The sequence below is a fragment of the Lacerta agilis genome, chromosome 1 (genome assembly GCF_009819535.1).
Source record: "Lacerta agilis isolate rLacAgi1 chromosome 1, rLacAgi1.pri, whole genome shotgun sequence".
NCBI classification, from domain to species: Eukaryota; Metazoa; Chordata; class Lepidosauria; order Squamata; family Lacertidae; genus Lacerta; species Lacerta agilis.
Window position 1 is genome coordinate 127,431,595 of NC_046312.1, and position 253,211 is coordinate 127,684,805.

Consider the following 253,211-nt stretch of genomic DNA (forward strand, 5'->3'; position numbering starts at 1 on the left):
CTTACAATTTGGGGGGAAAACCTCACACACTTGACCCGTGACTGGGGCAAGCAGAGCTCACTACAAAATACAATTAACCAAGCAAATATGTTGTGGGAGGGGGGGAAATAGTGAGCTGGTGATCTATTCTGGCCCATTGAGAGAAGAATTAGGATCTTCTGCCTTCATATGGAAATAAAATTTAAATTAACCAGAAGTTGTCACCCTTGATATGAGTGATGCATTTCATGAGTGTGAAGATAATGTGTGCCCCATGCTGCTTATTCCCACCATTTAGTACTCACCTAAAGGCTACCCATAGACCAACCACATAGAGATATGTGTTTTCTGGCAGAGGCTCATTAATGTCGCTGAGTGCCTCGGGTCATTTTGGGCTGTTTCCACAAACATTGGGACAGGTTTGACCTTCAAACAAAAAGACAAAAGACATCTCCTAGGATACATACCCAGACATTTAAGGAGTGATCCCACAAAAGCCAGGCAATTTTTGACCATTCCAGGCTGGCTACTTTGCACTTTCCAGAAACAACTGAAGACATTTTTGTACTGACAAAACTTTTCCAACTGGCTGAATAGGTCCCTGCCATATAGATGTCCATTTTGTATTGTTTTAAACTCACATTCTGTTCGTGTGTGTGTGTTCGCACACTGTATTGTAACTTTTTAATATATATTTTATACATTGTTTGGGGGCATAGGTGGAAGGTGATTAATTGATTGATAAAAATGGCAGTGATAGATCTAGAAGGACCTCCAAACTCCTCACCTGCTCCTTCAAGGGGAGTGCAATCCCATCAAAGAGCAGTTGCACAACCCAATCGCCAGACCTGGGAACTGTCCACTGCTTCCGGTCAGCACTCCATCTTATAAAATCTCATTGTCGTTGTTGTTGTTCAGTCGTTCAGTCGTGTCCGACTCTTCGTGACCCCATGGACCAGAGCACGCCAGGCACGCCTATCCTTCACCGCCTCCCGCAGTTTGGCCAAACTCATGTTAGTAGCTTCGAGAATACTGTCCAACCATCTCATCCTTTGTCGTCCCCTTCTCCTTGTGCCCTCCATCTTTCCCAGCATCAGGGTCTTTTCCAGGGAGTCTTCTCTTCTCATGAGGTGGCCAAAGTACTGGAGCCTCAACTTCAGGATCTGTCCTTCTAGTGAGCACTCAGGGCCGATTTCCTTGAGAATGGATAGGTTTGATCTTCTTGCAGTCCATGGGACTCTCAAGAGTCTCCTCCAGCACCATTTTTTTTAAGCCGAAATCTCATTGTCAGGACTCAACAATTTATTAGCTCTAATCCAGCCTATGATTGCATTCAGGCACCAGTTTAGGACATGTGCAGCTGCTCTTGATTCAGATGTTATAGAGTAATAATATTCATTCTATATTACAAATAATTCAACTGTGCTTTTTAGTTGGATGGGAAATTCCTTAAGCAGCCCTATGATGTGACCCAAACAGCAAAATAAGGTGATTGCCCATTGAACTCATCAGAAACATCTTGACCTGGGGATCAATGGGACCTAAGTTAGGGCAATCCAATTCTGTGTTTGAAGGCTCTGAAACAGGAGAATGCCCCGACCCTTTATGAGCACCCTCTTTCCTTACCTTAGCTAGCTATTAAGTAGACCCATTCTAATAAAAATGAAAATGAAAAAGTGACTCTGCGACCCTGAAGGTAGTGACGTCTTCCTTTGGAAGCAAACACCTCCGATTGCTTCACAGTTCTAGCTTTCTGCATCTGATTTATTTCCCCCCTTTCGAAAAAAAAAATGGTCGGATTGGCAGGTGGACGATTACCTTGCGACAGTCTAGCAAATATTACTCACTGGAAATAAACTGCGGGGGGGGGGGGCAACCTTTGGGTCATGACGTGTTGGGTCTCTTTGCGGGATGAACTTAACAGTTTGTGGCTATAAGTAGGCGAGGGGGCGCCCAGACTTTCTGTGCTCGGGGTCAGCTGTGTGCATTGTGGCGTTGGGAGGCTGGCATCCGCGGGGATCGGCGCCTGGCGGCCCCCCACCCCACCCCACCCCACCCCACCTCGTCCGCCTGGCAGCTTCGCCTTGTCCCCTTGACACATCAGGCTCACGTCGCTCCGCGCCGGTCGCTGTCCACAGGGGGAGGTGCTGAAAGGCGAGAGACACGCCAGGCGCGCTGCGGGCATCCTCTTGTCCTTGGCTGCCGCCGCCTCCCCGCAAGCTGCGCTGCTTTTTCTCCCCCCTTTGCTTGGCTGCTTCGGCTGTTTCTGCCGCTTCTGCAGCCATTTTGCAACCAGCAGAGCCGGAGGCAGGGGCAGGCTGCCGGCGGAGCCGAGCGATGGGCTAGCAGCAGCTGTTGCGGGCAGGCGAGCCAGCACCATGGTGAAGAGGAAGAGCTCGGAAGGCCATGACCAGGAGAGCAGCCGAGGGGTCCCGCTGCCCATCCAGACCTTCCTATGGAGGCAAACCAGGTAAGGGAGAGTAGGGGGCGCTACCTGCGAAGCCTCGCTGGGGATGGAAAGGCTGACGACCCCTAAGCAAGTGCCGCCGCCTCCTCCTGCTGATGCTACTCCTGCAACAGCAAAAGGGAGCCGTGTGTGCGTCTGGCTGTATGGCTGTATGGCGCTTGTTTCCAAGGGATCGCCGTCAAATCAAGAGGGTTGAGGCTTTTTCCTTTTCTGATGAGAGTGCTGCCTGCTATAAGGGGTACTTCGCGCTTGTTTTTTTAATAATTAAGGTGCTTCCAATTCCACGTTTTCTCCCTCTTCCTGGCACCTGATGCCCTCCTCCAGCTGCAGCCAGACCCAAAAGCGGCACAGCAGCTCTGCCTGTCCCCTGGTGAGCCACACTTGTCTGTAAAACCGGTTGCATCAGTCGTCACTGTGAGCAGCACAGTCCAGAAGAAACCCCTGAAGCAAGCTATCAAAAGTCAGAGTGCATCTGCCTTTGAGCGGTGCTGCTTTCCCATTGCCACCATGGCACAGCAACAAGCTTTTGCTGCGGAGTGTAGTGAATGCTGGGCTTGTAGAATACGCTGGTTCACCAGCTATGGCTGTTCCTGTATAGAAATAAGCCTGGCTACAGTAAACCCTGCTGTGGCAACCTCCAGGTTAGATGACTGTAATGTACTGTATGTGGGGCTGCCCTTGAAGACTGTTCAAAACCTAGCCCGCTCTTGTCAGGCCGTGCCTCGAGCATTGCCGGTCGCCGCACCCGGCTCCGCAGCCCCCCGGCTGCCCGCCGCACGCTCCGCTTCCGCCTGCCGCGGGTGCCGCCCCCGGGGATGCTGTCGCGGGTCCGCTGTTGGCGAATCAGAAAGTGATATCTACATGCGATTCATGAGGTCACATAAGTGTTACGATATTGTTCCAACAAGCTCAAAGCTTGTGGTCTTTGACACTACACTACAGGTAAAGAAAGCTTTCTTTGCCTTGGTAGCAAATGGTGTCCGAGCAGCTCCTCTGTGGGAGAGTAAGAAGCAAAGCTTTGTAGGAATGTTAACTATTACAGATTTCATTAATATACTGCATAGATACTATAAGTCTCCAATGGTACAGATCTATGAATTGGAGGAGCACAAGATTGAAACATGGAGGGAGCTTTATCTACAAGAAACCTTTAAGCCTTTAGTGAACATTTCACCAGACGCCAGCCTTTTTGATGCTGTGTATTCACTGATCAAAAACAGAATCCACAGATTGCCAGTTATTGACCCAGTGAGCGGAAATGCACTTTATATACTTACCCATAAAAGAATCCTCAAGTTTCTCCAGCTTTTTGTGTCAGAAATGCCAAAGCCTGCCTTTATGAAGCAAAATCTGGATGAACTTGGGATAGGAACATATGACAACATCGCCTTTATACACCCAGACACTCCTATCATTAAAGCATTGAATATATTTGTAGATAGAAGGATATCAGCACTACCTGTTGTGGATGAGTCAGGAAAAGTTGTAGATATTTATTCCAAATTTGATGTAGTAAATCTTGCTGCTGAAAAAACTTATAATAACTTAGATATCACAGTGACACAAGCCCTACAACACCGCTCTCAGTATTTTGAAGGTGTTGTGAAATGCAGTAAGCTGGAAACACTGTTGACCATCGTGGATCGGATAGTTAAAGCTGAGGTGCATCGATTGGTGGTAGTGAATGAAGCAGATAGTATTGTTGGTATCATCTCGCTCTCAGACATCCTACAAGCTCTGGTGCTCACACCAGCTGGTGCCAAACAAAAGGAAAGTGAAACTGAATGATTGCTGTGAACATATAAACCTTTGTAGAAGAACTTGATTGAAGTCACTGGGTCATCTTTGCCTCAAGAACACTGGCAGCACTAGAAAAGAGAGAAATGGGGATGAGTATGTGTGTATTGGGACTGAGTGTTGGGTAACTAGTCTATTACTTCCCAGTGACTGTCACACACAAAAAGAAGCATGACAAAAAGCTTATGTATTAAATACAGGCTTGCATTTCAAAATGTTTGCTGAAAGACTTCACATGATGTCCTTCATCTAAAATGCACTGTTCAAAAGCTGCAGTTCTTGCAAAGGCGGTGGTCAGTGTGTTGACCCCTGCAGCTGCTTGGAATCTGAGAACAGTTCTGAAGAATTTTTCACTGGCTACCTATATGCATCTGAGCCCAATTGAGGTTTTACTGTTTACGTACAAAGTCCCGAATGACATAGGACCCAATTCTATGAAAGAATGCCTCTCAACATTTTCCTGCTCAAGATTTAAGACCTACCAGCAAGGCCCTTCTTGTCATTCCATCACCAAGTGACACCTGCGATGCTTTAGCTCAGTGAGGAGCCTTTATGGTCTTGTACCCTGGGGGTGGAATGCTATTTCCCCTGAAGTACAGCATTATTGTTTTATTGTCTGATTTTATTGTATGTGTTTGTATTGGGTTGTAAAACCAATGGCACTTCTACTCAGAAGAGACCCAATGAAATTAATAAGTATTAATGATTAGATGTAGATTTAATAACTTCAATGGGCTTACTCTCTACAACTAATATTGGATACAACTCATTGTTTTTATTTGAATGTGACTCATGATGAGATTGCTTGCAATGAAAGGAGGGATATAAATATTATAATGAATTAAGTCAATTTATGGCATGTTTAAGGTACTTTGCACAATTATCTCAGTAATACTTGCAATAGCAACCCTATATGGTTAGTTGTTATCATCACCCCAATACAGCACATTATTGACCAAGGTCACCTAAGAATTCATGGTTAAAGCAAGATATGAACCAGGGACATCATGGCTCATACCTCCTGCACTTAGACTGTTTGAAACTGAAAAGTGGTGGGATACCACTTTTCAGCATAACCTTACATTGAAATGGAATCCTGAAGACTTTCTGAGATAAAGCATGAAAAATGTCAGTTTAGTATGATTTACACACAAACTAAATTATAATTTTTTTAATACAGATAAATTTAAGCCATGCAACATCAGGCATAAATATATAACTACAGTTGGTATCACTTATACATCCCATTGCTTCAACCAGATAAATCTGATTCTGAACACATCATTAAATAATCCATTAAAATCAATGAGATTGAAAGGTGTTTCACTTTGACTGGATAATGTTTAATATATTTATGAATATAGTATAGAATATTAACTTCAAAAAATTATTGTTCATCGTTTCATTTGCTTTTATAAGCTCAAACAAACAAAACAAAAAGCATCGCTTTGCAATAGATATACAGTGGTACCTTGGGTTACAGAACTTTGCTTCAGGTTAAGAACTTTGCTTCAGGATGAGAACAGAAATTGTGTGGTGGTGGCGGGGCGGCAGCGGGAGGCCCCATTAGCTAAAGTGGTACCTCAGGTTAAGAACAGTTTCAGGTTAAGAACGGACCTCCAGAACGAATTAAGTTCTTAACCCGAGGTACCACTGTATTCAAAAGATCTCTTCCTCCACACCTTTAGTGGAACTGGGAGTTGATATACTGAGCCATCTGGACTATATAATTATAGTCCATCAAAGGCCTTCATAAATGGAATTGTTTGTACCTGGTGCTTAAAGAAAATATAGTGAAAGAGAACCGGGAACATCCCTAGAGAGAGTGTTATACAGACAGGGGCATCTCCCCCCCCCAAAAAAAAACTGCCCCCAGGACAACCCCCTCACCACCTCTGATAAAAGAGGCACCCATAGCAAGACTTCAGAAAGTGAAATTAACCAATAGGCAGGTTCATGTTCAAGAAGTTGGTGCTTCAGCTACCTGGGCCCCAGGGATTAAATGAGGCAGGGGGCTGTATTGTGTGAGTTTGGAAAGGGGGCATTTTTGGTATCATCTGACCCTGTAACTCTTTTGACATTTTTCAATTAAGTTTGTTCAAGTGTTGCATTATCTTCTTCTTGTATGAAAATAATATCGGCTTCTTTATTATTGGACTGATCCTACAGAGCAGGCCATGCCTTAGGCATGTAGAGGAGAGTTTACAATGGCTTCCACCTCACATTAGATCCCAGTACTAGTCACCTTTCCTTGCACCTGCATTGCTACAGCATCCTAAACCAGACTTCCACAGACTGGTGCCCTCCATATGCTGGCTGGGGCTGATGGGAGTTGTAGTCCAAAAACTTAAAGAAGATGGCAGCTTGGGGAAGGCTGTCATAAACTTTTTCCAGGCCTCCCAATAATGCTGGATGACTGTTATGAGTGGGTTACTGCTGCTTTTCACTCACCTACACTGCACATATTTACCCTGTTGTTGTTGTTCAGTCGTTCAGTCGTGTCCAACTCTTCGTGACCCCATGGACCAGAGCACGCCAGGCACGCCTATCCTTCACTGCCTCTCGCAGTTTGGCCAAACTCATGTTAGTAGCTTCGAGAACACTGTCCAACCATCTCATCCTCTGTCGTACCCTTCTCCTTGTGCCCTCCATCTTTCCCAACATCAGGGTCTTTTCTAGGGAGTCTTCTCTTCTCATGAGGTGGCCAAAGTACTGGAGCCTCAACTTCAGGATCTGTCCTTCTAGTGAGCACTCAGGGCTGATTTCTTTGAGAATGGATAGGTTTGATCTTCTTGCAGTCCATGGGACTCTCAAGAGTCTCCTCCAGCACCATAATTCAAAAGCATCAATTATACGGCGATCAGCCTTCTTTATGGTCCAGCTCTTACCCTGAGGCTCCCCAAATTGAAGCCTCTGATTGAATGGGTCTCCCTTGCTTTTCTTTAGCATCAGCCCACCCCACCCCACCCTGACATGTATCATGTACTGTTGGGAAAGGGAAATCCCTCTGTCTCTAGTACTTACTGTAATCCCTGCAGATATCTCTCAGATGCAGCCACATGGAGCTATTTGCCGGCTTTGTAACATGCAGTTTCCTTGGGACCTTGGTGTGTGATTTATTTATATAGCCACAATGTCATAAGTAATTCTACCATTGTAACCTTCATTGTAATTCAGCATGTTTAATTGTGCTATGTACCTATGACCATTCCTTTGACAGGCTTCTTTGTCTCCCCTCAGTGCATTTTTGAGGCCCAAACTGGGAAAACAATATGAAGCTTCATGTGTGGTATGTGACTTTCAATTTTATATACTGTATATATATACGGATTTGCATGCATCTCCTTAATTTTAGTAAAGGAAACTGGCAGACTTTTGTTAAGCTCGATGGCCCAAATGTAGCACTTGCCTTACCATGGCAAAAGTAGCTAAGTACAAACCAATATTACCATAAATAAATTTATTATCATGATTTACACTTTCAGTTGTTTTATACAAAAAAAGTTTCAATTATTATGTACTGGCAAAATCAATAGAATTCTGACAGATGAGATTCTGAGCATGAAGATGCATTGTGGAGGGCGTGTGCTCATATCCATTGCATAATCCATGTCAGTAAGGCTAGTAGGCAGGTTTTTGAAGCCTTTTTGAAGCCGTTCTTGAAGCCTTTTGGTTCTGGCTTTTGCTAATATAGGATATCAGCACCTCATGTCAATCACATATCACTGATGCAGATGGTGATGCCTTGTCGTGTTTGCTGGACCTCGTCAGACATACTATGAATGATGCCCTCTAGCTTGACGCATGGGTTTTGACTCCCTATGCTCTTCTATTCAGTTGGCACACCTACAAATGCTACCTCAAAGAAATATGACCCATTTCTTTTCAAGCTTCTAGCATATGACCTTGATTTACTGAATCACTCCTGAAGAGCAAATAAATCATTTACTGCTCATGCTGTATATATCATGAGAAGAAAACACTATTTTTTCCCACTTTCTCAAAGTTCTTGAATTCTGACAGGTACAAGCAGAAAATTCACAACTGTTGCTGTGCTATACTCTTTCACACGACTGAAATGTGGGGTTGTGGGAATTAATGTTTCAATGCCCTCTTCCACATCAAACATTCCTCCCCAAGCATGTCAGGACAGAGCATCCCAGTTAGCTTCCCCTGCAGAGCATTTTGTTTCAGTCTGAATTTTTGAGCAAACTGACCTGATTCACGTACCCTGGACTGATGTGTGAATTGAAATGAAGTTATCCTTTGGTCTTCACACTTCTCCACATATAAAAACAAAAACAGACAGACACTCCTGCAGGAGGCAGTCAATCTGCTGATCATGTTTCAGAGTTCTGGGGAGAACCATTGCAACTCAAGCTGCTTCACTTTCAAACAACCCAGACTCCCACTCTCTGATTTTTTCTCTCTTCCTGTCTATTCAAGTTACAGACTGGCTCCAAAACATCACTCCTGCTTCCAGTCACCAGCTGGAGGACATACGTAATCTTCCCAAACACATTGTACTGTATTCCAAATGTTGGAGAGAGGGTCCCAGCTATCAGGAGAACAACTCCTGTGATTTGCTCTCATAATTTGCTCCCATTATGTTCTTATTAGTAAGCCATTAGCTTAACTAAATATGGTCTCCCTGCGTTCATAATGCCACTGAAACACAATCATAAATTCCTTTTAGGGAGTTCATTTGCTAGCTTGCTTTTTACAGTCACAGTCCATTACCCTACTCCAAGTACACGGAGGGAGCAGTGGCAGTATTATTCATGCTGTCCTCCATTATGCTAATATTGCTTTGATACTACACAGTATGTAGGAGATGGGGTGGGAAGGTGAAGGTAGCATGAGGACGCTGGCACAGACCACTTGGACCTACACTTTTAACCTTCCACAAGATGTGTCAAAGTGCTTTGGAGCACAGTCAATGTTGTGTCCTACAGACATTGATGGACCAGCACTCACATCAGCCCCAGCCAGAATGGCCAATGGTCAGGGATGGTGGTTCATCAATATTTGGAGGGCACTACATGCTTCCCCTGCACTGCAGTATGGAGCCTGGGAGGAGGCTTCCCACCAATGCAGAGGATTGCTGGGGAGAGGCAACCAGTTACTACATTTCCATTCTACTCTAGCTTCCAGGCTGCTACATCACCTCCAAGGACATTGAGCATTGGACCTCTTCTCTCGTGCTTTTGACTTGCCAGTGTATTGCAGAAGCAAGCCCTCTACTGTACTAACAAGCCTTGCTGTAGCCTTTTAATTTAATCAATCAGAACATAACTAGATCCTAAACATGCTTCCCAAGCTAGATATTGGAGCTCTTTGCTGTGCATCATCATGTGGAAATGTTCTTCCTGGCTCTGTCAGTGCTTTCTGCCCTGCTCTCCAGTCTTTTGTTCTGTTGGCACTGTAATTTCCTAAATGTCAAGGAGACAAAGTCCTTTTCTTTTACCATTTAAGATTGTAACGGTCTTATAAAATTCAATAGTGTCCAGTGTATTTTTAGAATCTGAGTTGCCAAGTTGAAGCCATTGAAGTGTGTGATGGTGCACTATTTTTAGACACATCCCTTTGTATTTGCTGAATTTGTTGGTGTATTGTGCTGTATTTGGAGGTCACTTTTAATGCTCTACTTTCCAACCCAACCCAAAAATATAGAGATATTTTTTCTCACTTTGTCTCCATTATCTTCCTGCTTTCCTATAATAGTTAAACTTTTAGTAGCTATGGATGAATGTGGGATAAAACCAACCACAGTAATCTGTTTAAAACAATACATTACAACTCTATTGACACTTACTTGCAATATTAATACTGTGAAGTTTATATAAAGGATTACTTATAACGCTTGTGGTTTCACTTAGTTACTGTTTCATTAAATAGCACCCACATACACAGTAAGGTTACTGTCCCTTTAAGAAGCTGCCTATGTTCCATAAGTCATTTAAGTCATGGCCTTAAAAAGCCAAAATGATAAGAGTTGAAAAGAATAATGTGATGGATTTTATTATTGTACTGTTATAAAACCAATAAAAATGATATGGCAAAAAAGAAGAAGCTGCCTATGTAAGGTTGCTTTTTCACCCCAAATCAAACCCTTGACAATTACCCTGTAGTGCTCCCTTGCCAGTTAATGCACAACTCACTATACCCAGAGGACTTCACAAGCAGTATGTCCAGGCCCCCATAAGCATTTACTTGTAAGTTTAAAAAAAGAGTAAAGTTTTATTATAACAGTCTAATGGTACAAACTAGGAAAGTCCAGGTGCTCTTACAAAGCAAAGGAGGTAAAGGTAAAGGTACCCCTGACCATTAGGTCCAGTCACGGATGACTCTGGGGTTGCTGTGCTCATCTCGCTCTATAGGCCGAGGGAGCCGGCGTTTGTCTGCAGACAGTTTTTCCGGGTCATGTGGCCAGCATGACTAAGCCGCTTCTGGTGAACCAGAGCAGCACACAGAAACACCATTTACCTTCCCGCCGGAGCAGTACCTATTTATCTACTTGCACTTTGACAGTGTTTTTTAACTGCTAGGTTGACAGGAGCTGGGACCAAACAATGGGAACTCACCCTGTTGCGGGGATTCGAACTGCCGACCTTCTGATAGGCAAACCCTAGGCTCTGTGGTTTAGACCACAGCGCCATTTATGCTACTCCACAGGTAGCTGTTCTTTAACTGAAGGTTTTTTTTGGGAGGGGGTTATTTACAATTGCTAGCAATCAAAATTTCAGCATTGACAGACCGATTTTCAATCGAAGTCTGATTTGTTTACTTATAAACTTATTTATAAGCTGCCTTTTGTGAAGTTGCCCACACAAGACAGCTTTACATATCAATGAACACAATACCATTGAAAACGAAACGCTATTTAAATGGCGGCAGTACAAAATAATTTAAAAACATAGCCTGGTTAAAAATAAATAAAACAGCAGGCAGAACAGATTCAGCACTTTAAAATGCTACACATTCTAAAACAGCTCTCACACATTAAATAAAGGCATAGATTAGGAAAAAGCTAGTCCCCAAAAGATAGGTTTAAAACACCCGCTTTAAAATTTGAAGAGTTGGGGAGGGGCCCTCCACGGTTCCATTATCTGGACCTCCACAGAAAAGCCTGTTTCTTGTGCCTGCCAACAAAATTGGCCTTATAGATTGGCCTTGAAAAAGGGTCAGTGGCGGAGCTTCATGCTCCGGCACCGGGGGCAGGAAGCAGGCGGGGGCGGGGCTGGCGCACGTTCTGGGGGCGGGGCGCGCTGAATGGAACCCTATCAGGATCCCGCTGCCTGGGGCGCCCCGCCCCCTATGCCCCTTCCTTCCTACGCCAGTGAGAAGGATATAAGTGGTTCTCAAAATCATTGAAGGGAGGGGTTATTGGTTAGTTTTTGTCTTTTTAGGTATTTCGTATTCTCATTTTGTATTTTTATGTTGTGAACTGCCCTGTGATTTTTGGATGAAGGGCGGTATACAATTTTAATAAATAAATAAAAATAAGTTGGAACTTTAATGGTCAAAACCAGCACTTTGAATGGTTGTGCTTTATCCTTTCTCAAAAACATCTTAGGACAGTGCCAAGCAAATTCAAATGTTTTGACAGGTTGCCTGAAGCAAACACTGCTGCTGCTGCTGCTGTTAATTAAATTTATATACCACCCTTCACCCAAGAATCATGGGGTGGTTTACAGTATGAAAACACAAAATGCATGAAATAATAACAAACAAAAGTACAACCCCTTACAACTTTCATCAGCTCTGACCATTAGCCATGACCTGGCTGCTCATGGAAGTCCAACAAGGGCCCAGAGGTTCCTGACATGTGTGCCTTTAAAGCCCTCTGTACTTACATCTAGGAGCAATGGGCCGAATACGGTTTCCATGCATGTGCACATGGTTTCCAGAGGTAATGTGCCCGCTGTCCACCATTGCAACATGGGCCAATCAGACTTCCTGTGTGAAGAATGGAACTGTCCTCGTTAAATTTACCTATGGTACTATTTTCATACAAAGCACAAATGTGCAGTCTTTCAAGAACATGTACTAGGATTGTTTTTTTTTCCCCCCTCCTTCGTTTTAGTCCTTTGAAAGAGTTTTGGTTGAGAATAAGTTGCACGGTCTCTCACCGGCCCTTTCTGAAGCCATCCAGAGCATTTCTCGCTGGGAACTGGTCCAAGCTGCCTTACCACACGTTCTGCACTGCACGGCGACACTGCTTTCCAATCGGAACAAGTTAGGTCAGTGCGCATGTTAGGATTCTATTATGCTAAAAACCTAATTATGTTCAGTCTGGCTTAAACTGATGGTTCTCAAAGCAGGATATGCTGTGGCTAAGGGATGCGTGACACTTTCCCTACCCCTTTTGATTTCAGTTGGTTGTGATTGAGTCAGATGGCAGAAAGATTTCTGGTACACCCTGTTCATTTCTCAGCTGTGTTGGTTTGGGAGATCTATCCTGAGAAGGGCCCATGAAGTCCTGTTTTCTTTCTCTGGCACCACTAGGTAAACAAATTGTCTTAGGGCAATCTGGGCATTACATTAAGGTTACCAGACGTCCCCGTTTCCCGGGGACAGTTCCTGGATTTACAAATCAGTCCCCTGACAAAATCCTATCATTCCTTCTGAAGTTGAAAAGTGCCCCTGGATTCATTGTGGAAAAAATCTGGTAACCTTACATTACATGCCTAGGTTCCTTTGCTGCTTCTGGGTGGATGTCTGTGAGTGAAGAATCAGGGGTGGAAGAAAAGAATGTGTCACTCTGCCTTTACCTGCTATTCAAAGCCCGTTTCCAACAGGAAGCACACACACACACACACACACACACACACACACACACACACCATCAGATTATGAAAGAACGGAAAAAGCTAGAGAGAACTTCTAGATAAAGACTGAACATTGTAACAGTCCATGGCCTTGGTCTGGAGAAGAACATTTAAACTTTCAATTAATTATATCGCAGTAGTAGTTTTAGTAGCATAGCAGTAAAATAAGTGTTGCTCGGCCATAAGCCATAGCAAATCTAATATATCAACAGAAGACAAAATCCAACAAGAGTGCATAGGAAGACCCAGAACATCTTGCTGTATTTTCTCATCTAGGACATCAGGATAAACTTGGTGTTGCAGAAACGAAGCTCCTTCATACTCTGCACTGGATGTTGCTAGAGGCTCCTCAAGACTGCAGCAATGACCGTTTTGGAGGAGGAGGAGGAGGAGACAGGGCATCGAGCTGGAGAGGGAGCAGCAGTGCTTTCATCCACCAGATTGAAAACCAGGGGTCTCCAGGGCATCCAAGGCGTGACAGCACCAATGAAGAGGAGGAGAACAACAGGAGGAAGTTCTTTCAGAATTCAATGGCCACAGTGGAGCTCTTTGTGTTCTTGTTTGCTCCGCTAGTTCATAGGATCAAAGTAAGTGCTTAAAGTAAAGGCTCGTCAACACTTCTGCTTGTCCTGTGCCTAGAAAGTATTGAGTTACTTACAATGTCCAGAAGTGGCTACTGTGTCTCCTTCCTAGATCTCCAGTGTAGTGGGACACTGATTCCACCACCACTTCCAGAGTCCCCCTCCCCGCTTGTCCCTGCTTTATTTCCCTCAGGCTCACTCATACAGACAGAAGCATGAAAGCTCAAGTCAGACAACCCTCCAAATCTTGCTGTGGAGGATTCTGAAGGAGGCCTGGACTCACAAGGGCAGCCATTCCATCTTTCATGTCTGGCATTCCTATGGTAGCTCACAGAAACTTTTCTTTTAGGATATCAAATGGAGGGTGTTGCGGGGTCCTTGTAAGCAACCCCTTTTCTTATTATTATTATTATTTGCTGTATAAAATGTTTATTCGGTGCATGCGATGATTCTGACCATTTCTACCACCTTCATCACAGGTAGAATTGCATTACATTTTTGGAGAGTGAAATTGGAACCACCAATAAGAACTTCAGATACTCTTCCCCAACTACAACAACACAGAGCCCCACTGCCTGCACCCCAAACCCAGTCACAAGGCACCTTGTGCACAGCATACCACACCAATGATTGTCCACACACTTTTGTGGATAAACCATGTGTAAAATGGAATAAGAGAGTGGTTTATAGGACAGAAGTTTATAGGAGATTTTGGAACGGGGAATCTCTGGGTTTAAATAAAAAATGTCAATGCTCTTCTCCATTAGATCAGTCCGACAGATCCACAGGTGTCCCCATGTTCTTGTGTCCTTTTAGGAATCTGATCTGACTTTTCGTCTGGCCAGTGGCCTTGTTATTTGGCAGCCGATGTGGGAGCACAGGCAACCTGAAGTTTCTGCCTTTACTGCACTGGTTAAACCCATCAGGAATATAATCACAGGTGTGTGGTTGTGTCAATGCATGCAAAAGTACTTAGAAACTGAAAGTCATAGAGAAGTAGCTGCTAAGTGTCTGTTATAGAGCTTCAGAGGCTTCCTCGAACTTCCACCAAAGAACAGATAGCAGATTATTTTGAAGAGAACCACCTCTTAATAGTAGATGTAGTATCTAACAGGGCTCCAAGTCCCTAACACAGAGCTGGGGAACCTTTTCCAGACCAAGGGCCACAATGTCATATGGGAAACATTACAGGGGCCACATGACAGTGGTGGGTGGCCATATGTCCAGAATTTCCTGGACATACCTGGAATACTGTGGTCCGGGCAGAAATCAGCAAGACATCCCAGAAAATCCAGATGTATGGCATACCATATCAACTTTGCCCCCCCCCCAAAAAAAACTTTTGTGTCTGGATTTTAACTTTTTGAAATATGGCAACTCTAGCGGCCAGAGGCAAAGTAGGGGCAGCAGTGCATGTGAATGTAATCTTTGTTCAGTAGGACACTCAAATACCCTTCTCTATCATGCATCAAGAGGCATTGGGTGGTATTCATCACTGCACTATTACATAAGTGCTATCTATGCAAGCATATCAGCTTGCCAAATGGAACGACACTCCCCCCTTCCGTATACAGTTTTGGGGGTTCACACACCCAGATAATTTCAGAGGTGCAATGAGGAGAGGGGAGAAGCCCCATTGCACAAGCAGAAGCCCTTCCACAGGGCTTTCACTGACAGAGTTAATCAGGTGAATCCTGTCCGTTATCAGAGTTCAGTGACACCTCCCACCCAGGTGAAAGCACTCGAAGAGGGTGTGAAGTAAGGTTGGTGAGGGTTGTAGCCTGGGGAGAGCCTTAAGGGATTGATAGAGAAGCCTGCATGATCCAAGAGCTTTTTGTTCGTTTTATTTAAAAATGCATGCACTTCTTAGCCAATCCCAGTGTTCCTGTGCCTTGAGTCACACAGCTTGCCTACTAACAAGTTCTTCGTTTGCCAGCAAAGAGGAGTTCTCCAATGAAAAACCAGACTCTGACATGTGAATCTCCTAATGTGGATGCTGGACGTACAGAGGTAATATCTGAGGCTGTACAATCTTTATTGGAATCACAGGGAGTTGAGGGGCGGGGGGGGGCAAGCTATGGAACTGGGCTGAGGGAAGCATTTTTCTGCAGGGAGGAAGCGATACTGGAAAGGAGTGGGTTGTCCTTCCCACTTGCTCCTCTAGGCAGGCAAATGTGTAAATAGCAGCCACAGTCCCTTTGGGGACTCAAGAGAAGTGGAATAACTTTTAAACAAACCCTTGCTGTATAATGCAAATTAAATCCTAGCAGAACCTGAAATAACAAAAGCTGAAAGCACCCATATCCACTTAACCTCAGCCATCAAAGGTTGGCTTTAAATGATTGCCCTCTGTAAGAGGTTCGAGCCTTTATTTGGAATTTCAGGGAAAGAAAGTTGCATAAGCGAGAACAGAATGATGAACTAGATAGGAGCCTTATTGGATCAGATCTATGCTAGGTGTGGGAGAGCTGCCAACCATCCTTTTTGATTTTCCTTTGACAGTTCCCATCTGCAGTATCATTCCGCTTTAAGCAGCCATGGCTTCCCCCACAAAAGCCTGGGGACAACAGTTTGTTAAGGGTGCTGAGAGTTGTTAGGAGGCCGCTATATCCCTCACAATTCCCAGTTTTCCCTGGGAAGAGGGATTGATTGTTTAACCAATCTAAGAATTGTTGCTCTGCACCTAAAAAGTTAATACATCAGAGAGCTAGAACAAGTTTTACATGTTACAGGTAGGTAGCCGTGTTGGTCTGCCATAGTCAAAACAAAATAAAATACAAAATTCCTTCCAGTAGCACCTTAGAGACCAACTAAGTTTGTTCTTGGTATGAGCTTTTGTGTGCATGCATGTATCTGAAGAAATGTGCATGCACACGAAAGCTCATACCAAGAACAAACTTAGTTGGTCTCTAAGGTGCTACTGGAAGGAAGTTTTACATGAACACTGTTGTTTCAAAGAACAGGATGAGATGAAGTAGGTTTGAACTGTGCTCTTGACATGGACTGTGTTTCTTATAAAGCCAATTCTATTCCCTTTAATTGCACTCTAGAGTTGTACCGCCACACTCCTCATTTTGCAAATAGTGTAGCAGAGTGAAGTAGAAAACAGCAACAAGATTCCTGCATGGTGGATGCAAGGCAAGCTCACTGCTACACCATGGGAGTAGATCCTTACAGTGCAGTCTTTTATGTGTGCTTCATTCAAAGCAAGTGTCGTTTCATTCAGTGGGTTTTACCCTCAGGAAGCTATGCAAAGGATTGCAGTTTCAGTGTGTAGCCTAATTATGCAGACTTCAACCATTATTCCTGCGGAGAAGCTTTCAAGGAGGACATCTGAATGTTCACTTCCTCCAAGTAACAGCAGGTTTGGGCTGCATGTTAGGCAGAACAGCAAATTGCACATTTTAATTGCATTTCTCTCTGTGAAATATTTTTGCACCCACAGGGGCTCCAGGTAGTGTGTGAAACACCCCAGCCAGATGCAGTGCCCCCCAGGCCTGCTTTCTCAGGCTGCCACCGTGGGAATTCTATTGATGGAAGTGTGTCATCCCAAGCCTCCCAGGAGAAAGGACCCCCATATCCTAGGTAAAGCTGATCTTCTAGAAGGCAGGTGTTCTTCAGGGCTCCTCTCTGTCTCTCTTTTCTCCCCATCCCTTCCTCTATGATCACAGGATACTTCCCGCAGTTAGAAAAGACGGAGAAAGATCATTTCTGTTCTAAATGTTAAAATGGGAGTCTTCCAGTTGTGTGATTCTGTTTGAAATGTATTTGGACTATAAAATGTGTGTTGAATAGCATATAACCCACCCACCGCCCTCATTGGTGGCCTTGACCTTCCAGGACTTCACTTCACATACAGCTCTGGAGGAGAGTGGGATGTTGGTGCCTTCCATATGCCATAGCAGTGTTGTGGAAACTGCTTTTCCTTCCTCACACAGCATTGCTGCGAATGATGCAGGCACTTTCCTCTCCGTTTGTCGCCTTCAAAGCTTCCTGAGGTGTTACATTGTGGCCACTAAGGGGCATTATTTCTTTGCCCGTTTAAGTTTTGACCCTGAGTTGTTGGTCTCTTGTAGGATACCGTGTTTTAAGCAGATTGAAACACAAATTGTTGTTTGGACATTCAAAGACACTTTCTCTTGCAAGAATCTCTGGCAAGCATTTTATTCTTCAGAAAAATGTTTGAAGCATAGTGCCTGAAACAAGGCATTCATGTCATCCTGACCTGTTGCCAACTATATTGAAAGGGCACCAGCTGATTGCCCCCACCCAGGGACCTTATTTTCTGTGAGAAAAGCATCGAAAAGCAACTTCTGTGATGTAGGAAAGTTACCAGTGCCATGGAGAGTGGAAATGAAGACTTTCCCCAAATATATACACAGAAAGAGGGGGGGGGGCACAAACACACACACTCTTAAAAATATATCAAATATTCCTTTTCCTGCTGAGCTACAGTTATTGGGAAGCTCTCTTTTCTTGATTATTTTTAGGCTAGTTCAGAGTGCCCAAAGGAGGAAGGAACTGGTTTTTAGACAGCAAAAATGAGGCAGTCGGTGTCTGAAACTGAGCTGGGCGGTCGCTATGGCAATGAAGCTGCAGGCAGGCTCTCCATTCTGCGTCATTAATTTCTCCTCATTTGCTGATCTCATTGATCACTACAAAGTCAACTGGATGCGGGGGGGGGGGGGTAGTTGTTGCCTAGCAACATGCAGGGAAGAAATAAATGTTGTTTGCTCCACTTACTAACCCAGCATCCATGGAATTATTTTGTCCTTGAAGACCAAATTCAACCAAATTTCTACATCCAGTGCCCCACAGCCTTTGGGGGTCGTGGTAACTGAGTTGAGTCAGCATAGAGTTGAAATTACAATTCAGAAGAGATGAAAATGTCTAGATTTTTTTTAAAAAGCAGGTTTATTCAACAGAACTCAGATTCGCTTTTTGGTAGATACCCTTAGATTTTTTTTTAAAACTTTGGCATTCTGTTTCTGAATATACTATATGCAGTCTACTGTTTGTACCTAATGTAGTCCCCAGTCCAAAAGGAGTCATCCTCAGAGTTCATAGCCACAGTCTGAGTGACATGTACAAAACTGGGAGGTGTGTCTTTGATGACACTGGGGTTCAAGTAGATTGGGAATTTCAGCAAGGCCACTTCTGCCCCAGCAAAAATTTAAAAAGTTTCATCCTAGTGTTCATTAATAGGGAAGAATCAGCTGTAAGATGCACAATCTGTTTCTCAGCAAGCATTTAACACTCTTAGGTTTTGGGATTTGTGCCAACACCAGTGTTTATTGTTTCTCTACCGATGCAGCTTTATCGGCACAAATTCTCAAAGCAATTTACAAAGCCATAAAATAACCGAGCATTAAAAAACAATTTGCAAACAAGATTAAAGAGCAACTAAAAATAGATCACAGTATAGCAGCGGATTAATCACTGGAGGTGGAACATAACAAAACACACATCAATTCCTTAAAAAAACAAAAACATTTTGGTTGACCTAATGAAATTATCACCCATATATTGATTTCAAACCCTCCAAGTGTCCCTATTTTCCAGGGACATCCCTGATTTAGAGAAGAGGTCCCAGTTACTGATTTGATCCCAGAATTTCCCACTTTTCTTTACGATGTCCCTACTTTCATTGGAGAAATGTTGGAGGGTATGGCGTTATTCGCCCCCTGAGCCATCTGAAGGCAATCCTGCATAAGGAAGTTTTCATAATGTTTAATGTTTTTTTATGTTTTTATATATGTTGGAAGCTGGTCAGAGTGGCTGGAGCAACCCTGTAAGATGTGTGGGGTATAAATAGTAAAATTATCATTATGGAATGGGACGTCCCTGTTTTCATCGGAGAAATGTTGGAGGGTATGCAATTTTGGAGTTTTCCTCATGAGTCAACATGACTACCATCCAATTTTTTAAAATTTATTTTTTAAAGGGACAGCTGTTTATCCTCTTCCATAACAGTCCCAGCCAACAGAAGGTGTAGACAGGGGCGTAGCAAGGGGGGGCGGAGCCCGCCCCTGGCAGCGCCCTGCTGGGGGTGACACTTTCGGAGGTGGCCCCCCCAGGCTATTTTAAGGTGTCAACCTCCCTCGCTGGCCGTCCCTGCGGCTCCGCCCCAGCAGCGCCGAAAATAGCTCCCCCCTTCCAGCGGCTTTTTTCACCGCGGCATGGAGGCAAGGGGCGGGCCAGCGAGGAGGGCTGCCACCCCCTCCTCGCTGGCCCGCCCCTTGCCTCCATGCCGCGCTCTGCACGGGCCAGCCGGGGGCCCAAAAAAGCCTCTGAAAGGGAGGAAAGGAAGACAAAGCAGGCACTTCAAGCGCCTGCTTTGTTTTCCTTCGCCCCCTTTCAGCGGCTTTTCCCGCCACTGGCTGGCTTGTGGAGCCGGGGCATGGAGAGGGGCAGGCCAGTGAGGAGGTGTGACACCCCTTCATGCTGCGGCTGCACGCACACGCCGTGATGCCCTGCCCCCAGGGATGGCTCTTGGCTTCCCGCCCCGGGCAGCCAAGGGGCTAGAAACGCCCCTGAGTGTAGCTACTTATACTATGGGGCAAGGTGAGGCAGCCACCTCAGGTGTCAGGATCCACAGTGGCAGCAGATCTGGCCTCTAAGGAATGCATCCCCTACTGCTGCCACCACTGCACTGCCCCCCCCCCGCCCCGCTCCCCAAAGTAGATCTTCACACACACCCTTGTTCCTGATGTAGGTCTTCACTGGCCCCTTATTCCCTGATGGGTGGGGTGGTACCATTTTGTGGTTCACCTCAGCTGCCAAAATGTCAGGGCTGGCCCTGGTGTGCCCTTGCGGCAGGCCTCATGTTGCATTATTCTCCAGCAGCCTTTGGCATTGATGTACAACCTCAACTGCAACAGACCCTGGGGAAAAGGGAGGTGACTCTGGCAGCAATCTGGGGACCCACTTTAGAACAGGCAGGCGAGTGCTCTTGAAAGGGCTCGGCACTTGTGGAAAATTCATTAGAAGCGCAACATCTAGGGTTCACATAAGCTGGGCTAGAAGCACTAATCAATTAACTGGTGTGACTTATTAATTAATCACACGGTTAATATGTGGGTGCCTGGTCAGATTTCCGTAGGAGAGGGTGCATAGGGTTGATTTGCACTGATGCAAATGCAGGTAGTTCATAGTAGTTCATATTTTAATCTGTAAGATGCCTTGAGTCCTGTCAGGGATAAAAGCAGGGTATAAAGAAATATATAATAATAATAATAAAATGTTCCTCGGAATCACAATTACCGGTAGTCACATTCTTTATTCTTCTCCTTGACCCTTAGCTTTGATAGAAAAACTATATTTCAAGAGAGCTTGAATATTCAATAGTTTGTGCCATTTTCCTTATATGAATTATTTGTTTAGATTGCAGAGCTAAGCTTTTCTGGTCAGAATTTGATATATTTTGCTAATAAGGTCGCTATTAACTTGAGAAGCTTTCTCCAGACTGAAGTAAGCAGCTTGTCCTTTGACTGGTCCTATGATAGCTGTCTGCACATATGTACTTGGGAGCCCTTAGGGGTCTGACTTCTTCTATAGTTCAAAGCATTTCTTCCTTTATCATTTGTGACAGGGTGTCTTTGGTGATCCCACCATGCCAAAAGTCTCGGTATGCTACCTATTTTGACGTGGCTGTATTACGCTGCCTACTTCAGCCGCATTGGTCCGAGGAAGGCACTCAGTGGTCCCTGATGTATTACCTCCAGAGGCTGCGGCATATGCTGGAGGAAAGGCCTGAGAAATCTCCTGAGCCAGAGGTCCCACCGTTGCCCAGGCCTCGCAGCAGTTCCATGGTAGCAGCAGCTCCGTCACTGGTGAACACTCACAAAACACAGGTGAGGACAATGTGACAGCCCACAAAGGTTTGAGGACGGTGTGGCGAACATGTCTATAGTTTTAGGTCAGAAACCTGGCCGGAATTTCAGACCAACCAGGGAAGAAGTACACATATAATTTAGCTTTCTTTCTAGGTTGCTGCTCTTTAGTTCATTTGGAAATAAACAAATTATCCCTTTGATTTTTATGATTTATTTATTTAAAATATTTTTACACTGTTCTATTGACAATTTCAGTGCAGTGCACAATAAAATACAACAGTAACGACAGTAAAAAACACACACATTAAAAACCACTCAATTTTTGAAATATACATAGCATTCAAATTTCTGAGTGAACAAAAATATTTTAGCCTGGTTCCCAAAACATTGCACTGGGGGACACCGGGCAAGCCTCTGTAAGGAGAGCATTCCATAAATGGGGCACCCCCCCAAAGGCCCTTTCTCTTGTTTTCATATAGTGTACCTCTGATAAAGGTATAATGAAGGATGGTTTCAGCAGAAGATGTTAACGGACTGGCAGCTGATATGGAAAGTGGCACACAATTAGTATTATAAGCAGCAGATATAAAATATAATAATAATAATAATAATAATCATATATATATATATATATATATATATATATATATATATATATATATATATATAAATGTTCCCATTGCGTGCGCGTCCGGCCGCACCTTGCTCCGTAACTGCTGGACCAAATCACGTCAAATTTAGCACAAAGTGTAACATGACCATGGGGGAAGGATATACCATAATAAAATTTTTTAAAAAACACACCTGTCATGCCTAAAATATAGAATAAAGGCCAAAAAAATGGTGCGCCTATTATACCTCACCAGCAAAAGGAATGAAGACTCCAACAGCATCCAATAGAAAGGCGGATTGCCTGCTGACGTCATCAGACCTGGCCAGAGCAACAATGCCTTTGCCCTCACCTAAAATGGCCGCCGCAGCTTTGCATGTGCGGCGGGGGGGGGGGGACACGGAGCAGGAGGCATGCCTGAGAGGTCGCACTGAGTAAGACCAGCTCTGAGGGGATTGTGTCGCTGGGGTGCGTGATTTTGGGACTGGGTAATTTTGGGACTGGGGTAGGGGAGAATGCTCTTTAAGGCTCCAGTGCCCTAACCTAAAATGGCCGCCGCAGCTTCGCATGTAAAATGCATCTCTGGGTTATTTGTGGGGCATAGGAATTAGTTAATTCCCCCCCCCCCTATAGTCCGGCCTACCACATGGTCTGAGGGAAAGTGGACCGGCCCACGGCTGAAAAAGGTTGCTGCCTCCTGCTGTAAAGGGACAGGGAAGAATGAAAACAGGAGCTTCCAGAATACTTTTGGGGTCAGGAGAATTTTAAAAAGAAAAAAAAAACCCACAGCAACGCGAAAGTGTGGGGGGGGGAGAGACAGAAAGGTGCCAGGCAAGAGTTCAACGGGAGAAGCTGTGGGGAGGAAGGCAAAAGCGGGGGGAAAGGGAGACAGAGAGGTGCCAGGCAAGAGTTCAACAGGAGAAGCTGTGGGGAGGAAGGCTAAAACGGGGGAAAGACAAACAGGAGGCAGGCGGAAGTTCAACGGGAGAAGCTGTGGGGAGGAAGGCTAAAACGGGGGAAAGACAAACAGGAGGCAGGCGGAAGTTCAACGGGAGAAGTTGTGGGGAGGCATGCGCTTTCTCTTTTACATCTTCCTTTGCCATTTCACAAAATGAGCCACAGCAACGCGTGGCCGGGTCAGCTAGTAGTAATACTACTACTACTACTACTACTAATAATAATAATAATAAATTTATTTATACCCCGCCCATCTGGCTGGGTTTCCCCAGTCACTCTGGGCGGCTTCCAACAGAATGTTAAAATACAATAATCTATTAAACATTAAAAGCTTCCCTAAACAGGGCTGCTTTCAGATGTCTTCTAAAAGTCTGGTAGTTGTTTCTCTCTTTGACATCTGGTGGGAGGGTGTTCCACAGGGCGGATACCACTACCGAGAAGGCCCTCTGCCTGGTTCCCTGTAGCTTTGCTTCTCACAGTGAGGGAACCACCAGAAGGCCCTCGGCGCTGGGCCTAAGTGTCCAGGCAGAACGATGGGGGTGGAGACGCTCTTTCAGGTATACTGACCGAGGCCGTTTAGGGCTTTCAAGGTCAGCACCAATACTTTGAATTGTGCTCAGAAACGTACTGGGAGCCAATGTAAGTCTTTCAAGACCGGTGTTATGTGGTCTCGGTGGCTGCTCCCAGTCACGAGTCTAGCTGCCGCATTCTGGATTAGTTGTAGTTTCCGGGTCACCTTCAAAGGTAGCCCCACAGAGCGCATTGCAGTAATCCAAGCGAGAGATAATCTTGACTCACCACTATTACTGTGTTCAAAGAGGAATGTATAGAACCAAACATGAGTTTCGAATTGCAATGTGGTATGTTTGAATGGTTGCTGACCATTAGCAACGATTACACAGTGAAGAGAATTACAGAAGTAGTGAAAAGTACGTGTAACTGTAATATTTACTACACATGCAGTATTTCTAGAATGTACAAAAATGTGTTGCATGCATTATCTTTGTGGTCTGCATGGCCAATCAATGTTATTTCCCCAATAGAGCAGCTATGGAACTGAGAGACAGTCTCTTAGACACTCAACTATGCAAACTCCACACTAAGTGCCAAGACAGTGGATAAGGGCTGTGGGTAGCTGATATTTACAACAAATTGGAGCATGCAAAGGTTCCTTGAGGTGGGATTGACTGAAGGGGCAATGTAATAAAAACTGATCCCTTTGCTTTACTCTTGCAAAGCTGCTTTAGCAGATCAGCCTCCCATTGCTCCCAAAACGAGAGGCAGAAAAAGGGATTGGGCTCAGATAAAACTTTACTCTTGGTCAATGCTATCCCACCCACAACAATTATTTCAGGAAAGACCCTACTCAACCTCCCTCCACCTCTGAATTTCTCATTTTGGGGAAGGAAGTGAACCAAACAAAGAGATTGTGGGTTTGCAGCTGAGTGCTGCCATCTGCTACCAGGGACATTCCCTGCCAGCATGAGGGAAGTGTACCTGGCTAAACCTAGCCTATAGCAGGTTTGGATGAAAGACGGGGGATCTGCCTATTTTCCCTGCTTTTTTCCTGCAGGTTTTTGCAGACATTCCCCCTCCCCCTAGTGGCTCTTTTGGTAGCCACAAGTAGACACTGAAGCTTCTCCATGGCTGAAGAAAAAAGAATAAGATAACATCAATCTGTCAACTGGCTGTTGGGAAATATTCTCCAACTTTTTGAATGTAATATCGGTTGGAGTTTGAGAAGATAAAAGGGGCGGAAACTGAATGGAGCCATTGTTGTTAATGCCCTCTTTTAGTCATCATTGCAAGTTAAACTGGAGTGCAACTTTGTTGGCTTTTGGGAATCTGATTAATGGTTAGCAGATCTGCTGCCTGTTGTAGAAATGTGTGCTAACTTACACTATGCTTACACACTAACACACCAGAAGCCTCCAGTGTTCTCACCCAAAGGAACGAAACACCAATTGTGCTAACCTTGGAACTGAGGAATGGGGGGTATGTTACAACATAATAAGAGATGGTGTGGTTGTTTATCCAGTCTTCCTATACATGGTTGTATGTTTCTTGTCTCTCTGGGGACATATAGGATCTCACAATGAAATGCAACGAGGAGGAAAAATCGTTAAGCACTGAAGCTTTTGCCAAAGTGTCGCTAACCAACCTGCGCAGGCCAGCTGTTCCAGACCTCTCCTCTGATTTGGGAATGAATATTTTTAAGAAGGTAAATGAATCACACCTTAAATTAACATTTTGGATCTCTTCCCTTGATGTACTTGATGCTGTTATTTGCTAAAGGTGTGGACTGCATAAACTACATGAAGGCCAACCCTCACTGAACTAAAGCAATCTAACTAGGAAAATTCAGGCAGAGTGGTGAATATAAATGTTACCTTTGTGCAGTAGGCTAATAACTATACACTCCTTCACACCCCTCTTTATCTGCCAGCCAGTCAAGCAAGAGGTTCAAGGACACATTCCAAACGCACAAAGAAACTTGAGGAGGGGTGCAGATGGGGAGTCTAGAAAGACAGAGTGGCCTCAGAGGGAGACACATTCACCACCTGGGATAGCTCAGTTGGTGGAGCATGAGACTCTTCATCTCAGGATTGTGGATTCAAACCTCACATTGGCCGAAATATTCCTGCATTGCTGGGGGTTGGACTAGATGACCCTTGTGCTCGCAGTCGACTCTACCGTTCTTTGATTCTATGATTCGGGCCCTGGAACCTGAGGTTCCCCAACTGTGTCTTACGAGTTCTGCTGCTAAGATTTCTTCCTGCCTTCTTCCTGCAGTTCAAGAGCCGCAAAGAAGATCGCGAGCGCAAGGGCTCCATTCCTTACCACCACACGGGGAAAAAGCGGCAGCGAAGAATGGGAGTGCCCTTCTTGCTCCACGAAGACCATTTGGACGTGTCACCTACTCGGAGCACCTTCTCTTTTGGCAGCTTCTCGGGGATTGGAGAAGACAGGCGTGGCATTGAGAGAGGAGGGTGGCAAACGACCATCTTAGGTGAATGAGAACATGGCCTTCAGAGTAGATAGCTCTCCTCACCCTGAGTGCACTAGAATATCACGTTGCTTTTATGGACTACAGGATATTGTTTGATTATGCCTTAACAATCTAATCTCATATAACATTATAGAAATTGCAGTGAAATTTGTGCCAGCTTTATAGCTGAACCACACATTTCTCTTGTTTGTCTGGGCTTAATAACTATGTTAATATGAATAACTATGTTTTAATATTTAATGATTTCAACAAACGGGGGGCAGAACATTTCCAGACATGCTCATTGATCCTGTCTTCACAGTCCAAATCCTACAGCTTTTATATCACCCGTTCACTGTGCCCAGTCACCAGAAAAGGTTTGCTTGGTGCATTTCTATCCCATCTATTTTCAGCCAACAGACCCAAATGTGGCTTGATCGCTGTAGCTTGCAAACATGATCATTTTGCAAAGCATCCTCATTAATGACATTGCACTATGAGCATAACTGTGTGCTTCTTTCCCATGTTCTAGGGAGGTTTACCAGGCGAGGTAGTTCCGATACAGCTACAGAGATGGAGAGCCTGAGTGCTAGGCATTCCCATTCCCATCATACCCTGGTTACTGACCTGCCAGACCACTCCAACAGCCATGGTGAGATTCTATTCCAATAATATAATTGAATATTATACAGGTGAAACTCGGAAAATTAGAATATCGTGGAAAGGTTCATTTCTTTCAGTAATTCAACTTAAAAGGTGAAACTAATATATGAGATAGACTCATGGCATGCAAAGCGAGACATGTCAAGCCTTTATTTGTTATAATTGCGATGATTATGGCGTACAGCTGATGAGAACCCCAAATTAACAGTTTCAGCTTTGGGGTTCTCATCAGCTATATGCCATAATCATCACAATTATAACAAACTAAGGCTTGACATATCTTGCTTTGTATGTCATGAGTCTATCTCATATATTAAACTCCAGTAGCTAATGAAAACAATTGCTTACATAAATGGACTTTTCCACGACATTCTAATTTTTTGAGTTTCAAAAAATTGTTGTTGGCATGTGTCTGTCTCAAGAGACAAGGAAGTGCATCTCATGGGTGAAGTCAAACACCTGTGTTAGCAGCACTGAAGTGACCTCCCCAGGGTGGAAGTTGATCCGGAAGCTGCAGTTAGTGCAGAATTCTGCAGCATGATTGCGGACAGAAGTGATGCCTTATGTAACACCTGTGGCTAGAGATCTGCATTGGTTGCCAATTTGTTGGTGGGCCAAGTTCAAGGTATTACTATTAGTAAATATTACTATTAAAGCCCATAAGAACTTTGGACCAGTTTACCTACAAGATCGCCTTACCCTGCATGCACTCACTAGACCGCTTTGATTGGAGGAACTGGCACTACTACAAGTGCCACATGATACCTATTTGACATTTGTTGGAACTCGGTTGTTTAGTGTGGCAGTGCCTGCATTTTGGAACTCCCAACCTATTGAGAGCAAGCAAGAGCCTTCACTGTACCCTTTTCGGAGCCTGCTAAAAACATTCCTGTTTAGACAGGCCTACCCAGATGCTTAGAAAGCTGAGATAAGGTTAATCTGTTTTAGTATTTTAACTTTTCTATGTTTTAAAGTAGGGTTGTAAAATTTTCTTGATTTTCTTGTCTTATCTTTTGTAAACCACTTTGAGGGTTTTGGGTTGTTTTTTTCCCAAGCAAGCTATGAATAAATTTTATGAAAAAAACAAAAGACATAATATAAATACCCTCTCCTGCTTGTGAAGCTAACATTATCTGTTGTACTTCTGCCTAGTACGTTCCCAAATTTCCACCATCACAGTGGCAACATTCAACACCACTCTGGCTTCTTTCAATGTGGGGTATGCGGACTTCTTCAGTGAGCACATGCGCAAGCTCTGTAACCAGGTGCCCATCCCAGAGATGCCCCATGAGCCCCTGGCATGCGCCAATCTCCCTCGGAGTTTGACGGATTCCTGCATCAACTATAGCTGCCTGGAGGATACAGACCACATCGATGGGACCAGCAACTTTGTCCACAAGAATGGCATGCTAGATCTTTCGGTAAATATTTATGGCAGTACTTGTTGTGACATTAGCTATTGCATTTCTAATTTTCTAAATATATGTAACCCACTTGGAGCCCATGGATGAATATTTATTTCATGAGGAATAAATATAAGAAATAAGAATAAACAAATAAATAATTAGCAATTTGAAGGACTGTCCATTTTTGTGCATTGACTTCCACTGTGATCTCATTATGAATCAGGTCCCTCGCACCTGCAATTTGCACTTGATAGAAACTCCCTCTAAATTGAACCTGTGAGGTGAAAGACTAATGATTGCCCAGTCACGAAACACTCTCAGTTTCTGATCCCAAAGTACTTCTTCAATGACTGCTGTGGCTGGTGCATTACTCTCTCACCTCTTATGACAAGTTCATTATGGTTTTGCTAAAAGGCAACTCTGTTAGAAATGTGACCTAGATCAATTCTAGGCCGAAGAGTAAAGACAGCGACTTGCTTTGGTAAGCTTCTATAAATAGCATACACCTCGGTGCACAGCATATCACGCCACAACCAAGCTCACCTTGAAGTGGCGTACCAACCATGCTTTGTAAATGACCACGTAAAAGTTCCCGCAGTGAATCCCATGGCAAAATCTGTCTCTGCTGCCAGCTCAGCCAGGATTTTGAATGCTGTCTTTAAGAACAAAACTGTTTGCAACGTCTTGCTTTTCATCCTCCAAGGTGGTTCTCAAGGCTGTTTTTCTGGTCCTGAATCATGACATCAGCTCCCGAATCTGTGATGTGGCCCTCAATATTGTGGAATGCCTGCTTCAGCTTGGTGTGGTGCCTTGTGTGGAGAAGATCAGAAGGAAAAGTGACAACAAAGAGAATGAACCCAGCGAGAAGAGACAAAGCGAGACCTCCTTCCAACTCAAGGGGGCTTTGAGTAGTTCAGCCTCTGGATTTGGGGCTGCCCCAGCCAGCGCAGCTGGAGATGGCGGTGGAGAAGAAGGAGGAGGAGGAAGTGGTGGAGGAGATGGAGGAGGAGGTGACGGAGGAGGGGAAGGTGGAGGAAGGCCTTATGAAAAGAATGATAAAAAGGAAGACAAGGTACATGTTGGTTATATGATGCTGGTTAACCCACCGTTCATTGTCTGTTGGATTGTCTGGGAGCACAACCTGGAATGTTATATACATCTGCTTCATGCAATAAAATGGGATATTGTTGTCTCTTCCCCCCATTGCTAAGGAGGAAAGCACTCCAGCAAGCACACACAGACTGGCTCTGACAATGCTGATAAAAATTGTGAAGTCTCTGGGCTGTGCATATGGCTGTGGAGAAGGTCACCGTGGGCTCTCTGGAGACCGCCTGAGACATCAGGTATGCCATGGCAGAACAATGGATGGAAGCAGGATTCTTAAACCATTTTGTAGAGTTCCTGGTCTGAGCAGTTCACAACGTTCATCTCGGTCTGGAATTGTATGCGGAAGGCAAGACCTTCTGCACTCATGATTCTTAACTGTGAAGCCTGTGATTTAGCACCAGAGGACAGGAGTGAGTAAGGGGCATTGTGCTGTATGTGAGTGCTCCAGCTAGAAATAGATGAACCCCTCCTAATCTGCCCCATCTTGCTTTCACATGTAGACATTTAAAAACACACCCTTGCCCATTTCTGTATAGATCTTTTAGGATAATTCCAGGGAAATTCTAAAAAGTCCACACACAAACTTTTATACACACACACACACACACACACACTTGAATATTTGTGAGTACCAATGGCACCCTGTCATTTTTCTTGCTTATTTGCACTCTGGTCAGTGACCAAAATAAATCGATTCATTCTTGCTTATAACAGTGTAAAGCTGGTTGGAACAGCTTCAAAGCATGGCACCTCTGCCACACCAGGTAAAGATGCTTTTAAAAATGATGCAGGAAGTGACCACACACTACTTCCTGTGTAATTCTGTGCACAAAAGACCACCGTCCATTCAAAAGAATGGCTGCCCCCATGTTGTACTGTTGGGCAACCTTTTTTTTTTTTTAAAAAAAAAAAAACCCAGTTACATCAATGCCCTCTTAATGGGGCTGCATCATGGTCAGCTTTGGTTGAACTGCTCTGATTTTTCAGTCTGTGTGTATGTGTGCATGCATTTGTGTGTCTGGAGAACTGAAAGAGTTGGCCAAATGGAACCCAAGATTAACCAGTCATCCCTAAGACACAGCATCCTCAATAGGGCAAGACTTGCCAAGACTGTACCCCTTGCTGCCACTCCATGGGAACCAAAGTTTGGTGTTGGAGTTCAACGAAGGGCAGAAATGCATGTTCTGGGTGACGCACTGCTCCGCTATGAAAATAGCAACCCTGTGTCTCCATTCATCTCTCCTATCATGTGTTGTAATAGATAACCCATGACCAAATATTATCAGTTGTTTTTTGTCCCTTCACATTGAAGCGCTTGTCACTGGGAGCATTTTGTACGCCTTCTCGTTTAGTACACATGGCCAGTGAAGAGGAGAGACAGGGCTGCAGGGCTGTTCCATGCTTAATTTCTTTTTTTTGTTCTCCAAATAATACATGGTTGCTGTCACCAGAACATAAGTGCCTGATCTCTCCATAGGCTCAGAATTGCCTCACAAAGTTGTACAAGCTGGATAAGATGCAGTTCCGGCAAACCATGAGGGATTATGTAAACAAGGATTCACTCAACAATGTGGTGGATTTTTTACATGCTTTGCTAGGTTTCTGCATGGAGCCAGTCACTGACAGTAAGTATAAGCTGTTGTCAGAAAGCCTTAATTTTTCTGTTCTTTTTTTCCTTTCCTTGCTTTTTAAAAAATCTTTCTATTCTTTTCTATTCTTTTCTATTCTTTTCTATTCTTTTCTATTCTTTTCTATTCTTTTCTATTCTTTTCTATTCTATTCTTTCCTTTCCTTTCCTTTCCTTTCCTTTCCTTTCCTTTCCTTTCCTTTTCCCTTTTCCCTTTTCCCTTTTCCCTTTTTCCTTTTTCCTGTCCTGTCCTGTCCTGTCCCTTCTCCCCTCCCCTCCCCTCCCCTCCCCCTCTTTCTTTCTGTTTTTCCTTTGGTGTCCTCTGCTCTGGGCTGTTGTTGGGGCCCAAGAATTGCACACACATGAAACTGGTAGGTGGTTGGTGGAAGGACCCTGAGTAAGATGCAGGAAGGGGAAGATCTCTCAGGGTGAGAGACTGGGAGAAGAATGGAAAGCTCTCAGGTGACAGCTGGGAGGGTCCACCACCTTCTGAGTGTGATAAGGGTTAAGAGCTACCTTTGAGAGAGCAATCTGTGTTTTCTCTTTCTTTCTCTGTTTTTGTTTTTATTTAGATTAGCTTCTTTTATCTTATTGGGTGGCACTGTGGTCTAAACCACAGAGCCAAGGGCTTGCCGATCAGAAGGTGGGCGGTTCGAATCCCCGCGACAGGGTGAGCTCCCATTGCTTGGTCCCAGCTCCTGCCAATCTAGCAATTCAAAAGCATGTCAAAGTGAAAGTAGATAAATAGGTACCACTCTGGCAGAAAGGTAAACGCCGTTTCCGTGCGCTGCTCTGGTTTCGCCAGAAGCGGCTTTGTCATGCTGGCCACATGACCCGGTAGCTGTCTGTGGACAAACGCCAGCTCCCTCAGCCAGTAAAGGAGTAAAGGAAGATGAGTGCCACAACCCCAGAGTCGTTTGCGACCGGACTTAACTGTGTGGGGTCCTTTACCTTTTTTTATTACGGAAAAGCTTAAATAAAATATTATGAGGAAAAAGTAAATATAGGCTGTTATCATAGCATTCCTTAAGAGAAATGACACTGCTGCAAAACATAGGAGCTGTGGATGTCAAGAGTATTATTGATTCAGGTTTTGCCATTTATTTATTTTTTGTGAAAACTGAACTTGACTATTTAATGCTTGTGTTTTGCAGACAAGGCTGGTTTTGGAAATAATTTCACAACAGTGGACAACAAGTCTACTGCCCAAAGTGTGGAAGGTATTATTGTCAGTGCCATGTTCAAATCACTTATCACCCGCTGTGCCTCTACTACACATGAGCTTCATAGCCCTGAGAATCTGGTAAGGACAACATTGCATCCTTTAATAGCGGTTATGCACTGAAATCCTAGCATGATTAATTTCAGTCAATACTATTTTAGTTGACTAAGCATTGATACTATTGTTGACCTGAGAGAGCACCAGACAGAGTTCATCCATAAGGAAAACGTTGACTGTGTGCACTTCTTTTGCCTCCAGTTTTGACAAAGATTTCCAGTTAACACAAATTTAAATCCTCTGTGTACTAGAGCTGTGCCACTTCTCTCAGTAGAAAATCATGTTGAGAAATGCCTTCCAGAATCTGCTCTGCAGTTCTCAAAATCTTCATGTAAAATGTCCACATTTGTTTCTAATCCAATCACCATTAATTTACCTGAATGAGTTTTTCCCATGTTGGGTGAGATGATGGCAACTCTTGAAAAAGCCAAAACACATTATTGGTTAAATTTCCTTCATATTTTTGAGATTCTTAGTTATGGCTGCTTGAAAATGAAAGGACCGAAGCTTGGGCCAATATTGCTTCAAAGCCACGACTCGGGGAAAATGATTCTGATGTTTGCTTCAATTGGCTTCCAAACATATTCAATCTTTCGTTCTTTTTCTTTTCTTTTCACTTATCCTGCACTCCATAGGGATTGTATTGTGACATCCGACAACTGGTTCAGTTTATCAAGGAGGCTCATGGGAATGTCTTTAGAAGAGTAGCCCTTAGTGCCCTTTTGGATAGTGCTGAGAAGTTGATACCAGGAAGAAGAGCAGAGGAAACAGCTGAACAGGAGCCCAAACCATCAGGCAGTAAAAGGTTTGTAACTGAAGTGCAAAATGCACAGAGACGTTTGAGTGATGCCCTGCCCTACCTTTCCCCTAATTCAAATGTGCAGAACCAAGCACCCCCAGCAAAAAGGAGTATACAGGAGTAAGGAGATAAATGATATTCACACAATGTTGCTAAGGCTTAAAAACATTTATAACACAATCCTTGCTCCTTCAAACCTTGTTGATATTGATGCAACAGAGAGCACAGTTTAGTGTGCTTGAAGTCCAATGAAATCCATGGCCCTGAAGCACACTTAAGGGCTGCACACAGATTATTCATCATCTCAAAGACTGTCCCATTAGATATCCACAAAGCAGGACTGAAGGACTCTTGACTTAAGCAGACACCTCAAGTTTGATCATAATTTGTACCTGTGAGATCCAGACTTGCTTGAAGCTCACTTTGCAGGCTTGTTTCTTTCTAGAGAGTGTTTGAAAAGTGGAGTGTGGTGCTATCCATGTTTATGTTGCAATTCTATGGATATTTACTAGGGAGTAAGTCTTCTTGAGCACAGCGGGACTTACATCTGAGCATGTATCAAGCTGTGAGTCTTAAAAAATGGATAAAGGTAAAGGGACCCCTGACGTCTCTGGGGTTGCGGTGCTCATCTCGCTTTACTGGCCGAGGGAGACAGCTTCTGGGTCATGTGGCCAGCATTACTGAGCCGCTTCTGGTGAACCAGAGCAGCGCACGGAAATGCCGTACCTATTTATCTACTTGCTTTTGAACTGCTAGGTTGGCAGGAGCAGGGACCAAGCAATGGGAGCTCACCCCGTTGCGGGGATTCAAACCGCCGACCTTCTGATCAGCAAGCCCTAGGCTCAGTGGTTTAACCCACAGTGGATAGTCAATGATTTATTGCACATTTTGAGCACCTCGGTGCTTGTTGCCTGTCACTACAGATTTGTGATGGCAGTGCATATGGATGAGGCAGTTCCTAGAATGGGAACATGGACCTCCAACTTCTTATTACAGTAATACAAGGTAGGGGTTTCAAAAAATATTACTGTACTTGTGGCTGTTTTGTCTGCATAGATCTGAAGTGGGAAGTGTCGTCATTGACAAAGGACAACCGTCTTCAGGTCCCGATGAATGCCGCAGTTACATCTCAAGCCGCCCAATGCAGACGCCAGAGCAGTAAGTAAATATTTTGGAGCTCAAAGGTATATTCAGTCTTCCCAAGAAATCTGGTAAGCATTCTAGTCACTACCTTTAGATATTCTAGCCTTAATTGATGTAACCCACAAATGTTCACCCTTCTTAGCATGAATTGTACTGCCACTTTAAATTTACATATAAGAACAGCAACAGACAGGCTACCATCATGAATTGTTCAAACCATGGATAAGTATGGAATGTGGGACAGGCGTGAATCCATTTGTGAAATAATATTTTGGCAAATCGTGTATAAGCAACCCCCCCAATCCCATTATGCCCTGCCCCACCCCGTTACAGCTTTTTTGTGACACATTTAGTAATGTTTTCAGTCACTTCTGGGTTCGGTGCTCTGTGTGTGTGCATGATTACGTGTTTTTCGGACACACATTAATCCAGGGTTCGGCAAACTAAGGTCCGCAGGCCAGATCAGGCCCAATTGCCTTCAGGATCTGGCCCGCGGACTGTCCGTGGATCGGCGTGGGGATTCTGTTTGTTCGGGCTCCCCCATTTTTTCCCCTGCGCCATTCCATCCCCCCTCCCCTTCCTTACACACACTGTAGCGGCGCTTGCTCCCTCCTTCCTCCTGGCTTCTCCCTGCCCTGCCTAGAGGAGGAAGGGAGCTGGCTGAGCACCATTTTAAGCAGCCCCTCTCCAGAGCCAGCCCTTTCGCACCACTCATCTTCCCTCCACTGCCGCCCTGGTGCTCCTGTGGGCCAGAGAGTGGAGCGGACGAGCTCGCTCTGCCTACCCAGGACCGGTGCTAGGGCTTCTGGCGCCCTAGGCGAGACCAATCTTCTGGCGCCGCCCACCCCCCGGCAAAGCCTGCTTTAGCAGGAGGTGGGGGGTGGAGAGGCAAGCAGCGGTTTCTCCGCTGTAGCAGAGAAGCCGCTGCTCGCCTGCCCCGCCCCCCGCCAAAGCCTGCTTTAGCGGGAGCCGGGGGGTGGTGTAGGGGGCAAGCCTGGCCAGCGCCCCCTCCATTTTGGCGCCCTAGGCGATTGCCTAGTTCGCCTAAATGGACACACCGGCCCTGTGCCTACCCACGAGAAGCAGCAGCAGCAGCGGCAGCAGCCCCTGGGAAGGTAAACACAGCGGCTGGGGCTAGGGCTGGGCGGTGGGGAGGAGGACTACTTGCCTCCCTTGCCTCTTCTTCCCCCCCTCCCCTGGTGCTGCTCTCTGGCCCGCCACAAAGGCTGAGTGATAGTGTACCAGCCCGTGGCTAAAAAAAAATTGCCGGCCCCTGCATTAATCAGTCATCGCCTGTACTTCAAGTAACAAAGGATGAGGCTATCAACGTCTGCTAGACACAAGGGACGGAATTGAACTAAGTTGTTGCATGCATGGCCTGAGGTCTACTTTTGCAATGGAGTTTCCCCCTCTCCTCCCCCTGTACCCCACCCCCCTAAATCTGCCCTGGAGGATTGGGTGAACCCCCAGAACATGTTTAGGGTGTGTGCAAGGGGACCTCTTTCCTCCCTTCCGCACACCCCACCTAGTGCTACACTCAATTCCACCCACTTGCTATAATGTTTCCTGCAGAATCAGATGCAGCCTTTACTCACTAAAAGCTGCAGCAGCGACTGGGCAGGGCAGGGCAGGGCAGGTAAGGTAGACCTGGGCCACATGCAATTCCAGATTATTTCCCAATGTTTCTATAAAAGGTGTGAGGATCTTGAGTACCTGTCAGGGGACAATGGTGCAGTATGTATGCTCAAACAAACAAACAAACAAACAGTTTCCAATAAGCACCTGTCCACCTCCCTTAGTAATGGATACATTATATCTTGAATGCCTAGGAATGGCGGAAAGTGCTGTCTCTACTGTTTTCTATATTGCTCTTTTGTGAGTTTGTCAGTGAATTTCTAAAATGCTTGTCAGGATTCGACTCCACATCTTCCCCCAAACATGGAAGATATTCTTAAAAAAAAAAACTCAGACATAACAGAGGTTGATAATTATTAATCTGGTGTGATGAGCAGAAATTGTTATTTCACATTTTCAGGACTGAACCATGCATTGCAAATATGTTCTGGCCCAAATGAAACAATTTTTTTTTTTTGGTCTATTGGTTGGAATACCTTGTTTAGAGAAATAGTGTTTTTGATAATGGATAAAAATTTTTTAGGTGGGAACTGCATGCAATGGAAATCAAATTTCCCTCACACTTTAAAGGTTTTTGTGTGTTTAGGGATTTTTTTTTTTTTTGCAACAGATGTGTATGTGTAAATAATACATGAAGTCAAAAACTTACATCTTGTGGTATGTCTTAATTTGTAAATAAGCGGTGTGGAGTCAATCTCGTCTGAAATTCATAGCTGGATTCATTTAAATGGAAGCTCTTTCTTTCTCTGTCCATAAATGTGCAGAGAATATTATTATTATTATTATTATTATTATTATTATTATTATTATTAAGAGAGAGAGAGAGAGGAGACAATGGCTCTCTGCACCTGTGTAATGCCACACTTTCCTAAGTGCTGTATAATACCTATTGCAATGAAAACAGCAAAGTTAAAAATTGCAGCCTACCAAATCAAAACATTACCATCTGTCGCTGCCTCCACTTCATTCTTCCAGCCCTCTGTCTTCCTTTCCCCTCCCTCTAATGACTTCTTTGTGCATAGTACTCAGTGCTGCAGTAGAAAATATCTAAGACCGTAGAAATAATTGCATTGGATTAAACTGAAGAGTGATTGTACAATTAGCAAAGGCACAAAAGATAATTACTCTGAAAAACCTTGATTTGTGTATGGTTTGTTTATTTGGACATTTTGTTTCATAAAGCTCAATCTTTAATTTAATATTACCCAAACAGTTAATGGCCAGCTTGAAGACTTACTCAAGTTCTCATGCAGTCTGTGGTTGAAACATGGCCCCACAGAAGATTTGCCTGTTTATCCATAGCTTCATTGCTATGATTATGCCATCTGCCAGGGAGATGGAATGAATCACATTTTTAGTGATATGGATATGATTACATTACAACTAATCCTTACATTAAAAGTGTGGGCTGAGAACAATGGTATGAAAATGACACATCCCTACATCAAATGCTTTGAAGAGTGTGTGTGAAATAATTATCATGAGCATTAGAGAGGATTCTTTCCAAAAGCTGATCAATTGGTCTGTGGGCTGCTACTTCTAGTGCCTCGCTGTTTTGGCATAGCCCTTTATACCAGAGGTGGGAAGAAGTTGGGTTGGGTTCCACTGGGATATCTTAAAGTGATTTACAGTAGATCGGTAAGGATTTCTGACTCCCAATTGCCTGACAATTGCAATCTAAGAAATAAAATCCTCTGTGACACCCAGCATTTAATAGCTTTACAACCCAGCCTTTGTGTTCCTTACCTGTAAAATGGATATTACCGGTAACTGGTTGCCTGCAGTTGGGTCTTTGTGCAGCTGTGCTAGCCAGTTTGAGAGTTTTGTGATCTGCATTAACTCATGTGTAATTTCTATTTGTCTATGCAGATTATGGCAGTCAATGTCTTGGGGTGCAAAGTCACTATCTTCTGCTCTAGTTAGTGGAGCTTGTGATTCTAGTAAAAAACAGTCAGTACCATAAGCCTGTAGCCTTGGGCTGTGTACATACCATACATTTAAAGCGCACCCCACCCTAAAGAATCCTGATGCTGGGAATTGTAGCCCTGGGAGGGGTAAACTACAGTTCCCAGGATTAAATCTACAGCATGCTGTGTATGCAGCCTCTTACTATATCAAGGTGGCTTTGGAAAACCTCTCTCTCAGACTTGGCATTGCCCGCCATTTGCAGTACAGGGATAGTAACACTGGCCTACCTTACAGGGTTGTTGTAAGGATCACAGGACCATGTACTGAGTGTTTATGAGAATCCAGAACACTAAGCAAATGTTAAGTAGAACAATGTTGTGCCTTACTAGCCTATTCTTGACAAAGCTGAGCACCAAAGAAAGCTAACAAAATGTCACGCAATCCTCTGACAGAGAGGGCACAGTAGAAAAGGTAAGGCGCTCCCATTCTTTGTGCATTCCTGGGTACATTTGGCTAAGCGTTACGAACCATGCAATTTGGTCCCTTGCAGTGATGAGCAGATGCAAGGATCAGCCCTGGGCCGCAAAGATTTCTGGCGAAAGATGTTCAAATCTCAGAGTGCAGCGAGCGATACTAGTAGTCAGTCGGAGCAGGATACCTCGGAATGCACAACTGCACACTCAGGAGCAACCACTGAAAGGCGATCCCGCTCTCGCTCAAGGCGGATCTCACTCCGAAAGAAACTCAAACTTCCCTTAGGTAAATGTATGCCTCTTCACATGATATTATCCTATAACTTTTAATATATTTTCTATTTTTCCATGCACAGACATTTTCAGAGAAACGTTCCGTTCATATTTTAGCAGCACCTGTAGAATATAGATTATCCAGTCTTCCTCCATATTTATTACCATCCATTTCTATACAAAACCTCTTTCATGTAAAACATGTGTGCCAACCTTTTGTCGTGTGATGTAGCTTCCTTGGTACCCACATTTACTGCTGGTAGATTCAAACACATGCTCACATTTTTCTATGTTCTCTGTACAAACAGGGAATTGGCTGAAACGCTCATCCCTTTCTGGTCTGGCAGATGGTGTGGAAGACCTTCTGGACATCAGCTCTGTAGACCGGCTCTCTTTTATCCGGCAGAGTTCCAGGGTAAATAAGTTCCCTTGAACTCATAGAGAGATGAAGAAGTATGGAGATATGCATAGTATACTTGTTTCTGTCATGTCTCACTCCTTGTAGATGACCAGTAACAGCTGAATAAGACTGAGGATGGAAAATGTGCACTTCACATTACAGATGACAGTCTCTTAATTTGTTCTGCAGCACAAAGACTAGGAACAACCCTACTGGAGGCTCATGATTGTTCTTAAAACCACCTTTTTCTGGGAAGGAGCCATGTATGTGTTCTAAGTTAGCATAGTGAAGATGACTGCATCATTTACACTTGTTGATGCTTGTGGGTGGTTTTAAGTATCTAAATGTTGTTCATTTCTTTTATCCACAGATGTATTAGGTAGGTTGTTATTTCCCATTATGCACAGTCATAATCCATTATGGCTTTTCTGTGTGCATATTGGGACATTAACAACAACAACAACAACAACAACAACAACAATATATTATTATTATTTGTACCCCGCCCATCTGGCTGAGTTTCCCCAGCCACCCAGCACAAAATCCATTCCCTTAGGCCATGAAGCAGAGGTGCTCAAAGAGCAAGTCTTTCCTCGTAGGACTCCAGCTGCCCACATTTAGCAGCAAGACAAGGCCAAGGCACATGAGTTTTTGTCTTGCAGTAGACCCTAGTGGTGTTCCATTCTTCAACTTATGCCACAGCACTTAGCAGTAAGTCTTGTGGGAGATTCCCTCAAGGTATTATGCCTTCAAAATGTTGCACGTAGAAGAATGGGAATGAGGGACTGTTACATCAGAAGAGGTTGAAAGAAGGGGCATTAACAATGAATGGCACACCTTCTTTTTGTTTAGGTGAAATTCACTAGTGCCGTGAAGCTGTCTGAAGGAGGGCCAGGAAGTGGCTTGGAGAATGGACGAGATGAAGAGGAGAATTTCTTCAAGCGTCTTGGTAAATGGCGCACCTGCCGAAGACATCCATCCAAGCTTCATCACACAGAAGAAAAAGATGGTTAGAAATCAGGGTTCTGTTTCTTCAGTCCTTTTTTGCTCCCCCTCCCCCGCTCCATTCTTTGGTTACTTTTCTTCTTCAATTTATCCTTTTATCTTTTTTAAAACATTGTTTTTGTACTCATTCTGCTTCTCTCTCTCTGGCTCTACATACTTTGTAGCCATTTTTGTTCTCTTTTTCTTCTTACGTCATTTTGATTTCAATGTAATTCTAGCCAAGAAGGAAAAGCAAATATGGGCCAATAAATTAAACTAAAGTAACATTTGGACTTCCAAAAAAAATCAAGCCCTCTAACTTTAGGTGGGGAATTTGGAAATCATTTGAAAGCAGGGGTCTGATTTCAAACATATTATGCTAAAATTTAATTTCACTCTTTGATGTGAAATTATGAATGCGCCCATCAGCTTTTATCTCCCATTATTGATCATCTACCATCTTCTGTAAAGCTCAGCACTGATGAAATGGAAAACCCTGTACAAAATGTGTTTTAATTATCTCTTTTCTTCTGTGTTTGCATGTCTTGTGTCTTCATACCATTTCTTAGAGAGATGCTGTTCTGCATTCTCAACAAAATTACTATTCTTTGAGACAAGCAATTAATTGCTTTGTTATTTTTAAGCAGTGGCATCTGAAAAAAGCACTTTCTTTCCTATTTTGAAAAAAAAATGATAGGAATTGTATGCTTCCAAGTACTTCACTGCCATCCAGTTGCAAATGTGAGCTTGTTACCAAGGAAACAACCTTGCATCTTGACATTCTTCTATTTTTGTATTGGAAAAGGAACACAGCATCCCATCTCAATAAGTTTTGTTCTCTGTATTTTTCATAGTACTCAACATAATCCGACATTACATATTGCATTGTCAAACATGAAAGTTACATTACTACATCAGTGTACATATCCTTTGGCCATTGCTCCATCACACAATGCATTTCTATACAAAGAGGGGTTCTGTACCAAATAAAGCGGCTATTGCTATTAGATGCTGTCCAAATGGAAGAAGTGGTTGGGCTCTTCCTGACTGTACTTAAGTCAGGAGGACTTTGGTCTGCCCAGAAGACACTTTGACTCCTCCCTTTGAACAGACCCCCAGTGCTATGTCATCAACTGGTTTGAAAGTCCCCTCAGTTTCAAAAGATGCATTTTTCAATATGCTATGGGGAGGGGTTTCTGTTTGAGAAGTACAAGCTCTGTGGCTGCAAATAGGTTTATTGTTTGGAAATAGACTACTGTGTTAAATTATCTGAACTCAGAGTACAGTGCCTGGACCCAGGTCATTGTATAACAGATTTCAGTGCCAAAGCTGAAATGTTTGTGTTTAACTGTGGGCTGGAGACAAGTAGCATGAATTTCAGAATCCAGGTGCTAGCATTCCTCTATGGAAATTCAGCTTTTAAAACTGAATGGGAAGTTGTTCATTTTTAATTTTGAGACATTCATGCTAACAGAATTGTAATTTAAGGCCTTACGGCTATTATTGTTAAAGTCGGGGTGATGGGTGGTTCTGCCCCTTCCAATTCGAGTCTACTGAGCCTCATCGGTCTGGCAGTACCTGGCCCTGCTTTGGTGAGGTAGCGCTGCTGTTTTTAGTAAGTCCTTCTATTCAGTGACCACCACATTATGTAAACCCTGAAGTTTTCCTCCCTCTACTACCCCATTATAGTGAATGGAAGTGAGCACTCAGGAACTCACCTTGCCCAATATAGGAGGGGAGAGCAAGCTAAACAAAGGATGTACAACCCAGCTCCACCTTTCCATGTGCCAGTAATGCAGTCGCGTTATTATTCAGAGTGTGACAGGATGGTGGGAAAGGAGGACATAATATAGACTTTGGTAGATAGAATCATAGAATTGGAAGGGGATTTGAACATCATTTTCCACCAGGCTAGCTGGAAAGACTAGCTCATTGAAGAGAGAGGAATATATTTAGCCCTCTAGCAGTAAGTACGTTCCTAAGAGGGGATCAATTGGTTCATAGATACTATGCTTTAATCTAGGCCAGTTGCACCCCGTTCTTCATCTCTTTGCTGCCCCTTGGGAAAATTCCAAACACCCATTGTTTGCTGCAGTTTGCCACCCAACACTGAGTCAGGTCATAGCCCAATAGAGTTGACAATGACTGGCAGCAACTCTCAGGTGCAGATCTCTGTTAGCCCTACCTAGAGGCAAGGGCTATGGAACCTGGGACATCTTGTATGCAGAGCACATGCTCCACCCGTGAGTTACAGCCCTTCCCAATTAATATAATCACTACATCAGCATTGCTTCTCCTCTCCCTGGTTTTGAGAGGAATGTGGGTGGTGTTATTCCACCCCCATCTTGGTTTATTTCACCCAGCCATTCACACTATATGGCCTTCCAGCTTCTGCATTTCACTTACAATGAAATTCTGGGACTGAAAGCTTTGCATGCCATATCTGAGTGGAGGAGGTCTGACTAAAAAGAGACTCAAGGAAGAATAAGTGAGGGAGATCTGTGGTGTTGTGGAGAACAAAGAGATAGCATTTTGAGGTGCAGAGAAAGTTGTAATGGGATGCAGAGAGACCTGTGCATAGCTGTCAACTTTTCCCTTTTTTTTTAAAAGGGAAATTCCCTTATTCTGAATAGGATTCCTCGCAAGAAAAGGGAAAAGTTGACAGCTATGGACCTGTGCGGCAAAGAAAGCATGAAAAAGGGGAGAGGGAAATAGAAGTGTACAGAAACCTGATGGTGGAGAGACAGAGAAAAAGGATGAAGGAAACAGAGGTGGTCCTGTGTTACAGAGACCCGTAGTGATGCAGAGAGAAGAGTGCTATGGATTGCAAAGAAAAAGAGGTTGAGAAGAAGGGGTTGCAAGGAAACCTGTGGATGGGGAAACAGAAAAAAGAGAGGAATAATAACAAAGGTGGAAGCCCCAACCTGTGGTGGTGGTGCAGAGAAAGAAAGAAAGTAGAGCATGTGCTAGGGAAAGCACTAAAGGATAGAGAACTGATTGGAGAAAGAAAAAGAGTTAGCAAAAGGGTGATGTGGTTCTCAGAATGACATTTGTGCATCTCTGCTCTGAAGTGCTGCCACATTACTGTGCATTACAGTAACTGCAGGCATTGTTCTACCACAGCAGTCATTTTCTACTAGTATTGGCCTTAGGTATTAGTATGTGGACAGTTACATGCATTTAGCCCCACGTTTTGCTGGAGCTTAAATATGAATTACTCCTGTACTGCAACCTTAACTGCGTGGCCAGGCACTGTGCCCCCCCCCCGCTTTATAATTAAGATCCAGACAAGACACAATACTTTTGGGCCAAATAAGGCCATAACTTTATTGATTCCAGATGTAAGAGGTTTAGCATAGGCATTAGGTATTACCAATAACTACCAGCCCATGTGCTGGCAGTATTACCGAAGGGGTTGACCCTGAGGCGGGGAAGACCCATGACTTATATCAAATAGGATTCTCTCAGCAGAATTGCTGTCTTGATGGATGCTATGGCCCCCAACCCCACCTGGCCATCCAGACAAAAGCTCATCCTGCCAGATCCCTTTACTGGGATACACCCTTTTCTTGGAGGAGCAGGCAGAGAGTTCCAACCTCCCCTCCAACCAAGACTAAGGCCAATCCACAACCAAAGTTGTGGTGATTGTTATGAGGTACGCAAAAACCCCTGACTGGGCCAATTAGCCTGAAGGGAAATTCCTGCCCAGCCCTGAATATCAAGAGCCTGCCTCTTAGCCTGCCGGCTATTAGCCAATTCAGCCAGTAGGCTTGAATCTGCTTCCAGACCGGCAAGGTGAACTGTTTTGACTCCCCACCAGCTGGAAAAACCTCCATTAAAAACAGTTCTGCATTGGATAGCATTGGGGAGAAGCAGGGCTGGCCTGCAATGCCACCACAACTAGAAGTAAGGTAAGCGGACTTCTCTCTGTGTGATTACTTTCTATTTATTTTATTTTTAAAGTAGGTGGGCCAGTGCTTTAAAGTTAGTGCACACTTTTGAGAGAAGTGTTCTGTGAAACCCAGAAGCTTGCATCACCTTCAAAAACCATCCATTGACAAAAGTACTTGTGTCTTTGAGAGAGATCTATAGGTCCATTCTTACTTCTATCAGACATGGGGTGGAGGACTTGGTGTTTAATAATAATAATAATAATAATAATAATAATAATAATAATAATAATAATAATACAACCCAAATTACAACAACATGAGAACCTGAGGTCAGACAATGCACCCACGCCCTTTAGTTCTTTGCTTTTGTCCTTCATTGGTGCTTCAGGAACAACTTTCCCAACCTTTTACTTCTCTTGCACCTGTTTCATGGCACCTACCACCTGATCAGTGGGGCCAGCATCCATTTTTAGCTTGATTTTGCCTTGATTTTAGAGGGCAGCTACACTTAAGAGCTCCACCTTCTCATTCAGGTAGCCCAGATAGTAGCCACAGATGACTTGAAGTAATAGGATTTAACTTAGTCATGACTTATTCCTTTGATTCAGTCTGACTTGGTCAAAGCTAACTTTAGGAGGCAAAATTTCTACTGGTGTTTAGTAATCTGCACGCTGAAAGTAGGCTCTGAAAGCCGCCTCTTGGTTTTGAAAATTGTGTTCCCATGGAGTAACCATATTGCCTTATGCCTGCCGCATTTAAGCAGCAGCCATTGCAGATAATGTGCTTTTAGAATTGTGGATCAATGGCTCTCAAACTCCAATGGAACCGAGAACACTTGTGATAAATCAGTATGTATTTTCCCATTTTCCACATTGCTAGCTAAGATGAATTTTTTTCCTGAGAGACTTCAGAGATATCACTGCAGTGATGGATAATCCTCATGCACATCTCAGTCCTTATGTTAGGGTCTGGTGGTCATGCATAGGGGCAAATAGATAAGACTCACGTGTTCCAATATCATTTGCAAGACCATTTTATGTTTAAACTTCTGTGGGGCCTTCCTTCCCCCCCCTCTCTCCCACAACCCCCTTTTGTACTCTTTTTGAAGGTTGTCAGACCTATGATGACCACCTGGCTTCCAACCAAGAAGGAAGCAAATCCAAGAACGTGGTGAACTTGGGTGCAATAAGACAAGGCATGAAGCGCTTTCAGTTTCTCTTAAACTGCTGTGACCCAGGAACAATCCCTGATGCCTCTATCCTGGCAGCTGCCCTCGATCTTGTAAGTAACTGCATGATTTTTCTTGAACACTCTTCACAACCAATAATTCAATAATGCATAAGCTGCGGTGTGAGGTGGGAAGAGATTTTTAAAAACACACAAGGAAAGCATGCAATAAGTGCTAAGTACAAACAAGGAAATTTTTGTGTATCTGTGAATAGGATATTTTATTTACTAGATTTATGCTGCACCTAAAGAAAACAGCTCTTCTAATGTTCAGATTTCTTTAAGGGTCCACATTTCACAACTACTGTATTACTAAGCCTCTATGAATGTCTTAGAAACAGAAGACTGGTATATATGGCTCCAACTACTTTAATTCCACAGAGATGTTCAGCTGATGCTATAAATAATTGAAGCAAGCCATAGCTGTGAGTCTCAAGTAATTCACTGTGGGAGGCAGAAGGGTAGGGGAGTCTTCAAAGCTTTCTGGTATATGACTTATTCATCGAATGGTGATTTGTGGATCCAAGGCCTAGATGATCCAAGCCTAGCATAGATGATGATTTTTCAATCTTGCAGTTGCTTCAGCTACTTTGTTCTTCTTGCTTTCCTTGCATCTCATTCACCCTCTGTGCCTTTGGTTGGTTTTTACGGCGATTGTGATTCAAAGCACTGCTTTTGTATTTAAAATCCCTTGTGTTGCATGGCATGTATTTCTGCACATGCACACATGTTTACAATTCACTAGCATTATCATGTCAGTTCAGCTCCTTCTGAGCAGCTTTCTACATGCATCAGTTATTAGGCAGCAGCTAGATTCAGGGCTCATCCACACTTACCTTTTGCTCTGCACTTCATAGGCAAAGGTCTGGGTGTTTTTTATTTATATTTTTGCCCAGCGCTTCTTTGCTCACTTCAACCAATATTATTTCTCACCATACAGTATTTTTTTAAAAATCTATTAAAACATTTAGGGGGGGGGCTCTGTTCCGTGAATCCTTTTTTTTAGTCTTTGCTGTGCCTCATTTTTAAGGGCCTACATACCATCACAACTTCAAAGCTACATATCTTCTTCCATATATAAAGTGGGGAGTGAGGCGAGAGGGGCTGCAGAATCAGTAAAATGACTTTCATCCATCCAAATAGCCTCCCTGCTCCACAGCCAAAGCACTATTTGTTTGGACCTGGTACAAACAGTTCACATACCACCCCCACTCTCATTGCCAAATAAGAGGTCTTGTCTGTTTTGAAAATTGCTTAGTGCCCTTTAGCTTCTTAAGGTCTCTTTGTTTAAGCTCCATAGGTATTCTTGTGGCTTGGTTTACAGCCAGATATGGCAGTATATCCCATGCATACACAAATGACAACTAGCATTTATGCACCCATTCCCATTGCGTAGGAGTCCCCCAAACCCCAGGCAGCCCCTGAGCGGAATAACGACACAAGACAATGTGCTATGGGATTAAAATTAGGCCACAACTTTATTAAGATTCAGATGTAGGGAGACCTTGGCTCAGGCATTGGGCGTTTATCCTTCCCAGCTCCCCAGCCAGGGACCTGGGTAACTTCAGGGTTATCCAGCATGTGAGGGGATTGGGCTAGCTCTGGAGAACATATGTTCAAGCAGATAGCCTGCCCCCCTGTTCGCCACCGCTGGAGGAGGAGGGCAATGACAACCTCTGGGCATATAGCCAATGCCTTCCCCCAAGACCCCTTTAACGGGAACCCTGGTATCGACACCACAATGGTGTCATGACTAAAGGATTCTGCCCAAGGCCTGCATCCACCAAAGTTGTGACGTATTGCAATGGGAAAGGCGAAACCTGCCAATGCAGGGAAATTCCTTTCCGGCCCTTCAACAGCGGCCTTGACATAGCAGCGCCTGTGTACCTGCAAAATGAAAAGGTTAATTGAGGGAGTGTAGGGTGGGAGAAGCTCTGGAGCCTGACTGGTGCTTCCCAGGTATGTAACACCCTCTATTGTGTGGGTCTGTGTTCCCTCCCCCTACCTGGCCAGTCCCCCTGGCAACACCTCCCCCAGGCGGGATTAGGCTGCTGACTGGGTAGGCGGAGACCACAGGTATCCAGCCTGGGGAAGGTGAAGCCAGCCCGAATTACCAGGAGCTGCTCTGGGATCCAGGTGGCTGTGCGCGGCCATGCAAAATACACATCCCGTTTAATGTGGGGAACGGTCATTCCCATTTTGTCTGGAGCCTGGCTCATGCCTGTTTAGGAAACTTGTGAACTGTACAGGCTCCCACTATCCCGTTTATCCAATGGATTCTGTGTCATGTGGTTTTTCTTGCCTGGGGATAGACAATACCAGCAAGGGACTAAGGGATGATGAGATTTGTAGTTCTCACATAAGCATGTTGCATGGGTAGGCAAACATCCCTGTTTCTCAAATTGCAAGTATTAAGAGTTTCAAATTACAAACCCCCTCTCTGGGCCTGGGCGGGTGGCAGGTAACTGTTCAGAACACTGCTTCTTCTCCGGCAATTGCTGCAAATCACACATGGGCACCCCAAAATGACACAGGGAAATAAGTTTGTATAGACCCATTCAAGCACATTCTTCAAATTCACCCTCAGTTTTTACCTTATGGGCTGCTTGCCTCTCCCTAACCTCTAGGGCTGAGTAAACTGCTGTCCCTCCTTCCCACCACCAGTGCTTAGGCCTGCCCTGCACCTAGACTCATAGAATAGTAGAGTTGGAAGGGACCATAAGGGTCATCTAGTCCAACCCCTTGCAGTGCATGAATCTTTTGCCCAATGTGGCGCCCGAACCCATGATCCTGAGATTAAAGAGTTTCATGCTCTACTGGATGACCTGTGTCAAAAGTGTTTAACTGGGAGTTCGGTTTTGCCTTTGTTTTATCTTGCCATATTTAAAAGCAGCGAAAGAACTGTAATGGAGGAAGTGGGGAGGCCATTTTGTAAGCAGAATTCCAAAGAACGTGCCCATCTTGTTAGAACTTTGTGGCGATGTTTTGCTTTCTGTTGTTGACCGTGAGTGGAGTGGTAACCTGTGGTTCTTTTCAGCTATGCATCTCCTGGCTGATTCATTTCTCCTCATTTGTGGTGTGTTTCTCTGTGGTGTGAATCCATCCTTACCCATTCTGTCACACATCTTCATCTTTCTCTCGCTGCTGCTTCTTCAGATTGCTCTGGGTGTAAGGTAAGCTATTGCAGGGTATTTTCATAATACCTTGACATTCAGCATGCTAATTTTCTCTGAGGGCAATGCTTATAACACTTGCTGTACATGTAAGTTGGGTCAACAGTAATTTGCATCAGAAGTCCTTTTGACTGAGAGACATCTTTAGGCATAAGATCCTGCACTAATTAATTATGCAATCAGGAACTGAGGGCCTTGTTGCCAGGCAATGACAAACCATAGCTTACAGTTTAAAGCATGTTTAACTTGGCATGCTTAAAACTGCACATACCTCTTTCTTTAGGAAAATGAACCATGAGAATTCTGATCAGGGGCATGACACGGGAGTAGATGCCCCCTGCATTATGTCATCCAAAAACACCCCTCAAATGTGCTATTTGCACCTGAAGGTGCTGGACCAGTTCCAAGCACATTTATTAAAACACTTTGTCCAGTGGCTGGGAAAACCTGATCTGGAACTCGGGGAACCCGTGGGCATCCATATGTTGTTGGACTTCTCCTCCCATCAGCCCAAGCTTGCATGACCATGCCTAGGGATGATGGGTTTTGTAGTCCAACAACATTTGGAAGACCACAGGTTCCCTCATCCCTCGTGCTCTACTGTAGTTTTTTCTCAGTTTTGAATTCAAGGTTGCCTTCTAAATGCACTCTTCTGTTCCATGCCCCTCTCCCCCACTCAGCAACAGCAAACAGCACATGAACACTCAGAATCTGACCCGGTGAGCCTGATGGCTCTCTGAAGTCTTATTGTTGTTGTTGTTGTTGTTGTTGCTGCTGCTGTTGTTATTTACTTAGTAAATTTGTATACTATACTTCATCCATAGATCTCAGACTGTTTCACAGCATAAAAATACAATATATATAATGAATAGAATAGGATAGGATAGGATATGGACTTGCTTCAGGGCCTGTTTGCATTTGAGGCTGGTTTGGTGGGAATGTCTCCTAAGGCACCTTTTGCCATGAAGGAATGCCCTGCCCTGAAATACTCATTTGGCTTCCGCTATAGCACTCAGACTTTCCATTCCCAGCTGAAAACGTTTTTGTCCAGACAGGCATTTGGTCTGTTAGATACTTAAAGTTTGTTCTCTTGCCCTCCACCCCCCTGCTCTTGTTCTCTCTTATTATTTGATTGGTGTTATATGCTGGTTTTTGTTTTTCATTTTTATTAACATTTTTTATGTCTTATTGAATTCTGTTGGGTTTTTTGTGGGTTGTTGTTGTTTTGCATTTTGCATTGGATCTCATTGTGAACTGCCTTGAGTGTCTCGTATTGGGACAGAAAGACAGGATAATTTCAAAAAAGGAATATATGGATTTTTACCCACAGCTGCTTGGTAAGGTTCTGTGGGCTGGGGAAGTACCCCTACATAGGCGCTAGAAGACAACCAGAGCCTTGTTCATGTGCTCCTCACATGTGTATGAATCTGGAGTGAGTGGGGCTGCACTTTTAGCCCCACCCTTGATGTTGAGTGATTTTCCTCTGACAACTGCACGATGGGCATGGTTGTCTGTAGAGAGACCCCCAGAACACAAGTTCCTGTCTGCATTGGAGGAAGAAGATGTAACCCCAGGGTCATCAGAATCAACACAGTAACATTTTAATAGAACTAGGCTCCCTCCCAGATACACACACACACACACACACACACACACACACACACACACGTTTTATAATCAGACTGACAAGTGTGTGTTTAAAAAACACACAAGAAGATCTTGTCACACCTTAAGAACTAATAAATACAGTATGACATAATCTCTTCTGGGCCATAGCTGTTTCATCAAATATGGATTTGCAGCAGAATCAAGGGCTAATGGAGCCAATATCTGTGGAATGGTCTCTCTACTTTAACTTTTTAATTAATGGACTTTGGGGATGTATCATATTAAGAAATTAAATATGTAGCCTTTGCAAGTGAGAGGTTCAGCTGGAGAGGTTGTGGAGAGGTTATTATTACTCGTGTTGTGGACTTGCCATAAACCATAGGGCAGTAGTGAAGTACCGGTAAGTTTCAAGTAGAACCACTGAAATTAATGGGTATGGCTATGTTAGTAACATTAATTTCACTGGGTCTACTCTGAGTAAAACTTAGTTTAGTACAACCCATAGATCTTATTGCAAAGTGTCCTGTCATATTTGAAGAACACAATCCAAGAGTTAGCACAAAATTGAATTAAAATGTGCATCATGGGAAGAGATAAGAGGAACAATAAACAAGGTGAGTATTATTTCAAAATGTGCTTGCCATTGTGACACCAGTAACTATGGTTTGCCATAAATCAGGAAGTTGTTGATTGAATGGAGATGGGGAACATGAAAAGAAGGGGGGAATGTGAGCACATGGCTTGTTATTAGTGCCAAACCAAGGTTTTTGTTACAGGTGAACTGGCCTAATGTTTTATGAGCTAGGAACTGCTCCAGTTAGTTATGAGTCTGAATTGCTTACTATATTGGATCCAAATTTCTGCAGCATTCAGGTCAACCTAGATGGAAACGTCTTTGTACCTTTTATTCCTGGAGGCTCTAAACCAGGGACTTTCATTCTGATGCCTTTGAGTGCCATGACACCCATCAAGGCTTCCAGTGGTAGCCCTAGGCAGGTATCATGGACTCTGACTTTCATCATTGTTGTTGTATAAGTAAGTGTGTGGCCCTTCTAGAAAGTAAGTTATGGGGCAAAATGTGCAGGTACCTTCTAAGTGATTTCTGTGCAATGAGAGTGGTGTGGCTACCTTGTATATTTTTCCTACTACTGAGGAATGCTACCTGTTTTTATTAGAAGCAACAGCATCTCTCTCTGTGTGTGTGATCTCCGCAATTAGGACCAGCAGCAAATAGCTGGCTTCCCACAGTAAGCATAAGGTTGTCAGGGGTGGTTGTCTCTCTTATATTGTGTTATGCCATGCTTCCCATTGCAGCCCCTTTGTGTTGTGGCACACACCTTCTATTGCAGCCATAGGAACCAACTCCTAGGAGCCAAAGTCTCTTTGCCCCCCCCCCCATAAAGTATTTGAGGGGGCTGCATCTCAAAAGTTGATGGGCATTGCCATTCAAATGGTGTGTGTGCACCACATCATGTGATTGATTATGTGGGGCAGTGCTTCCTATCCCCATCCCCAATATTTCATTCACATTGGCACACCTGATGGCAGCCATTTTGTGGCTGGCACCCCCAGCACTCTCAAAATTAAAATATACCCACTGGTCAAAAAAGAGTGATGACTACCTGCTCTAGAATCATGGAAACTGCACTGCCTGAAGATCAGGGGCATGCCAGTTAAAGGTTTTTTAGTAGGAATATAAAAAAGCAGTCTTGTATTCAGAACTTTCATTGGTAATATCAGCAACCTGGCTGTCGGTGTTGCAATTCAGTTCAGTGGATACTTGCTCCAAAGAAAGCAAAATCAGTATATTTAATAATAGCACTTAACAATTTTTCTCTAAATAAATGAATAGAAACTGTAAGTATTGCCTTGCTTGTTTGGTTGAAGCCATCACCAATTTGATATTATAGGCTACTTCTACCCTTGTCATGTAATGAATTGGCATGACCACACGAGCGATCTATCATATTTGACTCAATATACTACCTTGTAGCTGAACTATGAAATCTAAATCCTGTCAGGTGGAGTATATAAATTGGCACCACATTATTTTAGAAATGTTGGTTGTTTTTTTAAAACCGTTAATGACATTTTCATAACACATTCTAGGAGGCACCAGTGGTAGCGAGAGCAGCCCTTTTCCTGGAATGTGCTCGCTTCGTTCACCGCTGCAACCGTGGCAACTGGCCAGAGTGGATGAAGGGACACCATGTGAACATCACTAAAAAGGGTCTTTCCCGTGGGCGCTCCCCAATAGTGGGGAACAAACGTAACCAGAAGTTACAGTGGAACGCGGCCAAGCTCTTCTATCAATGGGGAGATGTAAGTTCAACCTTTCTCTCTCTCTTTCTCTCTCTCATAATCAACATTATTCAGAAACATTTGTGTTTAGTTCTGAACATTCCATATTGCTTTCTAGACCAATCTGTAGCTTAATTGGGAAACAGGTACATGCTAGAAACCTGGAAGTCCGAGTAGCCACCTTCAGAAGTTATTCTCCACCAGCCTGCATCACATGAGCAGAGCAGTACCATTTATTAGCACTTGGTCACACTCAGACCCTGTGTGTGCATGCATTGCATGCCCAGCAACTGGAGCTGTGCACTCAAAGTTCCTTTTAAACAACGAACAATCACGCAATCAGCCATTTGTGTAACACATTTTCTTCATCAGGTAAACACTGATATACTGCACACATAAAGCTTACCTGGAGAGGAGGATTCCAGCTTTCTCTTCTTGGTACAGTTGCATTTGACTTTATTCAGTTCTTCTCATTTTTCAGCTTGCAGTGTTTCTGCATCAGTTTTAATGATTACATAGAATATGATTTGAATTTGTTATATGATCCATTCTGGGATTTCTGTGTGCTGCAGAGGGAGGTAGAAATCTAATAAATAAAAAAGAGTTCCTGGTTTGACTGTTGCTTCTGCCTTAAGGCAAATCACTCTATGCTGGGCTTATTCCTCAATCTTCAATATGTGGGTAATGATGTTGATCTGCCTTATGGGACTCTCATAAGGATTATAGAAAGATATGTTGAAGCACTTGGAGCATTTTAAAGTACTGTATAATGTTAAGTTTTATGATGATGATGATGATGATGATGATGATGATGATGATAATGTATTCTACTTCTTTTCAAATTTTGAACCAGTTCAATATAAACAGAAACATGTTAAAAAATGGAAACTAATGGAGTTTGAACCCTTTGGATCATTTAAATTAGAGGTGTGCCCTGCCCACCAGATTTGGTTCAGACCAAATATTTTAGAGGCTATGTCTTTCCCTTTTGACAGAACTGGATGGAATTTGGAGTCTACCAGCCCTTCCGGAGTGGATAAAGCTTGCCAATTTATGGGCAAATCAGCCCAGGTGCTAGGCACTGTTTGAAGCTTAATTTTCTTTAAAAAGCAGGGTGGGGGGCTGAATCTCCCTAAGTGTTTTGTGGGCAAATTGGTCTGAAAATTGCAGGCATGAGAGAGATGCCCCTGGGTAAGAATCCTGCCAAATTGTAGATAAATAAGTAAAGGAGATTTGGAGCCAAACTTGATTTTAGTTTGGGAAGAACTAATAGAGTTTTGCTTTCTGTGTAAAATATTCTCCTATTGCAAGCTTAACCTTTCAGGCATAACAGAGCTCCCCTCTCTGCCTTCTCACCTCTTGCTATCTTCCTTAAGTTTAGAGACATATGCTCATCTCTGAAAAACTCCTCCTTCCCCCAAAGCACTGGAATTAGAGAGCATTGTCATAACTACTCCAGCTAAATGTGTCAGTCACAAAGGAGCTCCCATACCATCTTCTGATTCTGCTGTTTGTTGGTGGCAAGGAAAAAATAGGTATAAAAAGGAGAATTCCCTGGGTGCCAAGATCCAGGTTTGGAGCAAGTACTCTTTTGTGAGAGATTTATTATCTCAAAATATGCAGCAAAGTATGGCATGGAAATATAGGCTGTCAGATCTTTAAAATATGCCCTTCCAAGCTGCTTTCAAAGTTTCCAACTTCCACGAGCACAGAAAAAGACCACACATTTGGTAAGTTTAAAAAGGTTTACTTGCAAACTCTCCAAAGGTCAGATTCATGTACTTTTCCATACAGCATTCAGAAAAAGTTGCACAGGCAGTAAAAGGCAATGAGAGCCATGTTGCGTTTTTTCTGGTAGACCAAAGGGGAATAAAGGTATTGATTACCTTCCTCCCAAGGTGAGGGTGAGCTAGCTAAGCAGCTTATGCTATGGCATCAACACCTTCATGGTTATTCCACATTGTTTTCCTCAGGGTAGAGACGTAAGCAAAGCTGCTCCACCTCCCCTCAGCACCCTGGTGCTTTCCCTGTGTGGTAAGCTTAGGGACATAGTTTTTCTTTTAGTAGATAGTTGTCTGCAATGTTTTAATGCCAGGGTTACTGGCACTGGGGCCCCTCCAAGTGCTTTAAAGTTCCCTGTTTCAACTCATGCAGCCTCTCACAGATCCCCTCTTTACCTTGGGCAAGCTGCAGAACAGTCAAGGCATCCTACCTGATAAATTTGCAAACACCCCTAAATCTCAGTCTTTAACTCTTTCAAGGACACTGGCCATGTTGTTTATTTGAGACCTCCAGCTCTCTGGTGAAGCTTTGCTACCCTAAGTTACCTTTGCTATTTTCCTTCTTTTGTTTCTCTTGGCAGGCAATTGGCATCCGTCTCAACGAACTCTGCCATAGTGAGAGTGAGAGCCCAGCCAATCTGCTGGGCCTCATTTATGATGAGGAGACCAAGCGAAGACTGAGAAAGGAGGATGAGGAAGAAGACTTTTTAGATGACAGTAAGGAGACTCCCTTTACTACAAGAACCCCCGCTTGTAAGAATCTCTGCTTTAGGAACACTTAATTCTTTTTTATTTTCCTCTTTCATTCCCTTTCCACCCAATTGTATTCCACACTTACCTCCCTTTCCCTCTCTATCTATCTGTGCCAAGATGTAACATGTCATGTAGTGGTAGCAGCAGCAAAAAGCAATTTGATCCACAGAACAAGGAGAATAAAACTTTAGTTCAGTGCAGCTAGTCATTTGCAACAGATAGTGCCCCCCCCCTTTTCCATCTGCCCCCAAATATTACTTCCAGCAGGTTCAGAGGGTTCTGGGTGAGCATTACAGTGCAGATACAGGCATGCACCTGAACCCTCATTGGCTCGGTGTGCCATGGACCATATATCCGTGGTAGTTAGAGATGAAAGACAAATTCGGTTCTCCTCGTATTTAAAGGTAAAGGGACCCTGACCGTTAAGTCCAGTCGCAAACAACTCTGGGGTTGCGGCACTCATCTTGCTCTATAGGCCAAGGGAGCCGGCATTTGTCCGCAGACAGTTTCCGGGTCATGTGGCCAGCATGACAAAGCCGCTTCTGGTGGAACCAGAGCAGCGCACGGAAATGCCATTTACCATCCCACCGGAGCTGTACCTACCGTATTTATCTACTTGCACTTGACGTGCTTTCGAACTGCTAGGTTGGCAGGAGCAGGGACTGAGCAATAGTACATATTCTTTATGAAGGTAGGAAGTTTTTAAAATCAAAATGAATATGCGGAACATGACAAGACCTCATGTCAATATAGAGTGCAGTTTACACTGATGCTCAGTACAATATCCTCTCCAAACATCATATTTGTGTGTGTGTGTGTGTGTGCTACTGTTTTCCAAAAAGCATGTAATCCATTAGAGCTTTTTGTAAGTTTGTTGGCTTTGTCTGCAATTGCAATGTTCTAAGAAGAGATTAGTAGAAAGCTATGGAGGAACGCTAGTATAAATATTTGGGTTAGAATCCTAGTTAAAATATCTAATTAATGGAGCCAGGTGCTGTCTTCTCTCTTTGCGTAGGCATAGTTTGAAGTTTAAAGCAGGAGGATATGTAACGGGGTCTTTATTTTCACCCTCACATTGCAAACATTGCTCAAGTTGCTGTCTACATGGAGTAATATTGGAAGTATTTCATGGGACTAGGTAGGTCTAGCTGCATGACTACTTCTTTATGAGTGAACATAGAGAACAAAGTGGGATATCTAAGTCAGAGGGGTGTGGGCCTCTAGAATTTGACATCCCTCCTTGGTACTTCTAATTCTTTCCTCCCCAAGTGCTGCAATGCATGACATAATTTGATTATGATAGCTGTGTGCAGAGAATTGTCCCCCTCCTCTCTCTGCAAATGCCTGTTGTGTCTTCATGTTCTATTAGACTTTCTAGAGAGACAATGGGATTATTAGTTTCATAGTGACAGTTTCAGAAAAAAAAAAATTATAGACATACTTTCATGTGTATAAATTGTCCCTCAGAAGAACTACTGTTTAGAGAAGGCAGCAGCAATGGAGGGGTGTAGAAGGACTGTAACTCTATGGTGTCTCTTTTGTGTGTGAGGATGCATTCCTGCATATTTCAAGTTTCATGGAAAAGTGTTGAAGAAGTTAGTGGCTCTCTGTAGTTGCATATGCTAAAGAAGGGAAAAGAGGATAACAAGGAAGTGTACAGATTTTGTTGTTGTTCAGTCGTTCAGTCGTGTCCGACTCTTCGTGACCCCATGGACCAGAGCACGCCAGGCACGCCTATCCTTCACTGCATCTCGCAGTTTGGCCAAACTCATGTTAGTAGCTTCCAGAACACTGTCCAACCATCTCATCCTCTGTCATCCCCTTCTCCTTGTGCCCTCCATCTTTCCCAACATCAGGGTCTTTTCTAGGGAGTCTTCTCTTCTCATGAGGTGGCCAAAGTACTGGAGCCTCAACTTCAGGATCTGTCCTTCTAGTGAGCACTCAGGGCTGATTTCTTTGAGAATGGATAGGTTTGATCTTCTTGCAATCCATGGGACTCTCAAGAGTCTCCTCCAGCACCATAATTCAAAAGCATCAATTCTTCGACGATCAGCCTTCTTTATGGTCCAGCTCTCACTTCCGTACATTACTACTGGGAAAACCATAGCTTTCACTATACGGACCTTTGTCGGCAAGGTGATGTCTTTGCTTTTTAAGATGCTGTCTAGGTTTGTCATTGCTTTTCTCCCAAGAAGCAGGCGTCTTCTAATTTCGATCCATGAAGGGGGTACAGATATACCACCTGTACTAATTCTGGTACTCTGCTCCCCACCCAATTCTTATCACTCTCTGTTTCTTAACCTACTAACTACAGTGGCACTGATTTCTTCTAGCAGTCTTCAGACTTAAATAGTTAGCACATAGACATTTTGGCACATTCCGTGTTTCCCCAAGTGGTGAGAGGTTTCGGGTTTTGGCACTTACCTGGCTTTGGTTTTCTTTTGGTGGAAAGATTGTTTGAGCAGTAGCTGCTTTTCCATGCATCCTCCAGCTGGCCCCAGAGCTTCAATTCTAGTAGAAGAGAGAGTTGTGTGGCGAGAGAGCGGGAAAGCAGGGGGGAAAGAGGGTGCTCCCCACTTATGCGATTTTTCCAGTCGTGTCCGACTGGGGTTGCGGTGCTCATCTCGCATTACTGGCCAAGGGAGCTGGCGTACAGCTTCAGGGTCATGTGGCCAGCATGACTAAGCCACTTCTGGCGAACCAGAACAGCACACGGAAATGCCGTTTACCTTCCCGCCGGAGCGGTACCTATTTATCTACTTGCACTTTGACGTGCTTTCGAACTGCTAGGTTGGCAGGAGCAGGGACCAAGCAATGGGAGCTCACCCTGTCGCGAGGACTCGAACCGCCAACCGCCTGATCAGCAAGCCCTAGGCTCTGTGGTTTAACCCACAGCGCCACCTGCTGTAGTTGTAGTCCAACATAAAATAGGGATGGTGGGAGTTTCAGTCAAGCAGCACCTGGGGTCCAAAGGTTGAGAAAGCCTGGTACTGAGTATCAGTCAGAGGCCCCCCCCCCCATGTCATGTGGCATAAGATTTGCATGGCAAATATTCACTAATACAACAGTAACAAAAATACAGGAATTGTATCCTTTCTTACCCTACCTAAAACGGCTGCAGTTTTGCTGTTGGTCAGTTTGTTCAATAACATATTTTTCAGTTAATTATTCCATCACTGTAATATATGATAGGAGTATCCGAGGCCTAATCTAGCTGTGATGAAAAGCTATGGGGATCTTTCTTCCATTTTTAAAATTCTATTTTTACCAATAGCATCTCCCCCTCCTTCCCAGTTGCTTTTCTTTATGCAGGGGAAGAGATAAGAGCAGCACTGGGTTTGGGTGAGTGTGGGTGAGAAAATGGCCAAAGGGTAAAGGGTTAAGCAGCCATACCCTCTGGCACAGGCGCCAACTCTATGGGGATGAGCCCCCACTATCTTGAGGGGCTGGGCCCTCTGGGCCTCCCCGTGGCGGCAGAAGGCCTCATTGGGCCTACCTGCATGGCGACAGGCCTCCCTGGGCCTCATGGCCTTCTCCTGATGTGTGTGACTTCACATGTGTGTGTCGCATGTGACATCATGCGCATGTGACGAGCCCCCCCCCCCCCAAGTCACGTGGAACCCAGCGCCTCTGCCTTCCTGGTAGTCCTCTGCTCAAACGGTGAGTCTCCAAATGATATAAGCAAAAGCACAGCTCTGAGAAAAATGTGCAACAAGTGTGACATTTCCAGGCTTGACCTGAAAGTATAGATGAGCAGGGTCTAAGTGCATATGCATTTCAACATCAGTATTCATAGAACAGTTTGATTTTGAGACCACTGAAATCCTGTTGTTGTTGAATGGCCAATGCTACCTGGCAAGAACTGCAAATGAAATTGTTAGTAAAAATAGAAAAATAGTGCAAGGAGGCCATAGTGTTCCATATGCAGCTTGTACTGTGTACCATGTGTGGTGATTTCCATCTGTTTTCAGATCTGTATTTTTCCTAGTGCTATTTTTAATAAAAACCAATCTATATATAAATGTCACTTCTTAGGTACTGTGAACCCCACCAAATGCTGCTGTCCTTTTGCACTGAAGATGGCAGCATGTCAGCTCCTCCTGGAGATCACCACATTCCTTCGAGAGACCTTTCCCTACATGCCCAGGCCGCGGACGGAGCCTCTTGTGGTGAGCAAAAGGCAGGAATTTAATTTGGAGACAATCTGGGACAGGGAAAAAGAAAGAATAAGCACAAGTTGCAGAATTGGAGGGGGAAACCAGAAAATCAGCTGAGTAGCTGAAGAAATCTATTGTGTTTTGGTTTGTTTGTTTTTTTTTAGATATTTTATTAAAGTTTTCTTGGTTTACAAAGGTATGCACAATGTCTCTCTTTTCAAGTTACATTTTCCACAGGTCAGTTTCATTTCTTGAGACATTAGGGTTACATTAGGAAGAAAAAAGGGGAGAAGGTGTGGAGGGAGCCAACAAGAATCAACCAACAGTATAATATGAATCAATATGGCTAACCTGATTCAAGAAATCTATTGTTAAATTCATGTCAGGCTGCCAGAAAGGCCCCACCATCTGTTGTCTGATGCTGTAAGCAGACCAGGCACAGTGCTTGCAGTGATTACCGTAACTTTACTGCTCAAAGATCAAGAAGTTAGCACCCAGCACTTTCATCAGATAAGCAGGTCAGTTGCAGAAGCTAAAGTTTCCGCCCCTTCCCTCCCCTATTCATCCTCCCTCCGTGCATTTTTTCATTGTGACTCAGCTTTTTTTAACTGTTTCAGCTTTTTCTGGACTCTTCGTTCCTGTGCTGAGAGTGGGGAAGGGGAATGAGCTGAGTCAGTTCAGTACTATATTGCAGAGCAGGAGACACAGCTCCTCCTCCTTCTCTATCAGTGTCTGTGGCTACCTACCTCAAGACTCTCCCCTTCACTATCACACTCTGCCGATGATTCCTCTTTGTCCCACCAGTCTGAACCTGGATCAAAGTCTCCTTACCCTACAGGTGCATCCTGGACCACTGGCTGCCCCCACTCTTCCTCATCCAGCCAGTCCCTGACAATTCATGAGAAGGGAACAGACTCTCTCACCCACATGGTGGGTGGGTGGTTCAGCGGAAGAGGAGGAGGCAGAGGACTGGAGGGGCAGCATTTTCCTCTTGTCGTGGGCCAGCCCTGATCAGTGTGGTGTAGGAGACAGTGTATGTACTTGGAGCTAGGGAAACCTGGATTCAAATCTCTGCCATGCTGTGAAACTCACTGGCTAACACTGGGCCAGCCATCATCATCATCATCATCATCATCATCATCATCATCATTATCAAGTGATCACAACAGCGACTTACAATAAACATGTGAAAAGCAATGCAACATTGCATAAGCAATATTTAATTAAAACAGTATCAAGTAAAATTATAAATAGGTGGCTGGCAATAAAATACATTGTCAACTTAACCTATTCCTTGCGGTTACTACCAGGGTAAATTGAGACGTCCCTATGTGCACTGCTCTAAGCTCCTTGATGAAACAAGTGAGGGGTTAGAGGATACAAATGGAGAAAACAACCTTTCTGATTGAGTTTATTGTTCTTTTCCTTAACGTTAAAATAAAACTTGGTACCCATGATTTTCACGTGCTTCTGTGGTCCGTGTGATGTTTTAGGACCTGGACAGTTGCAGGTTGCGTTTGGACCCTGAGATGGATCGGCACAGGTATGAGAGGAAGATCAGCTTTGCTGGGGTTCTGGATGAAAATGAAGATTCAAAAGATTCCTTGCACAGCAGCAGTCATACCCTGAAATCTGACACAGGTTGTGAAGAGAAGAAAGGTTTGTTGCCTACTAAAGCTTCAAACTTTTTGCAGGTCTATTGTTCAGTGCTGGACTTCTATGTCCTAACTTTTGAAATTGTTTTAAGAAGCAGGAAGCTATGGAGCCACAAGGCCCCAAAAATATGTGTAATATTAAGGCATAATTCACTGTGGTTGCTAAAGGCAGCAGAGTGTCTATCATTGTAATGCCATTTCATGCACACGTGCGCGCGCACACAAAAACAGCCTCCTGGTTCAAGTGTTGCAATACAAAATACAATTAGCAGTTACTTATACAACACTATTTTGGACAATAAGTAATAGTTCAGGGTATGAGATGTAGCATAGAAAATTGAGACAGCAAGACGTTTTCTTTTTTGAAGTTCCACAATGTAGAAATTAGGGATTTCAAAGGAGCAGCAGGCTTTGCTGTATGATGACATGAAGAACTGTAAGTCTTTAGAGACACTGACTATATATTATTTGGCTGCTTTCTTGAGCCTCCAGCAAGAACCTGGCAAATCACCCTTCCTAGCTAGAATATGTTTGAAAACCTGGTTTCCAAACATCCTGTCTCTTCCATACACTTCTGTATATGACAGATGTCTGGTGCAAAAGATAATGAGGCAGCTATAATTTGTTCCTGCCTATTGCTTCCAGTCATCCCTGCCATGATTCCTGTCCTTCCAAGATAGCAGAACCCCACTTAGAAGTATATAACTCAGTCCTAAACCCCTCAGCACAGGACTTCACAGTGCATGAAACCAGATGCAGCTCCTGAACCATATATGGTGACACTGCCCCTGCCCCCTGCCCAAGGGCTTGATAAACCTTCCTTGGGAATTGCAGAAACAGGAGTTTATCGAACCCCTGTGCACTTCCACGAAAGGTGTGTAGGGTTTGCTCAGCTTATTAACTCACAAGTTGTACAATCCCGCCTTCCAGTTCTTAACATATTTAGGTGGAAGTAAGTACTTAAGTGTTCAGGGTAGTATGGCCGTAGGACACGGGTGGCGCTGTGGGTTAAACCACAGAGCCTAGGGCTTGCTGATCAGAAGGTCAGCGGTTCGAATCCCCGTGACGTGGTGAGCTCCCGTTGCTCGGTCCCTGCTCCTGCCAACCTAGCAGTTTGAAAGCACGTCAAAGTGCAAGTAGATAAATAGGTACCGCTCTGGCGGGAAGGTAAACAGCGTTTCCGTGCACTGCTCTGGTTCGCCAGAAGTGGCTTAGTCATGCTGAACACATGATGCAGAAGCTGTATGCCAGCTCCCTTGGCCAGTAAAGCGAGATGAGCGCCGCAACCCCAGAGTCGTCCGCGACTAGACCTAATGGTCAGGGGTCCCTTTACCTTTACCTTTAAGTACAGTGGTACCCCGCTAGACGAATGCCTCGCAAGACGAAAAACTCGCTAGACGAAGGCATTCGTCTAGCGGAAGGCTGCCCCGCAAGACGAAAAAGTCTATGGGGCTGCCTCGCAAGACGAAAAAATTTCGTCTTTTTTTTTTTCGTTTTGCGGAGCGCGGCTGTCATTGCCGCTCCGCAAGACGAAAAACCCGCTAGACGAAAATTTTCGCAGAACGAATTATTTTCGTCTAGCGGGGCACCACTGTACTTAAGTAGAGTGCACTTTCAAGTTAATGCTTAAGAGCATCACCAGTGTAGGTTCAAATATTCTAAAACTCTCCATGAGTGTGGTTGCATCGAGTAGTAACACCAGACTCAGCACTACCATGCTGATGAAGCACCATTGCCTAATAGTGGTTTTTGTAAACACGGAAACCCATTTAATACCCGTTGCATTTGGGCAAATCACCAGGAAGCAGTGCTTGACAAGCATGGTCATCCTAGTCCAGACATTACTTCCTCCACACAACTGTGGCCATGGAGATGTGTCTCTGGTCTCTTTGCCTCTGAACTGGCACAGTTAAGCTGTTGGCTTTGCCAGAATAGCTTTTTTTAAACCAACAGAGAGATCCTGTTTTATGGCAGTGAGCAATGAATTTCTCTTATTTATTTGTTTTTTTATCACATTGTAAATTGATTGAAAGCATCACTTTGCCTGTGATTTGCTTCTGATTTACATAGGAAATTGGCTTCTAATCTCTGTGAAGTCATCTTCTCTCGGCAGAATTACATACTGTATGTTTTATCTGCCTTTCACGTTAGTAGATACTGTTGATATCCTATCATTATTACAGATCCCCAATCAAATCAAGTAAAAGAACCCCAGGTGCTTCTTGCATTATGTTATTTGCATACATTACAGGTTTTTTCAAAATCTGCATAACACCAATTTATTTAAAGATATAATTAAATATTCTAAATATGGCTACATTGAGCTGCATCAGTGGTATAGTATCTATGTGCTTTTTACATCATTATTTGCAAATTCTTATGAGTCTCTTCCATGTTTACAGATGTACATGAAGATGACTTGCATGGATGAGTAGCATGCACACCTATCTTTCTAATAGTCTCTTTGAACAATAGGTGTGCTATGGAACCTTTTTGGTGTATTTATTATCCGTATCAGTTGTTCTCACACAGCTCTCTATGAATATACCATGTGTAAAGCCATACGGAGCAACAATGCCAATTCAGTATGCAAATTATACGTGGCATAGCATTGCAGGTGTTTTGCAGGTGTTCGGTGCAAGTTTATTTCTTTTACTAGCCAGAGAGAGGGGTGGGGAGATTTGTACCTGGTCAGATCATTTTTCTAGCCCAGACTTGTAATGGTTTTCTGAGGAGCCAGGCGGTGGTCTTTCACAATCAAGCTTCTTGTGATTTTCACCCACCCCCTTTCTTCTTCTTTTGTTAGAGAAGCCCATGCTTGAATTTGGGACCAGAGCATAGGCTAATATGATGTCTTAGACACTTTATCAGTAGTAGTGACTTGTATGAGTTTCTGGAGGTTTGCAATACTCAACTCTACTTTGAGATGAGTTTCATAGCCTCTGAATCCCGCCCCCCCCCAGATTTTAATCTGAGCTGGAGAAAAAATACGGGAGGGAAGGAGCAGGATTTGGATTTCCTCAGAAATAAGTGGAACTTCTTCATGATTCTGGGGGAGTAACTGGTGTGAGCTAGAAGAAACTCACTCAGTTCACTAAAGTTAAAGGGACCCCTGACCATTAGGTCCAGTTGTGTCCGACTCTGGGGTTGCGGTGCTCATCTCGCATTACTGGCCGAGGGAGCCGGCATACAGTTTCCGGGTCATGTGGCCAGCATGACAAAGCTGCTTCTGGCGAACCAGAGCAGTGCACGGAAACGCCATTTACCTTCCCGCCGGAGTGGTACCTATTTATCTACTTGCACTGGTGTGCTTTTGAACTGCTAGGTGGGCAGGAGCTGGGACTGAGCAATGGGAGCTCACCCCGTCACGGGGATTCGAACTGTCGACCTTCTGATCAGCAAGCCCTAGGCTCTGTGGTTCAGTTCAGTACTAGCCACTAATTCCCATGAAGGCACCACAACACTTTCTGTGTATGTGATTCTGGAAATGCAGCCAGCTTTTAGAATCTACCTTTCCCATCATTTTAGCATTGAATTTTTCTCTTCCTAGCACAGCTGCTCACATTGTTTACTTATGAATTAATTATCGACTACCGGGTACCTATTTTTACCAAAATTACCCAACAAGGCAACATAAGAATAGAAAGTAACAATAAAAATATATATAATGTAAATTCAGTAAAATAGATCAGTTCAGTAAATACACATCAGAATGTAATACGATCGTGCTCTCAATAAAAGGAGCTTTAATGTGTTGCTTAACAATTGATAAAATGCAGCCCCATATTAAAAACCTGTTCAGAATTGATATTCTTGTGGCACAAGGGATTTCTATATGTAAGACTAGATTGCAGATGGTAGATTGTTAGTAAGATGCTTTATGACACTTTGGAATGGACTATGGTGAACATATTCAATCGTTCATATATAATTTAAATTATTCTTTTCTGAAACTTAAAGGTAACAACATTTGCAGATCTTGACAAAGGCATCTCTTGTTATTGTTCAGCTAAAATCTGTTATCTGATTTTTCTCATCTGCAGTGACAAGGACAGGCTTCAAATCACTTTGAAAACCATTAACCTGTTTCTTCCTTTCACACAACATTCACCCCACTTGTGTGATAATAACTTTTCATTGATTGGGCAACCGAGGTGTGTTTTTAAAACTATGTAAAAGCTATGTTTTTACAGTCACTGAAAGGTGGGTCCTAATGTAGATATACTAGTTATGGCTAATTAGTAGTCTTGAAAATATATTTATTATTGTGAACTAAGCCATGTACTTTACTACCACAGTGTTGTCTATTGTAGATTATTTGGGGGAAGTCATGATCATTAAGCTGGTATAAATCTTGCACAGCACTGCAAGACTGAGTCAATAGATGACATTGCATGTCATACTCTCGCTCCCATTTTTTAAATTGTTAATTTTTGGTCTGAATAAATAGGAATAACAGTGACATATTTTGTAAGGTTGTTAGTCAGTGCAATGCAAATTATAAAGCAATTGGAGCATTTTACATTACAATCAGCATACAGAGGACTCTAATTTTTACTCAGTTTGTTGTGCCTTGCTCATATTAGTGTCTGCAGGATGCTGCTGTTGTTGTTCTTGTTGTTAACATGTGTCCTAGAAATAGTTTTTCATTACAGGAGATCTTAACCAGCACTAACCATCAAGCAGACTGGATTATAGCCTCCAGTCCATCACAAAACAATAAAGACTGCTGCCTTATAGTTTCTTAAAGCCTAACAGAGTCATTGCTACAAAAGCCTTTATCAACTAGACATGGCTTTTTTAGGAGTATCAAGTCCTCTTTACTTCATGCATCAGATGAAGAGGACTGTGGTCCATAATGAATATTTTAGTTTTTTTAAGGCACTGCTCAAAATTCTTTGTTGTTTTGACTGCAACAAACAAATGTGATCATCTCTCGGGCAGTGTATCACATGACCTGTTTCCAAGTCATTCAAAAATGTTCCCCTAATTGTGGTAGCTCTAAAATGTAAACACAGTTAAATGCAAAACCAATAATGCTAGAGCCTGGAACACCTCTGAGCAGAAATGTGCATTCAACATGGCAGAGTGTCAGTTTGTCTAGAAATCAGGAGGATACTCCCAAACCCATTGTTGAATTTAGACATATCTCTTCTCACCACTGCACATTTCTCTGGCCTCCCCCTGCTCAAAAAGTGACAGCTATCATTTATCTACATTGCACCTGTGCAGTATGTTCATCTTAAGTAGATGTTCAGTTAAGTGTTGCAACATTTGGACTTGCATAATGTCATGTACTGCCTTAAAGCTGAGTGGAAAACAATGTGTAAATGACTGGTGCTTCAAACCATTCCATATCTTCGTGCTCATTTAAAAAAAAACACACACAAAAAAACCTCAGCATCCACAGATGTCTTTAATGCCTGAAAGCTGCTGAAAGGAGTTGGACTACATGTTATTGCTTTTTCTGTAAAATTCTGGTGAAGTTTAATATACAAAAACAACGATCTGTTCAAAGGTAATACCCAAACTGGACAAGCAAAGTAGGCTCTTAGCTTCAGAAAGCAGGCTGCCTATTTACAATCATGAATGCTGCATGATTGAACACTGTTGATTTATACGTAACAAGATTTAAACAATCTTCTGCTAGCAGGAGGATAGGTTTGCCCCTGGCACCTTGTCTACAACTCAGTCATTGGTAGCCAGCAATTGATGTACCGTAGATGCAATGGTGTAGATCAGGCATGGCCAAACTTGGGTTTCCAGCTCTTTTGGACTACAATTCCCATCATCCCTGACCACTGGTCCTGTTAGCTAGGGATGATAGGAGTTGTAGTCCCAAAACAGCTGGAGGGCCAAGTTTGGCCATGTCTGGTGTAGATCCTGGCAAACACAGGAGGGTAGAAGTTGTCTCTCGTCATATTGCTCTGGAATAAATCTGGAGCAACTTGGGGTTTTTTGCGGCATGGGGAGGGGCAGAGCACAAATTGTAGCTTTGGTTGTTTGGCTATGGAGTTTCCAACGGTGCCTCTTACACAGCATTTGCATGGTACTAATGGCTGAATTGAAGGATAATAATTAATCTGAGTAACAGGCAAGAAATATGTCACATCTTTGCCAAGGTATCTTACTGGATGATCAATAGAGCTGCATTGGCATTGGCTTTGGAGGGAGCCTCTTGCCGGTCTTCCTTGAGAGAAGGAAAGGCTCTGCAATGCAGGATGGGGAGGGATGGAGGGGTAGGAATATAACTATATCTCTCTCTATATATTTAAAATACAACTATTTTTAAATGGGGAAACCTAAGGGGGAAAAAGTCCTTTCTTATTCTTTTAATACAGTTCCCAGCAGGAAGATCAGGATAGGAGGCTCCCGCTTGCTCCAGATTAAAGGAACCCGCAGTTTCCGGGTGAAGAAAGGGGGTTCCCTGTCCAGCATTCGCCGGGCCGGCAGCCTAAAGAGCACCAAGTTATCACGTCAGGACTCAGAGTCTGAGAATGAGGAGCTGCAGCTGTCCCACAGCAGGGACACTGTCACTGACATAGGTAACATAGATGAGCTGGGCTAAAAAGGGAGCGGGATGATGAGGCAGCACCTTGAGCCTAGAAGCAACTCAAGCAGGTCTAGGGAAGTAGGGAAAGGGCTTGTAGGCTAGGCAGACCCTCCACTTATCTCAGATGAAGTAAGGAGAAGTTCACACTTTTTGCATGATTTAAATACATGGCAAGGGCAGAGGTTGAGTCCTGCCTATGGTGCACTAGGTAGTCAGATCTGTTCCACTCAAAGGATGCTAAGTTTTAAAAATCTAAATGTTTGGTGCATGGACTCACTATACAGGCATTTTCCTGACTGCCAACCCGATGCATGCCATGCTTAGAAAGGTATATATAAAAATACCATATATTATATATCTATATGGCATATATAATAGCTGTGGTATTTTATATATATATATATATACATATCTCAATATTATGTACTGTACATATAGCTATATATACAATATGTATATATTACGCTGCGTATGAGATATAAATATATGTGTGCTCGTGAATTTCCAAAATAATAGTTCCCAAAGATTTCACATACAGAAAAGTCAGGAACAGATAAATCCTGCACTTGAACCTCCTTTTACCCTTCTGGTCTCAGTGGCATTGTCCATGCTCTTTTCTTCCACAGGGAAATTCGAGTCCAGCCAGGTACATATTCATTTAAAGAAAGGGCAGGGAAGAACTAATTGGATGTAAGCCGTGTCTCTTACTAAGCCAATCCTAATGTTACAGTCTCCAATACAGTACTCAGATTTTGTGCTAAAGGTCTGGCAAATTGGAAGGCCCATTTGGCAATAAATACATCCAGGAAACTCTGGGGTCAGAGAGAGCCCTCCCCCTGCCTTTGTCCTCTAGCTTTTGTCAGGATTTTTCCCCCTTTCATTCCCAGGCGGTTTAGAGTCCTTTGATGGGACCTCGCAGGGCTGTAGCCTGTATGCGGCAGCAGTAGCTATAGCAAAAGTGCTGCCGCTGCAGGACCGTACATTTGGTGTTGTTTTTTAACCACAGAGCCCAGTCAATGCAGATCACTGAAACCAACAATTTTGCAGCATCTTGATGATGCAAGAATTCTCCTTCTCTTTACTTAACCCTCCCCTCTTCCAGAAAAGGGAGTAATGTTTATCCCTGATTAGTTGTTCTTTTAATGGCTGTTATGAATTATGCTTGTAATTTCCAGCCCAGTGGATAATTGGGGCCATAGGTTGGGTTGGGAACGAGAGTAAGAGGAAACGTCTGACATTTCTTGAGAATAGCCAGTGTTACTTCCTCAGTGTTTGGCTCATGAGGCTGGTATGCTAATAGCATAACATTAAGAAACTGGCCTGGATTACAAGCATATATCGTAGATTTAAAAACAAACAAACACAGGAAGCATGGGAAAAACCAATCTACTTGGGTGTATCTTTTTTCTTTTGAAGAAGGAAGCCCTTGGAGTGCAAGCGAACCCAGTATAGAACCTGAAGTGCTAAGCAGCACAGGCACCGAAGAGAACTATCACCGGAATATGTCTTGGCTGCATGTAAGTAGAGATCACGGGCAAGGTCCTAGAATCTCAGTTTTACGTTGGGCCGAATGGTGACCCCCCCCCCAGCTACTCCAGTATTTGCTCCCCGCTCCGCTGCCCAAATTCCCATTAAGACAAGTTAAAGCATCACTTTAGGAAAGTGTAAACCAGGCTTCCTTAACCTCGGCCCTCCAGATGTTTTGAGACTACGATTCCCAGCATCCCTGACCACTGGTCCTGCTAGCTAGGGATCATGGGAGTTGTAGGCCAAAAACATCTGAAGGGCCGAGGTTGACAAAGCCTGGTGTAAACCCCCAAAGTGAAGAAAGGTTAAATCAAGTCGTTCCAGACCTCATGACCAGATGTAAGTCAGCAACAAATCAAAGTCCCATAAGTTTTTCATTCATTAAATATAGTGCTTTTTCCACTCATTGAATGTTGAGCTGAGCTTATTTTGCTTTTCACTGATAAATTAATTTATAGCTAGAGATACTCAGTATTTTCTTTGTGGTCTTTTCTTGGCACAAACATAGCCCTGTATCTCTACTGAAATCTCTGCGCATACTTTTTGTTCCAGGTGATGATACTGCTATGCAACCAGCAGAGTTTCATTTGCACCCACATTGACTACTGCCACCCTCACTGTTACCTCCATCATAGTCGCTCTTGTGCACGCCTTGTCCGAGCCATCAAACTCCTGTATGGAGACACTGTGGATTCACTCAAAGAGAATAACTTACTAAACAATGTGGCTAGGAGCAAAAAACAGAAAGAGGTAAGTAAGCTGACAAAATACTTATTGGTTACACAAGCATTTATTCCAGTTAACTCAGCTACCTAATGCATATTAAACTATTGCATGGGCATTTCTCAGCTTTTCATAACATGCTGGCCAGGGAAACTTGTAGTAGCATGATATTTGGATGTGAGATCAGGTTGCAGAAAAGGGAGGGTATTTCAGCTTATCTCATTTTCAGAAGTCATGTCACCCATATCCTGAGAACCAAAGGGAAAGCTCCATAATGTGTGTGTGTGTGTGTGTTTGTGTGTGTATTAGTAATAGGCACCTCGTGAGATCAGTTTTCCCCCACAAGTAAGGTGGCCTCTAAAAACATTTTTAGAGCATTTTCCCCATCCAATTCTCTTTCAGTGTTCAGACAAGTCATGCCTGAGAACACCCTCCTTGAAGAAGAGAGTGACAGATTCCAACCTTGAAGGAAAGAAGGACTCTGGAATGCTGAAATACATCAGGCATCAGGTAATGAGTCACCTACAGGACTGACAGACTAGCTAATGGAACAGCATTATATCTTGTCCTTAATATATGTGTCCCCTTGATTTGGGTGTTCCACGGGATGTCTGTGAGGAACCCTTTAGACATTAAATTTTATGGAATGAAATTTGTAATGCAATGAAATACAATATAAGAAATAAAAGAAGCAATTAAAATAGAATTAAAAACACACGGTGCATTATAATTGCTACAACAGACAGGCTGGGGGCAGAAGCATTAAATGGTCCACCAAGGTTTTCAGCAGTTTTCAAGTGGTCCAGGGTTGGTTAAGTTTGGGAACTGCTAGCTTAGGCCATTCCTGCAAGACTAAAAAATGCAAGTATTTTTTCCTGTGCTGGTGTACTGGAACCAGGCAGATTTAGCGGGGCGGGGTATAAATAATAAATTATTATTAAATTATTATTATTTGAAGGCAGGAGCTTTTAAGTTGCCTGATATGTTGCATGATTTGGTCCTGTGCTAGAGTCAGTCTTTTGGTCAGAGGTCATCAGCCATATAATTATGGCTTTGGATACCAGCTTGAGATTTACAGGTGTTAATGTAATTTCTGTTTTTTTCAGGCTTGTACTTTAGTGTCTATTCATCTGTTTTTGCTATGTGTGTTCAGGACCCCTTTTTGTATTTTGGTTGACTTGCTACTCTCTGGCTTGTCTGTATCTTGTGCTTAGGTTTGTGTGTTTTCCTCTAATCGGAAATTACCCACCCTTTGCCATGAGGCCGCAGGGCAGCTTATAATGATAAAATGTTATTGGTATCCATCTTGCGAGAGACAATGGGGTGTGCCTCTGAGGGTGAAGTCAAAGCCCTGCGTTAGGAGCACCGAAGTGACCCCTACAGGGCTCAAGCCTCAAGTGTGTATTGAGATCCTGGGCTGCCCAGACAGCAAAACCCTCCCTCTTGGGCTCACTGATGTGGTCCATAGAAAAGCAGGGCACAATGTTTGGCATCAGCTTGGCTACAGGAGTTCCTGGAAGGGGGTGTACAAAGCGCCATCCAGCAGGCTTAAGGACTCCACTCCAGATTTGTGTAGGGTTTACTCCTTAGCATTTTCTTCCCCAAAGATGTCCTGCAAGGTAATGGAGGTTTAGGATCAGAGTTTCTCTTTTCCTAGATGGACTAAGTTCCCACGTTGGCAAGCCCCATCTGCCCCTCACTTCCCTCTATAGGATGTGCAGATACCACCTTCTTGACCTTTGGACCCACTCTTGGTCTCTTCTGCTCAATCTGCCAGAGCTTGTCTTCACATGCAGCAGAAACCCCTAACTTACCAAGGGCTTGAAACCCATCAGCTACCTTCACCTGGTTTAGCCAACCAGTTGAAGCCATTCCCGGGGTGTGGCCGCTGTCACATGCTGGCAGCTTCTAGGAGCTACAGGTGAGAGCTGAGTGTAGGGTGGGACCCCAGGGGAGCACGACATGTTCTCCACTAAAGATACTACCCTAACACCCCATACCTTCAACAATAAAATGCACAGTTATAGAACAGACGGAGCTGTTAACAACCACAGAGAAGGAAAATGTAAAACAATATGAAATGATTCCATGTGTAAAAACAATTAAAAATAGTTCGAGTACAAATGCAGATGGGATAAAAATATCCACTTATAAGTCTTTTTGAACATGGTTGATGAGGTGTAAGCAGGGTTTTTGGAGATTGCTGCATTCTTAAACACTAGTACATAGTCCATGCTGAACTCGGCAGAACTTTCTTCAGATGAAGCATGTTTTGGGGCTATAAATGTCCTACTACTTTTAGTTGCTATTTGGCCCATCCGTACTGCATGATCTCCTTCTCCGCAGGTGATGAGTTTGTCTCCAGCACCTTTGTCACTGTTAATTAAGGCAGCACCCATCCTCACAGAAGAGATGTATGGGGACATCCAGCCTGCAGCATGGGAACTGCTGCTCAGTATGGATGAGCACATGGCTGGGGCAGCCGGTAAGAATGTCCTCTTCCTCGGGCACTCAAGCCATTTTAAGTGGGGGAATTTATTTATTTTTTGTAAAATTCTTCAGTGACAAGTCTTAAAAACATGTTTTTTTGGGGGTGTGAGGAATTCTCATCTGCTATAATGTTTGTGATTGGACAACATTGTCAGTCTACATTTGATGAACAAGCAACATAAACTGCTTTTGGAAACCCAAACAATTTTAATTTTATATTCTGAAAATGTCAGGTAATGCTAAACAATAATTATATAATATATCTCTTATCTGTTATATAACTGCAAGTACTTGCCAAACATTTGGAATGATTTCTTTGCAGTTTTACACACTTTTTACTTGCCAAGCAAATAATTTATTCAAAATATCTTTTGAATTCTCAAGTAATGTTACAACATTTTAGCACCCCTCATTTTTGGTATTTGCAAGATGAAAAATTCAACTTGCCTTACCAAGCATGCAGTATTAGTGATCCGGGTTTGCCAGTGATACAGAGCCCCCCTCCCCACCCCCCACCTCCAGCTTTGAATCCTGGGAATTTTCTGTCCCCTGGAACAGTCGTGTTATTCTGATATTCTGTGAGCCCTTGCTTATGCTACTACATGTACTAAGACAGCACACACACACACACACACACACACACACACACACACACACACACCCTTACCCTTTCTCTTGCTGCATGTAGTTTTCATGCTTTCCACATAGGAAATTTATAATGAGTGGCCCACAATAGCTCCCCATTTGCTGCCAGATCTGTTCATAAAACTGCAGTTTCCCAAACATTTACTCAAAGAACCAATCAAAGGCATAGTTCTGATCCACATCCTCCAGCACTGCTTTTTAAAATTAAGGTGTCTCCCAGGTTTGCTTGTTTCTTTATGAGTATGTTATTAAAAAAACAAAGGATTTTACAGCAACACATGCACACACAAACGCGCGCACGAGCGCGCACACACACACACACACACACAGGTAAGGGATTAAAAACAGATACGTACCATTCATGAAATATTTGCTTCCTGCAGCTGCCATGTTCCTTCTGTGTGCTGTGAAAGTGCCAGAGGCAGTATCGGATATGCTGATGTCTGAATTTCATCACCCTGAGGCAGTGCAAAGGTTGAATGCCATTCTTAAATTCCACACCCTCTGGAGATTTAGGTATCAGGTCTGGCCTCGGATGGAGGAAGGAGCTCAGCAAATCTTTAAGGTAAATTGTGACACTGTCTGGTATAATTAAGTGTTCGAGTTGTGGCACCAGAATACACCTTCAAAATCCTGTTTTGTTTTGTTTTGTTTTTTAACTTTCCACGCAACACATTTTTTAGACTTTGAATTTAGACAACCACTTACGGTAAATTACGGTAAAATGAAACAGAAATTAAAACGTACCAAGATGCAATATGAGACTCCTTTTATAATATAACTATAATTAACAGTGTTGACATCTTTAAGGAGTCTGAAACATTCTGCAGCAATAAATTGAACATGGCTTAAGGCAGGGGTAGGCAACCTAAGGCCCGTGGGCCAGATGCAGCCCAAACGCCTTCTCAATCTGGCCCGTGGACGGTCCGGGAATCAGTGTGTTTTTACATGAGTAGAATGTGTCCTTTTATTTAAAATGCATCTCTGGGTTATTTGTGGGGCATAGGAATTTGTTCATTTTTTCCCCCCAAAATGTAATCTGGCCCACCACATGGTCTAAGGGACAGTGGACCGGCCCACGGCTGAAAAAGGTTGCTGACCCCTGGGTTAATGTCATGTGACAGCTCATATTATCCCATTCATTATACCACATCTGATATATTGGGAGTAGCAGACAAAGCTTTCTGGGAGCTAGGAGTTTATTAAGCCGTGTTAACTTCTGTGAAAACAGAATGCTAGACTAGATAGGCCTTTGGTCTGATATTAAAGTGCATCTTCCTGGATCAAAGCTTTTCCCCCTATTGTTGTAGGTAAAGGTGGCTTTGACACTGCGCTGGCCACACAGAGTGACAGAATATGCTTTGTAACCCTTTCTCCCAAGGTGAGGGACTGTGACATAGCTAAACCTGGCAGGACGGCTTGCTCTATGCTCTTAATCCCTTCATGCATTAATTAGAGTTAAACATGTTGCTTATGCGAGGCTGACATCCCACACAGGGGAAAATATGGGATTGTTTTCTTCTAAAAATAAACAAATCAAATGCCTTTCATAACAATAGGTTACTTTAAAGAATCATTAGCCTTCGCTTCTTGTTTCATAATGAAACTTGTAATTCCATCTTTATCCCATGGATGGAATTAAATGGCCTATCATATTTGGACTCTGGAACATTTCCGCATTCCTGAAACAGGAAATATTTAGTACAGTGGTATCTCGGGTTACTGACACTTCAGGTTACATACGCTTCAGGTTACAAACTCCGCTAACCTAGAAATAACGCTTCAGGTTAAGAACTTTGTTTCGGCGCAGAGGCAGCGGGAGGTCCTATTAGCTTCAGGTTAAGAACAGTTTCAGGAACGAATTAAGTACTTAACCAGAGGTACCTCTGTACAGATAGAAGGGATTTGTTTCTACAGAAGCACAGCTTTTGGTTATGTGAGTCTCTTTCTCCCCCATTTTGATGTCTTGATCTGTTTTTCTAGATTCCTCCACCTAGCATTAACTTCACACTCCCATCCCCAGTTCTGGGAATGCCATCTGTCCCCATGTTTGACCCTCCATGGGTTCCACAGTGTAGTGGGAGCGTACAGGACCCAATTAATGAAGATCAATCCGTAAGTAAAAAATCTTCTTGAATTAGGCCTTATTTTTTGAATGAGATGCTGCTTGTGGGAAGAGTGAGACAGTCGCAAAACAAGACATAAAAGGCACCCAAATAACTCCTTAGGAAGTGTTTTCGAAATACATTTTTAGTACATTTCATTGTTGTTGTTCAGTCGTTCAGTCGTGTCCGACTCTTCGTACATTTCATAGCACATGAAAAATAATATGGTGGGATGTGGGGTTTTTTCAAATCATTCCTAACGATGCTCTCAATAATAACATGAATTATTATTATTATTAAGAATATTATATCAACAATATTAATAGTGTTTGAGAAAAGCAAACAAATAGCTCTAGAGATCTTAGATCTCTAACACAGCCATAAAGTACTAGTCGAACCACCCCAATAACAAACAATCACTGGAGACAATACAGTATCTCTGCATGCAATGCAGGCACCAATGCTGTGATTTATAAACCAATACCATGGTGTCTACTTCCATGTAAAGTTGCATTAGATTGTAGTAATGGACATAGTGTGAACTGGCTACATTTCTGATGTACGCAGTGTTTCCATAGTTTATTTAGGTTGTTAGTAAATTATGTCCATGTTGAGTTCTGTTGGTTATAAACTTAATCAGAATACTCATAAACTGCAAAATGTGGATGGATGGATGGATGGATGGATGGATGGATGGATGATAGATAGATAGAAAATGTGCTGTGTAAAACCCAAGCAAACTCATTCACATAGCCTGCCTCCTGCCCAATGGTTTGCTTTACAGAAGTCATTTTCAGCCCGGGCAGTGTCACGTTCTCATCAGCGAGCAGAACATATTCTCAAGAATCTGCAGCAGGAAGAAGAGAAAAAACGTCTGGGCCGAGAAGCTAGTCTGATCACTGCCATTCCCATCACCCAGGAAGCTTGCTATGAGCCCAGCTGTTCCCCAAACGTGGAGCAGGAAGAGGAAGGTGCGCTCTAGACAAAGGAGTGATTACTAGAGTCTGATAAGGCAAATGTACTATAATCTTCATAAATTGCACATAATTTTATTGCAGTAGAGATAATTCAAGGTTAGCAGTAGCAGCAGCACTTAGTCGCTTTGAGCACAATTTATTAGCATTGTCACCTGTTGAAGTAACCACAAAAAAAGATTGAGGGCTTTTTCAAGGTTTGTTGTGAAATGAGCACAGTCCTCATCTCCTTATATTAATTTAAACAGGATTGATGTAGCTATTCTTAGTAATTCCCCCCCTTAAAGTAATTTAGGCAGTAACACAGTGAGAGTTTTGCGTTCCCCCACAATGCTTTGCGGCACCTCATTTGCAATTGGGCCGCAAAACACTCACTGTGACTTGAAGGGGTGTGGGCAGATGGTACCCCAGGTCCAGGTGGACTGAGTAAAGCAAGCACAGCTAATGCTTTTGTAGTGCTGTGGTGAGTCCTAAGCCCAAAACCACTGGATTTGCTCTGGCTTGTGCTTGAGGCTCTAGGTGGAGGTGCCAAATGTCACCCCATGAAGATGGCACCTTTGTGCCCCCTGAGAGGGCAGTGCCCTGGTGAAATGTGCCAGGCTGCTGGGTGGAGCCCTGGCTGGGAAGAGCTGTGCTTCTGTGGCTCTTCCCACCAGGAAGGAAAAAGCAAAGTGTGTGCTGTGTAAGCCAGCTGCTCCACTGAGCAACTTATGAGTTGTGAGATGGGCATGCTGAGAGTCACCCCCCTCCCCTGGAACCCGGGGCGGCCCACCCCCCACCCCCGCCTCCCCTAGCAACGCCCCTGATTACAGTAGACCAGCATAGGACTGGGATTTAGAAACCAAAATTTACATCTTCTATTTGTTTTGTCAGTAGAAGAAGTTGCCAACCTGGCGTCCCGCCGTCTCTCTGTCAGCCCATCCTGCACCTCCAGCACATCTCACAGGAACTACTCCTTCCGCCGGGGCTCAGTTTGGTCAGTGCGTTCAGCAGTCAGTGCTGAAGGTAATGCAGTTTAAGACTGTATAATGATCGTCTTGTTAAATGCCATCAACTGTTTCTTGCATTGATTATGTATTTATTCAAAGCATTTCTACCTTGTTCCTCCCAGAGGAAAAGCAAACCATCTCAGGGACCAGTTCTTAAAGTTACATAGTTTTTCTTATAATGACTGGTTCAGGCAGAGAAGAAGCCCAATGGAACTAGTTTCTCAGCAGTGCCAAAGGACTGCTTCCCATCAATCCCTCCCCATCAAACACTGCAGCCTGATGGAATGGCTGCTGTCAGGTGACAGGTGATGGGAGGGAAGAGCCTGGTGGAGCTGCTTTGTCTATCACAGGGGTAGGCAACCTAAGGCCTGTGGGCCGAATGCTGCCCAATTGCCTTCTCAGTCCGGGAATCAGCGTGTTTTTACATGAGTAGAATGTGTGCTTTTATTTAAAATGCATCTCTGGGTTATTTGTGGGGCATAGGAATTCGTTCATTCCCCCCCCCCCAAAAAAAAATATATATAGTCCAGCCCACCACATGGTCTGAGGGATGGTGGACCGGCTCACAGCTGAAAAAGGTTGCTGACCCCTGGTCTATTATATACATTTGGTTTTGCATATAGCTTGAATCAGGGACTTCATTTATTTTAATTTTATTTTAAACCCATTGTGTGTTGTGATAGCAGTCCCAGAGTGGCTTACATAAAATGTAGTATGTAGTCAGACAGGAGGAATCAATATATTACATTACTCTCAACAGTCGGAAAAAAACTAAAATAATAAGAACAAACAGGCCCAAATATCCTGAAAAATGCCAAAGCAAAAGGGTGGTTCTTTAGCTGGTGCCTAAGCCTCACAGGAGTCAGAACCAGCTGGATTTCAGAGGGAAAGGAATTCCATAATTGATGCACCATCACCGAGAAGGCCCTTCCTCAGTTTACTATGTAGTAGGGCATCTTACCATGAGGGCTTCTCTCATAGATCTTAACACACTGGCAGGTCTGTATAGCAGATCATGTTCCTTCAGGTATCTAAGGTACAGTGGTACCTCGGTTTACGAACTTAATCTGTTCCACAAGTCCATTCTTAAACCGAAACTGTTTAAACCGAGGCGCGCTTTCCAATGGTGCCCTTCCACTGTTTGGATTCTGTTCTTAGACTGAGGTAAAGTTCGCAGACCGGGACACTACTTCTGGTTTTGCGGACACTACTTTCATAAGCTGAGTAGTTCTTAAACAGGGCTGTTCTTAAACTGAGGTACCACTGTATATGGTTTCAGTTGAAGGAGTGACAAGCTTCAATTATATTTATGTATAATTTACGTATGTGGGGGCTCTCTCCATGCTTTCAAACTCCCTTCTCCTTTTTGAATGCTTGAATTAACTTGCAGTCAGCGCTGGATTAGATTGCAGTTTAGGAATGTGTTTCTATTTCCAGATTTGCAATGTTTTCTTATGGTAAACGGACTCATTATTAAGCGGGACTCCATTTACACTATATCTGTTTGTCTTTTCCATAGATGAGGAACACACGACAGAGCACACACCAAATCACCATGTGCCCCAACCCCCACAGGCAGTCTTCCCGGCATGTATTTGTGCAGCTGTGCTCCCTATTGTCCACTTAATGGAAGACGGAGAAGTCCGGGAGGATGGAGTAGCAGGTGTTTTTAGTTTTAAGGGTTTTTAGAATAATTAAAATGAATGTGACAGTGCAGTAATTTGGGCTATGCTATAAATTGCCATATCATTGAATACTGGTATTGAAATAACATCGTGATAAGTGAAGCAATATACAGGAATAAATTTTATATAATCCCATGGTTGGTTCCATAATGGATTGTTAGGGCATAACAGCCATTTAAGGTATCATTTTCTCATGTTGGAACTGGAGCATGCATTTGCCTCCTTGATTCCTAGCACTTAGTGTGCTTTTGAAGTTTTTAGGACTACTGTTCCTGTATTCAAAAGTTTCCTATTTCCAGGTTCCATATTTCACTAAATAAGCACCAATTAAGTAAAAGTAAAATACGGTAGAAAGATAATTGCCATAGCAAAGACATCACTATACAGTATAATGTACCGGTAGTACTATGGGGCTGCAGTCCTAAGCACACTTACCTGGAAGTAAATTACAGTATGTTATATTTAGTAAAGGTAAAGGGACCCCTGACCATTAGATCCAGTCGTGTCCGACTTTGAGGCTGTGGCGCTCATCTCACGTTACTGGCCAAGGGAGCCGGCATACAGCTTCTGGGTCATGTGGCCAGCATGACTAAGCTGCTTCTGGTGAACCAGAGCAGTGCACGGAAACACCATTTACCTTCCCACTGGAGTGGTACCTATTTATCTACTTGCACTTGGTTATGTGCAGAAGAGAGAAGTAAACTCAAAAATCAAGTTGATTTTAGAATCATGAGGCTAGGTGGGACCTGGCCTAGCTTAAAAAAATGTGAACCATTAGTTATGGTGTGACATTTACTTTTTCCTGAAATGGGGCCCAGACTAGCCCTCTCCTTTTGTCTTGTTCAGTGAGTGCCGTGGCTCAGCAAGTCCTGTGGAACTGTCTCATTGAAGATCCTTCTACAGTTCTTCGACATTTTCTGGAGAAACTTACAATCAGCAATCGACAGGTAGAGGCTCTGTTTTCTAGTATACAATTAAAATTAAGGTACCAGTGGAACTTCTTGTATGTCTTTGTAATGTTATATTGTCATTGGGTACATCATAAGATACCTTTGAAACAAGGATGGCTGAGGAACTTCTGGGAAATAATTTTATTAGTGAAACTCACAGCTTTCATGTTTATTTGAACACATTAATGAAATATGGAGCTCTGCAACTGTTTTATAAGCAACTCTTTGCCACTGGGCTATATGACCATTTTGAATGGTTGAACCCAGTGCTATTTTTCTAGAAAAAGGGGTGCTGGAACTCACCATGAACACCTCCCTTGTTCTCTTAGAAAAACAATGGTGCCCACCTGAGAGGTGCCGGAAATGAGTTATGGCTGGAAAAAAGCCCTTGTCAAACCCCACACCGTATTCTGCCTTTTGAAAACATGTTTATCTTAGAGAAATGTTACCGTCATATGAAGGTTTTAACTTTTATATGTGTTGATACTAGTATAAAATACATTTGTTTGTTTGCTTTTAAATGCCCAAAACACTTTGAGATAAGAGCAGGCATTAGTAGACTAGGGTACATATCTGCACCTTCATTCCAAATTTTATGGATTTCCAGTTTAGTTAACATGAAAGTGAATGACTGGGAAGCCAGTCCAGCTGGCAGTGGTGGAAGCTGGGTACAATAATTTATCCTAGTAGAAGCCGTGAAGTTAACCAATGGAAGGTATTCGTATGTATTTTGTGGACTGGATCCTTTTGATGAAAAGGCTAAAAGTGAGTTAAATTTTGAGAAGGAAGTAATAAAGCTGAAAAGCAAATTCTGCTCTTATTCTAGGATGAATTGATGTATATGCTGAGGAAACTTCTGCTCAACATTGGAGACTTCCCTGCCCAGACATCCCATATTCTGTTTAATTACTTGGTAAGCTGTTCTGAGTCCCTTGCAGAACCAAAACTGTAGCCATTATTTACACATTTCTCCAAAATATAAACACTGGTCTGATTTACACCTCCCTAAACCCAAGAAAAGACTTGCTGGGTGTTCCAAAGTGTAACAAAGGCAAAATACAGTTGGTTGATATCATGGTGTTTGCTCTGATGCCCATAGTCTGTGACTAAGGAACAGAAATACAGGAATCAAAACAAAGTGGACCTGAAATATGATTTAACATTATTGAGAGATTATCACTAAAGATTCAAAAGTTTGTGAAAGAACAGGGTCGCTGCCATTGCTAGTCAGACAAAGCCTTCATTGCTACATGAATCTCATTCATCAGGCTAGGGGCAAGTTAGAACTCTTTCTCCTGACTGAATCACAACATACAGAAAACTGGGATGGGAAGACTCAGTCAAGAGGCTCTTTTAAAAAAATTGCTTTATTGATTGCAAAAAAGAAAAACAGTCAACAAAGAAAAAAACACCAAAGGATAATACAAATTACAACAAATAAATTACGGTAATTTCATAATAGAAGCTGTGTTGTAAGAAAGTCAAGAGGTTCTTTTAAGCAGCAGCATGTGTTCCATGAGGGGACTTCACGTTCATTATTTATTTATTTATTTATTTATTTATTTATATACTGCTTGATTGCAAAAATCTCAAAGCAGTTTATGAAAAGGTAAAATAATAAAATTGAGAAAACAAGTTAAAATACTAAGAGATTAAAATCACCTCAGCTTTCTAAGCATCTGGTAGGCCTGCTATAAAATAAGAATGTTTTATAGCAGGCGCCAAAAAAGAGTTCAGTGAAGGCGCCTGCTTGATCTCAATAGGCAGGGCATTCCAAAGTGCAGTACATTACACTTTGAGGATCTCTAAGGCAGGGCTAATATGTGCCTAACTGGTGCTCTTGCAGAACTAAGCCAAATGCAGTCTGTATCTTTGTGATTCGTAGGTGGGACTGATCATGTATTTTGTGCGCACGCCATGCGAATGGGGCATGGATGCCATTTCAGCGACTCTGACTTTCCTGTGGGAAGTTGTAGGATATGTAGAAGGACTATTCTTCAAGGATCTCAAACAGACTATGAAGAAGGAACAATGCGAAGTGAAGCTTCTGGTTACTGCCTCAATGCCTGGTATGGAATTTGCTATACACAGATGGGGGCACTGTAGCTAAACTGAATTGAATTGAGCACTGCTGTGTTTCTGTCTCATTATTTTTGATGCTCTCATTTCAATTACTTAAACATGTCAAGGCCAATTCTCTTAAACAATTTATTTCCAGTTTTAAAATTTAAAGTAGAGTTTTAAAATACTGTTGTTGTTGTTGTTAATTTAAAAGCTGAACTAAACTAAATATGCCCCCACAAAGGACTTGAAAGGTCAGTGATGGGCACCCTCTTTGGCTGATCAGGCCAGTTCCCCACCCTCTTCCGACTCTACTGGGGGAATTGACCAGAGCAGGTGTATCAGCCATAACATGGAGAACTGGTACCCATCTGCAGAAAGAACATTTTCTTGCAATGTCCCGCATGACACACAGCGAGCCACAAAGACTCACCAACCTCAAAGCTTCAGGAAAGTGCCTTGAGCCCAAAGTAGCAGTGTTGTGTACTAGATTCCTGCAAGAAATAACCATGGGTTGCAACAATACCTCTTTATATGTCCTTGAGAGTTCTGTGTTGGCCATGTCTGCTGTAGTGTGAACAACAAAGACACTGATCCAACAATCATCCTTTTAACAACACCCCCCGAGTTCTCAAGTATTATTTTTTTCCAGAGTTTTCTACAGAATCCCCTGAGGATACATAAAATATTAACCACAAACACTTTCTAGCTGTTAGTGTCTCTGAACAAAAGATTGCTGTCTACACAATAGAGCCAGCATTGTGTAGTGATTGGAGGAAGACTGAGGAGACTCATGTTCAAATTCACAGTTAGCCACGAAGCACACTGTGCCAATCACTCTCTCTGAGCCTGACCTACCTATAGAATCATAGAATTGTAGAGTTGGAAGAGACCCTGGGGGCCATCTAGTCTAACCCCCTGCAATGCAAGAATCTCAACTAAAGCATCTATATTCACAGGGTTCTTGTGAGAATAACATGGGAGGGGGCATGTACACTTCCATGGGTTCTGTGGAAGAAGGGCAGGATATACATATAAACTGAAATATAGACACTGAACAGTGGCTTTGAAATAGTACTTTATTTCCCTCCTATTTTTCAAAAAACCATGTATGCTAGGGTTAATATTACCAGTAGTGTTGGTCTTTTGTAGTCTGGTATAGTATATTAGGACATTAAATTATACTAATTACATTGGGCATTGTATTATACTAATTATATTAAGACAATATTATATTATATTTTTGTAGGCACCAAGACCCTTGTAGTTCATGGGCAAAATGAATGTGATATCCCAACTCAGTTACCAGTCCATGAGGACACTCAGTTTGAAGCTCTGTTAAAGGTCTGAATACTATTTTATTAAAACAATTCAGAACAATGTTTTGATGCCTATATTTTCAAATCCACCAGTATTATGGAAGTAATGAAATATGAAGCTTCATTTTTCTGTGAGTGATTTGTCCCGGTATAAACTTAGATGTATAATCAGCCACTGTACAGTGATTAGATCACCTTTATTTAATTTTAAAAGGGTTGGGTTCAAACACTTACCAAATGAGACAATATTTATTTTGCATTAAATAAAGCCAGTCTAACCAATGTGGATATTAGACCGAATCACTTCCTCTCATAGAAAAATGAAGATTCATATTATTTTAGTTCTGAAATATTGGTGGATTTGGGGGGAAAACAGGAATTTTCCTACCAAAAATGGCCTATTATGGGGAGAGTAAGGAGGGCAGTTCAGTTTATTTGCGATTTCCCCTTCCAATAGAACAAGGCCAGGGTTGGCTTCAGCATCGACACCTTTGCTATGGAAGAGTTAGTTCCCAATTACCCAGACTGGACTTGTAAAAGCATGAATTTCCTCCAGTATATGGGCCAAAGAAATACAGTAAATAAAAGAAAATTGTATTCAACATTAACATGCCAACATGGCTGAAACCAGGCAGCTCTTATCCTAAGCAGAAGGAATTGTTTAAGGACTTGAAGGGATTCCCAGCTAACACCCTACTTGTGCCTTATATCCACAAGGATGACCAATAATACTTGCAGAATACAACTTTTTAAAAAGAATCTCCAGTATTTCAGATCTGAAAAAAATACTTTCATCCTCTTGGAAAACTATGCAGTTTTAAAAATCCCCCTTTCTACAGGCAGTGGTTTATAGAGATGAGATGTAATCACAGTGCTGCAAGAGGAATTTAGAGTCTAAAATAGATAGCTTTCTTGAATGAAAAAGTATTCTGGAACCCAAATAAGATATTTTAAATTACGTCCTATGTGATTTGCTCAAAAGATAACAGCCGTTGCTTATTTCTTTCCATTTCAGGAGTGTTTGGAATTTTTTAACATATCTGAATCCCAATCTTCCAACTATTTCTTAATGGATAAACGATGGAATCTTATTCATTATAATAAGGTGAGACAATGTTTTGTGAGTTGATTTCATGCATTCATTGCTATTGACAACTGTGCTTTTCTATGTAGATTGCACCATCTTGGAAAAAGATGTGTCACAAGAAATATTTTGTCTTGCAATTTTAAAATTTTGGAGTAAAGAGCATTCATCCAGTTTTAGAGTCAGAAACAAGGATGATTCATCTAGGTGGTTTTTGTTTTTTTAATGCACAGACATTAAATGAGGAACCACAGATAGCACAGCATTCAGCTACCACTAAAGAACATTCATTATTACTGCTGCGATTAAAATCACATTCTTTTATTGGTAAAATGTATTTCTTTTTTTCCATTCCCCTTCAGACCTATGTCCGTGATATTTATCCATTTCGAAGATCAGTATCTCCCCAGTTGAATCTGGTACACATGAACCCAGAAAGGGGCCAAGAACTCATTCAGAAACAGGTATTCTCTCCCCCTGCCAAGAGCAGTGCATCTATTATTACTTGCTTTAGGCTAGGGGTATAAGTGGAGCAAAGCATCTGTTAACTACTGTATTTTTCGCTCCATAAGACACACTTTTTTCCTCCTGAAAAGTAAGGGGAAATATCTGTGCGTCTTATGGAGCGAATGGTGGTCCCTGGAGCAGAATTTCCCAGGGGCCAAAAGAGGATCATGCTTTTTATTTTACAAAGAGAAAAAGGGGTGTTGAAAGGACCCTGCTCAGCAGCTGATCAGCAAGAGATCGGGAGAGAGATAAGAGTCCCCGGCTCCCTTTCAGCCCCGCCCCCTTGCCCAGGCCTCCATTGTTGAATGTGTTGTAGAGGGAGGTTGTTTGTTTTCCCAGCAACATGTGACTGGCTAATTAGATTATCTGTCTGGAAACTGTAGAAAAGGCTCCCTTTCCATTAGAAGCTGCAGAAATGTGAGTTGAACCCCATAAAAATGGGGCTTTTCCTCTTTGCTTTTCCCCCTTTGCAAAAAAAAGCTGCAAAACCTTTAGCTGAGCCTCAAAAAACCCAGGGCTTTTCCCTTTGCAAAAAAAGCTGCAAAACTTTTAGCTGATCCTCAAAAAAAAACCAACAGGACTTTTAGAGGAGGAAAACCAGAAAAAAAATATTTTTTTCTTGTTTCCTCCTCTAAAAACAAGGTGCACCCTATGGTCCGGTGCGCCCTATGGAGCGAAAAATACGGTAGGTGCCAGATTCAAGACCTACAGGGAATTGACACTAGTGTTTGTGCGTCAATGTATGCATTTTATGTGTGCATAGACAATTTCAGACTCTTTCTTTGGCTTCTTTTACCAGGTGTTCACACGCAAGCTTGAAGAAGTGGGTCGGGTTCTGTTCCTCATTTCTCTGACCCAGAAGATCCCCGTTGCTCACAAACAGTCCCATGTGTCTCTGTTGCAAGAAGACCTTCTCCGCTTGCCCTCTTTCCCACGCAGCGCCATTGATGCTGAGTTCTCACTCTTCAGTGATCCACAAGGTACTACAAGGAGAAAGCCTCTGGCTGCTGCGACTCCAGAAGCTCTGTTTTGCTGACTGAGTACACTAAAATGCCAATTGATAACATTAATGTTTATTACAATATAACAAGGTTATTTTCAGATCAGAAAGATGTAAGACAAGGGATCTAAGTGGTGTGTTTGGTTATCTAATATGTAAACGAAGCAGCCACCACATTTCCCCACCCGCCGTCAGCATATCTGCAGAGGCGATGGTTCACAGTGGAGATTTTCCTTGGAACGTCATTTATTCATCTTTGAAGCAAGCTGCTGTGTTTGAAACTCATGTTGCTCACCTTGTTCTTATAGCTGGAAAGGAGCTATTTGGCCTTGACACCCTTCAGAAAAGCCTCTGGATTAAACTGCTGGAGGAGATGTTTCTTGGGATGCCTAGTGAATTTCCCTGGGGGGATGAAATCATGCTCTTCCTCAACGTATTCAATGGAGCCCTGATCCTGCACCCTGAGGACAGTGCCCTGTTGAGGCAATATGCTGCCACTGTCATCAACACAGCCGTACATTTCAACCACCTCTTCTCTCTCAGTGGGTACCAATGGATTCTCCCCACTATGCTACAGGTGAGTCTCTCACCAGAGAGAAATGAACAGGCCTGAACTAGCCATGAAGTTAATTCTGCTACTGTGAAGGGCCCTGATCAGGTTGGAAAGTCCTGTTATCTTAAGCTTGCCGTGGAACTCCTTGAAGTGGAGAGAGGGTGCTGATTTTGCTTCTTGCACTGGCCTTATCTGCTCCTTGCACATGGTCACGTCAGAACATAGTGTTTCAGTTCTTTCCTTCACATGATTTAAGGACATGAGCCACATTGTCGCTTTGCAGAGAAATATGAAATCCAAATTGTCCATCATCCATCCATCCATCTAATGAACAGGAGGAACAGTGAAATGTGGAACTTTAGAGTGTGACTTTGCAATGGGTCATCATGCCTATCAGTCAAATAGTACCTTAAGTGTTTTCTCTCTGTCCAGGTATATGCTGACTACGAAAGCAACCCACAGCTCCGTCAAGCAATTGAGTTTGCCTGCCGTCAATTTTACATTCTGCATCGTAAGCCCTTTGTACTGCAATTGTTTGCCAGTGTGGCTCCTCTCTTGGAGTTTCCTGTGAGTACAAATGGATTCCCAACAACTTTCCCCTCCCTCCGAGATTTTAAAGATGACTCATGGTGCACTCACCTGCAAAACCTTCTCATTTTGTGGGAATGTCAAGCTTGCAAGCACATGTTTCATTGCGGGGTGGGGTGGGGGGAGGGGTTCCTGCTCCCATATACAAATGCAGCACCTAATTCTAGGTGACAGGGCTACCTCTTCCTGTTCAGTCTCCTGTTCAGTTGTTGGCACCTCCTGTTCATCATCCCATATTGGCCGATCAAAGCACTCCCCAACTTCCATTGAGACTGTCTGCAAAGCAGGATCTGGCCTCCCTGCTTCTCCTCCGAAATGTTTGAAGTTGGGGCACAAAAGGTACCATATTTTTCACTCCATAGGGCGCACCGGACCATAGGGCGCACCTCGATTTTAGAGGATTAAACAAGAAAAAAAAATATTTTTCTGGTTTTCCTCCTCTAAAAGCCCTGTTTTTTTGAGGATCAGCTAAAAGTTTTGCAGCTTTTTTTGCAAAGGGAAAAGCCCTGTTTTTTTGAGGATCAGCTACAAGTTTTGCAGCTTTTTTTGCTAAGGGGGAAAAGCAACACTCCTTTTGCAAAGGGGGAAAAGCAAAGAGGAAAAGCCCCGTTTTTGGGGGTTCAACTCACATTTCTGAAAAATCTTAAGGAAAGGGAGCCGTTTCTACAGTTTCCAGACAGATAATCTAATCAGCCAGTCACATGTCGCTGGGGAAACAAACAACCTCCCTCTGCAGCACATTCAACAATGGAGGCCTGGGCAAGGGTGCGGGGCTGAAAGGGAGCCAGGACTCTTATCTCTCTCCCGATCTCTTGCTGATCAGCTGCTGAGCGGGGTCCTTTCAACACCCCCTTTTCTCTTTGTAAAATAAAAAGCACGGTCCTCTTTTGGCCCCTGGGCAATTCGGCTCCAGGGACCACCATTCGCTCCATAAGACACACAGATATTTCCCCTTATTTTTAGGAGGAAAAAAGTGCGTCTTATGGAGCGAATAATACGGTAATCTGCCCTCCTCCAACCCAGGTTCCCACAGTTCAGCCGTCTCTCTGTCTGTCCTTCCTCCTCTGCTTGGGCCTACCAATCCCAGGCTGATCCTGACTGTGCTGTGGGGCTCATGGAACTGACTTCCTGATCTTTCACAGGAAAGTGAAGATCAGTATCTCTCTCAGAAATTTAGACAACCTTGGGGGGATTTCCATTTTCCACATGTAACATACAACCACCCTGTAGTACTGGATTCAGGCTAGTAGAAATTATGTAAAACATGTCACTATATACATATGATGCTACTTACATCTGTAAGTGTAACAAAATGTAAATGGAACCTGGAAATCAGAATTACATTTATTTTTTAAAATACAGGATGCAACAAACAATGCGCCCAGCAAAGGTGTATCAGCTCAGTGCCTGTTTGATCTTCTGCAGTCCTTAGAAGGAGACACTCCTGACAATCTGGACATTCTGGAACTAGTGAAAGCAGAAAAACCTCTAAAATCATTAGGTATTCCAAAGTTTCTTTGAATTAGCTTTTTTCTATGAATTAAATATGTCTTTTCTGTTAATATTTGAACAGACTTCAGCTTCAACTCTTTTTGTTTTATTTAGGTTTAAAATGTCATTGTGTTCACCCCACTTTATCAGCATGAAGGACATTATTTATATAATTATTTATAGATGGCCTTTTGGCAGTCCAAGGCAGTACACAAAACTGTTTACAAAACATTGAAAATACAATAGTTCTTGTCTGCCATGATTTGTCTATCCAACCTTTGTCTTGGACAGACTCCCCTGCCCATTGCAGTACTCACAAACTCTCCCACAATAGCAAACACCTGCCTGTCCTCCTGAAGCACAGTGAGGCTTCTTTCAAGCCTCTACATTCTCAACCGCCTGCCTCTTTAACTCTCTAACAGTAAGCATCGCTGCAGCAGTGGCACAGGTGATTTCATAGTCACCACAGGAAAAATGTCTTGTTATGTCTTGTTCTGAGGGCCTACTCAGAGCAAGGCAGGAGCTGGATCCAAGAGGTCTTGCTGTTATGTGGGCGGCAGCAGCAGGACTTGTTGGCAAGCAGGGGTGGGCCCAAGGGCTCAATATGCCACCACGCCTGCCCACTTCCTGAGGCAGTTGCTTCAGTTTGCCTAGTGGAAGGGCTGGCATTTTCCTTGTGAGAACTGTTGTTCAGCAGCTGAAATGCTTCTGACGTGCACGGTTTCAGCTGCCATGACAATTCCGACTGACAAACCTTTTCCAAACCATTTTGCACAGGGATGGAGAACTTGTGACCCTCCATAAGTTGTTGGGCTCCAGCTGCCATCATGCCTGACCATTAGCACTGCTCGCTGGGGCTGATGGAAGAGTCCAGCAATGTTTCAACAGAAGCCAAACGTGTGTCTTTTGGTTCCACGCTCTGGCGTGAGCCAGCTAACTTGCACCAGAGCTCAGGAGCCAAAATAAGACAACCCGGGATCCAATCAGAAGTCTGGATAGCTTCTGTGATGTCCTGCTCAAAGTAGGATAGTTGAGAAGTATGCAACATCGGACATGGTGCCTAGGAGCAAGCACTGTTAGCAGGAAGGAAGTGAGCAGGGAAGGGAGGATTTGTTTGCTCTGATGTCACTGCAGCAGCATCTTGCCCTGGCAAGGAGATTGCTAAGGCCAAAAATCTGTTGTGGGTGGGTGTATTTAATTTTGCTAACTTATGTGCTAACTAACCAGCCAATACCAGCTGCAATATATTTAGGTTAATAACCAAACCTGTTGCTAAAGTTCAGTGTAGATCAGATTTACTCTTGTGCCATTATTCTTATCATAAAAAACCTTCAGGGATAAATCAGGATCTGCAATAGAAAGAGAATTACTTGCCTAAGAAATCATGGCAAGTGGGTGGCTAAACCCACAGGAATATTGGATTACAGTTCAGTAATCAATTTACTAGGCTGCTGTTGTTTTGTTGAATAGATCTCTCCTCCTGATTGTGTCACCCCCCCTCCCCATTTCCACAGAATTTATAATCTACTTCCCCCACCCCTTTTCAGATTTCTGCTATGGCAACGAGGACCTGACTTTTTCCATCAGCGAGGCCATAAAGTTATGTGTGACAGTTGTTGCATATGCCCCTGAGTCATTCAGAAGGTAACCTATGTTTTGGGGTTGGAGTTTCTGAGTGCATTTGCAGATAAAACTATGATGGCATGAGCCTAGCAGAAACAGATGGTCCCCAAACTTAATCCGTTCCAGAAGTCCGTTCCAAAACCAAAGCATTCCAAAACCAAGGCACACTTTCCCATAGAAAGTAATGCAAAATGGATTAATCCATTCCAGACTTTTAAAAACAACCCCTAAAACAGCAATTTAACATGACTTTTATTATCTAACCAGACCATTGATCCATAAAATGAAAGCAATATACCAGGCTGCAATTTACTGTTGTTGTTGTTCGGTCGTTCAGTCGTGTCCGACTCTTCGTGACCCCATGGACCAGAGCACGCCAGGCATGCCTATCTTTCACTGCCTCCCACAGTTTGGCCAAACTCATGCTAGTCGCTTCAAGAACACTGTCCAACCATCTCATCCTCTGTCGTACCCTTCTCCTTGTGCCCTCCATCTTTCCCAACATCAGGGTCTTTTCTAGGGAGTCTTCTCTTCTCATGAGGTGGCCAAAGTACTGGAGCCTCAACTTCAGGATCTGTCCTTCCAGTGAGCACTCAGGCCTGATTTCTTTAAGGATGGATAGGTTTGAGCTTTTTGCAGTCCATGGGACTCTCAAGAGTCTCCTCCAGCACCATAATTCAAAAGCATCAATTCTTCGGCGATCAGCCTTCTTTATGGTCCAGCTCTCACTTCCATACATTACTACTGGGAAAACCATAGCTTTAACTATACAGACCTTTGTTGGCAAGGTGATGTCTCTGCTTTTTAAGATGCTGTCTAGGTTTGTCATTTCTTTCCTCCCAAGAAGCAGGCATCTTTTAATTTCGTGACTGCTGTCACCATCTGCAGTGATCATGGAACCCAAGAAAGTAAAATCTCTCACTGCCTCCATTTCTTCCCCTTCTACCCAGTATCAAAAACTGCCAGTGATCTACCCATTGTCATTGGAGGGACAAGGAGTGCATGCCAGGTGCACGAAGGGGGAGTTCAAGTGGGGGAGGAGGAAAAGGAGGCAAAAGTTCTCTCTCTGAGGACCCAGTCAGCTTCCCCCCCCCCCAAGCCAGCCCTTTCTCCCCTCCCCTAAAGCTGCTCCCCCCCCCCATCCAGCCCTTCTGGATCCCACTCCCCATCCAGCACCCCTTCCTCACCTTCTACAGGGCTGGCACAAGCAGCCCCCAAAACTTGGGCACATTCTCCTTGCTGAAGAACTCGTACTGCAGCAGCTGTGCCTGCATCCTGCCCATGCCGTCCCACGCCCTGTGAGGTGAAGCAGCAGCAGTCACTGCTGGGCCGAGCTGCTCAGCATTGCTCTAGGGCCTGGAGCAGCGACTGTTGGTGACACCTGGTACGGGAGGAGGGAGTGGTTGATGCTGCAGTGGAGGTGGTGGCAGAGGGACATCCCTTGCCCACTTGCTTGCCGCCCGGTGCTGGGTCCCTCCACCACCTTTTCCGCCACTGTAGCATCAACCACTCACATCTCGGATTCTGGGTGTTGCCTGCAGCCGCTGTGGCCCCAGCACTGAGCCAGGGAAGGCCGGGCTGTGCAGCAAGTGAGCAGGCAACAGAAGTGTGGCACTCAAAACGGAAGTGCAACACTCAGCACAGAGCACGTTTGGATCCCAAAAAAGTTTGCAAGCCAGAACACCTACTACCGGGTTTGCGGCGTACGAATTCCAAGTTGTTTGTGAACTAAGCTGTTCGAAAACTGGGGTACCACTGTATGTCTCCTTTTTTTAAAAAAAGTATAATATGGGCAAATTATGGCCCTATTTACGATTTAAACCTTTTCCAAAGTTGCCTTTTAAAAAAGTTTTTTAATGGTGTGCATATTTCTAGGGAATAGAAGAGCTGTTCGGGAGTTGGAGTTGTGCTTGCTTCTCAGATTGTCAGTTGCTTTGAAGACCATATGCCTAGGATTGTGCATGTGCACTGCTAGCTTCACTTCAGTAAACATGCGCATAGCACCCCACATATGCACATGGCTCCTCTTGTTGGACCGTGAAATGTATTTTAGAGCTGCCATTTTACTCTTAGCACCTACCCTGATTGTTTCAAGTAGGCTGCCTGCTTTTTAACAGTGCAGTGCATTTTTATTCAATTAAACATTCGTTTAGTAATTATTAATACTACCATCATACTTTCTTTAATTATCAAACTGTTAAACTCAAAATATTGCTCCAAGGAAGCTATCCAAGCCCGCCAGTGCTGTGCAAAGAAGCAGGGAGCAAGTTATATGCCTGTTCAAAATATTGGAATTCTGTATGCTTGGTTTGATTGATTTCATCCTCACATATGATGCACATGGGCTCAGTCTTCAGATGCTGATGGTCCTTGAAGCCCTGGTTCCCTGTTACCTGCAGAGGCTTAAGAGGCAAACTTCCCAAGTGGAGACAGTGACAGCAGCTCGGGAGGAGATTGCTGCTACAGCTGCTCTTGCTACATCCTTACAAGCCCTCTTGTACAGCGTGGAAGTTCTTACCAGGTGAGCTGCTCCACTTCTGTGACTGTGACCATGGAGAACGTAGGAAGTGAAGAACACAAGAACATTATTTCATGTTAGTCCCTGTTGTAAAAGTTGATAGGTGTTCTTTCGTGACTACTGATTTGAATTGTCAAATGAGAATTCAGATCAGCAATCTTCAAATATGATTTTTAAAGTGTGGGGTGTTTTATTTCAATTTTTATTAGCAAAATCTGTTTAGGTGAGAAACTTGGGGTCAAAAGCAAACACTGGACCTTGATCACAGCATTTGGGTGATAAAAAAAGAAATTCACATTTCTGTGGTAAATGCAAAAATTGTCACCAGGATATTAGTTTTTGATCCTGCCTTTTTTTTTCATTAAACAGGCCAATGACTGCCCCTCAGATGAGTCGCTGTGATCAAGGCCATAAAGGAACCACTACTGCTAACCATACTATGTCGTCTGGAACAAATACTAGGTAATTAACTGGGGCTGTCCTATGACTTGCTGATCTAAGCTCCAGTTCCTAATGTTCCTGATGATATTGTATGCGTGTGCACATAGTTTCATGGGGAAACATGAAGTTTGGGACTATGGCTTTGGGAGAAGAGCGTATGAATTGCCTTGATGGATCAAGCCAAAGGTCCATCTTTGCCAATTCCTTTTGTTTCCAGCAGTAGCCTGCCCAATACTCATCAGGAAACTTGCAAGCACAGCATGAAAGAGAAGACAATAATATGTTGTTATCTGTTTACAGCCTCTGGAGAACAGAGCTAGAATGCATGTGTCTGTAGAGGAGGTTCCTTGTTTCCCCATGAAACTGTATACACACACAACATACACAGGGTCCCGTAATCCTACCCACCCCACGTCCCTCCCCATGACAAGAGGGGATCTAAGTTATACTGAGCAAGATGAACCTCAGGCTGGAGCTACAGGCAGAGGCAAGCCAATGTGCCTCTCCCTCTCCCCTTCTGCATTAAGCTGAAAACAGGAGGCTGAGTCATGTGGGCTTCCCTCTGTGCCTAAGGGCATTCCAAGCTCAGAGCATCCATTGGGTGCAGATGGGGTCTTCCATGCCTCTGCCTCTGCTCTTGGCTGAAGGCTGGCTGCTTTGCCTGAGCACGGTTCAGGAACAACCACTTCAGGTGCTCAGAGCACCTGTTGGGCACTGAACCAAAGCAATCCAATACTTCTCCACCTGCCCCCATCGCCTCTAAGGTGAAGGCTTGCCTCCGCACCTGATGGGGTATTCTGAGTTTAGAACACCTGTTGGGCACAGAGGCAGAGCTTTTATAGATTGGAGTTCATGCACAGACAGCTCCATTGAAGTGTTACACCCATGCATGGATGTCAGAAGCAGAATAAGTGTGTTGGGAGGGAAGGCATGCTCTCACATGCGGTGGGAGCATTGTCTGAAGGGGTCCAAAGGGTATTTCAGGTCCTCTGTCTTTTTCCTTATACCATTCCCCCCCCCCTCTATATTTCTAGATACCCAGATCAAGGAGCCAAACTGCACTTTATCAGGTACTGTAAGATTGCCACCCAATCTCCTTTGCATTTGTGATGAACACCTCTGCGGTTTTCTCTCTCCCTGGGTTCCAATGTGAAAAATTTGCTACAAGGGGAAATTGACAATAGACTTTTTATCTCTTTCTAGTCTCTCTAGCTGCTCACTCTTCATTTTCTGTCAATTGCCAAGCCGTGATTTTCATGGGTAGATCCCTACCTGTTCAAGAGTAGGAGTTGGTTACAATCTTTTATTTTATCGGTGCATTTCCTCTGTTTGCACCTTCACAATCTGCATCTTTCCCTTCAGGGAAAACCTTCACTTGCTGGAGGAAGGCCAAGGCATTCAGCGCGAGGAGCTGGATGAACGCATTGCTAGGGAGGAGTTCAGGAGACCCCGTGAGTCCCTGTTGAATATCTGTACTGAGTTCTATAAACACTGTGGCCCCAGACTGAAGATTTTGCAGAACCTAGCTGGAGAGCCCAGAGTGACTTCCTTAGAGCTGCTGGATGTTAAGTCTCACATGAGGTATTATTTTAATAATACATTAAGTATATGTCTGAAATATGTACAGTGTATATATGGAATATATAGAACATATATATTCAAGTATATATATGAAATATGTAAAACATATATCAAACTGTTGAAGCATATATGGTAATATATTGCAGGAGCATTATTTAATGTTATCACAACACCTTTATGGAAAATCCTAAAGCTTTTGACAACAGACAAGCTCATGCATAGCACTAAACCAAACCGTGGCTAAGCATAAATACATGTGTGTGTGTGTGTTGCTCATCCCTCAGTCCTGCTGCTGCTGCACAACCTGGAGCTAGGCCATAGTTTGGCTTTGTGTTACACCCAGACTTGTTAAATTGGAAGCTCCTTGTATTGCTTTAGCTGAAACCTTTAGCCCCACCTAAAATATGATGTTGAGTTCTGGGTTAGCCTAGAGAAGGGAAGATTAAAGGGTGCAGAAGAAGGAGCAGGCTTGTCCTCTGTTGTTCTGGGGGCAGGATTTGAACCTGTGGGTGGAAATTTACAAGAAACATTTAGCATTAAAAGCTCAGCTAGAGTTGGTAGTTCATAAGGGAAAACCATGTGGAATTAGTAAGATGTATTTATCAGAAATGACAGGTTATCACAGCTCAGTTTATTAAGCCTAAGTATGTACACAAGCCTCCTGCTTGTGCACAGAGCCTATTCGCCCCTTCTGTCATTATGTGACCCATAATAAAACAAGGAAACTACTAATTAACCTTCGTGTCCACTAGGAAACTATGATTATTTAGAGGCTTCCTGTTTTAATTGCAGCTCATGGCAAAGGGATTACAAGTTCAGGCAAACAGCTGGTGCATATCTTAGCTTATATAGCTATCTTTAACTCCATCAAATCTGGCATCCATGTTTAGCACTTATTTGTAATTATCAGGGGAAGAGAGCCCTTGACTTCGTTACTTGTAATCCTTGGGTAGTTGATCTGTGCATTTTTTGATCCTACATGTGGTTGCTTTATAGCTGTTTTTACATCTACAGGATGGAGTTGAAGAGGTTTCTCACTTTCTTCATGACCTGCTGATACATTATTACTCAATATATGCTATTGATTAATGAGTTTTTAAGTTGTGTCCAGTTGAATTAGTGTAATACTTACCTTGATTGTGGAAACAGCTGCTTCTATTGTGGTTGAGGTTCCTCATGTAAACATTTTAAAAGCAAGTTCTCTCAGTGATTGCACTGAGCTGAGGCTGTTTTGAAACTTGTTTTGAAAAATAATACAAAGACATGCATAAGGCATTTTCTTCCTGAGCCACTCAGACATTGTCTGGAGCAAAGTGAAACTGATGGCGCACTCATAGGTTTAAGTCTCTTAAGTTTTTCTGTTCCTTTAGTTTTGCCGTGGAGAGTTGCATTGCCCACAGCCATTCTCTGCATCTCACCAAGCCCTAGAGAGCTCCTCTCAGTTGTCACTACTGCCCATCAACTGGGCTCTGGGGGGGTAGGTAGCATGGGGGAGGGTAGTGATCTTCTGTGCGTTGGCAAGGATCGCTGTCCCGTGCTTTTATCTCCCCACTTCGATTGTGCCTCCCCCAACCACAAACAGCTAGGCTTGGAAAGCACAAATTTAATGGGGCAATGCATCCTCAGGGAGGCTCCTCCCTCCCTGTGTTTCTATTCATCCTTGTGGTGTATGTGCACGCATGTGTAACTGAGTGCCGATGTCTCTGTGTTAATCTGTATTGGCATGGCAGGCTCTGGTCATGCCTATGGGCTTGTGCCCCTCCACCACCACCCCATCCCCATCTGTAACCCACAGGGCCAAAACAGTGACCCGCTTTTGGCTCACTGTGAGCCTCAAGTGTGCTGGAAGTTGTGTTCTTGGATCACTTAACATTCTTTTGAATGGGGTGTGTTTTCCCACTGTGCAGTGGTTGTGGCTCTCTACAAAGGGGCTCACTTGGTAGAATCTGAGATTTCCCTCTTAACGAGCAGTAATTTTAGGTTGGCAGAAATTGCACATTCCCTTCTGAAGCTGGCACCTTACGACACCCAGACGATGGAGAGCCGTGGGCTCCGGCGATACATCATGGAGATGCTGCCCATCACTGACTGGACGGCTGAGGCAGTGAGGCCTGCCTTAATCCTCATCTTAAAGCGATTGGATCGTATGTTCAATAAAATTCACAAGATGCCTACTTTGAGGTGAGCCTGTATGACGGAAACCTACGGGGGTCCGTTTCTGTTGTTGCAAGCCTTGAAGGAAGGGTATGTCATTTTATTGACAGTGTTTTGCTGCACTGAACTCTCACAGCAAAAAAACAAATAAATGTATTTCTCCTATTGTTGTATATGCATGTGGCCACATTTTTTGAGACAACAATAGAGGAAATGCATCTTTTATGACGAACCATAGCAGAACTGGTAAAAATATGGCATCCACCGCAAAACAGGTGCCCAGGAATAATACTTTTGTTGACTTTGTCATTTCTAAAATCTCATGAGGTTATCCTCAGAGATTTTAAGAATGAAGCATATGTAATATAAATGCTGTAGGACTGTGAATACGTTTTGTTGTAACATCTGCCTGTAACTGTATTAAAATGCACTTAAATGGAGGATTCTAAACTTTCTGGAGCTTAAAAAGCCATATGAATAGTCTTATTTTGCATAGTCAAAGAAAAATGAGGTCGTTTCAGAAGTCATTGAGACAGGGCTTGTGCATACTTCCTCTGGTCCTACTCCTTTCCCCTGAGAAAAACCACTCTTTAGCACTCAGGTGAAGCAAACGGCAATTATGGTTTTCTGCAGATTGATGTTTGCACTGATTTAGCGCTAAAGAGCAGTTTTTCCCTGGGAAAGGAGTGGGGTGAGGAGGAAACTGCTCAGGCCCGTGCTTTCTAGGCATGGGACAGGCAGGAGTGTGGATGAGCTCCCTCGGTGCTGTTTTTCCTGCATGATATTCTAGCATGTTTTAGCTACATCAGCAAACATATGGCTTAGATTAGTCATTTGAGTGTGAGAACATACTGGATCTTGAAACATGTTACCTGGCTAGCTGCTTAGATAAAAGACTTGTGTGAGAAAAGGCATGGAAAAGCCAAAAAATATTTAACAAAGTGGGATCCAGTCCACAAAGTTTTATGTCCCAATATATTTGGTAGTCTTTAACGTATCATGCAACTAGTTTCTTCCCAGAAAAAGTAATCTGGAACTAGGCTAAAGTTGTATAAATTTGATTTAATGACTTCTTATCTGCATGGGCAAATATCCATATCAAGACTGTCCTTGTTCATCTTCCCAATGAGATGAAATAAACTAAACATTATTTCCCCCATTATTTCCTGTAACTGATGTGTATCAAAATGATGTTAATGGAAACTGAATTGTATTTTTATGTGTGCTCCATCCCAAACTATTATTTTGTTTTCCAAATCTTATCTGTTTTTTGTTTTTTTTGTTTTTTTAAAATTGTTCCTTCATTTTTTAAACACCAAGGAGTACCCTAGGGACTTGAATGTTGAATTTCCTTCCTGTTCTCAAGTTTTTTATGATTGGAACCTTGGAAAGTCCACTAGTTATAACTATCCCTTGTCATAGGAAAAGTCAGGATGCAAAGGAGTTTGGCCACTACTTCCCAGCTTTATAAACCATGGTTGGGGTTGAGCATTCCTCTCTTACCCGCCTCCCCCTTCGTCATCTGCCATCTTTGGTACTTCATTCTTGTCTAGCCATAGTTGTCCACTACATCTGAACTGGAGAACTCTGGTTTAATCACAGAATCAAGTCCTTATCATAGTTCCTGATCGCTACTATTCTCCATGGTTTTCTTCCAGTTGCTTCCGTAATGCACACAAATGCATCTTGGGAGATTCTACTTTTCCATTTTAGTCCATTGGCAAATATCTCAGTTTTACATTTCCTGAAATCATCTTGATGTGGAAATGGCACCTACGTTATTGAATTCCTAAATAAATATGAAGATTCCAAGTCTGCTGATGTCATTTTCAAGACATGGACATGATAGCGAATCTAACTACTGGTGAATGAAGACTAGGGTTGCAATATATAACCGCTTAGAAAGGTTGATGGTGCTAATCTTTTAATGTCATTGGAACATTCATCAGATACAGATTTGTTTTTTTAATTTAGAATAGTGAAAATTTTAAATACACTTATAAAATTTAGCCAGTCTTACTAAAATCCACCTTGTTTGCAGGAAGTATGCCACATTGCTCATCCACGAAGAAACCACAAATACTTCCAAAAATGCTTTGCACTCCTATATCTTTTCCATATTGTGATCACTGTGACTATTCAGGGGGAGCGTAATTAAATACCATACACATGAGTAGCAATTGGTGTTTAGGTATTCATTAAGTAGTGGAAATTCTATGCTGCTCTTTGATCTTATAGAATCATAGAATTGTAGAGTTGGAAGGGACCCTCAGGATCATCTAGTCCTGTGGTTCCCAACATGGAGCACACATCCCATGGGGGGATTTGATTTTTAAGGGGGGGGAATTTGAGAATGAGTTATTAACAGTGAATAGCCTTTTAAGCTTCCTCCACGTGAATAGGAGTTCACTTTTTGAATAATAAGAATTACATGTTGCGGGGGGTGGGGATCAGGATTTTAGCCAAAAAAAAAGTTGGGAATCACTGATCTAGTCTACCCCCCTTCAATGCAGGATTGTGCAGATGTCCCATATAGGGATAAAACCTGCAACCTTGGCATTATCAGCACCATGCTGAAACCAACTGAGCTATCTTACATTCATGTGCAACAGAACATGGATGTTCAGAGTACAGTCGTACCTTGGTTTTTTAACAGCTTAGTTATCGAACGTTTTGGCTCCTGGACACCAGAAACCCAGAAATGACTGTTCCGGTTTGTGAACTATTTTTGGAAACTGAATGTCTGATGGGGCTTCCATGGCTTCCAATTGGCTGCAGCAACTTCCTGCAGCCAATCAGAAGCCGCGCTTCGGTCTCTGAACGTTTTGGAAGTCAAACAGACTTCTGGAACAGATTCCGTTTGACTTCCAAGGTATGATTGTACTAGATCTGCTGGATTCTACTTCAGATTTCAAAATCCCAGTGGAAATCTGGTGTTTTATTCCTGATGGGCAAATTCAGAATACCCTTCTGAATTTTGGAGAGAATATATATCCTTTGAAATCAGTGGAGGAGAAGCATACTATTGCCATTTGCAGCATGTCTGCAAATGGCAATAGTATGCCATTAGAATTAAATTAGAATTAAAACAAATTCACAGGACACCATGTCGTTAGTTTCTTGCATATATTGTTTCACTGCAAACTTGTCTAAGTGGTTTACAGTAAAGGTTTAAAACCAGCTTTACTCATCATACACACCAATTCCCACCCCTTTCGATTGCTGATCTGAATATTTTTCTACCGTTTGTTGAGTCTCATGGCAACACCTCTTTGCTGTAGGTCCAGTTTCTTCTGCAGTACTTTCTGTGCTTCCCTGATTTCTGAATAGTGTCGGTAAAATGCACATGTTGTAATGCATTTTTTTTTTGCCATCTGAGACACCCTTGTCTTAAGCATCCCTCACAATCCCTTTGTCTCAGTCACGATTGTGCAGGATTTTTGGGTGGAGCCGGATGCCTAATGCCACCTACTGTTGTGTTCCAGGCGACAGGTTGAGTGGGAGCCTGCCAGCAGTTTGATTGAAGGGGTTTGTTTGACACTTCAGAGGCAGCCAATCATATCCTTCCTGCCTCACCTTAGGTCACTGATCAATGTCTGTGTCAATCTGGTGAGTAACCAACATTCCAATCTCCTGCACATCTGCCAGACTTCCTTCTGTGGTACAGATTCCCCATTTCCTGTTCCAGTCCTACTCATGGAAATAAGCTATTTAACTGACACTAGAAATAGTGGAGTTCATTTTTAAAGTGGTGCATGGGGAGCGAATGGGGAGGAAGCCCATAGCCTAAGCCCAGTGACTGGTTTTTGCTGCTTTCCATGCACCATTTTGAAAATCCATTCCTGCATGTTGCGCCGAGAGTTGAGGGCTGCAAGTTGGAGAGTGGTGGATACTGCACACACCTGGTAGAGGAGTTGGGAGGGGATGGGGGAAGCTGAAAACATACTCAGTCTCAAGTTGTTGAAAGACAACATTTTTTTATTGCTCTGCAAAAGGGCATAAGCAATTGACTGGATGAATTACTAAACTAAATTTGCTTTGCCATTTGTAATGTCCCTGGTCTAAAGTAACTTTTAGATTTTCTTGCACAATGTTCAGATCCTTCTGCCCCTTTATCAGGATGAAAGAGAAATTCAGTTTGGTTCACATTTTAATGCAAGCCTACCTAATTTGCACTTCCTGAAATAATATGCAAACCAAAACACAACTATCCCTCAAAATATTCCCTACTCTGAATTTTGCATTGCAGTTCTCCAAACAAAATGCATACAAAATACATAAAGTATATTGGGGGGAAATGTGCATTGAAATTCATTTAGCGGTGAAAATAACCTACAAAAATGCATTATATTGGGAGAAATTGCTTGCAAAAATGTGCATAATAGCAGAAATGTATACAGAAATGGTGATAAATATTTGTGATGATGTTTTTAAAAGCAAAGTCAGAAAATGAAGCAGAAATGTGGCAATCTGAATTTAAGAGTAGAAAAATGAGAAACTGAGAGAAACTAAAATGGACATTTTAATCAATCTCTACTTCGGAATATGGTGTTGCTGTGTGTTTTGTACATTTAGATTGCATTAGGGAACACCTAAACAGAAGGATTTCTGATGAGGAAGTTAACATGCATTGAGCCACTGGAACAAGTCTGTGGGCTTTGCAATAACAGACAATTCTGTTTCAGATCTTGATAGTTCCTATACTTAGTTCTTCAAACTAAACTGAATTTAAACTATCACAAGGTTTCATTCAAGTTAAGAATTTATGCAAATCCTGGACTTCTGCCATTTTAATGGGGATCATTGCTACAGACAAGTCTTCACAAACAGTGCTTGATCAAATTTGCTGGCACCCATCAATGATGTAAAGAAAACCATAATTTGGAAATATATAACTTGTAATACAGAAAACACTTTAGAGAGTGCAGAATGGTATGTTAGCATTTACAGTGGTGCCCCGCTAGACGAAAATAATTCGTTCTGCGCAAATTTTCGTCTAGCGGGTTTTTCGTCTTGCGGAGCGGCAATGACAGCCGCGCTCCGCAAAACGAAAAAAAAAAGGCAGCCCCATAGACTTTTTCGTCTAGCGGGGCAGCCTTCCGCTAGACGAATGCCTTCGTCTAGCGAGTTTTTCGTCTAGCGAGGCATTCGTCTAGCGGGGCACCACTGTATCTGCCTGTTTATCCAGTACTGCAAAGCATTTTGCACTGAACCTTCCTTCTCCATACAGCACAATAAAAGTAGACTTAGAGAATTATATCCACAAGATATATTGATAGATGGTTTCAAAAGGGAAATAGATGCATTAATGGAGGACATTTATGGATATTAGTAATAATGGCAAAATTGAACTACAGTTGTTGAAGGACACACAGTGGAAAGGACTGTTGCCTTTGTGCCTTGCCTGTGAGTTGGCTGGCCAACTGTTGAAAACAGATTACTGGACTAAATGGACCCCTGGTTTGATCCAGCCTTTGACTGGACTTAACCGTCCAGGGGTCCTTTACCTGATCCTGAATGGTCCTGTTATTACTTGGAAGTTATCAGCTTATTTGATCAGCCACTGGAATTTCTACTTCCCCCGGTGGTTGGAAGTACCGCTGGAGACATTTGCAATCTTTTCTATCATCTGTTTACTTACAAGTATACAAGTTGAAGTAGAGCCAAGCAAGGTGACTTTTAGTCCTTCAAGCAATATTTATTCATATTTATTCAGCATCACAACATATTAGCAAGAAATCTGTGTAAGGCATAAACTTCTTAGGGAACTTCTAGCAAGATCTAAACTCAGGACACCTTCAAATTGCTTAGAACTCATGTTTAACTGCATCTAGAGAGATAGCTTGGAGTAGCCACTGGGTGCAAGTGTAATAAGGACTGTATTCTTAACTAACAGATGCGAAGCTGAACAAAACCCTTTGAGAGGGGTTCCTTTTCTGTAACCTCAAAGCATGCTAGCAACATTATTCATTCTAAATGAGAATATTTTGCAGGTATAGATTTGAAACAGTTCAATCCCCCTCAAGATTTAACCTTTGAAGTAATAGCACATCCATACAGGAGAGTCTGAACATTGTATAAAAAACCAGTCTAGGTCAGACTCAGGACATTACCATGACATAATAAGGGAACAGCTCAAGCCAACTAGAAACACTGTGATTTCAGTACCTTTTGCTATTTACGGTAACTGCATGGCATACCCTCCAACCCCTCCTCTTTCTACCAGTACAGTGCTGGTTTTTCAGGGCTAGTACTGGGTACATTCTTAAATGTACTGGTTTTCCCTGTGCCTTCTGACCAACCCCCCTGGTTAACCCTGTAGTAGTCCCTGTTCCTCCCCACCCACTTCCTGCTAGAACCACTCCTTTTCCTTACTGGCCCCAGCTACCGCAAGACACTGTGGAGGACTCATAATCGCAGAGCAACCCCAGTCTTGCGCTACCTGAAGTGTGTACCTCACCAACACTGGAGGGTATGGCATGGATGGAATTGCAATAGTTGGTCATGGTGCTGTGCTGTGTTTGTATTGCAGGTGATGGGAGTAGTAGGACCTTCCAGTGTGGCCGATGGATTGCCCCTTCTTCATCTCAGCCCTTATCTCTCGCCACCTCTACCCTTCAGCACAGCTGTTGTCCGGCTTGTAGCATTGCAGATTCAGGTGTGACTGCCTTGCCTGTTCAGCAGGCTTTGCTTATCATGAGGTTGAGACACCAACTCATTGGTGCTCTCGTTTTCTGCGAAAGCTGGGCAAAAACTGTGAAGCAAAAATGAAAATTTCCCAACAAATACGTTAAAAGTTTGGAATGCCGTGGCATTTAGCAATTGTCCAGATCCTCGGTGGGTACCAGTTTAGCATAGCCCCACTGAAGTCACATTGGGACTATGCAGGTTTAAACCAACCGAAGAGCTGACACAAATGGTAGTTGTACTTCTCATGACGAATAGATAGGTAACCATTTTTACTTTTTAGGCTTAGAATAAGAACAAAAGAGGTGAAGTTCAGGACTTGTATAGGTCATGGGTATGCAAGCTTTGAAATTTAAAAAAATCTCTCACACTGTGAAATGACTGAATCAATGTACGCTGATGATGTCGTCTTGTTTTTTGTTTGTTTTTTTTGCAATACGAGGACCAGCTATTTTGCCACTGAAAATTCCTGCGTAATTTCAAACTTTGCATCGACACCTCACAAACCGTTATTAGTTGAATGAGAGATTGGTTATGACTTTTCAATCTTAGGATTTTTGGAAGTTCACATGATGCATTCCTTTCTTTTCTGAAGTGTAGATTCTTAGATTAATTATTTCTGTCCAACTGTATTGAACTATTTTTGTTGTTATAGGACATTTGGGTAAACTGAACCTTGATTCAAATAACAGTGTGATGAGACCACAGAAAGTATTACTGCATAGAGTAATTTTTTTATACTAATCATCAAATACTATATTTAACTATCCTTAATATTGGAAATGTAATAATTGTGTGCAGTGAGTTACAGTGCTACTCTCTCACAAAATGCAAGCTGTGTGCTTTAGGTTTTTCAGGCTACCATGTTGCCTGGACTTCTTTGCTGGCACCAATTTAAGGTATTGAGGGGAAAGGCCCCCAGCTACTAAATGCAAAGGCAAGCTTTCAGCTCCATTTCCACGTTTCCTAACAGCACTAGATTTGTGCAGAAATATTACACATATAGATTGGTCCACCTGTGGAATGAGGTAGTCCTTCTATGTTCTGACTAACCTACTGTACTTTGCCCAGGTTAACTGGAAAGGAAACAGGAGGGGGCTTTCCCAGAGTCTAGATGAGAGACTGTCATGATAAAAGGGGTGGGGTGGGAGGAATAAAGAACCAAAGCACAGATCTAGAGAAACTGATGCATAGGTGTGACTAAAGAAAGATGTCAGTAGTGTATATTGATTGAGAGTGGGGTCAGCTTTGGAAAAGTGGTGTATAATGTTTTAAATAAATACATAAACAGACCGGGGTTGTGGGAAAGAGAGAGCTAGTATAATACATCCAGTTTAGCTAGAAGTAGTCATGTCAGTCTGTGGCAGCAGATGTATGCACCTTCAAACATGTTTCTTGTTTTTAGCTGTGTACTCTTAGGAAATAATTTTGTAGTTTTAAGATTATATAGATACTGAATTTTCAAAAAGACCCACAACTAAGCCAATTCACAGTTAATATGTTTCAGATGGAGTTGGTACCTGTTTATCTATTACTATTAAGTTGCAGCAGTGTTGGAAATCAAGTTGTTTTTAGAGTCCTTTCATTTCACATTCAAATCCTGTGTGTGTGTGTGTGTGTGTGTGTGTGTGTGTGTATAGGCTCCAAGATTTGCCTTGTATCTATGCATTTTTTTAAATTCCAAACTCTGAGTCACTGTGTTCACTCCACTCTGATCTGTGTTTTGGGTTCTGAGCTGCTCTGTGTGCAATAAAGGTCTGTGGTTCCCCTGTTCTCTGTAATGGGAAACCTAACAATGGACATATCTTTCCCCCCCTCTTGGCCAAAATAGATTAAATTTACAGGCACAGGAGCCTTCAGAGTAGATTAAGCCTGACAAATTGCAGGCAAATAAGTCCAGGGGCTTTTTATGAGGAAAATAAAAAGGGTTCATTTTCCTTCATGATCCCTTAATTGGGAGTGTGAGGTTGTTTCTTTCTTAGCTTAAAAGAATTTTAAAGAAAAACTTTAAAGTCACACACCAGCTTCTCTTTGGGGTGGTGGTTTTTGTCTTCTGATAGGCCTTTACAGGTCTCCAATAGGTCCTACAGCTCTGCCTGTGAAGTCCTGAAGAGCTCTCTTGTAGTGCTAAAGCAGAGCAATGGACTTTTTAAAAAGTGTTCAATTAAAAATAAATAAAAATCCCGCACTGCTGTGCTTCAACAACATCAAAATTCAGACCTCTATAGTGCCCTGCAGAAAACATTCCAGAAAGCCTTACTTACCACAAAGCCCATGAACCTAGAGAAATATAGAAATATATAGGCAATTATACAGCACAGAAGAGCACAGAAGCAGAATAAACAGAGTAACATGACTTTGTGGGGGCTCCGATCTGACTCAAGGAGGTATTGACATCATGCTTTGACTTTGAAGGGGGGAGATCCCTGAAACCCCCTAATTTACATCATCCTTCAGCTCTCACACAAAGGCTCTGCACACCCCTAAGTACAATGCACACCTAAGATGTAAGTATTGAAGAACTTAAAGTTTCAAACCTTCCTGAAATTGTGCTCTCAATATGCTTTGGACTGTAACTCCCATTACTGCAGGAAGCACAACCATGGCTCCATTAGCCACAGCAGCATCCAGCTGTGCTGGCTGGGACTGATGGGAGCTGTAGTCCAAATAATAATAATAATAATAATAATAATAATAATAATAATAATAATAATAATAATAATAATAATAATAATAATAACAACAACAACAATAATAATAATTTATTTATACCCCACATTGGACAAAGCTGCTTCAGTTTCACGTAGTTTTTGTCACTGGCTTCCTGTTTCCACAATTACTGCTATTAATCTTTGGCATTTGGCAGATCAAGCCTCAGGATCAAGCAAAACAATGTGGGGCTAAACTCCAGATTTAAATTTAAGAGATTATGGTGAAACTGGAATTTTAGCCTTTTGTAGATGTCATCCAAGCTGGTGAACTCACGCAGATGTGGAGACAGAGCACTGTGTAAACAAAGTGTTGATGGATCCCTTTTTCTTTGACTATACTTCACCCTTATAATCTACCAGTACAATATTTTAATTCTTTTTTATTATTACTGCACAGGCTTTGAAAGAAGATTTCCCCCTAAGCCACGTGATCTCCCCATTCACCAATCAGGAGAGAAGGGAAGGAATGCTTTTAAATCTACTGATTCCATTTGTGCTCACAGTAGGATCAGGAAGCAAAGGTCTGATTAACAGAAAGATTCTTCTGTTTCCCCCTCCCTGCTGCCTCTCCGAACCAGCAAATGTCTGTGCATCCGTCCACCTCTATGTTTCTTCTGCTATGAGCGTCCTTTCAGTGGTGTGTTGTCAGTTGGGCTTGTAGGGGATAAACGAAAGGAAAAGGGTGTTGTGGTGTCCTTCTTTCACTTCAGCTGTGTTTTCTGAATTCACTCTTTGACAGAGGAGCTCCTCTTTTTGAGATCAATGAATGACAGAGGACCCTGGCAGAGCAAAAGCAAAAACAAAACACCCTACCTATGTGTAAGAAAGAAATGGAACCAAACTAGAAACCCACACAGCTTCCACTTAAGCTACTCTTCACTGAATTCCATGCCATTTGAGTGGTTCAAATTCTGCTTGTCACATTACAGTTAATTCAGTATGACTGATTATTTTCCAAAGGGCTCATTCACCTGAGCAAATTGTTCTGCCACACAATCTCAGCTTGGGGGCAACAGCTGTTCAATCTTGAGCTTATCAAGGGTTGCTGTCCTTGCCTTGGGCCAGTGATTCTCAAAGGGTGTGGCAGGAGAGGATGGCAAGCGTGGCGGGAAGACAATCAAACAAACATTTAAACATTTCAGTGTAGTATAGCACAGTATCAAAATAACATTTTTTATTTGCAGAATATGGCTAGATATATTTTCAAAATGAGAGCAAGAGCAACAAGTGATACTGCAAGCTCCCACCTCTCATAGAGTTTGTGTGGTACATATGTAAGAGCCTCATTTATAATTATATTTTGGGAATGATTCATGTTCTTATGTAGCTGCATTGTTTTATGCTTTCTGGATGTCCCGTGACTGTATTATAAAGTAGTTGTGTTCTTTGTTATCAATCAAGCCCTGCTAGCAGTCGCTCCTTTTTGTTTTCCAATATTCAGTGTGGCACGAGCATATTTTTATCCTGAAAGTGTGGCCCAGAGAAAAATGTTGAGAACCACTGCTTTGGGGTTAGTAAAGAAATAGGGAGGGTGTCCCCTCCCCTGATCATATCAACCCTAGTGGGAACCTGTCCTTAAAAGTCAAAGGACAGTGAGAGGGTGGGGAAAATGCAAGTAAGTGTTGTAAGAAAAAAAATCTGCCCTTATTCCCTTATGGGGTATACAAGAGCCCTTGCAAAGTCCTTTGCAGGTTCTCCATTGGTAGGAGTAAAAAACAGAGGCCAACCAGAGAAAACTGAGAAGCAAAGCAGCTAGTAAGCTTGATCTTTATTGAAGCTGTTGCAACAACGGTGTTTTCAGGGAAAAGACCCAGGACAATGCAGCCATGCTCTTATAAAGACATTTCAAAATCCCTCCTGGAGCCTAGCCCACCCCCAGAAACAGCATCCAATCACAGAAGAGGTTATCCCAAGACCACCACCACCCCAGATGCATCAGAGCTACATCACAAATGGTGGGGGGGTCAGAGGAGGTAACTTGGGAATTTTCCACACCTATGCCATCTCTCCTTGACCCCTCCCAGACACACATTTCTGCAAAACAAAAGGTTTCCTCCCTGGCCGGTAGGGCTAATGGCTGTCCTTTGTGAGGGAAATGTCCCATCCTCAGGCAGTGACTTCTCACCCCCTCCCTGCAGATGAAAACACTTGGCCAGCTAGGAGACAAAATGGAGTGTTGTTGTTCAGTCGTTCAGTCGTGTCCGACTCTTCGTGACCCCATGGACCAGAGCACGCCAGGCACGCCTATCCTTCACTGCCTCCCGCAGTTTGGCCAAACTCATGTTAGTAGCTTCGAGAATACTGTCCAACCATCTCATCCTTTGTCGTCCCCTTCTCCTTGTGCCCTCCATCTTTCCCAACATCAGGGTCTTTCCAGGGAGTCTTCTCTTCTCATGAGGTGGCCAAAGTACTGGAGCCTCAACTTCAGGATCTGTCCTTCTAGTGAGCACTCAGGGCCGATTTCCTTGAGAATGGATAGGTTTGATCTTCTTGCAGTCCATGGGACTCTCAAGAGTCTCCTCCAGCACCATAATTCAAAAGCATCAATTCTTCGGCGATCAGCCTTCTTGATGGTCCAGCTCTCACTTCCGTACATTACTACTGGGAAAACCATAGCTTTAACTATACGGACCTTTGTTGGCAAGGTGATGTCTTTGCTTTTAAGATGCTGTCTAGGTTTGTCATTGCTTTTCTCCCAAGAAGCAGGCGTCTTCTAATTTCGTGACTGCTGTCACCATCTGCAGTGATCATGGAACCCAAGAAAGTGAAATCTCTCACTGCCTCCATTTCTTCCCCTTCTATTTGCCAGGAGGTGATGGGACCAGTGGCCATGATCTTAGTTTTTTTGATGTTGAGCTTCAGACCATATTTTGCGCTTTCCTCCTTTCACCCTCATTAAAAGGTTCTTCAATTCCTCCTCACTTTCTGCCATCAAGGTTGTATCATCAGCATATCTGAGGTTGTTGATATTTTTTCCGGCAATCTTAATTCCGGTTTGGGATTCATCCAGCCCAGCCTTTCGCATGATGAATTCTGCATATAGTTAAATAAGCAGGGAGACAAATATACAGCCCTGTCGTACTCCTTTCCCAATTTTGAACCAATCAGTTGTTCCATATCCAGTTCTAACTGTAGCTTCTTGTCCCACATAGAGATTCTCAGGAGACGGATGAGGTGATCAGGCACTCCCATTTCTTTAAGAACTTTCCCATAGTTTGCTGTGGTCGACACAGTCAAATGCTTTTGCGTAGTCAATGAAGCAGAAGTAGATGTTTTTCTGGAACTCTCTAGCTTTCTCCATAATCCAGCGCATGTTTGCAATTTGGTCTCTGGTTCCTCTGCCCCTTCGAAATCCAGCTTGCACTTCTGGGAGTTCTCGGTCCACGTACTGCTTAAGCCTGCCTTGTAGAATTTTAAGCATAACCTTGCTAGCGTGTGAAATGAGTGCAATTGTGCGGTAGTTAGAGCATTCTTTGGCACTGCCCTTCTTTGGGATTGGGATGTAAACTGATCTTCTCCAATCCTCTGGCCACTGCTGAGTTTTCCAAACTTGTTGGCATATTGAGTGTAGCACCTTAACAGCATCATCTTTTAGGATTTTAAATAGTTCAGCTGGAATATCATCACTTCCACTGGCCTTGTTGTTAGCAAGGCTTTCTAAGGCCCATTTGACTTCACTCTCCAGGATGTCTGGCTCAAGGTCAGCAACCACACTACCTGGGGTGTATGAGACCTCTATATCTTTCTGGTATAGTTCCTCTGTGTATTCTTGCCACCTCTTCTTGATGTCTTCTGCTTCTGTTAGGTCCTTTCCACTTTTGTCCTTAATTGTGGTAATCTTTGTACGAAATGTTCCTTTCATATCTCCAATTTCTTGAACAGATCTCTGGTTTTCCCATTCTGTTATTTTCCTCTATTTCTTTGCATTGTTCGTTTAGAAAGGCCCTCTTGTCTCTCCTTGCTATTCTTTGGAAATCTGCATTCAATTCAATTCAATTCAATTCAATTCAATTCAATTCAAATGGAGTGAGGCCTGTCTTTGTCTGTTGTTTTCAGACACGTGGCCTTATTTGCTTGGTACATTACTAACTATTATTATATATATGTGAAAGACATGTTGGTTACAATTAGGTGCTGTATATGTTGGTGTTGTAGAATAACTCTGACTTTTGCTTGCAGGAGAAGAAGGTAGAGGGGGACCAGTTGGGTGTGCGGAATGTTCATATTGCATCAATGGTGCTGAACCTGTTGGGTGAGTCAGCTCCTGACCTGCTCTATGTCTTTTCCCTTTGGTGTCATGCAGACAGCCCTTGGCTGGAGCAGCCAGAGGTCCTCCTCCTGCTCCAGACAGTCATTAATATTTTGCTGCCACCTCGCATCATCAGCACTTCCCGCAGTAAGAACTTTATGCTGGAGAGCTCTCCTGCCCACTGCTCCACCCCTGGAGACGCAGGGAAGGACTTGCGCAAGGAAGGGCTAGCCGAATCCACGAGCCAGGCAGCCTACCTGGGTGAGTGAAAGCTTCTGCCTGCCAGAGCCGAAACAAAAAGAAAGAAAGAAAGAAAATAAAGGAAACTAAGAGCTGGTGCATGCATGCTTTTCTATCTGTCATCTATATCGCTATTGATTTTACGTGACATTTCATCATTTGACGTCTTAACACTTGATGGCTCACAGCTGAACATGCAAACTGCTTCCACTGAAGAGCATCATGTTTGAGGTGACATTTGAATGATTTAAAAGCTCTGGCTTGGATCCTAAGTAAAGTCAAACTAAAGAGGTTCACGGGAGGAAAGTTTCCTTTATCTGGTTGGCTTGCAGGAGGTCTGCAGAACACAGTAGGTACCCCACTCCCCAGCAGCTAAGGGGAACCAGGGGCATGTGGCCTAAACTGCAGTTTACTTACAGGCAGCTCCCAAGGTTGTTCCTCCAGTTTAGGTGCCTGGTGAGCTGCTCACTCGCCTTGTTTCTAGCACACATTACTTTCTGCAGTTTATTTTGTACTTGTCTCTACACCACTCCCTTTCCCTGAATTTATATTGTTTCTTTTCTGATATTTTGGGAGAACAGGAAGGACTCTGCCTCATTTGTCTTCTCTGCTTCTCTCTTTTCTTTCCCATTCTGTTGTTATAATTTTTCAAACATTGCAGATGTAAGCATGTACAGTGGCGTAGGGAGCTGCTTTGCCGCCCAGAGTGGCAAAACATGCCCCCCCCAGGAGGCGGGGGTGCCACTCTCTAGCGTGCACGTGCATGTGCCCTGACGTCACGACGTATGCGCAGCATCCAGGGTGGAGGGCACATGTGTGGACATGCGCAGTCCACCCAAGATGCCGGGCGCAAGCGGCCAACACCCCTTCCGTGCAGGTGTGGCGGCGGCAACTTCTAAGGCTGCAGTGTGCACACTGCAGCCTTAAAAGTTGCCACCGCCACATGGAAGGGGTGCCGGGCAGCGGCTTGGGAGTGGGGGGGGGTGGCGCTGAGTGTCACCCTCCCCCCAGGCTGGCACCCGGGGCGCTCCACCCCATCGCCCCCCCCTTGGTACTGAGCAAGTAAATCTTCAGAGCCTGGAAACAGGAGACATTGGGAGACTCCTGCAGGCTGGGCTGGCATGGGCGGGTTCAAACCAAACACCCTTAAAAGGGAAACCACGGCCCTTCTCATCTCCCCTGGGAGAGGGACCACTGGACCAAAGGTTCATTATTTCCCCACATGTAGCCTGTGTGTGGTGCTGCAAGCACCAATGAAACCTCCATTTGAGTCTCTTAGGACTATTTCATTAAGACTGCTTCATTGAGACACTTGAGGTACTCCTTCTTGTGGTTATTAATGCCAGTCTGAAGAGATCTCCAGATTGGAGGCCCTGTCTATCAAGTCCAACATTGTGCCTTTGAGGAAGATAACAGTAGTACTAGGGCCTAAACCATGTTCCTAATATCAATCCTCTTTTTCACAAATCTCAAGAGCTTGCCCTACCTTCTTTCTGTCCTAATTCTTCTCCCAACCCTCTCAGTGGGCATGACACAAGCTGGACACCAGAGATGTCTATAGATTTACATCCAAAGAGAGCATGCCAATTCAGCAGAGCGGAATATCTGTTTGCACCTTCCAGCCCAAAACAGTACATTGGGGCAGAAGGTATTTAGATTGACCTTGACTAGGTGGGTTCAGGCCATGGCTGCTTAATATTATAGCCCATCCTACCAGGACCAGGCTAATGCTCTGTTGGACGAGATTTGCAGGGCTGCTATGTGGACTTCTGCTAGACACTGTGAGATTGATAAGCAGAAGTAGCTTTTGTCAGTAGGGTGCTCAGCCACCCGAACCTCCTGCAGTTAGCTTGGGCAAGTTGCATTGTATCCTGAAGGGCTCCTGTGTGCCAGTCACAGATAGGAACGTTGGGCCAGTCATGTTCCTTCTGGTGAGGTTCAGAAGGTCTCCAGCCCCTTCCTCTTAGGAGGATGTTTCTCATACAGGGGCTTCTGCACATTTACCTCAGTTTGGCTGACATATTGCACCTTCCAGGTCACAGAGGGTGTTTTTTCTTCTTGGTTTGTCTTCACATTGTCTCCTCCTCCTTCATTTCTGCTTCCTTCTACCTGCTCTGTCTTAAGCTCGGCCACAGAGGGAAATCTGGAAGAGGATCCTTGGAAGCTGCTGTGACTGCAATATAAATCACATGCCGCCTCCTGGGTGGTGCGGATGTGTGTTTAACCTGTTATATTCTGGAGGCCTTTTGCATGCCCACCAGAAAGAGCATAACAAGAGCCCTGCTTGATCAGGTCCAGCATCCAGTTCTTAGTGCCCAGCCAGACAACTGTGGGGAGCTCACAAGTGGGGCCTGTTTGCACCCCCCCCCAAAAAAGGCGCCTCTCGGGGGGCATCAGGAGCTCTGCTGAGCAATGTAGAAGGCTGCTGGTGGAGGAGGAGGGAACAGGAACAAACAAACAAACTTTATTTATTTGCATAGCCTACAGGCCATTGCATCAAAAAGACACATATTACAGATACTGATAAAACCATATATAACCAATAAAATGAGCTGAATCGGGATTTGGCACAATTAAAACAAGAATAAATGAGATCTTAATTATGAGGGGGCGCTGTTATCATTCAGCTGGCAGCCCTCAATTTCATGGCCCTCTCAACAAATCTGGCTATCTTCTCCGTTGTCTGGGTATTCTGGTCTGCCAGGAGGAAAAACAGTATGTCCTCGGACGAGCGGCCTGGAATGGCGAGTATAAGCAGCATGACGATCTCTTCCCTCAAGTCTTTATATAAGGGGCAAGACAGGAGTACATGTGATACAGTCTCCACATTACCGACTCCACAGGGACAGAGTCAATTCTGGAATGGTGTTTTTGAGAATCGGCCTTCAAGAACAGCGGGAAGGTAGCATATCTATCTGGCCAGGAGGGAACAGGAAACTTAAATTATTTTTACGAATTTATGACTAGACTAAAAGTCAGGGTAAGAATTATAATCAATAAACAACATTTTGTCTGCTTTCTGGAGAAGAGCTAGAAGCTGACGAAGAAAGGCTTTGGGCACACTAACGTTTATGCATGCAAGTGCTGCGTGTCTTGTCACCACATAGAACTTTAATTCTTCTGACATTTGTTTCGCTTTTAGCTTTGAAGGTGATCCTTGTCTGTTTTGAGCGTCAGCTTGGCAGCCAATGGTATTGGCTAAGCCTGCAGGTCAAAGAGATGGCTTTGCGAAAAGTAGGAGGGCTTGCCCTGTGGGATTTCGTAGATTTTATTGTCCGCACCCGAATTCCTATCTTTGTGCTTCTTCGGCCCTTCATTCAGTGCAAGGTAAAGCTACTTCTAATGTTAATCGCCCATTTCCTTGTGAAATGACATTGATAAACCAGGTCTTGGGGGGCGGGGGGGGGCAGGGAGAGGAGCAAGGAATGCTTTGTTGTAGTAGCACTCTCAAAAGTGAGAGTGTATTCCTTGGACACTAAACAGCCTTGAGTACCCCTGTTGTTTGCCTCAAAGGAAGAACAGGATGCATTTCAAAGGTGTTGATTCTCTAGACCAGGGGTCAGCAACCTTTTTCAGCTGTGGGCCGGAATATTGGGGGGGGGGGAGATGAACGAATTCCTATGCCCCACAAATAACCCAGAGATGCATTTTAAATAAAAGGACACATTCTATTCATGTAAAAACATGCTGATTCCCAGACCGTCCGCGAGCCGGATTTAGAAGGTGATCCGGCCCACGGGCCTTAGGTTGCCTACCCCTGCTCTAGACCAGGAGTAATCAACTTTTTTATACCTACCGCCCACTAATGCATCTTTATTGATGGTAAAATGTCCTTACCGCCCACCAGTGCTAGATGGAAGGAAGATTCAGCTTGTGCTGTAGAACCCCCTACTGCCCACCTAGAATCCTGAAGCGCCCACTAGTTGGCGGTAGGGACCAGGTTGACAACCCCTGCTCTAGACCAAGGGTTTTCAACCAGTGTGCCATGCCACCCTAGGGTGCCTTGAATGATAGTCAGAGATGCAGCAGGCAACACTGGCCTCTGTCCCTCTTTCCTTCCCTGTCTTCTGATGCCCTCTTGCGTCTCTGCCTCCCCAAGGCTTGCACAGCTGTTTGTTGTAGCAGCCCTGGCTACAAGCCTCTGGGGCTGGCCAAGGGGTGCTGGTTGTCAGGAGTTGAGGTGGTGTTAGAGTAAGCAAGCAAGTGGGGAGGGAGCCCAGTCAGCCAGTCCACCAGACTGGGCAGAGTGGGAGACTGGGCAGTGACCCCTGTATGGTCTCAAGCAGAGGGCTAATAAGCCCTGTTACCTAAGATCCTTTCAAGTGACGAGGTTATAATTGAAACTGAGGCTTATCCAGGCAAAGTGGGCATTCTGCCTTTGAGCTATGGCTCCTCTAAATTTTGAAACAGTATTTTGATGGTGTTTCTTATTTTTTTAAATATAAACTTTATAAACTTATAAATATAAACAAAACCAAAAGGCATTACAAAAACAGAACTGGCATTACAAATCTGAACCAATATCTTTGTTTAGCGTTACGAGGGTCACTTGCAGAATCACTGAGAGTGTTGACTTAAAACTACCAGTAACTGGTTTTGTTTTGTTTTTGTTCTTCCTGGCTCTTCCTGACCACCCTCGCCCCCAGTTGCTAGCCCAGCCAGCTGAGAATCACGAAGAAATGACTGCTCGACAGCACATTGCTGACCAGTTGGAGCGGCGCTTCATCCCACGCCCTCTCTGCAAGAGCTCTCTCATTGCGGAATTCAACAATGAGCTAAAGATCCTCAAGGAGGCTGTGCATAGTGGGTCAGGTGAGGAGATTGATGAATAAAAGCCAGTTGAGGAAAGATGCGCCTCAGATAAGAACATACTACACTAATCATCACTTAACCAACAGCACAATGCTTTAAACCACATATCACTTCTAAAACTGAAATTGGAAAGGATCAATAATTTAACTTTTTAAAGCTTTTGTAAAATGTTACGTTGGCATCCCTTAAGGTTGAAGTCCTGCAAAGAAATAATTGCCACCTGGATGGTGGTGAGACAATACCTTCTAAATATAGTGTAATTGAAAACCAGGGACTACCACTGGTGCCCATCAAATATGGTGAGATAAATGTCTTACATGACATTTATTCAATCAGTCTCAGAGAAGTGCTTCTTGTAACTTCATAGTATCATGGAATTAAAGTAAGTACATTAGGAAAGCTTCTCTTTACTTTGCCTGCACTTCCAATGGCTCAGAATCTGCAGATCACTGAAGAAGAAGAAGAGGAGTTTGGATTTGATATCCCGCTTTATCACTACCCAAAGGAGTCTCAAAGCGGCTAACATTCTCCTTTTTCCCTTCCTCCCCCACAACAAACACTCTGTGAGGTGAGTGGGGCTGAGAGACTTCAGAGAAGTGTGACTAGCCCAAGGTCACCCCGCAGCTGCATGTGGAGGAGCGGGGACGCGAACCCGGTTCCCCAGATTACGAGTCTACCGCTCTTAAACACTACACCACACTGGCTCTCCTCCTTTCGTTCCTGCTGTGGAAAAGAACTAAGTCTTGCCAACTTTCATTTTAATGAACATAACCTTCATTTCCCCACCTCTTTCCCCCCACCTTAATTTGTTCAGCCTACCAAGGTAAGACTTCTATCAGCACTGCGGGCACCTCTACCTCTGCATACCGACTGAGTCTCGCCACGATGTCACGCTCCAACACTGGCACTGGAACTGTCTGGGAACAGGACAGTGAACCTTCCCAACAAGCTTCCCAGGATACTTTAAGCCGGACAGATGAGGAAGATGAAGAAAGTAAGTACCCACTGCTGTAGAGGTGATGTGGCAGCAGGTCTGTTTCTTTAAATCTGGATCCACTGCAGTCATCTTAAAAGTCAGGGGCAGAGGGAGATACACTGGGAGGAGTGCACAATCCTTCCCCTGAGTTGAAGCATTTTTACTGCCCATAGGTTTATAATCTAAGATACGTCTTATATAAGGGGGGGGGGGTTCAGCCAGAACTTGCCGGAACTCAGTTCCGGCACCTCTCAGGTGGGCGCCATCGCCATTCTAAGAGAACAATGGAGGTGCTCATGGTGAGTTCTGGCACCTCTTTTTCTAGAAAAATAGCACTGATCTCATAAAGGGCGGGGGTGAGGGTGGAAAGGAGAAGAGGGAAACAAACAAAAGCAGACAGGAAGGCAGCTGTTCTTAAAAGTTACATAGTACTTCTTATAATGGCCAACGGGAATGGAAACAGTTCAGGGAAAGGAGATGGATGGAGCTGATATCTCAGCAGAGCAAGTGGAAATACTCTGCTTCCCTTCCTCTGATGCAATGGCTGTGGCCAGGTGACAGTGGAGGGAAGAAAGAGCCTGGGGGTGTTTCAGCAGAGCAGATGGAGTGGCCCTATCCCATCTCTTGCTCTGCTGCAACTTCCCTGCTTACCTGTCTACAGTCTTCTTCTGGCATGGCTTTTTTTCCTTGCTGTGCTCTAATACTAGAAATAATATTAGGGATACTCGCCTGGCACCTTCATATACACCTTTAGGTACCTGGTGAAAATGTTCCTCTTCAACCAGGCCTTGTTCTTTTAAATGTGTTTGTGGGAGGGGGTTACGGGTTTGTTTTGTTCTTGTTTTCATTTTGTATTTTGTGATTTATGCTGTGAACCACCCTGTGATCTTTGGATGAAGGGTGGTATACAGATTTATTAAATAAATTTATTCATTCATTCATCTAGGAGAAAAGCACTAGGCAGAGGGGCTACAGGGAGGTAAACTGCCATCCTGCCCCCTCCCTTTATTACTGAAAGTGAAATTTGGCCCTCTGTTTTCTGTATGTCTGCTACAGATACAAACACAGATTTAAACACATGGCGGTTGCGCTGAGTTTTGCCCATATAGACAATTAAATGGTGGGCACATATTAATTTAAATTATACAGACTAAAAAAAGCAATTAAAAAAGCAGAGTAATCTTTTTCTTAACAAACATTGCCTTTATGTGCATTATTTTGAACTTAAGATTTTTATATTTACACTTATTATATGTGAGAGGGTTTACAAAAACATTTTGATTATTTTTATCATGGGGCTGACACTTCTGTATATTTGTAGGATTTTGCTGCCATTTTTACAGTTATATTAGGGAGGGAAGACACATCCTGTTACAACTGCTACGAACCCTCTGCTGAAGTTCGAACAATCTGGAGGCATGCTTTAATTCATTTCGTTTTTAGCTGATTATTATCAAAAGTAGATTTAAATTACTCAAGCTGAGGCTGGAAAACAAAACAAGCAAACAAACAAACAAGCAAACTGGTTTTTACTTCTTGAAGCCATTTTCATTCTGGTATGTAACTTAAGGTCTGCAATCCAGTACACACATAACCTGGGACTCAGTCCCATTGAAGCCTGTAGGGGTTTCTCCCAGAGGGCTTTATTATAGGGGTAAAGCTTGTCCCAGTTTTGACAGCTTGAATTTTGGCAGCCATGAAACTATTAACCCCAAAAGCTATATGTGAAACAATGTACCGTCACTTCCTGTTGTTGTTGTTGTTGTTGTTGTAATACCCCAGCCACTCTGGGTGGCTTACAGCAGGTATTAAAACATAATGTGAGAGGTTCTTCATCCTATCCCCTCTAGATGATTCCGTGAGCATGCCCAGTGTGGTAAGTGAACAGGAAGCATACCTCATGGGTGCCATTGGGAGGAGGAGATTCTCCAGCCATCTCTCCAGCATGTCTGCACCTCAGGCTGAGGTGGGCATGTTACCCAGCCAAAGGTAACAAAACGGGCTATTTCACATTTCCTGACATCTCTCACAAGAGCAGAAATTATGAAGGTATAATATAGTGTTCAACACATGGGTGTTTGGAGAAGAAGAGTTGTCACAAGGTCAAATAAAATAAGAAATGAGGCAACGCAACGTTGGCTTTATGTTAAAATTTGTATGGTGTAGGAACTACTGTTTTAATCCAACATATTAGAAACTTTTTCATGTTTTCCTTGATACTTCTTATTAGTGAGGAATAGGTAATTTGAAAAGAGATTGTTGTTCTTGTTAACTTTCCATTCCATGACCTAGTCTAAGTTACAAATATGTTCTGCTAAATCAGAGCCTCAACAGAAGGTGCTTGTGAATGCAACATTTTTTTTAAAATAAAAGCATACGGATCACTATCTTGGACAGATCTGTCCATCTAGCTGAGAAGTAGCTGAGCTACTTCTATGGTCCTGCAGCATAGTGGTCCTATTTTTTGAACTAATTGTTCTTCTGTTGCATTTGCACAGAACTTAAGGCACCGTGGTGTGTGGCATATTGAGAACATTAGGATGACTTTAAAATGTAAAGTGAGATTTTCCTCTGATTTTGACTGTAAGAATGTGTAACCATGAACTGCCCCATACCTGCTGACATAGGAAAAGCTAACTGTGCTCATGGTGTGTGTGTGTGTGTGTGTGTGTGTGTGTGTGCACGTGTATGAAAGAGAGAGAGAATTTGGGGGTTTTAAATCTAGCAATAGCCCAACTTTTATATTCACTTGGCAAGCATTGGAAAATAAATTAACATTGATCCCCCGTATTCCCCCTTCACAGCCCAGTCTTGTTTTCTTACAGTGGGTTTAGAGAACCAGTTGACCTGGTGATAAATTGACACAGTAATTAGCCAGGTTTTTTTTCTCTCTCAACTGCTTATGCATAGTGAAAAAGTAAGGCAGAAAGATGCAACATGAAACGGAAACTTTTTGCAACCATGCTGCCATCACATGAAATTCATACCAATTTGCAGTCACTCTTGGGGACACTTAATACACGTGTTGAGCATTGGTGCCTGTATGTTTTCCCTTAAGAGAGAGAGAAAAAACCCAGCTTTGTGAAGTTTCTTTTAATTGGGAAAACATCACCAGGGGGAGGAGTTAGGGCTTTCCTGGACTTACAGTGGTACCTCTGGTTATGTACTTAATTCGTTCCGGAGGTCCGTTCTTAACCTGGAACTGTTCTTAACCTGAAGCATCACTTTAGCTAATGGGGCCTCCTGCTGCCGCTGCGCCGACAGAGCATGATTTCTGTTCTTATCCTGTAGCAAAGTTCTTAACCTGGAGCATTATTTCTGGGTTAGCGGAGTATGTAACCTGAAGCGTATGTAACCAGAGGTACCACTGTACCTTTCTTCTGCGCTTTCTGGGCATGATCTGTGCTCCGGAGCTTTCCCCTGAAAACTCGCTCTTTCAAGCTGAATCGGCGCACATGGCATTCTGCAGAAAAGCTTAATTGCTGTTTGTTGTACTTCAGCATTAAAGAGTGGGTTTTCATGGTGAAAGCCCCAACGCAGAGCTTTAAAGTGCTGGCCTGTGTGGCATGAGCGGGGCAAAAGGTCAGGGTGGATAAACTCTTAGAGAAACCTTCCCCTAGTGCAGGGGTAGGCAACCTAAGTCCCAGGGGCCGGATGCGGCCCAATCGCCTTCTCAATCCGGCCCACGGACGGTCCGGGAATCAGTGTGTTTTTACATGAGTAGAATGTGTCCTTTTATTTAAAATGCATCTCTGGGTTATTTGTGGGGCATAGGAATTTGTTCTCCCCCCCCCAAAAAAAAATAGTCTGGCCCACAACATGGTGTGAGGGACGGTGGACCGGCCCACGGCTGAAAACAGTTGCTGACCCCTGCCCTAATGCCAGGGACCTGATTCAGTGTTCTCCCCCTGGTGGCTGCACAAGAAATGTTTATCACATTTCTCCTGTGTCTCATCTAGTTTGGTCATCAGAAACAATCCTTGATGGTTGACAACTGTGAAAGAAAGAGCAGTTGTTGTCTATTGAGAGGGCTATAAGCTTTCCCCCCTAAGAACTTGCCTAAATTAAGTTCAGCTGTAAAGCTATTTGTAACAGTTCTACTAATGTTTTGCTGTACTGTAAATCATACTTGTATGCTATGACATCATTAGCCTGGTAGTGTTTGAAAAGTATAGTTACTAAAACTGCAAAGTTTAATCGGTGGATTGCTCAAAAAATAATTGATTAACTGGTGAGAAAGTAAAGGCACGCTAATATTTGCGACTGTTTTGGTCATTGTGCATTACTGTAACGCAAAGTGAACAGGAGAGTCCTTGTCCCCTGGAGAGTGTTCAAGGTTCCAAAGGAGGAGGAGATTCTGAAGCAGGCTAAGCCTTCCTCCTGGAAAAAAAATATCAGGTTTGATATTGCAGATAGCACTCCCTCTAGTTAAGAGATAACACATCCCTTGGGCAGGGAGAAACTTGGCAGAAGGCAGCAGGTGAGGCATAAAGTTTCATGGAAGCAGTCATGGATGTAGCCAGGGGGCAGCTGCGCCACCGAAATCAAGTAATATACCGTATATACCCGAGTATAAGCCGACCCGAATATAAACCGAGGCACCTAATTTTCCTACAAAAACCTAGGAAAGCTTATTGACTCAAGTATAAACCAGTTCACCTTTGCCGCTGTGGAGGAGGAGGAGGAACGAGCAGCCCGAAAGCAGCCCTTTGGGCTCCTCCTTCCTCTTCCTCCTTTGCCAAGTTTGCATTTATGCGAGCAGTTCAGGAATGGAACAAGCTGCCTGGGGAGAGTAAAGAACTGCCATTCTTGTACACTTCTTAAGGAATGGTTGACTGGGGAGAGCGGGTGGCGGCACGAGCGGAGAGAAAGGGCTTCTTTCTCGCTGCCCCCACCGCCCGCCTCGCTCGAGTATAAGCCGAGGGCAGCTTTTTCAGCACAAAAAATGTGCTGAAAAACTAGGCTTCTACTCAAGTATATAGGTAAATAAAAATACTTAACTAACTGAGCAACTGCATCACAGATAGCTTGGTTCTGCTCCCCGCCCCCATCCTGACCTCCCTAACATAAATCCTGGCTATGCCCATGGAAGCAGAGGATCTTGCAGCAGCAAAGCCTTGGTAGGAGAACTGTATGGGATGAACAGGCTCTGTGACAGAAGGCTCTCACTGATCCACATTATATTTGTGCAAGTGGCTGCCCCATTGCCACATCCTGAGCTACAGAAAAAGGAGCTTAGTTGCTAACGGTGTTTAACTATGTTTTCCTATGCATGTTTTGGGGGGAGGCGGTGGGGAGGGGAAAGTGAGGTTCTTTAGGTTTCAATATTACATTGGTCTCCCATTCCACACACCCTTACCTAAAGGAGCGGGTCGCCCTCATTCAGCTGTGTGTGAGGCTCTTAGGGTTACTTACTTGTGGGGATAATAATGTTGGAATGAGTGGGCCTCATGGGTAAGTTTAAAATGAGAAGGGGGTTAAGTCCAAAACATATGAGAAGCTCTGGTGCCTATCTGGTCATGGCTGTCCAGAGGAATGCTGTCCAGTAAAATGATGTTGAGGAGAAAGGGGGTCTGAAAAGAAAGACAGTAAATAGAATAAAAAACAGGACACGAGGGTTTGAAGATCACTCCATCCTCATTTCTTTTATTACAATGCCACCTAATTGTGATGTATTGTATAAATCACGAGATTTCTTTGCATCATAACTTTTGTCTATAGGACACACGTTAGAGTAAAAAGCAAGTCTTTTGTCCAGGTTTTGGTTCTTGTGGTCAAACTGCACATTATGTTTAATGGATAGTCGGCAACTATAACTTGGTATTAAAAAATGACGTAATTTAAAGCATGGAGGGATCAACAATTTTCATCTGAACTACAGTGGTACCTCTGGTTACGTACTTAATTCGTTCCGGAGGTCTGTTCTTAACCTGAAACTGTTCTTAACCTGAAACACCACTTTAGCTAATGGGGCCTCCCGCTGCCTCTGCGCCGCCAGAGCACGATTTCTGTTCTTATCCTGAAGCAAATTTATTAACCTAAAACGTTATTTCTGGGTTAGCGGAGTCTGTAACCTGAAGCGTATGTAACCCGAGGAACCATTGTATAGGGAATGGGGAGGTTTAACCCTTCTCTTTCCACTTATAATCCACATGAAAATTGCACCACCCTTCTGCAGGTGGTGTTGGGGGAGGGGAAGATGCTGCTGGTGCCAATGGGAGCTTTTTCCCCAATGCTAATTTTAGCAGTTAAAAAGAAACAAACAAAAAGCTAAGTAGGTAATGGATAAACACTGTCCCAATGCACATATACAACATGTGTTGTATTACGTTTTTAACCACCGCGATATAGTTGCTGTCTACACATTAACCAAAACATCTAGTTTGACCCTAACTTCAGTGAGTCAGCTTTGAGACCAACTTTACTGTTATTTTTCCCCCTTTACTATCCTTCTGATACTTCTTTTCTTTGAACACAGAGACGGTTGCATGCTTTAAAAACATATTTTCTTCCCTAAATGCTTCACCTCCCTGCCCCTCCTGCAGTGAACCTAATGTCCTCGATGACTCCCAAGGCCTGGCAGCTGAGGGCAGCCTCTCTAGGTACAGTGTTTACCCTACCTGTATGTCAGTGTCTGTGCTGGGAACAACAACCTGCTCCCTATATTCACTGTCTTTCCTTACTCATCCTCAGCTCTCCCTCCCTCCATTCCTGTTCCTTGTTCTTCATTGATTATCAGGCCTGCAAGTCAAAGGTGCAGCAACCCTAGTTCAGTTGAGATTATTGATTGCTAGTAACCTTTATTGGCAAAAAAAAATAGGCGGGGGGGGGGGGCGGCCAGCAGGTTCAGTGTGGAACAAAACTTGTCAAACCAAACTCTTAGATTATCTGTTGCAGGACTTTGCCTGTGTCTTTGTAGCTTTTACTAGGTATCAGAGAGTCTTCTCTTCTCTTCTCTTCACAAAGGGCTCTATTTCTATTTCTATTTATATATAACACATCAGTGTATATGGGAGACACTGATTTTTAAGTATTTTTGTTGCTATATATTAAACACCATGTAATGTAATGGTGGCCTTTGCCAGAACACTAACCACTCATCCTGCTGTGGCAGTCAGATCATAATGCAGCTCATAATGACTGCTGCCGCTATACCATAACTGTTGTAAGATCTCTTAAGATGAGTGACTATTAGGATTGGACAAAGTTCAGGGAAGCAAGAGAAGGACAATAATGAGTAAAGGACCATTTTAACTAAATGGAACTACAGAAAAACTCGTTGAATAGATTATAACAGTATTTTTAAAATGCTTTGAAGACTGTGTTCAAACAGTTCTCGCATCTTCTTTGATGCCAGGTAGGACAAAAGGAAAGGTTTTAAGCTGCAAGAAGACAGGTTTAGGGAAAATACCCAAAAACTGTTCACTAACCCCTTTAAATACGTGAAAATATAAGCTATTGAATTTTGTCCTTTGGAGATCATGTGGAAACTGAGGAAGAAATTCAGCGTTGTGCTGTTGCAGGCATTCCTTCTGTGCAAACACCATCACTCCTATGCACTGTTCTGGGGGTTCCCCCAGCACACACACCCCAAGCTTATTTCAGAGGCACAGGAGTAGGAGAGAAGGGAAAGTGCCAATGTGCAAGCAGAAAACCCTGCACTGGGCACTGCTTGGCCTTTCAGCGTTCACTAGGTGAATACTGACCACAATAACTTATTTGTCAGGAACTGTTTAACTATATACATAGGAGCCAGTTCCTAGGGGCCGAAGGGTCTTCAGCCCCTCAATAAAATATTTGAGGGGACCAGCCCCCCCCCCCAAGTTAGCGGGCATTGCCTTTCAAATGGTGTTCATGCACCACGTCATGTGATGCATGAGGCCCCCCCCCCCAAATATTTTACTCAAGTGGCATCCCTGGCTATATTTCTTACATAGTGAATTCAAAAATTTAGATTTTAGTTACACTTCCAGCAAACAAGTTGCTGCAATGCATTAATTTAACCTGTGCAGCATCTGCCGGGTTCCTATTAATCATTTTAGTCACATGTACTAATTTCAATGTTGGGATGCGGGTGGCGCTGTGGGTTAAACCACAGAGCCTAGGGCTTGCCGATCAGAAGGTCGGTGGTTCAAATCCTCACGACAGGGTGAGCTCCCGTTGCTCAGTCCCAGCTCCTGCCAACCTAGCAGTTCGAAAGCACGTCCAAGTGCAAGTAGATAAATAGGTACCACTCTGGTGGGAAGGTAAATGGTGTTTCCATGTGCTGCTCTGGTTCGCCAGAAGCAGCTTAGTCATGTGACCCAGAAGCTGTACGCTGGCTCCCTCGGCCAGTAAAGCGAGATGAGCGCCGCAACCCCAGAGTCGTCCGCGACTGGACCTAACGGTCAGGGTTCCCTTTACCTTTACTAATTTCAATAATATGGGAGGCCTTTTTTTTAGCAGGCTACTACTAGATGGTTTCAAAATCTTTGGAAGTTCACTGAAGTGTTACTTAAAATTACTTACTTGCATCTTCTGAGGCAGGTCTTCCCTACCAAAATAATCTGCTTGCAGCTTTGTACAGTAGCCATACCTGGGTGTTAAAGCCGTCGCATGATTAGAGTTGTATGTAGAGACTGTAGGGATCTGCTCGCTTATTCCGCCACCCTCTGTGGATTGGAGGGGATCTGCTTCAGGGAATCTGCTGCCCTGGTGAGATATAGATAGAACTCTGCATAATCAGGGAACACAACAGAGGGGGTGGGACCTTCTGTTCACTCAATATGCGAGCTCTTCAGTGTCTGGACAGGGCTACAGATAGGGTTAAAGCTATTTCTTAATGGTCAATCTAGAGAATTTTGTTCTAGGACAAATGCTATGTAAGATAGTCTCTGCACTTGGCTAGGATTTTCCTTAGTGATACTCTTTACTTCTAGCAGGATCCATTGGGAGAGAAGGGTTGTTTTTTCATGCTGTCATACTAGACCCAGGTCCACACTGTATGTGGCTCATTTTGGCTGCCTGCCTGAGCTACCTAAATTGGTTTGAAGTGCCTATATGCAATGTGTATATATGTGTGTGTGTGGCTGTTCTCTTTATGGGTCCTGTGTTTCCTTCCTTTATTTTGGCTTGCTTCCAGGGCATAGCTGTCAACTTTCCCCTTTTTTGCGGGAAATTCCCTTTTTCCAGAGCTGTTTCCCACTGCAAAAAAAGGGAAGGTGGACAACTATGTTCCAGGGGCAAGCTGCAAAAAGGTTCTTGAGAAGGGATGATGTTCCTTCCTTCAAGCACTAGGAGGAGCTAAGCCAACCTGGGTCCAGTATAACAGTACAGAGAGTCCACAGATCTATTCTTTGCCATCTTATTTACAACTCTGTATTAAACCCTTGCATTTCAACTTGGCAAAAGAGATTCCCTTTGACCACTTTTGGAAGGGTCAGTCACTCCACATTTAAGATTCTGCTCTGAAAATTCCAAACCCTCCCCCAAGATTAATTAATTTTCAAAGAGCATCTCCCCACCCCACACCCCAGCTTGCAAAAATCATTGGGCTGAATACTTCTGCCTAGCACTAGGTGAGAGATAGATCAAAGAACATATACAGCACATAATTACGAAGCATTAATTCTCCCTCTGGCATAAGATCAATAGCATTATTTTTGCTGATGTGCTCCAAGACCCTTAGAATTTTGATAACTTATAAACATTGCTTTATTTGGCTCAATTTCTTAAGCTGCCATAAACAAGAACCATAAGTATCCATCAAAGTTAGGGAAGGTTGGGGGGGGGGACGACCCTTTTCCAGCAAAATCTTTTTTCAGCAAAATCTAGTGTAAAGTCAAATACTGAATAATGCATGCCAAAGCTTATTAAGGAGATGTACAAGGGACAGAATTAAAATGCACTGTAATTTTGAAAAGCACCTCACCTATCAGACAGTGGCAAAGTACTATCTACTACTGAAATTTTCTTCATGTTGCAGTTCTTTCAACTAAAATACTGGCAGGCATTCCCTGTTATATGAACAGTTCATATTGGATAGTATAAACTTTATACTATAAAGTAACGGAAACAGACTGGGGGACATTGTTCTAGTCTGCAGATGAGTGCTGCAGTAGGATGTTTGTGCCTGCTTAATTATGGAACTATGTTTGTTTTTAATTCAGAAAAATTGCTTTCTGTTGAGTCTGTTAAATTCATTTTTTGAAGACCATGATCATGCTTTTTCTAGGACTAGTGCTTGTGTTAATCACTATCCACAAAGAAACTTGAGCCTGCAAGTATGTGTTCAATGTGATAACTTTTTCCATTAAGTCTTGTGCCCATGACATGAATTAATACTTTGTCAACTGTGTTCATCATTCACCTTCTGAACTAAAATTATAAATGATTAAGGGGTAAATTTAAAATCTAACAGGAAGGAAAATGTGTGTTTGCCTAGTGTCTGCAAAAAAAAGAAAAAGAAAAAAGACATTAGGATAATAAAATGACATCCTTTTATTGACTTGCCTTCATCCTTCATGGCATGGGGAGCAGAATGGCCATCGTATAATGGGATGTATTCTTGCATGATTAAGAGTTCAGTTTGCGAGACTGATACTTTCCAGTATATGGCCTACTCTTGAATGTCATTACTCTTCCTATCCCAGTACTCTTCATATCCTAATTCCAAACCTAACAGATACTCTCCCGTTACCTTTAGAGGTGGTGTGATCTTGGAAGCGATTTTATCAATATGTTTAGCAGCATCTGCAATAAAACAAGTCTCTTGTATGTGTTCTTCTACAGTAGTGATAATGCTTTTAACACTTAACAGGGTAGCAAGCGTGCAGAGTGAACCCGGACACCACAATCTTCTTCTACAGCAACCATTAGGGAGAAAGAGAGGCTTGAGGCAGGTAAATGCATAACACGTTGGTAGCCTATTGGATGAAATAATTGATTACATTTTGTTTCGTAGATTTTGCTTGAAAATGAAGTAGACCATATTAATGTTAAGCACTGGGTTTATGAAACTGATTGTGATGTATGCCTGTTTCTGTGTAGAGATTGCATTGTTCCAACAAGACGACAAGGAGGAGTGTACAGCCTTTAGGAGCACATGTTTAATCACTGCATTTCGTTTTCATTATCTGCATTAAAAATCTCAGACATTTTTTTTTAAATGCAGGACATGGTGAGAGATTATCTGATCTGTCCTAGCAATAACAAGACCATATTAAATAGTGTCTCCCTTGTTCTCATATTATCAAGTAACATTCTAAAAGGTACAATTTTGTTCACATGCCTTGTTAGATTAAATAGTGAAAACAAAATAAATGTATCTACTGAAGAAAAATAAGGGCTATACAGTAAGCCCGCATCTTATACACGTTTAACTTGTGAGCGTTCAGCTTTATGTGCACAACAAAAAATAAATAATAAATAAAAGGGGGGATGAGTTTGCCAATCCCAGTTGCCATCAAACCTAAAAAAAATTGACGATATGTGATTTAGGCTCTTTAGGCGCAATCCGCTGAACATAACTCCCACGTATGTTGTAGGCTTACTGTCAAGTGAGATGTATTGCAGAACCACATTACTGTATTGTATTTCTAACTTTGTTCCTTCAATGCTTTCCAGCTAAGAAGGCCTCTTTTATCACGTCAGAAAACACAGACGGAACCTCGCAGCCGTCACGGTGCACGACTTTCTACCACACGTAGAAGCATACAGCCCAAAGCAAAACCAACCGGTAAGAAAACATTTTTCCAATGCTGTAGTTTCATTTTTTTAAAGCCCCTGGTGAGGAAAGCAGTGTTGGGCTAGTGAACCTCTGCACATGTAACAGGGTGCTACCTTCCTCACTGCCCCCTGCGCACCCGTAAAATCTGCTGGAGTCCTCCAACCCTCAAGAGCAAATTTTGAGCGCACTCCCAGGTGCAATGCTATGTGCTCACCCAAAACTCTACTACCTTCTCCTTCCTCTCAGAATTAAAATGGTACTTTCCACCTGTATCAGAAAGTGATCCAGTTACACAACCACTTGTGTGCCTGCATGGAGTAAATGTGGAGCTTAAGAATATGATTCAGCAAAAGACCATGTCTTATAAAAGATGGGATAATGTTTGCTGTGCTCATTGTGGAGATGGAATGGCATTGCTGCTGTAGGTCCAGAAATCCAAACTGCTGTCTAAAGGTGGGCAGTGTTGGCCAACTGTTTCTCTCCATTCATGTTGTGGCTTGGTGATACGCTTTGAAGGAAAGGCAGGGAAATTCTCTGCAATATATCTGGGGTCAGTTGTTTAGGATCCAGATGCTAATTTATTGTTTCCTATCTGTATTGTTGCTTTTTAAATCTGTATTGGGGATTTTCATTCTGGAGCAGGAACAAAGCATGATAATGTTTTTTTCCTGCATGCTACTGATTATCAAATTATGTATTATTTTATTTTGATTTGTTGTGCGCCACTTTGGCCTGTTCCATGAAAAAGATGACATAAAAATAAATTGATTGATTTACCGATTGAAAACAAGGGGCTGGAAATAGGCATGTCGGAGGATTTCAATTCAGGCTAGATTTTGGTGTGAACACCACCTCATTCATTCCATAGGGTTCAGATCGGCGAACTTTTCCAATGGCCAGTTTAACCATTGTATTGAGGTGAAGTGAGGGATGGCTCTTTCTCTTTTCTTAACACTAAACTTGCGCTGACCAGCTTCAAAGTGCAGCACCTCTGCTGTACCAAGTCAAAACACTTTTTTTATTTTTTTTAAAATACATTTTTATTAATTTTCCAATTATACAACCAATCAATTCCATATCTAACACAAATTATATTCAACCATCGCTCCGCCGAGCTATGACTTCCCTCCCCCACGTCAGTTGGTTTTCTAGTCCAATCTTATCGCACAGTTTTTATTCCTTCATATTAACCAATGTCAAAGGTTTATTCCAATCCTACCAGTGTTTTCAAACTTCCTCTATTCAATCTTAAGTACTCCACAAATTTACTCCATTCTTTTCGAAACCTCGAGTCGTCCTGGTTTCTGACCCTGCCGGTCAGTTTTGCAAGTTCAGCGTATTCCGCCATCTTCGTCTGCCACTCATCAATCGTTGGTAATTCCTGTAATTTCCATTTTTGGGCAAGCAATATTCTCGCTGCAGTTGTTGCATACATGAACAGTCTTTTGTCCCTCTTAGCTATTTCATCTCCCATCAAACCCAATAAGAAGGCCTCGGGTCTTTTTGGAAAAGTATATTTAAACATCTTCTTAAGCTCATTATAAATAGATTCCCAAAAGGTCTTGACCTTACCACAAGTCCACCACATGTGATAAAAACTCCCTTCCTCCTGTCTACATTTCCAACACATCTTGTCATGCGTTCTATACATTTTTGACAATTTTACTGGAGTCAAGTACCATCTATACATCATCTTATAAAGATTTTCCTTCAAAGCTACACACGCAGTAAATTTCATCGTCTCTTTCCATAATTTTGTCCATGCATCATATTCTATATTATGCCCAAAGTCTATGGCCCAGTCAAAACACTTTTTTTTTATGGTGCAAGAAGCAACTGAACATCATTTCCTTAAAGGCACTGTACTAATAGATAGACAGACAGACATAGATATAGAAATAGATATAGATATAAAGATATATGTCTATGTCTGTCTATCTATCTATCTATCTCCTGTTGCGCCATCTGGAGTATAAGCCTTCAGTTCACCTTGTAAGCACTCCTCATTTTCATGTGTCTTTTCGTGAGTGTTTTTATTCAGGGTTTTTTTGTTAAGGATTTCCCTGGAAATATCCTTTTAAAAATCTGATCTGGAACAGGGTGGGATATATTTTAAGACATCCATTTATGGAACCAGGGCAGGTCAGACTGGTATAGATTCACCCATCCCTAGGCAGAAGGTACGCATTCAGGCCATGAAATGGTTCCAGAATTTATTTTCAAATGCATGTGGTGGTACATCCACTGCTGCTTATGGTCTAATTCTGCAGTTGATCAAAAACGATCTGTAACCTTCACTGAAGCTAAATCCGAGGCATCGACATCAAAGCCGGATCCAGCACCAATTGCAGCCCAGCAGCAAAGCAGCAAAAAGAGCAGCCCTTCAGACGGCAACAAGCAGGAAGCTACAAATAGATCCACTCTGCCTTCCTCACCTGCTGTTACTGTGGCAGATCTCCATAGTCAAGTCTCCTCTAGTCAGGTAATCTACTGGGGAAAAGTGTGTTTGCTTGCTTGTCACAGTTTATTCTTCTGTTCCCATTAGGGATGGTGGAAAATTTGATTCAATTTGCATTTAAAGGCTTACTTACCAAGTTTACATTTTCTGAAATACTATGCAAACTGAAACACAGCTATCTTTTGAAATTCACACTTACCTGAATCTTCTAATTCAATTCTCCAGCCAATATATTTGTACAAAAATGCATATACAGTGGTGAAGTGTGCATATAAATGCATATATGTGAGTGGACATTACATAAATGCATTAGCTTAGGGGAAACTGCTCTGCAAAGATGTGTATATTAGGCAAAATTGCATATAAACGTGTGTAGGAGGAGAAGTTTGCAGACAGATGCTGGCAAATTTTCATGAGGACTTTTTAAAAAAATGCAAACTGATACAGAAATGTGGAAAATTGAACATCATACTGGAAAAATTATAAGCTGGGAGAAACTGAGATTGACATATTTGCCCACCCCTACTCTGCATACATGTTTGCCATTTATATTCTCATTGTATCTTAAGATAGTCCTATATTCTTTCTGTTCCCTTATGGCTTCCCTTTCGTTTGTGCACATATTTGAATATATTTCCATAAATATATATTTTATTATTTATCTAGTTACAGTAATGCATGGGAACCTATCAAATGTTAATTCCCCAGTCTCTTCTATTTCTAAAACGACTTACAAAAGTGACATTACAGTGACTACGAAATGTCTAATAATCCCACAGAAATCCATACAGTCCAGGACACAAAGAGCAAAATATCAAAACGGTACTAAACTGTTCTCTGATTCCTGAACAAGGGAAATGAGACAGGATCAAGTTTATTCTGAACTATAAAATCAAGATCCTAACCCCCCCTTTCCTGGAAGTAAGCCCAAACTAATTCAGTGGGAGGGATTTACTTCTGAGTAGTTAGGATTGTTACAAGAATCTTCATTGTTTTTGCTACAAAAAGACTAACAGGAATCCCATTAACTTTGAAATGGAACACACATAGAAGGTAATTGATTTTTAAATGGCTAAGATGTGCATGTCTGTTGTGTGCTATCATATATGTAAAAAAAAAAAAGACAGACACTTCCACACCAGGAGATGGCAAAACAGAAGAAAGACTTGTGCAAAATAAACAAATTATGACAGAATGGAAAATACCAGATGGAAGTCTGAATAAATGTTGAAATGGAATGAGGCATGTTCATATATTCCTAGGGAGGATAGGAAAAGAAGTGCACTCCACTCCTGTTTTCTACTTGTGTAGAACACTGAATTGTTTTTAGATTGCAGGTGTTGGACATTGCAATCCAAACTCCCTTTGCTAGCACGAGGGGGTTGATCAGACAGAGATGTCTCTGCCCAGCCCTGCAGGTCTCCACTGTTCTCTGTCTGCAGTGACACCAGCCAAAGGTGGATCTAGGGGAGCACGACTGGTTCTCAGCTGGCACCACAGCTATGAAGTCCAATGGAAAGCGAGAAGCAGAGCAGGATACTGGATTTTGGCATTGCACAGGGCCCCACTGAAATTTGAGGTGTCAAGGTCCGCTGGCACCAGCATCACTCTTCCAGCATGGAGTGACCTGTTCTTTCTCGCTGAATGTGGCAGGACCCCCAAAGGGGCAGCCCCAAACCAGGGCATTCCAGGTGCAGAGAGGGGCTGAGCTGCCCTTGCTGCCATCATGCAAAGGTATCAAGACTGGTCCAGGTCTTATTGCTGAGTCAGCTCACAATATCCCCGTCCCACTTTCCACCCTGGCCAGCAACATAAGTGGCAGGGTTTCAGATGTGCGTGCAGCCTTGCCACCCACAAGGGCAGCTGGGGGTTGGGTTGCAGCTATTGTCTCTTAGAATTCAACTGTTTTAAGGATAGTTGCAGGGTAATGTTTATCTGCAATAACCTTTCTTCATTTCAGAATGTGACTGTTTCTGCTGAGGATAAAAAAAAGGACGAGAATGTGGAGCAAAAGCCAGCACAAGCTCACGGTACCCCTCCAGCCACAGAACTTTCTGACACTGAGGATTTTGCAGGCCTTGAAACCACCAGCTTACTGCAGCATGAAGACACTGTCCTTCACATTAGTGAGGACAATGGGACAGAGAATCCCCTACTTTCCAGCCAGTTCAGCTACACGCAGGTTGAGGTGGGACAGACTGATATTGACCTGGATGAGTCTCATGTTTGACTTGGGAAGTAGATAGTAGTACACTACAGGAATGAGAGATCTTCCTCTGGTCTTCCTATTCCTCTCTAAGTATGTAAAGGAGCACTTTATGAACATGTGGAACACATCTAGTATCCTATTGGTAAAGTTGGGCCAATATATCTAAGAAAATAAGCTGCAGCTTTGGACAGATCTAGTTGGACTCAGGGCACACCATAAAATAGAGGAATAGATTAACACTGGAATCTTCATAGGAACAGAACTGATTCACAACATCTTTGCACTCTTTAGCTTCTCTAAGTTACATAACAAATGCCAGGCAGAAATAGAGAACTATCTTTTTGGAGGTTATCCACCTTAATATAGTAATCTAAATCTAAAGTTTATTTTTGTAATTTCAGAAGATAGAGAGAAATATATAATATATATCTATATACATATACATAGTATACTCATCAGAGACATAATTACTAGCGATAGAACTGCAGAATGCTTTATGATGGTATTATTAATACCAGTTAGCATAGAATATTAACCACCAAACAAAGTTCAGAGGAATATTTTGGGTGATCTCTGTTCCTTGTTTACACTTACACTATCTGAAATATAAACTGTTTTCTCTCTCTTGAAAACTAAATGTGGACAATACGGAATGGAAAAAATGATACTGCTATACAGAGTTGTGAAACACTAGCAAGTGTTCTGCAAATTATACTAAATAGCCTGCTTTGAATGTTTAAACAACCTGAATATAAAAACAACAGGAAAGTGTGTGCATTTTTCTGCTATATTTATAGTTGCATCTATATTTCCATTAATATAATCTACATAAAAAACCAGGAGTTGATGTGTATGTAACAAGTATTTTTGCACACTGGGAGTGTGTGATATGAAGATTTATTTTCACATACACTTACATGAATCTGCAGGTATCTGTGATTCTCAGTGTGAAATGTATTGAATTATACCTCTCTTTGAAGCTTATTAATCTAAAATCATGGATATTTGCAATCTAGACTCAATGAAAGAATGAATGTAAGCATTAATTTTCAAGTGGGGGAATAGCATTTTCTGATGTCACTAAGTTGATGTAAATTAATTTGTTTACAGGTTTCTAACATGGATTTATTGTGCCAGCCATATGTATGGTTACCTTGCTCCAGAAGGCTAAGCTTAAATTATATATATTTCATAAATAGCTGGGAATGGTTTCTGAAACTATGCAGGAAAAAAGTGTTGCATCACTCCTGTCACTTTAAACCAAATCAAGCCTCTGCACCAAGCCTTTTTTCACAGAGAATTTGTGTGTCACTTTTTACATGTCATTAATTAAAGTGATAATTTGATTTATTCATAGGGTGGCTTCCTCATTGGATTCAATGAGATTTGAAAGGGAAAGTTCAGGAAGCATCACTCTGATTCCCAGCTCGTATCCCTTCTAATCAGGGAACATGTTTTTAAGAGCATGATCGTGGTCAACAGAGTTATGTTATTCTACATGCATTATAAGAACTATAATGTAAAAACAAATAACAAAGTGTATGGACCTTTTAGCAGGCTGAGGCTTCAATCCTACCCCAACTTATTTGGGAGTAAGCAGCACTCAGTTCAATAGAACTTAATTCTGAATAGAGATAGCACTGCACTGTGAAATAGGTTCTGCTTTTTCTTGTTGCAGCATCAGCAGTGGTACAGTCTGCCCTGCAGTAGAAGTACTGTATGTTGGATTTGCTTTTCCTTTGGAAATCATGGGTGGCTTTGCACAACTGACTCCTGCTTATGCGTTGGGACTCCTCATTTCTCTCCTTCCCCATGAATCAATCTACTCTGGATTTCTGGTGAACAAGGGTCTGCAGAGGGGAGAGGAGGAAAGGGAAGTCCCTCACACTTTGTTAGATTCCATCCCATGTGTGGAAAACATTTTCTGAACCAGAAATGTAATATTTTAATTTTAAAAATATTAATTGATATGACAAACCTATAATTTCTGGTCCACTGAGGATCTCTTTATGGTTAAATTTATTCATTTAGATTTATTAGTGCACAATGTGTGACTACAATATGGAAATGACAATGCAGACAACAAGCATATACCTGTATTTTACAAAGATTTTTAGGGAAATGTTTTCAGTAACCACATACTAATTTAGGTAAAGGGAGTATTTATCTGTATGTGTGATAGGTATTTCACCTGATCAGTTTTAAGAATAGAAAATACTGTGATTCACTATATAAAAGCCAGTTCTCATAAAACTTAGTATCTTCATCATTACCAGTTGTACGGTATTGAATACATTTTAGCAAGCCATAATGAGAACTCATAAATATCCCTATTGTGGTGTTCTTGTTTTCATTTCTTTCTTTTTTAAGTTGCAATTTTAAAATTAATTAGTGAATTTAAAATAACATCAATCTTGTGGTTCAGCAAGGCTGCTGCTTAAGCAATTTATTGAAATCCTGAGCACGCCTGTTTTTCTAGTGTATTTCTATTTCATATTAAGCACACTGTACTGACTAAAGGTGCATACAGATGTGCTCTTAACAGAAGCAGAGCTTTTTCCAGTATATTGACAAGTGACAAGTATATTCTGCTGTGAAGAAAAACTATGCTGCTTACTTAGTGTTAGAGGCCTTATGTGTACGTAGTGTTCAAAAGATTATCTGTGTTGTAAAAAAACAACTGTCAGTGTTCAGTAATGTTTGGTTGTTTCAATTTTTTACATTAACTTGCTGTCATTGATATTGTTACAAATCACAAAGTCCCCCTTTCTAAGACTGTGATACCAAGTTATGAGAATACAGCCATGAAGTTTACTGTAAATTTCCTCTTCAACATGTGCCTCCTCATAGCTTTTCAAGCAGTGCCCAGTCCCAGTCCAGTTTTATAGAAAGGGAAGCATTACTGTATTGGAAATCTTCAGTATGATCATTGTTTTACAATTGTCTTTTCTACATGTGATTGTAGCTGTGCTGAATGTCAAAAATATTTGTATGTGTGTTTATGTGTACATCTACCGTATATGTATAAGAATGTCAAGGGATGTATTTTTTAAGAATGCTGCTGCAAGATTTTAAAGAAAAGCTGTTGAGACTTGAAATGGTTTTAATTTCTAGAGAATTTTGCCAATATACCGGAATTTTAGCAAAGAAAAAATAGGCATTAAAAAATCAGAATTCCACCAGTGTTATAAAAACAAGTAATTTGTTTCCCTCCAAATTTTTAAAACAGGGCGTTCCCTGTAAATATTCATTAAAATGGTTAAGCTTTAATACAATGTATTTTGACACTTGCATTGCCAAAGAGATATGTAAAAATATAAAGGGAAAGGAAAGTTGACTCCTATTAATAACACCAGATTATACTGTTAGTAAATGATCTCAGGGCAGTCAGGAGAATGTTACCGCCTTATTGACAAATGTTACATATGGGAAGTGAAGGAAGGGTTATCTTGCCATGTTAGATATTAAGGGAGAATATTTGAAATCGAGATACTTTTATTAAACTATTTGTTTATACAAACCATGAAGCCAACCATGAAATTAGGAATTTGTACCCAGTTAAAATGAATTTTTAATGTTAACCAGAAAAATGAAGCCCACTGAGTAGAATCATTTAAAACTATGGGATGTAAGGATACAGAGCTGAAATGTTCTAGATCTGCAATGTGTGCCAAATGACCAAAGATGGATAAAATGATCTATAAAGATGTCTGAATTATGCTTTTGAAAGATTACAGTAGTCTAATGTTTGAATATGCATAAATAATAAAAGTTATCTACAAATATTTTTGTTTGAAGAAATTTCTGTTCATAATGGTATTTTTTTTCAGAGTTGGTGGTTGCAATATTCATACCGCTTGTTAACAGGAGCTGATGTGGTGTAACAATTACAGAGAGTTGGAATATGACCTGGGTGACCAGGTTCCAATCCCCATTCACCCATGAAGTTCACTGGGTGACCTTGGGCCAGTCACCATCTTAGCCTAGTCTACCACACAAGGTTGTTGTGAGGATGAAATGGGGAGGAAGAGAACTATGTACAGCACCTTGAGCTCCTTAGAAGAAAAAGGTAGTCTATAAAAGTATAATAATTCCATTAGCAACTATGGCAACTAATTAGTTCTATTAGCAACTACGGCAAGTCTATACAACTTATGATCTAGCAAGTCAAATGTTGCCATGGTTATGAAATTATTTTGTGAATAATTTTTGGAGGGAGTTATTGCCTGTATTCTATTTCAGTATAAATGACTATGCAGACCTTCACAATTTATGATGCATCACGCCAAATGTACTGTGATCTGCTATGTGTTTGATACCCCTTTCCCCTGCACCCTCCATTTTTATAGTCCCAGGAAGGCACAAAATCAAGTTTGTTGATGCACAGTGAACAAGCACAACTGGCTGACGGTCTGCACTTGGCTTTGTGCAATTTTACATCTTCCAGTCCAGATATATGAAATTAGACTTTCAAACAGATGGGGCAATAATCCAGGAAAAAATATATGCCGCTTGCCATGTGTCAACAACTTTGTGTGCCCACTTAGCATGCTGTGGCCTGTGCCAGTGCGTTACTAGTAAGATAAATGGGTGAGTGGAATAACTCGCTCAGCACATGTAACATTGCTCAATTGAACAAGCTTGGAAGGCAAGGATTTACCAGTAACAATAATCTAGTCTCATTTACTGGTCGCCCTCCCCCTCCAAGCCAGCCAATAGAATTCCGCCCACCATGAGGTGACTGAAAGGCGGGAGCTGAGTGGCTGGCTTCGACGCACGCAGAGCCTCAGAGGCCAACCAAGAGCAAAGGCAACCAGCCCCGCCCCCGAGTTTAACTGATTGATTTGTTGTCCTTCTTAATAAACATTTCGTCCTATTAGTGGTTATCTATTAGCGGGCTCCCCTCTTCTGCCTCGCTCCCCTTGGCGCGCGCGGGGCCTTGCGGGATGCGTAGTTCCAACCCGTCTGCAGAGCTGAGGGAAAGATGCGCAGATGAAAGAATAGTAGAGAGATGTGATTTCACGGGAGGTTTCCGGGGCTGACGAGGCGCAAACGACGCTAACCCACAAGCGGACGCGTGGCTCGCGGACTACATTTCCCATCAGGCGCGCGCTCCACGTGACGCAGGGCTCGCTTCCGCCCGGCGCAGCCGTTTCCGGCCAGGCAAGGAGGGAGGGCGGAAACGGGCGGCCGCCTGGCGACGAGGCTCTCCTGTCCAGTCAGCCATGGCGTCCGGCTGCCGGGTAGGCCCGTCCATCCTCAACAGTGACCTGGCGGCGCTGGGCGCCGAGTGCAGCCGAATGGTGGATTGTGGAGCGGACTACCTGCACCTGGATGTAATGGACGGGTAACTCCGCCGCGGACCGCGCTGGGCAGGGCGGGGAGAAGGGGAGGCCGCCGAGGAGAGGGGGGGCGGTAGCAGCGGAGACAGCGTGGTCGCCCTTCTTCTTGTTAGTCACGTCCGAAAGAGGGCTCAAAAACCATAGAGCGCTTCCGGTTTAAATGCGGAGCGCCCCTTGCGTCTCTGGTGGCACTTCACACTCCCCCCCCCCTCCGCCGCCGGCGATGGTACTGTATATTTAATTTTTTCTTAGGCTGGTTAAGACATACAGTATCTATTAAGAGAGTATGCGCATTCCAGTCTATCAGATCTAATATAGTCAATCTCCCTCATATACTCCATGCAATCTAATCCAGTGTTGGTCTGACGCAGTCGAAATAAAATTAAAAATTAATAGATAAATATGTCAGATTAAAAATAGTCCAGTAGCATGTTAGAGACCAACTAAGTTGTTCTGGGTGTGCATGTACACTTATTCAGATACCAAAGCTTATACCCTATTTAGTTGGTCTCTAAGGTGCTACTGGACTATTTTTTAATTTCAATCTAATCCAATCCATCTAATCTTTCTATCTATCCATGTAATCTGATTTGGTTTATCTATCTGGTATTTAATAGAATCAACCGATTTGATATAATCAGCTAATCAATTAGTTAAATAATCAACCAACCTATATATTAATCTACTCGGTCTGATCCAATCCATTAATCTGATTATTGAGATCTGTCTATCTGTCCATCTAATCTAGCTATCTGGCCTTTTCTATCTAATGTCATTAATCAATCCACCTGCTAATCTACTCTACTCAGTTTAATACAATCTATCTGTTAATCTGACATATTTATCTATTAATCCATTCCAATCTATTAATCTGATTTTATCAACCTAATCTATTAATGTTGTCAAACTATCAAACCTGTCACCCACAGTGGGCGTTTGTTGGGTTTGGTGAAATGGAGCAAGTCTCGTCTGAAATCTTGTAGCAAGTTTGACACAAGCAAGATTTACTGTGGCACAGGTTATCGTGGACCCTGTGACCTGAAAACTTCCCCCATGAAGTAGCACACCTAGATACAAAAAAGCTACTTTATTGCACAACTGCAGGATATTGTACCAAGTAGACTCCAGTTCATCATTATGCCACAAAAGCTCATGCCGCAATACCTGTGTTTAGTCTTTGATGCTGTAAGAGTTTTGTTTGCTGTAGGCAGTGTGTGGGGCGGGGGAATTCAGCTGTGTTAACTTGCTGTTTAAAGGCAGCCCTCGGGGGGGGGGGGGTATTTCCAGCATGTAACAGCAGGTGCCACAGTGGCTGTTTCCAGAAAACCACTTTTGTCTTTGGGTGCTTCCACAGTTTATTGTGGACTTGGTGCTGGTCATGCAAGTTGTGTTAAGTGCTCAAACAATCCCAAAATGTAATTTTACATTAATCTCTGATTAAATTGGATTTGCTGTTTCCATAGGGCTTCTAATAAAGTTTTTTGATTTTCTGCGGAAATAGTTAATTCACATGGAAAAATCGTATAGGATAGCATTTTGATGAAAATGTTGTGAGAATGCTGCATAAAATCTGCATGCATGCACCAAATAGATAAACTGTTATGTGGAAGCACCATATACATATTTGCTCCTTCCCTTCTTCCTTGCAGGACTGGGAACATTATTAGTTAAGTGTAAAAAAAGTGGTGACGTGTAGCTTTTTTCTTTAAAATTAAATATTAAGTATACAAAATATTTTAATGTGCTTTTAGTAAGTAGCTATATGCTAGCTGTAGATCTAAAATGAAATACAGCATGTACATTAAATACATTTTTTTTACTATCCAATACACTTTATTGGAATGGCATAACTGGGCATCTCATGGGTAGAGTGGCATCTTGTGACTAGAAATATTTTCTTGTACTTAATGCTACTTCTCGGCAAATGGATATACATTGGTGCATCAGTTATCTTTTGCATTTCACCAATGTTTTGAATTGCCATTCCAGTAAAAGGCATATTTAATTACCCATCATACAGTCCACAATACTTTACTGAGTAAGGTTTGGTGTACCTATATTGGAGTGAAGGAAAGATTGTGTTTTCCGTTACGGCTTGGTTGACAATTTGCAGGCACTGTGCATGTTCTTCTCTTGTTGCTTTTAAAGAAACTACTACTTCAGAATGTACAAGTACAATGTGGTTTCCTCTAGCAGCAGCAACAAAATTTGTGCAAGTTTTATTAGCAAGGAACCTGTTTCAGCAGATGCATTTCTTCATGCATACATCTGGAGCAAAACAATGTTTTGTTCTTTGTACATGGCTAGGTATACAGTATTCTAAAACATAATTGTGTCTGAAAATGCAATGCAAGAGTTGTGCATTCTTTCTTCACTTTTATCTGTTCATTCAGTGCACAGATGAGCAGGATCATGCTCCTAGTCTCCTCTAATATCTGCAGGTCCAGTGGAAAATGAGAGTGGGACTACACATAACTGGGTTGTGTAGGGTTCCCAGTGCATAGAATAACCTATGTGCATAAACCTGTATGTATGTAGAACACTTTTTCACTTGCTGAATACGGTAGCTAGTCCAAAGCATGTTGGCACCCAAGGTAGATCCAAAATTGCACTCCACTTTCTACACCAGAGAAGGGGCCAAGGAAGATCTGCATCAGAAACAAGGGTGTGGGGAGAAATATCAACTCTGGGACCTGCTGCCCCGGTAGACCCTGAGGCCATTGACTCACTTTTCCTTATGGGTGGGGCATCCCTGTGGAGTTGTCTGTGGGAGGTAGACCAGGGCTACAATGTAACCCTCTTCAAATCACGCTAAAAGAAATATTTTATTGTACTGGCCTGGTTCTGTTCTTTTATTGTATAAACATGCTTCAGGGTCCAGATAAATATGCAAGCCCTATTGAAGTTTGAGAGGTGTGTTTGTGTGTATGTAGTCTGCAACTCTCTAGACGGGCTGTATAAATCCCTCAAGTGGGATATGAGGCAGCCTTATAGTGTGATGATAAACTGCAGCCACAGGCCTGAATCCTAACATATATCAACTTAAGGAAGTGGTATCTGAAGAAGTGTGCATGCACACGAAAGCTCATACCAGGAACAAACTCAGTTGGTCTCTAAGGTGCTACTAGAAAGAATTTTCGATTTTGTTTTAACTTAAGGAAGTTCATAGAAGCAAAGTCACCTTTTCCTCCCTCCTGCAGTGACCTGCAACCTGAAAGGCCTTTCTGGGGGGGGGGCAGTGAGTTCTACCTGTACAATGTGAGGTGGGATTTAGGCTGTCAGCTGAAGAGAAGAGGTGACAAGGAAGATTTTTTTCTGTAAACTTCTTCAGGTTAACCTATCTTAACAGTACCCACACCTCATCCTCCATTGTTCAGGGGACACAACAACCCTCCAAAGATGCTTTGCGGGAGTATAGGTGTCTGCAGTGGGGGGAAAGGGCAGAAACCTTTACTTGTGCAAACCTCCTTAAGTTGACTTATCTTAGGATCCGAGTAACAGCATTAAACAGAGAGAGACATTATAAACAACTGCATATAAGGACAGATTTATTGCATCTGATGAGCTCCTTGCAACTGTCACACCAGGCATTTTGCTAATCTTATTACAGACTCAATTTACACAGAGTTTATGTTCCAGGGATGACATGTGAAGCCAATATTGCAATACAGTGGTACCTCAGGTTAAGTACGCTTCAGGTTAAGAACAGAAATTGTGCTCTGGCAGCACAGTGGCAGCAGGAGGTCCCATTAGCTAAAGTGGTGCTTCAGGTGAAGTACGCTTCAGGTTAAGAATGGACCTCTGGAACAAATTAAGTACTTAACCCGAGGTACCACTATATAGTCAAAATACTCTGGGTTGAGTGACAGGTGCAATTGCCAAAGTAATTTTTTCTGAAATCCAGCCCCTTTCTATTTATCTATTCCCCTCCCCCAAGCATGTAAAGCTGAATGCGCACAAGTTAAATGTATCCAGATTCAGGTAGGTAGCTGTGTTGGTCTGATGCATTCGAAATAAATAAAAAAATTGTCCAGTAGCACCTAGAGACCAACTAAGTTTCTTCTGGGTATAAGCTTTCGTGTGCACGCATGGTATCTGAAGAAGTGTGATGCACACGAAAGTTTATACCCAGAACAAACTTAGTTGGTCTCTAAGGTGCTACTTTTGAGTTAAATATATGTAAGCTGCAAGTCACCTGTACTGAATTGTGGGGCTTTTAAGATTTCTCGATAGCACTATAAAGTCAAAGCCAAAAGCAATTTCCATTCTAAAATTGACTGACACTTATAGTAGTATTCTATTTTTTCAAAATCTTAAAATAAATTATCTATCTTATTTCCTCCCCACCCCAACTGGGTAGGCATTTTGTACCAAACATCACTTTTGGCCACCCTGTTGTAGAGAGCCTTCGGAAGCAGCTGGGTCAGCAGCCCTTCTTCGGTAAGCTATTTATTTTTTAAAATGTTTGAATATAAATGGAGGTCAATAGCCTCAAGATTCTCAGAAGCAAAACTGGAATTTCATTTTACCTTCTTAGCAGCCAGCGTTGGCATGCTTTATCATGTACTAGAAGGCTTCAGCTAACATGTCTCCCACGAGTTACCTATTTTTTTGTAATTTGATAATTCTCCTGCTAATGATTCTGTGATATTTTGAAACAAAAACAGCCAACAGATGTGATGAGATTTGTAGAATCAGTGCTCTTTAGCAATTTCTTTGAGCCAGAACATTAAACACACTGTCATATTCTGCAACACACAAGGAATAGAAATAAATATTTTAAAAAGTGCTCTTAACCTACATATACAGGTAGAAACCATTTTGGGCACGCCCAATTGACATGCTATTATCGTGTTTTGGATCTGGTGGAACACACTTATATGCACTTCACAGCCATGCCAGGAATGGAACCATGCACAAAATGCTCTCTGCCTGTAATGATCTAAAGAATGCTTGTTCCTTGCACCTACATTGTTGGGCTTTTGAACAAATAATTGAGCGCTGGCCATTGAAAAGCCTAAATTTTGAAAGGAGGAACCATGTGTGGTTTCTGCTTCCAATTCCCAAGAAGTTACAGGTAAAACTCGAAAAATTAGAATTATCATGGAAAGGTTCATTTCTTTCAGTAATTCAACTTAAAAGGTGAAACTAATATATGAGATAGATTCATGACATGCAAAGCGAGATATGTCAAGCCTTTATTTGTTATAATTGCGATGATTATGGCGTACAGCTGATGAGAACCCAAAATTAACAATTTCAACTTTGGGGTTTTCATCAGCTGTACGCCATAATCATCACAATTATAACAAGCAAAGGCTTGACATATCTCGCTTTGCATGTCATGAGTCTATCTCATATATCAAACTCCAGTAGCTAATGAAAACAGTTGCTTACAACAATGGACTTTTCCACGATATTCTAATTTTTCAAGTTTCACCTGTAGAAAGTAAGGCATCTCTCTTAATACCTAGCCATACACTGCAGTTTCCAACAAGATTTGGGTGCAGTTTAAGTCCCAAGTGTTTTGCTGTATAAATTATGAGAAGTCAAAAATTAAAAAAAAATCCAAGAACTCTGGCCAGGCGGGAGATCAATTTTAAATTTTAAAGTCTTCAAACAGTTTTATTAATATAGAAGCAAATTCCAGTCGAAATAAATTCCAGGACAAGGCCCTGTTTTGCTAATTCTTCCTCAGCTAGATTTTCATGGTCAAGGTGTACCAATTCTCTGTATGCCTAACTTACTCACACTGTTTGTAGTATTAATAAAACCATTTGAAGACTTTAAAATTGATCTCCCACCTGGCCAGAGTTCTTGGATTCTTTAATTTTTGACTTCTGGGTATTACCAAGAACTCCAATTTTTACAGTATAAATTATGAGAGCATGCTTGAGGTTGCGATTCACCAAATGTGCTGTTTGCATGTTTCTGATCTACTTGGTTCTTTCTAGATATGCATATGATGGTTGCTAAGCCAGAACAGTGGGTGAAGCCTATGGCTGTAGCAGGTGCCAATCAATATACCTTTCACATAGAAGCTACCAACAATCCAGGAGCACTCATTAAAGACATAAGAGAAAATGGGATGAAGGTGAGAAGTTTGGTGTGCTAAACAGTTTAACAGCTTCTGGGGATACCTTGTGTTTCCTTAAACCACTGAAAGACGAAGCACTTTGTATGAATTACAGCTGTAAGCATACTTTACTCTTAAACAAAAAACACCCAACCCCTTTTATTGTGTTTGATTGGTTGGTTTTTTTTGTTTTTGCAGCACCTTTATTTAAAAAATGCCCTCAAGAGAGCATGCATCTTCTGCTTATATGAGGCACTTTTGGGGGGCATTTCTTCTAGTTTGGAAGGAGACAAAGCTGAGATCATTCATTCATGTAGATATGTTGCAAACAGCCACCAGAGGATAGACAATTCCAACTTTTTAATATATATTGGGAGTGCTTGAGTGCTCCATAGTTGATGCAGAACTAGCTGATCCCAGCCAAGTCTGATTGGAAGGGGCCACACAGAGAGAGACACAGTGAAGTCTCTTCCATGGCTGTACACTTTGGCTAGTGAGAACATTTAATTATCTGCTTTTCTTGTAGCAGGCTCAGAGTTCTTGCAACACACAGTTTAGGAACTCCTGCCTTAGGTAGTAGACTGCAGCCAATTTCTTAATGGCATGTGCAATTGGATAACTGCCTGTGTTTCTAGTTGAGTGCACTCAAGTATAATCTAAACTATAGTAATATGTGGCATACACCTGGAAAACCGCAAACACATTTCTCCTAAAATGTCCATACAGTTCAAGAATTTTATAATGCTCTCATCATCTTTGTGTGGTAATGGTGGTACAATTTTAACTGAATTGTATATTTGGAAAGAGGCCTCTGATATTTTAGTAAGAGCTCGCCAGATACTATTTAAGCATTGGAAATGTAAAATCAATGCTTACATTAGGTTTTGAAGAGCTTAGACAACTTTTATTCCTATGCAGATATGGCAGAAAAATGAACTTATGAAGACAACACTGAGTACTGATTGCCTTTGCCCCCGTTCTTTGCCCAGGTGGAAATGTTCATTGAGTTAGTGGGAATCATGTCATAGCTTTCTTTTGTAAAAGTGATTTACTGCTAATCCAAGATGTAGGTTTGGTTAATATATAATAATCTATTGTGTTTCCATAGGTTGGTTTGGCTATCAAGCCAGGAACTACAGTAGAATATTTAGCACCATGGGCCAATCAGATAGACATGGCCTTAGTTATGACCGTGGAACCTGGATTTGGTGGACAGAAGTTCATGGAAGATATGATGCCAAAGGTAGATTTGGACAGTTGTTATTTTGAATACAGCAGCTGTGAATATAGGATTATGGAAATTGTTTTGAATGTTTCCATAGTAGTGCTGTTATACTAAGGATTGGTGCCTAGTTTTTGCACACATGGAGGGAGACCAAAGATTACAGCTCCTGTGACTTGGTAATAATGTTTTTTCTGTGCTGTTAACTAGGTTCATTGGCTGAGAACACAGTTTCCTTCCTTGGATATTGAAGTGGATGGTGGTGTAGGGCCAGATACCATTCATAAATGTGCAGAGGTAAGACAATAAAAGTAGTCTCTCTTAAGATTTAGGATGATAGAGGTTATGCAGAACAGTTCCAGAAACTAAATGTTATCAATTCTCATACTATGCAAACAAGGTGCAGTAACTGAATTTTTTTTTTAAAAAAAAAAAACAATTTTGTCTAGCAGCTTTCAGAAACAGAATAGTTGAATATTCTTGAGAAACTCTGAAGGCCCTTTCTCTACTGATGATTAGCTAGGAGAATATAAAGTTAGAATGGCAGATCTGACAAGTTGCTTTTAATTTCTTATTGGAATGTACTAGGGCTGTTCACAGCCTATCACCCTGACCCATGGGGGCATCAGGTTGACATGGGAACCACCCCAATATGGGACAGGGATTGTTTCATTAACATTTTAAAATCCTAATTGAACATATAGCCAGGAGAGGGGTTGGGGCAGGAGACCTTTTCCTCTCTGAGACCAGAGGTGGTGCCCCTTGCAGGATTGCTCCCTCTGCTCTACAGCTGTGATTGGGGGGGGGGCCTTCAGCCAGGCAGAAGTTTTCCCCATCCTGCCTGCTTCCTGCTTGGTGCCCCACAACCATGGCTCACTCTGAACCATCCAGTCCAACGTGTTACAATCCAAGAGTACCTGAACCTGACACGTCTGATGTCAAAGTCCCTCCAAATAGGCCGAATTTGTCTTGAGTGTCAGTGCACATCCCTAGAATGTATTTCCTTTACATCACCTCATGAATATAAACATGCAGTAAGTTGTTCTCTTAAAATATAACAGGCTTTTTCCTCTTTGCAGGCTGGAGCAAATATGATTGTGTCTGGGAGTGCTATAATGAAGAGTGATGATCCCAGAGCGGTGATTAATCTCCTGAGGAACGTATGTTGTGAAGCTGCTCAAAAGCGCTCACTTGACCGATGAAATCGTGTTGCGACTTGGGAGGGCTGCTTTCTTGTATATTTGTGGGTGGGATGTTGTAAAATTATGGTGCTGCTAAAGGAAAACTGCAGGACTGAATACTCATTCCTGTGCTGCAGAGAATATCATCTTGGCAGCTTGGAAGGATATTGGTCCAGTGCTATCCTTTGATTTCAGAAAACAACTTTGTAATATGCATTACAAAATCAGGGTGCCTCTTGCTTGAAGATTGTATGTATTAGCTTGCAATCGAAGACAAATGTATTTTGTTCTACAGCCAATACAGCTTTGTTCATTCCTTAACATCTTAAATGTTTTGAAAATAAACACTTGAGATGGAAAAGTTCTAAGAGTAACTGACCTTGATAACTATTTTGGTCTAGTTCACTTAAAGCTCTGTAAATTTAAGGATACAAAATGAAGGGAAGGGGAGATGCAGAAGCAGGAAGTCTGCTTGAAAAAATCTATACAGAAAACAAGAACTTGCAAATACAGGGATTTCTGAATACAAGCATATGAAAAAAGTAATCGGTATTGGTCTAAAATCTTGATCTAACACCTGTTAAACTGAAGGTGCTTTTGTGAAAAAATATTACAATATAAGAATCTCTAAGAAAGTGACAGGGTCACCAATTACTGACTCCCAAGTTAATCCTCTATAAATTTGAAACACTGAAGGGAGGATATAAAATAATACTTTAGGGGCCAGGCACAGTAGCTGTATGCAGAGGTAAACAGGTGAATTATGATATGGCATACAGTATTTTACAATAAATACAGAATGTGCTAGATATACAGCCATTTTTGTTGTGAACAATTGGATAAATGGAAGTCGCACACAACATCTGACAAACTAATTTGTAAGAAGAGTTCTTAGAGAGCTGAAGTATGTCTTTCAAATTATTATAGCCAGAGAAACTTGACCAGTACAGTGAAGAGTTAAGAGTGGTTGCAGATCAGCTCTCCATTTATTATAGGGAGAAAATGAAGTTGGATTTAAGAGTGAACCAAATAAATTTATTTCATTTAAATACACACATATGCTATTTTGGTCACATTTAAGAACAGAGTTCCGGCCAGCTCCTAATGCACTATTTTTATGACAGTGTTGCAATTAAAGCATTAGAAAAGATTTGTGAGACAGATGCTATGCCGAGGAAGAGTCAACTCTGCTGTTGGCTAGCAGAGGACAGGTTCAAACACATGGTATACAGATTTTAAGGATACTCTTATCAGCCTGGGACTGGGTATGTGTGTGGTAAGAGTAAAGACAAGCTGGCTAATTTATTCTCTAGGGTGTTGTCTATATACAGTATTGTAACCATCTTGCTTAAATCGTTTTGAAGGGCACACCAAGTAGGAACTGCCACTCTTTAGTCATGGAGCTGCAATTTCTCTCAAACTGCTACCCAGGCCTGGAAAAAATTCAGAAGAAATAGAAGAGGGAAAGACTGGCCAGCTCATCATCCATTGTACAAATATCTGGTGACAAGCCAACAATGTCATGCCATAATCATGATTTGTGATATTACATACAAAATCTGAGCTCCTAAAGGGGTACCAATTAACACATTTCATCTTTCTGTTCAGCATCTCAATCCATCAACATCACACTGTAGTGTACAGAAATATTTTTTTAATTTTAAAAACTTGCATTGAAAATAGTCGTGTCAGAGACAAGATTAAAAATTTAATTCATTGGACAATTTTTTTTGCAGTAAGCTACAATCTTAACAGTCTGTAGTGTAGAAATGCAACTGAACATTTTTACAATATCCAGTGTACTTCCAGTCCAGGGTGGGGTGGGGGGACTACAATTTGACATGGCATTGAAGAAAAGCTTGCTTAACAATTGGGCTTTTCTTAAAAACCTTCAGCAGTTCCTCACAGAAGAGCTATTTGGTTTCACAGCAGCATACAGTCATATTGCATTAGCATCACTGAATGTATATGGCAAGCCTCTACTGCTTTTCAACACTTAGCATCACGGGAGGATGCAGTAACATTTTTGGAATTTGAGTATGAAAATAATTTGGTTTTCCCTCAGTATCTAAAACATTGCTATTGCCTTGTTTGTATTATTGACACTTAATTAAATGTAGTTTTTTAGCTAATGCAAAATATGAAATGGATACTCAGAAATCTGCTCAGGTGTAATATTTTTGTAGGCTAGACAAAGTGTTTAAAATAAGTTGTAATAAAAATGCTAAGTAGCTAAAGTATAGTATTTCTAATTCTTAAGTCCTTCCCTGGCACTAAAAAATGAAACAGATCCATCGTAAAATTCAGAAAATCAATTATTTCAATTGATTTTCCTTCACATAAAGATTTTTGTCTTTCTCTAGTAAGAACTGAGTAACCATTCATCACATTTACAATGCTTGATGTATCACTGGGCAAACCAGTTTCCTTAAGAGGACAGAAGACTTATGTGCTCCTGCCACTTACAAAAACAACTTCATGGGTAGCTTTCTCTGTGTTGTTGAAATTGTTGCATTGCTATGGGGAAAAATCCTTATTCTGCTGCACAGTAACCACACATACATTTAAAATAGGTCATCCTTTCAGGTGTGTAGGCAAAGGTGGTTGCAGTTTAAGAGCATTCACTCTTTACATCTCTTGGGCTCTTCTCCTGCCTGTCAAAACTATAAAAAAGACAAAATCTGTGTTGTAATTTAAAATACTGCGAGTCAAAAGCAGTTAACACTTTTAGGAGCATTAAAATATTTTTACCTTACGCATTCTTTCGCTTTGGTTAGCTTTCTTGATGAACCACATTACTTTCTGTCACCTCTGTTTTTTCATGCTGCCAATTCCCAGGTAAACTTGATTGTACTCTTCCAGCTCATTGGGAGAGCTTTTCTTCTGTGGCTGGTTATTTGGTAAACTGAAGGCAGCATGTGAGGTACAGTCCAAGTCACCGGGGATGGCCACATCTGAATTCTCTTGCTGATCTTGGCATAGTAAAGCATCTGCTTCTTCAACCTTTAGTGGAAAAGACCGACGTTCCCAAAGAACAGACTGAAAGGAATGAAAGAGAGAGAGAGAGAGAGAGAGAGAGAGGAAGAGGTGAATTCAACTGAAAATAAGCAGTAGTGTTTTCTTAACATTGTTTATCTTCCACTTTATGAACAGTCTTTGTAATTAACAAATAAATAATGTTGATGTTCTTCACATATTCTCTCTGTAGTACAACCAACCTTCCTGCCTGCTACCTCCCCAGACCAACATTATCTTGACGAAGGTTATGAAACCAAGATCTACTGTGTTTCCCTGAAAATAAGACACTGTCTTATATTTTTCCCCCTCAAGAAAACACACTATGGCTTATTTTCAGGGAATGTCTTGTTTTTATTACGTCAGTTGCTGCCCGTCTTCTTAACTGCTCCGCATCAGTACGCTGCATAGCCATGCCTATCACTATGTCTTACTTTTCAGGGTATGGCTTATATTGCGCAAATGCTTAGAAATCCTGCTACAACTTATTTTATGGGTATTTTCGGGGAAACAGGGTAGTGCCTCTCTCTCTTGAGGCCTTTTGCAATCCAATCCATGTCTTCTCAGAACAAAACTTACTATGTTTAATGGGACTTACTTAAAGGAAAGTGCATTTGATTTCAGTCATGCAGGGTAATTCTATACATGTCTACTCAGAAGTAAGCCCCACTCGGCTAGATGTGTAGTATTGCACCCCATAGTGAGTTCAGGACCAAGGTAAGGGATGACCAAAGATTTTCTAGCTCACATTCTTAATGACTGCTACATAGCATAATTAAAAACAGTATAGTAAATTCAACAAAAAAATATTAGCTTTAATTTGTTAAAAATATTTCTTTAAAAAAAAACCACCACCACAATGTGGACCTTTACATTACACTTTTAATATATATAATGCTAAATAATTTAAAAACAAAAAGGTTTATCGATAGCAGGTTTTGGTCCCTTCTGTCAGTGGAACTCAAGTCAACTCACCCAGCTATTACAATATATATATATATATATTACCTTTGTTTTTTGCTTTTTTTCTGAAGACTGTGACTCCCTCAAGCAGAGTGAACTGTGGATTTCTGAAGTAGTGTCAGCAATGTTTTCAGAAAAATCAGATATTAAATCAGAGTTGCCTTGTTTTTCTTTTAATGCTGGATCTTGTCCATCAGAACTTCTGCTATATGTTCTATAATGAGACAAAATAAAGCTCCAGGTTTTTTCCAAACAGAAATCATCTAATGGAAAATAAGATGCTGTCATATTTTAAGGGGGGTTGAATTAAAATTCCTTAATATTCTGAAAAGAAAACCCAAATATTGAATGCAGACAACTGTATACAGGCAATTCCCTATTTATGTGGGCGTTACATTCCGAGGCACCATACATTTAAGTGAAATCACATATATTGGGAAGACTTGAAAATGTCTGCAAACCACCTCTAAACCTCTGGAAACTCTTGAAAAGCCATTAAAAAAAACCCAAACTGCACCACAATCACTCTCCAAACCTCCTTGCTCAAACTCCAACTTTCCACAGGACTGAGGTTGGTGCAAAGGCTTGTAGGACTGCTAGGCATTATTTTCGATTTTGCACTCGTTTTAGGGCACTTTTTGCCCTTTTTCATGCTACTTCTGGGTTTGCAGCGATGAGTGCAATCATGCATGCCTTGAATGTGCATAAATGGGAAATTGCCTGTGTAAGAAATCTTGCATAAAAGAGTAGCAAAGTGTTGGACCCTCCTGTGGTGCTGTCTTACCACATCCTTTCCTATAATTTTTACTGGGACGGCATTAAACAGCATTTAATAAACACATAGGAATAGGAATAGGAATGGGAATAATTTATTATTGGCCAAGTACATTTTCCAACATACTTGGAATTTGTTTCGGCTACATTGCAATGTAAACATACAGACACTGTTCCTCTCACAATACAAAGAAGCAAAGAAACCCCACCCATATTTTACCTCCCCTTAAGCTATACAACTATGAATTTAACAATTTAATGGCACAAGGGAAAAAACTATTCTTGTGCCTGGCCGATTTTGTATATGAAGTCCTATAGCGACGTCCAGATGGAAGTAAATCAAGCAGATGATGACCGAGATGTAAAGGATCTGCTACAATTTTCTCTGCTCTCTTTCTAACTCGGGTAGCATAAATTGTCTCTATTGAAGGCAAGCTAACACCAATTACCCTTTCTTAGTTATTCAATAATAACTAATAATAATAACATTCCTTAGTTATTCAAAGTTGTGTGTGAAACATGCAATATATTTTAGTGAAATTTTAATATTGCTATTTGAGCTATAATAGTTCCAGAAAATATCATATAGTGCTACATTGATAAGTTTTGTTTCTTGGGGTAACTGGCTATGAGGCTGCAAGTTCTTTGTAAAGGTAAAGGACCCCTGGACGGTTAAGTCCAGTCAAAGGTGACTATGGACCACAGCACTTATTTCACTTCAGGCAGAGGGAGCCAGCATTTGTCCAAAGACAGCTTTCCAGATCAGGTGGCCAACATGACTAAACCACTTCTCTTATATAGGTATCAACCTGCCTGTTCCTTCTGGGCCATCGGCACTGTTGCCACAGCGACCACCGTGCTCTCTCTTTGTCTTCGTAGTTTGCATGACGCGAAGCATAGGCATCATCTGACAGATCTTCTGCCTAAATATTAAAAGTGCCCAGATTATGAACATTGTTAAATGCGGCAGTATGTTATTCCACTGCAGCAAAAGCAACACTGGGTAACGGGAAATGATGTTGTATCAACTGTTGTGATGCTGGATCTTGCCCAGAGTCTTGTGGCACCTTAAAGCCTAGCAAATTTATCGTAGCATAAGCTTTTGTGGAAAAAATAAAAGGAAATCAAACCCACCAACAAAAACTGCAAAAAAGCAACAACCTAGATATATGTCTATAAAACACATTTTATAGTTACAAAAAATTAAAACTTGACACATCTCTAGAACATACATTGATTTTTTTTGGTAAGAATAAAACACCAATGTTTCAACCATAAAAAGACACAATTCTTTCACAGGTTGTTTTATTATCCTGGGTAGAGTAGAGTGGAAGGCAGGGTATTACTTTAAAACATTTATACAGTATGTGAAACTGATACTGGTCAAATCAGTACTGGTCAATTTCTGGTCAGAACATGTGTATTTTAGTGATACATGAAGCTGTTTGTACAGGCAACTCCCGGTTTGGGTGCATTAGATGCGCAATTGCGCCAAACCTGAAGTAGCCCCAATACATCATAAAGACGTCATGAAAAGGGGCAGAGCTGGGTTTATTTCATCAGAGGCATGAAATCTACTCACAGGCTGACATACACATAGGTCAGGGTGGTGTTGGGAGAGGGGAGAAATTGGGTCGGGGGGGGGGACGACGACACAAAAAGCATAAAGAGCAGTGGTAACTATATAAAACCAAACTTAAAAGTAAATGATTTAGGTAAACCATTGCACCAGAGTTCTTGCCTGTGCCTATTGTAAGGTTGTTCAATGGACTGTGTATAGGACTTGCAGGACCTGCACCTCCCTGGCATCCGTGAATTATATATAAATTAGGTTTGTTTCCATGTGCGGCTTTATTATCATTTATTAAATGTGTATACTCTACTTTTTGCATTGCCAGATTGTGAAATATGGCAGTGCGTGTGATACTAAATAGATGTCATTCATCAAATTACTATTTTCAGCTGCAGGAGGAACATAACCCTGCAGTACAGGCAAGTGAATTTTGAGAAATGGGTGACAGCTTACTTGATTCTGACTGGGTTTCCCCCCTGAAAGCAGGAACATATGCTGTTCTCCAATAACCCATAAAAAAACTTGTTCAGCAAAGATATTTTAGCCAGATTTTAACAGCAGATGTTGCAAGTGAAATGGCTTTGGTGTCATTCAAGGTGTACTTCTGCACAAAGTTGATGTAACTGATTTTTGTGAAGTTTCAAGCACTAGTTAGCCAATACCTTAAGAAAACATCCATACAGTACAATATTTCTGATCTTACTGTTTCCTTTCCTCGCTTGTACAATTCATAAACATGCAAGTGTGTGTCAAGGATACTGTATTTTTTTGGGGGGGGGGGAATAGTTTCCAGTTCTACAAAACTACTGGCTATAAAATAAAAGCAATGTTACAAATTTTCAGATTGATGGAAACACAACCAACCTTTTCTTCATCTTCATGCAGGCTTCCCAAAGGCTCGAGGTTAACAATTCTCCAGCTGTTGATGAAAAAGATTCGTCAATCCACAATTCATCTCTTTCACATTGTGAAAAATCATTTTGCATAGTAAACACTACAAATACACTAATTCAACAAATGAAATAATTGAATTTCTGTGTATGGTTAGTACTTGTCTTGTTTAAATCCATTGACTATAAGCTGATATGAACTCATTGGACCCTCTCTAGCCACTATTTTGCTCATCTGCCTCCTCCAAGTACTATAAAGTTGGTTATAATAATTAATAATAAAAATAATAAATTATTATTTATACCCCGCCCATCTGGCTGGGCCTCCCCAGCCACTCTGGGCGGCTTCCAACACAATATTAAAATACAATAATTCATCAGACATTAAAAGCTTCCCTAAACAGGGCTGCCTTAAGATGTCTTCTAAAAGTCTGGTAGTTGTTGTTCTCTTTGACATCTAATAATAATAATTGCTTTATGGGCAAAGTGAGCTACAATTAGTTAACTAAATGTGACAGTCAAAACTCACTGGTGTATACAGTACTTGAAAAGCAGAGAAATGCACATATTTAATCTAGGATTGACATGTACCTATGAATGACGATGATTTTCAACAAATTATGGACATTGACCAAAGCAACTTCATCTAAACACATTTGAAGAAGTCTCTTGATGCAAAATCAAGACTCTTTGCTTTCACTAGTTAAATAGCTTTTGATATCAGTGATGCAATTAATTTATCTGGCTCAGCACGAGTCTTTAAAATGTCTGTCCTCTGTTCTAATGGCAAATCATATGCTTTCATGGGGTGGATAAAGCCTTTTGAACTTTACCTTCCAGTTTTTTAATACTGCTTTTCACACTTGTTTGCAGGCATAATTTTCTGATCTACTGATGCTTTGGCATAATTTTTAATGTATCAGAATAAAACAAAAACAGGCCAGCTCCACACTGACTACAGTCCTGTCCAGTCAGAAATCATGACAATGTTATGGAACTAATCAAGATTTGGCTCTGTGGTGACGCCAGCTAAGGGCAAGCAAAGCCAGACTGCTTTCACAGAGAAATCCTGAAACAGTTACAGTTCTATCGGAAAGTTTTGATGCATTCTTGAATGTGTATTCCAGAACATATCCCACTGGGAGGAATATAGTGCATGTACACTCAGACATGTATGCCAGGGTACACCTGGGCTGTTCTGATGCATTATGGCAGTTCCATTGCTGCAGAAGAAAGTGGCAAAAGAAAGCTGTCCTCCTGAATACCACTTTACCCTTTTGAGTTACCTCCTCCCCACACCATCAAAATGTGTGTTTTTCTAGAGATATGAAACATTTGCAATTTGGCCTCCTAGTCTGGCTCAAATGTACTTTTAAGGTAGAGTATGGCCCTAGCAAAATATACCTTCACAATGTCTTATGAATGTACACAAATTAACTGTACCTTGGAGTGAGAATTTCTTTATACTGCAGTTTCTCCAGCTTGGAAGGTGCCACGAGTGACATAGGTATAACAATATTATCTATATCATAGGAGCTCTCACTTCTCAGTCTACGTCTTGAATTGAGCTGTTGAAAAATCATTTCATTATACATTGGATGGTATTAAATGGACACACAAAGTCAAAAATAAACTTCACTGCACAAAACTAGCTAGAAAACAATCTTTAATACTCAAGGAGAGCTTGAATATTTGAGTTTTTAAAAGCTGATTAGAAATTTTTGAAACTGTATCCCAACAGAAAAATATCAGTATTGTAAACAAGCTCTGGTTTAAAAATAATATATACTCATTAATTCATGAAAATACAAACTGATATACTAAATTATCAAAGTCAGAGGTAATTTTTTTAAACAGCTTTGTTGTAAATCCATTGAGTGCCCTCCTGTGAGGAGTCTTAACTGCCATCAAGTCTGCTTCCCAAGAGAAGAACTGTGGGCCAGAGCTGCCATTTCCTCCTTACCTAGACATCACCACCAGCTTTGCTCCTACATCTGGTCTAGTGGGAAGAGTGATTCACGGGAAGGATGGACAAGGACAAGGCAGCCTGAAATGTCACTGATGTCAGCTATAACTTTAAGAATTAGTGCTGGAACTTGCTTCTTCCTCCTAGTCCTTTTCCTCTTCTATCAAGTCTGTTTAGCCTGTGAGCCTGAGGGCAACGACTGTCTTAGAGCTTGTTTTGGTAAGACGCTCAGAGGTTTTTTTTTTTACTAAAGGGCGAGGTATAACTGTTGTATATAAATGAACAAGGGTCCTAACTCCCTTTTTAAAAGACAACTTTTATCCCTTATATTGTCCCTAGTATCTCGAGTTATGGTACAGAGAGACACTGAAGCCACCAAGGAAAGGATGGTGCTGAGACAGCAACAATCCTCAACTTGGCACCCTTTAGTTGTTTCCCATCGGACTTAGCCAACATGGCAGTCTCAAATCTACCATTCTTGGGCAAGGTGATTGAGAGGGTGGTTGCTGAACAACTCCAGGCACGCCTGGAAGAAGCGGACCATTTGGATCCCTTCCAATCGGGATTCAGGCCTCACCATGGGACTGAAACCGCCTTGGTCGCGCTGGTCGATGATCTCCGGCGGGCTAGGGACAAAGGTGAGAGCTGTTTCCTAGTTCTGCTGGATCTCTCAGCGGCCTTTGACACCATCGACCATAACATCCTTCTAGACCGGCTAGAGGGGTTGGGAGCTGGAGGCACTGTTATACAGTGGTTCCGCTCCTTCCTCCTGGGCCGTGTTCAGAAAGTGGTGGTGGGGGATGAGTGTTCAGACCCCTGGGCTCTCACTTGTGGGGTGCCTCAGGGTTCTGTCCTCTCCCCCATGCTTTTTAATATCTATATGAAGCCGCTGGGAGAGATCATCAGGGGGTTTGGGCTGGGTGTTCATCAGTATGCGGATGATACCCAGCTCTACCTCTCTTTCAAATCAGAACCAGTGAAGGCCGTGAAGGTCCTGTGTGAGTGCCTGGAGGCGGTTGGAGGATGGATGGCGGCTAACAGATTGAGGTTGAATCCTGACAAGACAGAAGTACTGTTCTTGGGGGACAGGAGGAGGGCAGGTGTGGAGGATTCCCTGGTCCTGAATGGGGTAACTGTGCCCCTGAAGGACCAGGTGCGCAGCCTGGGAGTCATTTTGGACTCACAGCTGTCCATGGAAGCGCAGGTTAATTCTGTATCCAGGGCAGCTGTCTACCAGCTCCACCTGGTACGCAGGCTGAGACCCTACCTGCCCGCGGACTGTCTCACCAAAGTGGTGCATGCTCTGGTTATCTCCCGCTTGGACTACTGCAATGCGCTCTATGTGGGGCTGCCTTTGAAGGTGACCCGGAAACTGCAATTAATCCAAAATGCGGCAGCTAGACTGGTGACTGGGAGTGGCCGCCGAGACCACATAACACCGGTCCTGAGAGATCTGCATTGGCTCCCAGTACGTTTCCGAGCACAATTCAAAGTGTTGGTGCTGACCTTTAAAGCCCTAAACGGCCTCGGTCCTGTATACCTGAAGGAGCGTCTCCACCCCCATCATTCAGCCCGGACACTGAGATCCAGCGCCGAGGGCCTTCTGTCTGTTCCCTCACTGCGAGAAGCAAAACTACAGGGAACCAGGCAGAGGGCCTTCTCGGTAGTGGCGCCCGCCCTGTGGAACTCCCTCCCTTCAGATGTCAAAGAGATAGACAACTACCAGACATTCAGAAAAAACCTGAAGGCAGCCCTTTTTAGGGAAGTTTTTAATGTTTGATATTGTTGTATTTGGTTTCTGTTGGAAGCCGCCCAGAGTGGCTGGGGAAATCCAGCCAGATGGGCGGGGTACAAATAATAAATATTATTATTATTATTATTAACCATGTATCATGGCTTTCATGTGAACAGGGACCTTGCTGGAGCTGCTAGGGGGCACAGCTGTATTGTTCTCCAGCTGCCAGGGTTTGCATACTGATTTAGCTGTTGAGAGAGTAATTTATACTATGCAACACATTATCTGAAGCAGATCAGCTCCTCTAGACCAGACTCACCCTACCTGATTCTCCTGAGACCCAACCAGTATGGTCAATGGCCAGGATGATGGGAGCTCCAATAAAAAAAAAATATGACGGGCACCAGGTGGGAGAAGGTTGATCTAGACTGCTAATCTCACAGTAGAATAATTTTAGCATACCTGTGTTGATATACTATGACTTGATCTAGACATCATGTCTCCATTGGCTGCTCCTGTAAAAGGACTCTGGGATTCTGGTTCTGCGCGTTGAAAGGAAAATGCTTCACATCTCTTATTACTTTCTCCTGCCAGACAAAAGAAAGAAAAGGGGAAGAGTCCTTTATCTTTTAGAAAATGAAGTTGTATGTAATGAACAATATTTCTGAACAACTACTACAATTATGACTTATCTGTTCCACATGCTGTTATAATAAATGTATATGGAACGTAACAAGGGGTGACAGTGAAACTGTTAGTGAGTTCATCAACTGAGTCTTATCTGTATAAATGCAAACATATGCCCACCTATTGCTATATTCAAAGGAAGCTGATAAAAGTTATTCTCCACGGTACCACATGGTCTCTACAGCTGGAATGCAATCCTCAAGAGCTTAACAAAACATTAATTTGGGGCTGTAATCCTATACACACTTCCCTCTGAGCAAGTCCAAATGAACTTAATGGGACTTACTTCCGAATAGAGATGTACAGAACTGCACTGCAAACAGTTACTTTCTTCTTGTGGACAGAAGTGGACAGTATGGTGGGGACTTGTCGTTTGCCTGACCTCCTGACAGCTGAGGCAACTTACCAATCACTGTCTCACTTAAATGTCTTTTCTTTCTTCCCTCTAGCAGCTGTTCAGATATTTCTGACACAGTCTGATGTTTGGAACTGGATTCAAATCCACAGATCCACTGTTGAGGAGCACCTTTATAATGAAAATATTCTACAACAAAAGAAGCACTATCTTACTATTGTTTCTTCTCAGTTTAAAGGAAGGCTATACATTCTAATAATACACATTTATGTAAACTTCAAAATAGAATGGATTTCATCCATTCTTCCATGACTTACAGAGCAACCCAAACTCTTGGTGGGAAGCAGTGCAGCTTAGCCAAGTACCACACTGTGCATGCCTTAAAGGGCAGGTTGGAGGAGAGGCAGAAAAGCCCCTTTCTCATTTTTCTTTTTCATTTCTTGCTACACCAGCTCTAGGGTGGTTCAACAGAGAGCCCCAGATCAGGAACATTGCCAGTAGCTGGATCATACAAGGATCCAGTGGATCCACGACTAGCACAGCTGTGTTTCCTCCCCAGCCCATTTTGGGGTCATTCTCCAGTGGGTATACTGCCAGCAGTAGGTTCTACCTGCCCATGGTCTATGCAGATGCCATTGGAAAATCCACAGCAGTGAAAAGTTCCCAGCTCTACCTCAAAAAACTTACTCTGGCATGATCAATTGAAGACTTGGATAGCTCTGCCTCACTGTGTGCCTACATTCCCAACATTTAGTCAGAAACATGTTCAATACACTATAAGCCAGAAATGCATTATGAGCTTGTTTTAGATGCCCACAGTTAACATAAAATCAGCAGGATTACTAGAAACACATCTTATAATGAAATTCGTTAACTTTAACTTTCATGAATGTTCAGGTGGCAGCAGCAGCAACAAACCTAGCCAGATTGGCAGAGTATAAATAATAAATAATTTATTATTATTATTATTATTATTATTATTATTATTATTATTAGAGCTTTAGGTGCTTCCCTGGTCACTGGAACCAAAACTCACCAACCACCCCACTGAGGCATTTTTTTCCTTTCAGTTTTTGCATTCCTATTCCCATCTAGAAGATCTGGAACTCCTCTTTCCAAAAACATGTATTTTATCTATTCACACTTTAAATTACAATGTAAAAATTCATCCCCATCAGTAAAAAAAAAAAAAATACAGTGGAGAAAAATCAACAATGTCAAATAGTAAATTTTGAAACAAAAAACAGTCAAAATTATGTACTGCATACCATTTGATGGAGACATTTTAAACTCTAAACCAAGGGCAGATTCACCTTTGACCTCATAATTCTTGAGCAGTGTTTTAAAGTGTACATGAAGAGAAGTATCTGAAAAATAGAGATTCAGTCTATGTAAAGAAATATAAATCATCTAATTGCAATCTACTATCCCCAAAATCTATTCACTTACATGTGCATTGCATGCTTATTTTCAAAGGCTAATTCATGAAATCTGGCCTCCATTCTCCATTATGTAAGTATTGGTAGTTTTGTGGAGAAAATGCTAAGTGGAGTGTCCAAAGCCATGAAGCTCCCCTGGTGACAGTTACTCTTTCTCTTAATCTTAACTGCCTCACAGAGTACTTACAAGAACAAAATGGTGGTAGGGGGAGACTCTAACACTGCCTTGAGCTCCTTGGAGGAATGCAGAAAATACAGTATAATAAAAAAAAAAATAGTCAAGAAAAGAGATGTTCTGCTGTACATATGATAGCAAGCACCCACTTACCAGAAGGAAATGATAAGACGGGATGGAATGAAGTGTCCAATTCTAACATGAGTTGTTTTTGTGTCCTGGGCTTGGTGCTCAATTCATATGTACCGGTACTCCACATGGAGGCTGGAACCACCTCTTCTGTATTAAACAAGGCATCTCTCAGTTGCATAGCCTGCAAGGTGGCACACAGATTTAAAACTTTTTAAAGCTTGTTCACATTCAAAAGCAAACCATGTCAACAGACTGAAGTTCAAGCTGGACAAGACATCAGGGCTACGCAGAGATAGGTATTCAGCCAGTTTCGGATGGGGTTGAACAATCAGGTTTACACTTTGGTTGTACTCCTGGACTAAGTGCAGAGACAGGCTGTGCACTAGCTATTCCTGTTATACATACCCTACTTGCATCTATATTAGATAAATGTAGCACAAATCATATGTGGCTGCCCTTAAAGAATATTTGGAAACAGCAAAAAATAAACAAAAATAAAAATATTATCTTCAGCCACTTATTGGCTTAATTCCACTGCCTCTATTTTTCAAACGAAAAAGAAGATGACGAGAAAAGGTCAAAGGTGTGCCAAGTGCTCTATCCAAATGTTATCCCTGACTTTACTAAATTAAATCTGTAATATTTTCCTTAACTTCCATTCTCTGTTTACCCCAAAAATCCAATGAAAGCAATTATCCCCTCCTGCTGTTGCTCCCCCATCATGACTAATAATGACTGGTAGTTTTATCCTCCATGAATGTCTTAACTCCTTGTAAGGTCCTCTGTTGGTTGCTCATGAGTAAGCAGGCAAAACTCCGAGTTTCCTTTAAGAGTTTTATTGTGCGAACTACCGTATGTACAGTGCAGAGCTAATAAGTTCATGTCTGTATCAAGCATCATCAGAATCCAGGAATGGCTCCTTCCAGTTCTGACCCCAACAAAAGAGCTTTGGTATACGGAAACCCCGCCTCCCATCCTTTCGTTTCACCCCTCAACGGCTTTGGGGTGCCGGAAGGTGCGTGTCTCTCTCCTCACCCCTTGAGCAAGAGGAGTGCGAGGGCTCTTCAGCATCCTCAGAGCCTTCTTACTCCATACCCTGAAAAGTCTGCCCCATCCTGCTCGAAGCCTCGCTCCACTGCCAGAGGAGGTGCTGCTGGTCAGGTGAGACCGGGGCTCTCTGTAGCATCCCAAGAGCCCTTCCACCACCTTGCGCTGCGCTGGGGACCGTTCTCTGACACACCTTTTAAAGTCACCTAAGATCAACCTACAGGCAAATATATTGGGCACACTCCAATTTATTCTACTTGTCATATAGAATGACAAGTAGTGTCAAATTTTGAAGTTCATAAAGCCACAACCCACATCCTTAAATACTATGTGTGACCTTGCACACTCACTAAAGAGCAGCACAATACCAAATTTATTAGGATCAGCATGACTGCTCAAGAAACTTTTAAATGAAGGAGAACAAACAATATGTAAAGCTGGACAAAACATCGGGAACTGGCTGAATATACATCAAATTACACACTTTTTGGCAAGTCCAACAGTTATCACATATGCTTCTAGACCAGGGGTAGGCAACCTAAGGCCCATGGGCTGGATGCAGCCCAATCACCTTCTCAATCCGGCCCACAGACGATCCGGGAATCAGCGTGTTTTTACATAAGTAGAATGTGCCCTTTTATTTAAAATGCATTTCTGGGTTATTTGTGGGGCCTGCCTGGTGTTTTTACATGAGTAGAATGTGTGCTTTTACAGTATTTAAAATGGGCTATTTGTGGGGCATAGGTATTCATTCATGGCCCCCCCCCAAAAAAAATATAGTCCGGCCCACCACATGGTCTGAGGGACGGTGGACTGGCCCACAGCTGGAAAAGGTTGCTGACCCCTGTTCTAGACCTTTGACTCCATTTGAAATTCTAATTATTAATACTAATGCAAAATCTGAACATGTATTATCAATTGGCAAACTTGTGGGGTAAAAAAATCAGTATCCACATGTGTAAAAGAAAACTGGCCCGCTGGGGTAAAATCCTAAAAAAAAGCTTAACAACTTTGGGGTAAAATTGTAAAAAAGGTCAACAACCTTGGGCGGCCCTCACGCATGTTCACTTCATCAAATCTGGCCCTCTTTGAAAAATGGTTTGGACACCCCTGTCTTACACAGACCCATGCAACTACATCAATAAAACCATTTCTCCTCTCTGTTGGAAAAAGTTTAAGGAAAGGAGAACAACTATTCATATGTGGTAGGCATGTGATAAACTGCAATTATTTTGGAACAATTCTGTTAATGAGATAGGCTAGATTACAAACCAAAGTGTTATTTGCACCACAAAACTTTGGTTCTATCAATTTTTAAAGATGATACTGTTATCATCTTTAAAAAAATAACTAATCACCTTCCTTTTGATAGCTACTAGACAACTTATTGCTCAAAACTGAAAATCCCTAGAACATTTGGAATTATCACAGTGGAAACAGAAAGCATGGACTTTGGCAGTCACTAAAAAATTAACAAAGGAAGTCAAGGCATTAGCCAGAAAAGGAGCAGATATGAACTTTATAGGGATATGGCACCCTTTTACACAGATTATCACTCACGTTATTTTGAAAAATCAATAAAAGAATTTTTAAAAAGGATCAGCATGACTGCAAACTATATATAGTTTCCTGGATGCAAGGTTCACTGAACTCAGTGGTGCTCACTTCTGATGGCAATGAAAGATCTTCAGCCAGCTGAAATTGCAACCTTTAGCTTTTAATTAGATATGCAAACAATATTGAAAAGGGATCCTTTGGAGTACAAGGGAGATGGAACACGCAAAATTGCCTCTCTCTCCTGTCTTGCTAGTCAACAGCCAGCATTGGATACCACCCTGCTTGATTTTAAACAGGTGAAAATTACTTTTTTCCCCTTTAGGTGAAGACAAAGTTTTATTGGGACATAACAACAACAAAAAACATTTTTAGCTTCAATCACTGGCTAAGTACAGGTCTGATATTTTTCTTTTCTTTCCTTTTTACTGAGAAAGCTATTCTTATGAATATCATATTGCAATAATTTAGGAAAATAAAAACCTGATAAATGAAATGTTACTGTAGGAGGAATATACTCCTTATTTTTGTGAAGGTTTCCATTCCTCTTGCTTTACACATGAGATGCTGTATTTTGTTTTAAAAGTTTTAAGATTTAAGATTATTTGCACCAACAGCAGCAAAGCAGAATTTTCCAAATTAAATATTTATTTCAGTTCAGGTACTGTGCAGCTGTTTATGCTAGGTCGAATCTTAATTTAACACAGATCAGCTTAAGGCACTTCTGAGCCTATGAAGAGGAAAACTAAGCTAGCTTGGAACAGCAAAAATCTTTTTTTAAAAAAAAAGAAAAAGAGAAGATAAAGCTTTTCAATTTCCTTGAAACTTGAGCACTGCCAGCTGTGTAAGCTTTTGTGATTAAATAAATAGTCCAAAAAGAAACAGCAGATTTAGATGGCAACATACTTCCTCAGAGGTAAGTGTTCGGGGGGGGGGGATCTTTATGCTCTCATCACCTTTACCAGACTCTGAAACTAGAACAAAATTCTGCCATGTCCCTAAGAGCTTGGATGGCTTAAACAGTTACATTTACATACATGCAAAGACATTTATTTATGCCTACATACACACACACACACAATAAACTCACGCGCACACACACACGCACACACACACCAATAAACTCCCAAATTACTAAGACCTTTGGCTATGACTCAGAAAATAGCTAGCAATTACAAAACAAAATCAAAAATTCTTTCTAGTAGCACCTTAGAGACCAACTGAGTTTGTTCCTGGTATGAGCTTTCGTGTGCATGCACACTTCTTCAGATTTCGTGCATGCACACGAAAGCTCATACCAGGAACAAACTCAGTTGGTCTCTAAGGTGCTACTAGAAAGAATTTTTGATTTTGTTTTGACTATGGCAGACCAACACGGCTACCCACCTGTAATAGCAATTACAAGTTTTTGATGGCAGCAAGAGTGACTGTAGCTTATGGTCCCGACTTGGATCATGTGCTCCCACACCTCTGAAGCCCAAATGCAACTGAGAGTTGTCTTGGAATTTTCCCTGTGTCTCACAACAGCTCTCGGAGACATCCAACTTAAGCTTGTCATTGCTTCCGCAGCAAACAATATAGGATTCAATACAGGGTTTACTTGCATGCCAAGTTCAGCTTTTCAAAGCATGCATTATATACAGCACTATGATTTAGCAAAGTATGATAGTTTTCAATTGCCATTTTTGTCCTGACGTGTAATAGGTGGAAGGAGTGGACTACAATACTGCTGCTTCATGTACAAATTCTCAAGTTTGATGTCAAAAGTAACAAGGCAGCATGTTGCACTATAGTATTGTACTAATGATGCTGACAGTGTAGTAAAAGCAGTTGCATTTCCTCGTTGGTTGGGGACGACGACTATAATTTCATGTTAGCCTCACTTTCTTGGCCTCAGTAGAAGCTAAGTGAAGATACTCTTTTTATCTGAAGAGGCGTATCATTTCTGCTAGCAAAAACCTTTCATGATTAGTATCTTCAGCCTAGCTGACCTCTTAAACCCATTTCAGTGCTCAGACATGTTGTTTGAATGCAGCAAATAATACAGCTCAGTTACACTGCTTTCTTTCCTTGTATACTTCCACATTAACTCTCAAAGCGTTAAGCCATTTGTAAAAAAATCTTTACCTAAATAACTAGAATGAAGCAGAATGAGGCCTGATAACACAGCCCAGCCCACTGGTCAAGTCAAAGTGACCTCACTGCCATACATGGTGGGCTGTCATCCAGAAAATTGGGTAAAGATATGACCCAACAAGAGGAAAGATGCTTTCAGTTGTAGACTCATATAAACTGTCACATGAAAGAAACTCATTGTAATAATTTAATAATTAATCCATAATATATCTTGCTTCTCTCTCCTATTCTTTTGTACCCCAAAGGGAAAACCCAGTTGACAATACAGGGGTACCCTCTATGTGTGAGACATAGGATAACAAAGAAAAATAATTTAGAATCATCGAATTTGGACTTTGTTTTATTTTTAAGGATGAATATGTACCATGCTTCATCAAACATCCCACCTAGTTAGAAAAAGGAAGTTGCGATGGTCAACAAGGCCAACTTAGGAAATCCAGTTTAGCCTTATGTGTGGTCAACCTCACATCTGACCTGCTTCTTGAAAATTTTCTCCCCTAATTTAGGATCTCACTGAACAAGAGCAGGAACATGTAGATACACACGCATACTAATCTGGCACACAAGGCTGGAACCTTAACATACTTTCTTAAAGAGAAAGAAAAATGCATTTGTACCTGCTGGTTTGAACTGAAAGCAGTGCTCATTTTGTACAGCTTTCTCCTCTGGAAACTCTGAAGCGGTCTAGTGCGAGCAGATGTGCACATCATGGCAACAGACGATGTTCTCAACTTCGCCTTTTCTTTCCTCCTCCTCTTCAGGTGTTGTTGGTCAACCAACCAACTACTGGTGCATGATATCTCCTCATTGTTCTCTGAATCTCTGAAAAGCACCAAATAATTATCCTAGGATGTCAGAAATAAGCTCTGCATATTATATAATATTTGAGTTCCATACACCAAGTTCAAGATCAGAAGGTGTACTCAGGATTAAGTGATACACTCTAGGTCAGCCTTTCTCAACTTTGGAGCCCCATATGCTATTGGACGCAGGTGGCGCTGTCAGTTAAACCACTGATCAGAAGGTCGGCGGTTCGAATGCCCGCGACAGGGTGAGCTCCCGTTGCTCAGTCCCTGCTCCTGCCAACCTAGCAGTTCAAAAGCACAAAGTGCAGGTAGATAAATAGGTAGGAAGGTAAACTGTTTCTGTGCGCTGCTCTGGTTCACCAGAAGTGGCTTAGTCATGCTGGCCACATGACCTGGAAGCTGTACGCCGGCTCCCTCGGCAAATAAAGCGAGATGAGAGCCGCAACCCTGGAGTCATCCGCGACTGGAGCTAATGGTCAGGGGTCCCTTTAGCTATGCTATTGGACTACAACTCCCATCATCCCTAGCTAGCCAGACCAGTGATCAGGGATGATGAGGGTTGAAGTTCAACAACGTCTGGGGACACAAGGTTGAGAAAGGCTGCTCTAGGCAATGTATATATATTGATTGCTTGTCCATACATTCTTCTTCATATTGGTTTAATTAGATCTTCTAAAGCTGGGAGCCCAACTTCTAAACCTTTCAACATTGCTCCATAATTTCTCTATACTTTCACAGAGGTGCTTTCTGCAAGCAATAAACTGTGAACATGAATATTCCCAAGAAAAACAGCATAGAGAAGTATCAGTAGCAAAGACTGACCCTTAGTGAAGTTGAACCTATAAAGAGACATCCTCAGTTTATTATTAAAGACAGACCATAATAGCTTATTAAAACATGGAAAATCATCTTCTTAGTTGAGATTTCTTAATCTCATTAGAAAACTACCTAATCTCATTACTCCACTATCTAAATCCAATATTTAATCATTATTAACAAAAAATAATTTTTGTTTTATTTAAAGCATTTCTATCCTACTTTTCAGCTATAAAAAGCTTCCAAAGCAGCTCATAAATGTTAAGAATAAAACAGTCCCTGCTCCCAGGCTTATATTCCAGAAGACATGGCACAGAAGGAAAAGGACTTCATAGCAAGAAAACAAGCTCAAACACTAGTTCTTCCTTACGGCATTCTTGTGATGATCAGCTGAAATGGAACAATTTGGAGAGGAGCCCAAACTTGCTGATCCTTCAGCAGAACCAATCTCTCACCCTCTCCTATTGCATGATAGAATGACTATTTTGATTTTAGAAGAATGAACAACAACCTTATTTTCCAAGTCTATTGTTTAATTCATTTATATTTTGTTTTACTAACTTTATAAATGTGCTTTATATTGTTGTATTATTGTGCTTTACATTATCATATATCACCGTTATTACAATAGTAGGAGACTATTAAGTTAAAATAATACATTTATTATCTTTACTCTTGGTAATTGCTCTATGCAATTCATATATTTCAAAGCACATGTCAGCCTCTTCTGAACAGCAGCACCATTATTATCAAACAGGGAGTTTTCAAAAACACATTGCAATCCTATACATGTCTCCTCACAAGCAAGCCCTACTCAGTTTAAAAGTACTTACCACGCAATGCTATGTCTACTCAGAATTAAGTTCCAGTGGGCTTACTCTCAGGTCGGGGGGGGGGGGGTAGGATTGTAGCAATACTCCCAAGTGTGTATAGGATTGCAGCCTTGTAATACTAAACTGCTGCAAGTTTGTTTAAATTATAATATTGTGACAAAGTTGTACTGTCATTTTATATTAAATTCCTCCAAATGCTAAATATCCAGTTATTATGAAACACATGAAAGTGTCACGTACCTTATAGAGATGCCATTGGCCAACTCCTTCTGCTTACAGGACTTTGAGGAAAGAGGAGATGATGTGGGAGACAGATTGAGAGGAGTAATCAGACTGCTGATTATTTCACTCAGTTGAGCACTCTGAAAGAAGAATTAAAGGGAAGACCTTGAATTGAATGCACAGCAAATAACAGTCTAAAGAACTCAGGGTTATATTCAAAGCACAGTGTTCCCAAAGCACCCAGCAATCAACTGGTGCTCAGGAAAGCACTGTGCAAGGGGCTTTGCAGACATTTCCAATCAGCAACACCTGCAAAGCCTCTTTGGACCCCCCCCCCTTCGCCCCCGCCACCTGACATTATGATGTCAGACGATTTGACAGGTAGGTGGTCCCACTCGCCTGTCAAAGTTGGCCCATGGGGGTAGAAGGAAGATAAAGATCAGAACCACTGCACCAAATAAATTCCCCACCCCTGCACTAGAGAGATAAACACAAAACACATCCATGCAATGGTCACATTAAACAATCTCTTTTGCAAATCACACTATAATTATGAATACTAAGCTCAAGGGAAAGGGAAAAAGTCAGGGAGGGAAATGAAAGACCAAGACTTTTTTCCACAGCCCTCCTGCCTGAAACTGAAATGTTTGACTTTATCATGCTGGTGGGTGAATTATATCTATGACATAAGAGGCGCTCAGGTAGCATACACAAAATATATCACATTTTATCCTCACAACAGATAAATGAAATGGGGACAGTGTTACTGGACAATGTGAATTTTTCACTTGAATACCTGTTTTTCTATGTTACGGAGAAGCAGAGTTGGACTGCTGGGTGACATTTCAAAATCATGTTCCGGCCAAGCATCCTGCCTCTCAAGGGAAGCATGTGAATTCCCTGTGGTGTTTAATAAAGCTTCATGGTCCGTCAATTGTGTTCGTTTCTTCAAGAAGTCCTTTGGATTTGGAAATTCTTCTAGGATCACCATTCCCTAGACAACAGCAATTGAACACAATTGTGTAACAAATGTAATCTCTCAAACATACTGCTGCAGCTCCCTGAAACACTTTCAATGATTTAGAACTCAGAGCGTGCTCTGTTTACAGACAAGGTGAATAATCTCACATGACAATAAAGCTGCAACTTCAATTTTTGCAAGCAGCTAACATTATAGTGATTTTCTGCTCCAGTTCAAAAATTCGGCTTACAAATACATGTACTGATGGTTGTATCATTTTCTAAATCAGCCCACTCATCCCCACTCAGACATTAAGCTCACTGGGTGTAACCTTGCGAGGCAGTCACCTCCTCTCAGCCTAACCTACCTCACAGAGTAGTTGTGAGAATTAAATGAGGAGAACCATGGACTCCTTGAAGAGGAGGATATAAATGCAATAAATGATAAGGGACAAGATTTGCCTCAGTGACACATCTTCTGTTTACAACCGAGACTGGATTCCTGTCGTTTGCTCCATATGGAAATGCCTTTGAAGACAATTGGTACAAAAGGTGCAGCTCGAAGGCTTATATGGTCAACAATTTGGAACACATTAAACTAATTCAATACTAGTCATATTGGCAACTTGTTTGTTTCTGGAACAGTGTTAGTTTGCAAAACAGATTATCTGCAGGCCTGTTTGCATACATATGAGCCTCCCCAGGTTTTGCAGTGTGCTGAGGTCTTGGCTTTCCAGCTCTTTGATAAGAGATGCTGGATTGATGAGTACCAGCCTTTTCTTTATTACCCTATTATACACATTTTGATAGTGTATTCTATGTGTCTTTTATCTTGTTTCCTTAATGCTGGTCCTTGACCGTAACAATAAAGATTTGATTTGATTTTTTTAAAATAAATTAAATCTGTCCCTCTAGATTACGAAGCAGGATCTTTATTGGATTACCTGATATAAAGAACTCAATCATCATGCAAACTGCACAATCAATTTTATTCAAAAAATAGTTTAATCACCAGACATAAAGATCTGCTTTCCTCTGTGGAGAGGATACTTGAATTGACAATGCATAAATATACATATTGCTTGTGTACTGTGTACTGCATATGAAACTTATTAAGACTGTACCACTGGACAAGTTACTGTAGTTATATGTTGTTCTTGTATTTACATGAAAACCAATACAAATTATGGGGGGGGGGGGACAGAGATCTGCTTTCACTTGCCCACAACAGCTATGTTCTTTATTTCCATAGAGATTAATCTACAAGGTACCAGGTATCACTAAAAAACCAAGACTCTGATTGGCGGTACCGGTCGACAACTCTCTGCTTCCAATAACACATTCTTCCATGCTTTCCACCCCTTGGGAAAAAGGTAGCTGTGGCCTATCTGTGTTTCTTCAGTTTAGTTACACTTCAAGAAAAGATTATTTTCATTGATTTTTTTATGACGTTTGAGGAGTCCTGTCTATTAATTATTTGCTTCCTCACTGTACTTATACTGGAGACTTATAGACAATGTTTTGGTTGGTCCATTCCAATGCCCACAACTTACTTGTTTCCAAACTACCAAAATATGAAGTACCCTCTCTTCATCCTCCTCATGCCAGTCCCTACCTTTCTCTCATGTCACTGTTCCCAGTCCACGACTACGCTTCACGGCAGAGCTTCACTACCACAAGAACAAAACAAAATGGATTTCACCCCCTCGCCACTTTTTTTTTTTAAAGAATGAAATAAATTAAGCTGGGAAACTGAAACTTGCCCAAGGCTCCCCAGTAAACTACAAATCTTAGTATGGATTCTGTACCACAATCCTACTTTCAAACAAACACAACACTCAAACTCTCAGCCTACTAAATCATTGACCTTTGTAGATTTTACATAATAGCTTTTGCTTAGATACCAGAAATCAAAGAACACAGAGAAAAAACATTTATCAATCTTTTATTTCAATAACCCATTTTTCTTCCTTACTGACAATACCTTGGTGGCACGAATCTGCCTGTGAAGGTCAGTGAGTTGCTGGATTTTGTATTCTAGCTCTGAAATCTGGGCTTGAAGCCATGTCCAGCGACAGCCAACATTAGCTCTGTCTACCAGCCATTTCCATTCAGATCTATAGTTACTAGGAAGAACACAGAACATTGTTTAGAAGAGATAATCACTATTTTAGAAAGGCAACTCAAAAGAGTCCTTAGGATGCCACAAATCTTTCCCCCCAGAAGCCTTTGGGGCTACAATAACTAGCAGGCAACAGGTTAAAACAGCAGTGAATATATCATAAAATGCATTTTAGAAGCATCTGCTAAAAACAGAAAGAGCAGAAGTGAGTCAGATTTCTGCACGGAGTTGAAAACATAGCATATAATAAGAGCCTGCCGAATCAATGGCCCACCTAGCCCAGCATCCTGTTGGCCAACAAGATGTGGATCAAATGCCTGAAAGCAGACCTTGAGTGCAACAGCACTCTCCATAATTTTGGTAACACCATGGAGAAGGCCTTGTTCCTGGTTCCCATTAATCAAATGCCTAGAGAACATAGGCCACTGGTACCAATCCTAAGGCTTAAGCAGGTTTACATGAACTTGGATGGCCAGGCCCAAGTGGCATTTGTGCATGAAGTACCTCATTCATTCAGCCTTTATTGGCATAATTTGGCCAATAAAATCATAAAAGAGAGAACCATCCATGCAACATTGGCAATCCAGACATGAAATATATAAAAAGTAAAGGACCCCTGGAGGATTAAGTCCAGTTGAATTTGACTATGAGGTGTGGCACTCTTCTCCGCTTTCAGGCTGAGGGAGCCAGTGTTTGTCTGCAGACAGCTTTTCTGGGTTATGTGGCCAGCATGACTAAACTGCTTCTAGAGCAACAGGATACCGTGATGGAAGCCAGAGCACACAGAAATGTTGTTTACCTTCTCACTGCAGCAGTACCTATTTATCTACTCGTGTTGGTATACTTTCAAACTGCTAGGTTGCCAGGAGCTCGGACAGAGCAACAGGAGCTCACCCCATCACGTGGATTCAAACTGCCAACCTTTCAATCGGCAAGCCCAAGGGGCTCAGTGGTTTAAACCACAGTGCCACCATGCCCCATAAAAGACACAATAGCTGCATGAAAGTGCCTTTCACCAGTTTAGCTTGGTGAGTCAACTACAGGCCCTCAAGCACAGATAGGCTGGCACCTTTGTCCACACTCCCAGATGATCTGAATTTAGACTACTGTAATGAGCTGTGTTTGGGAACACCTTGGAAAACTACTTCAATGGATGTAAAATATGACACACCTGGTTGATACCAGCCACAGGGAACACATCTCAATGGAGCTGAAATAGTGTCACTGATTTGCTGCTTGTACAGGCAACTCCCGACAGTGTCAAACCAGAAGTGACCTGATCACTAAAAGGGCGGAACAGGAGCAGGGCAGAACGCTTTACTCTGGCCCTGCCAATGCACATGGGGGTCCGGAACAGAACCCCCACGCAAAGCAAGGATTGCCTGTACTGTAAAATTTGACTCATATAACAAGCTATGATCAAAGAGCAGTTCCATTTACATCAGTAAACTTTATCAACTTAGTGAAATTGACTCCAAAAATAAAAGATTTGGAGATCCTGTCATTAACATATAACAACGTCTTGTACACAGATATCACAGATTTACATGGAACTTGAGTATGCAGGATTGTAGCACAGAAGTTCAGTAATTCTTTTAATACTTACACTGACATAGGTTTTCTGGAAATCTGCTCATCATCATCTTCACTTGAGCTGCTACAAGTGGCATCAGAATCCAAACTCTCTTCCGCATGAAATAGGAGTCCAGCTGTTGAGCGAGCAAACACCTTGATTTCATCAGATGAAACATCAAAATCACGCTGTATATCTTTACTTGTATTAGCCTCTATGTTTTCCATTTTAATGTTGGCGCATCTATGATAGCTGCCACCCAAAACACCGGATGGATCATGAAAGGCTTTCATTCTCTGTAGTTGGCGTCTCACAAAGCATTTCATCTGCTGGTCACAGTGTTTGACAACATGCTTCGCCAAGAGTATTTGCAAACGTTTCTGAGTTCTTTTGGCCCGGCTGAGCAAAGCCTGTTGCTTGCTTACACACTGAAGTAAATGAAAATTCAATTCTTGTTCTTTAGTACTGGGATTGTAGTTCATTTTTGGTTCCAGGGCATCATCACACACTTGATGGAACAGGTCTCCTTTTTTTGTCTCAGGATTAATAAATAATGCCTTGCTTAAAAAGCCATTCTTCTGATACCCTTTACAGTTAGGAAGCTGCCTTTCTTCTACATTGTGGGATTCAGTTAAACATGAATCAAATAGTTTTCCCATTTCAGGTAAGTTCTTTGTTGATCCTAATAAAGTTTCCCCTCTGACCTGCTCCCCAGATTCTGAATTAATAATTTGACTGAAGTGTGTATTAGTGCTGTTACATAACGGATTTCTCACCTTGGAGCAGCTATGCTCTTCTGAGTTCCTCTGCACGCAATTTTTATTGTTTACATGGAAAGTAGAGCTGGGGCTCATTAATACTGGATAGTGTTTAGAAGACTGAGAACCAAAGTATTTTAAGTTAAAGCAATCAGTGCTATGGTTGGCTTGAGGAATGGGGAACCCCAGCACGGAGCAAGTAATTTTTGTGACAGAACCATCTTTCATCTTCTCTTTTACTGGTCTGGTACTTCCCATGCCTAATGCATCATTGGACTCCATCACTCTTGAAGACAAGGAAGATGATAAGCAGATACCGTGCCCTTTCATTGCTTTCTCTTGAAGAGCAGGTGTCATAGCTGTTGTAAGCAGTTTACACCCAACCTGTAAGAAAAGCAAATACTGAATAAGACTATTGTTTTGATATCTACTGTTTATGGCACTGCAGAAGTGGAAATTAATTCCAGATATAATTTGCAGTTGCTCTTTAAGAAAAGAAAATAATCTTATCAATTGTTCCATGATTATCTGCCTGGATAACTCAGTTGGGACAGCTGTGTTCCTGCATTGCAGGGGGTTGGACTAGATGATCCTCAGGGTCCCTTCCAATTCTATAGTTCCATGAATCTATGGAAACATCAAATTCAGAACATCTGCCACAACAACAAAGGCTGTAGTAATTTTTTTAGGTGCACCAAAATACTAGCCATGTTGCAACCATCACTACATATGCTTTTGCTTGTTACTGTTTTAAATATATAAATCAGTTCTGTTTGCAGGTATTTTCCCCCTCCCCCCATATTTGCATGATCAATTAGCAAGGACATACATGAGCTGCGTGTCCATGCAACCCCTTTGCTGCCGATTCACTACTTCATTTGCACGAATGGCAAAAATACCCCTATTATGTGTGAATTATGAATTACATTTAATGGCTTTCTAACAACTCGAGATTAGGAAGACAACTTTAAAGCATGATGAAAGTGCACAAAGTTCATGCATACCCAAGCTTAATCAATTAGTACTGGATCATATGAACCAGACCATTGTCTCACAGCCAGGAAGATATCTATAATTTTTTTCTGTAAGCCTGGTTCCCATTATTCTCAATTTTATACAAAATATTTTTTTGCAGTTTTCATATCCTAATTTCCCTCTTTAAAAAGTAATCCAATTAAAATAGGAGTCCTATAAAAACATCCATTATATTTTTCTCTCCAATGTTTTTATTTTTAATGTTCCAGATTGAACAGTTTCCTATCCTCGTGTATTTAATCTTGCCTAACAGTTTATCACTTTTTGTCTGTCTCTCCACATTTTCCTAATTCCTAAAATATAAACAGCATATGAAATTTCTTGCTATAGCAATTTTTTTACTTTCTGGCTGCTGTACTTCAAAGGCTGGGGGGGGGGAGTATTTTGCTTTGTTTTACAGTAAGAAAAAAATGCACAGCGCACAATGCCTTTACTAGGACCAACCAGAATGTCACAAATTAGTGAGCAAAGCTTTCCTGTTCTCCAGAATTCTTCATCAGGCTAGATGCTGAGAAGGGGAAAGGGGAAAGAGAGAAAAGGTGACTTGATTTTGAAGTCACTGAATTCAGGCTTGGTAGTTTCAACATAAGCCTGCCTTTGTCTCCTCACTCCTACCATCCAAACTGATGTTTACAATATATTCATTTGTCCAAATAAAGGTGTTTCTCAGGTGTATTTTTGTTATGAACCAACACAGTTTCTTTTCCTTTTTGTATATTTTAACAAGCTGCATCACAGGACAGTGTGAACAAAAAAAGGAACAGAAAATAAACTATAGAGAAAACTTTAAATAAAATGTGTTTTAATTGCTACCAAAATTTTACTATGGAAAGACAGTATATAGTGTAAGTAAAAATTTAACTATTAAACTTTTGAAATGCAATCAATTAAATACAAGTCTATAATTAAAAGACTCAAAACCAGTTGCCAACATTCCTTAAAAATGTATCTCTTATGAATTAAGGGAAGATCTAAACGTTTAAAATTAAAATGTGATATCTGAAACGCTCTCTAGGAAGCTACCAGAGACACTAATTCAATTAAAGGTAATGGCTTCAGTGACTGAAACATAACTTCAGGTACAATAAAATATTGTTTTCAAACTATTCTGTGTCTTCAGAATTAACTTTTTTTTACTATTTGATCTTGAAAATCATTTAATTAGCAACTAATAGTGCAATCCTATACATGTCTCCTCAGATCATTAAGTCCTTTGAGCACAATGGGACTTACTCCCAGGTAAGCACATACAGCAGGGGTTGGGAATCATTTACAGCTGGTTAAGACGTGGGTGGCGCTGTGGGGGACGCGGGTGGCACTGTGGTCTAAACCACTGAGCCTAGGGCTTGCCGATCAGAAGATCAGCAGTTCGAATCCCTACTCAGTCCCAGCTCCTGCCAACCTAGCAATTTGAAAGCATGTCAAAGTGCAAGTAGATAAATAGGTACCACTCCGGTGAGAAGGTAAACGGCATTTCTGTGCGCTGCTCTGGTTTCACCAGAAGCAGCTTAGTCATGCTGGCGACACTGTCAGGGGTCCTTTACCTTTTTAAGACCTTAGGTCTTACTAAATGGAATATCAATATTCAAATAGGACAAAAGTCAACAACACAACAATCAAAGAAAAACAATGCAATGTTACAAAGTAATAGTTTATACAATTTGTTAGTAGCCTACAGAGCAAAGAGGATGGGGTCTTCTCACCAGGCTACATTGTAAAGGTACAGGACCCCTGGATGGGTAAGTCCAGTTGTTATTCAAAATTGGCTTCCTCATCTCTCCTCCAGAGGAGGCTGACAACTACAAAAGGGAAGCGCTGGGGAGAAGGAAGTCCTCTACCCCAGCTGTTGTACTGCTTTAACTACCAGATAAACAAAACAATGTCATTTAATCAAAAATATACTTATTTGGCAAAGAGCAGCTTAATGTGGTAAAGGGCAAGTTTGCATATAGAACACACCCAATTCACCAAATTTCAGTTGAAGATCTCAAGTACAGTATTAACCTGGAAAAGTTACATTAAGTATTGGAGAGGTGCTGCCATCCATCACAGGACTTAAACACATTGAACAAATAGTCAAACATAAGAATAGTCTGTTGGATCAGGCCAATGGCCCATCTAGTCCAGCACCCCCTGTTCTCACAATGGCCAACCAAATGCATGTGGAAAACCTGCAAGCACAAGACCATTCTTCCCTTCCGTGGCTTCCAACAACGTGTATTCAGAAGCATTATTGCCTCCAACCATGGAGACAGATCACTGCCATCAGGGCTACTAGTCATTGACAGCTCCTCTCTTCCAGGATTTTGTCTAACCCTCTTTTTAAATCATCCAAGTTGGTCACCATCGCTGCTTCACGGGGGAGCAAATGCTATACTTTAACTATGTGCTGCATGAATAAGTCCTGCCTTTTGTCTGTCCTAAACCTTACAATAGTCAGCTTCATTCAATTTGTAAAAGTTCTAGTGTTATAAGCAAAGGAGAAAAACAAGTCTGAGTGGTTTTCAGTTTGCCCCAACACCCACCCTTTACCGCTGAATCAGAATAAATGTCAATCTGCAGAAAACCTGACTGACATTTGCTCCAATTCAGTGGTAAACAAGTGAGAAGAGGAAGGACAAGTGGAAGAGTGGACAAGCCCTAATCTAAACTAAGAAGTCTCAAACACTGCAACCTTTCAATACAGTTAGCTACCATGTTGGAAGGTATTAATAATTCATCTTATCAGAAAATCTTGAGTGGCAAGTCCAGTAAGTTACCCACATGACTGTAGGAACTGCAGACGAGATTTCTATCTTGGTCTATTGTACCAATTTTTATCTGCAAGGCTAAAGGTTTGCCAGCAAGCCAAGTTACATACATTTACATATGAAGCAGTAATTTCCATTCACTCAATAGCAGTCCGTAAATATTTATCAATGTGGCTTTCACTAACTGCATTTCCTAGGTATAATAAGGCATGTTCACCATTACCACCTGCAAGTAACAACACTTCAAACCACCCCTCTGAATGCACAGGGCTGTGGTAGCAGCTGAATGTCTGCTGTTGTCCCACCCAGTCTGATTGTTATAAGAATGCAAGGAAAGCCCTGCTGGATCAGGCCCAAGGCCCATCTAACCAGAGGCAGATTTATGGGAGTACGCCTGGTTCACCCACACTGGGCACTGAAATTTCAAAATACAAAGTCTGCCACTGATCTAACCCAGTATCTTACTCTCACGGTGGCCAACCAGACGCCTTTGAGAAGCCTGCAAGCAGAGCAAGTGCAACAGCACTCTATACCAGTAGTACTCTCCAGCACCTAATATAGGTACCTAGGTACTTCCCCATGAGGGAACGAACTGTGTTGGAAAGTGCAAAGCTGAAGTAATGCTAAAGGAGGCGATATATCTGGATTCATAGGCATCACTGTGCCCTCATATCTAAAACAGCATTTAAGTGTGAGTAAAAAAGACAGACAAATGCGGTAGTTGTCCCCCCTCCCCCCAAAAAATCCCAGTATTAGGCAAAAGTTCCCATTTCCGGTCTTTCGGGGCTTTGTCCCGCAAAGACACACAACTGCTCCCCAACCCTCCTTTATGGGCTTCATGAGAAACTTGTTTCCTAATAAACACGGCTCGGGACGCTGGCTCCGCCCCCACTACTCTGACGTCACGCCACCCCTCCCTCCCTCAGCCGGGGGCGCGCGAGCATCAACTTTCCGCTCCCCGCCGCGGACCCCACCCCCTCCCCTCGCATTCCAACGCCACCGCCACGCCCCACCATCGCGCTCCTCCCTATTGGCCGGCACCCCATCACTCTCTCAAATCCCACCCCCTCCTCTCCCCGCCACGCACCTCCCGCCTCTCCCCATTGGCCTGCACCCTATCCCTCTCCCAAATCCCACCCCCGCTACCACACGACACGCCCCACCCCCTTTGCCGCTTCACTGCCGTTAAGTCGCTGTTGAGAACTCTGCCAGTTCGCCTGAGGGGAGGCGAGTCGCCCGCGCGCCACGAACCCGGGGGGGGGTGGGGGCGAAAAGGAGCCCCTTCTTCGGCAAGAAGCCAACCGTCTCTCCCGACGCCCCTCAGGGGAACCGTCGCAACCTCCCCCCCTCCCCCCCAGCCCTGACTTGCCTGCCAACTTCTGTTTGTTGTTCCCTTGCTGGTTGGCTCGCTCCGTTCCTCCCCCTCCCTCCTCTCTCCCCGCCGCGCAGCCCGGCTAACTTCTCCTCAGAGGTGACCGCGCTTTCCTCTCCCGCCGCCGCCGCTTCTCTTTCTCCCCGTCTCTCGCACTCACTGCGCCGCCTTTCCCAACAGCCGCCCCGGCGCTCCCGAGCGAAGCTGCCTCAGCAGCCCGAGCAGCCGGGAGCGGGCGGTAGTTTAGGCAGGGATGGGCGGGGCCTCCCGCGGGGAGTCTGCCGCCGGGGCTGGCCAATCCGGAGCGGCGGTGGGCGGGGCCCTATGCAAATGAGGCGGTACTGGTGGGTCTATTTCCAGGAGGGAGGGTGCGCCTCTCTCGTTTCCTCCGTCCCCCCGCCCCTGCTTTCACCTTCTGAACTAAAAGCCCCTGGACTATGTTCCAGCCCCCCTCGGAACCCCAAAAGCCGGTCGCTTCGTTTCCTGTGTTGCGAGCGCACGTGCGGAGATCTGTTTACCCGCCAGAATTGTGTGTGTGTGGGGGGGGGGTGTCTCATTAGTGTATGGATCGTTTTTTAAACCTTCCTGGATAAATTCTAGATATGTTTGTGTGGTTCAGACTTTTCTTGATATAAATGTGTGTGTTTGTGTGTGTGTGTTATCAATAGCATTAAAGGGACCACGAGGGTCATCTAGTTCAACCCTCTGCAATGCAGGAATGTTTTGCCCAAGGTGGGGCTCGAAACCACAACCCTGAGGTTAAGAGTTTTATGCTTTACTGTTTAAAGCTTTCCTGCATAAATTTGTATTTGTGTGTGTGTGTGTGTGTGTGTGTGTCCTGGAGATATTGCTCTAATCACAGCACTTTTTCTAAGAATAAAGCTTAAGGATGGCAACTCCTTACAAACTCAAAAGTCTTTGAGCACAACCAACCATTTATTTCACAACAAAGCAGCATCTGTCTCCAAGCTTCCTTCTGAGGCTGCAATCCCGCCCCCAACTGAGCTCAAAGGGGCTTAACTTCCATGTAAGTAAGGACTACAAATAAGGTTGCAGGGGAGAAGGCGGCAAAATGGCTAGGTAAGTCAATGTAAGAAACTCTTAGACCCATGCAACCTTTGCATAAAGGTAAAGGAAAGGGACTCCTGACCGTTAGGTCTAGTTGCGGACGACTTAGGGGTTGAGGTGCGCATCTCGCTTTACTGGCCGAGGGAGCCGGTGCACAGCTTCCAGGTCATGTGGCCAGCATGACTAAGCCGCTTCTGGCGAAACCAAAGCAGCGCATGGAAACGCTGTTCACCTTTCCGCCGGAGTGGTATCTATTTATCTACTTGCACTTTGATGTGCTTTTGAACTGCTAGATTGGCAGGAGCTGGGACCAAACAATGGGAGCTCACCCCGTCGTGGAGATTCGAACCGCTGACCTTCCGATCGGCAAGTCCTAGGGGAATCGTTCCATGGCACCCACTGATTCCCTTTCCTCCACTAGTTTTGGGTGGTGCCCATGACCATTTCTCCAGTTTGCAAATGTGCCCAGGGGCCTCAAAAGGTTGGCAACCCCCTGATTTAATTGATGGCTAGAGTCCCATGGACTGCAAGAAGATAAAACCTATCCATTCTTAAAGAAATCAGCCCTGAGTGCTCACTGGAAGGACGGATCCTGAAGTTGAGGCTCCAGTACTTTGGCCACCTCATGAGAAGAGAAGACTCCCTAGAAAAGACCCTGATGTTGGGAAAGATGGAGGGCACAAGGAGAAGGGGACGGCAGAGGATGAGATGGTTGGACAGTGTTCTCGAAGCTACTAACATGAGTTTGGCCAAACTGCGAGAGGCAGTGAAGGATAGGTGTGCCTGGCGTGCTCTGGTCCATGGAGTCACGAAGAGTCGGACATGACTGAACAACAAACAACAACCAGGTCTCTGAAGTTATTTAAGCACCATTGGCACATTTAATAGGTGTCATGTTGCACACCCAGTGTGTCACATCCTGCAGTGCAGTTTGGAGCACCTCAGGTACCATGACACTTTCAAGCTGTTGACTCAAAAGATATCAAATATATTACTGGACTATGATATTACTATTATTTAAGTTTTTTCTTTTACTGTTATATACAAAATACAGTTACATGTTGGAAGGCACTTTAGGCTGCATACAAATGTCACTCTTTGTGCAATCATCTGTTAACATTAGAAGATTAACTGCCCACCTGTTGTCTTCTCTGCTTATAGAGAAGCATATCCAGTCAGATCATTAGAAGAGGTATACTTTTTTTTTTTTGGACAGAAATGGGCCTACATTTATTTTCAAAGAGCTTTACAGTTTCTACAGTAGATATTTTTCACATCATCCTTCAACATATGTTCTATTTAGGACAGAAAAGAACTGAATTAGGTTTTAAATAATTCAGCTTTAAATGACATCATAAATTTTGTTCTTGTAGTCCAAACAGTTGTAACAGTTTTTTAGTTTTTTTTTGCATTTGGGGAGTTATATCATAAGAGAAATAAATCATTAACAGTTATTCTAAGTTAAACATTGGAGATCAACAAAAACATTTTTATTGTTAATGTCTAAACAGGCTTTTGCTGCTGTTTCTTCTTCAATTAGACCCATACTGTCATGTCTCCTTATTTTTATTTTTGGCACAATGTAATTCCTTGTCAGCAGAAATGGGATCTGGAACTATCCATTAGTATAGATAGATGCCTATTTGTCGATCACAATATCTCTAGCAATGAGCTCTTTCATTATTTCATTAGTACCACCGTAGATTGGCTGAACACGAGAATCTACAAAAGATCTAGAGAAAAATGTCAATGAGTAGATTGCTAAACATATTAGTACTTCTAAATAGAAACGTGTGTCATCAGGGACACAAACTTGGATCCTGGGAGAAAACTGCTCTTAATCTTCAAGTGTGCATTGCTTAAATTAGTTTTTACAGAGCAATTGTTTCATCAGAGTCATCCCTCACTATGCTAAGCTTTGGGGAGATTTTTGTTTTTATTCTGTTTATTTGTTTATAAAGATAAATATTTAAAAAGTAACAACAAGGAGAAAGTAAGATACAAAGCTAATTGTCATATTGATGATTACAATAGCACACTGTCTAACATTTATATTCTTGTTAATAATAACCATTTTTTATTTATTTTCCAGATGCTTCAGTCATTTCAAAAGAAGTTCTGGTCTGTCCATAAAAGACCATGTGTGTTTAGAGGTTTCAAATAAAGTTCTTTGCAAGCAATGGTGTGTGTGTGTATAGAGTAGTTTTCTGTCTATAAGACACCCCCATGTATAAGACACCCCATGTATATTTTTGCGGCAACAACCAATCACCAGTCCACTCTCAGCACTATCTGTGTATAAGACGTCCCCAATTTTTGACATTTTTTAGGAAAAAAGCCTAGTCTTATACACGGAAAAATACAGCTTCTTAGGAATAAAATGATGGGACCTTAAATGCTTGAAAAGACAACAGGACATAATTTTGACCATAAACACAAATAATATGTCTCAAAGCACCCCAAAGGTTGGGTGAAGAGCCACACATTACTTAACTGTGATCTTAGTACCCTTCCTTGCTGCAGCTTGTGAGGTCCAAACTGGCCCACTGTCATCCTTAAATCATATTAATAATGATGCTGAAGCATCTGCATGGCAGCACTGTCATGACAGTTTCTCATCTGAAGAGAAACTGGTTAGCGATTCAGCTCAAGCACCAGTCTCAGTTTCTCTAGACCTATTGATTATAATGTTCTGCAACTCCTCTTCTTCACAACCAATAGACACAATGAAGAAACTGCCTTAATCCTGTTTAAAGGTGAATTTTCAGGTTTCAGCCGGTCACTGGACACAGAGGGGGCACAGGGGCTCAGTTAAAATTCCCGTGTCAACATTTTGTACTTAAAAGAATACAAACATCGTTTCACAGCTTTGTAGACTTAACTGGATAAGTGAAAGACCGCTGAAACATCTCTCTTTATGGGTGACCAGCTTTTCCCAAACAAGAGGCATGCCTGTGAGGATAAAAAGTAGTCATACTTACTTTGCAATTGGATACTCCCACATATATCCCCATCCTCCATGGAGTTGCACGCACTGAGTAGCCACATTGTTTTGGAGATCAGAAGCCCTTAAAAAGAGAGAAAAGTCTGTTTCCAAAGCAGTTGAGCTTAGCTCTCCTCTTAAATAAGTTGCACCACCGTGATCTTTTAATAAATAATAACCACCATTTTGAAACTGCTTGCATGGTGCTCAAAATAATGTACTGGCTGTAGAAAAGGTTTCAAATGCAGGTTGGTGCAACATTTAGAGAGGAATTCGATGCAGCACAAGGAGATCACTCTGCCAGGGAACAATATCCCCCCCCCCTCAATCCTGTTCTGGGGGTTCTCCAGACCCTCCCAAGCTAATCTGGAAGGAGAGGTGGGGGGGGGGCACAAAGGGAGAGGACAGGGGAAAGCCATATTACACTAGCACAAGACCTTGAATTGGCTTCCAGTAGTGGGAAACCCCTAGTTGAATCCAGCCCTCTACAACTCAGCAACAGCTTGGTTTTATGTAATGCTTTCTTTAGTGATAAAAGCACTACCTAGGCAACACAGTTTAATTGGTCCTTTTCCCCCCAGTGCTGAGTTTTCCATTCCAGTTTAGAATGTGCACGCACACTCTAGGATCTTTTCCCATGCAGCAGTAAAAAGAGAACAGCTCTATCTGAATACAGCCAGTCATACTCAGTAACGATACCAAGAAACCGCTTTGTTTAAGGAAACTAAGAGGAGTTTTATTTGGGGTAAGATATGGGTGCCACGGGCTGCAGTATTCACAAAGCGGTTATGACTATAGTTAATCATTCTGCGCAGACAAAAGGACAATGGTGATTTCCTTTTCTTAGAGGCTACGTAAAATTACTCTCTTATCAGGCATTTATACCCAAATTTCTTTTCCATTACTGGAATTACCCCATCTGGACTCTGTTATTTGTGTGTGTTTCTCTTTCTATAGTTTCCACAAGAGAAAAATCAGTATAGCCTCACAAAAATGTTTTCTGTCCTTCTAATCTAGCATCTGATTTCTTTCAACCATGTAGTTAATTCAATCTGGCATCAGTACAAAGCATTACCTTAGATGTTTTTACTTGTCTAACTCTGTCTGGTAAAACATAAGTTAATATGTAACAGCAATAACAACCCAGCGGCTTTTTCTGGCTAATGAAAAATGGAACTCTAAAAGAGGCAGCCCAGGTCAGGATTTGTTATAACATGGCAAGTGTTATAGTGACCCTGAAGAGTCAGAGAGATTTGGGGAAATGCTTGGTGTCAAATACCGAGTCTACGTTTATGCAGCATGCTATATGGAACTACTTATTTGATAAACCTTCAGCCATTTTGTAATAAGATCGTGTTATGGTTTCCAAAAGCCTTTCAGCTCAGCAATTAAGCATTCTTATGGAAGCCAGACTTCTAATACCGTGGTCTCTTCAAGCTGCATTTTGCCAAGAGCAATTTAGAAGCTGAGGTCAAGATGACTTGACTACCTCAAAAGAGGAGGGAGAGAAAAGGGAGAAAAGGAAATACAAGATCATCCTGAATGGATCAGCTGACAATCTTTATTCAGTTCAAGGGCTGCAAGTAGCCAACGCTGCTTTAAAACCAACCCAGCATACCCAGTTTCCAAATCTAAGGAACCCAGTAATTTCCAGTAACAGATGCCAGAGTCTTTTATTAAAGGGGCCTCACCCATTTGTACTGCATTCTAGTCATGCAGCCAGATTCTTTCCTACTTTCTAATTGCCTTTCCAGACTAGTTCATAGCCGATAAAACACAGTGTTCTTCATTTGGTATATAGACCTCACCTCGCTCATGGTATCGTATTATTTTGAGGAGAAGGCATTTTTCTCATCTAGAGGCATCATCTGTGCTTCTGCAAGTGCTGCATGGGGGGTGTGACCGTGACTAGTATTCTTAGTGACAAGCAATCAAGGAACAACCCTCTGTCACATTCTTCTTTTTTCTTACCATTTTAATTCTCTCTCTGCTGCCATTGTGACGACCCCCCTACATCCTGAAATAGTCCCAACAGTGCCTCCTGATGCCTGGTATTTGACACCCACTGTGGTGAATACTGAATAGGCAGATATATTGCATTTTTAATTTCCCGGTGCACATTTTCGCGTTAATCCCTTTTTCGCAAAAGCTAACTGGTTTGCAGTGGAAATCTAGAATTATCAAGGAAGTGGAACCAACCACTAAATGAAATTCTGGTCTGCTGCCTAGACCCCTTACATCAAAGGCAGGGCCTCTCCTGCCATCGGTCTCGCAAAACAATGCCCCTCCATTAAGACTGCAGCTTTTGTTGGTCTCCAATTTCCAAAAAAATATGACAGGCTTGATCTAAATCAGGAACCTAAAGATGTTCTCATTCTCTTTCAGAACTTCTTTCTCACAAGGAACACTGTATTGGCCAGGCAAGAAGGTATAACCAGCAAAGTTAGATTACTGATTTTATTTGCAAGCCTGTGTGGTGATAGTTGCCTTCCCTTTGCCTCTCATCAAACATTCTTTAAATACTTGGGCATTTAAATTCACTGCTTTAAAATGTATTTCTCATTAACAATTTTCCCTGTGTGCTGGAGGCTGTTAAGCTACTCCCTTGTGTCCCAATGATATTTCACAGGGTTTTGTTCTGTGTTCCCTTAGCTGTAGGAAAGTAAATCTCAAGCTCCTTACTGTTTATATTTCTAGAGCTTGGCTTAAGCAGAGAAGTCCTTGTCAGTTGGGCTCAGACACCCTCCCAAAGAGCCTAGAGGAGCCTTTGCTGGCAGAAGTCCAAAATGTCTGATAGAGTTTGAAGGGGCCCAAAGGGCAATCTAGTCCAACCCCAGGCTGGCAAAGGCTAATTTAGAGGGGGGGTTCACATTTCGTTTGTGGTGGCAGCCTATTTGTTTACATACAGCCTATGTATTTGTTGTTACTGTTAACTTTCTTGCGCTTAGTGTTGAATGGCCCCATGTGGAGCATTCATCCAGACCTAAATAGTTGCACAAGTGCAAGGATTAGCATTAGCACAATGGGCTTCCCCCACCTCTCCTCCCCGGTGGGACTCAAAAATCTGTTCCAGAGGGCTAGAGGGGAACTCAGAAAATTTTTACACGGCGCGGACGTTCTGTGGTGCAAGGGGAAATCCCTGTGCTGATTGTGTGATCTGCGTCATGCTATGTCGAACACAACTCCTGTTCTACTTAAGAAGTAGCAGCTCTACTCTTTCTCCTTGCACTTTCCTAACCATGGAACTTTTCCTTCCATTTAAAAAAAATCAATCCTGCTGTTCAAAATGAGCCCTGGGGTATGCACCCCGCTTCTCATATGCACAAGAGTTTGTGCACAGAAGTAGCAAAATTAAACTGAAGGAAGGATCATGGAGACAATTGTCACCCCCAGGAAATTCTTTGCACCCCTGTAAGAAAGGCCTCCCCCAGCCTGTCAACCATGTGAGGTTACGTTCAATGTAACTGTTCATAAGATGGAGGTGTTATATGGAAAGTTAGATAACTTGTTTAACACACATACCAGTACTTGGCCATTGAAGCGGTGGCAGAATCCAGCCGTTTCACCGAGTGGAGCTGGAGACAGCTATCCAGAAACGTGCGACCTACACATGTTTCCGTTTTCAGTTCTGCGAGCTTGTGCTGCACAGTCTTCCAATTCAAGAAAGAAAGTGAAGAGTTTGTTTACCCGGGAGTAAGATCCATTAGAACTGAGCAGCACTGAAAATTAAGAGGGCTATTTGAAACAGAAGATCGGGTCAGGCACCATCATGTACCTCTCCTATATTTTATGTGGGTTAATGATCCATAGGCAATGCGGCAGAGGTGGCAGGTTCAATTCTGCTCTCCCACTGCATAGAATGCACCACCCACAAAGTTCAAAACTATTCTTAAAATGTACATTACACTGTGTACTCTGGGAAACATTTGCAAAGGTAAGCCACTGTAGCACCAGGAAGACCTGTGGAGGTGCTCCAAGGAAGCACAGATATAGGTGTGCTACGTGGAAGGTGCCTGGAAAAAAAGGAAATGAGACTATACAGGAAAAGCTTCTGGTGAGAAGTGGATACCTATCAGTATTTCTCAAACTTGGGTCTCCAACTGTTTTTGGACTACAACTCCCATCATCCCTTTACTAGCAGGACCAGTGGTCAGGGATGATGGCAGTTGTAGTCCAACAACAGCTGGAGACCCAAGTTTGAGAAACACCGCTTGGTAGAGGGAACAGAACCAGTATAAAGACAGAAGGCAGGGTGAGGTAGGGGAGAAAAGGCAATAAATTATATGAGGTTGAACCCAGATTTTGTTTGAAATTGCTAGAAAGGAAAGTATTCATTTTACCTGGAAGGGTACTGTTTTCTCAGGGTATATCAGGTTTGTCATGCTGTACTGTATCCAGGAACAATTCTATGGATTTCTCTAAAATTTACGCTTGTAAAAATTAAGTTCTTGAGGGAAAAAATGGTAAACTGACTCGTGCACATGCTGCTAAACTATGTTATTAGTGTGATGTGCAAATACAGCCATAGGGTGGAATTCAATGTCTCGCTGCGGTGAACATTCCACCAGCGCAAGCCTTGCAGTTTGTCAGATGTCACTGTCTCCCCCTTACCCTGTGTACCATCCTGGAGGTTCTCCCAGCCACCCTAGAGTCAAATCTGGGGCCAAGGAGAGGGGGGAAAGTCTGACTGCACATTAGGTGAATCAAACCGGTAGTCTGAAGTGTAGTGTACTGGAAGAGCTTGTCAGAGTAATATATGCTTTATGGGGTTCAGACATTTATTATGACTTTACAGGACAAAGAAACATGCCCAAATGCTTACCTGCAAATGTGCAATTGTTTTTCCAAAAGCTTTTCTTTGTTTAACATAGTTTCTTGTCTCTTCAAACATGAATTCACAACTGGCAATTGCCATATCAGCAATCAACAACCTTTCCTTAAGAGATGGAGGGAGAAAACATTCTCACATGTGCTCATTACCACAGAAAAGCTATTCGTACGCACAGTCCTATCCCCTGCCCTTTCATCACAAGCTAAATTAGTCTTCCCAGTCTTTAAAAGTGACGTTGACCAGAATTAAGCTGCTAATATTTTCCAACATTCTTCAAAATCCCCACACGGTTCAACTTGGATATAAAAATTTTAGTCCCAGATCCAAATTGCTAGACATGTGTCTAGAATAGCAGTGTGTAGCGTAGAAACACAGTGGAGGGGGGGGGGCGGGTAGAGATTGCCACTTTTCATCCATGCGCCTGAGATCCTGTCTACACAGGGGACCTACGTACATGCACCTTATGTATGTACATTCTTAACACACGATAGGAGTTTGTGGGGTGCCACACATCCTAAATTCCTCAGGTTGTGTGTGTGTGTGTGTAAACACCATAAATCATATATTGTAAAGACAGCACAGTCTTTTCTATGCACAGTCTTGTCCAAAGGGAAACAGACTCCATGTAAAATGCACCTGCAACCCCTGGAATCTCGCACCACTCTTGGAGTTTGGGATGGCACATAACAACAATGCATCCTGAGAAAATTTGGATGTGGAATATGTACATGAAGGAACATATGCAGAAGCTCTGTTCAAATTACGAGAATCGGGGCAATATGTTAAAGATAAGTAAAAAGGTATCAGTTTTACACTCCTAAGAAGTAGCAGTTGCCAAGACATTGCCCCATTTGCTTCTACATAGTTACATCCTTTTTTCAGACATTGTGAGATATCGGGATGATGTGATGTTCAGCGGGTGATATGTCACGATACTGAAAACCAGATATGACCCAACCCTACCCCAGACAGTAAGCAGAACACTGAATGCCTCATCTTGTCTTGCTACTTGCGCCAGCCAGAGTAGAAGGTGGATGGGACGGGATTTTTTCTCATTTTTCGCTGTGCCAGCACCAGAATGGTACAGCTGAAGATGGAGTCACTAATGTTAAAACAACGGTTATCCATTGTGCTGTGATCAAATGCATCTGCAACAGATCTACTCAATATGGCATCTGAATTTGAAATCAAATTGTCCATCCACATTCATTTTAATATTAAACCGGCATGGCCAAAACCAGTTACATTATCAAACCATTCCTTAGGAAGCTGTGATCTCTTAAATGAACACACAGGTCTGTAACCCAGTAGAAAGAAGATCACACATCAGTTTCAAATGCAGTATTTCCAACATGAAGCAGCAAAAAACCCACACTGAGATCGGCAGGTGGTGGCTGCTGAAATCCTGTGTCGGAGATCAAATGTCACACCATGCAATCTGTCACTGGCAGTTTGCTGCAATGAACAAGTCATGCCTTTGTGTGCCTCAGTGCGGTTTTATGTCTCCCCTACCTGAGGAAGCTCTGCCATTAGATAATAGAAGCCTTTGTTCTCCTGTCCAAGCAAGGCCCCGGCAGGCAGGCGGACATCTTCAAAAAACAGCTCTGCCGTGTCCTAATTTAAAAAAAAATAAAATCACACAGAAAATTTGCTACCACCATTTTGCAAATCTGCTTCTTGTTCCTTAATACAGTCCTTCCCTTCATACACACGGGCTCAGAAGGCAAACTGCTGGTGAAAGTTATAGCTCACCACATCCATTTTCTAAGGACCAAATGTGGTGTAGCAGCAGTAGCTATGTTTGTCTCAAATGTCTGACCCACCGCCAACACTTGGTGAACCATGGGGTGTGCCTAATACTTAACATCATGCACGGGGGACAGGAGACAAATCTTACCCCTCCATCAACCCAGGTACTGTACTTTTCTCAGATGGGCTCACTTCCATTACTGGAACAGGTCTGGGGCAGGACATATATACATACACAGAGCAGGAGTTTGGGCAACTGACCTTGGGGAACTGGGGCAGTGGAAGTTAAGCTGTCTTCACCAATGCACCACTTTTGATGCTAAGATCAGGTTCCTGCCCCACAGCTCACTTTGTGTGAAAGGGGCAGACACATGAGATGCCAAAGGTGACTGCACAAGAAGCTTCTGGGTAGAGGGCTCCTTTGCATGATGTGTGGTCCTGCACCCACCTTTCAATTCTGCTGTGTATTTTAGTCCTAAATAATACACTTCTTAATTGGTGTAGAATATTTATGTCATTCCTCAAGCTGCATTCACCACAGGCAATCATCAGAGTGGTTTCTCAGGACTCCCGCGACTCACCTGTGCTTTAAGTCCTATTTTCTCAAGTTTACGCCCTTTGATGAATCCTTTCATTCCTTCTTCTACCAGAAAGAGGCTAATGCCATGAGCAGGGGAACGGGCCTCGCGGTTTGTAACGGCCACGACAATTACTACATCACTCATCCAACCATTAGTAATGAACACCTGCAATACAGTAAAGTGGGATAAAGTAGCTACATACTATTGTTATGACTTCCTTTGTCTTGGAGACAGGGTCTCTGTTAAGGAACTCCAAAGCAGCTGAAGCCATTTACAATGCAGCAGTAATTAGCAATGAACATTCACATGGAGGAGAGGGGAACCCATCACAACAATGCTACCATAGAGCCAACCATTCCAGATTTTTCTCTGAGCAAACCATTGCTTCTTTGTTTTATCTTGCAGCTTTCATGCTAATTGTCTAGTTTAATCAAGATCACTTTGAATTCTTGTTCAGAGGACTGGATACAGAAGAGACCCAAAGGTAATCAAATGGCACCATCTGCCTTAAGGCAGGACCCTTGACAGTTATCCCACTGCCTAGTGATCCCCATCACAAGGAGTAAGGCAGGTGGAAAAAAGAGGTAGGTAGCCGTGTTGGTCTGCCATAGTCAAAACAAAATAAAAAATAATAAAAAAATCCTTCCAGTAGCACCTTAGAGACCAACTAAGTTTGTTCTTGGTATGAGCTTTCGTGTGCATGCACACTTCTTCAGATACACAAGTGCATGCACACGAAAGCTCATACCAAGAACAAACTTAGTTGGTCTCTAAGGTGCTACTGGAAGGAATTTTTGTTGTTGTTGTTGGAAAAAAAAGGCTCACAATTCTTCTAATGCAGCTCAAGCTCTTAAAAAAAGAAGCAAGCAGCAAACCGAACATTAGCATAAGGTAAACTTATAATCCAGTAAGCACACTTAACCAGGGCAGACTTCTCAAACCTAGTGCCCTCCAGATGTTTTGGACTTCAAGCCCCAGCCTGCAAAGCCATATTGCTTGGGGGTGATGGAGACTGTGGTCCAAAATATCTAGAGAGCACCAGTTGGGGAAGGCTGCACTAAGCAGTAAAGCCCCGTGGAGGACAATGAGACTTAATTCTGACCAAGCGGAGATGTTGGGATTGTGCTGAAAATCAATCATGCCACAGAAGCCAGCAGAACATTTTGCTGTAAATAATTTCAGCATGTCAAAAGAGCCGTAAACAAGTGAAAGCAATGGGGGAAATTAACAGTGTCCTCCTCTCTTTTCTCAAACAATTGCAATAAATGCTGTTACATCCTAAAAAAAAACCCTGCAACTTTGTGTGGCATTGTAATGACTGATGAAAATGTTTTGTATCTTGGCCTCCCTCCAATTTGCCCAGGGTCCTGCACGTGGGGTTATCTATTCTATCTAGGAGGTAGGCTGAGAGTTGGCATTCCCCCTCCTCCTCCTCCTCCTCCTCCTCCCTGCCCCAAACTATTATCAGAGAAGAAGAGAAGCAGTTCCAACTAAAGTGTCTAATAACACAACAACAACAACCTGGCTGCATGCAGTTGGCATCCAGCATGGCATTTTCCTTGAACCCTGAACAATACACTCACCGAGAAAGGAAACACTTTCTCTTTTCTCTTTTGCATTGATGTAGTCAAGTTTTTATTTGCCTCCTTGGTCCCCTCAGGCAGTTTCATACCAGGGAAGCCAATCTACTGCCAACTCTTTTGAACTGTGAAATATTTGCACATTGGTTACCCTGTGCAGGCCAACTATGTCAGAACACGAAAAGGCCAAATTCTTCAGATGGTCTTTATATCTTCCCCAGATAAAAGAAGTACAGAAGAGCACCTGCTAGGCTGATTGAGTTTTGAAGCTGCCAGCGAAAGTAGCCACATTACTCTGGCAGCATGAATTCTCGTAAAGAAACATAACGGGAAGTAGCTTGGGACTGCTTCTTTGGCAAAAGGTACAGTGGCGAGACCACCGTGGCCAGTTTAGAAGCCATTATCTCAAAGGGCTGTAGGATGAAGCCTATACCGAATGCAGAATAACTTATCCTTCCTGTACATACCTTACTGCCATTTAGAATCCAGTCACTTCCATCCTTTTTTGCGTATGTTCGCACACCCTGCAAATCACTAACAATAAAACAGTTCTTAATAGTACAGAGGAAAAGGCACAATATTTATTTTTAAATAACCCCAGCATAGATAGATTCGCACACCAGGGAATCTATTATATCAGGCACGTCCAACAGGTAGATCGCGATCTACCGGTAGATCACTGGCTCCCCTCAAAGAAGCCCAAAAAAATTGGCTCCCCTAAAAAAAGCTCAAAGTTTTTGCCCTGCACCCCCCCCCCCAAAATGGGGCTTTCCTCCTCCCTAAAAATAAAAAAGCTCAACAACTTTGACCTGAACCCCCAAAAAGGGGGTAGATCACTGCCAGTCTTTAACTCTGTGAGTAGATCGCAGTCGCTTGGAAGTTGGCCACCCCTGTATTATATATAAAAGCAAGTTCCCCGAATAGTCACACAAAAAACAAAAACAAAGAAAAAAGAACCCCAAGCAGAATCCAGAAGAGAGTTAGGCATATGTGGGAGCAAATTCAGTGTTAACAAGGGATATGAAAAAATAGGTCCTATTCTAATGGTGATCCATTGCCATTTACTCCTATGGGGCAGGGGGGAGTTTAGCACTGCCCTTATGAACAGGGCTGCAATAAGGGCAAAATCTGCCCTCCATAAGGAGGTCCCACTGTGCTCAATGCGGCTTACTCCCAAGTAAGCAGGTAAGCATGCACAGGATTGCACAGTAAGGGAACAATTCTTTTTTTTTTTTTTTTGTCTAAAACATTTATTCAAAGGTTTGTCCACTGCCATAACATCACAGAATGTGCAATTCTAAGGTCTCAGCCAGGAGCAGTGGGACAGAATAGCAGAATCAAAAGCCTCGCCAGGTCTTGCCAGCCAGGGCAGAATGTGGGAAGGAGCACTTTCTCTCTTTTTTTCCTGCTCCAGTAGTTGGCTGGCACAGATGGGCCCCTATCCAAGTTATGGACCCTTTAGGATCCTTCTCCACCTTCATAATGCCCTGTTTCAGAGCCGTATCAGGAACACTACTGGTAATAGCATTCAGTTAGCCATGGGGACCTCTCCAGCAGCAGCAAGAGCCCACCGACAGCAGAGGCAGGAAGAGGTAAGCAGACAGGGACATCTGCTACACCCTAACCTCCTCCAGCAGCCAGGCTCCGGGGGTTTGCCACAATAATTTTTTAAAAAGCGTATCTAAAAAGGAAAACGGGGTAACAAGAAAAATCAGAGTCAAGCATACATTAACTCTTAATTTTCATGCAGAGTATTTGCATCCAACGTTACTTCAGCGGTGAGTGCTTTGCTTCTTTTTTCATCCAGTCCTTGAATAACAGCTTCCTGTTTATTCTGCCTCCTGCACTTGGAATCGTGTGCATATACTTTCTTAAAATAAAAAAAATTCCTTCCAGTAGCACCTTAGAGACCAACTAAGTTTGTTCTTGGTATGAGCTCTCATGTGCATGCACACTTCTTCAGATACACTGAAACGGAAGTCACCAGACCCTTAAATATAGTGAGGGAGTGGGGAGGGGTATTACTCAGAAGGGTGGTGGAAATGGGTGATCAGCTGATAGGTGTGGAAAACCTGTTGACGACTCTTAACGACTGCAATATGGTCTTAAAGGGAAAGGCAAGGGGTGAGAAATATAATTTCTTGTAACAGTAGCAATGCTTTGCATTTATAGTGTTCACAGTTCCTTCTGTCTACACATGCAGAGATACTAAAGAACAACCTTGTAAGGTACTTAAGCATTGTTTTTTATACAAGGAGCAGAGGCCAACAGATTGTGATTTGCCAGTGGACTCTTAGTGAATTTGTGGCAGAGGAGAAATTAAAACTGGTTCCTTGAGTGGCTGGGAAGACCCAGCCAGATGGGCGGGGTACAAATAATAAATTTATTATTATTATTATTATTATTATTATTATTATTATTATTATTATTATAGTTCAGCAAAGTTAGAGGAATTTGCTCTGACAAACTGGTCCGCCAATTTTACCTTATACAGGAAGGCAAAAGTATTTGAAATCTTACAGAGCACACACATTTAATGGGACTTACTTTTTACAACAATTAATTTTTTGTAATTTCTTGGCTCACCTCCCAGCACCAGGCTCTGTCATAGCTATTGCACCAATACATTTGCCGGCTGCCATTTCTGGAATGAACTTCTTAATCTGCTCTTTTGAACCATAATTTGCTATATACGGCATGACAATATCAGAGTGAAGGCTGAATCCTGGGCCTGTGCAGTTAACATACATTCTGAAAAAGAAAAAAAGAAGTCAAGAGATGCTCAAAGCACTGATTTTTAGGTTGAATTTTAAATACACTATCGAAACACAGAGAAACCTAATTATCAATTATTTTTGTAATTCCACTGTTTTTGGTATCTAAAGTTTTTGATACTTTGGGGAAGTAATGAAGCTAGGGACTGGATTTACTTGTTCGAAATTATTCCTTAAAGATAAGTTAAATCACACAGTAGTCCCACATCCTGGCCTTTCCTTTTTTAAAGGAAAAAGAGAAAGAGAAAGACCATAATCTAGGACTCGGCTATACAGCTGCAGATAAAATGTTTACAGTGTGTTGTAAAGTGCATTATACAAATGTGGCACTAGATGGCGATGGTGAGCTATGGCATATTCAATATATTTTTTTCAAAACTTTTTTTTTTAAACTTTCACAGCTTTTTTTATGTATCTAGATTCCACCCTAGCCCTACTGAAGGCATGGCATTTTGACACAAATACAGATAACTGGAATCAAGTGCCGTAGGGGTTTCTGAACTGTACCACTGCAGTCTGGAGATCATGATCAAATGGAAAGTAGCATGTCAGGGTCAAGGATTATAGCCTAGCCTTCTTTGCAATGTGCAAATTTTCTATGGGAAAGGATATACTGATACGGGGGACATTCAAGTACTGATAGTCTGGGGAGCAATTCAGCCGAGATGCCGATTTAACATCTCAGCAAGAGCTGACAGTAACATACATAAAATTACCATCTAATAATAATAATAACAATAATAATAACCAGATTCACAGCAGAGTCTACCATTCAGCATCAAATCAATGCCCTGCACAATAAGATCAAGCAGTCTACAACTCAACATGAGATCACTTTTTAGTCGTTGTCAAATATGAACCCAACAGTGGCAATGGTATCTCAGGAGGGATAGAATCCCTTATCCCAAGTCACCACCACACATAGAGCTCTGAGGAACACACAGAAGGACAATGACCATTCCTGCAGATCTTAATACGTGGGCAGGCTTATATACAGAGAAGCTTTCCTTCAGGTATCTAGGCCCCAAGTTGTTCAGGGCTTTATACATTTTCAGAAGAATTAGCAATACCCTAAAATGCTGCTGTCACATAGCTGTCAACTTTTCCCTTTTCTTGCGAGGAATCCTATTCGGAATAAGGGAATTTCCCTTAAAGAGGGAAAAGTTGACAGCTATGTGCTATCAGGGTGCACGAGGGAGGGGAACCCAACACATAGCTGTCAACCCTCCCTGCTGTTTCCCAATGCTATAATAAGGGAATTTCCCGCAAAAAAAGGGAAAGGTTGACAGCTATGCCCAAAACAGTGTTTCCAAAAGATATGGCCATAGGAAATCAAGAGCAAAAAAGATACTTGACATTGAAATAATTATTTCACGGTGCATTTGCTACTTACTGCTCTTCCCAAACGACTGCTGCGGAGAAAAGATCCCCTCCAATGCCACCATGTTCTTCTGATATATTGACACCCAGCAAGCCCTGCTGTCCAGCTTTTTCCCAGAGCTCTCTGCTTACCTGCCCAGCTTTCTCCCACCTGCAAATAAAACAAGATTTGAGTGGAGTTCTGTGGGATTCTTTTTTACAGTGTGCCAGGAAGGCGGGCGGCAAAACTGAGGAACTGCTCTATAAAAATGCACTGCCTGAAATCAAAGACATTTAGAAGCAAACCAACACACAATACCAAGAGTTGAGGGTTGCTTATACGTGTCTGTACGCGCGCATGCTCATTCATGTGCACACTCACACCTGCTGATTCAGAGATGCAAGGTTTAAGCACCGGGGGTGGGTGGGTGTGCGGTTGGATTTGTTCTCCTCCCCCCAATGGAGCTACTGCAACCAAATTAAAATACCGGTAAATAAAGGAGGCCCCTGTCTTGGTCCTGCCACCCTCACAGTCACACTTGGTGGGGAAGCGGGAGAGGGCCTTCTCGGTGGCTTCACCCAGACTTTGGAAGTCCCTCCATAGAGAAGATAGACTGGCTCCCTCCTTGTTGTCCTTCCGCCAGCAGGTGAAGACTTCCTTGTTCTCAAAAGCCAGTTCCCAAAAGCTGAAAATACAGGCTTTTGGGAACTGACTGCAGTTGGTGCTATGGTGCTGTTATTGCAATTATTGGTATGGTTTCAATAGTTATTATATACATATATAGTTTTAATTTTATCCATGCTTAATGGTTTTTTAATTATTGTTTTTTTCTATATTTTAAGCAGTTCTTGTTTTTATCTGTAGGCTGCCTTGAGTCCCATTAGGGGGGAAAAGGCAAGGTATAATAATATTAATACTAGTAACAACAACAACAACAACAACAACAACAACAACAACAACAACACTCAGAAATAAGTCCTGTTAATTTCAGTGGGGCAAACTATCAGAAAAGTAGGTACAGGGTTGCAGCCTTTGTTAACCTGCTGCATTACATTATTAAACCAAGGGCCAAACTATATTTATGTTCAATGCATGAATGCAGAACAAGGGCAGGGCATGATTTTTAGGCACAGAGAGACCTGATCAGGACTACAGTGTGTGTGGTTTTGTTCTGCAATGCTTTTATCCCATGCCACTGTTCCAGCAAAAATACCCCAAGTCCTGCAAAGTTGCTAAACACCGTAGGATGGAAACTTCCATTGGGCACAAGTATAATCTCTTCTCCTAGAAGAATCTTTTCTCCTAGAAGAACCGATGCGTAATTTAACATTGCTTCTAACAGGAGGTGGCGGGTGGGGGGGGGGAGGAGAATGAAACGAACTCCGGTTAACAAACACCACCGCAGGCAAGACCACAAGATTTACAATGTTTAACTTACTCTCCATGATATGGAAGCACAGCTTCCCGGAAGAACTTTCTTACACTTTCCCTGAAGATGTCATGATCCGATGAGAAGATCCTCCGAGTTCCTATGTCCATTAAGGTTTTAGCAGAGGAGGTTTCAAGGCGTGCCGATTCATGATTTTCTGTTTGAATATATCTTTAAAAATAAAATTAAATAAGAGGACCTGTAGGAAAAAGATCACATTTATCCTGATAATTATTATTTATTTATTTTTAAGCAAAACACTAGTCACAATCAAACTACTTCTGGAAGAATGTGGGCAAAACTGGGAGTTACAAGAACACAGTTTCCATAGAAAATCTATTTATTTGTTGCATTAATATCCTACCCTTTTCTCCACGGAGCTCAATGTGGTTTACATAGCTCTCCCGCTCCTCATTTAATCATCTGTGGGGTTCAGCTATGATTCAGACTCTTCTGATTCAGAGTTTAAACTGATAAAGGCTTGGTATTCCCCCACAGAACTATTTCAGTTCCCTGATCTTACGGGAAACTTAATATTATTCACATTCATGCTCACTTGCAAAAAACAGGACAGAGCAATTTAATGATTCTGATGTGTTGCAAAAGATTCAGCCACCATCCCTAAATTATATGAAAAAAGGATGAAATAATAACTAAAATATTCAGTGCAACACTGAGATGAAGAGGAAAAAGCTGGCAGCTGGTGACATCCTCTGGATTGGTTGTCACATTTATTGGCTGGATTTAAATATATTACTCTTCTGCCATTCTGCCCAATGCAATTTACAATTTTAAAACACCTGGAGGGACAGATCCTGAAGCTGAGGCTCCAATACTTTGAGAAGAGAAGACTCCCTGGAAAAGACCCTGATGTTGGGAAAGATGGAGGGGACAAGGAGAAGGGGATGACACAGGACGAGATGGTTGGACAGTGTTCTCGAAGCTACCAACATGAGTTTGGCCAAACTGCGGGAGGCAGCGGAAGACAGGAGTGCCTGGCATGCTCTGTTCCATGGGGTCACGAAGAGTCGGACACGACTGAACAACTAAACAACAACAACACAACACCAAATGTAGTCTGGTAAGAGTCCTCTCAGGCGAACTGGGAGCTGACAGCATGTGTGCTCCCTAACCATAGCTAGAAGCAATTTCTCCTTTGCACCACAGCTAATGGATTCACACTGGCTGCCAATCTGCTACTGGGTGAAGTTTAAGCTTTTACTGCTCGAGTACAAAACTCCTCAACAGCCAAGGGCCTGAGGTCACCTTCAGCCTGCTTGAACTCTCAGGTCAAATGAGGCCCTCTTGTGGCCTTTTCAGGCTTGCATTGTTTGCTATTGTTCTCATTGGTTTTATCAATGTGTTTCAATCTATTTTTCTTGTTTCAACCTCGTATTTTGTTTGCACTTCTTTTCTTCATTTTTGTGCACCGCTACAATTTTTTTTTGAATGGTGGACGGTTGGTAAATTCTAGAAATAAATAAAGCATGATCTTTTCTGCACTTTTGGATATTAGTGGATCCTCCCCTACCTCTTCCACTCATACTTTCCCCTTTGCCAGGACTCTCCAAACCATTCATAGCACATGGGTAGGTAAACTAAGGCCCGGGGGCCAGATCCGGCCCAATCACCTTCTAAATCCAGCCCGCGGAATCAGCGTGTTTTTACATGAGTAGAATGTGTGCTTTTATTTATTTGTGGGTTATTTGTAGGGCATCGGAATTCGTTCTTTTTTCTTTTTTTCAAAATATAGTCCGGCCCCCCACAAGGTCTGAGGGACAGCAGACTGGCCTCTTGCTGAAAAAGCTAGCTTGAATCAAACTCTCTCTGGATATGCACTTTGTAGACCAGCTAACAATTTCCTGGTGTGAAAGATGCACTGACTGGTTGGTCAACAGTATATGAGAGAGAGAGAGAGAGAACTTTAAATATTTTAATGAACACAATTTTTTTTATATAAAAAAAATCCTTTCTGTAGCACCTTAGAGACCAACTGTTTGTTATTGGTATGACAGGCAGACGGCCAGGGGGAAGAAAGAAGTAATTTTCTATTTTTAAACAACCAAGATGACTGCCCCTTGCCATCCCCATTAATAAATCATCTCTTGTTCCTTGTAGATAAAGAGAGCAAAGGTATCTTCCAACACCAGCCTTGTCATGTCACAGCAACTATCTAAGCAGCACAACACGGGCAGGAATTGGGTCAGAGTTCACAGCTGGTTTTTCCAGTCTTACAGGAGTTCTGGATTGGAAATAAGGATACATGCCACTTGCATTTTAATTCCTATGGCAATTTATTCCTCTTCTAATTATGGGGCAATTGACAATCACAATCAAACTTCAATTACTCCTCATCTGCACCAGTTGCACCCCCCTCCAGCAACTAACAATTCCTCCTTTTTTGAGGCTGGGTTTGCATGCTATCAACAGATGTGCAGCAGGCAGAAATTAAACAGGTGAAGTGTTCACCATTCACAATTTTTCCTCTAAAGGACATCAGAAAACTTTATCAAAAATTTGTTTGTCTATCACTTTCAATGTACAGAACCTAGCACACTGATTTATATCTTTTAAGATTCTGCAGATTTTGGCTGTAAACTAGGGCCCCACAAACACTATTCAAGTTGGGCCCTAGAGTTTCAAATTGGGCTCCACTGGCTGGCCCTGAGTCTCATAGTTGCTGGGCCCGGGTTGCCCTGCCCTCGCATAAAGTCTAGGGCTTGCAATTTTGGGAGAGGGGAGACTGCCCACTGGGGGGTGGGCGGGCTGGGGAGGCCTCCTAGATTTAGAGGCCCTAGGATTCAGCCTACTTATAAAAAGGTAAAGGTTAAGGACCCCTGGCAGTTAAGTCCAGTCGCAGATGACTCTGGGGTTGCAGCGCTCATCTCGCTTTACAGGCAAAAGGAATAAATCCGGCAATGCTTGCAATTCGTTCTGGGGATATCTACCCATTACAGCCAAGTGGCAGCCGTCTTTAATAAGGGCATAAACAGGCACAGATCTATTTTTATTTCCAAATAATTTTAAATTTTCAAGGTTTCTTTCTTCTTCTCCGGAAGTACTGAGAGGGAGAGGGGGAGAGAGAAAGGACTTCAGCAGAAGATCTCCTTAATGGGGAGTGTTTCTGTTTCTGTTTTTGAAGACTCGCTATCTCAAAACTGCCAGGCGCGCACCGAGGATCTGGGGACCGGCGGAGGGCACTTTCTGGGACTGACTTATGTGGGATACTTGCACCCTACTTTTCCTGCCGGTGAAAGGCGCTCTCCGTCCCCTGCTAGTACCTTCTTCTCAGGCCTAAAACTGCAGTGCCCAGGACGCTTCTAGCTCTGCCCGCTCCTCCAGCCTTCAATGCAGCACCTGCCCAGAAACGAAGCGCTCACCTGGCAGGCGCCCTGCCGCCTTGGAGAAAGGAGAGCAGGCGCGCTGCTCTGCCCACCAGCAGCCTCGACGTAGCCATGTTGCCTCTCAGCTTCCTCTCCAGCGCTTCCTCACATCAAGCCAGCTAGCGGAGCCCTCCGGTGGACAGAAAAGCGTGCTGCAGCCCATTACGTGGAGGATAATTTAATTACAGAGCTCGGGGGGGGGGGGGAGAAGAGGATCATTCCACAAGGAAGGCATGCTAGGAAATTGTCTGCTTTTGCAGTAGAATTGCAGAGTTTTGGGGGGGGTCCCCAGGGTCATCTAGCCCAACCCCCTGCAATGCAGGAATCTCAAATGAAGCATCCATTACAGGTGGCCATCCAACCTCTGCTCAGGAATCTCCACTGTTAGCAGTAGTGGTATTTATTAAATTTGTAGTTCACAGCAGAAAAATACAAAACGAGAATACAAAGCATATAATAAATCAAACACAAGCCGACACACGCTCCCACAAACGCGTTTTAAAAGCTGTAGAATGTTAAATCAGCTCAGTTGAAGAGAAATGCTTTCACATGGCTCCTAAATATATGTAATGAAAGCACCAAGCAAACCTCCCCAGGGTTGCAGGCAGTGCGCATCCCGCAGACGAAAGCTTCCGTGGCAAGCGGCTATCCAACCTCTGCTTACAATCATAGAATTGTAAAGTTGGGAGGGGTCCCGAGGGTCATCTAGTCCAACCCCCTGCAATGCAAGAATCTCAAAGCATAAATGGCATATGTTATTTTAAAAAGCCTTCTTGCAGCATACTAAAATATACATATACAAACACCCGCACAAAATGCTGGCAAGGAGCCATAAATATTAGCTCGAAACATTCCAAAGCAGTTAGTGTCCCTTAGTCATGAAAAAGATTATAGTGACAGAGAAGCGGACTTTTCACGTATTCATAGTTTCAGGAGTTACTGTTAATGGTTCTTAACATATTGCAGTTTATCACTTATTAAGAGAACAAATGGTTATTGTTAGATTTTCAGTAGTTATTCACTAATTCTGTGCCAACTGGCAGCTTTCTGTAGTAAAATTTCCATCTGAACTTCTGCAGGGCTGTGGCAAAGCAACACTGTTCTTTACATCTAACCACAAGATGGCAGTGCAGGAGAACATATTAAATACAAATATTGATTACAGGCAACTAGTATTTTGATGCTAGCAGGAAATAGGGTTCCAGAGTATACCCTCATAATACTACTTTTGCCTCTCGTAAGCAGGTTGTTCAAGTTTTTTTATTATATTGTTGCAAAAGCCTGCAGAATCTGTTTGACCTGAGGTGACTGCCAGCCAGAAGAAATGTATTTATTTGTACACCAAGAGAAGAGAAGCCTCTCATGTATTGCATTCAGGTCTCTCAGAAAACTGTGTTTGTCACCAGTCAATGAGACTGGCTAGGGAAAAAAAACTTTGATGCTATGCATCTTAATAGAAGACTCTGAAAACCAGACATTTTTGTCTCTCTTCCTTGAATTTCTGTGAAGTTTGCATCATATGGAAAGAAATACTGTGGCAGCCAGCCAATCATATGGACCAGCCAGATCTACATCAGAGAAGGAATAGAGATATATTGCAAGGCAGGACTTCTGTTATCCTATATGGATGTGGTACCAAAAAAAATCCTTTGAGGAGTTCCTCAGCAAAACCCCCAAACAACAGCCCTGTGAAGCATGTTAGGTTAAAAGAGTCAGATCCTATAACATATCATTTTAAGCCACTCTGGGAGCTCTTAGCTGAAGAGCATAATAAAAATGCTTCAATACGTGGTGACCATTTCACGAGGGGGTTCCTTCTATTCCTGTCTCTCCTGTTCTGCCTTCTGGATCCAGCATGACACACGTGCCATGAACTGCACATTAATTGGACCCATTAAAATGGCCATTGCCTGTAAAACTGGACTAAATAGTCAGGTGAGCTTTGTGGCTGAATGGAGATGCTAACTTGGGTTTGTGCAAGCATTGGAGTCAGACAAGGATCAGTATGAGAAAATTAGCTGTCCAGAATAGCTACATACTACCTGCACTCAACAGCTTTCTCTATACACTAGGTTGTCCCTATATCTCCATTGCTTCCCACATTCTGCAAAAAACAAAGATGCTTCAGTTCCTTGTGCTGTTACTATGGCGGCACATACCTAACCCTTAACCCTAATAGTAACCATAACCCTAACCCTAACACAAATCCTAACTAGACCCTAAACCAAAACAAAACCCAAACCCTAAAAACCCCAATCCTAACCCTTAACCCTAACACTAACAGTAACCATAATGATGACCCTAACACTGACTCTGACCCTAACCCTAACCTTAACCCTAACCTTAAAACTAACCCTAACTAACACTCAGCAAAAAACAAACCCTAACCCTAATCCAGTCCTTAACACTAAACCACCACTAAACCACCAGCGGGTGGCGCTGTGGTCTAAACCACTGAGCCTCTTGGGCTTGCTGATCAGAAGCTTGGCTGTTCGAATCCCCGCAACAGAGTGAGCTCCCGTTATTCAGTCCCAGCTCCTGCCAACCTAGCAATTCGAAAGCACGTCAGAGTGCAAGTAGATAAATAGGTACCGCCCCAGCGGGAAGGTAAACGGCGTTTCCGTGCACTGCTCTGGTTTTGCCAGAAGCGGCTTAGTTATGCTGGCCACATGACCCAGAAAAACTGTCTGCGGACAAACACCGGCTCCCTCGGCCAGTAAAGTGAGATGAGCGCCACAACCCCAGAGTTGTTTGCGACTGGACTTAACTGTCAGGGGTCCTTTACTACTAAAAAACCCTAACCCTAAACCAAACTATAATTCTAACCCTAACCCTAGACCCAACCCTAAACCAAACTGTAAGCCTAAACCTACACCTAAGCTTAAGCCTAAATCTAAACCTAAGATTTAGACTAAGCCGTAAGCCATAAACCATAACCCTGACCCTTTCCCTAACCCCAACAAAACCCTAACCGTAACCCTAAATTAATTCCTAACCCTAAACCAAACACAACCCATCCCAACCCTAACCCTAACCCTAACCCTAAAAAAACCTAAACCTAACCATCACCCGAAAAATCCTTATCTTTTAACCTTAATACTAACTCTAACCATAACGATAACCCTAACACTGACCCTGACCCTAACCCCAACCCCATCCCTAAATTAAACCTAACCCTAACCCTAACCCTAACCCTAACCCTAACCCTAACCCTAACCCAACCCTAACCCAACCCAACCCAACCCAACCCTACCCTACCCTACCCTACCCTACCCTACCCTACCCTACCCGTAACCCGAAAAATCATAATATTTTAACCCTAATACTAACTGAAACCATAACAATAACTCTGACTCTGATTCTGACTCTGACCCGAACCCAAAACCCAACCATAACTGTAACCGTAACCCTAGCCCTAGCCCTAGCCCTAGCCCTAACTCTATGCAGTACTGGCACCTCTTTTTTGCTGTTAAAAAGTGTGGCACTTACTGTAACAACTACATGGTGAGTACTGGCACTTCTCTCTTTTGGGTTAAAAAGTGTGACGGTTACTGCAGCAACTACCGTACATGTACCAGCACCTATTTTTCTAGAAAAAGAGCACTGGTTAAGGTTTGTTTTAGTTAGGCTTTGAGCTAGGGGTTAGGCTTTGAGCTAGGGGTAAAGTTAGGGTTAGTGGTTATTTTAGGGTTAAGGTTAGGCTGGGGAGGGCAGAATTGTCTGAGCCATACAGCCTTCCCTGTGCCCTCTAAACTAGTCTGTTGCCTTCAAAGGCAGTGGAGACACTGTCCTGTCAACAGGGCTGATTAAGATTTAACTGTCATTCCAGTTGATTTCTGCATGTGCAATGTGGGAGAGCCACCATCTTGTCCTTAGCCTTAGGCAGAAAAATGTTTGGGGCCAGCCCCACATAAAACCAGCAGTCTTTAGATGTCCAGGCAGGGCCAGCCCAATACATTTTGGCACCTGAGGTGAACCACAAGATGGCTTCTCTCCACCCGCCAGTCTAGCGATTTAGAGGTTAGAGGCTCTAGCCTTTAGCTCTGCAGTCCCAGTTGGAATTGGTGCTGAGTGGAGGTGGGGAGAACCCCTCAATGGTGGCCAGAGTGTGCTTCCCTTCTGCTCTGAGTTCCCGAGGAACCATTGTAAAGCACTTTGCACATTTAAAGGCCAGTAGAACAATGGCTTCAAGTTCAACCATCTTCCCTTCAAGGGATGCTTCCCGCATTAAGTTGGCTGCCATGCTGGGAACCAGGGCACCTGTTGCATTTCTGCCTCCTTCTAGAATCTCAGTGAGGGACTGAGGTGACAAGGACTGGAAGAGGAGTCTGAATTTATACATTGATATTCAGTACACAGACACAAAGTGACAAAGAAAGAAGCTGGAGTTAGGAGATGTGTGGATGTATTTTAATTACTGGGTGGGGAAAGATTCTCTATAACATCTTAAACTGCACTGCTATTTAAAGGCCGCAGCCCAGCTAAATTTAGCCATGACTTAATCCAGATATGGCCAAACTTGGCCCCCAGATGTTTTGGGACTACAATTCCCATCATCCCTGACCACTGGTCCTGTTAGCTAGGGGTGATGGGAGTTGTAGTCCCAAAACATCTGGAGGGCCAAGTTTGGCATCCCACTGAAAGCAAAGGGATTTAATCATGACTAAATTGTTCACTTGGGCTAATTTCATGGCTAACTTTAGCTAAGTCACAGTCCTTTAATAGAACAAATATGATTTTGGATTAACAGGTGCAGTGATGCCTCTGCACGTTGAACACTGCTTTTCCTTACACCAGTGTTTTTCAAGCACTGTTCTGCGGCACACTAGTGTGCCGTGAGATGTTGCCTGGTGTGCCGTGGGAAAAATTGTGTTTATTTGATTCCTATTCAAGAGAATTACTTTATATATAGTCAATATAGGCACAGAGTTAATTTTTTTAAACATTTTCTAATGGTGGTGTGCCTCGTGATTTTTTTCATGAAACAAGTGTGCCTTTGCCCAAAAAAGGTTGAAAAACACTGCCTTACACAATTATTCACAATACAACATCACTTTTTTGGCGAGCGGTGTTTGTGTCACATGCTCTGTGTATGATCTCTGTTGAGGACTAGTGTAGAAGCAACAGAAATATGATATGAGGGGGAAAGGCTAAAGCCCTGCTTTCCTTGACGCAAACTCGGCTTTAGCTGAGATTCCTGCACTGCAGGGGGTTGGACTAGATGACCCTCAGGGTCCCTTCCAACTCTACAGCTCTATGATTCTATAATTCCCCTCAACCTGCCTATGACATTGTATGGCTACCCAGTTTGACAGGTAGATGTAATAATAGCCAAATTAAAGTTATTAGACAGCAGCCTACTCTGTTTCTTACTTCTTCCTGAAAAACAAATGTATAGGCAGATGTATCGCACAGTGGTTAGAGCGTCTCACTAGGACTGGGGGAAATGGCTTCATATTGCCAACCCTTCATGGCTACGTGTTTAGGACAGTCAATCTTCCTCAGCCTTACCTGTTTCACAGAGATGTGAAGGGAAGAACGGGCAACACATCCCAAACTCAATGAAAGCAGTGCCTTCTAATACATCCTTAGTGTTCATTTAAAAATAAATAAATTCAAGTTTGATTTCTAAATACCCTCACCCTGAATCCCCATTAAATATAGGAACTAACCCCGCAAACATCTTGAAGCATGCACAAAATGGCTTGGCTGTTCTTCCGCTTATGGAGACTGCGTTATGAATGGTTGGCAGCCTATCCATGCACAAACTAGTGCAAAGATTAATTTGGACATTTGCCTGCATGCCAGGGTTTAAAATAGGAACATGTGGGGGGTGAGGGGGGTTGGTGGAGGAAGACATGGAAACCCGACACCGCCCCCTTCTACAGCTGGCTGGCGCATTAAGGATTACATTGCTTCTCAAACCCCACCTCGTTTGTGCACCTGGTGCCACTTGAGTTATGACCATTTCACATGTAGAAATTTAATAAGGTTAAGACAGACTGTTATAGAATAAGCTGACACTTGGCTAGGGGATTAAAGTAGTTTTATATGAGCCCAGGGGAGGGGGAAAGTGTCACAGCTGAGGCCCAAGGTATGGTAGTAATGATGTAGCTTTGTTGTTTAATTACCTCTACAGCAGCCATCAAAGAGTAAGAGTAAACCAAGGTCTTAACTGTGTACTACAAATGAAATGAACCTTGTTTTATCATAGCCGACCATACAAATTAACACAAGTGGCTGTGATTGTTGTACTCCATCTAGGTGGCCCAGTAATTTTTTACTCACATTTGAAATGCAGTTAAAATGAAAATATTTGTTGTTGGGTCTCACTTTTTTATTTTATTTTTGTAAAATTCTGATTTGAATCACAGATCTCCCATGCCCAAGCTGATGATAAGTTAGGCTCTGGGTTTGATTCAAACCGGAAGTTCTACTTTATGGTTCAGTCTTACGGAATTCCACTTTAGAAAATTCCAAATGAGCTACCGGTATTTTGCGTGGTGCAAGTTAGCTTTTAAATTCAATGTGGCAAATGCATTTTAGTGGCGCTCCTAAAATAGTTTATAAACACATTTTTTAAAGGTCACTATTTGTCAACATTTCTAAATTCAATGGAATTTGTTGCTTCTGACTTTTGCTACCTACTTTGGTAGGAAGAGACTTCGCCATTACCATATATGCTCTTTCCTTCCATTCCTTTGAGCCACAAGGAACTGGGGAGATGCTCAAGGGCACATGCCTATTGCAGAGATAATTTAATTACTTATTCATCAGCTGCCTGGCACCTGTCCCTTCAATTAATGAGTTGTAAAGAATGTACAGGCCAATTAAAGTAATTAATGGACATTCTGAAGTTTTCTTGGATAAGAATTGAATATGTTCCAATGAAAAATTTGAAACCATTGAAGAACTGTTCAAAAAATTCACTCTATCTCTCACCCCCAAGGAATTAAAACCGCTCTAGGATCTACATGAAATCAAATTGAACCTTAGATAATATCTTTTTTTGATAAAACTTTATTGTATGGAATACAACATATAGAGAAAATAAATTAAGACTTCAAATTTGTTTTAATGGGGATCTGAACAGATTAAAGAAAGATTTTCCAGCCATTCACTGACCACAGAGATTTATTATCAGATTCGTATTCCTCCGGCCAAGAACGTACACTGTTTTCATGGTGGACAATATGGAAAAAAAGATAATTGGGCTTTACAGCTGTGGCAATATAGTCCTTCTCATTTGCCTTGGCAAGTGCTTCTTCTGTGAAGTGTAAAAACTTTGAGATTCAATTGGTGTCTGAGGCTGATGGCTTTAAAAAAGGGGATGATTGGAAGGCATCTATTACAATCCTTTAAGGCTCTAGGATGGTGTTACTGGATGGAGCAATGGTTTCCTAGATTTGTAGATCTGAAGTGCCCACTGATCTTGTTCTGTCAAAAAGCAAAACAAATAACATTAGATTCTGTATTTTATTATAAGTCAGGAGGGGAAATGCCTATATTTACATTTTCAACCTGCAATAAATACTTTCTCTCTCAAATAACCCCGTGAGTTAGGTGGCAATAGTCCCATTTTACAGACATGAAAACTGAGATTGATAACAACTTGTTCTTGGTCAACCATAGCTGACTTGGTATCTTCTGGACCTATTGATGAGACCACATAAGCTCCTAAGTGTTTATGTCAGGTTATTTGGATACCAGAGTGAAATGTATAATATGATTAAAGCCCCAATGCTGCCGTTAGTTATTTTTGTGTGCCTATGAGCTATGTTTTAGATCTTAGAGAAAAGTCAGCATTAGACAGGAAGTGTGGACACAATCCAGCCCAAGTTAAGCTCTTCTAATGGACTTTAATGAGAGACAGAATTGCTCTAAGTGGGACTGAGACACCATTCACTTATTTATGTACTTGTTACAGTTGTGTCAAACCCTTGAAAGGATCACACATGAGGCTCTTGGGTGATTAAATGTCACGGGGTCCTTTTTGTATTATAAACCAATGCAGCTCTTTTCAAATTGTCACCCACAGAAATTCAGCTGATACTGGTAGGGATGCCACCGACAGTAGCTCAGTGCTACTGCTGGCTACATGCAGATAATAAAAGTCACCCACAAATAGAAGTGTGAAAGAAACCAGAGCATGTGTACAGAAGGAACTTACCAAACTACGTGTCTTTGAGAAATCTGTTTAGACAGACATGATGTGCTTCACAAATGCTGCGGAATAAAACATAATCAATATGTCATGGAAGCAGGGAACTTAAAACAAGACATTGCAGTATGGAGTGCTCTTGCTCCATCCCAATCCACCTCCCTCTCGGTTTTCTTTTTCCCTTCCCCAAGAGCCAGTCAGCCTTCCATACCCACAGAGTGTGCTTGGTCCACATTGGACTATTAGGACTAGGATCCCACCCAAGGTGTGGGTTTTTAGTTTTTAGTTTTTGGTACTTCTGCAAACTTTGGGGTTCTCCCTCAACCCACTGCTACTTCCTTCTCATGCAAGGCTGGCATCATTTTAGCTCCATAAGAACAAGCACTCAATAGAACTGTGTCCACTGTTAGTACATATAATAATAAAACAAACATTTCCAGGTGTGTCCAAAATTCTGTACTGAGAGCATATTTCAGCGGAACTGACGAGCCAGTAGTAGAATTACAACATGAGCTGAACCCCGTGGGTGGTATTTAACTAAGTTTTACTCAGAGTAGACCCATTTAAATTAATGAACATGACTAAGTTTGTTGTTGTTTAGTCGTTTAGTCATGTCCGACTCTTCGTGACCCCATGGACTAGAGCACGGCAGGCACTCCTGTTTTCCACTGCCTCCCGCAGTTTGGTCAGACTCATGTTGGTAGCTTTGAGAACACTGTCCAACCATCTTGTCCTCTGTCGTCCCCTTCTCCTTGTGCCCTCCATCTTTCCCAAGTTAGGTCCATTAATTTAAATGGACCTGCTCTGAGTAAAACTATGAGGTTGCCTTACCCAACATGTGCCCATTCAACCGCTTCGATTGGCAGAATTGGCACTAAGTGCCACGTAATACCCCTGTTCTACATTTGTAAGAACTCGATTGTTTAGTGTGGTAGTGCCTGTACTTTGAAATTACCTGCCTATTGAGAGCAAGCAGGTACCTACACTGTACTTTTTGGTGCCTGCTAAAAAATTCCTGTTTAGACAAGCCTAGGGACACGGGTGGCGCTGTGGGTTAAACCACAGAGCCTAGGGCTTGCCGATCAGAAGGTTGGTGGTTCAAATCCCCGTGGTGGGGTGAGCTTTCATTGCTTGGTCCCTGCTCCTGCCAACCTAGTGTTCGAATGCACGAAGTGCAAGTAGATAAATAGGTACCGCTCTGGTGGGGAGGTAAAAGGCGTTTCTGTGTGCTGCTCTGGTTTGCCAGAAGCAGCTTAGTCATGCTGACCACATGACCCGGAAGATGTATGCCGGCTCCCTCGGCTAGTAAAGCGAGATGAGTGCTGCAACCCCAGAGTCGTCCGCGACTGGACCTAATGGTCAGGGGTCCCTTTACCTTTACCCAGGTGCTTAGAAAGTTGAGATAAGGTTAATCTGTTTTAGTATTTTAGCTTTTGTATGTTTTAAGGTGCGGTTGTAAATTTTCATTGATTTTACTGTTTTATCTTTTTGTAAACTGCTTTGGGGCCTTTTACAATTGTGGTGTGTAAATTCATGAGAAAGATAATAAAAATAAATAAAACTTGACTATCACCTCATTTAATTAGTAGCGCCTGCCACCAGTCGACAAATGGCAGCACTGATAAATCCAAAGTGAGATGTGAATACTCTGATCTCCTGTCTTTCTTGAGATTACTTCTTATACACTCTTGAGCCCTGTTGCTTCAGTCCCAGCTACCTCACAAAGCAATCAGGTCGTCTTTGCAGTTCTTGTAGATAGAGCTGGATGGAGGACCGCATTTTGAGATTCCTGCATTGGAGGGGGGGTTGGGCTAGATGACCCTCAGGGTCCCTTCCAACACTTCTGTGATTCTATGAGGATCTGCTAATGGTTCAGAGTCCTTTTTTCATGCAGTTCCTGATCCCTTTCTATCAAAATCATTGCATTTTTTCAAGCTACAGTAATTGTCCTCCCTCCCTCCCTCCCTCCCTCCCCCTCTCTCTTCATTCCAGCTTCCACACTACCCCACCCTCTGGAAGCCACACATATGGCATTTCTCTCTGACCCCTGCCTGTTGCTTTTCAACTGAAGCCATGCAGGGATTTCTCCAGCTGCTCTTTGTTTATTTATATGTTGGACTTACCGTGACATACAAAATAAAACCTAATATTTAAACCGTTTTAAGCATTTAGTACAGCTGCTTCCTTCAAAAGTCAGCGTAAGCACAACAACAGCAGCAACAACCCCCAGTGGAGTCAGACCATAGTAAGAAGCCTGAGGAATGAAGCCTGCCTGATCTCACACAGGATTGAATTCTGCAGCCGTGGGACAACTGTTGAAAGTGCCCAGCAACCTAACCATCTTTGCAGGCTGGCATATTAACAGGGCCTGCAAGGTAGAGCTTTACATTAGAGCAGGTTGAGACAGGTACAGATGGACCCGTCTCCAAACCATTTCGGGCACTCTGAATTGGGCCCAGAAATGCACTGGCAACCAGTGCAACTGATGAAATATTAGTGAAATATGTTCCAAATGCCTGGTTTCCAAGTGACCGCATTTTGTACCAATCAAAGTTACCAGACCATCTTCAAAGGCACCTCTGCCATGAAGTGCATTATAGTAGTCTAGTCTAGATGTCACTAGCGCATGAATAACTGAGGCAAGCTCTGCTCTCCAAATAGGATCACAGCTGGCATACCAACCTAAACTGGCAAAAAGCACCCTTGGCCACTGCTGCCACCTGAGCACCCCCAATTTGCACTGAGTCCAGGGGCACACTCCCAAACTGCAAACATGGTCCTTTGAGGGGAGAACAGCTTCATCTAAGACCAGTGTAAGCCTCTGTCCAAAGTTATGGGTTTCCTTGCCCAATGGATTCAATTTCAGCCTGTTCATTCTCATCCAACCCTGTACAGCCTCCAGTCATTGGCTGAAAAGTTCAACAGCCTGTGGGGAGCTGAGGAGGAGCTGACCAAGTGTCATCTGCAGACTGATGACTCTTCAACCCAAACCTACATGAAATCATTGGGAGAAGTCATTGGGAAACGCTGAAAAGCTCAACATCTAATAAATTAATAGCTCAAAAGCACATGGCTGGTGTGGTAATGATAGGGAACCTTTCATTCCTTTCATGGAAAGACAGGTGTGCCAGTGCCAGGAGCATTGGATTTCAACCTACACAAAACAGCTGCTATTCATGCACCATTCTCAGTGCTGAAAGGGGGCGAGGGATGCCATACTTTTCATGTGGCCCCATAAACAATCTCCTTTCTTTTCCGTTGGATATGAGCCAACGCTTTGGACACTGGCCATCCCCTTTCCCTTGCAACAAGCTTGTCCGCATTGGGCTGCTGATAAGGCCACACTACAAATTCAAACCCATCATTTGGGAAGGGGACATGGCTCAGTGGTAGAGCATCCGCTTTGTTCAATCTCCAGCATCTCTTCAGAGCACAAACAGATGTGACATGAGAAATCCATGATCTGATATGCCAACTTAAAAAGGAAAGGCATCTGTGCTTCGGTGAGGAATGGATTACACTAGTGAAACAGTGTTGAGGAGAGGATATTTCCCCCTTTCCTCCTGCACGTTTTCCCCAGCTGAAATTCCCCCCAAAGCTACTGGGGAGGAAAACACAGGTACCACTGTTTTATATTGGGTCTCCAACAAAGCAAATAGCAGCTTGGGGTGTGCAATTTATTTGGGAAAACAGCATGGGTGAGGGAAGTGTTAAATTCTCCTTCCTCCAGCACCGCTGCCCTCTTCCATTTGACCGCACCCCATGGATGCTTTCCCCTACTGTATGGTGGAACTTACCCTCATAGTTGATGCAGCCGTTGGAGTCTTCCTGCCCTTTCATCAGTTCCTCTACTTCTTCTTCCTTCATCTTCTCACCTAAACCACAGAAGGTATTTATGGTGGCGATGATGTTATATACAGTCGTACCTTGGTTCTTGAACACCTTGGTACTCCTACGTTTTGGCTTCAGAATGCCAAAAACCAGTAAGTAAGTTTTTGAACGTTCGGTTTTTGAATGTTTTTTGGATGATGAACATCCGACACGGCTTCCGTTTGAGTGCAGGAAGCTCCTGCAGCCAATTGGGAGCTGTGCCTTGGTTTTCGAACATTTTTGGAAGTCAAACAGACTTCCGGAATGGATTATATTCAAGAACCAAGGTACAACTATACTGCTTATGTGCCAAAATGGCTTCTAAGCAGTTTACAGATGTAAATATAAGAAAAGCCCTGCTGGATCTGACCAAAGACACATCTAATTCAGCATCCTGTTCCTACAGAGGCCTATGGTGTGTTTCACTCCAAAGAAACCCCAAGTAGAAGCCAAAGTTTGTTCTTAGCTTACTGGCTCATGGTTTCTTTCAGAGAAACAAACTACGAGTGCTGATTCACATGTAACACACAGCTGGCCTCTGGTTTATTTCCTCCCTGGAACGGCAACAGCAGGAACAGGGTGGGGGAGAACTGAAGTGGAGACTTCTGAGCAGCTTGCACCAGCTTGTTCCAATTAAACCATATTTTAACAGTAGATGTACAAACTAGGACAGTGTATCTGTTCTGATAGCTCTTCAGTTCTGACACTAGTGATGTCATGGGACTTGCGGTGCTGTAGCAATCTATGTGGACTTTTAGCCAAGGGTGCCATGTGGTTATGCGGTCAAAATGCTGACATGCGGAACTCAGGGTGGATCACCTTTGTTTCCTGCTGCTGCTGAAGCAACTTTCTAGGTGCTCACAACAGACCCATGACTACGCAGGATAACAAAGGAGAGGTACCCTTGCAAAAGGGCATGTTGAATTATTCAACTTTCAACTTTCAAATATGATGGGTGCTAAAAAATTGTAACATGACTTGGGAATTTCAAAATATTTTTGGTTAAATTAATATAATTAAGTTTTGCTTGGTAAATTAAATGTGTGTAAAATTGCACAGATATCATTGCAAACAATTACCAAGTGCTTGTAGTTTATATTCTATCTATCTATCTATCTATCTATCTATCTATCTATCATTACCTGAGATTTTGAGAAGGTAAAATTAAAATTATCTGGTTTTCCGAAACTTCTTCATCAAATATAGACTTACCAAGCTAAATGTTGTCCAATCGCAAAATAATAGCAAATATAAATTCCTCAAACTCTAACACCTATTTTTAAGACCCTTCACTGAAGAAATTTGCAAAAATTAAGTTTCACCCCCCCAAAAAATCATAGGCTCTGTCCCTGCAGTTGTATGATTCTCAGTGCCTTTGCAATATATTTCTTTTTAGCCAACCAGGATTTAATGATGTTTTATTGATGTCTGTATGTATGTTGGTATTACTGCTCTCCATCCCAGGTGGGCTACATCATTAAAACATAATATAAAAACAACTTAAAACAAATTCCAACCTTAAAAATAAGGCAGGTCCAAAAACATACACCTCAGGTATCAACAGCCACAGTAAAGAGTTACTTTTAATTATACTTTTAGTTATTTTATTATAATCTTGAATGTTTTATACCACATTGTTATACTTCAGTGAAAGTGCGGATTATCAAAATTTAAATAAACAGGCCTTCGCTATTATAAATATCCATTTTATTACATTGGAAATAATAATTGGGCACTAATGCCAATATAGATTTAAAGTGGTTAAAAAGTTAATCTTCTGCCTGGACAGCTCCAGAAACATTTACCTTATTTTCCTATTTTTATTCCAACCTGTCTCTCAGAGGACTCCATTGCTTGCTTTAAGGGGGTGGAAAGACTTGGGATCCCTTACAGAGAATTCTCGGTGCTCTGACCAAAATTCCAGTTCCCAGATTTAATTGAAGAAAGCCAAATAAAAGTAACTTTTATAAAAAACAAAACATATCTATAGTACAGTTAACACAGGGTCAGGGGTTCAAGCCCCATGTTGGGCAAAATATTCCTGTATTGCACGGGCTTGGACCAGATGGCCTTTGTGTTTCCTTCCAACCCTATAATTCTATGAGGACTTTTTGAAGCCTTACCCAGAGTGGCCAATACGTGACGGAGTTCAGCACCCATGACGGTCCCATTGCCCTCTTTGTCAAAGACACGCAGACCTTCAACGAAGTCTTCAAAGGTACCCTGCTCCTTGTTATTAGCTGCTGCTTGCATCATGGGCAGGAACTCTTCAAACCCAATTTTCTTAGCATTCATCTCTACAATAAAACAACATTATCAGCAATGTTCTCAGATATATTTGTGATGCTTTAGGAAGTTCTCCTGAAGTGCTATCCTGTGATTTACACCTGTCTCTTAACCAAAACTATGCTTCCTTTAGAGATTAAATTTCTTCCTTCACAATATGGTACTACTGCCAAAGCTTTCAGGTAGTCATAAAACAATGAAGTCTTTGCCTATTGTTGTACTTATTATCAGGTGATGCTACACACACATAAAGGAAGAAAATCTGTATTCAATGGATGGGGACGGTTTTTACAGGAATCATAATTTAATGGTTGTCCAGCTCCATTTCTAAGGAAACACAAGCACACAGTGGTTGCACTGCTTGTGAAAAAGGATCTGTAATTTAATTTGAACACACTATTTATTTCATGCATTATGTATCTATTAATTATAGTTTCGTCCCACTCATCAGATCCCACAACACCTTACGATAATAAGATGGTACCTGCCCTCAGGCTTAGCCATCTAAAAACCACCCTGCATGGAAACCAAGATTTGTAGGAGTGCAAATAGGGCTTTGTATTTTTAGTAAGCTGGTTTGCTAGCTTTTGCACCAGCAGTTTTTTGTATTTTGGGTTTGTGGCGTTTCTAGTGTTCTGTACTATGGCTTTTCGTACAGCATCTTCACACTGGTAAAGCTTGCTAACAGCTTTCAAGGAAAAGGAAAAAAAGGGGCTGTGATTTAGATATTGTTATGAGTTGTGGGGTGAGGAGTGCCAGACCCATGGGGGCAACCAAGAGGGGATGGGGGAAGCTGCCCCCCCATAAATAAATAAAAAGCAATAAAAATACTTAACTGAGGTTCTGTCTCCCCTAACAAAAGCCTGCCCCCAACAAAAATCCTCTAATCCTTGGATTCAGCAAGTGTTAAAAGCTAATCAAGCCTTCTGATTCCTAGAAATAGCTAAACTAACCACTGGTGAGGTGATGGTCGCTTAAGGGGCTCAGTACAGACGGCAGTTTCAAGTCAGTTTATATACGGTAGGTCCCACCAGGCACTAGTCAGATCTTGAACTATTTAATTTCATGAAGTAGCTGTATCATATGTCTTCAGTTATGCCCTTGGCACATGCTTGATTCTTTCTCACCGAAGACATCAGGAATTTAATTTGGGTGGGTAGCTGGAATAAAACTGTTGAGCTGAAAAAATTTACTTTGTACATTCACACATTCTACAAACCGAAGGCTTGTATAAGAGGAAAGCACACTCCATCTTCACTAGAACTAAGGTAGTGGGAAAGGAGAATTTGACTGAACGATAAGAGGACATAATAGAGACCCTTTCATCTCAGAGTCATTACCCTCATTGCTGGGGTTTCCCATGATCTTCTTGACCTCAGCATTAGTGGGGTTCTGCCCCAAAGCACGAATGACATCTGCAACCTGGCTTAGGGTGATCTTGCTTTCACCAGTCCTGTCGAAAAGGAGGAAGGCCTCCTTAAAGTCTGCAAGAGGAAAATGTCAGTGTCACCGTAGCCAAACAACTTGACCATACACTAGTTTGTATCAACTATGGTATAAATATTACTAGGGTCACTTTCTCTGCAAGCAAAATTCCAGTGGTGTGACATTTGCATAATTTTACTGGTAGTTCCAAATTTATTTTTACACACACACACACCATTTTTTTTGCCTCTAACAGCCATTACAAGCTGAGATTCACCCCCCTCCCTTGTTCCTTTTTTTTTTTAAAGTGTGGTTTCATGGAAGCAGTGAGACCCTATGATTCACAACCCTGCCCCCAATAAATATTGACTGTTTACCATATCTTATGATGGCTAATAGAGCCCTGATAAGGTTGATACATTTTTAAAATCCTCCATGCCACATTGCCATAGGCTCATGGAGGAGGAGGAAAGATATGAACTGGGGCATCGTGCTCTGACACCTGATCTGATTTCACCCCACTTTCCAGAGAGAGAAATTGCATGAGTGGAGTCTCCACAGAAGGAAGCACTGGTGTGGATGTCTCACCCTTTTTTGTTTCCTATTTTGTTTCACCCTTTTTTGGTTACTCTCCTCTGCAGCTGAAGCAACGGGGCTCTTCCACATGTAGGAGCTTTCATCGTAACTGTCTGTATGCATATAGATGTTGTATATGTGTATAGTTTTAATTCTATCCATGTCTAATTGTCTTTCCCATGTTTCTAGTGGTTCTTATTTTTATCTGTAAGAGGACTTGAGTCCCGTCACAAGAAAAAGGTGGGGTATAAATCAAGACGTCGCCATCACTGTTATCGCCATCATATAAAGCAAGGTAGAACCTTGAAATTATGGTTACAGGGGGCCATTCCAGACAGCCAAAGAGTTGAGCAAATGGAAAAAGGATCTGACACAACTGGCAGCTGAAAACAGCAAGCATTGTGTAAAAGTACTTTGAGAGGCACAGAAGCGAAGCTGTATGAATAATGTGGGAAAGCAAGTAGTTCCTACAGAACGGCAAGACAGCATGAATAGGTGTGTCTTTGGAGGGGTTTAAAGTTTTCGCCTTCTACACTGCATTTGTAAGGCTGTTAAATACCCAGAGTGTCACAGAGCAGTTGCCACAGAGCAGTTTTGAAATTTCTTCTAGACCAATTTGCAGTTTGTTCTGAAGCCACATAACGCCTCGCACAGCGTAAATTTCTGCTTTATATAGAACTCTGCTCCTTCTGTCTTTCGGTCGACGCACACTCAGTAATTTTCCCCATGGCATAATTTTCCCCATGGCAAATTATGCAGCCTCCATTCATTTTCTCCTGGGTGCTTGTGAAGCTGGACTATTTTGGTGCTCCCTCTTGCCCTCCTTATACTGCCTCAAGAAGTTTCCTAGCCCTCTCCTAAATTGCTGAGGCAGGACGTGCGGTTGCTAGTATGTAACCCAATATATCTGATATTAATCCCCTCACTGTCTGATGCGTCGAGACCTGCAAGGCACTTCGATTCCTAGCCCTCTCCCATTACAGCTCATAAAGTTCTGGCCTTTTAGAATTGAAGAGAAGAGACTGCTACATGCTCCCAGGCTCACATTTGATATTTCCTCAGTGGCTACAAACAACAGAACTTCACTCATTTACACCAATGGAAGATCTCATCACCAACTCCTCGCCATTTTAATTCTTTTTTTAAAAGACTACCCACTTTTCGGGGACGTAAAATGCAAATTCCTCACTTTCAGCTGCTGCAGACAGCAGACAGTTTTCCATGTATACTGGTGGGAAACAGGTTACAGTGCAAATCCGAACAATATTGGCTCAGCTTTTAAGTCTGGTTTAACATTTTTAACGGTAATAATAGGCTCTGTAGAGTATGCTTCAAGCATGTTCTTCTGTCCCTCAGATTGTTTTTGCTCTGTATTTTGGACCAGTGTATTTGCAGCCCAAGAACAGATGGGCATTGCTGAAACAATTGGAAGGCCAGAGATGTTTCCTTTCTTTATAGGCATGCATTGTGACTGAAATTCTTTCCTCTCCACTCCATGCAAGATCTCAATAGGTTTAAAATTACGTTTTTGCAGTAGGCAGAATGTGAACCTAAGTCCACAGGTGTATGGGGGTGCTTAGAGACACAGCTGGGATTCTGATTTTACCCCCTTTCATGTTGGGCAGTGCAATGATTTATTTATTAAAAATTCTATTTTAGGGTTCTTCCACATCTTCTTTAATTGGCTAGGTGTTTGTCAACTTTTTAATAAGCCCCAAAAATGGTATTAACTGGGGGCAACTTTTCTTTTATAGCAGTTTAATATGACTAAAGAAAGTGTTTCAACTGTTAAAAGTGTTATTACTAAATGTTGGCCAGCTCTTTTGTTTTGAAATACTTTGGTTTTGACTGATTTAAATTTAATCTAGAAAATTAATTTATGGTCACCTTAACAAGCAACTCCAAGAATACCCTTTAATCTGGAGTGTATTGCTTGTGAAAGCTGTTAATGCAGAATATGAAGCTGGAGAGAGAGCTTTTTAAATCAAATGTACATTCTAGGCAATGTGAGTTTTTCATTCAATTTATAGGTGTAATAAATGTAAAAAATAATAGGTACTCACTACAGCAAGGGCATATCAAATCAAGTCAATGAAATCCTGCTATTTGATGGTTTCATTTAGAATCCCCATGTTACAGTGAACATCCAGATTTTGCTGAATGTTGCCATTTAAATGTGAATGTTGGCAACCCAGAGGAATTTTGTGAATGACTGAAAACAGATATATATCCCCCACCCCACCAAGCTCTTTGTAGATATACCATTGAATGCTGACATTCACCATATCTGGGGCATTCTGCATCATACAGGTGAAACTCGAAAAATTTGAATATCGTGGAAAAGTCCATTTATGTAAGCAATTGTTTTCATTAGCTACTGGAGTTTAATATATGAGATAGACTCATGACATGCAAAGTGAGATATGCCAAGCCTTTGCTTGTTATAATTGTGATGATTGTGGCGTGCAGCTGATGAACACCCCAAAGTTGACATTGTTAATTTGGGGTTCTCATCAGCTGTACACCATAATCATCACAATTATAACAAATAAAGGCTTGACATATCTCGCTTTGCATGTCATGAGTCTATCTCATATATTAGTTTCACCTTTTAAGTTGAATTACTGAAAGAAATGAACCTTTCCACAATATTCTAATTTTTCGAGTTTCACCTGTATACTCATATCTTAAATCACATAATGCAAGCCATTTATTTGACAAATAAAATCCAAAGCGTTGTAGTATATTGATCCCCTATGAGTGGTAGCATATCAACATGCCATTCAACTGCTGTGACATTGCATTAAAATGGATCATAGGCAATAAGCCTTATAATACTACTACTATACAGAATCCTAGCCTCATTTACTCGGTGGAGTAACCACCATTGAATTCAACAGGATTTACTTCTGAGTAGACAAGGTTAGGGCTGTGATGTTAGTGATAAAGGTGTCTTGCTTTTAATTGAACAATAAAAGACTTACATAAATTGGGATCAAATAAAACTATCTTTACAGAAGTAATATTTTAGGCTATTTAATTAATAAAGTTGGGGTATTTGTTTCTTTTGTCTAACAAAGACACACAGATTGGTTTTTTGTGGGGGTAGGAACATTAATTTACCAGAATTATGAAATGTATACAACAGGCTGATTACAATAAATAAATAAATAGCCCCAAATTCCCTTTAACTCAAGACACTCATATTACATACTATATTCTTAGTTAAATTTATTTAGCTCTGCCCCACCTCAGCAATACAGCTTGATATTCCCTTAGCATTTCCTAGGAGTTATAATCATACATGCATTGACTGGACAGTCATGAATCCTTCATTTATTTATCAATATGCAATATTTATATATTTTTGTTTCTCTGCTTTCTTCCTTACTAATGGCTTTAAACCTCATTCTGTCATTACTGCCTTACCAGCTCTCTGAAGAGCTATGTGCCAGAAGGAGAAGGCAGCACTCTCTTGTGATCTGTGCTTCAAGGCAGTCAACGGCAAAACATAAAACATCTAAAGAAGTGATTTGGAATCTGTGGCCTGATCTTTAAGTGGTGGAAGTCTCCATGAGTGAAGTCAAATAAGCTTCACTGTTTATACCAGCGGGCATATTCCAATGGTATTAAAATACCTCTCTATATGTTTACTGGCTCTCCCCAAAAACTTACCATCCTGTTGTTCCTTGGAGAACTCGATCTGTTAGAAAAAAAATCAATCACAAAAAGCCCCTTTTTTTAAAAAAAAATGACTTGTTGGACTTGACAGCATCCAGCTTGCTCCTTGAAACATCTTCCCAAGATGCAAAGAAAATGATTTTGTCCGATTTTTCAAGTGTAGCTGAGATGCCACCAGGTTGCTAATGGAACGATGCCTACTTAAGCTAATGAGTATCCAGTATTTGATGTTCCGTGCAATGAATCACATCAACACGCAGGGAATTGAATTTATGTTCCACTTACCAGCAATCTGATCAGCGCTGAAGGACTGCATTTGGCAAAAGAGAGAGGAAAGTAAAAAGCTAGTACTCTTGGAGGGAAAATTGCATTGACAGACAAAAGTTATACATATCCTATAGTGTGTTTACATGAACTAATTTGGCAACAAATGTATTTTATGTATTCCATTATTTGAAATCTTTCCAGGCCACCTTTCAGGGCAAAGCCCTCCAAAGGCAGTTTATGTTAGAAAAATAATAATAAAACCAGATAACAATGCCATGTAAGTATTTGAAGTCCATTATAATATCTTCCTGCACACAACCAGAAGCAAGCATACACACACACACACATACATTATGATCTAAATATCCTAATCCTTTTTCGAGGAACATATTATTGCATTACAGTAGAGAACATAATATTGAAAATATCGTTGTGCAATAAATACTACATTCAAAATAACTAATAAAACAGAAGGTTTAAGACCCATATGTCCTTTAAGCCTTTATTTTAAAAACATGCCATTTTGTTACTGTTCATAGGCAGGCTGTGCATCTGGATTCTACTGCACATATATTTCAGCAAACATGAATTACAGACTATTGATAACAACAACCTGCTATAAAAGACAGAAAACATGCGAGCTATTACGTAAGACAAGATTTCCCAAATAATCCCAGTAATTTCACATTAACTATAAGAATAGATGCACACACTGATGCATGATATTGGTAGGATGCTATATTGGTTCTCTGACTCCCTTATGCTAGGCATTAATTACACATTTGGAAATGACAATGTTAGATCAAACCACTGGCTCACTATGCAGAACTAATTTTCTCCTGCACCCACCATGACTGCGAAAGTTGGAAGGGAAGAGGAGGAAAGGCTGGAAGCTGCCTGAATCCCTGAGAGTGGTCCTGACTCCCTGGCCTTATTTCTTCTTATTTAGCTTAAGCCAGTGACATCATGGGCAGGATTAAGTGTCAGAGAGTAGTGGCCACTCCCCCTTGGGGAGTTCTTTAACTTTCTTAGGGCAAAGGGAAGGAAGGATCCGTTTCTTGATGGACCTCTCGTAGGCACTATTTTTAGGAGGGTGAAGAGCAGGCAGGGAGCTGCTACTTGCTTCCCTGAGTTTAAATCTTGTCAGCACTTTTTCATTCTGCAGCGTAAAGATGGAATATTCCTTATGTAGTCTTCCTCAAAAAAGGCTTATCGCTTATGGACGCCTGTTCATATTGAGCCAGCTATTGAGCCAGCTGGTGGGACAGTGGACCTCTCAAGGGTTTCTCCAGCTGGCTGCCTTAAGCATTTTCAGCTAGGTTTGATACCTCTGGTATTGAGAATGGCATTTTCTAGCCAGCGGATTTAAGAAGCTTAATCCCAAGATATTACACACCAGGGAAACCACCCCTCCTGCTTTCAGTCAGCATGGTTCACTTGCCAGTTAAGGCAGGGAGTTAGGCAGGTTTACTTGGAAGTAAGATCCACTATGTTAAGGGAACGTTACTCCCAGGTTAAGTTCACAAAGGAAAAGATTAAAGATCCAAGAAAAAGTAGCAGGTTTTATGATAAATTTGGCTTGATTCATGCATTAATTTTGAACATGGTAAAGCCACTGTTAGGACGATTGTACCATATCAGTTTTGAGTGGTGAGTCTATATTGTCTCTTATGTAATGTGGCATTTTACTAAGACAGCCTTCAATAGTTCAGTCTGGCATAGTGAATTCCACATCAAACAAACATTCAGAAAATATTCACCTGTGTAGAACTGATGTGATGGTTTTACCATGAGCTCAGTGAATTTACAACATCCATGAGCAATATGTGATATGAATTGGACCTTAGTGGTGTTAAATTAGATTCAGATAGTTTGACTTAGCCAACCAATGGCTTGATAGTCTTAAGAACAAACCTAACAGCTTGGTGGTTGCCTGAAGTCAAATATGTAATCTGAATTACTTCTAGCATTTAAAGTATGTATGATTCACAGGATTTTGTATTTTTAGATTTTGTGAATCATGATAAAATGTAGCTCATGTAGGTTTTGGAAAGATGATATGCTGCTGGTTCATGACAGGAAGGAGAGGGTTCCCATCATTATAATAAAAAGCTGGTAGCATATTCAGAGACAGGAGTTTGGAATACAACAATTTCCCTCACTACATTTACAGGTTTATTTGCAATCCCTGTAATATTGCCCTTGCCATTCTTTGACATTTCCAGTAACTACAAAATACAAAACTTGCATATCTAATATTAAAGTGTGGGTTGGGAGACCACATTTTAAATATATTTTGCTTTTATGAAGTTTTGTTTATGTTCAACAGTTTAAACCTGTGTCTCAGGTTTGATTCTGGTTCAGGTAAAAAAAAAAAAGTAGAGTAATTTACCTTGTTTGAAAATTAATTTATAATTACCACAGTTTTAGAGGTAACAGAATGGGACTAAAAATTGCTTCAAGAATGAGCTAAAAAGGGGCTCTGAAGTTCCCCTTGGACATAATGAAATGTGGAGCTTGCTGTGGGGAAAAATCCTAATTCCTTTTCATTGGCTAAACAAGTAATTGCCATGCTATCATTATTTCCAATTATATTTAATAATTTGTAATTAATAAAGTTCTACAACTACAGCTCCTACTTAACAGGTGAAGAGCAGTATCTGGAGGTAGGGCATTCAGTTCCTATGCCAAATCTATTATCATGAGGTATTTTTTTACTTGTTGAGCTGCAAGACAAAGATCGGTCATTCTCCAGGGCATGGTAACATTTCCCATAAACTCACCCCATGGAAACTTTCAGAATATGAGATTCATGAATGAATCTCATGTAAATTTGGATTAAAGAAAGGAGTGGAGCCACACCAGCGCTATAGATGGCACCCTATGAGCAAGGATAATGCACATCCAGCCCCACAAACCAGGCCATTTTTGCACTTCTGTCTCTGTGGGTAATGCTAATGGTAAGAAAGGATTTTTCTCCTTGAAAAGGAGGCTGAAACTTCATGAGTGAAGTTGTTTTCCAGCTGTAACAGTAGAAATTCTTAGATACAGCTAAATTGGCATTATGGGATTGGCTTGCTTATAGACTACAGATTGCCAAGTAGATCCACCCAATGCGATTTACCCACCTGTAAACTGGTGCAGGATTACAGCCCAATTCACTTCGAAAGTGATCAGGGTTGACCTATCGGTTCTTCAGAGGTAATGACCGTGCCCCACATCAAATGGGGTGCGCATTTTGCGTGGTCACGCACAGCCCCTTTAGATCCCAGAGCAGCACCTGGCAGTTCAGACTGGCACCACCTTCCCGGGCAAGATACCTGTGGTCTCTGCCTACCCCAGTCAGCCGCCAATCCCGCCTGGGGAGGTGTTGCCAGGGGGATTGGCCAGGTGGGAGGAGGGACCACACGGTACACAATAGAGGGTGTAGCTTACCCGAGAAGCAGCAGTTGGCTCCAGAGCTTCTCCCACCCTCCACTCCCTCAATTAACTCTTAATTTTGCAGGTTAACCTCTTCTCCACAGGTACGCAGGTGCTGCTATGTCAAGGCCGCTGTTGAAGGGCCAGAAAGGAATTTCCCTGCATTGGCAGGTTTCGCCTTTCCCGTAGCAATTCGTCACAACTTTGGCAGTTTCAGGCCTTGGGTGGAATCCTTTACTCATCTTCCTAAATGGGGGGGGGCATGGGGCGGTGACTCCATGCCCCCAGTGCGGCAGTGATAACAGGGTTCCCATTAAAGGGGCTTGGGGGGAGGCATTGGCCATACGCCCAGAGGTTGTCATTGCCCTCCCCCTCCAGCAGTGGCGAACCGGGGGGGGGGGGCTATCTGCTTGAATACATGTTCTCCAGACTTAGCCCAATCCCCACACATGCTGGATAACCCTGAAGTTACCCAGACCCCCGGCTGGGGGGCTGGGAAGTATAAATGCCCAATGCCGGAGCCAAGGTCTTCCTACATCTGAATCTTAACAAAGTTGTTGCCAATTTTAATCCCATAGCACGTTGTCGTGTGTCATTATTCCGCTCAGGGGCTGCATGGGATTTGGGGGACTCTGCCTGGCCACGCAATACTGGTTTAAACAGGATGAGGCCTTGATTGGTGTGTAAGAAGAAAGCTGGGGAATCTTACATGAGTTGTATTCCTCAGCAGTAGAGTCTGCGTGTGTCGTGGCTGAAGCAAAATGGAATATCCACAGATCCCTTTGCCTTTGGGCTTTTGGGTTTTGTTTTGACAATGTAGGCTTACTATTCAGCAGAATGCAGGTGGAGCCCTTTAAGAGGTATTCAGTTTTGCTAGCCTCTCCTCCTCAAGGCAAATCCTGCTTGGGTGCTTTTGAAAGATGCCATAGCGACCTAGGCTGGCACCTGAGGTGAGCCACAAAATGCTGGGGAAGCAGAAGGGAGTGAGCCAGGATGAAGTGATACGGGAATTATTTTTCACTGTCCAATGAATTTATGTTCTGCTTATGGGGGGGGGGGAGCCTCTAGTTGGCTCACAAGTAAAACAAAACATACAGAATCGTAAATTCAGGTTGTTTAAAATACATGGGCCAAGTAGCAAACAGCATAAACAACAAAACAAAGCTATTGGAATCAATAAGAAACTGATAAGCTTTACTGAAGATACTCAGCAGGCAATATTAACCACAGACTCTGAGCTTAATGAAGCTATAATATGTCAAAACTATTAGTGTTGCTGAAAAGCTTGGGGGGGGGGGGTAAAGAAAAAGTATTTGGCTGGTGCTCCAAGGATTGCATAGTATAAGGTTACCAGATGTCCCCGTTTCCCAGGGACAGTCCCTGGATTTACAAATCAGTCCCCTGACAAAATCCATTGAAGCTGAAAAGTGTCCTTGGATTCATTGAAAAAAATCTGGTAACCTTAGCATAGTAGGCACCAGGGCCGGTGCGTCCATTTAGGCAATTGCCTAAGGCGCCAAAATGGAGGGGGTGCTGGCCAGGCTTGGGCAGTATGGGCTAGCCAGCCCCGTCTCGTCCATTGGAGCCCCCGCGAGCCCACTGGCATACCAGGCACCCCCTCCCCAACCCGCCCCCACGGGCGAGTGGGTGGGCGGGCGCTCACGCGCCGGCGGCACAGCCGCTGCCGCCCATGCTGCTCCCGGGCAGGCTGTGAACCGGCTGCCCAGCCCCGTCTTCAAGCGCAGTGAGCGGGGGGAGCACTCTCCCCTGGACGCCCTGGATGCATGGGGGCGCCGGAAGGATCGCCGCGCCACGGTGGCAGATGTGCCTGAGACGGCCCTGGGGCTAGCAGCAGCTTCTCCGCTATAGCGGAGAGGTGCTGCTTGCCCCCTACACCACCACCCCGGCTCCCGCTAAAGCAGGCTTTGGCGGGGGGTGGGCGGCGGGACGGGCGAGCAGCAGCTTCTCCACTACAGCAGAGAAACTGCTGCTTGCCTCTCCACCACCCCCACCTCCCGCTAAAGCAGGCTTTGGCGGGGGGTGGGCGGGCGCCAGAAGGTGGTTCGCCTAGGGCTCAACCATGGGAATGAGAAATCAGGACCATTTGGAGTGTCAATCCTAAATAATGGCAGATGAATTATGAGCAAGTGCTCCTGTCTTAAAGTGTTACTTCTAACTGAGGAGTGTGAGTGAAAAACAACACCTCAACATTATCCTGCTATACAGGTACATTGAAATTGGAAACAAATGTGAAAAGAAATAGGGTGTAGTTTTTGTCTTTGGTAGGAGGAAATTGTCATTTCCCAGGACTACTTTCAATTTTACTAGGTGACCCTCAGGGTCCCATCCAACAGTACAGTTTTAAAAATATATAAAGAGAAACGGCTATGGATATGTCTTTGTAATGTCTGAAAGTTCGTAGCTGGGTTGTCACATTTGTTATGGGCAGTCCTAATAACTACAGAATAGGCCAAACTCAAAAAGATGAAGCTTTTCTTGGATGGAGGTGTGGTGATACAGGAAAGTTGTAACCACCAACAGATTACTGCCTGCCATGCAGCTGCTCAGAGCAGGTGAACCTCTGCCCATAAAAAAGTGAGACAGGTGAGTGGCAAATGTGTTGAATTGTGAGGAAGGATCTAGAAGCTTTACCAGCATTTGTTATTGGTAAATAACATTCTAGAATTCTGACACTTTTGCAAGTGACGAGTCAGACTTGGATACACACTACTGAATACCTTTAAATCGCATTCAAAGCACATTCTTTACCTCAGAGAATTCTGGGCACTGTAGTTTGTTACGGGTTGCTGGGATCTCTAACTCTGTGAGGGGTGCCCAGAATTCTTTGAGGGGCAAAATGTGATCTAAAGGTGTTTGCAGTCCAGTATGCCTTAACTGACATATTGGTCAGATCAGTGGTCTGGTCACATTAAATTAAACGGTCAACATAACTACAACCATGGATATCATATAATAATAATTCTGGGCTGTGGCACTTCAAACCTGGCCCTGCCTGCTGTTCCTCATGCTGCAGTTGGCATGGCTGCCTAGTAGTGGCCATACACACTGCAGACCATGATGGCACCTTACATTTTTATGTATATAGAAAGACAGTGAAATCCTACCATACAATACTGTGTTCGGTAAGACATTCTGTCTAGCAAGCATGCTTAGGATTACAGTCTTAATCCTTTTTGTGTAACAGATTTTGTCACTGCCGAATGTAACCGTAAATGCTATTTTCATCCCATCCCAGCTGTGAAAACACACGTCTAGGTCTAGTCTCTGCACAAGCATGCAAAAGAATGCAGTGATACTGTGCCACTTCAGGTTGCAGGTGCAGGGGCTGACTTAAAAAAAAAATCAAAAATTCTTTCTAGTAGCACCTTAGAGACCAACTGAGTTTGTTCCTGGTATGAGCTTTCGTGTGCATGCACACTTCTTCACACCTGAAGAAGTGTGCATGCACACGAAAGCTCATACCAGGAACAAACTCAGTTGGTCTCTAAGGTGCTACTAGAAAGAATTTTCGATTTTGTTTTGACTATGGCAGACCAACACGGCTACCCACCTGTAACTTAAAAAAAAAAAAATCCACGCAAGTAACAACAATCCTGTGTATGTTTATTTGGAAGCAAATCTTGTTGATTTTAATGCAACTTACTTTCAAGTGAAAACAGAAGTGCAGGCTTGGCCTAACTTGAAGCTGTGGTTTGTTCACACCACTTTATCTTCAGCATAACCCTATTCACTTGTATATAAAACGCTCACCTAAATACGAGAGGGGTAATATATAGTGGAGCTGATGCTAAAAATCTGGGGCCTTGATCCATAGCTCTCACCTAAAATGTGATGTGATGTGATGTGATGTGTGTGTGTCCCCTGTGTGAACAACTCTAAAAAGCCCCAGTCTACATTTATGTGGTAAGATATGGGAATGAAATTCGCCATTAACGTGTTTCTTTGGTGTGGAATTTAGAAATGGAAGTAACAAGGGCTAATTGTATATTTAATGTAGCTTTAGGCGTAATGATTCTTTAAGAATAGAACCACCGCATCTTAGCACAACTAATTTTCTAATCAGCACGGTAGAAGATGAAGAAACACAGTGCTATTGACATTTAGAGTGAGTTCCAAGGGACATGTCTCCTTTGAGGTGCTTCCAGTGGCCATGTTGAGGTATTAATATCATTAGGGTTGGTGCTATTTGCCAAAACATGTAACTTCTGTCTGTAAACGGCAAGAGTGCCAAAAATATATTCAAGGAGCATATTTAAAGCCCTTTAATATCTCTTGATATATGACACCCCTTTGATAGTCATTATCCAAATGTACAGTCTTGTTTCTTCAACGTTGTGATTTTTCAATATCAGAAAATTGATTTTGTATTCTTGGCCAGATTAATTCAACTCTAGAGTAAGAAGAGTTCTGGACCTTTTAGATGCAGAGGCACAATTAATTATTTTGCCTGTGGCACCTCAAACAGCATCCTATATTTGGGACAAAGTGGGATGTTTTCTCAAGGTTGCCATAAAAAGGCATGTCCTCTGTAGGAACAGCATAAAGGTTCACACTGTTGCTCACAGATACCGGGCTGGTCAGTGGTGGGGAAGGTTGTGGGTATGGATTAAAAGAAGACCCCTCTCTTTGATGAATGAAGACACAAATGTCTGACTTAAAAGTAAACACAATGGCTCGGTTGCTACTGTACCGCCAGCACAAGGATTTAGGATTACCTGGCCATCTCACATGGAATAGCTTATCCAAAAGTTACCACAGGTACATCTGAGTCCTATCTGTGAGGAAGTGATTTTCAGTAGCAACCATTACCTTTGCATTAACATTTAAATATTCTAATAATCATGCCATTTGAGCATCGCATAATACAGATTTGGAATTTAGTATGAATATGGGTGTGAATGCTACTTGTGCTGTATCTTCTAACACTCATCACTTTGGTGATTCAGCCCGTCAGCTGAGTTTTTAAAATACAGAAATTTCTCCTTATTTTCCCCCTTATTGGGAGCAGTAGTTTTGTGTTTAATAATACAAATTTGGGCATGGCAAGAACTGAGTCAAGAACTTTTAGTACTAAGAAGAATATGAATCGCTATTTAGTCCAGGACACTGAATCAGGACCCTACATGTATAAAGCAGTCCTGGTAAAATTCCTGTCTAGCCTTATCTTAAATCCTCCTCTTTGGAGGGTAATATCATGCCAGCACTTCTTTAAGTTTGTTGCTTCATGCATATTCTGAATAGATATGCAAAACTCTTCTTAATGATGTACTTTTTGACATTCAAAAACCACAAGTATTCAAGCAGCACTGAAGCAGAAAAGCTTGTACAATCAATTTAGTTAACTGGCATGTATGGTTGACAGGCAGAGGCCATGGAATCATAGAATTGTAGCTACTTCCTACAGGGATTCATTAAGGTAGGGAAATCCTCTTTGCCAGGGGTAGCCAATGTGGTGCCTTCCAGATGTTACTGGAATACAACCCAAGTCATCCCTAACCATTGCCCATGTTGGCTGGGTCTGATAGGAATTTCCACCCAAAAATATCTGGAGGGCACCACATAGCCCACTTTTGTCTAGCACAACCACCTGCTACTTAAGCATAGATTTATAGGAAATTCCATTATTTAACCCATCAGGATAGTAAGTTTAGGTAATGGTTATGCTCTTGCACAACCAGGCAGACTTAATGGTCTAATGAATCCCTTCCAACTTTATACTTCCGTCTAACAGGAGAGAAATGGCTTCCAACCCTCAGAGACCACTTGGACCAGCCTTGGCTATAATGGCAGGTCAATACATCTTACCCAGGTAGGACTTCCTTTTCTTATCATTAGCACACATCCTCTTTGTGCCTCACAGATGCGAAGTAGAGAGAAATGGTGTCTGTTGTTTGTCCATGTGCAAAGCAATGCAGCAGTATGTATGGTACTGATGCTGTTATCAATTGTAAATCTAACACTATGTAAGACTTTAATTGCAGATTCTTTGGTTGTGTGAACATACCTGCTATCAGGCCTTAGCATAAGGGGGTTTGAGGGTTGAAGATACATGGTTTATTTTATTAGACTTTTCTTTTTCCTCTTTTTTTGATACACATAGGAGTTTCACACTACTATGAGTTGTCTGTCAATGCAATTTATCTGTTTACCTTCTCTCCTTATACCACTTGTAGTGTTCATTCAGCGACGACCTGGTTGAGTAGTAATTGTGAAAGCCATTGAAGAAAATAATCAAAATATGCAAAAATTCATATATACAATGGCATGCACATGCACAGTCACACATCAACACTTAGCACATTGTATGACTCTATGCAAGACAATGCTCATTTGTCTTCTGCTTTCTCCTCTTATATTTCCCTGTTTAAGAATTGTTGGATCAAACCGAGCAAAAGTTAGTTGCAGTTACAGCAGTGCAATTCTATCTACATTTCTATGGGAACAAGACCCACTGTGTTGTCTACACAAAGGAAAGATTGACTGAAGTATGGGTATTTATTCACTCAGAAGTAATTGTGCATAGGATTGTGGTCTTAGTCACGACTAACTTAACAGTGTAATCCAATACATGTGCATTCAAACCGTTTCTGCGGCTGCCATACTTTCAATGTCTGCTTGTCTGAATATCTTGAAATGCTGGTGAGCTTTTTACAGGATTTGTGCCCATTGCTCTTACTGTGCTGTATATGCTACTTATTATTAACAGTCTACTGTACTCTACACTACTCTGCAGTCCCCTCGCTCCAGACATTTTATTTCATGCGCCGCAATCTGTGGCCCTACTCAAAGTCGGCCGCTGGATGGCAGAGTTCAGCCAAGAGATGAGATGGGCATGCAGGCAGCCCTCTGAGCTTCATCCTAAGACCTGGAGGGAGGAGGAACCATCCTTTGTAGTACTTTGCACTGCCAAAGTCCTTTACTCCTGTGAAAGAAACATGTATGCCAGTACTATTTTATCAGCCTGGAGCAATACGCCTATAGACCACAATCCAGAATCTGATATTCGGTTCAGCTATAACCTCTGCAGTAGAGAGCATTTGTGCGATGTAAGACCTTGCTCTTCCAGAGTCCTACATTGCACAGGGAGGGTCTTTGAGTAAAGAAGGCTCTTCACTGCAGACAATGGAGCTGCTTTATTAGGGCAAATGGGGCACAGTCCCACAAAACTGTTTTCCCTCACAGCCCCCACCGGCCTCCCTTCCGATTTACAACCAGTCAGATGTTAGTTGTGCCTTTCATTGGCTCTGGCTCCACCTAGTGTTGCCTTCCACTCTACCACTTGCAATGGGCATCATACACCACTGACTGAAGATGTTGCAAATGAACAACAGGCACAAGCAGCGTGAGATAGGGGTAGGGCAAAAAGCACAACTCCACGGGTGCCCTTGTGTTCCTTTGCCTTGTGTCCATTCCCTGGAAGGAGGCCAGATCCTGGAGATGGCACAGCACAAAATGAAGGGAAAACCACCCTTTCTGCCCTAGTCAGCACAAGTGTCAGGGGTTCGGTGGTGTGTGTGTGTGTGTGAATCTGCCCCACTACCCATTAATTACCAGGACTTCAGTTTCTAACTTGGGTTAGGAATGCAGCCTTAAGTCACCACTCTAACAGCGACTTACTGTATTCACTTCAAATTTTTCATCTCACCCATCCTCAGAATAATTCTGCAAAGCAGCACACTCATTTCTACTCTAGAGAAAGGGGTGTAGGAAAGGGGGTGCCTGGAATCAGCTCTCCTTCCTATCAGTTGATTGAGTTGCAAATGTGAAACCTTCCCTCTGTGGCATAATTTTGCTAGCGTGGGTCACATCCAGAAAGGCAACTTGCACGTGGAAAAGTTCCTCCATGCAAATTGCCATTTCTAGATCAGTGGAACTGCATTTCAGGGGATATCAACAATTTAGGATATCCTGGCTTTTTCCACACATGCAATTCATCCCTATCATTGCAGTCATGAATATGTATCTTTAAACTTTATTCTGTATTATCTACATTTTGAAGGCTTAATAGTTCTTATGCTTATGGGATGTGAATCAGTGTTTAATCACCCCTAAATTATTGCAGTGTTTTGCTATGTTTCTAGTACTTCAAGAATCTGCGCCATTAAAAGAGACCATTTGTACAGAAGAGGGAATTTCAGCAGGTGTATCTTGCATGACTAACTATCCTGTGAATACTGGCTTGCATGCAAGACCTCATTTCCTCACTCCACCGCAGGTAGACTACACACGTCAAGACCATGTGTTAACAAATCCTCTAGGTGCTTGCTTTGACTTTCTAAATAAAAAGTGTAACTGCTGAAAATGGAATACTGTACGTTGTTAGAAGGTAGGGCGGGGGAGCAAGTCCACTGTCAGGGATTGCTGTCATTGGACTCCCTGCTTATAGGAGCCTCCCAAAACTCCTGCTGCGTGCTGGTGGCAGCAGCTGTTGCCCTTCTGCATGGGGCCAGCACCAACTCCCCCACCTGTTCTTTCCCTCTGTATCTGACAGCAGTGGCGAAAAAAGAGGAGGAAAAACAGCTACTGCCGCCCCCAGCATCTGGAACATCTGCAGGCTCCCTCTTGGTCTAATGCAGTGTTTCCCAAACTTGGGTCTCCAGCTGTCTTTGGACTACAATCCCCATAATCCATGACCACTAGTCCTGCTAGCCAGGGATGACAGGAGTTGGGGACCCAAGTTTGAGAAACCCTGGTCTAATCTGATGGCCCTGGTCAGCCCTTCTTGCCCACTAGCATTTGCTACAGAGGGAGGGAAGCAGTAAATGAGCAGAATTGAGCAAGTGGTGACAGTTGCAAGCAGGAGGAGCTTGGTGTTATTCTACAGGAAGGCTCAGTATGTTATTTCAGATGTACATTCTGACAATGTTGCTCTTTCAGCATACAGTATTAAAGGAGAGTTCTGGTTTCCTATGAAAATTGATTTTTCCCAATTTTTGCTTCCATGGGTGTTTGCTTTCATGGACTTTGGGTGTCCGGGGGAGAGGTGAATAGCTCCTACACTGCCCATCCCTGCTTGCAGCCTCCAGAGCACCTCCTCTGATACCTCACACCCCTACCAAAGAAGCCGAACCCTCTCAAACCCCCGTACCAGGTTCCAGAGAAAGGCCAGACTGGGGACAACTTGGATTGGCATGTGAAGGTGACCTATTGCCTAGGCATCCCTTGCTGAGTCCTGATGTGAGGGGTGGGGTGGGGTGGCTTGTGTGGGACTAAGGGAAATCTGCAATCTGGTGTACACGCTTTCCTGATACGACTCACTCATTGTTGCTTTGTACATGATCAGCAGAGCTCTGACACCAAACCCACATAGATGTACATGTGTGTTCTGCCAACACAATTTTGCCTATTCTTCTAAAGGGCAGGGCAGGCAGAGGAAGGGAGACTCCTCTTCCTCTGCTTCCCCTCTTGAAGATGCAGCTGACAGCCTGCAGCTTGAGGGCCATATGCACTCACAGCCCAAATTTGTACCACACTTGGCCTAATTCCATGTGAAGGGTAGGCAGAGGCGTACCTAGGGGTTGACCAGGTTAAGCCCCACCAAGGGCACAGGACTGGTGTGTGTGCGTACAAAATTTGTGCCTCTCCACTCTGGCTCAGAGTGGCTGCCTGTCTGTGTGCTCCCCGAGCTGCTCTGGGTGGCCGGGCAAGGCATGCAAGCTCCTCTGGGTGCATTGTCTGAGGAATCCTGTTGCTGGTGTGGGCCATCGCAGCAGCCCTATGGGGCTCCCTCCCCAGTCGGCAGACAGCAGGAAGGCAGGCAGGCAGACTAGAGATGGAGAGGCGGAGCCAAGCCAATGGTGATGGAGGAAATCACTGGTGGAATCAGTGCTGTCAAGTATCCCGTTTTCCCCGGGATTCTCCCTTATTTCAAGCAGTTTCCCGCTGCTCTCCCTTATTTTTTTATTTCCCTTAAATTTCCCGTTTTTAATGGAAGCAGCTCCTCCCCTGCTGGCCAGGGACTGGGTGGGAAGACCTCGTCTACTTGGAGAGAAAAGCCTCAGCCCTCAAAGCAAGTGGGAGCCGTTTCCCGTGCTTACAGGGGAGTGTATTCCTCCCCCTGCATCAGCCCCTATCTGTTGCCGCTGAGCCCCTCAGCCGGCCAATAGGGTTAGCTGGCGGGCGGAGCCTGGCTGCCTTTGAGCAGCTGCTGCTTACTGTCCTGTTTTGATGGGATCAGACAAGAAGACGATGGGGCTCCATTGCGCGGAGCACATGGCTGCCCTCCTCTTTGCTGGCTGCCCTCCTCTTTGCTCTGCTCCGAGCCCGAGCCCGCTTGGAGTTGACACTGCTGCTCCGCCCACTTTTACTTCTGGCTCCGCCCACCACTGACATGTGACTGTCCCCGGGATAGGTGAGACTGCTGATCCCTTATTTTCAAATCCGAAACTTGACAGCTATGGGTGGAATGCAAAAGGCAACAAAAAGCAAACTTTTTGAGTTTCTGGTCTACAGTGTCTTTGGAGGTGCCAATATTGCTCCTTGCCAAGGGAGCAAGGCAGCCAAGGTATGCCTCTGGTGGTAAGGAGAGGATTGGAGATCACCCCAACCCTATTTGAATCTGGCCCCACCCATCCATGTAGCCCTCAAGAGCAAAAAGGTTGCCCTTCCCCCTGCTTTAGGAGATATGGAGAGGACTAGAGATGGCCAGAGCGATGGAGGATGCTTTACTCACGGACCTGGCCTTGGAAACATATAGGGGAAGAAAGCACCATAGTGAAGGTAGGAGCAGAGCAGTTTAAGAAGTCTCCTTCTGTGCTCTCTGTCCCTCCCTCCACCATAATAGACACCTGCTGGATCTTTCCTAATAATGAGGGGAAAACCCAAAGGTCTAGCAATGTTCCTTTTGCCCTTTTCTATTAATGATCCTATTCTTACTGGGTGCCAACTAAAGGTACTTTGACCTGGGATTTGTAGAGGAGGCTGAACCTGTAGGTAGGTGGAATTCTCACCTGCTGTACATGTAGACACAGAGGAAATAATCACCACACTCCAGGAGCTCCTCGGGTGTGCTTTTATATCAAGTCATTTTAATAGAAGCATTTTATTCCAAGTCAGGAGGTCAGTGGCAATTAAGTAGATATGTATTGTAGTGAGCTGCATCACAGACTGGTTTGATTTGAGATGTAACTGACACGGCAGGGTATTAGAAATTAGTGGAGTTTCCGGTCAGGGGAATGTGTCACATTAAATCAGTCAAAGCTCTACTGTCCAACAGGTGGTGCTAGAAAGCAAGCCATCTTGCAACCGCCCTTCAGAAAAAAAACTGAATTTAAAGGCTATGGATAAGCAAAGATTAGCCACCAGAGGAATGTCTACTAATGTCCGAAATTTTAAAGAGAAGCTGGAAATAGTTTATGCGGTGCTTTAAATAAAAAAGAATCGACAAAGTATGCTGGGTCAAGGCTGTTTTCAAATGGTTACTTGGGATTTTCTATTGTCGGGAAAGGCTGCATATTTCTTCATTGGTTGCTTGAAAACTATTGTTTCCATTGAGAAAGGAAATATCTGCTCATATGAGGGTTCCTTGACTAAACAGCATGAGGGTGCCTGAAGGGAAGCTGCAGAACAGAGTCAAATTGAAAAAGAATCCAGCTAAATCAGCTCTATCGTCTTTTTGCCTGCTGGCAAATCTTTGGAAACTTAAATCCCCGAAGTTGAAGCAATGAACTATAGCTTTTGATCAATTTATTCAGTGGCAAATGCCACTGCAACACAACCCCTTCAGATACCAATGGAAAGGACTCTGGAACATAGCACCCAGGGAGAGGGTGAGATGGTTTGAGAGTCTAGGCTGAATGTCCAAGGAAAAAAATGTTCTCAGAAATGTAAATGGCTACAGTGCCGGGCATTTTATTCATCAAGATGGTTCTTAGGCTTGGAGACTAGATTCCCAGCACTAATCCTTGGAACGGCAACTATCTCAGGAGGTGACCTTATCCCCGTGAAGCTGTCCGGGCCTCAGTTATGAGGATAAGAATATTCAGCTACCTCACTGGGGGATTGTGAGGATAAGGAGTCTCAAATGTGGTAAAGAACAGGGCCATATAAGTAAGAAGACATATGAGCAGAGTACAGGGCTAGAACACAGGAACCAACCATTATTGTTTTAGGACTGGGTACATCTAAGGAAAGGGAGTGCAATTGCTTCCCGCCCCTTTTATTTGTAAGTTGGGAGGGTGGCTTTCTCTTGCACATCTAGTTTTGTTGGAGAATGATTATTTAGACCTTTGTCCAAATGTATTTAGACATTTGATACAAGTGTTCAGAGATTACAGGGATCCTATGCTTCAAAAATGGAATACTCTTTCAGCAGTGATTGAGTGATATAAGAGCATGGGCTATGAATTGGTAAATTGCCCGTGAACACACTAGGTGGTCTCGCATCCTCAGTCCCCACACATCAGGGTAAAAATACTCACTTTCGTTACAAGGTTGTCCTAAGAATTCCTGAGATAGTGTATATGGAGTACTTTCAACTAAAAGGCTACATCTTATGAGGCAATAATGCAAAATGTTTGTTTAGTAATTCAAGAGGTTTCTCCTCTCATACTGTATTCCATTTAAATTGGAATATTCATTTTTGTGTGCCAGCTAATTAGGTATAAAAGTAGGGAGCTCTGGTGCCTGTCACAGAAGGTCCACCTGTGCCCCTAGAGTGACACTCTTGAGTTAGAAAAGTGCTTTCAAGTCTGAAGAAGAGGGTCATGCAGGGCTGTTGTGATGGCTGAAATTACAGTATTCCATCTTTCAGATGATAAATACACCACTAAGCATATTTATGTAAAGGTAAATTAACCAGAGCCACTAGAGTTGAAAATTCTATTTTCTCCTAATGAATTGGATACATGCAGCTATGAAACTGATGTAAATTACTTTAGTGGAAAATACAGCCCACATTCTTCTTCATAGCTCAGCGTACGTGAAATCCACAATCTATTTTAATTGAAAAAAATGCCACAGATGCTCTAGTTGGAGCCCTGTCTCCTCTCGGCTCAATTTTGAGAGTTTTTGTTTTTCAAACGTCTATCCATTCTAGTACCACTGTTTAGGCGATGCAGATATGATGCTTCCTTAGATTTTGCTCTGGCACCCCTGTGGCTTGCTTTTTAGGTGTCAAAGAATCAGACCTAACAACACTTTGGTACCGATTAGTGTGCTCTTTCGGGATTAGTCATGGAGGACTCTGTAAGACTGAAATCTTGAACACACTTACTAGCTGGAAGTGGGACCCACTGAAGGCAGTGGCACTTGCTTGCAAGGAAACATGCAGTGATAGAATTGCAAAGTAAGCCACATTCACCAGCTTAAACTTATTAAGAGTTCACTAGAGGGACCTTGCGGTTCAAATAGAGAGCTATCAAAATTCTTGCCCACCCTTACAGCATTTTCCACTGTTTAACTTGCCATATTAGGCTTCATTTCTTAAGCAGAGTTTCCTAAATTGGTACTGTGATCAATCAAAGGGCTTGTAGGTGCTGAGGTTACGCTCTACTTAGTCACTCAGGGGAATATATCCAGCTGGGTCCGTCCCTCTGGCTTCATTCCACAGGCAGACGGCTTCCTTGCAGATCACACTTTGAAGCAAAATCCTGGGCAAAATAGTAACTGCATTGCATAACATTTAATGCCAGCGTGCAACAACTAAAAGGTGGCATGCATCAACTTTGAAAAAGGTAAAAACACTCAAAAGGATTTTCATGTCACTGCAATTTGCAAATCATGAACCACAGAGATGAAAGATGTAGTCACTGAAACATGTCAGCTTCTCTTTTAATCTCACATCCAAGTTTGAGTCTGACCCAATTTTAAAGCTTAACGGAAATAAACTGGGTTTGCTATTTTTCTTTCACATCAACAATTAGCAAAGCATTACATCCAGAATGAATGGATAACAGTCCGCTGATAACTATATAATAATAATAATTTCAGAATAAAAATTGCACACTAATTAACCCTTATTAAAAAGAAGGGAGATGTGCTCAATTTAATTAATTGCAAACCTGCTGTGAATTTTGTTTTGATTTATCTGACAAGGTAAGCACAGACAAATTTAACTGAGAAAGCACTGATTCAGGCCAAAATGAAATAGATTAGACACCAGAATAAAAAAAACAAAACAAAAGCACCACCATAGGTGACTGAGTCTATTCTTCTAACATGCCAAGTTCAGCTACTGAAATAAATATTTGCTGTGCCTTTTTAAAAAAAAATACACATAAACTAAGTATTTCAGGGGGGAAATGCCCAGTTTCTTTTCCAGCTCAGCTTCATTAAAGTATTCAAGCCATAAGTAAGACCAGCCAAAAATACTCTTCCAGATTTGAATAAGATAATGCAGCTGTCTTTTCTAGCTTCAGTGACCACACAAGTCCATCCATTTACCTTGATGCTGGAGAGATCAATTGGTGCTTCTTTGGGTTTTACTGGTTCCGGTGCTGGTGCTGGCGCTGGGGCTGGGGCAGGTGCAGCTGCTTTCTTGGCGTCTTTCTTTGGTGCCATTTTCTTTTCTTTCTTTTCTTAAGTTAAAAGGTGCCCCCAAAAACCCTTATAGGAGATTCCTGGATGAGGAGCAGCAGATGGTGAGGGTGATCTACAGCCCGGTGCCTTGGAGGTAGACCCAGTGTGTTAAACACCATAAGGGCATATATATATTTCACTTAGTGCCTAATACAATCTTGACACTTGCAGCTGGATTGGACAGTTTGCTAGTCAAGGGGGATGTCATCCGAGTCAGGCTATAAATGGAATCTAAGGGGGTCAGACCTTCATCAGATTCAAGGGGACTTCTGTGCCCTTTTTTTTAAGCCTCCCGTACATTTTTGCAATAGATGAAAAGGAGGGAAGACTATGACAAAGCCAGTTTCAGGTCTCTCGTTGACATTCATTCAAGCGCAAGATTGACTGACACTTTTTTTCTTCTTGGTAGAATTACAGTTCTGCTAAAGTTGTAAATCTTATTTTCCATCACTGTATGTCATTATGGGTGGGATTGAATTTCCATCTGGAATTTTGACTTTAAGGGTTGGGAAATGATCACCAGTTTCCATCTCCCCCTCCCGCTCCCAGCTCTTTCCTCCAGATCATGTCCCCTCCTCTCTCCTTTACTCCTCCTCCATTTCCTTCCTTTGCAAGATGAAAATGTTGATCCAGCAAAGAGTATTTGGGGGGGGGGGGTGTTTAAAAATAAAGGCAGGCGTATATGGAAAACCCATCCTGCTTTAGCCTCTCTCTCCCCTCCCTCATTCTCCCCAGTCCAAGATTCTTCCATCTGTTCTTATTACTCTTTTAATAAAGCTCAGAATCTACAATAAAGCTACTCTGAAAAGCCAGAAGCTCTCCGCTTAATCCAATTTCATGTATTGTCGGCTGGCATAACCAAGCCCAATTTATAAAGGAGACAGACATGCCACCTAATGTATTTTCCCAGAAAGGCAGGAGACTCCCTTCCCTCACAGCATTTATAAAACCAAATTACCTATCAATCAAGGATAGCAGTTGTGTTTATTGTTTCTAATTTAATTGCCAGTCTTCTGTCACATATTTAGCTCTCTTCACTTCTAGCCTCACAGAGACCTTTCCCCTTCTCATGCTCTCCTGTTCCTTTCCTGAGCAGACAAGTGTTCAAGCTCTTATTAATCACTTCTGTGTTACTCAGAAGGGCTCTTCTCTTATTGTTAATTAAACCCATATTCGGTTACTATAACGCTAGATCTGAAGGATTTCTGACCTCTACGGCCATCTCAACTGTTGCTTTGTTCATCTTACTGTGTTGAAAATCATTTACAGTGGTACCTCGGGTTACATACGCTTCAGGTTACATACGCTTCAGGTTACAGACTCCGCTAACCCAGAAATAACGCTTCAGGTTAAGAACTTTGCTTCAGGATAAGAACAGAAATCGTGCTCTGGTGGCGCAGCAGCAGCGGGAGGCCCCATTAGCTAAAGTGGTGCTTCAGGTTAAGAAAAGTTTCAGGTTAAGAACGGACCTCCGGAACGAATTAAGTACATCTGTCAGGAATGCTTTGATGGTGTTTCCTGCTTGGCAGGGGGTTGGACTGGATGGCCCTTGTGGTCTCTTCCAACTCTATGATTCTACGTAACCAGAGGTACTACTGTAGATAGATTTCAGGATCCTGGTATCTTTCCAATAATAAGCACAAAGCTACCAATAAAAATCATTTATATCCTTGCAGATTACAAGTTAGGTTGTATTAAATGTAGAAAACCACCCAAGATTCAAGTTAGTTACTTTCCATATTAATTACTGAACTTCCCCTCCCTCAGTAGTTTGGTCATCTTGAAAGTGTGATCACCTGTTTATCTGCCTCAGAAGGGATTACCACAAATAAGAAGCAGATGTGGCAAAATGATCCATTATTTGGACTCATGGTAACCTTAAAACATACCCACACTCTTCTTTGGGGGGGGTGGGGGGGTTGTATCTATATTTTAAGGTAGAGAACAGCTGGGAAATGGTCTGACATGACTGCCAGCTGTATTTCTGACTGTCTATTTAAAATATTGTCCACCCATGGCTGGAACCTCCTATATGGAGTGCAAAAGGTCTTCCTTTAATTACGTTGTCCAGCTTTTGTTCACAATTAGGCCACATAACGTAGCCTAACATGAGGTCACACACACACGACCTATTTGGTTTGTATCCAATGCTGTTGTTAGGCTTGCAAAGCAAGACTTCTGCTTAGACAATGGTACTTAACCTTCTCTTTCCTGCAGCCCCCAATCCCTTCCAGGAGGTTGGAAGACCCTTTGGGCACACACAGGGAGATAAGAGAAAGGGGAAGTATCCTGTTCCATGAGTTTAACTCTGCTCACGCAGTGTTAGATGCAATCCTTTCTGATGTTTTTATTTTATTTATGAAATTTCTATCCTGCCAGGATTGCAGGAGGACTGTGATAAACACTGCATTTATCCCTGGTTTACTAAAGCTCTGTACATTGGCATAACATTTAGTTCACATTACTGTGAATCGAAGCTACTAACATGAGTTTGGCCAAACTGCGAGAGGCAGTGAAGGATAGGCGTGCCTGGCGTGCTCTGGTCCATGGGGTCATGAAGAGTCGGACACAACTGAACGACTGAACAACAACACAACTGTGAATCTACACCTTGCAGAACTGTAGTTTATAATTTGCGGTGAGCCAGTGTTTTTCATAAGGGTGATATTTAACTACATTTTTGCACAACTTGAGGATTCTGATTTCCACCACCACCACCCAATGCCCAGTGCTATACCCAAATCTAGGGACACAGGTGGCATTGTGGTCTAAACCACAGAACCTAGGGCTTGCCGATCAGAAGGTCGGCAGTTCAAATCCCCGCGACGAGATGATCTCCTGTTGCTCGGTCCCCGCTCCTGCCCACCTAGCAGTTCGAAAGCACGTCAAAGTGCAAGTAGATAAATAGGTACTGTTCTGGTGGGAAGGTAAACGGCGTTTCCGTGCGCTGCTCTGGTTCGCCAGAAGTGGCTTAGTCATGCTGGCCACATGACCCGGAAAAACTGTCTGCGGACAAACGCCAGCTCCCTCGGCCTATAGAGCGAGATGAGCATTGCAACCCCAGAGTCATGCACGACTGGACCTAACAGTCAGGGGTACCTTTACCTTTACCTTTATACCCAAATCTGCTCTGGAAGGTTGGGGCAACCCCAGGAGATTTATAGAGTGCATTGGGCAGGGAGGAAAGGGGGAAGTGATTCCATTGAAGCCACATGCCTAGCACTGCACTGAATACAATCCATAAATGGGGTTTGCGCATTGAAGTTACAGCAACAATGTAATGGGATTATCACCTCCCAGTTTGACTCCACTTGATAGGTAATTGCCCACTGTTAAGTAGTAGCCCAAGTTAACCAAGCTGGAATAGCAGTTTAACACATTGAAATATCAAATGCTAATTAGAATGACCTATAACCAGCGAAATCCAAGAGGGAGGCAGCAGTAGCATAAGACCTTTATTAGAACCAGCTAGAAGTCACAAGGCAGTGAACTAGCTTGAGTTTCACAGAATTCTTCCTCAGGATGGATGTTAAACAAAAAATGGAAGTGGGGAAATGTTGTCTCAAAAGGGCAAAGCAAAGGCCCATCTGTAAGATTGTGTCCCAGACATGCAACCTGATCCTTTGCAAGTTTTGTTGTTGTTCATTCGTTCAGTTGTGTCCGACTCTTCGTGACCCCATTTGGATGTTTTTATAAAGGATGTCCCAAGTTTGTGCATCACATGGGACGCCTCCACACATGCAGAAGGTTCCCTGCTGCAGATGTTATTCTCAGCATGGCAACTGAGAGGGGCAGGATGAGCAGCACAACTCCAGGGCAGGGCTAAATGGTGAGCTTTGCAGCCCATTTCACCACGCTTGCCATCTGCATGTGAGCAACATGTGAAGATGGCATAAGGATTGGAATAGATTGATGTTAGTTGCTGCCAGACTTGTCATAACACAGCTGTGGAAATCGCTGTTGTGGAGAAGCTTATGCATCAAATCTGTGCCGTCAAGGGACAAGCAAAACAGAATACTGTACTTTTTTGCTGAATGCAGTAGTTCCTCCCCCCGCCGCCTCCAACACTAAGATTGACAGTTCAAGGATACTCCCAGCCCAATATGCAACAATTTGGAAAAAAATAATAAATGATTCAAGTGTCCAGGGAATTATAATCAGCTGATGTTGTTTATGGTGCCTTACGTTTCTGCAACTTTAGATATGTGTGCTCCGCTTAACATAGCCATGTGGACTGTGCTGGAGAGTAACAGTGGGGTATGAGGCACACAGGCATAAGATACATGTAAAGGTAAAGGTAAAGGGACCTCTGACCATTAGGTCCAGTCATGTCCAACTCTGGGGTTGCGGCGCTCATCTCGCGTTACTGGCCGAGGGAGCTGGCGTACAGCTTCCGGGTCATGTGGCCAGCATGACTAAGCCACTTCTGGTGAACCAGAGCAGCGCACGGAAACGCCGTTTACCTTCCCGCCAGAGCGGTACCTATTTATCTACTTGCACTTCGTGCATTCAAACTGCTAGGTTGGCAGGAGAAGGGACTGAGCAATGGGAGCTCACCCCGTTGCGGGGATTCAAACCGCCGACCTTCTGATCAGCAAGCCCTAGGCTCTGTGGTTTAACCCACAGCCCCACCCGCGTCCCAAGATACATGTAGATCTTAGTAAAATAAGAGAACATGGTGGTGTCTGTGTAAGAGACTGTGTTATGAGGCTGGGGTGGGGCAAACATTGGAGGTGGAATCCATGGATTGGGTCAGTGGGCTGTGTGGAGAGGTCAGGGGGGAGGAGAAAGCAGGAGTTGGAAAGGGTAACTTCAAACAAGCAGATTACAGCCTGTTTCTTTTCGCTGCTGCTCTGAGGCCAGTTCATCTTTGGGAAGAGAAGGGTTGTGAACTAGCCCAGTTCTGCCAGGTAGCAGAGGGTTAGAAATCAGCATAAAGCTTTTCTTGCCTTGGAGCTTATCATTCACACCTACTAATAGGCACATATCAATTTGCTGTTGAAGTTTCAAGCTCTGGCATGGGAGGCAGAGACAAGCTGTGGATTGCTAGCTGCCTAGTTCAATCAACATACCAAGTTCAATCGTCATAATCAGCAACAGCCAGCAAACACTACTGGACAATAAGACCTACCTTCCTTTTCCAACTAACCGTTGCCCTAGACGTCATGTAGGAGAGTCCATTTTCTGTGACTAACTTCTTGGGTGCCTAGGACAAAGTTTAAGTAGTGTAACCTTGCAGACAGGAGCTGACCCCAAAGATCTGGAGAGCTCCACAAAGATCTACGTTAAGAAGCCCTGGCTCAGAGGTGCTTTGTACTTTTCAAAGCCCCTGAAAGAAATTGGAACACCACTGAGGAATTCACACCAATTGTTTATTATGTAAAGCTTAAGATGAGCAGCTGCAGATTTAGATGCTTTCCTGTATGATGGTGTGAAACAGAAGCACTGAGTGGCATTTGGGAAGCTGGCTAGCGCTCCACTTTGCACTGGGAAAAGACATGAGAAACTGCTTAACACTGACAGTCCAATGTGAACAGTGTGGCAGAGGCTTATCTGTTTCCAGGTGTTATAGAAATAGAGTTTCTCTTCTGCTTTTAAAACAGCAAATAACTAAATATGATCACCCATGTCAGATTTGCTTTCGCTGTTTCACTCTGTCATCCCTGGCAGTGTGACTTGACAAACTTCACTTGTAATGGAAAGCAAAGGCAACAGCTGAGGATTCGGGTGTTCCATAGCAGCTGGCTTTTTATACGTTATTGCTCCTAGACAATAGACTCCTTCACTTCATCATAGGGCTTGCTGCTAAACTCTCTGGACTGGGGCAAAGGAACTTTGCTTATTAGAAGCATTGCATATTCGCTTTGGAGTTAAAATTGTTAATAGCATTTCCACAGAAGGTGGAAAGCTGAAAATTGTCCAAAACACTATTACTGTACTAGAAGAGTCTGGAAACTGGGCATTTGTACTTCTTGTCCTCAAAAATGGAGAATATGAAGTGCTCCCAAGAACAGACAAGGCACTTCCACGTCACCTTAGAAGCCTGACTTGAACATCTTTCCTTCAAAACAGGGGTTGTTCAGAACTGTTTAAGGACTTTTACAATGGCTAGAACGCTACTTTAAATACATATATTTATAAACAATAATTTAGGTTTTTTTTTAAAAAAAAATAAGGGTTTTAAGCTACAACCCCATACACACTTATCTGGGAGTAAGTCACACTGAGGTCACTTGAGCGTACTCTGAGTGGAAATGAAGAGGATTTTGCTATGAGTCATTGATGGTGAATTTTGAAATTCTTTGCATCTGACATCCTCAAAAGCTGTTTGTCTGAGGCTGCAATCCTGTACACAGCCACCTGGAAATAAGCCCCATTGATGACAATGATGAAGCTTCCTTCTGATGAAACATGACATAGACTTAGATTACGAGGGTGCTTCCACACAAGCAGTTGATCATTGTTGGGGTTATGCTGTACTGTTACCAGCATGGAATTCTAACTTCCCCATGAGGAGAGAATCATAGAATCATAGAGTTGGAAGAGACCACAAGGGCCACCCAGTCCAACCCCCTGCCAAGCCTGAGACAGCCCTCCAGACGGAGAACTGTCCTCTGTAAAGTAGGACCATACATGGAAAAGGAATTATGAAACATTCTAATGAGCTCTTGCTCCTGCATCTTTTAATTGCAACCTGTTCTGCAAATAACTGCAGGTGCTAATGCTTACTTCCATGCTGCAGAAATTTTTCTCTGCTGGCTTCATTATTTTGAAGATAGAACTTGGGTTTTCAGAACTATGTTTTCCATTGCAGCAGTTGTGTTTTTCCACACAACTAGAGCCTAGCTGAATTACAATTTCATCATGGGTTGGCTTTCTTATCATAGAATCATAGAACTGTATGAAGGAAGGCAACGTGAGGGTTGTCTAGTCCAGCCCCCTGCAATGCAGGGATTTCTTGCCCTGAGATTGAGAGTCTCATGCTCTACCGGGTGAGCTATCCTGCTGCATCATAGACAATGAGAAAAACACTCATTCATGATAAACTGGATGAATCTGAGACATGGAACAGAAGAGTAGCTATTGAAGTCTGACCATGATTTACAGATACATACTGAATCGTTAAGGATTGACACTGACGTATAGTTAAAAGAATAAGAGAAGTAGCCCCAAAGAAAGTGATTGTATACTTAAAAGCAGAGAGGGCGAGACAAAAAAAAGGAAAAGAGTTAGAGTTAGAAGTGTATAAAAAGCAAACAGAAAAGCAGACACTGAGAAGAAAGCACCTCTTTTCTGTCTTATAGTTTGGGATATGTGTTTTGTGTGTGTGTGTGACGTGGGGCTGGTGAGGCTGTGTCCAATCGCTAAGAGGAAGGACGCCAACTGCTGTGCTGCATATAGCGGATGGCTGACTTTGCAGTTGTGCCTCATTGCCCTCTCACTCAAGGTTTTCTAATTCTGTCTCAAAGCAATATCAGTGTCTCTAAGCGATCAGCCCTGAGGAATGCAAATTATTCCTTCTGGAACTCTCCAGCACCTCAGCCTCTCTCAAGGGGACATAGCATACCCAAAGAGAAATGCCCTCCTACCACGGCAGTTGTTTACTAGAGATCAGAAGTCCACATTCAGATGCAAAGAAACTAGTATTCTACATTCTTTTCTTTAATTAAGGTTTTTTTTTACTTGGGGTGGGGGGAATTACAGGAAATTTGACAGAATTGATTAGTATGCATCGCCCTGAAGTTAATACTTGAGGTACTTTAAAGACTAGGGTCTGTGTTCTAGGATTACTTCCCAACAATACAAATTAGAAATTTGTTTTAAATTAAAAATGTGGAGTGCTGGGAATCTTAAGTGCTTTGCTCAGATACCAGCTTACACGAAGAATTTCAAAAAGAAGCATATCCATGTACACACAGCTTTTTCTCTGAAGAAAAGAACTTGCTTGTGGAGGGCCAGGGATATGTTTTTCCTTCATTTTCAACAATCCTGAAAACTTCCTCCCTTCCCTCTACTTTCTTTTAAAAAAAAACTGACCTCCTCAAACCACTCTTGGTTTATTGGTAATCCTGGTACTGCTGGGGCTATCAAATGTAAGAAAGCACTATAATGTAACAGGAAAATTTGCGACAGCCACTTTGCCAGCACCTGTTCACAGCTTCTTTTGAGATATCCGCAGTCAACACAAAACACACATAATAATGATTCACATCATGCAGAACCCTTCACAGGGGGAAAAAGAGTTTAGCTGACAGGCCCAGTGGGGTTGTTCTCACTGGATAGTTTAAAATGTGAAGATTAAGCTCTGCGCAAGATGCTCATTCCAGCATTCGTGCTTGCACTGTGCGTGTTAAAAATAAAATCTCTCTGGTAATTCTTTGGACAATTCGAATTCTTGTAGCTTCAAGGCCCCCACAGTCCGTGCATTTACTGTAAAAAAAGTTTCCACTTCAGACTATTTTCTGGAATGCTGAACAAACAATATTTGCCTTCAGTGACTTCAGGGTTAGAATGAGCATTATAGGATGGAGAAGTAAATAGTGCACGGACCCTCAGAAGTTCTATATTTCCATATAAATGTTCCATATTTCCTTTCTGACACGTCAGGTCCGAGCTACCTAAGAAAAGTTGTCACACTTCCCATCTCTCTCTCCTGACATAGAGAACGTACAGGACATAGACAGTCTCCATGCTTAAACTGGGGTGAAATCCTAATTAAAATGGTTCTAGAAAATTATTTTTCTCCAAGAGTGCCTGAATCTGGTCAGCAACCACCCACCTAATAACCTTGTCCAGGAAAATATTCTGGGTCCAAGGCAGGATTTCCTTTGTCAACTGTAATTCTGGGTCCTCCGTTCTTTAAGTTTTTTAGCTTTCAGTGGTCTCCTATCTCTGCTGCGTAGATAAGTAGGGAATTTTTAAATTTATATATTTTTAGAGTTTTTCCCAGTACTTGTCTACCATATTTATCACTCAGCAAGACCATGGTTTATCATCATAGAATCATAGAGTTGGAAGAGACCACAAGGGCCATCCAGTCCAACCCCCTGCCAAGCAGGAAACACCATCAAAGCATTCCTGACAGGTGGCTGTCAAGCCTCTGCTTAAAGACCTCCAAAGAAGGAGACTCCACCACACTCCTTGCTAGCAAATTCCATCATTTTTATAGGTAGTGGTGATGTCTCCTACAGCATCACAAAGAGCTTGGGTGCTTGTTGGTTTAGTGTTTTAACCTTGCTGCTTTGAAATTTATATACATTATGCTGCTGTTTTGTTCTCATTTTGTTGTCTTTCTGAGTAAAGGCAGGATGAAAGTTTATCGTTATGCAAATTTATGTTCCACTTTTATTCCCTGATGGGACTCAAAGCAAATTACAGTGGGGGGGGGGGACAAGAATTGCTAAAATACAGAACAAGCAATCATTAAAAACCAGTTAAACATGGATAGGATTAAACCTATCTCTCTATCAACCATCTGTTTAAACCAGGCATAGGCAAACTCTGGCCCTCGAGATGTTTTGAGACTACAATTCCCATCATCCCTGACCACTGGTCCTGTTAGCTACAGATGGTGGGAATTGTAGTTCCAAAACATCTGGAGGGCTGGAGTTTGCCTATGCCTGGTTTAAACCATACATCTGCTTATAGAGGTTGTCTGGCCATCTGTCATGGATGCTTTCGTTGAGATTCCTGCATTGCAGGGGGCTGGGCTAGATGACCCACAGGATCCCTTCCAACTCTACAATTCTTTGATTCTGTGAAATAATTACAATAAAAACAGCACAGCACCAGCCCTTTAATTGAAAGCAGTCAGTTCCCAAAGGCCTGTTGGAACAGAAAGGAGGGAGCCAGTCTAACTTCTCCAGGGAGGGAATTCCTGAGTCTGGGAACAGAAATCTTAACCAGATCATAGGGAAGCAGGTGTTTAGCTTCCATCTTCTTTGAGAAAGAGCAGAATGGAAAGTAGTGGTGCTTCACCTCCTGCCCCAAACGGATTACAGAAGAATAGGAGCTTGCCTCTCCCACATTAGTCTATCTACTTGTTGGTTATCTACGCTTCTTTTAAAAATGCATTGATTACGTTGGAAAGATGTTAGATGAAATGCAGCTATTGTTTTTTTTAATCAAAAATAATCTGAGATGCCCCCTTCATTTCTTAAGGCAGCCCTATCCCAAGGCAGATCTTTTAACCTTCCTTAAACACCCATTGCCACCCGCTCAATACCCTATTTAGCAATAGAGGCAAGCGGCATGTAGCTAAAGAATGTTGTCCTACTTCTCATATATCTTAAGTGATCAGAGGTTGTTAAGCAGGAAACTAACAACATCTTAGACTGAAATATAGATCTATAAATCTTAAAGAATAAGACATCAATTCAGAATAGGGTGAAGTCAGACTCCAGAGACTGGATCCAAAGAAAACACACACACACACACACACACACACACACACACACACACACACACTGTGTGTATGTGTGTGTGAGAGAGAGAGAAGAGAGGAGAGAGAGAGAATAAAAACCCCATATCAAACATATATCCAGTACAGAACATATACAATATACAGTATATACATTATTGGGAGCAGTGACCATAGTGCTGTTAAACAAAATGTACATGTAAATGATTATCAATAAAATCAAACACAGTTACTTTGGACTTCAAAAGAGGAAACTTCCCCAAAATTGGGGGAAAGGAAGTTGAAAGGCAAAGGCAAGAAGTTCAGATTATCCCCCCCAAAAAGTTTTGTTGTTTAAAAGTATAAACTGATAAGAACAAATTAATTCAAGAGGGTGTTTTTGTGTTATCATAGCCAATAGAAGCTTGACTGGACTGTTTACTATTGTGGTGGTTCTTAATGAGCAGAGTCAAAGAAGCTATTACAGATGAGAAGGCTTCCTTCAAATCATGGAAGTCTTGTCCAAATGCAGAAAACAAAAAGAGAACAAAAGACAAAAGACCAGCCAGTAAAAAAAGGTAAAGGTAAAGGACCCCCGGCAGTTAAGTCCAGTCACAAACGACTCTGGGGTTGCGGCGCTCATCTTGCTTTACAGGCTGAGGGAGCTGATGTTTGTCCGCTTCCGCAGACAGTTTTTCCGGGTCACGTTGCCAGCATGACTAAGCTGTTTCTGGCGAAACCAGAGCAGCACACGGAAACGCCGTTTACCTTCCCGCCGGAGCGGTACCTATTTATCTACTTGCACTTTGACGTGCTTTGGAACTGCTAGGTTGGCAGGAGCTGGGACTGAGCAACGGGAGCTCGCCCCGTCACGGGGATTTGAACTGCTGACCTTTCGATCGGCAAGACCTAGGCTCAGTGGTTTAGAGCACAGCGCCACATCAGTCAGTAAGGGACACTAAAAAGAATTTGAGGGACACATTGCTAAAAACATTAAGACCACCAACAAGAAGTTATTTAAATACATTGGTAGCAGGCAGGGCTTTTTCTCCCAGCTGGAACTCAAAGGAACTCAGTTCTGGCACCTCTCAGCTGAGTGCCATTGCTATTAAAAGGGAACAAGGGGGAGTTCTATCCTTTCCATTTCTTATACATTCCCTTCTTACATTTCAGCTTATCTGTAAGCTCCTTATGCAGCTACACTGATTTCTTTAGGTTCCTCCCACTTTTCTTTCTTGTTGGAATTGCCTGCCTTTTTGCCTTCAGTATTTGCGTGTCGAGACCCCAAAGCCGCCCTCCCGGGAATGAAATAAAAACACCAGGACACAGAATATAAGGTTAATGTGATTGGGTAAAAATTTGGCCACAACTTTATTGGTTACAGCGTGTGAGCGGTATTGGCTTAGGCATTGAGTGGACCTGACTATATCTGACTCCTGCCCGCAGAGCAGGAAGTCCAGTAAGGGTAAACCACTGATAAGGGGAGCCCCGTCTCTCGGCTCGCGCCTCTCCTTTTGAAAGGGAGCCCCCGGCCACGCCCCCCAGCCGGCTGATTGGCCGGTTGCCTGCTGACGCGGCAGGGGACTCCTCCGAGCAGCGAGGGACGAAGTCCCCCGCCCACAGGAAGTGTGGAGAGCGGCTCTGCGGTCCACCGCAACTCCTCCCCACGAGGAGGTGGAGCGGATTTCATGTTTAATAAACTCCCACCCATCCTGGACTCCCTTTTCTTTGATACTTCAGTTACCAGATACTTCAGTCAAGGGAAAAATATGGCCATCTTTCAAGCAGAAAATGTTAATTCAGACTTCCTGGCATGTCCTATCTCAGAAAGGTTTGCTTATTACCGGTAACTTTGACAAGACGGAAGATCTTGGGTAACCTGAACACATTTTATGAAACAAGGCATCTTCAGTTTCTGAGGGGGGTGTGTGTGTGTGAAGTCTTATCTCATGTGGTCTGGAACTAATTAAGAAACTAAATTCTGAGAATAGCCAGTGACACTACCAGTCAGATGTTCTGTGTTGGTCACAGAACGAAACTGGACAGGACTAGTTGTGCAGAAGAGGAAATTCCAGCAGGTGCTGCCTCTACACTTGCTGAAATTCCCTCTTCTGTTAAAGGTACGGGAGTTCACTCCCCTCTAAGCTGGGCTTAACTTTAATATATTGGTCTCTAGCAGGAGAGCAGACCAATGGGAAAGTAGCTAATGGCCCATCAGGCTACTTTGGGACTATGCAGACTTTTGAATAGATGTAGCAGAAATAAATGAAATCTGTATAGGCTGAAGAGGTATCTAGACATCATAGCTTATTTTAGCAGGTGAACTTGATTCCTAAAGTCAGAAAGGAATTTCGCATTTTAAAATGGCTGTGAACATATGGTACTGCCTTATACTGAGTCAAATCATTGATCCATCTATCTGGAAACTGCCTACTCTGTTTGGCACCAGCAATCTAGTTTCTCAGGCAGAGGGGGGTCTTTCCCCAGGACCTACTACCTGAGATTATTTTAACTTGCCCAGGATTGAACATGAGACCCTCTACTTCAAAGCATGTACTTTGCAACTGGCCCTTTACCTAAAGGCAATGCCATTGTTAGCATAATACAGGTAAAATATAATAAATGATTTATCTATGCACTTTTTTTACATATGCATATAAAGCTTTATTGGTATACATATAAATGTAATCTATGGATTTGTCAATGCATTTCTTATGCAACTAAATGCTCCAAGGGACGAGAGGTTGACTGCAGTTGTCACACAGAGCAACAAACATATGCTAATTGCTTCTTAATTTATTTCAGTCCAAACTACACCTTCTTGTGGAAGGTGTTTTGGCTTCAGCATCTCCCAGGAGCTTAGTTTTTCTTCTGTTGCTTGATGGTTAGATTTCTGTTGCTCGATCTGAGCTGGTTCTGTGGAAGGAAAAAAAGCTTGTCATTAGGATTTTTTAAACATAATTTATATTTAAAAATATTGAAAGTTGTTTGGTTTTTTTAACTCCACTCTCAGCTTTTCGGAAGGGTGGAATTAAGATTCAAAAGAAATTCTACAGTGTACATATGACTAAAAAAATAAATATTGTTGCATTCAATGGGGCATACTCGCAGGAAAGTGTGTGCAGCCTTACTGACTAATTTTCTGATATGGACATTTGCTGCTGTGACTTGATCATTGAGAGTATAAAAATGTACAAAACTCAGCCACTTTATGTGTGTACTTGTGTACCTTTACCATTTGTTTATTTGTTTAATTTAGAGCATTTGTACTCTGTACTCTTCAGCCAAAAAGGCTCCCAGAGCGGCTAACATGAAATCAAAACAAGTCACTCCCTACACGCACGCCTATATTGAAACAACCAACCAACCAACCAACACACACACAAAGGAAAGGGGACATGGAGGGAAGAAGAAAATACAACTCGAGACATGACTGTGCTCAATCATGCCAGGAAGACCTACTTTTGATATGCGAGCGCTTGCATCCTAATCCTAGAAGTGGGGATTGGTGTGGTGGAGGAAATGCACTCTGCACATGCTCATAGGCACCTGTTGTTGGTTTGGAAGGCTAAGCTTTTAGTGAGCACTCAGAATACAAGCAGGCATATTAATGAATGATACAATGGATTGTGAGGAGGATAAATAGGTCAACAAACAAACAACAACAACAATAATAATTTTCTTATTTGTACCCCGCCCATCTGACCGGGTCCCCCCAGCCACTCTGGGCGGCTTCCAACAAATATTAAAATAGTAAAAATAATCACAGTGCTCTGTCTGAGATGAACCCTAATAAAATAAAAACACCTGAGGGGAATTGGTACAGAAAGCCGTGTGCAGATATGACTGTTCTCCTCCTCCCATGATTACTTGAGGGAAGGGGTTTGGCACTTATAATAAAATGACGGCAAATACTGGAAATTTGATCGACTCAAATTATCTGATTAGAGCAACAGTCGTGAAACATTTGTTCCAGTTCTGTGCACTCTTGCATGCTGAAGGGTAACTATTTATGAGCCTGGCTCCAACTGGATTTACAGACGACGAGGAATCGCCCTGTGGTTTCAGTTACAGCCACTGCAAAAATTGCAACAAATTGTGGCTGCTGCGAACACCTCTAGCACAAAACACTTGTACCCGTTTCCGGAAATTTCTGAGCCGTTTGGAAACGCTTTGGGTGAAGAGCTAGTTCGTATTTCTTTGCCAGCCTCAAAGATCACCCTTGTTTTCTCTAGCAGAAGTCTCCTAGACACCATGTCACCGTTTGCACTTGGCCGTCCCTCTTTACAGACTCTTAAGATGAATCAAGGTCTGAGCAGGTACCTGTTGCTGTGGACCAACTTCATAATTCTTTTGCTCCCAACTCAGTGACTGCCTTCTATGTAAGCAGCTGGAGCAGGAGACTGTAAGCCAGCCTGGCAACAGTTGGGTAAATGAATGCGCAGTGTGCAATCTGTTCCAGCTAACCCAAATATTTAAAAAGCTCCCAGTTCTTGTGCATGTAAAGGAGAACCTTAGCACTGAATTTGATGTACACAACTTGAGAGGGAAACACAATGAAGCCAGTAGAACATGCGTAGAAACGGTCTGGATTCCGCTGCACAAATTGAAGAGTGTTGCTGCTTGCTTGAGATTAGATGTGTGGGTTTTCTGAGAGAGAGGATTCCCCCCCCCACACACACACAACTGCATTTCATGCATCCTATAATAGTTGACACACATATAATGTAGCATAGACATAGAGATCATAGACTTTAGCATGAATTTTCTGGATTGTAACTGACAAGACAATATATGCCATTATTCTCTAGTCACTAAAATTGTAGATGGTGCAGATTTGTTTTACACAGGGCTTTTTTTTCAGCTGGAACCGGGTGCCATTGCCATTATAAGAGGCAAGGGAGACATTCCTAGTGAGTTCCAGCACCTATTTTTTCTAGAAAAATAGCACTGGTTTTACATATCTGGACATCCAGAAAGGAGGGCTAGTTAAGCAATCTCCAAAATTTCTCACACTGGAGATGGATACATATATGTTTAAATTTTTATCTTTAAACAATTTGCACAACTGCAAACTATCCAAACAAAGAATTGTAAAGTTCCCCAAATAATTTAGATTATCTTTCTCACCTCATAGTTCTAGTTGCAGGTAGGTAGCCGTGTTGGTCTGCCGTAGTCGAAACAAAATAAAAAAAATTCCTTCCAGTAGCACTTTAGAGACACCAACTAAGTTTGTTATTGGTATGACTATGCATGCACACAAAAGCTCATACCAATAACAAACTTAGTTGGTCTCTAAGGTGCTACTGGAACACATTTTTTAAATTTCATTTCTCACCTCAGCTTTAGCATATCAAACCAAAGACTTGGAGTTATGCATGTATTAGGTTTATTTTGGCATTTTCAGCAAAAATTACATCCCAGATCTCTTGACCCAAAA

At 42.5% G+C, this 253,211-nt stretch overlaps 6 protein-coding genes across 17 annotated transcripts; 3 read left to right on the forward strand and 3 right to left on the reverse strand.

Moving 5' to 3' along the window:
- The first annotated feature begins 2,235 nt into the window (after nucleotides 1–2,235).
- UNC80 (unc-80 homolog, NALCN channel complex subunit) lies at nucleotides 2,236–132,302 on the forward strand. The gene is made up of 65 exons (XM_033170772.1): nucleotides 2,236–2,449; nucleotides 7,484–7,532; nucleotides 12,330–12,486; nucleotides 13,351–13,661; nucleotides 14,472–14,595; nucleotides 15,592–15,665; nucleotides 17,101–17,240; nucleotides 21,247–21,508; nucleotides 25,144–25,278; nucleotides 25,851–26,067; nucleotides 26,579–26,698; nucleotides 27,862–28,130; nucleotides 28,819–29,187; nucleotides 29,327–29,458; nucleotides 30,700–30,847; nucleotides 32,004–32,152; nucleotides 32,764–32,933; nucleotides 33,984–34,085; nucleotides 38,164–38,372; nucleotides 38,668–38,774; nucleotides 39,612–39,708; nucleotides 44,745–44,917; nucleotides 51,754–51,966; nucleotides 54,308–54,443; nucleotides 58,515–58,648; nucleotides 60,130–60,295; nucleotides 66,633–66,836; nucleotides 68,261–68,361; nucleotides 68,924–69,121; nucleotides 69,497–69,604; nucleotides 71,441–71,579; nucleotides 72,613–72,794; nucleotides 74,213–74,344; nucleotides 75,119–75,305; nucleotides 76,182–76,313; nucleotides 77,817–77,960; nucleotides 78,829–78,929; nucleotides 79,759–79,845; nucleotides 80,818–81,001; nucleotides 82,243–82,337; nucleotides 83,328–83,417; nucleotides 83,759–83,860; nucleotides 84,703–84,883; nucleotides 85,212–85,480; nucleotides 85,889–86,023; nucleotides 87,407–87,545; nucleotides 89,083–89,179; nucleotides 91,509–91,679; nucleotides 92,046–92,138; nucleotides 93,152–93,187; nucleotides 93,480–93,698; nucleotides 95,679–95,879; nucleotides 99,338–99,461; nucleotides 102,385–102,510; nucleotides 105,648–105,771; nucleotides 109,554–109,760; nucleotides 112,882–113,066; nucleotides 114,386–114,551; nucleotides 115,366–115,545; nucleotides 117,378–117,516; nucleotides 122,073–122,129; nucleotides 126,326–126,407; nucleotides 127,132–127,243; nucleotides 129,505–129,716; nucleotides 131,653–132,302. Exons 1-65 carry the CDS (start codon nucleotides 2,358–2,360, stop codon nucleotides 131,920–131,922), a joined length of 9,966 nt encoding a protein of 3,321 aa, XP_033026663.1. The 5' UTR covers nucleotides 2,236–2,357; the 3' UTR covers nucleotides 131,923–132,302.
- Nucleotides 3,269–4,409, forward strand: LOC117059171 (5'-AMP-activated protein kinase subunit gamma-2). Its single transcript, XM_033170725.1, has one exon. It carries the CDS (start codon nucleotides 3,308–3,310, stop codon nucleotides 4,232–4,234), a length of 927 nt encoding a protein of 308 aa, XP_033026616.1. The 5' UTR covers nucleotides 3,269–3,307; the 3' UTR covers nucleotides 4,235–4,409.
- Nucleotides 132,303–137,099: 4,797 nt separating the features above from the next.
- Nucleotides 137,100–145,972, forward strand: RPE (ribulose-5-phosphate-3-epimerase). 4 transcript variants are annotated; one of them, XM_033170737.1, is made up of 6 exons: nucleotides 137,101–137,248; nucleotides 141,604–141,683; nucleotides 143,198–143,337; nucleotides 144,428–144,562; nucleotides 144,752–144,838; nucleotides 145,621–145,972. In XM_033170737.1, the coding sequence occupies exons 1-6, from the start codon at nucleotides 137,127–137,129 to the stop codon at nucleotides 145,741–145,743; spliced, it is 687 nt and encodes a 228-aa protein (XP_033026628.1). In that variant the 5' UTR covers nucleotides 137,101–137,126; the 3' UTR covers nucleotides 145,744–145,972. The 4 variants fall into 4 exon arrangements, with proteins under 4 accessions (XP_033026636.1, XP_033026628.1, XP_033026645.1 ...); XM_033170754.1 differs by having other exon boundaries at nucleotides 137,119–137,237; XM_033170760.1 differs by lacking the exon at nucleotides 137,101–137,248 and adding an exon at nucleotides 141,211–141,224.
- Nucleotides 145,973–146,679: 707 nt separating this feature from the next.
- Nucleotides 146,680–177,592, reverse strand: KANSL1L (KAT8 regulatory NSL complex subunit 1 like). 5 transcript variants are annotated; one of them, XM_033170707.1, is made up of 16 exons: nucleotides 177,571–177,592; nucleotides 171,529–172,637; nucleotides 169,785–169,926; nucleotides 167,637–167,834; nucleotides 166,859–166,980; nucleotides 164,781–164,985; nucleotides 159,448–159,607; nucleotides 158,949–159,047; nucleotides 157,732–157,869; nucleotides 157,101–157,225; nucleotides 154,381–154,505; nucleotides 152,912–152,966; nucleotides 151,288–151,397; nucleotides 149,746–149,914; nucleotides 148,474–148,761; nucleotides 146,680–148,385 (listed from the first exon to the last, which is right to left on the reverse strand). In XM_033170707.1, the coding sequence occupies exons 2-15, from the start codon at nucleotides 172,608–172,610 to the stop codon at nucleotides 148,528–148,530; spliced, it is 2,964 nt and encodes a 987-aa protein (XP_033026598.1). In that variant the 5' UTR covers nucleotides 172,611–172,637; nucleotides 177,571–177,592; the 3' UTR covers nucleotides 146,680–148,385; nucleotides 148,474–148,527. The 5 variants fall into 5 exon arrangements, with proteins under 5 accessions (XP_033026598.1, XP_033026606.1, XP_033026583.1 ...); XM_033170715.1 differs by lacking the exon at nucleotides 177,571–177,592 and adding an exon at nucleotides 177,408–177,429; XM_033170692.1 differs by lacking the exon at nucleotides 177,571–177,592 and adding an exon at nucleotides 176,256–176,476 and having other exon boundaries at nucleotides 169,785–169,917.
- A 1,893-nt stretch (nucleotides 177,593–179,485) lies between these two features.
- ACADL (acyl-CoA dehydrogenase long chain) lies at nucleotides 179,486–199,254 on the reverse strand. 2 transcript variants are annotated; one of them, XM_033170787.1, is made up of 11 exons: nucleotides 199,146–199,254; nucleotides 195,775–195,936; nucleotides 194,370–194,507; nucleotides 192,789–192,953; nucleotides 190,670–190,736; nucleotides 188,623–188,787; nucleotides 187,805–187,906; nucleotides 186,284–186,397; nucleotides 184,984–185,111; nucleotides 181,460–181,546; nucleotides 179,486–180,211 (listed from the first exon to the last, which is right to left on the reverse strand). In XM_033170787.1, the coding sequence occupies exons 1-11, from the start codon at nucleotides 199,220–199,222 to the stop codon at nucleotides 180,118–180,120; spliced, it is 1,299 nt and encodes a 432-aa protein (XP_033026678.1). In that variant the 5' UTR covers nucleotides 199,223–199,254; the 3' UTR covers nucleotides 179,486–180,117. The 2 variants fall into 2 exon arrangements, with proteins under 2 accessions (XP_033026678.1, XP_033026688.1); XM_033170797.1 differs by lacking the exon at nucleotides 199,146–199,254 and adding an exon at nucleotides 197,297–197,317.
- A 7,010-nt stretch (nucleotides 199,255–206,264) lies between these two features.
- On the reverse strand, nucleotides 206,265–237,493 carry MYL1 (myosin light chain 1). Of its 4 annotated transcripts, none has more exons than XM_033170810.1 (7): nucleotides 237,238–237,493; nucleotides 219,142–219,169; nucleotides 214,806–214,949; nucleotides 213,303–213,476; nucleotides 211,107–211,184; nucleotides 207,319–207,374; nucleotides 206,265–206,585 (listed from the first exon to the last, which is right to left on the reverse strand). In XM_033170810.1, the coding sequence occupies exons 1-6, from the start codon at nucleotides 237,352–237,354 to the stop codon at nucleotides 207,346–207,348; spliced, it is 570 nt and encodes a 189-aa protein (XP_033026701.1). In that variant the 5' UTR covers nucleotides 237,355–237,493; the 3' UTR covers nucleotides 206,265–206,585; nucleotides 207,319–207,345. The 4 variants fall into 4 exon arrangements, with proteins under 4 accessions (XP_033026701.1, XP_033026726.1, XP_033026709.1 ...); XM_033170835.1 differs by lacking the exons at nucleotides 219,142–219,169; nucleotides 237,238–237,493 and adding exons at nucleotides 219,433–219,457; nucleotides 220,264–220,338; XM_033170818.1 differs by lacking the exon at nucleotides 237,238–237,493 and adding an exon at nucleotides 220,264–220,297.
- Between the last annotated feature and the right edge of the window lie 15,718 nt (nucleotides 237,494–253,211).

Excerpts from the sequence above, each read along its gene's own strand:
- RPE (XM_033170737.1), top strand. The coding sequence starts at position 137,127 with ATGGCGTCCGGCTGCCGGGTAGGCCCGTCCATCCTCAACAGTGACCTG. Across the intron at positions 143,338-144,427 it reads TAAGAGAAAATGGGATGAAG|GTTGGTTTGGCTATCAAGCC; the intron begins GTGAGAAGTTTG and ends GTGTTTCCATAG. Across the intron at positions 144,563-144,751 it reads TGGAAGATATGATGCCAAAG|GTTCATTGGCTGAGAACACA; the intron begins GTAGATTTGGAC and ends GCTGTTAACTAG.
- ACADL (XM_033170787.1), bottom strand. The coding sequence starts at position 199,222 with ATGGCTACGTCGAGGCTGCTGGTGGGCAGAGCAGCGCGCCTGCTCTCC. Across the intron at positions 194,508-195,774 it reads GTGCTTCCATATCATGGAGA|GTGGGAGAAAGCTGGGCAGG; the intron begins GTAAGTTAAACA and ends TTTTATTTGCAG. Across the intron at positions 180,212-181,459 it reads TGGGAGTATCCAATTGCAAA|ATCTTTTGTAGATTCTCGTG; the intron begins GTAAGTATGACT and ends ATTTTTCTCTAG.
- MYL1 (XM_033170810.1), bottom strand. The coding sequence starts at position 237,354 with ATGGCACCAAAGAAAGACGCCAAGAAAGCAGCTGCACCTGCCCCAGCC. Across the intron at positions 214,950-219,141 it reads CTCCAAGGAACAACAGGATG|ACTTTAAGGAGGCCTTCCTC; the intron begins GTAAGTTTTTGG and ends TTCCTCTTGCAG. Across the intron at positions 213,477-214,805 it reads GGGAAACCCCAGCAATGAGG|AGATGAATGCTAAGAAAATT; the intron begins GTAATGACTCTG and ends GTTTTATTGTAG.
- KANSL1L (XM_033170684.1), bottom strand. The coding sequence starts at position 176,402 with ATGGGCCTTGGGCCTGATCCAGCAGGGCTTTCCTTGCATTCTTATAAC. Across the intron at positions 157,226-157,731 it reads TTTAAGTGAGACAGTGATTG|GAGAAAGTAATAAGAGATGT; the intron begins GTAAGTTGCCTC and ends TTTGTCTGGCAG. Across the intron at positions 151,398-152,911 it reads TGCATGAAGATGAAGAAAAG|GCAGAAGATCTGTCAGATGA; the intron begins GTTGGTTGTGTT and ends TTTAATATTTAG.
- LOC117059171 (XM_033170725.1), top strand. The coding sequence starts at position 3,308 with ATGCGATTCATGAGGTCACATAAGTGTTACGATATTGTTCCAACAAGC.
- UNC80 (XM_033170772.1), top strand. The coding sequence starts at position 2,358 with ATGGTGAAGAGGAAGAGCTCGGAAGGCCATGACCAGGAGAGCAGCCGA. Across the intron at positions 7,533-12,329 it reads AATATGAAGCTTCATGTGTG|TCCTTTGAAAGAGTTTTGGT; the intron begins GTATGTGACTTT and ends CCTTCGTTTTAG. Across the intron at positions 95,880-99,337 it reads CACAAGATGCCTACTTTGAG|GCGACAGGTTGAGTGGGAGC; the intron begins GTGAGCCTGTAT and ends GTTGTGTTCCAG.